At 41.5% G+C, this 243,793-nt stretch overlaps 3 protein-coding genes and 3 non-coding genes across 9 annotated transcripts; 3 read left to right on the forward strand and 3 right to left on the reverse strand.

Moving 5' to 3' along the window:
* The first annotated feature begins 49,021 nt into the window (after window positions 1–49,021).
* On the forward strand, window positions 49,022–51,964 carry Liat1 (ligand of ATE1). The gene is made up of 2 exons (XM_027924416.2): window positions 49,022–49,223; window positions 51,468–51,964. The coding sequence occupies exons 1-2, from the start codon at window positions 49,022–49,024 to the stop codon at window positions 51,962–51,964; spliced, it is 699 nt and encodes a 232-aa protein (XP_027780217.2).
* Window positions 51,965–67,976: 16,012 nt separating this feature from the next.
* On the reverse strand, window positions 67,977–76,569 carry Rflnb (refilin B). The gene is made up of 3 exons (XM_027924408.2): window positions 76,205–76,569; window positions 73,471–73,580; window positions 67,977–71,110 (listed from the first exon to the last, which is right to left on the reverse strand). Exons 1-3 carry the CDS (start codon window positions 76,418–76,420, stop codon window positions 70,780–70,782), a joined length of 657 nt encoding a protein of 218 aa, XP_027780209.1. The 5' UTR covers window positions 76,421–76,569; the 3' UTR covers window positions 67,977–70,779.
* Window positions 76,570–98,090: 21,521 nt separating this feature from the next.
* Vps53 (VPS53 subunit of GARP complex) lies at window positions 98,091–243,133 on the reverse strand. Of its 4 annotated transcripts, XM_027924437.2 has the most exons (22): window positions 242,926–243,133; window positions 239,538–239,618; window positions 231,123–231,172; window positions 228,726–228,792; window positions 208,622–208,708; window positions 204,653–204,768; window positions 202,993–203,112; window positions 188,359–188,437; window positions 185,669–185,812; window positions 184,834–184,976; window positions 182,406–182,547; window positions 168,019–168,120; window positions 159,757–159,851; window positions 149,020–149,262; window positions 146,970–147,117; window positions 138,644–138,726; window positions 137,248–137,326; window positions 121,649–121,797; window positions 116,593–116,662; window positions 102,093–102,230; window positions 99,936–100,040; window positions 98,091–99,105 (listed from the first exon to the last, which is right to left on the reverse strand). In XM_027924437.2, exons 1-22 carry the CDS (start codon window positions 243,010–243,012, stop codon window positions 98,935–98,937), a joined length of 2,499 nt encoding a protein of 832 aa, XP_027780238.1. In that variant the 5' UTR covers window positions 243,013–243,133; the 3' UTR covers window positions 98,091–98,934. The 4 variants fall into 4 exon arrangements, with proteins under 4 accessions (XP_027780238.1, XP_071460032.1, XP_071460033.1 ...); XM_071603931.1 differs by lacking the exon at window positions 231,123–231,172 and having other exon boundaries at window positions 242,926–243,011; XM_071603932.1 differs by lacking the exons at window positions 228,726–228,792; window positions 231,123–231,172; window positions 239,538–239,618; window positions 242,926–243,133 and adding an exon at window positions 216,556–216,721.
* LOC114083317 (U6 spliceosomal RNA) lies at window positions 191,600–191,706 on the reverse strand. Its single transcript, XR_003581119.1, has one exon. It is a non-coding gene; the product is annotated as a U6 spliceosomal RNA (small nuclear RNA).
* LOC114083323 (small nucleolar RNA SNORA42/SNORA80 family) lies at window positions 199,416–199,550 on the forward strand. Its single transcript, XR_003581124.1, has one exon. It is a non-coding gene; the product is annotated as a small nucleolar RNA SNORA42/SNORA80 family (small nucleolar RNA).
* On the forward strand, window positions 233,712–233,818 carry LOC114083329 (U6 spliceosomal RNA). Its single transcript, XR_003581129.1, has one exon. It is a non-coding gene; the product is annotated as a U6 spliceosomal RNA (small nuclear RNA).
* Window positions 243,134–243,793: the final 660 nt, after the last annotated feature.

Genomic DNA, 243,793 nt, shown 5'->3' on the forward strand with positions numbered 1-243,793 from the left:
AATATCCTTATTAGTCTTCAGTAACAGTTTTTATATTAAAGTTGATTCAGTCTGACATTTTAGTTACTTCAATTTTCTCTTAGTTCCTGCTTACATAGTAGGTATTTTTTCCATCCTTTGACTTTCTATTGGTATCTCTTGTAGATACTTTGATCATAATTTTTTATTGTTTTTAAAGTTCATTCTGCAATCTCTTTTTATTGGAGTGTCCAGTCCATCTGAATTTAATATAATTAAATTAAATATAATTAGACAGGATTTACGATATTTTGCTATTTGTTTTCTATATGTCTTATGTCCTTTTCTTGTCCCTAAATTCTTAAATTTCTGTCTTCTTTTGCGTTAAATTGGCATTTTCTAGCATACCTTTTAATTATCTTTTATCACATTTTTAAGTTATTTTCTTAGTGGTTGCCTTGGAGATCACAATTATTTTTCCCCCCAGTGCTGATAATCGAACCCAAGGCCTCATGCATGTTGGGCAAGTACTGTACCATAGAACCATATCTCCAGTTCATACAATTAATATTTTAATTCAAAACAATCTAACTTGGATCAATACTGACTTAATCTCAATAGATTAAATATTGCTCTACCATTCCGTCACGTGCTGCATGATATTTCAGTCAATGGCAGAGTATATAACAACAGTGGATTACATCACTTGGTGGTACGGTAGCCATCTCCTGTAAGAACTCTTACGTATTTGCACAATAACAAAATTGCCTAGTGATATGTTTCTCAGTACACGTCCCTGTCATTAAGTGAGGTGTGACTCTTCTTTTCCCTCCCCCTTCCTTTGTGCTCCTATTGTCATACACATTGTCTTTGCACATGATAAGCCTGTCAATAGAGTTTCGTAATTATTGCTTTATGTCGTTGTCTTTTTAATCAGGAGAAGAAAAGAATTACAAACAAAATACACTTTAAAAGTGCTCTTTATTTCCTCATGTCACGGATTTGGGTCATTCTCTAATCTTTTCAAATCTGCCTGAAGGACTCCCTTGAGTATTTTTTTATAGGGCATGTCTGCTAACAACAAATTTTTCTCAGTTTTTATTGATCTCCAATGCCTTGATTTCTCCTTCTTTTTACAATACCTTTATTTTATTTATTTATTTTTTTATGTGGTGCTGAGGATTGAACCCAGGGCCTCGCACATGCTAGGCGAGTGCTCTACTGCTGAGCCACAACCCCAGCCCCTCTCCTTCATTTCTGAAGGATAGTTTTTCTGAATATAGAGTTCCTGACTAACAGCTTCTTTAAGTACTTTTGACCATGTTATTCTCCTGCCTTCTGGCTCCCGTGGCTTCTGATGAGACATCAGCTGTGAAGTTGACCTTATTAAGGATCCCTCGCCCAAGGACTGAGGAACTCTAACCCTTCAGTTCTGATCTCAGACATCTTCTCCTCCCTGGACCAGGTCGGACTCTTTGGTACCTGTACTCTTTCTTAGGGTAGGGGTATTGAACTCAGGGGTACTCAACCACTGAGCCACATCCCCAGCCCCATTTTGTGTTTTATTTAGAGACAGGGTCTCACTGAGTTGCTTAGCACCTCACTGGCTTTGAACTCGAGATCCTCCTGCCTCAGCCTCCTGAGCTGCTGGGATTACAGATGTGCGCCACTGCGCCCGGCTGTACTTATATATACTCTTACACTTTGAATTGTCCTTTGTAGTGATTATTGCCAATGTAATTGAATCATTAATGATAAAAATAGCTCTTTAATATGTGCTCATAAGTTCCATAAGACAAAAACCAGGCCTGCTCCCCAGAAGCAGCACAGTGCCTGGTGTGCTGCAGACTTTCAATAAATATTTACTGAGTGAATGAATGGAACTCATCCTAAAGGAAGCTGAATTACTGGTCTCAACTTTTCACTCCCTGTATTAGTATTAAATAGCCACACCCAACAGTGGCCTGATGGTGGGAATGTACTTCCCTGCCCCTTGGCTTGGGGTTGGCCATATGACTGGCTTTGCCCAATGGGCTGTTCATGATATCTTGTGAGAAAAGGCTTGTGCGATTGAACTCTCTCTTGTGCTCCTGCCTGTCCCCTGAAATATATACGCCTTGGGTGTCACTGGTCCAAGTGGGATCAGAGACACATGGAACAAACCCAAACCCAACTCACAGCATGAAGCCAACCAAGTCCCACTGAGAACAGCCTAGATAGGTGAAACCTCACCCAACCCACAGTTCTGTAAGAGAGAAATAAATACTTACTGCCATATGCCAGCGGGTTTCAGATGGTTCGTTACGCTACAGTATTGTGGCAATCAATGCCTAAGACATATGCACTGGGAAATCTGAAGACTGGGAGGAAGTCCTGGGGAAGGTCTTCCATGTGGTCCTTCATATGGCCCACAATTGGGTCCAGATGGATTCTCTGGGAGTTCCACTTCCCTGCTCCTCAATCTTTGGAGATGTGTCTTACCTTCCTCCCTCAAGACTGCACTCCCAGCCCTCCCCAAGTTTACTTCTAGCTCCTCTAGACTTGCCTCCATTTGCTGTCCATCCTCAGGTCTGTCCCAGAGCCCAACATAACTCCTAAGGGTCCATGAGTCCATGTTTTAGCAAAGCTCACACAATCAACTTCCCAGAAGTTGACAATCCCATAACTGGGATACTCATCTCCAGTACCACCCTCCTGGAGCAGCCCAGAGTGTACTAAGCACCTAGCACAGTGCAAGGCACATGCGATAGGTGCTTGCTTAGAGTTAGGCTATGTCCTCCCCATTCTGTCCCCTTACCAATTCCACCCCTTTGCCTGAGAGTTCATCTTCACAGCAGAAAACCTGTGGTTCCTTTTCTGCTGTGGGGCTGGAAGGGGGATATGCCTTCATCTATCTCAGAGGCTGAGCTGTCTTACTTCCTTGACGGATACTCCAGACTATGCCGAGGAGGGGACGAGACAGGGGCGGGCACAGCACGCGTCTTTCTATGGCAACTCTGCTCAGTGCCTGATCTAAAATTTTATTTATTCATTCCAAATGTGTCGCTGCCTATTTCAAGGAGGGCTTGAGGCAGTTTAGGGGCTAAATGTAATAAAAATAAACAACTTAAGGATCAAAGAGAACAGAGGCCAAGCAGAAAGGAAAAAAATGTCACCAGCAATCTGATGATTTAGACTGAGCAACACATCTTGCTACAAGCTCTCTAGCAGCCAGAGACAAGGCAGTGGAGGGGCTGTGGACCTCAACACCAGCCGAAAGACAGCAGCAGTCCTGGGAGGGAACCCCACTCGAAGAGCTCCCAGCCCCCAGGGACACTCCTCGGGGCAAACTAGGGAGACCCCAACACTCTCAATAACAGCCACCACCATGGGCCATAAGCTTTTATGTTTCGTACGTGACTTCTCATTTAATGCTCATGATAATGCCTCAGACACTCTCATGACTCTTACTCTACAGATGAGGACACTGGGGGCCCAAAGTCACAGCAATGTCTCAAGGTCACAAAATGGGGAACAGGTAGAACCAGGATGAAAACCGATTCCAGGGCTGGGGGTCCAACTCAGAGACACAGCACTTGCCTAGAACACTCGAGGCCCTGGGTCCAATACCCAGCACCAGAAAATAAATAACTGTAACTTATAAAAAATACCTTCACAGAAATGTCCTAAAACTGCCAGCTGCGGTGGCATACACCTATCATCTCAACTACTTGAAGCCGAGGTTGGAGAATCAGACATTTGAGCCCAGTCTGAGCAATTTAGCAAGGCCTTGTCTCTAAATAAAAATATTTTTTTAAAAGGGGTGAGCATGTAGCTCAGGGGTAAGGTGCTTTCCCACTTTCCCAGCATGCTCGAGGCCCTGGGCTCATTCTCCAGTACTAAAGAGAGAGAGAGAGAGAGAGAGAGAGAGAGAGAGAGAGAGAGAGAGAAGCCAGAGCCTCAGCCCTTAACCTGTAAGCATCCAGCCTGCTCTTTCAGGACCCAGCACATCCTTCTACCCTGAGTGTGGCCTCTGGATCTGGGCAGGCCCTTTTCCCTGCTGAGGCCTCATTCCCACACTTCTAAAGACCTTCCCTGAGGACTGCCCATCACCTCCTTGCCTCCTGGTGAGGCCTCTGCAGAGTGCTTGCCTGTATTCGCTGCCAACCTGTAGAGATGGGTCTTACCCTCCTCCCCACAATTGAACCTGCTGTCTCTACACACGCCCCCTGCCCACCTAGCCCTCCTCTGAGTGACAAACTTCTAGCTCCTCCCAACTTGCCTCTGCTTGCCATCCATCCCCCAGGCCTGTCCAAAACCAGCACCCGAAGGGTCCATATTCTACATCTGTTGGCAGAGCTCATCATAGGACAGTACCATACAGCAAACCTCATCAAGGCAATGACCCCCATGGTGCAGACCTTTAGCCCCTAGCTGAGCTGTCCCGTGAGTCCACACTCGGGACATCAGAAAAAGTGGTGTCAGTCCATGGTTGCATACCAGATGCCCCCTTGGCCTGTCCTTTCTACCCTAACCTCAGAGCATGACCTGGATGGAAATTCAACTTACAAAAGCAACTTCTCCTTCCTGTAGGGTCTTTCACTCCCAGGTTTCCCCTTCGCTAAATTAGTTCCCAATCTCCTGTGGTGCCAGAACCTGACAATGGGTCTGTGGGCAACCTGAGGCCAGGTCAGCCCACGGGGATCCTTTGTGAAATCAGAAGAGGTCCCCCTTTGTGGGAGCACTTAGAAACACTGATAAACTGATAAGGTGAAAACAGGACATTTCACATCCATTCGTTAGAAAATAGTCATAACAAGCCATACACAACTCTTATCCACATGGTGTCCTCAGATAGTGCTCCACCTGCAAAAGTGACCTGGGCACCCTCAGCCTAGGCGCAAATCAAATGAGAAACTCAAAACAGTTACCCACTCAGCAGAGCTCGAGAAAGGGAGACTGCCAGGATCTGAATGTTTGGGTCCCCCCCAGTTTTTTGAAATCTTAATAGGGCCATACTACCCTATAGACATGCATGATTACACTAGGGTGTGACTCTGCACGTGTTCAGACAGAGAAAGGAGACACTGTGCTCCATTTGTGTATCGTGTCAAAATGCATCCTACTGTCATGTATAACTAATTAGAACAATTAAAAAAAAAATACAGGGGCTTGCTAAGTTGCCCAGGCTGACCTTGAACTAGCCATCCACCCGTCTCAGCCTCCTGAGCCACTTGGGATCGTAGGTGTGCACCACTGCACCCTGCACCGTGCCTTGTCCCTACTTAGCTCAAGTTTAAAGTGCAAGGTTAGAATAAACTCAGAAGAGTGGGAGGTCTTTGTGTCTAAGTCAAGATCATGGTACTGCAGAGAAGTGGCTTCTGGAAATTAAGAAACCCTGCAGCAGAACTGGAAATGGCGGGTGGAAAAAAAAGTCACGGGCATCTGCTCTCAGAAAGGGCCACCATGGTGGGGAGGGAAGAAGCAAGCCCTGGGCAAACGCGGGCAACCTCCTGGCTCCGCGGGCAACCTCCTGGCTCCGGCCACAGCCAGGACCGATTCTTACCATGTGGGGTTGGAAATGATTTCACATTCATCTCTGACCTTTTCTTGGCCAGCTTCACCCGCAGCACCTTCCTCTTGATCAAATGCACTCCCAGATGCTGACATTAACAAGGACAAGCACTGTGACAATTCAGAGACCAGTTGAAATTGGGTCTTTTTCTGTCACGAATCTGTACGATTCCATACATTTAAAAAAGAAACCAAAAGGGAATTCATTTCCCTTTTCATTTTCAGATGAGGCCCCCACTTGGGGCAGAACAACTTAGATGTGAGTCTTTTTGTTGTTGTTGTCATTGAAGATGCACACAATACCATTTTTTTTTTTTTTAATGTGGTGCTGAGGCTCAAACCCAGTGCCTCACACGTGCTAGGCAAGCGCTCTACCACTGAGCCACAACCCCAGCCCTAGATGTGAGTCTTCTTAAGCAAACACATCCCTGAGGAATGGCATGAAAGAACTTTAGATTGAACCCTTGTTTTCTTCTCACTGCACCAAACACCCCCTCACCCAATCCCTCTATGCGCTCTATCAAGGAGCAAAAGGGGTGAACCCGGGTTCCAGAAATTAAGTCCAGAAAATAACACACTCTCCTGCATTTCACCTTCCAAATTAAGCCAGTGTTCTCCATTAGCTTTCCGCTGGGGACTAAGAGAGAATGGTTTCAAAACTGGGAATTGAATTTAAAGTAAGGAGAGAGAAAGAGGGAAAACAAAAAAAAAAAGCAGCTCACCAAGCCCAGATGTTGGAAGTAGTTTGCTTAAACTCGGGGCCTGGTAAAAGTTAGGCAACTGCTCTTTCTACCACTACACCACACTCCCAGCCTGCTGCAAGCTTTTTAAATTAGCTCTAATGTGATCTAAAGCGACTGCCTGTTTGAGAGTTCGCTTTGTCAGCCCAGGAATCCATCTGTTTGAATGGGGTCATGGGGCTGTGGCTGTAGCTCAGGGGATAGAGTGCATGCTTAGCATGCATGAAGACCTGGGCATGAGTCCCAGCATCAGAACAAAACTAAATGAAAAATTAATGGGTCATGTAAAAACTCAGCACTGTTTAAAGGCCACTTATTTACTCTCAGTTTTAGCAATGTGAGAGGCACTCTCCACCTAATTTTTTATTCTAGTCATTGATGGGCGACACTGTATCTATGTGGGTTCTTTGGTTATTATAAGCAACAGAAGTCAAGTCTGGCTGACTGAAGCAGAAAGGAATTCACTGGAGGAATATCTTGTAGCTGAGAATCAATAGGAAGGCTGAAGATTCAGATGTGGAAGAAAACAGGAATTCTGGTAATGGCAAGAAATTGAGCCTCAAAGTCTCATCAGCTGCCAGGATGGGAATAAATGGCTTCAATTGTCCTTTCCATCCTTGCTTCAGTTGCTCCAGGTTCAGATCCCAGAATGGAGTGCCCAGGGAGGTAGCCCAGTCCCACCCCTGCCCTGGGTGGTGGCTAGCTACACAGGTATGTTCCCTTTCTCGAAGTGAGACAGGTAGTTCACTTATGTGTGCAACTCTCCGAATGGATGTTGTGGTTCAATTGAAGAGATAAATTTACTCTTAGCCTAGGACCTAGCCATTCTTCGGCTAAGAGAAGTAAATCATATAAAAGAAATGATATCTATAAAAGGAATAAAAAATATGTCAACATGAAGATTTATAGCCACTCCATTTTTAACAGTCAAAAGCTAAAAACAACTCAGGTATCCATCAGCAGGCAATTTGGATGAGCAAGCTGTACATATTCCTACAAAGAAATACCATAAAGCAGTAAGAAGGAAGGCAAACACTGATATAGCATCGGGAAGACTCTCAAAAACGTTTAGTCAAGTGAGAAGCCTTTCACAAAAGGGCACATATTGTATGAGTCCATCTAAATGAAGTTCTAGCTCAGGCAAAATTAATCTACAATGGAAAAGGAATCCGATTAGAGGCTGATTCTGGGGGAGTGGATGGGGATTGACCAGGAAGGGTCATGAAGGAACTTTCTGGGCTCATGGTTATGTTCTCTATCTTCATAGGGGTCTGGATCACGCAGGTCTATGATTTATCTCAGTTCATTGGAGAGAACATGTAAGATTTGTGCATTTCATTGTATGCGCATTTTACCACAAAAGGATCATAAACAAATATTGAATTTTAGTTAATGGCAAGCTTGCTGAAGTATCTGACTGTTTTGTTCATCAAAAGATGCTATTAAGATGGTGAAAAGGCAAGCCACATACTGCGAGAAGTATTTGCAACACATAATAGGGGCCGGATTAGTACCACATCGTGAATGCATGAAGATCTCCTAGGAATCGATAACAATCTAATAAGGGGAAAAACCGGTAAAGAAAAGTACAAGATGTGCAAACGAGAAAACACAAATAGCTCATAAACCCACTCGGCCTCAATAATAATCAGTGACATGCCAATTTAACTCACAGTGAACCCTTGGTTCACACAGGCCAGGTTGGCATAAGTTAGACATCTGGATGATACTAAGAACCATCGAGGATGTGGGGTAACAGGTACTGAGACCCATGACTGGAGGGGACACACAGTGCTCTAGGCTTCTGGGAGGGACAGGAGATGAAGATGCACACAGCCTGTCCCCTTATAATTTCAATCCTAGGTATACAGCCTGGAGACGCCTACACCTGGAAAGGATATTGGTAACAAGAGAGAAAAGCAGAAACAACCCCCATGTCCATCAACAAGTGGAAGGGGTAAATCAGGCATCTTTGCACAAGGCAGTAAAAAAGGGAATCAACTACGGTGACATTTAACAAAAGGATGAGTCTCAAGAACACACTCGCTTACCAATGTAGCTATTAAAAAGTGGGGATAGAACACAATTCCATTTGTAAAAGTTCAAATGCATGCAAAAATCAAACAATCAATTAAGGATATAAATCTGTATTGTAAGGCTCTAAAGAACAGCACATGAAGGATTATAGTGAAATTGATGTGAACATTCCCTCTGGGGAGAGGCAGGGGAGATGATCCTTTTAGGGAGAGGTTTAAAAGCAATTTTTAAAGGGTTAGTGGTGCTCTCTCTTAAGTTGGCTGGGTAGATGTCTGCTTATTAGTCTTCTTAAACAATACATATATGTTTTATATGTTCTTTTTTTTTGGACCAGAGATTGAATCCAGGGGCCACATCCCCAATCCCCTACATTTTTTTTTTACTTTGTAAAAATATTTTTTTAGTTGCCAATGGACTTTATTTTATTTATTTATATGTAGTGCTGAGAATTGAACCCAGTGCCTCACATGCCAAGCAAGCAGTCTATCACTGAGTCACAACCCCAGCCCATTCCCAGCCATTTTTATTTTTTATTTTGAGACAGGGCCTCGCTAAATTGCTGAAGCTGCCTTTGAACTTGCAATCCTCCTGCCTCAGCCTCTTGAATCGCTGGCATTACAGATGTGTGCCACCACAACTGGCTGTTCTATTTGCTTTTTTTTTTTTAATTGTCAATGGATCTTTTATTTTATTTATATGTGGTGCTGAGAATCGAACCCTGTGCCTCACACATGCCAGGCAAGTGCTCTACAACTGAGCCACGTCCCGAGCCCCTGTTCTATTTGCTTCTAATATGTATATTTCATAATTAAAAATTTAACAATAACCTTCAGCTAAGACAGTAGAGCACAGCTTCTTGGGAGGTTGAGGTGGGAGGATTAATTGAGTCCAAGAGTTTGAGACTGGCCTGGGCAACATAGTGAGACCCTGTTGCAAACGAATATATATATATATATATATAACATTCTTATATTCCAACAATATTCAGTTACAAAGAAAATGAGGGGTTGGTGGTACAGCTCAATGGTAGAACACTTGCGTAGCATGCTTGAAGCCCTGGGTTCAATCCCCAGCACCAAAACAAGAAAGAAAGAAAGAAAAGAAAAGAAGAAAGAAAGAGAAAATGAGAGGAAACAGATTATATTTCCAACAGCAATAATAAAACACAAAACAGGGCTGGGGTTGTAGCTCAGTGTTAGAGTGCCTGCAACAAAAAATGCACGTCTTCCGTAAAGAAAACCATGAAATGCTACTGGGTGCTGTAAAAGGAAAGATGCATCAGGCCCCCCCCCTTAATCCCAAGCAGCTCAGGAGGCTCAGGGAGGAGGATCACAAGTTCAAGGCCAGCCTCAGCAACTTAGCCAGGCCCTAAGCAACCCTGTCTCTAAATAAAATATAAAAAAGGGCTGGGGATGTGGCTCAGTGGGTGAGTTCCCCTGGGTTCAATTTTTAATACCAAAAAAAAAAAGGAGAGATGACAGAAAACAAGACATGAAGGAATGAAAACGAGACGGACCATACTTCTGAACAGGAAAACTCAGTATATTTATTATTTTATAAGTTTAATGAGGTTTTGATTATATATATAATATATATATATATATATATATATATATATATATATATATATATATATGAATGGAATGACTATTAATTTCATGCAGAAGAGGGATGCATCACTAAGGAAAGCTGGAAAGGGAATTTGCATGGCCGGACATCAAAATATATAAAGCTGTAACAAAAAATATATATATATAACAGTGAAGGGAAAAGAGACAGACTCATGAAAAAAACAGAAAGCTGGAAGCCAACCTGTTTGCACACTCTAATAAAGCTGACATTTCAAGTCAGTTGGAGGAAAGAAGAAAGATCCCTAAAAATCCCCTCTCGGAGCTGGGAGGCTGAGGGGCCGGGGAGGAGAGAGGTTCTCTCTGCTTCTCTTCTGTACTTTCTGGCTTTTGAATCACATGACAGAATGAACTGAACATTCCGAATCCAAAAAAGCCACAATCTGAAATGCTCCAAAACCCAAAACTTTTCGAGCGCTGATACGATGCCACAAGCAGAAAATTCCACACTATGAAACTTGCTTTGTTAATAAATAAAATTATTTCAAATATCATATAAATTACCTTCGGGGTATGGGTATAAGATGTATATGAAACAGAAATTTTTAAATTTCATATTTAAACCTGGGTCCCATTCCCCAAGATGCTTCATTATGTATTTGCAAATATTTCAAAATCCAAAAACATCCCAAACCCCAAACGCTTCTTTGTTCCACACATTTAGGATAATGGATACTCAGCCAGTGATGTATATTCAAAAAAACGAAATCAGATTCAAAAAACTAAATTCAATATATAGTTACTGGAGAAAGAAAGTGAACCCAAAGAACTGGTCAATGGTGTGTACAAACCAGGGGCAGACCTGGCATCGTAAACCAAAATAAATTTCAACTGGGTTAGAATTGAACATAGAGCAGAATGGAAAGACTGAGACCCAAAAAGAAAATATTGGTGACTATATATCTGACCTGGGGTGGGGGAAGAGCTTTCAAACCCAAAAGCAAAGGAAGAAATTATAAAATGAAAGAACTGAGAGACTGATCACACATGTTGGTCAGCTCGGGAGGCCATCACGAAGCACCGTAGACTGGTGGCTTCCTCCACAGATATTTATTTCTCCTCCATCTGTAGGCTGCTAAGTCCAAGGTTAGGGAGCCAGTTGATTCGGTTCCTGGTGAGGCTCCTTCCTGGCTGGCAGACTGCTACCTTCTCCCGGGTGTCCTCATGTGCCCTTTCCTTGGGGCACGTGAGGGGATAAGAAGAGAGCTGTCTTCGGCCTCTTCTCAAAAGGGCACTAATCCTACTGATCAGGGCCCTACCCTTCTGACCTCTTTCAACCCTAATTACTTCCTTACTCTAAGTAACCCACACTAGGGTTATGAATTTGGGGGGAACACAAACATTCAATCCATAAACATTTAAAACTTCTCTATATAATAACCATAAAAGAAAAAGGCCAAACTGAGGGGGAAATATTTGTTACATATGTCAGTCAATACTTTCATAGATAAGTAACATTAAATAAAATACAGGTTATAAAATTCTCCATATAATGCGTTCTAAAAAAATTTTTTTTAAAAAACCTTTATTTATTATTTATTTATTTTTATGTGGTGCTGAGGATCAAACCCAGGGCCTCACACCTGTGAGGCAAGTGCTCTATCACTGAGCTACAGCCCCAGTCCCTAAAAAACATTTTTTTAATGGTGCTGGGGACCCAATCCAGGACCTCACACGTTAGGCAAGTGCTCTGCCACTGAGCTACATACAGCCTGTCCACCACACAACACTCAGAAGGAGGGTGAGCCTGGCACAGCCTCACACAGTCCTTGATATGTGACCCATGTAACCAAAGATACATCAAGAAACATCTGAAAGAGGCCCCGGGGGAGGAGGGCATGATGGGGCGCTGGAATCAGAGAAACTCTTGCTTTGTGGAAAAGGGAAAGGCTTATTTGTGATGATGCTAAAGGGATAGACTCAAAAGCTGTATCATTGAGCCATCTCCCTAGCCCCTGTGTGTGTGTGTGTGTGTGTGTGTGTGTGTGTGTGTATATATATATATATATATATATATATATAAATTTTTAAAATATCTTTATTTTGCTTATTTATATGTGATGCTGGGAATCAAACGCAGTGCTTCACATGTATAAGGCAAGTGCTCTACCGCTGAGCTACAACTCCAGCCTCCCTGTGTATATTTTTATAAAAGATATCATACTGCATCTATCACTTTGAAACTGGCTCTTTTCACTTTACAGTCTTAGAGATTTATCCATGTTGTTCTATAAAGATCTATCTTTTTCAAAGTTGCATAGTATTCTAACATTTGAAAATATGAGTTCATGCAGTTATCCCTCCACATCACCAGCAGACGTGAAAACTGTACCATTTTCACCACTGCAAACTGCACACAGCCTGTTCCAGAATCTATCACCTAAGCACAGGTACCAGAATGTTGTTGTTGTTGTTTGGGGGGGGGGTATTTGTGCTAAAGATTGAACCCAGAGCCTCAAGTATGCTAAGCACATGTTCTATAACTGAGCTAACCCCTCTTTCATGTGCCAGTTTCTTTCTGGTAGATCCTGAGTGGTAGAATCGCTATGCTGGAAGGCTGCCTCCCTTTTTATTTTAACAGGCCCTGCCCAGTTGGGTCCCCTGTGATGCTCCTTTCCACACCTCATAGCCCATGGATTATCCATCTGATCACTATGAAATTTCTTTTTGGTTTTGGCCCAACATTTTGGCCTACCTGGCTTATTATGTGCCTTGTTTTTCTTTTGTTGTTGTTGTTGTTATTTGTTTTAGTAGACCTTTATTTTATGTATTTATATGCAAGGCTGAGAAAGGAATCCAGTGCCTCACACAGGCCAGGCAAGTGCACTATGGCTGAGCCTAAGCCCCAGCCCCTGTGCCTTGGTTTTGTTTTTTTTTTTAAAGAGAGAGTGAGAGACAGAGAGAGAGAGAGATAGTGAGAGAGAATTTTTTTTTAAATATTTATTTTTTAGTTTTCAGCGGGCACAACATCTTTGTTTGTATGTGGTGCTGAGGATCGAACCCCGGCCGCACACATGCCAGGCGAGCGCACTACCGCTTGAGCCACATCCCCAGCTCCTGTGCCTTGGTTTTAATCCCATCATTCTTCCTCACTATTCAAATTGCCATGTAACAATGAGAGAGGCTGTCCCCATCACTGGCAGCATCCAAGCTCAAGCCAAGGGCTGGGAATATAGCTCAGTTGGTAGAGTGCTTGCCTCGCAGGCAAAAGGCCCTGGGTTTAATCCCCAGTACCATCCCCCCCCCAAAAAAAGGCTCAAGCCAAATGGTTCGGGGTCACCTATCCTGGCCTCTGATGGAGAGGATCCTTGAATGGGGCAGGAAATCCTTCCAACTCCAAAATGCTTGCATCTTGGCAGTGAATGGGGGAGGGGGCTATGCAAGAGGAAACTTTACAAACCCTGGCATCAGCTTAACCATGTGGATGGGCCAGACCCAAAGATGAGAAGGCACCAACATGTAAATGAGGCAGGAGCGCAGCAGTAGTCCAGCAGGGCTGGCCCTCAGAGGGTGTGTACCTCATGGCCAGGAAAACCCACCATCAACTCCGTGCTGCCCACGGCGGACACAGCAGCATGCAACTGATTAATTGTCCAGGGTGGAAGAAGTGCTTTTACATAAGGTGCCAACCACAGAACTGCGGGCTTACATAAGGCGCCTGGGTATTTTTAGCAGCACATAACTGCTGTGTGAATGGTGGGGCCACTCTCATCGCCAGGTCCGATACTTTATAGGCTGCTCAGTCCTTGAGATGCTGGTGTTTGCAGGCCACTGGCAGCGGCTGCAGGGCTGAGGATGTCTGTGCTCAGGCTGCTCCTCCATATTCTGCAGTTCCCCCAGGCCACCCTGATTCACTTACCCCCCAGGGAGGGCATCCAGGGACCAGGCCTGGGCTGCTTTAGGAACTGGACCCAACCCAGCAGTCACCTGCGAGCTAAGCAGGCTCCCTCACAAAGCCAGGGGGATAGATGGGACAGGAAGAAACCAGAGTTGACCCTGGCTCTAATCCACAGCCCAAGCAGACCCACTCACTTCTCACCTGTCATGAGAAGTCCAAGCTTCCAGGTACAGTGAAGTCAAAGGTGTGGACTCTTACTTACTCTCATATTCACATCTTGGGTTTAAGAGACATTGCTTCCTCTTTTGATGTAAAATATAACGCATATAAAGAAGGACACATAAAAACTGATGAATTCTGACAATATGAACACATCTATGTGATCAACATCTAGATTAAAAAATAATCATAATAAGCCAAGGGTGGCATCGGCCTGAAGTTCCAGGTACTGGGGAAGCTGAGCCCGGAGGATGGTTGAGCCCGGAGGATGGCTTGAGCTCAGGAGTTCAAGGCCAACCCGGGCTAAACTGAGCAGGTTGGCCTTGAACTTGCAATCCTCCTTCCTCAGCCTCCCAAGTCCCTGGGATCACAAGCATGTGCCACCACCCCGGCTCACCCATTCATTCTTGAAACAAAGTTCTTCCATTGTCCGTACAGTGCCAGATAGAATACTGACCACAGGAGTCAGACGTTCTAAGACTAAAGCCTAATTCCTTCATATCCTGTGTCTTTTGAGAAACACTCGACCTCTCTATGCATCATTTTCTTTGCCTATAAAATAGGAACAACATAGTACTTCTTTTCTTTTGATTCTGGAGATTGAACACAGGGGTGTTTTACCACTGAGCTCCATTCCAATCCTTTATATGTTTTTTAAAATTTTGAGATGAAGTCTTGCTAAGTTACTGAGGGTCTCACTAAATTGCTGTAGCTGGCCTCAAACTTGGGATCCTCCTGCCTCAGTCCCCCAAGTCTCTGAGATTACAGAGATTACAGGCCCAGGGCTTTACATGCAAGGTGAGCACTCTAGCAACTGAACTACAACCCCAGCCCAACAATAACAGTACTTTCAATTCCACTTCATGGAGGATTAAATAAGGGATGTGTCAGCACCCTGAGCACTTGGTCAGCATGAGTAGCTCTGACCACTGCCAAAGGCACCCTGTCCTTCTTAACACCTCCAAGGTACCCTGCTCTGGGTGGTTCCTGCCCAGTTGTCTATGAGCAAAGACCTCAGAGAAGAGGAGACAGCAGCTGAAGACAGGCACCTACAACACCTCTATCTAGAGCAGGGCTGTACCACACTGATGCCTCCTGGTCCCTCTTCCTCTCCAGCATCCCAAATGCTGTCCTTTTATCCGTGGCATGCTGTGAGTCACGCCAAATGTCACCTAAACCAGGGTCATCATTTCAGGGGCACTATTAATAGTGGGCCAGCAGCCTGGTGACAACCTGCTGGGGCACCAACAATATCCCGAAATTGCTGCCTGGGAAAAAAAAACAAACATTTTTTTTTCTTTTGTTTTAGTGTCTATGCAAAAGGAGTAAAGAGGAGAATTTTTTTTTTTTTTTTAAGCGACAAAGATTGAAAAAGCCCCTTGAAGCATACAGTACAGAGACCTAGGAGCAAGAGACTTGGGCCTCACACTACTGGTTGTCATGGTAACGGGATTTCACAGCAGGAACTCATTTTAATATGACAGTGACCTGTGGGAGAAGGGAAGGACGTCTCCTAAAGAAACTTAGTTGAAGGCCTTCTGGGGTGGAGGGTTAGTTTTGTTTACAAAGAAAAAAAAGTCATTTAAAAGGGGCTGGGGGGAAAGAAATTACCTAGGGCCCTTGCAAAGTTCTCTTCTCCATTTAATCCACAATTCTTACTGAAAACCATACCAGAAAAGAGCCCTTTCCAAGACCTCAGTCTCCCTGAGTCACTGGTCCTACCTAACCATCTGTCTGTTACAAAGTCCTTTCCTGGAGTCCAGGAGAGTCCCAAGCAACCAACAAACCAAGCGGCCAGTATGTCCTGCACAATGGGGCCAGCTGCCAAGGGGACACTGAAGATGCAGACCATCTATGCTTTCTGGACAAACAGTCTTGAGAGTCAGACAGCATCAAGTTTCAACCTCCACTCTGTACACCTGCCAACTGTGTGGCTCTGGCAGGCCCCTGGTCCTCTCTGCATTGCATCCTCATGGACAAGATGAGGAGGTGAAGGGAAAGGGGGAAAAAAAAAACAAGGGAGAGAAATGAAGTACAATAGATGGGGTAGAGAGAGAAGATGGGAGGGGAGGGGAGGGGAGGGGAGGGGAGGGGAGGGGGGATAGTAGAGGATAGGAAAGACAGCAGAATACAACAGACACTAGTATGTAAAAACGTGGATGTGTAACCGATGTGATTCTGCAATCTGGATATGGGGGAAAAATGGGAGTTCATAACCCACTTGAATCAAATGTTTGAAATATGATATGTCAAGAGCTACGTAATGTTTTGAACAACTAATTAAAAAAAAAAAAAAAGATGAGCACAATAACCCTAAGGCCTAAAGGGCTGGGGCTGGAGCTCAAGGCAGAGCTCTTGCATAGCATGTGCAAAGCCCTGGGTTCAGTTCCCAGTCCCATAAGAAAGAAGAAGAGAGAGAGACAAAATCAGATTAAGCCTTCAGAATCCTAATGCCTAGTCTCTGAGTGGTGTAAGGACAACACAAAAAGAGGGACTGTCCAGACTGATCAGCACACTGCTCAACACGAGCCACAGAACGACCCACTCGATAAACAGCTGCTATGGTTAAGAGCAGGAAAGGCAGGTCTCAGTGTCTTGTACCCAATGCAATGGGAGGCTGACAGCAGAGAACAAAGTATTGAATTGTGTGGTGTAACCTGTAACCAACCCATCAGTGAGCCCAGAAGAACAGGCTGAACAGAATCTGGGAAAATGGAACAGTCTTGGAGGAAGAAGGAGCTTGAACTGGACTCTGAAGGATGTTGGGAAGTGTTCTTGGAGGTCTGCGGGTGGGAAGGCCTTTATTAATCACCCATAGGGTGCCTGGACCTAGGGGTTCAGGGAGAAAGGGAACAGACTTCCATCAGAGACAGGAGGGGCTGTGAATCAGCAGCAGCTGCAGACAGAGGTGGCTGTCTGCAGGGCCAGGAAAGGGGCAGCAGAAGGGAGGGAGGGAGAACCAAGCTTTGCAAGGAAATAGCATCTAAGCCAAGTAGCACAGGGTAGGGGCAAGAAGGCGACAACAGGTAGAGAGGTCAGAAGGTGCAGGACTGGACAAGGTTTGAGAGTGAGTCCACATGACTGAGACCCTTCACAGGCAGGGGAGGAGCTGAGCTCTACAAGAGAAGGAATCCAGGGCCTTTTCAGACTTCTCAAAGGAGGAGATAAGTGACAAGTTAAAAGGGACACTCATTTTAGAGGTGACACGCTGGATGGATGCTGCATGGGTCTGGCAGCAGAGAAGCCAGCTAAGAAACCTGGGTACTCTGGCCTAGGATGTCCCAGGCCTAGAAGAGTGGATCACAAAGGAGGAGAGGGGAGAGGCAGAGACACTTCAGAGACAAGTGTGGCATGACAGAGTGGGGGAAACCCACAGATGACAAGGGAGAGAGGGCACTGCCTGGGAAGAAGAGTCCAGACTTGTTCAGTTTGTGGTGACCCTGGGGCACCCAGTGGAGCACAACACGACAGGGGTGGACAGCAGAGGCAGTGCTCCTGGAGGACTCCTGCAGACAGCCCCATACACAGGGCCTGGAAAACCTTCCCAGAAAAGAGGGAAGAGGTTCAGAAAAGGAAAAGGAACAATCAAGAATGAGGAACCACCCCAGGAGAGAGACTACACAGAAATGACAGCAGACAAGGCTGCAAAGAGGACACAGGCATACAGGGGTCAGCCTCCCAGGGGACAGGAGGATGAAGGGCCCACCAAAGAGCAGTGTTTGGAAAGAAGATGACTTTCAGGAAAGTGGTTTAGCAGCTTCAGCAAAGTGGCAGGGCCAGCAGCCAGGCTGCAGAGGATTAAGGGGAGGGTGGAGAGAAGGAGGTGCAGGTGCACGGCACTTGTGTGTGTGGGGGATGTGACAGTGAGAGAAAAGAGGAAGCAGAGCTTATTGCTCAGGCGCCTGGTTTTCTTTTTTGCTATGAGAAGCCAAGTGGATGTCAGAGACAGGGAGTCGGAGGATCTGGGAGACCCAGGTGAGAGTGCACTCGCTCCAGGTGTGGGGGCGGGGCGGGGCAGAGCCTGGACTGCAGTACAGGCAGGTCCGCTGCTCTCACCAGGGTCTCCAGGGATATCTTTTCACTCCTCCTCCCCTGAGACTGCAAGGAGGATCACAGGTTCCTTGCTGCGCAGATGGAGGGTGACACACTGTTCACCTGAACCCCCTAGCTTTGATCTCAAAGAAGGCAGGTTTCCACCTTCATCAGATACCTCTCCCCAGGGCAACCCCTGGGGTGTGACAAACCACCCACGTAGATAATCAGGCCTCTCCCGCATCTGAACAGGCAGGCAGGAGTCTAGAATCCCGGACCTCCCAACAGAGCGCTCTCTGCAGTCCAAGGAAGGAGACTTCTGCACCACTGCTCAGGTGGCCTAGTCTCACTGCGAACCCAGGGCCGTCGCCTGAGCATGGCCTGAAACACCTCCCCGCAACCTCTGCCTGATTGTTGGGAATAGGTTACCGGAGTGGAAAACAAGCCAGGGTAGGGCTGTCGGGATGAAAAGAGGTGGGCAGGGCGCACGGCGGGATCGTGCCTCACCAGGGAGGAAACACTTCCATCGCGCACTCACACACCCCTGGGTGCCAACATGCCCTCGGAATCCCACTCCTAACCACCTAATCACGGGCGGCAACAACGTCCAGCGCCCAGAACCGCCAAGCAGCCCTACGCCAATCATCTGGAGAGTTCGATCGATCGCCACCCTGTGCCAGGCCAAGTGCAGATGGGCGAGGGCATGCCACCCCCACGCAGGTTCCCGCAGGCCGCCGCGGCCACCCCGAGGCCCCTCCCGCCGCACGTGCGCGCCGGCCCGGCGCTGGGTAAACACAGCACTTGTTGACTCGCTCTCCGGCAGCGCTCGCCTTAGCGCCGCCTGGTGTCCGCAGTCCTCTGCGCCCTCCCCCATTCGGTCGCCCCCGCTTTGCCCGCCGCCCTGAGCTGGGGGCGCACGATCTGCTCCACCAAGGACCCCGGCCAGGTTGCGGGCGAATGCACAAGCCAAGTGTGCAGAAGGCCTGGCCCAGGGGCTGTCCCGGGCAACTCGGGTGCAGCCCCAGACTCGAGCAAGGCCATCGGCGGGTGCGGCCGGGAAGGGCAGCTGGGCTCCCGGCCCTGCCCGCGCCCCGCCGGCCCCTAAGGCTCGCCCCCACCCCACCTACAGAACTCCCAGGTCCCAGCCGCTGCTCGGGCACCTCCCTGCGCGCCCCCCTTCGGCCCCCGCAGCGAAGCCCAACGCACTCCCAGGCGATCAGAGGCTGGGACCCGAAAGGGGGGCGGCCCCACTTTCGCCACACTTACCTGGGGGCTCGGCCCAGCCGCCCGGCGCGCTCCCTGGCTGCCCTCTGGCGGCGGCAACGGGTACTGGGCGCGCGCCCTGCCCCGCCCCGCCCCGTTCCGCCCCTCTGCGACCTGGTACCTGTTGCTGCCGGTCACCTGGTAGACAAGGGCCCCTCTGGATGGCTGTTGTCCACCCAGAACGGGTCTTGAGGGCTCCTTCTTATTAATGGATAACTAATAGCACTGTTTTTTCTCTGAGCAGCTTCAAGTCTCTAAACCCAAATCTGACGCCTATATTTATAGAAATTACCCATTCTAACAACCCCAGGAGACAAAAGAAAGGCATCTGTGGTTTCTGGGACCTGGAGCAGCGCCTGGCACTTGCTGGAGCCCAACATCTCTTTGTTGAATGAAGGAGTGATCCATTGATGTGGGGCAGAGGCAACTTGCTGCAGTCCCTAAAGGGAGGAACCACAAAAAGCTAAAGTCCTCATCAGCTTTGTCTTGGCTCCACTGACTCAAAACTACTATGCTATGAACTCCATTTCCACCCGTTTTAAGCCTCCATGACTTGCTTGGTATCCAGGTAGGGTGAGAGTAGTATCAAGCCCTGTTAACTCTCCATTCTTTACGTGGGAAATGACAATATCAAATGTTTTTATGAAATAGCTTCTGAGAAATCAGTGAAAACCAAATCTGAGAGTCCTGGTTACTAGATTCACCCAGCAACCTCCACCAGGACCTGGTTCATGATGACCATTTAGGTTCCAGATCTTCCCCTATGAGAAATGTGCTCTCAGACAGTAGAGCAAATCTGTGTGAGCCAGCACTGTCCCTTGGACTTTCTGCATTATAGAAAGGTTGTTAGATGTGTTGGCCACTGACCAGTAGCTATGAGGCATTGAATTTTTAATTTCATTTACTTTTACTCAAATTTAAATTGCCAGTGTAGCTAATGGCTGTATATTAGTGCAGCCTAAACCTCGGGTTTTTCATAGGCAAAATGCAGATAATAATCCTCTTTGAGGATCAAATGAGAACTTGTAGGGGAAGCCCCTAACACAAGGCCTGGGTCACTGTAATGGCTCAATCCCCTCAGGAGTATTAATGTCATCATTACCACCTTCATCACCTCACTAACCCCCAAATCTTGAGGGTGCAAGGACTACCTACCTACCCACAACCTCTCCCTCCATCAGTTCATTGAACCACTGTTTGCACAGGACACAACCTTGTGACAGAGCATTCACAGTCTATGGAGTAACAGGGCCTCTCTTTGGACCATTGACCACAGGAAAAGACACTCCTGCAGCACCTTCCCTGCCCACAGCTGTGCTCCTTTGGAGCTGTTAAAAGCTAAGGCTTTTATTCCTGCACTAAGAAAGCTTTGCCTTGCTCCTCTGCTATGTGCTCTGGCCAGACTTAACCCTTCTTTCCCCAGGTGTTCCCTGACAGTAACAAAACAGCCTTTATCTGACTATGCCCTGGGGGCATCTCCTGTGTGTGTGAAAGCCAACCTGGCCTCCCAGCTAACTCCAGAAACTCTTTCCTTTTCTTCTCCCCCATTGTGAGTTGACCTCATTCTCACTCACTTGGGGCTCACTGCTGAGGGAACCCACACTTCCACATGCATATGTGCATATGTGCGCACACCTACACACCACCCTGGGCCAGCCACCAAACTGCACAGTCTCTCACTCCAAAGGCTTGGACATGCTTCTGCCTCCAAGGAGTTTACAGGCCAGAGAGGGGAGCAAACAAATAAATGAACCTCAGTGGGCATTGGGTGGGACATTTTCTGTTGTCTTAGAATTTCCTACTGGAGAATGAGACTCCAGCTCAGATGGGCAGGTGATAAGGAACCTTGCTAAGACTTCCTAGGAAGAGACCTGCCTGGTCCTTGGACTCTCATCCCATCCTTGCTAAAAGCAGTAGATAGAGTTCCGTGGGAGAGAGCTCCCAGGGTGTAGTCAGGGGTTATGTGAAGACATGCTCGTCTCTAACTCCACCCATGCTTCCTCCTTCAACACTACCCTGCCCAGAAGACCCGCCAAGAAATTGAGGATGCCTGCAAGGTGGGCATCCCTGCTGCAGAATATTTTGTTGTTGTTGTTTACTTTTTTATTTGTTTATTTGTGGTATCAGGGATTGACCCAGGGGCGCTTAACCCCTGAGCCAGGTCCCCAGCACTTTTTTATATTTTATTAGAGACAGAGTCTTGCTGAATTGCCAAGGACCTCACTAAGTTGCTGAGGCTCGCTTTGAACTCGAGATCCTCTTGCCTCCCAAGTTACTGGGATTACAGGCATGAATCACCATGCCCAGCTGCCCGCTGCAGAATGTTAACTGAACTCTTGCCCCTCCATGGCTCTAGGAGCAGAGTATAGTAAGAGAAGAAATCGGGGGGCGGGGGGGGGGGGAGGCGGTGGTGTTAACTTGGTCTCCTGGAGTCTGGCAGCAGCTACAGAGCTAGAGCAGGGTCACTCAACCACAGCACTATTGACATTTTGAACTGAGTCATCTTTTATTGCAGGGGCCTTCCTCTGTATTGTGGGAGGTTTAGTGACATCATTGGTCTCTCTGCTCACTAAACAGTAATAGTACATGCCCACCCTTCAGTTGAGACAATAAAAAGTGTCTCCAGCCCAGCAGGGTGGCACATACCTGTAGTCCCCTATAGACTCTGGAAGCTGAGGCAGGAAGATCACAAATTTGAAGCCAGCCTGGGCAACCTAGCCAGACCCTGTCTTGAAACAAAACCTAAAAAGAGCTGGGGATGTAGCTCAGTGATGGAGCCCCCTGAGTTTAAACCCCTCCCCCCCTAAAAAAAGAGAATTGTCAGACATTGTCAAATATTCCCTGGGGGTCACCCTCCCCTGTCATCTCACCCCATGGTGGGAACCATGCACTCACAGCCTGCTGCCTATTTCTAGCCTAGAGGATTATGGAAGGGCAGGGGGAGCAGCTGCCCCAGGCTTGCAGCAGTAGAACAGAGCAGGGGGCGGCAGGAGGCCTGTGCTTCTATCCCTCCACCAGGGGGTTTGCCCAAAGACTGAGAGGAAACTGTGAGAGAAAATTGGAGTCAAGCAGCCTTGAAGGAGCCCCACCCCAAAAAGGCAGCCTGGGTCCAAGGGGACGGAGCTGCCAGACACTGAGGGATGTCCCTTTGGAGGCAAGTGCTCAAAGAGGATCAAGAGGCCAGCCTGACAGGCAGATGATGTGTTCAAAGCCAGCCTCAGCAACTTAGCGAGGCTCTAAGCAACTCAGTGAGACCCTGTCTCTAAATAAAATATAAAAAGAGCTGGGGTGGCCGGGCTCAGTGGTAGAGCTCTTGCCTAGCACTTGCAAGGCACTGGGTGTGATCCTTAGCACCACATATAAATAAATAAATAAAATAAACTTATTGTGTCCATCTAAAACTAAAAAAAAAAATATTTTAAAAGGGGTGGGGCTGGGGATGTGGTTCAGTGGTTAAGTGTCCGTGGGTTCAATCCCTCATACCAAAATAAGGGGAGTGGGGGGTGGGGAGTCAGCCTGTGAGTGTCACACAATCACAAAGGGGCCTCTGGAGAAACCCCTGAGTGCCCAAATTGGAAGAGATAGAAGCAGAAGGATGAGGGAGGAAGAGGAGAGAGGCCTCCCTCCCCACTGCCAGCCCAGTGCTGCAGGGAGTGGGGAGGTGTGGAGCTGGAAGAGAGGATGGAGTTTGGATTTACAGATCTAGTGGGTTGAATGATGGCCTGGAATAGATATATCCACATTCTAAGCTCCAGAACCTGTGACTGTGACCTTATTGGAAAAGGGTCTTTGCTGATGGATCATTAAATTAAGGATCTCTCAATAAGACATTCTGTATATCCATTGGGCCCTAAAGGAAATGACTGGTGTCCTCATCAGAGACACACAGAGAGCTGGGGATGTAGGGCAAGGTCCTGGGTTCTATCCCCAGCACAGGAAGGGAGGGAAGGGAGACAGATATACAGAGTAGAAGGCCGTGTGAAGATGGAGACGGACATTGAAGTGATGTAGCCACAAGCCAAGGAACACCAGGAGCCCCCACAAGCTGGAAGAAGAAAGGAAGGATTCCCCACTAGAGCCTTCAGAGGGAACCCTGCACCGCTCACACCTTGATTTCAGACTTCTTCTTCTTCTTCTTTTTTAATTGTTAGATGGAACTTTATTTTATTTATTTATATGTAGTGCTGAGAATCAAACCCAGTGCCTCACACATGCTAGGCAAGCGCTCTGCCACTGAGCCCCAGCCCCAGCCCTAATTTCAGTCCTCTGGTTGCCAGAATACTTCTACAGTGACAGAATACTTCTATTATGTTTAAACCCAGCTTGTGATAATTTGTTAGGGCAGCCTGAGAAACTGGTAGAATAGAAAACTAGTTTTTATCTCAGTGGAGAAAATCTTCAGTAAAGTCTACTTTTTTCTGTGACACTTTTTTTTTTTTTGTGTGTGTGTGTGTGTGTGATAGATTTTGGTGAAGAACTCAAAGAAGGGTTGAGTTTCAAGAATGCAAGACAGCAGGGGTGGGTCCCAAGGCAAGAACCTGAGCCTCAAGTTAGAGATGGATCCTGCTCTGATTTCAAGAATTGCAGAAGCCCCAGCTGATATCTGGGTATTTAGTTCTTTCCCAAATCCACCAAAAAGGCACAGCATTCCTGACTCGGACAGGCACTGAGACCCGTGACACAAGGAAGATGGTAAAATGCCTGCTTTTCCAGACCCTCATAGTGAACAGGAAGGAAGAGAAACATACAGGAATTTTTGTTCAATGTCATGCTCGCTGTGAGATGATGGCTGCTATGTTCTGATCACACAGGTACCACAGGAGGAAGGACCTTGTTTATTCCTATTTTAGTGCTATGGAAATGTTGACATAATGACCTTAGTGATTTGCCCAAGGACATATAGACAAGGAATGGCTGAATCAGGGTTTCAGCCTGGGCTCTTTGACTCCAGAGCCCATTCTTAACCACTGTGCTATCCTACCCCTGTGCCATGAATAGGACACAAAAGCACAGGGCAGGATACAGACTGGGCTCTTTGGGGAGACTTGAAGGATGAGTAGGAGTTTGCCAGGTGGGCCACACGGGGAAGGACCTGGCTGGTAGAAGGAACAGCAGGTCCAAAGACAGGGAAGGCTGGCAATGGAATACTGAAAAGTTGGTCTTTAGCAGATAGGGGGTGGGGAAGAGTAGAAGAGGAGGCCAGAGAAGGGCCCTGCTATCTGCGTGGAGTTTAGAGAGACAATTGTTTCCAGTCCAGATCCTTGAAATCTGACACTCCATCAAGAAGAGAATCAGCAATCAGTCTATTTGTGTGTGTGTGTGTGTGTGTGTGTGTGTGTGTGTAGCCTCTTTTCTATTGAATCTCTGAGGCAAGGATAAATAGATACTGGATTACATAGATAACTCCCACAGGTGGGACCTCTCGCTAACTGAAGACTTTATGAATATGCATGTGGAATGTGTCTTCATTATAGAGTTTTTTTGTGCTTTTAAGTGCCACTGATTTATGTAACACATAATCCACACCATAGATATTCATGCCTTAGGTTGTAGATGTGCTCATTTATGGGCCCAAAGATAGACTGGTAGAAATTAGTGATTATGCCTCAAACTCACTCTTTTACTTCAATGAACTTCACATGCTTTTGATCCAATAAACCACGGCTCCTTCTGGTTGTTGCCTATGATATATTTCACACACACAATGGGACAGTAAAGGAGTAAAATTTGAGTTCTATTTTTCTTACAAGTCAGATGGTGGGCTGGGGATATAGCTCAGTGGTAGAGTGCTCACCTGGCACTTGCAAGACCCTGGGTTCAATCCCCAACACTGCAAAAAGGGGCGAGAGAGTCAGATAGAACCACGTATTTATATACTTTTAACCCCAAAGGCTCACACCTCAAGTGTCTGTTTGGAGCTGGAATGGTTTTGTCTCAGGTGGATGATTCTGGGTACTATCCTGTGTCGATGAGAAGCCTGCCTATAATTGATCATTCAGCAATGTTTCTGGAGCATTTTGTATGGATCATGCCTGTGCCAGCCACTAACAACATAAAAAAGAAGGGACAGTACCTGTCTCTGAGGACCCTGGCATAGTAGATGAACGATAACACAAGCAGACAGGCCTTTATGAACAATATAGAATTTGCTATAGAGGAGCTGCATTCACGCTACAACCCTAGCAATCCCACCCCACAGCAAGATGGGCAGCAGGCTGTGTGGACAGGACTCACCCACTCAAGATTCTTCTTGTAGTGAGAGCATTCTGGGGGCATATTTGAGGCCTCAGTTTCTACTCTGTGGGAGCAAGCCAGGTTGGAGGGATGATATACAAAAAGGAATCGGAGGGCTCTTTAATTCTCTAATGGAGTTGGGCTTGGGTTGTCCTCTTCAGAAGAGTGGAGAGGCAGGGAAAGCAGGGCGGACATGTTGGTATAAACTGAACGTGTGTTCCAATGGTCTGGTATTCTCTGGGAGTACTCACCAGTCCAGGACCACATCGGTTAGCACCCCTCGCCACATTATCATATGGAAACCCAGAAACCCTCTTTCCTGGCCTCCCAAAATGCATCTTGGCAGGTTGGTTTGGAGCAACAGAGATACAGTCCGCCTGGGACATTTTGGCAAGTACTCTAGTTTCCCATGGAGCTGTTGTGGATGACATGGAGGGGAACTGACCCTCGCCTTCCTTCCCTGAGACCCCAGGAGCACAGTTGGAGCTTCCCACTGCTCTTTTTCTCCCCCACTTTGCCATTCTTTCTTCTTTTTTTAAAAAAATAGACTTTAGCCGGGCACCGTGGCGCACGCCTGTAATCCCTTAGCGGCTCAGGAGGCTGAGGCAAGAGGATGGCAAGCTGGAGACCAGCCTTAGCAACTTAATGAGACCCTGTTCCAAAGTGAAAAATAAAAGGGGATGTTAATGTAATTCAGTGGTAGAGCATCCCCGGGTTCAATCCCCAGTACCACAAAAACACAACACAAACAGAGCAGATATTAGGAAGGTGCCACTTGTTACAATTGATGAATTGATACATTATTACAGCTCCTTCCTTTGTGGCTATGCCCTTTTTCTGCTCCAGGATTCCATCTAAGATACCACCTTACTGTTAGTTGACGTGTGTCCTTAGTCTCTTCTTGGTTGTGATGGTTTCTCAGACTTCCTCGTTTTCTAAGACCTGGACAGTTCGGAGGAGTCTTTGCCAAGCGTAGGATACCCCTCTATGGGAATCTGTGTGGTTTTTCCCATGATTAGACTGGACTTATGGGTTTGGAAAGGAGGATAATAGAAGAACCATTTTTATCATATCAGATCAAGAGTCCATTTTATCCATGTGACATCACTGTCAAATGTGACCTTACACACCTGGCAGAGGTAGTGTTCGTCAGGCTTCTCCATGTCAAGGTTGCTTTCTCCCCGCCCCCCCCCCCCCTTTCCTCACTGCACTGAAGTAGTAGGCAGTGTGTCCTTCCTCCTCTAGGGTGGGGCTACCAGAATTAACTACTGCATGATTTGCCTGTCCCTCCCCATTTATCAATTTATCCAATTACTGATTTATGTCTAATTTGCATTCATGGATATTTATTTTATATTTACTTATTTGGGGGGGTTATAATCCAATTCGACTTCATTCATTTATTTATTCATTGCTATCATTTTGATTTCAGTTGGCTCCAGGCACCTTTGACTTATCCCTATCAATGAGGGGTTTGGGGTTTTTTAGGATGAGGAGATATAGTTACTACCTTGTTTTCTGTCATTACAAGATAGTTAAGGCTCATTTTGTATATTTCTCTGCCCTGATCCTTTTCTCTGAGGAGCTGTGATTACTTTTATTGGAGCATAATATAATGTGGGTATGCTCTTTGCTAGTGGACCTTTTGACTTTTTTTTTTTTTTTTTTTTGTACCAGAGATTGAAATCAAGGGCACTTAACCACAGAGCCACATCCCCAGCCCCCCCCCCCCTTTTTTTTGTATTTTATTTAGAGACAGAATCTCATGGATTTGCTTAGGACCTTGCTAAATTGCCAAGACTGTCTTTGAACTTGAGATCCTCCTGCCTCAGCCTCCCAAACTGCTGGGATTATGGATGTACACCACTGCACGCCCAGTTTTTTTTTTTTTTTTTCTTTTTAGTGCTGGGATTCAAAACCAGGACCTCACACGTGCTAAAAGCACATGCTCTATCTACCACTGAGCTACCCTTTGCTTTTTATCATAATATACCAAGCAGGCCAAGGGAAGTTAAACCTCCCTACCCATCAAAGGTTCCCATCTGCTGTTCCCTGAGGGCTTAGGACCCTGGCTTCAATGACAGGCCCTAGTCTCTAGATTACAGAACGGAGGTAAGCAATGAAGAGGGGGTCTCAATCCCCCAGTATACTGGGAAGCCTCAGAGTAGCCTGCAGGCTGAGGTGCATTTCTGGAGGGTGTACAGGGTCAACTGGATAATGAACAGCCAGCCAGGATGCAAGGATGAAGCCTGGAGGTAAGTGATCACTGGAAAAGCAAAGAGCAGTGTTAGACCAGGACGTAAGAAAAGACCACTGACTCCGATTAAAATCAAATTAAAGCAAGCTTATTATTTCGACCGGCCGGGCTGCCTCTCCCTCCCAAAACGGCGGGAACAAGACAGCCCCGAGGCTTCTTTGTGGCCCAGTTTTATAGCCCAAAAAGTTACACAAAGGGGGGTTACAGATAACAACACTCTGAGGAGCATAACACAAGTTTACATTTTTGCTGGCCCTGGCATCAGAATTTATGGAGATCTTAGAGACTCAGAGAGGGTCGTTATCCGGCCAGGGAAGGCCAGAATTTATGAGGCGTCACTAAGGTTTAGGAAAGGGTTGTTATCTGGTCAGGGAAAACCGGACATGGGTGAGTTCAGGGCACGGGCAGGCATTCCAAGTAGGTTCAGAATTTGCAGTAATTTATAGTAAAGCCGAAATTAGCTTTTCATGGTTTTATGGCGAGATGCCCAATTTTAAGAAAAGATCAGGTTGGGTCTATCAGCAGCCTGAGGGGGTCCCAGCAGGCACAGGGATGTCAGAGCTCCTTGGGCAAGGGTTCATTACCATGGGTGCCTAGTGGACCACAGCTTCTGGCCACACACGAGTATCTACTTGAGACGTTTAACCCCCATGCATATTTACTTGAGACATTTAAACCTGCTTTGCAAATGTGGCCTGGGGGCCATTTGTAGTCAGAATTGCTGGTGAGGGCTTGTGGTATGCAGATTCCCAGGCCCAGGTAGTAGATCTGGAGGTGGGGCTTGCAATCTGCATTTTGATTAGTTTTCCTAAGCATTCTAATGTACAGTCAGGTTAACTCTGCAGGAAGGCTGGAAATCCAGAGTCAGGTTACCATGTAAAAGATTCTATTGGTGCCAACTGGATCCGATGTTCCCTGGTTCTTTTTTGGCCTTGTGCAGAACATTGGAACAAACATATTGCTCATTTTTGAGCCTCTAACAATCTCAGTAGGGGCAACCTCACTGGCTTCTCCTTTCCTCTTTACAAATACTCTCTTGGACCAAACATCAGCCAGGTTCTTCTGAGCCCTGAGCATCTCCTGCCTTTTTTTTCTCCTGTGCTGGGGACTGAATCTAGAGCCTTGTGCATGCTAGCAAGCATTCTAACACTGCACCACATCTCCAGCCCCTGAGCCCTATTATTATTATTATTATTATTATTATTTTTTTAATTGTAGTTGGACACAAAACCTTTATTTTATTTACTTATTTTTACATGGTGCTGAGGATTGAACCCAGCGCCTCACATGTGCTAGGTGAGCCCTGAGCCCTCTTCTTGACTAGGTCTCAAAACCTTGGCTTATAAGAACTGCCAACCTGCTGGGTGTCATGGCAGTTCTGTAATAACAGCTCCTCAGGAGCCTAAGGCAGGAGGATTGCCAGTTTGAGGCCAGCCTGGACAACTTAACAAGACCCTATCTCAAAATAAAAAATAAAAGGGGGATGTAGCTCAGTTGTAGAGCACCCAGGGTTCCATCCTCAGTAGCGGGATTGGTGTGGGGAGGGTTTCTAGGGGAAGAACAGCAACTTTTAGCACAAAAGATTTCATCCACCTCCCTCCTCCATATACAAAGAAAAAAATCTGTCATGGTTTCCAGAAGCCTAAAGCCATGCTGCTGGGATGACCCAGTCTCCCTTCTGGAGAAGCTCAAGGCTACCAAAAAACACCTGGAATAGATATTGGGCCTCCCTTTGGTTTAAAACTTTAATTTAAAAAAATGTTAAATTCTTTCCTCTGTCCTCTGAGATGTCATTGTGTCCCCTAGAGGCCAGGACTGTCTTTCTCTAGAGCCTGAGAGCTATTTCTTTGAAATGAAGTGGTCAGGAAGCATAGAACCCCATCTCCCAGCCTCGTTGGGAGGGCAGGAGTCTAACTTCAGTAAGTGCCGGTTATCAGAACAGATGTCCTAATCACGAGGACACTGACCACTCACCCACTCTGTAATTTTTCACTTCCCTGACTCTGCTCACTCCCAGACAGTCTCCCTTTCAAAGGCCAGGTCGCCTCCATACAGATCAAAACTGAGCTCAGTTATATACTGAAATCTCTTTCCTCACTGCATTAGCAGTTAATAAAATCTGCCTTGACTCCTTTAATTAGTGTCCATCTCTCCACCCATCCCTGTCCGTGCTGGTGATCGAACCTAAGATCTCTATAGCATGCTAGGCAAGTGCTCTACCACTGAGCTACATCCCCAACCTGTTCTGTTCTGTTCAACACAGGGTCTCTAAATTGCCAAAACTGGCCTCAAACTTGCTATCCCCTTACCACAATCTCCCAAATAGCTGGGATTCTAGGGCAGAGCCACCATGCCTGACCAGATTTGCTTTGCTTTAACACTTTCCAGGAATTATGCTGGAAAGATGGACCCTTGCGGTTCCCTCTCTGCCTCAGAATCAGCAGCCTCTGAGGCCTAATCTAGTTGCACAAAAAGCACCTGACACCACTCAGCTTTCCCCTACTCAGGTGTGAGAGTTCCTGAGAGGCTTTCTATAAGGACAGGAGCGTAAATCAACACCAACTAACACAGGATAGCTGAGGAAACAGCCTGGGGGTGGCCGGGAAGACACAGCAATTAACATTTTAAAGGCAACTAAAATTCAAAGAGGAGTCCCAGCTTCCTCATAAATACATATGGCGCATGGCAGAGGCTGTGCAGACAGACATGCTTCCTGGGACTTGCAATATGGCACAGAAGAGCAGAAATGGCCCAGGGAGCAACATGAGGAGCTCTTATGTTATACTCTCAGGCCCCGTGTGATCACTTTCTGTGCATCATCTCATTTCAACTCCACAAAGCCACCTTCTAAACCAGAACTATTATTGTTCCCACTTCAGGGTAAGAGAAGCAAGACTTGGGACAAATAAGATGACTTACTCAAGGTCACAGAGCTAATAAGTGGTAGGTCCAGGGTACAAAGCAAGCTATCTGCAGGGCTGGCTCTTGATGGTTCCAGCAGACTTCTAAGTCCGCCAGGGTTGCCCTGAAAAGGCACCAGCCTCCTCTGCTGGTCTAGGAGCAGGGAATCCATTCATCTCAGACCCTCCTGCTCACCATGGTGCCACTTTCCTGGGTTCCACAGGCCAAGCCTCCTTTCCTGAAACCCAGGCTGTGGGGGGCTAAGTGAAGCCCAAGGTCCTGGGGACAGTGTTGTTTGCTCGGGCTACCTGGACTGTGACAGGTATCATTTCAACGCTCCCATACATACAGGGTGGGAGGCACCCACCTCTGGATGGGGCTGAAATAGTCATCAGCTCACGGCATTTGCAAGGTGAGGTCCTGAGGAAAACATCTCAGTGCTGGGAGCTGAAGCCCTGGCCTTGACACCGGCTGTCGCCATCAGTGGCTCTGGCAAATTGCACAAAGTGTACTTAAAATTTGCATTTTCCAGCCACAACTGCCATCCCTGAGGAACACTGAGGAGTTGAGAATGTCTCCTCACTGATCCACACGCAGGCCATCCTGCGTAAAGAAATGGATGCGGTCGGGAGGCTTGACACAAAGCAAGGCAAAATACAGCTGTACACGTGCACCAGGGACATCGCTAAATGGCTAAATGTTTTTCAAATAATAACTCATTTAATCCTCTCAACAACCCTAGGGTGTAAGTACTCCTATTATCATGACTATTTAAATGATGAGAAAATTGGAGACATTCCCTAGGCCCCTGGCATTTTCACTGTCAAGTTCTTCTTCTGGAGCCCCCAGCTCCTGTATGGTCCTCCAGGCCTTGGACTTGAAAGAGGAGTTTTAAAAATGCCAAAAATGGGAGATGGAGTAGGAGGGTGACATCGACCATGAGTCCTTCAGCAAATGACAGATCTCTGGGCCCTTCCACCCTGTTTCTATGCTGTATTTCTCTGCTCTGATGACTAAACACACCAGAAAGTCACATGGTAAGCCAGGTATAACATGGTAGAAAACAGGAAGTGAGAAAAGTCAAGCCATGGATCTGAGGTGAGGGGACTGGAGAAGGTAGAGGACAAAAAGAACTGTATCATTCTCTAGGCTGCTGCACCACAGCCCACAGACCTGGTGGCTTAAATAACAATGTCACTGACTCCAGTTGTGAAGGCAGGCAGTCTGAGGTCAAGGGTTACACACGTTGGTTTCCATTGAGATTTGTCTCTTTGGCTTTTGGTGGCATCTTCTCACTGTGACTTCTCTTGTGCATCTCTGTGCATGATTTTTTTTTTCTTTTTTGTACTAGAGATGGAACTCAGGGGTGATTAACCACTGAGCCACATCCCCAGCCCTTTTTATTTTGAGACAGGGTCTTGCAAAGTTGCTTAGAGCCTTGCTAAATTGCTGAGGCTGGCTTTGAACTTGTGATTCTCCTGCCTCAAGCCTTCAAGCTGCTGGGATCACAGGCATGCACCATTGTGCCCTGCTAAATCTCCTCTTCTTATAAGGACATCGGTCATGTTGGATTCAGGCCATTCTGATGACTTTGTATTAACTTATTATTTAAAATTTCCTTCTCTAAGTATGGCCACTGTCTAAGGTTCTGAGTGTCAGGACATCAACAGATGAATTTTTTTAAAAAATATTTTTTAGTTGTCGATGAACTTTTTATTTTATTTATTCATTTATATATGGTGCTGAGACTCAAACCCTGTGCCTCACACGTGCTAGGCAAGTGCTCTGCCACTGAGCTGCAGCCCCAGCTGTCAACATATGAAGGGGTAGAAGCACAATTCAACCTATAATGGGATTCTAAGGCTGGAGTTTTGAGGCTTCAAATTGCTGATAGAAAACATTTTAAACATACCAAAGAATAAGATAAAACATAACAATATACCCACTGCCCAGCTTAAAAAACAAAGCATTTCTGCTGGGCATGGTGGCACATGCCTATAATTCCAATAACTCTGGAGGCTAAGGCAGGAGGATTCCTAGTTTTAGGTCAGCCTGTTCAACTTAGCGAAATAATAAAAAATAAAAAGGGTTTGGGATATAGCTCAATGATAAAGTGCCCTGGGTTCAATCCCTAATACAATAAAATAACAACAACAATAATGATGATGATCTTTATATTCTTTATCTATTGATTTATTTTGCAGTAGTGGAGATGGAACTCAGGAGTGCTCTACCACTGAGCTACTTCCCAGCCCCCTTTTTTTTTTTTTTTTTTTTTTGAAATTGCCCAGGCTAGCCTTGAACTTGGGATCCTCCTGCCTCACCCTTCTAAATAGCAAGCACCACAGCAACTGGCTCCAGATCCTTTAAAGAATCACTGCCAATGACCCCTCTGGTAATCATTAATCTGCTTTCTGTCTCTATGGATTTGACTTTTTATACTTTTTCCAACTTCCTTTTTTGCTCAGCGTTTAAAAGATAGATCTCTGCGGTCACATTTGACTACAGTTTGTTTTTCATTATCATATCATATTCCATCATGGGGCTCAATCAGCTTTTCAAAATTCTTTCTGTTAATAAATTTATGGGGAGGGCTGGGATTGTGGCTCAGTGGTAGAGCTCCTGCCTAGCACAGGTGGGACCCGGGTTCGATCCTCAGCACCACATAAAAATAAAATGCATTGTGTTGTGTCCATCTACGCCAAAAAATGAATATTTAAAAAAATTTATGGGATGTTAAAATTTAATTTCAAAATATCATATGATATATGCATATGATAACAAAGTCAAGAATCACAAAAGAAGATAGAGTGAAGTTATGTGTCTTTTCCTCTCCTTCCAAAGAAATAACAATTTTGCCCATTTTGTATATATCCTTTTAGCAGTATTTCAGGCATATACATATATGAAAATTCAGTATATATATATATATATATATATAAATTCAGTATATATATATATATAAATTCAGTATATATATAAATTCAGTATATATATATATATAAATTCAGTATATATATAAATTCAGTATATATATATATATATATATAAATTCAGTGTATATATATATAAATTCAGTATATATATATATATATATATATATATATATATATATATATATCTCCCATATGTTTATTGGGTAAATATTTATGGAGTGCTTATTCTATGGCAGCCACTGCCTTAGATTTGCATAAGTCCTTGCCCTTCTACTTTCCTGACCTCAGGGAACAAAACAAAGTTTCCCACTTAGACTCAAGTAAAGACAGATAACATAGAAATAAACAACTAAGTGTGGATGTGAATGACATAAGCAAGGGGAGGGAAATGGAAGGGGCTAGAAACTGACACTAAGCAAATTCTGTTACCTGCATGTCTGAATATGCCACAATGAAGCCCACTATCATGTATAATTATAATGCACCAATAAAAAAATGTTAGTAAGTACTATGGAGGAAAATAAGGATAGCAAAGAGGCACAGAGTGGACAGAGTCAGGACAGGTCTCTCTGATAAGATGACCTTAGAATGGAGGGAGAATAGGTAGGGCAAGAAAGTTCCAGCAAGACTGCCGATGTAGCTCGGGAGTAAAGCGCTTGCCTAACATGGATGAGGACCTGAGTTCCATCCCCAGCACCACCCAAAAGACAAAATAAACCAACAAAAATGTTCCAGCCGGGGGCGGTGGCACACGCCTGTAATCCCTGTGGCTTGGGAGGCTGAGGCAGGAGAATCACGAGTCCAAAGCCAGCCTCAGCAACTTAGCGAGGCTCTGACTCTAAATAAAAAATTAAAAAGGCTGGGGATGTGGCTCCGTGGTTAAGCGCCCCTGGGTTCAATCCCTGGTACCGAAAAATTAGAAAGTCCCAGCAGGGAGGGATCAGCAATGCCAGGACCTGAGGAGCGGTGCTCAGCATGTTGGAGAGGCCGTGAAGGGATGGGGACTGAGGTGACAGCTAGCAGGTGCTGGCCACCCTGATGTGCACTCCACTTCACTCCTTCTCTCCTTTCCCCAGGACACTCTCTTGGCCTTCGTCCCACATCAGCCTAAATTGAGCTGCCTTGTTCTCTCTTAGAAGCTGCTAGGTAGTCTCCACCATATAGAAATGGTGCCATGTATCTGACTGGCTGTGGGGCTCATCTTTTATCTTTTCTTCCTTTATTTTTTTAAAGGTGCCTTGAGGTATGAAGTGAAAATCAGAAAGCAGTGAGACTGAGTATAAAAGGAGGAAAGAGAAAGAACAGGGCTGGGGTTGTGGCTCAGTGGTAGAATGCTCACCTAGCATTCGTGAGGCACTAAGTTCGATCCTCAGCACCACGTAAAAATAAAGATATTGTGACCATGTATAACTAAAAAAATAAATATTTAAAAAGAAAAGAAAAAAAGAACAGCCTTGTTGCTAACAGTTGCAAAGCCCTGGGGCAAAAGCAGACGTGGAGACCCACGTACCATATGTGTAACTATTAAATGTTATAAATTCAATTGACAAACTGTTAAGCAAAACATGTACTACTCTCCTACCTTGACAAACGTGCCTTCCTTACAACCAGAAAGGCCTTATTTCCATTTTGGATTTCAGACTCTGTGGGGCTCTGCACTCCCAGCTCCATCCTGAGATGGTCTCTTGAGGCACCTTGGCCTGCCTGGCCAGGTTCCATCCCTGCTGCCCGTGGGCCGGGTACCGAGGAGGGTAGACCCACATGGGCACTCCAAGCATCTGGGGCCATTTGAGCAAGAAATCTCAAGGTCCCAGGCACTCAGATTGTGGGCTAGAAGGAGAGAGAAGAGGAAGGGCCCTGGGTGGGCACGACCCCTTGATGCAATAGAATTCCTGTCCCTTGGGAGAGACACAGCTGGAGTAGAGGAGGGGCAGAACCCTGTGAGGCACAAGCCCCAGGGCAGGGACCAAATCTAAGGCTGGGGCTGCTTGAAGAGGGGACACTGACAGCGTGGGCAGGACAAGTTGGAGGTGGAGCCAGCCGGCCAGCCAGGTGGAGGGACCCAGGCTGCATGGGCCCAGGAGGGCACAGAGCCGCAAGCTCTACCCAAGGTGTGTCCACAGCAGCTCCAGCCAAAGGGGGAAGCCCAACCCTCACGAGAAGCCCATGTTGGCCAGGCTCAAACTGTGCTCCAGTGACCCTCACTTTCCCTTACTCATAGCAACTGCAGCCCCTGAGGCCACAGGAGGAAGAATAAACAAGGTAACAGCAAGATAATGAAAATGCCACATCTCTCCTATTGGTCAGTAAACATCATTGGAAAGTCCACTGCTTTTTGCAAGATATGCAGAATTGGGGCTGGGGTGAAGCTCAGTGGTACAGTGCGGCAAGGAGCACTGGATTCCAACAGTGGGGGCAAAAATGTAGAACTGAGCTGGGCAAGGTGGTGCACACCTGTAATCCCAGAGGCTTAGGAGGCTGAGGCAGGAGGATCATGAGTTCAAAGCCAGCCTCAGCAAAAGCAAGGTGCTAAGCAACTCAGTGAGACCCTGTCTCTAAATAAAATCCAAAATAGGGTTGGGGATGTGGCTCAGTGGTCAAGTGCCCCTGAGTTCAATCCCCAGTACCCCCTGCACCCCCCAAAAAAAAAGTAGAACTGAGAATGTGGGATCCAAGCCCCATGTGGAGACTAATGAGCCCTGAGAGGCTGAACCAGTCTCTTCACATCTCCATGTCTCAGTTTCCTTATCTATCAAGTAGGAATATACTCATGTGACCTTTCTCAGAGTTGTGAAAGTGAGTTCCCTGATCCCTGCTTTGTTCATTCATTCACTTACAGAACCTCAGCTCCATGCCAAGAGCTGAATTGGGGCTGTCAAGATGGAGATAAACATGCCACACTCTCTGATCTCAAAGAACTTGCTCTGGCAGAATGATGGACAGATAGATGCTCTCTAAAAGTAGCCAGTTTCCTGTTACACTTCTTCAGGGTCAGATGTATTTTCTAGATGAATAAATAGAGGTTAAGATACAATGTTTTGTTTGTTTTGAGTTGAGGTCTCACTGTGTTGCCCAGGCTGATCTCAAACTCCTGGGCTCTAGTTATCCTTCCACCTCTGCCTCCTCAGTAGCTGGACTATGGGCGTGTGCTACTGTATCCAGCAGTAAAAGTGGTTTTTATTTGTTTATTATACTGGGAAATGAACCCAAGGGTGCTTAATGTTTAACCACTGATGTTTAACCTCCATCTGGCTGGCCTGCTGGCTCCACCTCCAGTCCTTTTATATATACATTTAGTTGTGGCTTTTATATATATATATATATAGTTGGACACAATACCTTTATTTTATTTCTTTATTTTTATGTGGTGCTGAGAATTGAACCCAGCACCTTGTACATGCTAGGGGAGCACTCTACCACCGAGCCACAACCCCAGCCCATCTCCAGTTCTTTTTATTTTGAGACAGGGTCGCTCTAAATTGCTTAGAGCCTTGCTAAGTTGCTGAAGCTGGTCTTGAACTTACCAGCCACTGCTTCAGCCTCCCCATTTGCTGGGATTACAGGTGTGCATGCCCAGTTGTTTGCTTGTTTAATTTTTTTTTAGATGTAGATAGACCTTTATTTTATTCATTTATTTATATGCAGTGCTGAGAATCAAACCCAGTGCCTTACATATGCTAGGCAAGCACTCTAAAGCACTCTACCAATGAGCCACAACCCCAGCCCCGTTTGTTTACTTTTTAAGTAAAAGAAAAAAGTATGCTATTTCTGTGCTAAATTATCGTTTTCAAAAAGGTCAAATCATGAGCTGGGGCTGTAGCTCAGTGGTAGAGCGCTTGCCTCACAAGTGTGAGGCCCTGGGTTCGATCCTCAGCACCACATAAAAATAAATAAAAATGAAGATATTGTGTTCATCTACAACTATAAAGATATTTTTAAAAAAAGATCAAATCATGACTGAGGTAAAATTTTACTCAATCCTTTATTGATGAAGAAACAAGAAGATAAAATTGGTTCAAAGAATTTGAAGAACAGTATACACACACTTCAAAAATGCTGAAATGAAGTTGCTAATAATAAGTGTAAAGTTTGTAAATTTTTTTAATATCCTACAAGGCAATAAAATGTAATGTTTGTGGGCTGGGGCTGGAGTTCAGCAATAGAGCACTTGCCTAGCACGGATGAGGCCCTGGGTTCAATCCTCAGCAGCGCATAATAAATAAATAAATAAATAAAGGTTTTGTGTCCAACTACAACTAAAAAATAAATATTTTAAAAAAGGTAATGTGATCGTAAGATCACCTTTTCCATAAGGTGTAATTCATTTGTATCTTTACTTGACAAAATTCATTTACATTGTTGTGAGTTTTTACAGCTTAACTGCTACCCATAGGAACTAGAAAATAGCCTAGTTATTAGACAATCAAAGGTCTACCTGCATGGAATTAGGTAATCCTTAACAGTTAGCAGGACAATGCTCAGCATTCTATGGAGAAGACACCTGGCATTCTCTTTCATCCCATTTTCTTCTTTTTTTTTTTTCTTTTTTACTTTTTTTATTTTGGTACTGGGGATTAAATCAAGGGTCACTTTACCACTGAACCTCACCCCCAGTCTTTTTTATATTTTATTTAGAGGAGGGTCTCACTAAATTGCTGAGGGACTCACAAAGTTGCTGAGGCTGGCTTTGAACTTGCAATCCTCCTGCTTCAACTTTTTGAGCTGCTGGGATTACAGGTGTGCACCACTGCCCCCAGCTTTTCCATTTCTAAGTCTTGAACAATTGCTTCCAACACTGGCAGAATTAAAGGTGTTACCCTTGACCATACCTGTGACTCTCTCAAGTGGTACACATGATCTCTCTAAGAATGTGCAGTTTTTGTTCTTTTTTTGTAGATGGACACAATACCTTTATTTATTTATTTATTTATTTTTATGAGGTGCTGAGGATCAAACCCAGGACCTCACACTCGCTAGGTGAGCGCTCTATCACTGAGCCACAACCCCAGCCCCTTTTGTTCACTTTTGAGGGAGTGTCACCCCTTCTAGCCCACACTTCATTTGGTCGCTAAAGGTCTTCCAGTCTTTCTCGGCTCTGGATCTGGTTCCTAGATCACCTTCGTAGGTCACTCCCACTCATCTCCAATACTGGCTGGGGCTTCAACACTCTGTAACTTTTTTTTTTTTTTCATTTAGCATTATATTTCTGCTGGGGGTGTGGCTCTGGTAGAGTGCTTGCCTAGTATATGTGAAGCCCTAGGTTAATTCCCAACACTGGGGGAAAAAAAAACATATTTCCTGCAACATTCATGTATAGGTATAGTTCATTCTTACACTGGTGTGTGATATTCCATGTGTGATTATGCCACAGGGTTGCTTCAAGTTTTTTACTGCTTTAAACATTGCTAATATGAACCTCTTGGCAGCTCCCGATGACCACATGCAAGAATTTTGCTTGGATGCATCTCGAGGTCTGGGGTTCCCAGAGATTCTCCCATCCTTGGCACATAGACTTTGTCCTCAGATTAGCTCTTATCACTATTTCAAGCTATCTGTCAGAGTCCCAGGCACCAGATCCACACACAACAGTGCAGAAGAGGAGCACTTTCCCAGCAGCCTCCAGTAGATGTCCTTAAAGTCTCACTTGCCAGGATTAGGTTATAGGTTCCCTCTTACAAATGCCCTCAACCAGGTACCTGTGAAGCTAGGATTACCAAAGGGCTTAGAGGTCTCAGGACTCTCCCCTGAAGTCATGGGGCAGGGTATATTCACAGTGCAGCCACCAGAACTAGACCACAGCTCTGCAGGCAAGGCCTGGGGGTTGTCAAGGTTGGTGACAACTGTAGGAACATCTGCTCCACCCCCAGCCCTGCCATTCACCTCCATCTGTCAAAGGCTTTTTCCTCCCAACACCTGCAACTCTACCTGAAGGCTTTTCTCTGGCTGTGGGAGGATGTTGGGCTATGCAGAGCCATCCAGAAGCACTGGAAACTCTCAATGTCCCCAAAAGGAAACTCTTTTGAGTGGTGGTGAATAATCACCATCTCTATCACCTCTCAGCTGGGATCTTTCTTCCTTTGTTTTTGTTATTTATTTTGGGGTGCTGGGGATTGAAACCTGGGGTGCTTTATCACTGAGCTCCATATATCCACAGCCCTTTTTATTTATTATTTTGAGACAGGATCTAAGTTGCTGAGGCTGACTTCCAACTTGCAATTCTCCTGCCTGAGTCATTGGGATTACAGGTATGTGCCACCACACCTAATTGCACTCAATTTCTTGTCCTAGAGTTTGTTTTGGAGAGAACCTGAACCATCCATTCCTGCAGTCAATGGTGTCTGCCCAGGTATGTCTGAGCAAGATGGAGGTTACATTGGATGTTGGATATTGGATATGTGGTTCCAGGCTAAAGATAGAAAATTAAAACTGATCAGCATGTAGGAAGTGGTTGATGGGAGAAGTGTAGATCAGACCGCCTTAAGAAAATATATAGGCCAGGCGCAACAGCACACGCCTATGATCCCAATGACTCAGAAGGCTGAGGCAGGAAGATCACAAGTTCAAAGCCAGGCTCAGCAATTTAGGAGGGCCTGACAACTTAGTGAGACCCCATCTCAAAACAAAAAATAAAAAATGGCTGGGAATGTGGCTCAGTGGTTAAGTGCCCCTGGGTTTAATTCCCCCCCACAAAAAGAAAAGAAAATATATAGGCAGAGCTTCATGAACTGAGTCCAGATCCGAAGAAGCCCAACATTCAATGGCTGAGAAGGGAAGATTAACCTTCAGAGACTGAGTGACCCAGGGGCCCACATGTGCTGCTATAGTTTGGGTCTTACATGTCTCCCTAAGGTCCCCATGGTAAAGACTTGCTTCCTTAAGGGTCACTATAGGAAGGTAGTAAAAACTTTAAGGGGGATACCTATCAGGAGGTTTCTGGGATGTTGGAGGTGAGCCCTCAAAGGCAGTTGTGGGCCCCAATCTCCTCTTTCTCTCTCCTGTTCCTCGGCCATGAGGTCACTGGTGTTGCTCCACTAGGCACTTCCACCATCAAACAGGGCCTCACACGGGCCCCAAGAAATGGGCCCATCAATGAAGGACTAAAACCTTCAAAAGTATCAGCCAACAGTGGTTAAGTGCCCTGGGGTTCAATCCCGGGTACAAAAAGACAACAAAACAAAACACCTATGAGCCCAAAGGAACCTTTTCTCTTTAAAAGTTGATTCATCTCAGTTCATCCTGAGAGTAATAGGAAGCTAACTAACTAGCACATGGTGTCCCCCAAACCAGGCAAATATACTATTTCAAAAAAGGAGAGATCAGCAGTGTCCAGTGTTGCTGACGAGTCAAGGACAACAAGAACAGAGGTTGCCTCTTGGATTCAGTGACATGGAAGAACGCCAGTAGGTGACCTTGGGAAGTGTTTTGGTAAAGTGAAGTGTTTTGGGCTAGAATTCCAGTCGCAGTGGGTTGAAGAGGACAAGGAGGAGACAGAGACAGCAAATGGGAACCAGACGAAGAGACCAACCATTGAAACACCAGAAACATTTAAAACAGCCTTCCTTACAAAGCATATTACAATTGATCATAAAACATATCCATTTGCTGGAGGTGACTTTTCTCTTTCATAGCTCACTGGCTAGCTCAACAGAACATCAACGCAACCTTCATGAAAATTGGAAGAGAAATGGCCAAGCTGTCTCCAGCCAGCCGAGCATTCAGGCAAGGAGGACCAGCCGCCGAGAGGGAAAACAGGCGGGAGTGCAGCCAGCCCTTCCAAGCACCTGTCTGCGAGAGTGAGTACAGAAGGACATCTGAAAAGCAAGCCCCAGACATCTCAACTAGCAGTTAGTCAGTTGCACAAAGGAGGTCTGTCATTTATATTTCACTTTGCTCCTAAGGACAAAAGCAGACAGGCAAGAGGCAGATATTGAACACTTACAGCAGCACAACTGTGTTGGACACATTAAGGAGCTTGACTATGGGTGGAAGGACTGAGGACACACACATAAACTAACAGAAAGGCCCTGTGGAGACAGACCAGCCACACGTGCAGTCTGTGGATCAGTACTAATGACATTTACTGAGTACCAAGAGTGCCAAAATTTATAGATTTAATGCAGTCCTCATCAAAATCTCAACAGGCTATTTTGAAATAGAACAAGAAGATTTGAAAATGTATATTGAAGAGCAAAGGTTCCAGCACAGCCAAAATAATATGTGAAAAGAATTCAATTGGGAAACAGACTGTATGACATCAAGACTTACTATTAAGGCAAATAAGCAAAACAAGGTGGTATCGTGGAAGGACAGACAAATAGAAAACTGGAAAGGGTGTGATGGTGCATGCCTGTAATCCCAGCAACTGGGGAGCCTGAGGCAGGAGGATCTCAAGTTCAAAGCTAGCCTCAGCAACTCAGTGAGGCCCTAAGCAACTCAGTGAGACCCTAAGCAACTCAGTGAGACCCTAGCTCAAAATAAAAAATAAAAAAAGACTGAGGATGAAGCTCAGTGGTAAAGAGCCCTGGATTCTGGGGCTGGGGTTGTGACTCAGTGGTAGAGCACTCACCTAGCCCATGTGAGGCACTGGCTTCGATCCTCAGTACCACATAAAAATAAATAAATAAAATAAAGGCATCGTGTCCAACTACAGTTAAAAATATATATTTTTGAAAATTTTAATTTAATTTTTTTAGTTGTTGATAGAACTTTATTGTCATTTTTAAAAATATTTTAAGTGGGCTGGGGTTGTGGCTCAGCAGTAGAGCACTGGCCTAGCATGTGTGAGGCCCTGGGTTCAATCCTCAGCACCACATAAAAATAAATAAATAAAAAGAAAGGTATTGTGTCCGACTACAACTAAAATAATAAATATTAAAAAAAAAATTAAAAAAGGAGCCCTGGGTTTGTTAGACCAGGACGCAAGAAAAGACCACTGACTCCAATTAAAATTAAATTAAAGCAAGCTTATTATTTCGACCTGCGGGGCTGCCTCTCCCACCCAAAACCGCGAGAACAAGACAGCCGCCGCAGCTTTCCTGCAAGCCCAGCTTAAAGCCCAGAAAGTTACACAAAGGGGGGTTACAGATAACAGAACTCTGAGGAGCATAACACAAATGGTAGTTTACATTTTTTGCTGGCCCCGACTCAGAATTTATGAAGATCATTAGAATCTCAGAGAGGGTCGTTATCTGGCCAGGGATGGCCAAGATTTGTGAGGCATCACTAAAATTTCAGAGAGGGCTGCTATCTGGTCAGAGAGCCAGGCATGGGTGAGTTCAAGGCACGGGCAGGCATTCCAAGCAGGTTCAGAATTTGCTGTAATTTATAGTAAAGCCGAAATTATCTTTTCATGGCTTTGTGGCAAGATGGCTCCCAATTTTAAGAAAAGATCAGGTTGAGTCTATCATTGCCCCCTTTTCTTATGTGTCCCTTTCAAATCTTTGATAGGGTAGGGGAAGAGCACTGAGGGAATTTTAATCCCTCAGGTAACAGTCTCCAACTTTTTAGAACTCACCCAAAATCGGTCTCCCTGATTTGACCAGACTTAATTAACTACTTATTTTGACAGTCTATTTATTTTTGGCTCCATTGTTGTAAGAAGAGGGATGTCACTCATTTTGGCTTCTTCTGAGCTGAGAGGGGGTGACATGAGGAGGCACGGCGTGAGGGATGTGAGTTTCCTTTTAGAAGTCAGTTCGGTTTGAAGTCTGATTGGGGAAGAACAGGTTGTAAAGTCATCTGGGGATGGGTGCTTCTATGAGAGAAACAAAAAACATGAGTGCTGAATAATTGTTGCAGCAGCTGGAACATGTCACTGTATAGTAGAAGTCCTCTCGCCAGGAGGTGTGAGGGCTGAGAAGTTAGTGTGTGTGTGTGTGTGTGTGTGTGTGTGTGTGTGTATTTACCAGGAGAAGCTGTCTCCATAATAAGGCCAGAGTGGACAAGGCCTAAAGTTATCAGGAATGTAAACACAACATTAAACTTTTAGTGTTACAGATGTCCTTTTCCATAAGATACAGTTTAATAACTTAATGTCATCTGATCTTGTAAAATTGTTTTACTAGTATGACCTCTGTGTCTAATAGAGAAACCTTTAATTTTGTTACTCAGGGCTGCATAATCATACTAGCAAACACCAAGCCTACCTGTGTAGGTTAGGAATATCTGTAGGCCTTAAACTAAAAACTTCTGTCTGGCAGCTCCTCTTGATAGTCTCTTTTTATAGTTATCAGGCATTTCTGTCTGAGAATCCTTCTTTGTAGCCTCCAGTCTTACTTATTTTGGGAAGCTAACATAAAGTGTATACCTTAAAATATTATTATTATTATTATTATTATTATTATTATTATTATTATTATTATTTAAAATGCCCAGGAATGGCTGTATTTTGATTTTAACTGTCTTTGCTAAGTGTTTAAGATGAAGCAGTCAAACTGACTTTTGTTTCTATCTATTGTTAACAGTCAGCTGAGTTTCCATGGGAGTCACTCCTGGGGAAACTTGAGAGCAGCTTCTCAGTTCTGCTAGTGCCATTTGCGCTAGGATGGGTCCAGGTCTTGCTTGACCATGTGGCTTCCCTCGGAAGCATCAGGGATGTCTCCCTTTTCTGATGACTCTCCTCTTCATAGCAAATGCACTGATTGGCTTTCTCTTCTCCAGTGGTCTCATTAATCTCCCTGATCGGGAGGTTATGTGGCCCAGAGTTGCAAAGCTCTTTAGAGAAGTCCCCTGTTCCCTGGATTCAGACTGACTCTGAGGGCAAGAGCCAAATATTGGTTTTTCTGGCCCTTTTAATTTAACTTTAATTTTAAAACTTAATCTTAAACATCCAGCAAATAAACTTTAACAGCCTTATATTAAGAGTACTGGGCTTTAATGTCTATAACTTTACAATTATTTATCTTTTTTATTAATTGGGATCTGTATTATCCTATCTGTCTTGTAGGTGATGGCTTATTATCTTAAATTAACCCAGGTTGTGTTCTTAAAGCAATACTTTGCTTTTTAAATATAATTTTACAAAGTTTACATAAATTGTTTGAGGTCACATGAACATTAGCTAATACCATATGATATCACATTTAAAACATGAATTAAAGAAAGGCTGAAAGTTTTTAACCTTTTGTGGAAAGGTAGCAAAATACTTTGTGCTTTACAATATTAACCTTTACATAGATTAGGCTCTCATATTAACTTAAAAATACATTTAAATTATTTCCCAATGTAAAAAGTAATATAAAACTTTACATATCTTATTGATAACAGGTAAATAAATCCCCAATATATTTTTTTACCATACAACTTTAGAACACTAGCTTGATATAATGCTCTTTTAAAGCTTCTACCTTACAGACTTGTACACCTGGAAGATATGAACACATTAATAGTACCACAATTACATTGATGTTTTTATATTAACCAAATTTAGTTCTTAAAGAAATGACAGTACAATGCTCTAAAATAACAGTTCTTATTTAACCAGTTGTTTAATTTTTATGATTGCTTGCTCTAGAAAAAAATAAACTTAATAAACACAATGTTATGGGTAAACTTATGTTTTAAGAAATTTTTGTCTTTTTAACACATGACTGATTGTAAAAACAAACTTATACAGACCTTAGTAAATCAATCAGATATCTAACAAAAGTACTCATGAATGAGTAATCCCATATCAAATTTACTTTACTTTTTTATCAAAATATTAGACAAATGTATTGAACAGTGTTAACCATTTTTTTCTTGTTGAAAGAAAAGTCCTAGAACCAAGACATATTAGATATTTTATAGACATTAATATTTTATTAGTTTTTTTTGAACTCCTAGAAAAACTTGTAAGCTTAAATTTAAAGACATTTATTTTTATTTGTTTATCCAATTTAAATTGAACCATTTAAATCACGTGAATTAAAGATCTTTGGATCCATTTTTTAAAAATTTGTTTTTATGAGCGCTTCATATATATGTTAATTTGTATATCATATATATGATATATGGACATATGTACATATAGACATACAACACATAACACAAGTGTGCACACATAACACAATAGTAAAGGCCTTGTAGCTTTTTGCAGGTGAAATCTCCATTGCAATGTTTAAAAACTCCACAATTGATCAAAGATAGAACTGATCAGAAAAACATTAAACTAGGTCTATAGGATCAAAATCATAAGCTCAAAAAAAAATACAGAATCTAAGAAAAAAAAAAAAAGAGTCCTAGAAAAAATGACTGGCCAGTAATTAGTAAATACCATACAATTTACTTTTTTTTTTTTTCCTTAGGTCGAAGATCAGTCTCCTACTGAGCTTACAGGCTTCTTTCATTTGCATTTCAACATAAGTCCTGGCTGAGGTCTGGAAGGAGCAGGGAAAAACTGCTATTCTGAGCAGACACTTCAGGCCTAAGGCATTTTAACCATAAGTCATAATTTTCAGGTTCAATCCCTAGTATAAAAAAAAAGTCCATACATATATAGTTAACTGATTTTCTACACGAGTGCTGAATCAAGTCAAGGGGTGCTGGATGTCTTCTCAATGAAAGTTCCTGGAACAACTGGGTATTCATTTGGGGAAAAATGAATGTTGGTCCCTACCTGACTTTATTCACAAAATTAATTTGAGATGGATCACAGACCTAATGTTAAAATTCAGAATCATAAAACTTCTAGAAGAAAACAAAATACACCATCTTTGCAATTTAGGGGTCAGCAAAGACTTCTTGGGCAAGATACAAAAAAGAAAATATGGATAAAATTGTTTCATCAGAATTTTAAATGTCATCATTTAAAACCATTAAGAAAATAAATAACGTGGGGCTAGAGTTGTAGCTCAGTGGTAGAGTGCTGTCTAGCATGTTCGTGTGAGGCACTGGATTCAAACCTCAGCACCACATAAAAAATAAATAAAACAAAAGTATTGTGTCCATCTACAACTAAACAAATATTAAACACATAAAATAAAATAAATAACTGGGTACGATGGCACACTTAGCAAGATCCAGTCACAAAATAAAAATAAAAAGGGTGATGGCACATGCCTAGAATCCCAGCAACTCAAGAGGATTGCACGTTCGAAGCCGGCCTCTACAACCTAGTGAGACCCTAAACAACTTAACAAGATCCTGCCTCAAAATAAAAAAGGGCTGGGAATGTGGCTCAGTGGTTAAGTGTTGCTGGGTTCAATCCCCAGTAACAACAACAAAAAGGCTGGGGATGTACCTCAGTAGTAAAGTGCCCCAGCTGAGTTCAATCTCCAGTACTGGAAAAATAAATAAGTAAACAAAATAAAGGGGCTGGGGGTGTAGCTCAGCAGTAGAGGGCTTGCTTCCCATGTGCAAGGCTCTGGGTTCCACCCCCAGTACCACAAAAACAAAACAAAATTGCTCAATATCATTCGTCATCAGGGAATGGAACTTAAAACCACAGGGAGGCACAGGGACACAGATTAGTGGCATAGTGTTCACCTAGCATGATCAAGGCTCTGGATTTGATTTCTAGCTGGGCAAGAAGAAACAAAATAAAACAAAAACCAAGCAAAACAAAACAAAAAAGACCCACAGAGAAACACAACTTCTTATATGTTAGAATGGCAAAAGTCTAAGATTGATATTATCTATTGTCCCTGTTATCTATTGTTGCAAAACTCTATCACTCCGAAACTTAGTAACTTAAACAATTAACAATCACTACTTTGTCTCACTGTTTCCTTGAGTCAAGAATTAGGAAAGAATGGTTGGGTGGGGTCTGGCCTGGGGGGCATTGTCTTTCCTGCTGTATGGACCCCCCCTTGAGGGGTTGAACCCAGGGATTCCTCCCACTGAGTTATACCCTCAACCCTTTTTATTTATTTTATATTATTTATTTATTTATTTTAGTACAGGGATTGAACCCAGAGGTGCTCGACCCCTGAGCCACATCCCCAGCTCTTTATATATTTTATTTTGAGACAGGGTTTCACTAAGTTGTCCAGGCTGGCCTCGAACTTGTGACCCACCTGCCTCAGCCTCTCAGATTGCTGGTATTACAGGTGGTGCCCAGTTCTGCTATTCAGTGTGGAAAAGTTGGGGCTGGAGTAACAGGGGCATCTCTCTCTTCACATAATGTCAGGTCTCTTCATGTGTCTAGTTGAGGCTTCCTGGAATCATGCCAGCCTCAGGGCCCTCGGGGATCTTACTGGGAGACTCAAGTCATAGGCTAACAAGGTGGATGGATGCTGTACCACCTTTTTCGACCAAGCCTACACACAGTGCCACTCTTGCTGTGTTCTTTGGTTACAAGTTAGTCAACAAACTTGCCCAAATTAAAGGGGGGGGGGGGTAGATGTAGGCTCTGCCTCTTGTGGGAATGGCCAAAGTCTAGCTGAGCTTGTGGAATGAGAGATATAATCGCAGCTGTGCTTGGATGATACAATCTGTGGTGGGTTCACTTAAAAAGAAAAGCAGGCGGCAGATCATCCCGGCCCTGTGAGCCACAGCAACCCAACAGTATTGACAAGAACTGTGATGAGGGGCTGGGGCTGGGCTCAGTGGTTGAGCGCTCGCCTATCACATGTGCGGCGCTGGGTTTGATCCTCACCATCACATGAAAATAAATAAACAGAATAAAGGTAGGCTGCCCAGGCTGGCCCAAAATTCCTGGGCTCAACCTCCTGAGAGGCTGGGACTAGAGGCACATGCCACCCCCCAAAAAAGATCTTGAGGGGAGGGCTTGAAAGATGAGAGCCAATTCCAAGTGACAGCCGTGGCGGTCAGCCTAGCCTAGGTGAGGGCAAAAGCGCCGGAGTGGGAGACAGGAAAGGCTGCCAAGGGCTGGCCTATCCAGCTGCTTTCTTCACTGAGAAGGGAAACCGTGAAGTTTGATTTGGACATATTGGCTTCCACAGTTCAGGGCGGAACAAGACTGGAACCCGCACAATAAAAATTTTGGGTAAGAATAAATAGTATTTTAGAAGGCATAGGAGTACAGGGCCCAGGTACAGGGGCGCATGCCTGTAATCCCCGGAGACTGAGGCAGAAGGCTGGAAAGTTCAAGGCCAGCCTCGACAATTTAGCGAGGCCCTAAGCAGATTTAGAGAGACTCTGTCTCAAAATAAGAAATAAAAAGGGCTGGGGATGTGGCTCAGTGGTAAAGTGCCCCTGGGTTCAGACCCCAGCACCAAAGGGAGAAAACACGGCATAGAGTGGAGAGGTAAGTCAGCCCAAGGATTTACAACCTCTCCCACCCTTTTCCTCTGTCCTAGGTCTGCAACCTATAGAAACACGCATGCGCACACGATGTCTTGGGGGCTGTACCCGGCGGCGGCTTTCCGAATGCGCACGCGCGATGTCGGCCGGTCGCCGTGGAGACGCGTGGCCCCTGCCCGGCAGTCCGCGCCGGAATCGTCCCGCCCGGCAGCTGCGGGTCCCAGTCGCGAACCCGCGGGCTAATGAGCCGCCGCGGTGGGGTCGGGGCGGCGGGGTTCAGCGAGGAGGACGATGAGGAAGGGGAGGCGCCGGAGGGCGGCGCGGCGGGCTCTCGGGGGTCCAAGCTACCTCCCATCGCGGGCAGCACCTCAGAACCGGTCAAACGGAAGGTGAAGAAGAAAAAGAAGAAGAAGAAGAAGACCAAGGGGTCGGGCAAGGGGGACGGTAAGAGGAGAGCTAGCGTGGCCACCTCCGCTACCCCACCTGAGATTCCTCTCCCAGGACACCCACCTCCTCCCAGAGATGCCCTTCTACCCGGAGAGAGCTTGGAACAAGACAGAGACGCTCCAATCCAGAGCCCCCTTGTCTCCACATTCTACTTAGGTTGGCGCAGTGATGCCCCGCCCTATGCCTTAAGACCATGGTGTCCACAGAGATTGTCCTTCCAAGAGACCCCTTCAAGGCCACAGAAGTTCCACCAACTTTACTGTTTCCCAGAGACCCCACACGGCTGCACCGAGAGTTCCCAATATGCAATAATTCCTCAACTCCTCGCAGGCAACCCCCACAGATACCACATTCCCAAGAGCCCCCCAGCCCCACAGATACTCTCTCAACTTCCCAGTCCCTCAGCCCAACTTCTTTCCCTAATACCCACACCTCTCTGAAGAAATCTCAAGCCCTCTACAGAGACCACTCACAGAGAGACTTCTCTTGACCTGAAGACACTGACAGACAATCACATACAGAAACACAGACTCCTGCCTTCCCCCAAGAGGTGGTCCTCACGTCCTCATGCATGAAGGGGCACCTGCCTCTGGATGCTTTGTGGACACCCACACCCAGGTAAATGCTTAGGAAGAATCCTCCCTGTGTGGACCCCACCCCCATCCACCAAGGGGCAGCCCCACTGCATACCTGTCACTGCCCCATCCTCTTATCCCTTCCCAACACATCCTCATGTCAGTGACACCATCCGATGACACTAAAGCACAGCTACCCAGTCGTGCACATAATTCACAGGCAGCACACACACACACAGATACTGTTAGACACTCACATGCATAGACACCCCTGCGCCCTTCCCAGAATATCCACATAGGTACCCCAGCCTCAATGACACCTGCAGAGTCCCCACACTGCACTAAGCTCTTCTCATAAGACCCCCAGATTTCTTCTCCACAAAGGCCCTGAATGCCCACTTCAAGGACAGTGTGGCAATGATGTAGAATGCATCCATCCATGAGCACAGTGATTCCGTTGTCACCTGTGTGGTCCAGCTCAGTGGATTACGTCAGGGAAATGGCCCTGACCTCCAATGTGATGGTTCCCAGCTCAAGTTTCTGGTATCTGGCTCTCTGTGTGCAGAGCCAGAGGCAGAGGAATGGCAGGCAGCCCCTTGTCGGCCTTGTAGTCTGGGGAAGGGAGCAAGGACAAGAGTATAATGGCTTCTTCAGGTGGAATTATAATAAAAATGGGGGGGGGACCAATTCTGGAGTGTAAGGCAAAGACCCTGTGTGTATCCATAAAGCAAAATCAGGAAGTGTATTGTCTTTTTGATGTATAACTTTTCGCTGTTCAAATTATGGTACCTCATACTGTCAGCAGGGGACACCAGATAGTTTTGGGGGAGTAGAAGGTAAAGAAATATCAAGACATGAATTTTCCCCTTCTTTTCTTTGCTCTCCCCCCTTCCTTTTGGCTGAGGGAGGTATTTCTGTCTCCTAAAAACTAGAAGGATGAGCTGATAAAAGAACCATAACTTGTAGTACTTTATAGGAATGTCATATAATTCTGAAAAGCTACTTAAAAAAAAAAAAAGGAACAAAGAAAGAAATAGTTCAAGCCACACAGCAGAAGTATTTCCGGGTTTGGCATGATGCCGATTGCATCAGTCAAGTTTAGGAAGCTTTTTGCTTGGCTCCATTTCTTCCATCATCAAATGTCTAGACTGGCAGTCGAGTCACAGACACAGCCTGGAAAGTACCTTGGTAAACCTGGGGCAAGGTTCAGTGGGGGGCAGCAGGGCAGCCAGAGCCAGGCCCTACCTTTGAATCCGACTCTGCCATTTCCTGTGTGACATTGGCAGTTAATGAAGCTCTCGGGTCCTCAGTTTCCTGACCTGGAAAACAGGACTGATAGCTTCTATCTGGAGGGCCTGCTTTCCAGTAGGTGCTCAAACAATGGTTCCCAGGGCTGGGGTGTAGCTTGTTGGCAGGGTGTGTGGTTGATACGCACAAGGCCCTGGTTCCTTCCCCAATACCACAAAATAAGTAAAATAATCATCTGCCCCCAGATGATTTAACCCAAGGCATACAGGCAGGGGGTTACAAGACTGGTGGGCTTGGCAGTCTGAGCCCTGCGTGAAGAGTGGTCCCCATGCCCCCTCCATCTTTGGTGATTCAGGCATCCTCCCAGGCAGGCTCAGGGCAGACATGGCCGCAAACACTAACCTCTTCATCTGCTCAGCAGATAAACATCAGAGTCGAGGCCTGAAGAGTCAGCCACTGTCTTCATCCTTCCATGACATCTTAAATCCCAGCAAAGACCATGGCGCCAAGTCAGAGCCCAAACCGGACAAAGAGGCAAACAAGCACAACCCTTCCTACTCCTGCACCGTGGTGAGCCTGCCCCCCTTTGCCGAAGTGGTAGAGAACCTTTCCAACCAAATCAACAAGAGCCTGCGTTGGGATGGGATTCTTGCTGACCCAGAGGCAGAAAAAGAAAGGATTCGCGTATATAAAGTGAACCGGAGGAAGCGGTACCGGAGTTTGGCTCTCAAGAGCTTCCACGAGGATCCCTCTGCTGAGGACAGCCCTGAGAACTTACCCTACCTCTCAGACAAGGACTGCAGGGCCAGCAGCAGGCCACCAGCCGCGAAAACCGACTGCTGTCATCACTTCTTAGAAGGAAATCTCTCTGCGAAGCTCCTACCCTCTGATTTAGGTACTGCTGTGCCAGAGTGAAGTCTACCCACAACACTGAGGAGTGTCTCCTTACCACAAATTTATGTTTTTAAAAAGATATAAAAGGAAATCAGACCCGTATGGGAATGCAGTAAAAGTAGGGAGTACAGAGAAGACCAGCCTCTCCTTCACCCCGAGGCTCCGAAGTGCCTAGGAAAGTCACATTCCTGAAGAACCCAGGCAACTCTGCAGACTCAGTGCTCTCCAGAATTGCCTTTTTCTTAAACTGACATCTCTCTTTGTTGTGTAATTTCTCATCACAGTTAGCTGTCTATAATCTGCCCCCAAAAGGAAAAGAAACTGTGGATTATGTAAATTCTCAGTCTCAAACTAAGTTCATGGATAAAACTCATAGTGCGTGCATCTGTCGACCCAAGAAAATGCCCTGAATATCCTGGAGACTTTGAATTAAACACACTACTTAAACTTGCATGACCTTCAGAATCAGTGGATTCTAGTACTTCGTCCTTGGGAGGTTACAGTGGGAGGTCTCCAGAGGACTATTGCTGCTTTTATAAATACAGTCCTTTCCTAATCCCCCCCCCAATAACATTTTTGGGAGTCCTGGGAATTGAACCCCCCAAATAACATTTTAAGCAAAGTTCTGGAGCGTTAAAAATACCTTACTGCAGGTATGGTGATGCACATCTGTAATCCCAGCGGCTCAGGAGGGCAGGAGGATCACAAGTTGGAGGCCAGCCTCAGCAATTTAGCAAGACCCTCTCTCAAAATAAAAATAAAAATGATGGGGATGTAGCCCAGTAGTAGAGCACCCCTGGGTTCAATTTCTAGTACCGAAAACAAACAAACAAAAAAAAAAACCCTCACAATGCTGCTTATCCTTATCCTAAATTTATATTCCTCCCTTTCACAAATATTTATTGAGTGAGGGCTATGTGCATCCTTCCAGAAGCAGGCCCTAATTCAAATGCAAGGAGATTATTTGGGAGACTTCCCAAATAATTGGTGTGTGGAAGAAAAGGATAGTGGGGAAGGGAGGCAGCCAGTCCAGGGATCAGCATTAAGCCACCTTTCACCCTCAGCACCTGGAGCTTAGTCCCATGGGAGGCACTGGGAAACAATTCAAAACCCAGATCTCAGAAGTATCACATTTGAGCGTGGGAGCTGGGTATTATTCTTCCTGAAGGCACTGGCTGAAGGCTGGTCCTGGACAAGGGGTGCCAATTCCCTGGCATTTCTAGTCTGCCGCACTGTGTGTGCCTGGAAGCCTGCCTAAGTTATGAGGAGAAGTTGCTTTCAGGCACAAGAGGCAAATGGATGGGTCCAAAGGTTAGGGGTGATCTCTGGGTTGGCATCAGCTCCCTGCGAGGGGCAGAGTGGAGGTCTAAGAAGAGGTTCCGCCTTCCAAAGGGTTCGAATGTTCTGGGATAGTTGAACATATAGTGTACACGAGCCAGGTTGAAACCAATACTAAGCCCCACAGGGCGCTTATTTGAAAGCTGAGCGAAGCTCCCGTCTTGATCCCGTTGGCCTTTAGCTCCCAGCATCCCTCTTCTCACCCTGCCTTAAAAGTCCAGTTACAGAGTTTCCATGTTTTTGTCATTTGGCAAAATATTCTGAAGGAACTTTTAGAAGAGTCCTCTCCTGCCCTGGAAAATGGTGAGCAGCCAGGCCTGGCAGGGACCCTGAAGCAGACAGGAATGGCCTTCCCTGTGCTGAGACTGGGCCTGTCCTCTCCACTGTCCATGGAGAGTAGGGGAACAGGAAGTGAGCGCATGCCCAGCCACGTGACCCTGCTGAAGTCCCAGGTATCCAGGTAAAGATGGCCAGCGGGGAGCAGCTGGGCTGTCATCTCATGTGCCCTCCAGATCCACCTCTGGGTGGTGGCTGGGGATGTGCTGCATGGTGGAGTCGGAGGGCCCGACAGACCTGAAGAGGGCCCAGGCAGCTTAGCAAAATCTTCCGAGGATGGTGAGGGGTGGGAGAGGTGGCCTGTGGTGGTCTTCCTGCCACGAGATAGGGCATCATTCTGGGATAGTGGCTAAAGTTATAAGCTCTTTTTTTTTTTTTTTTGGAGTGGGGGAGTCAGAATGTTAGGTCATGATTTTCTGTTGTTACTGTAACAAATGACCACAGACTCAGTGGCTTAAAAGAACATGAAGCAGTTCTACAGTTCTGGGGGTCAGAAGCCCACACTAGATTTCAACGGGCCAGAGCCAAGGTTTTGGCACTGCTGCAGCCTGTTGGGGACTCCATAGGATACTTCATTTCCTTGCATTTTTTTAGCTTGTAGAGCTGCATATCTTGCATTTCTTGGCTTGCGGCCTCTTCCTTCATCTTCAAAGTCAGCAGTGCAGCAGCTTCAGTCTCCCTGTTTCTATTACCACACCACCTCCTGTCTCTCCTGCAGTCAAGTCTCTGTCTTATAAAGATAATAATGGCTGCGCTTACGGACCCATCAGGAGAGCCCAGGATGATCTGCCCATCTGAAAACCTTTAATTATACAGCAAAGCCCCTTTTTCCATAGAAGTTAATTGTTCCAATGACATTATGTCATTTGCAGGAAAACGGATGGAACTTGGGGGCATTACGTTAAGTGAAATCAGCCAAACTCAGAAGGTCGTGTGTTTTCTCTCGGATGTGGAAGCACAGAGACTCACTAGTGTGATTCCACAAACCCATCTTGGGGATACTGGAGAACCAAGTTAGTGACTTTGGCCAGATCTCCCTGGTGTTCTCCATTACTGCCTTCTGCCTTCCCCCAGCTCATAAACACCAAGTCCTCTCTCTCCTTTTGCCATTGGATTCAGTGGTCTCAGTCCCTAGAACACTGACTCCATTGCTCTGTGCCTGAGATGAAGTCGGACATCATGGTGGAGAGGTAGGGAGGAGGGAAGCAGCTCAGGACCTGGCAACAGGAAGCACAGAGCTAAGATGATGAGCTTTGATGTTAGATCAGGCTTCCTCTCTTCTCCACCATGTGCTTTGTCACCTCAGGCAAATTGCTTAACTTCTCTGAGCCTTGGTTTTTCCTTCATGTTATGAGAACCAAATGCTGTCATTATATCCAGCACTTAACATGGCGCCTGGCACCCTGAAGGCACTCCATCTAGCCCAAGAATTTTGACCAATGATGTTTCAGGCTGGCCCAGCTACACAGCCACTGGAGAGGCTGGCCTGGGGCTGGTGAAGACCACACCTCACTGAAGGGTGAGTTTCACAAAGAAATGTGACTTCAGTGGATGACAAACTTACCATTCTAACAGGCCACACGACAAATTACAGGGGTCTGGAATAGAGAGGATGTAGGAGGAATGAAGCAAAAGGCTAGTGTTCCAGGCAGGGGCCTTTGGAACCCCACAAGACAGTGCCCACTTGGAGCCTGGCACCAAATGGGAGCCTGTGTTTAAGACAAAGATGGAGAAGTGGGAAGGGCTTAGTGCTCCAGGGAGCACAGAAGCGGCTCCAACTCCAAATGCCTTGGATTAGAAATTGTTAGTATTTTCCTCACCCAGGCTGTATCCAAGGGCTCTTTCAGTAGCAAAGAACAGAAATCACTATGAGAACTCGCTTAGAAAGGGGAGTGATTTACTTATAAGGCTAACAGTCCAGCCAGGCATGGCGGCCATACCTGTAATCCTGGCTACTCGGGAGGCTGAGGCAGGAGGGTTGTAAGTTCAAGGGCCCGGGATGTGGCTTGGTGGCAGAATGCCCTGGCTTCAACCTCTGCTATTGCAAAACAAAAAACTAACGGCCCAGCATTGTCTGTGGCTTCGGGCATTAGCTAGATCCAGGTCACACTATCGAATCAGAGTCTCCACATCTCTCCACCTCTGTGGCCTCTCTATTAGCTTCACTTTCAGGTGAGTTCTTACCACAGGATGTCAAAGGTGGCCACATCCTTATAGTCCTATAAAGAAAAGATTTACTCCTGTGTCCCTACCCAGTGTTCATATCAACCCCAGAGAAGGTCTCTGGCCTGGCGAGGATTGTGTGCTCATCAGTGAGCTAATCACAACAGCCAGGGAAATGGAGTCTGTGATGGCTGACAGACAGATAGACCTCCAGTGTGATGGGGAAGTCCGAGGTCCATGCCCACTGGCTGCATGAGCTGAACAGATTGTCATAGAATCTAAGCAGAACCTATGCAGCGTGACTCCGTAGAGCCAAGTAGACAGAGACTGGTCCATTGCCCTCCAGATGAATGATTTTTTTTTTTTTTTTTTTTTTTGGCAGTACTGGGGATTGGACCCAGAGGCACTTTACCACTGAGCAATACCCCCAGCCTTTTTTAAAAAATGTTTTATTTTGAACCAAGTTCTCACTAAGTTGCTTAGGGCCTCGTTAAATTGCCGAGGCTGACTTGGAGCTTGTGATCCTCCTGCCTCAGCCTCCCACATGGCTGAAATTATAGGTGTGCACCATCACACCTTCCCTAAAACTGATTCATTTTTCTTTTTTAAAAAATATTTATTTTTTAGTTGTAGGTGGACCCAATACCTTTATTTATTTATTTTTATGTAGTGCTGAGGATCGAACCCAGGGCGCCTCATGTGCTAGGCAAGTGCTCTACTGCTGAGCCACAACCCCTGCCTCTGATTCATTTTTCTAAAGGCCTGATCAAAGGTCATAGGAGTGGCCTGTATGACAGGAGTTAAGTGATCTGGATTGACTGCATGCTTATCTCCGGAACCACTGACCCTTGGCCAATGCCAGGAAATCTACTAACTGAAAATAAATAATGTCTAAACCTCAGGTCCATGAGCCGCTTGGGAGCAGAAGGCCCTGGTTAGTAATAATAATTGGGTTGATGGTTTGTACTGAATTTGGTGAAGCCTGGAGCTGGGCTTGAGCCCTTAAGACATCCCAGCACAGCTAGGATGTGCACCCTCTCACTATGAGACCCCCAGCATGAGCAGAGAGGTAGATATTGGCACTTCATATGCACATCAGCAGGGATTGGAGACCTGGGAACAAGCAGTCCTGTGTGAGCCTCAAGATCCAGCACCACTGCAGGACAGATTGCCGGGTGAGACCCCCAATGATCTCTGCTTGGCTACTCACACCCTTCTCTTTAATGTGGGCTGAACCTATTGACTCTAATGAAGAAAACACAGCAAAAATGATGGGATGCTCTTTGCAAGAGGAGGTTATAAAAAAAATACTGTGTTTGGGGGGTGGGGAGGGAATGAATGAGTGTTTGAGGGAGCTGTGAAACTATTCTGTAGGCTACTACAACGGTGGACACATGTCATCTTGCATTTATCCAAACCATAGAACATACACCAAGAGTGAACCCCAAGGCAAACTATGCACTTACTCCCCCCTCAGCCTTTGAGGAGCTGGGATTACAAACATGCAACACCACACCCAGTTTAATAAAGTGGTTTTAAGTCACTAAATTTGGGGATCATTTTTTCTTTTCTTTCTTTCTTTTTACACAGCTAAAATGTCCAGTTGAAACAGTTGGCCTCTTCCCTCACCACCAGCCATGCTCTCAGCAAGCTGCCTCAACTCTCATCTGAGGGCTGGAAAATCCAGACCCCAAGCTTGTCATAGGAAGCCACATTTTGCCAGGCACAGTGGTGCACACCTGTAATTTCAGCAACATGCAAGGTTGAGGCAGGAGGATCACAAGTATGAGGCCAGTCTCAATAATTCATTGAGATCCTGTCTCAAAATTAAAAAATTAAAAGTGCTGGTGATGAAGTCCCCCTGGGTTCAATCCCCAGTACCGAATTAAAAAAAAAAAAAGCCATATTTTAAACAAGCACCACAGACACCCACTCCTGGTGTTTGGAGGACCTTAAAATTTATTTCTAGAAGTGACACTGTGTCCTATAGGGCTGAGATCACTGTGGGGCCAGTTCAGAGCTGGGTTGGACTGAATGGGCCTCTTCAGATTCCTTATTCCCTTCCCAGTAAAGCTGGGGAGGAGAAAAAGCCTCATGGCTTCTCCTCACTGTGCGCATCCCAGGAGCTACATCTACCTATTTGTACTGTGTTTTCCTGGCGTATGTTTTGTATCTCCCATCTTAATTGTAAGTGTAATATTTTTATGGCATTTTATTGTTTATAAGTTCTTTCACCTCTTGCACTGTAGGAGTCTTGTTAAGGAATTCAAATCCTAGGTTGACACAGAGAAGATTTGGGCCTACTTTTTCTGGAGTGGGTGCAGGGTCTCTGTTCTAGTGCCTAAGTCTTTGGTCCACTTTGAGCTGAGTTTCATGCAGGGTGAAAGACAGGGGTTTAATTTCAACTTGTTACATGTGGATTTCCAGTTTTCCCAGCACTATTTGTTGAATAGGCTATCTTTTTTCCCCAGTGAATGTTTTTGGTGCCTTTGTCTAGTATGAGATATTTGTATTTATATGGATTAGATATTGTATTCTATTCTATACTGTTGGTCTATGTTTATAGAAGCTCAACTCACAATAGTTAAACTATGGAACCAACCTAGGTGTCCTTCAGCAGATGGATGGATAAAGAAACTGTGGTAAATATATACACAATGGAATATTACTCAACCTTAAAGAAGAATGAAATTATGGCATTTGCTGGTAAATAAATGAAGCTAGAGAATATCATACATGATTTTATTTCATCTACATAATAATCATCATGGTACAAGGATGTTAGATACCCAGTTGCACACAAGGAAATCAGCACAGAGTGGGAAAGGGACTTGCTCAAGGTCACACAGGGACTGAGAAGCTGGGATGTTAAACCCAGGTCCGCTGATTCCAGAGATCCTGCTCTTCATTACTGTGCCAGTGCCTAAGACAGGCAGCCTAGGCGGGCACTCACACACTGCCAGAGCTCAGAACAATGGCAAAAGAGAGATCAAAGCAGCTGAACAGGGCTTGTCAATAGGGTTGGTTGCTGGTGCTGGGTGGGTGTGTCGGAAGGAGAGGGTCAGTCCTGGAACTGTAGCTGGCAGAGAAGCTCCCTGGGGAAGTAGGAATACCCACCAACTGGCCTGGACAGACCCTGGGGTGATAGGAAAACTCCCTCAGCCATCCCGGCCATACTGTGTACTTGTTCATGGTCAAATCCAGCCTTTGAAACCATTGACATGTTCCCCTCTGGTCACCACTGGAAAGGATCCTACCTCATTCAGCCATTCCCATTCAGTCACAAGATCTCAGACCAGCACTCCGGGCTCTGCCCAGCAGCCTCAGCCTGGAGCTACTACCCATGCCTTGCCTTTGAGGATGGGTGTCTTTGCTGCTCAAAGTATGCTTCTGGAACTAGCAACACCAACATGACCTGGGAGCTAGGTAGAAACACCCTTGTCAGCAAACTCTTGGGTCCCCCACCCAACCAGACCTACTGAATCAGAACCTGTAGTTGAACAAGATCCCTGGCTGATTTGTATACACATTAAATTTGAGAAGCTCTGATTGTTAGGAAACAATTCCCCAAAGGGAATTCTCATGTTTCTGCATGTCTTGTGAGGATAATAACTGGTTACTTTTGTTCCAAACTATCTTTTGAAGGATGTTTGTATGATAAACAGCTTTGGAAGACAAAGATGGTGTCTTCCTCCAGAGCAAAGAGCAGATTTGCTTACTACCTATTCTAGAAGGTTCTGGTTCTTAAACTTAGCGTTCCCCTCCTATAACCTAAGAACCTCTCTATTTCACCCCATGGGAAATGAAACTGCAGAACCCAGTGCAAATGCTAGTATTCTGCCTACTGTTATTGCTGTGACTAATAAATCATCCTTTATCTCAGACCCAAGAATCTCTTGTCTTTACCAGCATCCATGAAATTGTGGCAGGTTTTTAACTCAGACTTTCCAGTTCTCCAACCTGGTCTAAAAGACAGACCACTTCACTTTAATTTCTCTACACTTAAATCTGATCACCAGAAGCTGTGTGAAATTCTACACTCAGGTTTTACTTTTCAAACCACATCAGAAATACATGAATGTTTCAGGCAAATTAGGAAATAAAGGTAAGGAAAAAAAGTTTTTAAGACACCTGATAGTCCCACCATTTGGAAAGCAATAGCCTCATCGGTTTGGTTTCCTTTCTTTTAGTCCTTTTCTGTTATTACATCTACACATAGGAAAACAAAATTCATGGGACATTAATAAATACATTATTTTTTTAACAATTCTGTTAAAAATATGGCATGGACATTTTTCCAAATCACTAAATTGACATCCATATCACATTTTGAGATGCTTGCTGCTTGCCTGTATTGCATTATATATGGACTATTTATTCAATCTTCTATTTGTGGACATTTAATTGGTTTCCTATTGGATTTTTTTTTTTTTTTATTTAATGTACTGGCAATTAAACCCAGGGGCACTTTAGCATTGAGCTACATCCCCAGCCTTTTTTATTTTTTGAGGCAGGGAATCTCTATGTTGCTGAAGGCCTTGCTAAGTTGCTGAGTCTGGCCTTGAACTTGCAATCCTTCTGCTTCCGTCTCCCAAATTGCTGGGATTATATTGCCCAGCCTGCATTTTTTTTTTTTTTTGACTCTTCTAAACAATTCTGCAGTGAATATCCTTATATGCCCATCTGAGTGCAATTTTCCAGTGCTTTGGATACATTCTTGGGAGTAAAATTACAAGCCAAAAGATAATTAAAACAATAAACACTTGTATAGCTTTTAACTCATGCCAGGTATTGTTCTAAGCTTTGCACACATCAATTTATTTAAGCCTAACAACATACCTAGGACAAAACTCTTATTATCCCTATTTTATAGAGAGTGTAGGTGACTTGCCCAAGTTCACACAGCTAAAAAATGGTGAAGCTGGGATTTGAACCTAGGCATTTGGGCTCACATACTGCATGTACCCATCCCACTGGATCACTAACTGCCCTCCTGGCTTTCCCGAAGGCCAGACAGGAAACAACACAGGGAGAATTTGTGGATCTTGAATTTCATGCCCCTAATATAGCTGCAGGCAGGGGTAGAGTCCTCTCGGAGCTTAGCTCCAGGAGTAAGCTCCTTTCTTTGGAAGCTCATGCCCTTATGCTAGTTATGGTTACACAGGCTGCTTTTCATTTTGGTCTTGCTCATAAGGAAGCTCAGGACTAAGTCCTGTTCTCAGTAATAGCTGCTCATCTTAGCCTGGGTTCTGGCAGTGTGTCCCCTTCTCTCCTGGCCTTTGTCCTTTTACTGTGGTATGTTTTACTGTAGTCACCCCTGCCCCATCGTGAAACTAAATAGATGCAAGTAAACTCCAAAAATGAGTGAAAAAATTCATTCAGAAGCTGGAGATATAGTTCAGTTGGTCGAGTGCTTGCCTCGCCTGCGCAAGGCCCTGGGTTCAATCCCCAGGACCACACACAGACACACACACACACACACACACACAATTCATTTAAACTACTTTTTCAAGAAGCAGGGCGGATGGGGCTGGGGTTGTGGCTCATCGGTAGAGCGCTTGCCTGGCATGTGCAGGGTGCTGGGTTCCATCCTCAGCACCACATTAAAAAAAAAAAAGGTATTGTGTCCAACTACAACTAAAACAAAAATATTTAAAAAAGAAGAAGAAGAAGAAGAAGCAGAAGCAGAAGCAGCAGTGTGGTGGTGCACTCCTATAAGCTCAGTGACTCCGGCTGCTAAGGCAGGAAGATAACAAATTCAAGGCCAGCCTGCGCAACTTAGTGAGACCCTGCCTCAAAATAAAAAATTAAATGGGCTGGGAATGTGGCTCAGTGGTATAGCACCCTGGGTTTGATCCCCAGCACCACAGAAACAAACAAACAAAAAAACCTAAGAAAAAAATAGATTACCTCTTTTGGAGCCTCTGTTAGAACTCCTGTAGGTGGGTGGAGGGGCATTGAGCTGGCTCTGGGAACATCCTGTTAATTGTACTTCTTTAGCTTAATGAGCTAAACACAGGAGGACAGTAATTTGTAATTAGCAGCAATTGGTTGGACACACCAAAAGCCCCGAATTCTTATTCTGAAAAAGAAGCCAGCAGGGCTGGGGTAGCGGCTCAGTGGCAGAGCACTTGCCTAGTATGCATGAGGCACTGGGTTGGATCCTCAGCACCACATAAAAATAAAATATTGACATATTTTTGAAAAATAAAAAATAAAGATATTGTGTCCACCTAAAACTAAAAAATAAATATTAATAAAAAGAAGCCAGCAGACGTAAAGAAAAAAACAATGTCGGCTCAGAACCAGATGGCTGATTCCACGCCTACACTACTGTGAGGCTGAAAACAATATTTACAGTGCCACCATCTAAAAGCGATATTTTCCCATAGACTAGTGCAACCGTATACCATCGAAAGATCCAGTTCTTCCCCCCAAAATTAATGACAGTTTATCTCTGAGAAGAATGTGGGTGATTTCTGTTTTTGCTGGTATGTATTTTCTAATTTTTAGGAGCATATAACAATTATATGATAGAATAATCATAAAAGAAAAATAATAAATTTGCTCATCAAATTAAAACTCCATTAAGAAAATAAGAAGGAGTGCCAGACCTGGACTAATGACTAATGATAGTGCTTGCCTCACATACTGATGTCCTGTGTTGGACCTCAGGCACCACAGAGAAAAAGAAAAGAGGAAGCTCATGGAGTAGACAATAGCATTCACACATGACAAGAGACTTGTGTCCTGAATAAGTAAAGAGCTCTTTGAAGTCAACATTAAATTTCCAAATAACACTGTGGCCAAAGATTTGAACAGACATTTCATAAAGTATATATAGATGGAAAACAGGACACAAAAAAGTGTCTCTTGCCAGTTTTTTTGTTTTGTTTTGTTTTGTTTTTTAATTTTGAGACAGGGTCTTGCAAAGTTGCTTAGGGCCTAAGTTGCTGAGGCTGGCCTTGAACTTATGATCCTGAGTTGCTAATATATGTATATTTATGTGCCTGGTTTGTGTGTTATGAGTGCATGGTATTTTTTTTTCAGATTTTTAGAATTTTGCCTTGTATCAGTCTGATAGGAAGTTTTTTTGCAAGGAATTTTTCTATTTTATCTAAGTTGTCTAATAAAATTGTTTATAAAATTTGGGGCTGGGGTTGTGGCTCAGCGGTAGAATGCTCGCCTCGCACGTGCGAGAACCTGGGTTCGATTCTCGGCACCACATAAGAATAAATAAGTGAAATAAAGGTATTGTGTCCAACTCCAAATAAAAAATAAATATTTAAAAAATCTGTTTATAAAATTAAATATAGTTAATAAAGTTGTTTATAAAATTATACATTTTCAACATGCATAAGATCACTCTCTCCGTGACAGGGTCATGCTATGTTGCCAAGGTCAGACTTAACTTCTGGGAGGCCACCTCAGCCTTTCCTGGAGCTGGGGCTCCAGGCATATACCACACCCAGCTTGAGACTCTATGCCTTTCATCATGTTGGTAATTTGTGATTTCTATTTCTTGATCCATCAAGCTGAAACTTATCAGTTTTTTTTCAATGTTTTCAAACAATCAAATTTCTGCTTCTGAATTTTTCATAATTATTTGTCAATTTCTTTTTTTCTCTTGCAGTGCTGGGGACTGAACCTAGGGCCTTGCTGTATGCTAGGCAAGTGCTGAACCACTGAGCTGCACCCCCACCCAGCCCTGTTTGTCTGCTTCTATTTTGTGGATTTCTACTCCTATCTTTATTATTTCCTTCCTTCCTCTTACTGTGGGTTTCATTTCCTCATCTTTTTCTTGTTTTTCTAAATAGGTGGAAATGGCCATAAGAGGCAATGGGCATGGGAGTTGTTTCTCACGGTTACTAATAACCTGGGCTCTGATTCAGTGTCCTGGTTTCTCTTTCCAATCTCTGTAAGCAGTTCTCTATATTAAATATCTGGTATGAGTTTGGATTTTGTAACTGCCCCCCCCCACTATTTTTTTGGTATTGGGGATTGATCCCAAGGGCACTCTGCCACTGAGCTACCTCCACCCTTTTTATTTTATTATTATTTTCTGGTACCTGGGATTGAACCCAAGTACACTCAGCCCCTGAGCCACATCCCCAGCCCTTTTCATATTTTATTTAGAGATAGAGTCTCCCAAAATTGCTGAGGGCCTTGCAAAATTGGGCCTAGAAGCTGGCTTTGAACTTGCAATCCTCCTGCCTCAGCCTCCCAAGTAACAGGTGTGTGCCACTACATCCAATTGAGCATAACTTATTATACAGGAAGTAGTCACTGTTTCTGCCCACAAACATGGGAGAAGTATGGTTCTCTGACTCACTGACGCTGTTTGGCCATGTAACGTGCTTTGGCCAATAGAATATGGGTGAAGGTTTCAGGGTGTAGTTTCTGGTGCAGGCCTTAAGTGGGGTTGGATATTTCTACTTGCTTCTCGGTGAGCTTTGGACTTTCGCCTGTAGAAGGATATGACCTAAGCCAGTTCTCTAGCTTACCTCAAAGTCAAATGGAACAGACCTGAACTCAACACCTCCCCTGGGGGCAGAACTGCCCTTCCAGACCTATATATATATATATTTTAAGCAAGAAATAGATGCTCACTGCTCTCTGACACTGTAACTTTGTTGGTGGTTGCCCAGTACTGGGGAGAAAAAAACAGTTTTCCTTTAAAATTTTGGAACTGCTGCTGGGTACAGTGGGTTATACTTGCAATCCTAGGGACTCAGGAGGCTGAGGCAGGAGGATTGCAATTTCTAGGCTAGCCTCAGCAACTTAGGGAGATCCTGCCTCAAAACAAAATACAACAAATAAACAAAAAAACTATTCAGAACAGCTGATTAGCCAGTTCATTTCATGACAAAGTTTCACCACATAAACCAATTGGTAAGATTAGTACTCATTACTATCCCAGTCAAATAAGATTTAATTTCTATTTAGAAGATACTGGCCTTTTACATGGTTTCAAGGAGCCCTGCATGTAATGTATTTAGTATTGTTTGGTTTTTATTTTTTTTTTTAAATTTTTGTTTTTTAGTTGTAGATGGAAACAATACCTTTATTTTATTTTATCTATTTTTATGTGGTGCAGAGGATCGAACCCAGTACCTTACACATGCCAGACGAGTGTGCTATCAATGAGCCACAACCCCAGCCCCTTGCTTGGTTTTTCATTTCCTTAAAGTTCTCTCACTGTAAAACCTTATTTGTATTCCTCAGAAAACAAGTTGGGAAATAGTGACAAAACAAAGCACATGATAGTGATTATATAAAAATAAAATTATCAGAATTTCATTTTGAAAAGAGGTATTTTTTGCAATAGGAACTGCTACCCAATCTACAGAGCTATGCATTTCTTAAATTTCTGAGTTTAACCACAAAGGCTTTCTAAGATTTATCATAATGTTGTTAATTATACCTATTACTCTTTCTCTTGGGGGCACCAGCTTTGTGATATGCTTAGAAGAGTTCAGGGGATTTGAAACATTATTAGTTTCAACCCACTCCTGGTTACACACACACACACACACACTTCTAGCTTTAATCTTATGCAGGTTAGTTTTCCTAGCCAGGTGCATTCTCCTGTAAGCCCAGCTACTATACTAAACAGGAGAATCACAAGTTCAAGGCCAGCTTCAGCAACTTAGGGAGACCCTGTTTCAAAACAAAAAAATTAAAAAGGCTGGGATATAGCTCAGTGGTATGTGTGTACTATACCTCCAAAAAAAAAAAGCAAACACAGTTTTCCACAGTAGGCTTATTTGTTTTGTGACTCCTTTTATGCATACTGAGTTAAAGGTCAGGGCCAGGGCTGAGGCTCTGTGGTAGAGCACCCAGTGCAAGGGAGCAGCGGGTGGGAGGGAGTTCCTGTGCAATTTTGGAGCTGCTTGATGAGCCAATTCATTTTGGCCATGTATTATACCATATAAACTAATTGGCAAAATTAGTCCTCATTGTCACCCCAATCAACCAAATAAGACTTAATTTCTATTTGGAAGAGGCTGGTTTTTTAACTTATTTTTAAAATTTATTTATTTTTGCCATGCTGGTGATGGAACATGGGTCCTTGTGCATGCTAGGTAAGAGCTCTATCCCTGAACTATGCCCCAGCCCTGACTTAAAAAAAAAAAAAAAGTCACAGAAATGATACCATGTATTCTTAGGGCATATTTATTTTTGATTCATAACTCAAAAGATAAGCAAATAGAGCTTAGAGCTTTCCACTTGATGCTTAAATGAAATAAAGGGCCTCCATTTCTCTTCTTTCTTCCTTTTTCTCTCCCCAGTACTGGGGCTGGAATCCAAAACTTCTCATATGCTAGGCAAGCTCTCTATGACTAAGCTACATCCTCAGCCCTGTATATTTTTGTTTCTATTTTGAGTTGCCAAGGCTGGCCTTAAACTTGGGATCCTCCTGCCTCAGTCTCTTAGCAGCTGGGATTACAGGTGTGCTCCATGCTCCCAGTTGGGGGCCTCTCTTTGCTTTGCCCAAAGAAACTGATAGGGTGAAGAAAATTCTACCTCAAAATATAGAACCTTGAGGCTGGGGTTGTGGCTCAGCAGTAGAGCACCCGCCTAGCACGTGTGGGTTCATCCTCAGCACCACATAAAAATAAATAAATAAAATAGAGGTATTGCGGGCTGGGGATGTGGCTCAAGTGGTAGAGCGCTCGCATGCATGAGGAACTGGGTTCGATTCTCAGCACACATAAAAATAAAATAAAGATATTGTGGCACCTAAAACTAAAAAATAAATATTAAAAAAAAATAAAGGTATTGTGTCTAACTACCAATATATATATAAAATACAGAACCTATAGGTATGCTGCATAATTTAAGCTGCAAGAAATGGAGAAAACACAAAGTAGAAAGATCTCTCTGATCTTCCCTCCCTGCTTCCTACCCTGAGGCAGGCCATGAAACTAGAATTCCTTTCCTTTCTCCTTCTCCCCAGAGGCAGGCTATAAAACCTCAGAGAGTCACTCTCTAACCTTCTCTCTCTGCCCTGAAGACCCTCCTGTGACAGGTGTCCTGCCTTTTGCCCCACCCAGGGAAAGAATGTCACATGGAGTTGCCAAAAGGAAACAGAACAAACAGGCCTGGCAAGGAGCATTCCCTCCCTAGTTTATTACCATCAGATCAGACCCGTTTCTCTCCAACCTAACTTCTGCACAACTCTCCATAAAAACACACAGGTCTCTTTCCAAAGGCTCCTGTGTCATGTGAAGCTGCCATTAAATCAGTCAGTAGGCTTTTCTCTTGTTAATCTGTCTTTTGTTAGAGGGTTCTCAGCCATGAACCTTGCAACAGGTAAGGAAAAGATACTACTTTTCCTTCCCTATAGGACTTTCCCACAGGGAAGATGATAGGCTGAGATTGAAGAGATGTGAGCACTGGGTGAAAAAGGACGTCACTCCCCTGTCTTGCTTTGTGAGACCCTGGAAAGGAGAACATCCCAACTCAAGCTATTTTTAAATATGTTTTTAGTTGTTGACAGACCTTTATTTTATTTATTAACATGTGGTACTGAGAATCAAACCCAGTGCCTCACACATACCAGGCAAGTGCTGTACCACTGAGCCACAACCCCAGCCCAACTCAAGCTATTTTTGCTCCTCATCCTTGGTCATCCTTAAAGGAATTACGTTCAGGATTCACACAGACAGGAAACCCCAACTGTGAGCTCCTAGAGCAGATATCCTCTCTGCTGTCCCCTGTATACTCCTGCAGTCTTCTCCCAATTAGACTGAAGTATGGATTTCTTCTATAAAATGAAAAAAAAAGGACAATTTGGAAGGGGAGATGGAAAAAAGAGAAATGGCCTGACATCTCCAATCACGGCTGCATCTCTTAAAATTTCAATTTTAGGAAAGAATTGGGCTGGGGCTGGGGCTTAGTGGTAGAGCACTTGCCTGGCACGCATGAAGCCCTGTGCTCCATCCCCAGCACTGCAGAAAAGAAAAAGAAAATTTGGGGAAAGAGTACACATCAAATCTAGAAACAAATTCCCTTAAAACTATCTGTATCTAGCTGCCCCCAGGAAATTGTCTCATGTCCGCAAATGTACACTGTTAAACATATAATGATCTTAACATTGCTCAAGACAAGGAGCTATTTTCCTCACTCTGATTAACCAAATATTATAATTTTACTTTTTTTTTTTTTTTAAAGAAACAGAAGCATCCCTTGGTTTTATTTTTTAGATAATTTATTGTTGAATGGAGAAGTCACAAAGCAGAATGGAACGGGACAGAGGTGACATAAATTTAAAACACAGTTTTGTTCAACATTGTTCTGGATTTCCTAAGGTTAGAAATAGGAAAAATGTCAAGTGGGAAGATACTTGTTCGAGTTCAGTCTTTCTAAAAGTCTGTACTTTGAACGCAAAACAAGTTTCCTCTGAAAATACAAATCATCCTATTACACGAAAGCCCTAATTTAGGAGACTGAGCGAAAAGCTTTTTTAGTTAACAAACCGTATCTCTCAGGCACACTTAGGAATGTTTGCTTTTAATCACTGAGTTTAAAAATCACCACTTCCGCCCTGAAAACTAACATGACTCCACCACGGGCTGGTGGCATTTCATCCGCACGGGAGAGTTCCAGGGTGTCTCCATGTGCTTCCATTTCTGCAACAGTCAGCAAAGCAGGTTTGGAAGGGGGGAAAAGGGTTTAGAAAGAACCCCAGCTGGTTCCCTAGTGAATAAACCCCGCCTGTCCACGCGCCTTACACGTCCACCATCGCTCACTTTGACTTACTTGACTGGTAAGGTTCAGGTTCTTTCCACACCTAGAGTGACTTGCCTGAACTCTGCACGATGCCCTAAGATGAAAAAAAATCTCAGGAGGGCACCCCTCAAAAAAACCTCAGAGGCCACATTCTTCTACATTCTGTCCCCTGTCGCCCTGCCCACAGCGTTCCTCAGAGCTCATCCAAGTGTCTCCCAAAGCTCTGGGAATTTTCCTAGCATAATTAAAAAATTACACTTACTATTTATCGATACTAAGAAATCAGATAGAAAATCCATTTTTACCAATAAATGTGGTGGAATTTACTCTCCAAAGGCAGGTGGTAATTTGTTGCTCTGTACACAGTGGAAGAGACCATGGGGTCCCAAAGTGACACTCCTCACTGGATCCCAGCTGAGGTGCTCCCTGGCAAACTTGGGACCATGAAGCTGACTGAAGTTCCATCTGGGGATAAGAGACCAGACATTGTCTCTGCAGAGGACGCCAGATGCAATGGTTCTAAGAGGGCTCCTGTCCTTTAAATGAGAGCGATTATCATGGCACCTGCTTTCATCATAACAAAACTCCCTGCTGTGGCTCCAGGGTTCCCAGAGAGTTCTCAATATTTTGCTTTTAGGACACAAGGATGCCATCCATAAAAACCTGGAGATATAGCAGGAGGCAGAGCTTACAGAGCGCTGTAACCCTGGGGCACTTGACATAATTTGGATGTATTCAAAGGAAATATGTATGGTTTGTTTTTTCCAATATTAGGGGAAGAAAGTCCATCTGCCACTTTCTACACTCCAGCCCTGCAGAGACTGGCAGGAGATTCTAAGAATCTGGGGCTGGGGCTGGGGGTGGTGGAGTGGTGGTGAGAGCCCGATGAGGAAGGGCAGCCTGGTGCCACCTCTGCCCTACCCAGCACCATCCCTGCTGCAGCGGCTCCGCTGAGCTCTTGAGGTTGCCTCGGGAACATCTTCAGTTCACATTTAACCCCACGGTGGTCACTTCCCTTTATACAGTGGCAGGAAAGAAATGTCCACTTTGGCTACAGTAGCCAGGCAGTAAAGTCAGAGTTGTGACATGATTCCTTACACTAAATTCACCGAAGCATAACCTCAGAGGATGTTAAGCAAGATTCCTCGTTTTTTGCATTAGACCCAATTTCTCTGCGACTTTGACACCACCAAAGTCCTCAGCTTGGGTCCATCGAGATAGTCATGATGAGCTGGATCACCAGAAACATCTACATCTGTCTCTTCCTGGTGGTAATGGGTCTTAGGCATGTCAGTCCTGAGTGGAAACCTCCCTCCTGGAGTCCCAAAAATGTTTTCCAAAGCATTCTTTTAAAATGCCATCTCTCTCAGAAGAGCCCTCTGCTATATTTTCCTTTATGAAAAAATGGGAAAGTCGTTTTGAAACCCCACAGTACCTATCAAGAGAGTTACACAAGATGTGAATCAGATGCCAAGTGTGCAAGGATGTCTCCAGAGCCTGGCCCGAAACCCACCTGCAGGGAACAGACGGAAGCCACTGCCCCCAAACTGGGCCATCACTCCACCTGACCTTCTGAAACAGGAGAGAGGGCAGTGAAGTGGGTTTTATTTTTAAGGCATCTCTTATTTTGGTTTGTGGTTTTTCCATATCATTAAAAAAAAAAAGAAGATCGAGAGAATTCCAAAAGTTTGGGTTAACAGGAAATAAAAATGGAAGTGGAAATAAAGAATGGAATGAAACTCAGCTCTCCCCAGATTGAACACATATGGGCATCAGGACCTACTGAAACAGCTACACTTTAGTAGCAGGGAAGACACCTGTGGCTGGAAGGTCTTAAAGCTCACTTTTTCCGTCCCAGGGACTTTTCCAAGCTCTTTTTTCAGACACACTGACAGTGGAGGAAGAGCGGTCCTCCACCCTCCCTGGTTCAAACTGTTGCCATTTTCTTTTGCTCTGGTTTTCTTTTTATTTTTTTCATCAAATCGAGACTTTCAGGAAACTCTGGAAATATACTCCTTTTAAAGCAGCAAACCAGGAAATATATTCCTTTGAAAGATAATTTGAAAATTAAAAAAACAAAACCAAGTATCTCAATAATTGCAAGATGCAGTGATTTTTTTTCCCCAGGCTGGGCTTAGAGGTATCCCCTGGTCCGACTCTGGGGCTGGAATGATATGCAAGGGCAACATCGCCCAACCTGCCCAGGGTGGTCTGGGGACCAAGGCAGCAGAAAAGCTGGCTCAACCCCAAGCCATCCTTCTGAGTCAGCATTCATCTGAGAGGCAATCGCTGCCCAGGAACTCTGTGGCCTCCAGCTCCACGCTGGACAGGAATCTCCTCAGCTTCTTGTGGCAGTTGTAATCCAGGGTGGTGGTGTAGACGGTCTTGGGGTACTTGGGGTAGACAATGGTGGTGCTGAGGAAGCGTGTGGGCTTGTGGCGGGGCTCAAAGCGCACCTCAGCCTTGTAGTTGCGCCATGTGCAATTGGGGATGCAGGTGACTGTCTGGCTGCAGGAGGCCACTGCCAGGCCCAGTGGCAGCTGCACATCATCAATGAAGTGTCGCTCTGAGTCATACTTGACTGAGGAAGTGTACCTGGGGAGGGGGGACAAATCAGGCAGCATGAGGTTGTTCCTCTGAGCCAGGGGGACAGGGTCCCAATTGTGACTCTGAATCTCTTGTGGGATACCAGTCTGAGACCTGCCAATGTCAATAAGAAGCAGCACAGTTTATGAAGTACTTATTCTGTGCCAGGTACTAGCATTCCAAGCACTTGAATTCATAGGATCTAATTTAATCTCTACAACCCTGGGAGTGGAAAGTGAACTCCAGAGATGAAGGTCACAGTGCCACTGAGTGGAGGAGCTGGGATTGATGGATTGATTGACTGGATTATGGGGACTTGAAGGTAGATAGATGTGCAAGGTTCCAAAGTATTCCCTGTGCTCAATGTTTCCCGTTGCAGGCCAGAGCCCCTGGATTCTGTTCCCATTAACTTAGGCCTGGAGCCCTCAGTCAGGATACTTAACCTGTCCAAGTCTCGGTTTCCTCTTTCTGTAAAGGTTACTCAATAAAGGGGCAGAGTGTCAACACTGAGCAAGTGCTGTCAGTGTAATTACAGTCGTGTACCACTTAACGACATTTCGGTCAACAATGGCCCCACATATGACAGTGGACCCCCTGAGATTGCATGGCCTGAGACATCATAGCCTTCTTAGTTTGTGGGAAAACATTCTATGATGTTCACACAAAGATAAAATTGCCTAATGGAGGACTGAGTTGTAGCTCAGAGGCAGAGTGCTTGCCTAGCATGTGTGAGGCACTGGGTTCAATCCCCAGCACCACATAAAAATAAATATAAAGGTATAAAAAATAAAATATAAAGGTATAAAAATAAAGGTATTGTGTCTATCTACAACTTAAAAATATTTTTAAAAATTACCTAATGGGACCTTTCTCTGAATGAATTTCTGTTGCTTAATGGTACGTGACTGTCTTATAGAACAAAGTAGATTCTACTCTTCTATTTATAAGCAGCTTCTGTCCCCTCAAGGGATCAACTGGTTCTTTAATGAGAAAAGGAAAAAAACCAGAACTCCTGAATGCTGATTCTGGAAGCTTGGCTATACTAGACCTAGTATGTGGTCCACCTTAGCCTTTGTTTTAGAAACCTCCCAAACCTAGGGACTTAGGGACCTGACCTTATCAGTGAAAACCAATTGCAATCTTAATTTCCATAAATAAGTTACCATTTACATTCCTCAGGTACTTTATTGTTTTTTAAGTCCTTTGGTAATTTAAAAGTTAACACAGATGCATCAAACAGCTTTTACGCCCATCGGGTGACTGAGAACCAGAATTCTTTTCTGTGAGTTGGATGGAAAGGTCTGTTCTTTGGGCAAGTAGCTAAGATGCTGGTAGAAGCTAATATCATGAAGCCACGTCCTTGTTTTGTTGGAAATACAAGCTCCACAGGAATAAAAGGCTAAACTGCTCACCTCAAAACTGATGAACCCCTCTTTGTTCCACATCAAAGGGCCCTTTGTGTAATGCAACTGAAACTCCAACTATAAAACCACCAGTCACCAAAAGTAAGATTCCTTTCTCTAAAAAATGATATATCTTTAAAGGAGTCTCCCCGTGAATCTTTGCCCCCAGATAATCCTGGATGAGATCATTCTGGAGGAAGGCTGGCATTTGTCCGGTGACATTGTAACATGAGACAAGGTTACAGCACCTTGAAGAGGGGTCAGAGCATGGGGTGCAGGTGGAGAGGCAGCTCCAGGAAAGTTGAATTAATATTCAGCAAAATTTTGAACATCCAATAGCCATGAGATATAAAGCACATAAAGCAAGCTGCAGAACTTTATGTATCATATGATCTAATTTTTATTGTAAAAAGGTATCTATTTAGTTGATTAGAATGTTAAAAAAAATTCCTAAAGAGTACCCACCAATGGGGCTGGAGTTGTGGCTCAGTGGTAGAGCGCTTGCCTAGCATGTGTGAGGCCCTGGGTTCAATCATCAGCACCACATATTAAGTAAATAAAATTAAAAAGATCCAATGACAACTAAAAAATATTTTTAAAAAAGAGTACCCACAAACTATCAATAGTATTTGTCATATTTGCATAATTAATAAATTCTTAAATAACAGGAAATTATGTCTGGAATAAAAAATTGAAAATTTAAGAAATAAAGTCAAAGGATCAGGCAGACACAGAGGCACAGGCCTGTAATCCCAGTGACTCGGGAGATTGAGGCAGGAGGACTGCATGTTTAAGGCCAGATTCAGCAAGTTAGCAAGACCCTTAGTAATTTAGCAAGATCCTGTCTCAAAATAAAAAATAAAAAGGATTGAGGATGTAGCTTAGTGGTAAAACATCTATGGATTCAATCCCCAGTAATAGGAAAAAGAAAAAAGAGGAAAGAAACTCAGGGATTGCTATATTTACCTTACTTCCGTTGGTGGTAAGGGGTCAAACTCCACACCTTCGCCAAAGGACAGGGGGCACAGCCTTGGTGAGCAGCTGACAGCCAGGGTGCTGGGGAGAGAGGCTGGGTTCTTCCAGAAAAGAAAAGAAGGTCGTTAGAGCTACCACAGGCTAATGGACACATCCCACTGAAGGCCTTACCTCTGAGCCTCCAGCTGATGGCCCCACTGTGATCTGTGTCCCTCATCCTGGGTACACCAGGGAAGGGTTGACCCACAGCCTAGGAAGAGCACTGGACAAGGAGCCAGGAGGCTCAAATTCAAATCCCAGGTCGATCCTGAAAGTATTCTGTGCCCTCAAAAGAATCATGCCACATGCCCCGTTACCTTATCTGCACCCCTTCTACCACTGCAGTTTTGTGAAAGGCAGAAAAGAGACAGGAGCTCAGCAACAGGATGCTAGCCAGACCCAGGAGCCGCCGTACCACAGCAGCCGTGTGGTGAGGAAGCCTCCATGAACTGGAGCTTAACTCTTCAGAACCCTCAATTATGTGGCACCCCCTCTATCATTGTCTCAGCAACACTCCAGAAAGACTGAAGCAGGGATTCTTTTTAAAACTGAAGACTCCCTCCCACTTCCCCCCCTCTTTTGCCTCAGGGCCATCACATTCACACCACCTAAGGCTCAGCTCTGGCTAACTGGGAGCCTCATCTGTTAGAGGGTCACCAACAGTTCTCCACATCACCTCCACCACCCAGAACATTCCACGCCCCAGAGCACAGCCTTCCTGGAGGGTAAGCATCTCCACCTGGTCAAGGCACTGGGCACTCTGACTCATCAGGAGACAGTTCCGCCCTAGTCACCCAATTTGCTGGAATTAGGGCTTTTGTGGTCTACGTGCAAAGATAAGCACAGAGCAGAGTTTGACCTCGGCAGCCTTCTGTATTCCCTGGTGTCTTGAGATCTGTCATTTTCTTTGCCTAATTTGAGAGAAGGATCTACACTTGTGCCAGGGTGTGGAGGTGGCGGTCCTGCCCCCAGGTCCTCCATGACAGAAGGAGGTAATCATTTCTCAGGCTGGCCCTGAGACCCTTATTGTATTACCAGGACAAAGTGTCAAGTCAAGTGGGGTGTAGAATGGAAATACAAAAGCTTAAGGGGACCAAGACAGAGAGAGGCACTGGGTCCTGAGGGTCTAGCTCCTGGGTGTGGGTGGGGCCCAGACTGGGAGAGGGATGTGAGTTTGAAACAAGGTCAGTGAATTGGAAGGGGTGCGTCAGGTATATGCACTGGCTGCCGCAGACCTTCTGAAAACAACCTCCAGATAGTGACAGTGGGCCCTGCTCTGCTCCTAGCTCTCTGCCCCCAATAGTAGGGGCACCTCCCAGGCAGTCCTGGGGAGTGGGGGATGACAAAGCCACCAGGAGGAGTCGGGTGCTCTCCAGCACTCACAGGACATCCACCTGACCATGCCCTTCTCTTGACTCTGCCTTCTCTGCTTTCAAGCCTGCCCACACCACACATATTGCCTGGGCTCCACCTTGCTTCCTGTGTAGGATGGGGTTGGGGCAGGGTGGCAGAGGTTATGACAGACCCACGTACTTGGTGCCACTAGAGAATGAAGACTATACCAGAGACTTTAGCAAGGCTCTGGGAAGCATCAAGGAAGGCTTCCCAGAAAAGGTGACAGTAGAATTTTGAGAGAGGTAAGAGGCCGTGTGCATGCCAGGCAGAGAGGAGGGTCTCAGAGACACCACCATGTGTCTAGCCTGTGGTCAAGGAAGGTGGAAGATAGGCTAGAAACAGCCAGAAAGGGAAAGCTCCCAAGGCTAAGTTGAATGCAGTAGCCTTGAAATGGAAATGAGGAAATGCACTGAGGCCTCTGAGGGTTCTAGTACAGCACCATCAAAGCTCTTGGGACCTTAAGAACAATGCTGCCACTAACTACTTCACCCCAGGGGACAGGGTGGAAAACACCTATCTCCAAGCCCCACTTTGAGCTTCAACTGTAGACAGGATGTGGCCTCCGAGCTGTCGGTAAAAGCAACACACATCCACGTCTGAGCGATTCCTAAGGCAAAATAGACTTGGTGGAGTTTGGTTTCTTTTAAAATAAGTTTTAAATTAAAAAGAGTAAAAGTTCCTGCCACCTGAAGGCTTCCCATCTACTAAGTACAAGACACCAGCTGGGTTAGGTGTTCAGGACAATGGGGGCCACCAAGGAATCTGGAGGTTGATGGAGTGAGTCTTCTTAAAAGGTCCCCAAGGCTGGCCCAGATTTCTCTCTGAATGGAGAAGCCCAGGGCACACCCCTGCCCCGGAGCTGCCAAGAGGAGGCAGGTCTTGGGGCCGCCTGAGATGGGCAAAGCCCGCGGGGTGTTGGGCCCACGGTCGGGGAAAGGCTGGATTTCCCTGTCGGTATCCCGGGAGCCCCAACCGCCCCGCCCAAGCAGGAATGTGGCTGAACCGCAGCCTGGCAGCCCCAGGAGCAGCCACCTCGAAGGGAGGAGAGGCGGCTTGCCTCTCCCGGGGCTCCCGCGCCTCCCAGGCGATGACAATTTTCCAGCCACCGGCTCCAGCTGGCCAGGCTCTTGCTGCGCTCCCGCCCCGAGCTCCCAGGGACGGCCACGCCGTCCGGACGAGCGGGTGGTGGCACTGACAGCGCGCCCCGGGCGGGGCGGCACCACCGCTGGTAACCCCCAGGGCCTGTCGCGGGTGGGCTGGGGAAGGAAGGAGTCCGCGCGGGGCCACTCACCGGGGCTGCTGGGGTCACCACCGCATCGGGCTCCAGCGTCCCGGGGGCCGGCGTGCGCTCCCCGCCGCCGACGCCACCCCCGGCCGCAGCCAGCCCCCAGTGGCTGGGGCTGGGGCTGGGGGGCAGCCCCGAGTCCGGGCTGTCCAGGACGCCGTCGCCCTTCTTCTTCGTGTCCACGAGCTCGGGCACATCCTGCAGGCTCAGCCGACCCACCATGGCTGTGTGCGTGGCGGGCTCGGGGGCACCCGGCGTGGGGGTCGCGGATGAGAGAGGGCCTAGAGGGGCGCACACGCGGGCGGGGGCTGCTGCCCTCAGGGCCGCCTTCCCTGCCCGACCGCCCGCGCGCTGTCCGGGTCTCGCCGGCGGCCGCGCTCCGGGCCCCGCCCTCAGCCCCGCCCCGCCCGCCCGCCCGCCCGCCGGGCCCAGCCCGCACTGGCCGCGCCGCGAGGCCAGGCGCCAGGGGCCGCTGCGCTCCCGCCGTGCGCCGCCCGCGCTGCTTTATGCCTCGCGGCTGAGCCCGCCCCAGGCGCCGATTGCTGCGCTCCCGGAGCGCCGAGCAAGCCTTGCAGCGGGAGGACTAGGCACCCCGGCCCCTCCCGGCCCCTCACTCTATCACGGATGGTAGCGGGAATCCCGCTCGGGCTGGGGCCCTGGGGTCGCGTCGACCCCCCTTGCCCTGTCCCAGTGGAGCCCCGGAGGCGCTAATATCTCCAGACCTGGCGGTCCAGGGGAGCCAGAGCAGAGTGTCAGCCTGCAGAGGCCTGGGAGAACGAGCACACAACTGGAAATTATTAATAGTTAATGCGCTTCGTATGGCTCCAGCCGCCTGTTGGCTCAGCAGGGTGGACTCTGGCTCTCAGGTCTGCCCCAGTGGAAAGCCGGCCTACTTGTTACTCCTCGGGACTCCCCAGGGGTGCTCCGTAGTCTGTGACCACGCCAAACTGGGAAGGTCTGTGGGTTCAAACTCGAACCTCCAATAAAATGAACCAGCCCAATAGACCGCCCACAGGTTTTATCAGGGGCCTGTACCCTCCAGTGGGGGGGGGGGGGTGTCACAGCTTTTCACTCACAGGAATGTTTGGCCCTGCACCCCTCCTGACGGGATTGCTTCTAAAAACCAGACTGCATACATCTCTTCCCTTTGGTTTGACAGAGAAGATCTTCCTGAGTGGGAACTCCTTTAGGTAGATGCTGGTTGTAGGGCTGGGCTGTTCCCAAATCCAGTGTCTTTTCTCACAGAGATGTCCATGATCAGCAGCAAGTAGAGTAAGTGGCCCAGGGACTTCTGATAGACGCTCAGTTAAGCACCTGGAATTGAAGCTTTTGCCATACCTACACAGCAGGCGCCAGCTCTGAAGAGGGGTGTACGCTGGGCCAGGGGATTATTTCCCTGGCTAGACAAGAGATAGGCTCTGTGCATGTCCCACAATGAGAGCCCTATCCACATCCTTGCAAAACCAAGACATATTTGTCTTGCTTGAGGCAGACCTGTTAAGTGCAGAAATTTGAAGTGGGTAGATCTGTTAGCCAAGTTCAGTTCTCCTCCATCACCTTTAAGTAAGGAAAAAGAAAGGGAATAGACTTGCCCCATGTCACACAACTGGTACAAGGCAGCTTACTATGAACTGGAAACCCAGATCATCTCCTTCACGGAGAATAAAACTTGGTGAATGCCCGTGTACTGGGAGGTCATTCATTCATTCATTTATTCATTCAGGGGATGTGGGAGAAGATGACAAAATCCATGGTGGTACAGTCCTGGACAATGGCTAGTTTCAAGGACAGTCTGTGCTGCTACACCTCCCTACTCTTGTTGATCTCATCATCTGCACATCCCAGGCTGTGCCCTACCCCGAGGCATCAGAGGAGGAATTTAAATGCTTTATGGGGTTATAAAAAGTGATTTGTCACTGGTGTTGTGGCTCAGTGGTAGAGTGCTTACCTAGCATGTGTGAAGCACTGGGTTCGATCCCCAGCACCACAAAAAAAAAAAAAAAACAAATAAATAAAGGTATTGTGTCCATCTACTATATATATATATATATATATATATATATATATATATATATATATATATATATATTTTTTTTTTTTTTTTTTTTAAAGTGGTTTGTCAATAAGTGGGAGAACTTGACTCTATGGAGGGAATTTTCCCACCAGATATTTCTGAGTAGATGCTGAAAACTATTCTCTGAGCCTGGTTAGATTGGGAAAGGTGTCCAAGAAGAGGCAGTTGCTCCAAGGGGGTGGTTGCCTGCAAGATCATCAGCCTGGAAGAGATGTGGGATGAGATTGAGGAAGTTCAGTGTGCTAGACCAGTGAAGCCACTCTCTACCCAACAACAAAGTGTGGGTTGTTGCAGGGATATTGAAAGGTATCTCCACCTGCACCTGCTGAAACAGTGAGCCTGGGAAGAGCCAGCATTAGCAGCTTCTCAGGAGATTTCTGAAAAGCTTAGATTATCCACATTTTGACAGAAAATCCATGGAGACATCAAAACTCCCTTGACATAATAAAGGAAGTATAATGCTGTCAGCTTTGGGGTCCAGTTAGATCAAAAGGACACATGCGATAACCCTTCCTCTCTGGCACCAGGGTCATTAAGCAGCTAGCCCAGGATTTCACAGGGACTTCTGGGTCTGGGAAGCAATGACCATCAAACTGGACTCAGAAAGCATCCAAATGCTGACTTCCTTCCTCCAAGTGTTCTGTCGGATCCCTAACTCCTTTAAATGGAAACCTGGCAGGGCTTCCTGAACCCAGAGACATCCTTTAGCCTCAGGACAACTGCCAAGGAACTCAGAAGCACAAGTTGATTGGCCACCATGGCCTCCTTTCTTACAGATATATGTTCAACACTGATACATGCAAAATAAATAAATAAATAAATAAAAATCAGAGTGGCTTGCAGAAAAATCCAGCCTAAGACTGTCACTGATGGAGAAGTAGAGGTGGAGTCATTCATATGACCCCTCAAGCAATAAGCATTCAAGACATCCTGCCCAATCAGGCATCTTCTGGAACTCATGGTATTCCTGGTGGAGATGAGCAGAGGTTTTCTTGCAATAGGTAGTAGCCAATTTCAACCTGTCCAGCAGTCCTTGTGGGTGGGAGAAAAGGGGGATTTCCTTTGTAACCACATACAAACTTCCTAGCTCAGATCTTGGAAGTTGGCTTTGTTTCTGGTGATTTCAACTTGCAAATCTATATAGGCCTTTTGAAGAGCCTTGCTACCTGGACTCATCCTACATTTTATTCCAGATTTTCCCAAAGGACATTACCTAAAAAAATTCCAATCAAAGCTTGGGAAAGGTAATCAGTTGTGGTCTTCCCCATCCTGGTCTGGTTTTGGAGACAGGCATTCTTTTGAGGAATAGCTGGGGTGCCCCTAGAAACCAAGGGTGAGTTGTGCCAAACAAGCATGGCCCAGGGAGACCAGAGCCTGCATAAGACCGGCCTCTTCTCAAAGCTGTCTTTTCAGAGCAGGGCCACATCCACAGACCTGGATCACAGAGACACCGTGTCCTCGAAGGACTTGACTTCTGGCCTGAGGCCTTCTCTCAGAGGAACAAAAGCTACCTAAGGATGGATGCCAATCCTACATTTTTGGGTTTTTCTGCACTAAATTAAACTGATACCCAAATGGGTGATAACTCAAGACAAGAACAGGGCAGGACCCTTCATGACTGCTGCTTATTTTTGTGGAACGGCCTGTCTTCTGTGAACTCAGCCAGACAGGATTAAAAGCACTCCCATCCCAGCTTGCTTGCCCATGCCGTGCCGCAGCTCCCAGACCCCCTGGGATCTGGGTTGTTCTGTTGTCCTTGATGTAGAGGATTTACCTTACTGTTGAATCGAGTCTCCTCTTCACTTTATATGCACCCATGTCAACCAAATGCTTTAAAAAAAATAGAATTGGGGCTGGGGATGTGGCTCAAGCGGTAGCGCACTCGCCTGGCATGCGTGTGGCCCGGGTTCGATCCTCAGCACCACATACAAACAAAGATGTTGTGTCTGCTGAAAACTAAAAATAAATATTAAAAAAATTCTCTCTCTCTCTTAAAAAAAATAGAATTTAATTAGTTACCTTTTGCAAACAATGTTGAAAGGGACCTGTCACAGACATGCCCTAACCTAGTGCAATTCCCAGAGTGTATGTATGTATGCACTTGTGTTGGTGAGGTCCAGGAATAACCCTGAAGCCCTGGGACTCTCAAAGGTGGCATAGAACCAAAGGGGAACCAAAGTTCTGGCATGGCAATTTCAGAATTCAGGAGGCTTGAGGAAACAGGCTGGCTTCTTTCTTGCCCTCTCAACTGGGAAGTCACCAGTTTGGTTGAAGAGATGGGGTCTGGGGTGAAGCTCAGTTGGCAGATATCAAGTGCTGCTGCTGTAGGGTCAGGCCAGTGTGCCCTGTGTGGGGAGTCTCACAATGTCAGTCAAATATGGCTTTACTCTGGAGTCTTCCTATTTGTGAGTTAAGAGATGATTCTCCCAAATGCTCCCTGGTTACACCGAAAAGGGCCTTGCTTGGCCTCTGCAAAATAAAACCAGATGGGGTTTTTGAAAAAGCTGGGGCACATGGCTTCTCTGGAACTGCATCAATACACTTGTACTCTTGGCTCCGTTCTGCATATTCAAACTGGACAAGAACTTGCAAGCCAGAAAAAAAAAAAAAAAAAAAAGCCCTTGGTTGAGCAATTGAAGTTCAGACCCTTGGCTCCTCAGCTTGAAAGGCACGATAGAAGGGTATGCTGTCATTATCCCTAAGTAACACATGGCTGGTCTGTGTGGCCACAGTCCAAAGGCAGCCTTGAAGGTCTCCAAGGTGCTTTGGGACCACCCTTAGATTCATAGATTCAGGTCTGCACTTTAAGACTACCTGAAAATGAGGTTCTTTGGGGGCTGTAGTTCCTAGGAAGAAATAAAGAATGGGAGTTCTTGGGGACAGCCAATTTGATCCTCACAATGACAGTTGACTTGCTCTATCCTTCCCAGGAATTACAGTCCCTTAGAGGGCCTTCTTCTTCTACCCCCAATTCAAAGCAGAATATGTGCAGGCTGGAAGCGGTGTGGTTTGCAGCCACACACCGCTTAGAGCTGCTGATACTTAAGACATTCACACACCTTTGAAGAAATGTTTTTCACTTTTGAGTCTTTATCAAAAATTAGTTGAGGTTGAGGAAGAACTTGGTGTGACAAGGAAGAAAGATCTCACATGTCTCATCTCTTCCCAGTCCACATGGCCAGGGCATCAACTGGAATTGTATTGCCTCTTATCCCACCCTTCTGTGGGACCCCCCCAAGTATTTCCCAGTATTTTTGGAAACCTGTGAAAGTGTCTCTCCTTTCTTATTCATGAGTAAATCTGGTCATACATATAGAATGCCTGCTAAGAATTTTTTCTTTTTTTCCAGCTTCCACTGTCTTGTCCTCTGGCTGCTTGAGGGTCCATCACCATGACCCTCTGGTCGGCTGCCCTTGCTGAGGCAGCCACCATCTCTGCCAGTCACCTAGGAGAGGCTATGCTTGTGACACTGTGGGCACCACTCCTCTGCCATTTGCCAGGTACTGCTTCCAATGCTGCTGTAGGCCAGAGGGCACTATGATTCCCATGTGCAAGGTTTATGAGGCATGCCTGTCGCAGAGTGCCCCTCACCCCTTCTGGTTGCACTTGTAGGTAGCTTCCTTCATGCCTGCCTCCTGCTCTAAGATTCAAACTTGAACGCTGCAGGGCTAGATCAAGAGACAAATATTAGTAAAATAAATACCTCTTTAAATTCCAAATCCCTCTCTCCTTCTCCTAAGCCAGATCTATCCATTTGGCTCCTTTTCTTAAGATTTCTCTAAAAAGGTTTTAGGTCCTGCACACAAAGAAGCTGTCTGAGAGCCTGGTGTGGTGGCTCATGCCTGTAATCCTAGTGATTTGGGAGACTGAGGCAGGAGGATGGCAAGTTTGAGGCTGGTCTCAGCAACTTAGCAAGGCCCTAAGCAACTTAGTGAGACCCTGTCTCAAAGAAAAAAAAAAGAATCCTTGGCTTAAATCCTTGGCAATAAAAAAAAAGAAAGGAGAGGAAAAAGCTGTCTGAACCTGGGGGTGATGGGGTGCTCACCTTCAGCTCCAGCTGGGACCCCCAATCTTCATTAAATAGCACCCAAATCCCATCCTAGTACCTTGTTTTTTAAAGACTGAAAGATGGCCTCTTCCATTTCCAAGGATGTCAGCTGACTTCCTTAGCATCCAGCTTGATTGCCTGGCAGCCTTGTGGGACCAGAACTGCTGGGAAGAGCGAAAGGGAAAGAACATACTTGTTAGCAGCTATGTTAGAAATCAAACTTTCTAGAATATCAGAAACAATCCATACCCCAAGATAGGACTTCAGTCTTGAAACAGGATGGGTATGCAGAGGGACATTGAGGACTCAACACAGGACTGTTCTTTTTACACATTGTACTGAAAGAGCAGTCTAACAGGAACCCGTCCTGGCCTCCCGTCATTACACACTGACATTAGGGAACCTGAGTTCTGGGTCCTTATTGGAATGTTGCAGGACTGGGGTGTACCTTAATGGTAGAGCATGGGTTTAGCTTGTGCAAGGGCCTGGGTTTGAGCCCCAGCAACACACACCCACCCCCCCACCCCCCCCACACACACACAGTTACCAATATTCTGGCTTCTGTAGATGGTATGGGCTCAGTTTGTCAATTCTGACCATCAAGTGTCTGGAGTATGCCAGGCAGAGTGGGAACACAGAGATGGCTCTACCCAGCCTGGTAAAGGGAGGGAAGTGATGTCTGGGGGAGACTCCTGGAGGCCGTGGAGCCTGAATTCCACTATAAGAAATGGACAATCAAAGAAGGAAGTGGAGACTCAATCCAGGCAGGAGCAATAGCATAGCAAGAGTTGGGAGCTCTAGGGGCCCCTTTGCTTATCACTGAGTAGTAGACCAAAGGCATCATTTGCACCAAACATGGCTTCACGGCCAACCTCGGTTCTTTGGTGGCTGCACACAGAAATGCTTTGGCTGTCTCATCTATGGGAATAAAGGCTGTGTTGGAATCCGGTCATAATTCCTGGAGTTCATCTAACTCTGTTAGTCAGCTTTCTGTCACTGTGACAATACCTGAGATAATGTAAAAGGAGGAAAGGTTATTTTAATTTGTGGTTGCAGAAGTTTCAGTCCACGGTCACTTGGCCTTGCTGCCTTTGGCTTGGGTGGTACAGTACACCATGGCGGGAGCGTACATGGTGGAGAAAGTCTGTTTACCTTATGGCTGCCAGGAAGCAAGAAAGAGGGAGGGGAAGAGAGAGAGAAAAAGTCGGGGGAGGGAGAGAGAGGGAGATGGGGCTAGGGTCCCAATGTCTCCTCAAAAGACAAACCTCCAAACCTCCTTCCATTAGGCCCCACCTCCTAAAGGTCCTACCTCTCAATAGTGCCAGCTGGCTGGTGACAAAGCCTTTAGCATACAGGCCCTTGGGGGACATTTAAGATCCAAACCATAACACATTGTTGGATCAGATCTGAAATGAAGCTTCATGGCAGAGTTTTGGTGGTCATCTTTCTCCTCTGGCTTAGCTTCCTTAGGTAGGGAACACTGCAGACCTGTAGAGAGCCCTAAGTTTAATCCCTGTGGAGCCAATTGGATCCATTCCTGGAAAGGCACTCTGCAAAAGCTGTGCATTGGTGACCAGGGGAAGGAGAGTGAGGGTGGCTTGCTCAGTACCACTGTGCTTCTGGCTGGAAATGCCAGGTCAAGTGCACAGTGATGAGCTATTAGGACTCCTTTGGTACCTGTAAAAAGTTTGGTTTTGTGTCTATAAATTCTAGCATATAAAAGGTTAATGATTCTTACATTTATTTATTTTTAACTAAAAATTCAATTTAGTTCATAGGCCCCCAGGTTCTTTCAAAATCAGAAAACTGTCTTGCTAGGTCAGAGTAGGTTTTTATCTTCTGGATGATGACCCAGTGGCTTCTGGGAAATTACTATCTATAATTTCTCCTATCTGTCTCTTTCTGTTCAGGTGGTGTCTGGTAAGGCTTAAATAACATCCTGGCAGCAAGGGGTGGTTGGCAGTGCCAGGTCCACGGTTGTCTTTCCACTTCTCTGGTCTCTACTAAGGTATAATTTGTTCTGTTGGCATGCCATCTGCTTTTGATGTCTGTATGTCACCTCTTCTGAACTCTAGGTGTCCCAATCCAAGGTCTTTCCCAATGTATCGGTCCTTTCCCTACTTCTGGGAGTTCAGGGGGCATGGGAACTCTCAGTAACTAACCCTGCTCATGATGGAGAGTGGGGATTCTGCAACCCACACTCCCTTAGGTCTGTTTGTCTGGACAACTCCCTCAGACCCTCATTTCCTTCCTCCTTCCTCCTTCCTCGTTGAACACAGGACTTCTCTACAGGGCTGTGGTCTTCCAGGTTAATTGTTGAAAACCAGGGATAAGGATTGTTCTCAAACTGATGGAGGTTTCTCTCACACTGGGGATCAGCCCAGGCTGGTAAGGCTCTGTATTTCTTCTCAGGGACCTACCAGCCTCAAAATCAAGTCATAGCCATTCCGGAGTTTCTTTTTTTAACAGCTAATCACAAATCAGTGTTTTTGTTTTTTGTTACTGAGGATTGAACAAAAGAGCACTCTACCACTAAGTTACACCTCTAGCACCCCTACCCCACACCCATCCCATTCCCATCGCTTTTTAGAATTTTGAGACAGGGTCTTGCTAAGTTGCCCAGGCTGTCCTTGAACTTGTGATCTTCCTGCCCTAGCCTTCCAAGTAGCTGGGATTATAGGTATGTACCACCACACCTGGCATTTTTTTCTTTTTTGATGGGAAAAAATTAATATCAGGATGCACTATCTTTATGATAATGGAGGGTACGTGTATGCAAAGTCCTCCAGGTTTTGGTACTTAGAATGTAAAGGCACATTTAAAATAAGAAGCATAACTAAACAGCATTCTAACACTTTTGCATGAACAGCCATGGCTTTCAAGACTCACATTTCTGCTAAAGAATTTTAAAAGTCTATACATGAGTTCAAATGCAAAGAATTCAAACTATTCTGTCTTTACCATCTGTACCTCGGGACAGGGATGTAAGACCATGTGCCCACTGCTGCAGTAATAAGGGAAAGACTAGAGGTAAGAAAGAATGGGGAAAATACCCACTTTATTCTTTCTTTCTTTTTTCTTTTTTATTTCTTTCCTTCCTTCCTTCCTTCCTTTCTTTCTTTCGCAATGCTGGGGATGGAACTAGGAGCTTGCACATTTTAGGCAAGTGCTCTACTACTGTGCTACATCCCTAACCCAGAAAAATACACATTGCAATATCTAATCATTATCTTACTACATATAAAAGAATGACCATTGATCTCATGAGTGAAACAAGAAAGCGTGTCCTCTGGGAGCCCTGATGGGAGGGAAGCCATGGGTATTTTACTCAATAGACCTTGAATGCAGAAGCTGTCCTGCAAGATATGGTACAGGCTGGGTCACATTTGTTTTTGAGCAATGAAAACCAAAGGGGAACTTCTGCTTACTGAGTTTCTAAAGCTAAATCTGCAATTACATCCTCCAGCTCAAGAAGCAGGAAAAAACATCTAGGGTGAATGAGGATGTGGAGAAGTAGGTACCCACACACTGTCAGTGACAGTGTGCAAAAACTACTTTACAGAGGCTATTTAGGCAAGAGCTGGCAACATTTTAAATGTGCATGTCCTTTCATCTTTTTAAGTGGAAATATAACAATTTTAGGAGGGTATTCTGTAAAAATGTCAGCAAAAGTAAGCATAGAATTTACAGAAAGATTTTCACAATACACAACCTATTGTGTATTGATTGATAGGAGACTGGCTGTCTCAGTCTGTTCATGCTGCTATAACAAAATACCAGACTGGGTAATTCACAAGTGATAGAAATTTATTTTTCACAGTTCTAGGACTGAGAAATCCAAGATCAGGTTGGTGGTAGACTGTCTGACGAGGATTGCTCTCTGCTTCTGAGAGGGAGACTTGTTGTTAACTTGCTACATGGCAGAAGGCAGAAGGGCAAAGTGGGATGAAGAGATCTCACACTCCCATTGCACTTCATTATAAAATCATTAGTCCCATTCATGAGAGCTCTGGCCTCATGACTTAATCATCTCTTAAAGTTCACTCTTAGCACTACCCCATTAGCAATTAATTTTCAACATATGAATTTTGGAGGGATATACACCATCAAACAATAGCATTGGAGAAATAAAGAGTGGTATATCTGAACTATGAAACCGACACAGCCTGGGGCTAGTCTCATCGGTGGAGCACTCACTTAGCACAGGTGGGACTCAGGTTCGAGCCTCAGCACCACATAAAAAATAAAGGCATTGTATTGTGTCCATCTACACCTAAAAAATAAATTTAAAAAAAAAAGAAAGAAAGAAAGAAAAGAAACCGACACAGCCAGTAAAAAAAAAAAAAAAATGAGGGTTAGCACACACCTGTAATCCCCGCAACAGGAGGTTCAGGCAGGAGGATCATAAGTTGGAGGCCCCCCTGAGCAACCTAGCAAGAGCCTGTCTCAAAATAAAAAAATAAAAGCTAGGTGTGTTGGTGCTCGCCTGGAATACCAGCAGCTAGGGAGGCTGAGGCAGGACGATGGTAAGTTCAAAGCCAGCCTCAGCAACTTAGCGAGGCACTTAGAAATTCAGTGAGACTCTGTCTTTAAATAAAATACTAAACAAGGGCTGGGGATGTGGCTCAGTGGTTAAGCACCCCTTGGTTCAACCCCCAGTACTAAAAATAATAATAATAAACAAAATAAAATAAAAAGAGCTGCAAATGTAGTTCAGTGGTAGAGCATCCCAGTACACAAAGGGTGGGGGGAGAGAGAGAAGGACAGAAAATAAAGGCTAGAGGTGTAGTTTAGCAGTAGAGCACTTGCCTAGCATGTATGAGGATCTGGGTTAGAACCCCAGTATCTCTCTCTCTCTCTCTCTCTCTCTCTCTCTCTCTCTCTCTCTCCACACACACACATATGAGTTTTATATATGTTGAGGAAATATATGCTCAAAATATATTGTTAAACTGTAGAAAAATATATTAATATTGATTTTTTTAAAAGAACCCCTCTTTCCCTTCCCCAATACAGACACAGAAAGTTCAGAAAGAAAAAAAAGTAGGACTTTTGGTATGTTGTTTTAAACTTGAATACTAATATTGTACTTCATTCTATTTTTGTCTCAGCCTCCCATGTTCCTGGGATTATAGTTGTGAGCCACCACACTCAGCTTTATTGTACTTCAAAGAACAAGCAAACATTATTACTGCTTTTTTTTTTTTTTTTTTTTTTAGTACTAGGGATTGAACAGGGCACTTTACCACTGAGTTACATCCCCAGCCCTTTTTCTTTTATTCTTTTTTAATTAATTAATTAATTTGCAGTACTGGCGAAGGAACCCAGGGATAATCTACCAAATGAGCTACACCCCCATTCCTTTTTTATTTTTATTAATTAATTAATTATAATTTTTTTTTAGTTGTAGTTGGACACAGTGCCTTTATTTTATTTATTTTTATGTGGTGCTGAGAATTGAACCCAGTGCCTTACATGTGCTAGACGAGTGCTCTACCACGAAGCCACAACCCCAGACCCCTTTTTAAAATTTTTATTTTGAGACAGGGCCTTGCTAAGTTAATGAGGCTGGCCTTGAACTTTCTATCCTCCTGCCTCAGCCTCCTGAGTCCCTGGGATTACAGGCCTGTGCCACTGTACCTGGCTTAGATTTTCTTTTGATCTTTGTGAGTGGTGTTGATATAATCCATAATTAACCATCATTAACAATTTTATGATAAACTTATCATATTGGCTGACAAGAGTGGTCCAGGGTAACTGACTAAGGTTTCAAGACTGAGGAACTAGGGAAGGAAGCGGGTAACATTTAGAAGTAAGGAACTCAGGAAGGGAGTTGAGATGGCGCATGTGCGCCAATGATGGGACCTGCAAGGTGGACTGACCTCAGAAGTCAGAGCTGGCATCTCTCCTTCGACAGCAGGTATATTTTCTGAAGGAGGCTGGAATGGAAGCAGCTGGAGGCGCAGACTTAGAGGCCTGGCCATGGTGAAGGCTCTGAAGGAAAGGAGGTCTGGGGAAGGAGGCCATGCAGTTCTGGGGCAGGAAAGGAAGGCATGAAAGGAGTGAAGGGAGAATTCTGGGGTGGGTGGCAAGTGTAAAGAGAGCGCGAGCTGATAAGAAGAGCATCGGTGACCTTCAGGAGTTGCTGAGATGGAAGCCGAATGCCCAGGAGAACGTAGGTGGGATGGAGGCTGTGGACCTCTTGTTTGAATTGCTAACCAAAGCTAGCAGAGAAAGTAGAGGTGGCTGAGAGGAGAACAGGACAGAGGAAGAATGGAGACTCCTCTTCACTTTGGCAGGCAACAGAGGAAAAGAGAGCAGGCCTAAGGAACCCTGAGGGCACAACAAAGACCCCAGGGCAGCCCAGCTAGGGAGAAGGGAACTGGGAGCCGGAAGTGGGCTCTACAAGGGTGACTCAGGCTTTGCCAGCAAGTCTTCTTTCATGGCAGGGGATTGAAAGCCTTGGAACCTTAGTATTTCACCTGCAAAAGGAGGGACTTTGCTAAAGACCCCCAAACAAAGAACATACCACCAACATACCACCCAACCCTGATGCTCCAATTTAGAACTTCCCAACTGGACAGCTGGAACCAGTGCTTGGGGTGTAACAAATGCCCAGCTACTGAGCCCCTAAAAGCCCTGGGGCTGAAGAGAGAGGGAAGGGTACACCCTGAAGCAGCTACAGTTCCCAGGCCCATCACCTGGGGCAGGCAGTTCCTTCTATTGCTTTGCCCTGGAGGCAACGGAATACATACTGTCATGTCTATGTTTCAGTTCTGAAAAGGCTGAGAAGCACTGCATATGCAGACATTCAAGGCCTCGGGTACAATATTTGGGGCCTGTGGAGGTTTTGGAAGAAGAGTCTGCTTCCTTTCAAAGGTTGCCCGAGCCCCTTCACCTGAGCCCCTTCCTTCAATTCTGGTTTCACCATTTTGTTCTTAGACTCCGCAGAGCTCTTCTTGTCCTTTCCCAAAGGTAGGTGCTTCCAGGGCTGTTCACACAGCATTTAGGTGACATTTCAGGTGTTGTTGTTAAATGCGAGGTGCACTTCAAATGAAATGGCACTCCTTCGGGTACTGAGGGGATCAGCACCAAACCTCCTCCTCCCCTCTGGGGTCAGAAAAACAAACAGCAACATTGTTTTAAAGAGAGCAGCAGCTTTCAAACTGACAGAGGAGAAAACTCTAGAATTCTTCCTCGATCATTTGATGGGGGGAAGAGCCTCTACAAAAGTTTGATTCTAGCTTCACTTTTTCAAATGCATATTTTGCTGGACACGGGGCTCAGGCTCACGCCTATAATCCCAGCAACTCAGGAGGCTAAGGCAGACAGGAGGATCGTCAAATTTGAGGCCAGCCTGAGCAACCTGGCAAGATCCTGTCTCAAATGTAAATAAATAAATAAATAAATAAGGCTGGGGAGGCAGCTCAGCAGTAGAGTGCTTATGGGTTCAATCCCCAGTACCCTCCCCTACCACCAAAAAAAACCCCAAAAAACAAAAACCCAAACAACCAAACAAACAAACAAAAAACCTATTTAAGGGCTGGGATTGTAGCTCAGTGGTAGAGCATTTGCCATGCATGTGTGAGGCACTGGGTTCGATCCTCAGCACCATATAAAAACAAATAAATAAAATAAAGGTATTGTGTCTGTCCACAACTAAAAAAAAAAAAAAATTAAAAAAAACCTATTTAAAATCTGCCCTAAAAAATAGACATTAACAATTGTTAACAATGTGTCACAGGGTAGATCAGCTGTTGAAGACCCTCAGTCTGACCTCCTTCTGCTGCCAGGGCTGTTAGTCTTCACAGACTTTCGGAGGTCTCTTGATTCCTTGGAAGCAGGGCTGTTTAAAAACTGAAGAAAAATGATACTATTTCTAAGTTGTTAACTGGACCAAATCAATATTTCTCTATTCTGTGCAACCAAAACAAACAGAAATAAATTGGATGCTGGGATTGATACATGTAAACTGTCATCCATAAACTTAAGATTTTTAAAAAAATATATATATTTTTTGTAGTTTTAGTTGGACACAATAACTTTATTTTATTTATTTATATGTGGTGCTGAGGATCGAACCCAGTGCCTTGCATGAGCGAGGCAAGCACTTTACCACTGAGCCACAACCCCAGCCTCCATAATCTTAGATTTTAAATGCTTTCTATTTATTGAAATAGTTTCAATATTCTCACTGATTTTCTTTAAAAACTATTTAAGCTCATAAATATACTAATACTTTATATCTTTTGTGCATAGTGAAGGTTCCATGGAAAATTTGGTTTCATAAACTTGAAAAAAAAAATAGGAGTGTAGTACAAGGTGCCAGGATGATGGAATGACACTGGAGTCTCTGTTCCTTCCTGGCCACACAGCCTTGGGAATGCCACTTTCCCTCTCTGAGCCTCCAGGTCTCATCCACAAAATGGAATTAATCACTCCTACTTAATAGGGGATTTTAAAAAAAATTATTTAGTTATAGATGGACACATATCTTTATTTTGTTTATTTATTTTTATGTGGTGCTGAGGATCGAACCCAGTGCCTCACATGTGCTAGGCAAGCGCTCTACTGCTGAGCCACAACCCCAGTCCTTAATGGGTGATTTTGAGCCTGTGAGATTATGGATGAGATTCAACCCTTTTTTCTCCCATCCCCTTTTTCTTATACCTTCATTCCCCAAATATATATAGATAGCATTGAATCATCTAGACCTAATCATAATTAAAGAGGATATGCAGGCTGTACACAGCTGCGCCCTGCAGCCAAGGCCCAGGGCTGAACCAACTGGGGCCTTAACTCTGGCTGGCACCCTTCTCTGCAATCCAGCTCGCTTCCTACAGAGACAACACTTGGGATCCTTAAGAGTTAAGCACAGCCAGGCACAGAGATTGTATGCCTGTAAGCCCAGCACCTCAGGAATCTGAGGCAGGAGAATGGAAAGTTTGAGACCCGCCTGGGAAATTTAGCAAGACCCTCCTCTCAAAATAAAAAATAAAAAGGACTGGGGTTGTAGATCAGTGGAAGAGTACCCCTGGGATGGCTCCCCAGTACCAGGGAAATTAAACGCTGTGCCTGGGGTGCCCTAAGCCTGGGTAGGAGATTGTGGGGGTGTCTCAGTTCGAGCTGACGTTTTCTTCACACAGCCCTTGGTAATTTTTCCACTCGCCTGCGAAAGCTCTTTAGTGGTTGCTCCAGTGGGCCCAGGCTCAAGCTTCTTTGGTGAAGAAGCCTGTGGAATGCAGGCTCTCTGGCAGCTGGTATTTCCCCCTCCCTGAGAAGCGCCTTCCTTTTCCATCAGCACAAAGCAGACAGACACCAGAAACTGGTGTTTCCTGTCACCATCTCACCTGGTACTCCTATAACTGGTGGAATGCTTTACAAATACTTTTCTTGGCCCCGGAAGTGGAAGGAAGTTTGTGGAGAAGCTGTTCTTAATTTCTCACTTGCTGGAAAATTACCCCAAACAGAAGGAGGCACGGAAACTGTGCAAATTCCATTGCATTACTGAGCAGAAGCTACCAGAGCCCTCAGACCAAGTGAGAAACATTCCTAGGGGACAAAGTATTTAATTCTATTTTAATTTATTTTGTGGTGCAGGGGATCATACCCAGGGTCTCATGCATACTAGGCAAGGTGCTCTACCACTGAACTATATCTCCAGCTCAACACTATTTTAATTTTAAGGTCACTCTTATCATCCCCCATTCTCTGAATCAGTAGTCCCTAAAGGGGACTGAAAGAGCCAGGCAGGAACTTTGTTGCTGAATACAGGGATTCAGTTCACCTTGGGAAAGGTCTAAACTTTGAAAGGCAGCTGTAAAGTAATCCAAACCGTTTGTGATCCTCAATGCCTATTTGTTAGTACCAGTGATTGAAACTACTGTGCCACATCCCCAGCCCTTTTTTTGTATTTTATTTAGAGGCAGGTTCTCACTGAGTTGCTTAGGGCCTCACTAAGTTACTGAGGCTGGCTTTGAACTCTCGACCCTCCTGCCTCAGTCTTCTGAGCTGCTGGGATTACAGGCATGTGCCACCCTTGCCCAGTTGTCAAAAGGAGGATGAGACCCAGGGCCTGGTGCCTGCTGGGCAAGCACTCTACTACTGAGCTACATCCTCAGTCCACAGACTGGCTATCTTAAGATAATTTTGCTTAGTTTTTTGGACATTATAGGTTAAAAGGGTGGGTGGGGGGATGCAGGCAAGAATTCTGTCCCTGCCGAAAGAGTCTAGTTTCAGACATGAGACACCATACCTAAATAATTTGTTTGGAAGGAAGCTTTGGCAACCGTTCTAACTTGCTGGCAGAGGAAATGGGCCCCATTTTTCACCACAGGTGGCCCAGCCAACAGCACCAGGAGGAAACTCTCTTCTGTATCTGCAGGTTTATCCCTAAATGCTGCAGAAATAGCAGCTGCCAGAGTAAGAATACAAAGTACAGTCTTTTCAAACTCTTGAGTAAGATGGATATCACAATTATGACCTAAAAAGGCAAAGACTAGATATTCTGATGCTTGCTGTGGATGCAGCTTGCACACACAGCAGGATATGTTGCCACTTGGCCATTTCATTAGTCAGCCCTCGTCGGGTGACACAGCAACCCTCCAGGCCTGCTAGCCACAGACTCCGGCTCCAGAAAATGATAATGAACACTTCACATTCCCCACCGCCATGTGGCTTACAGAGCCATACACATGACTGGTCTCATGTGACCTTCACAGCCCTATTAATTATAATCCCCTCTCACAGATACTGAAAGCTGAGACTCAGAAGATCAATGACTCGCCCAATGCCAAGGTGCCAGAACCAGACCTGACAGCAGGACTTCCGTGGAAGTTTGCCTACCCTGTGTGCTTTCAAATGGACACATTCTTCATAGGCCACTTCTCCCAAGCCTGATTGTGTAAGTGAGAAGGCAGAGAAGTGGTAGGTAAATCATCTATCACAGCCTTCCAGGGTGGGAAATGAGGAAGTGTTTCTTTGTCTATTGGACTGATCCCTGGCTGCCCTACTGAAGTGGGGGAGCTGGTGACGATAAACAATGAAAACTGGGCAACGATGTTGAGGCCAATCTAACGGAAGTGGTGCCATAGACCTTCCACTGTTGAAAGAGATATCAGACTTCTCAAAAAAAGTTTTTGTTGCAAAATGCCCACCCTGTAATGAAGAAAACAAGATTAACTTACTGTATACAGGAGAGGAATTGCTCGTTGGTCACATGGGAAAGCAGGATGTGACTGAGACAGGAAGGGTAGGGAAGGGAAAGGTAATGGGGTAGAAACTCAGAATACAAGGAGATACCAAACGAGAAGCAGAACCCTTTATACATACTCAGAGAGGCTGCCCCACTGATGGACAGGCCAGCACCTGGCTTGTGATCTGCCTCAATGTCCTCTTGTGCATTGCTTCCTTAGATGGCCAGGGAAAGGGTCTCTACCTGCTTCTTCACCAGGAAGCAGACAGTCACTGGAAGGGGAGCCTAAAAAGTTCATGGGCTTGCTAATTCTTTCCTATAGTCCCTTCTGTTTTCTGTCAGCAGTAGGGAAAGACATTCTAGCAAATGACATCCAGTAATGCTTTAATTAACTGTAGTATTTTGTGCTCCAATATGCACCAAGAAATCACTTCCAGATGGGCAAAATGAAAGATATTTACACAAAAAGTAATTCCTTTATTTTAAAGCAATTTAGATCTCCCAAAGGTGTAGAACTCTGAGGGTCCAAGAAGCTATTTTGATGAATGCTAGGATGGGACTGGAAAATTTTATTTAATATATAAAATGCAATGGTATTCCTTACATCTGCATGGGTTTTCATGAGTCCATGTTTCCAAGGCTAGTGCTTAAATGGCCCAATGCAGTCAGTTCTAACCATTTTATTTTTAGGAATCTGACTTGGAGTAGACAAAAAAGTGTGGAACGCTTGCCTTCACCTTCAAGCAAGTTAGTTATTTTGAGACTTTTCTTCCTAGGGAGAGGAATTACATTTCCAGCTGTTCACTTCTGGCATTTCCCCTAGTATTCTGTAAACAGGGAACCAAGCTTCCTTGTTCAACAGCAATTCAGGAGGAGCCCGTGGAACATCCCCCACATCGGGCAGCAGCCTTGGGCCTGCTCTCCCACCCTGTCTGCCCTGTCACTGTTACATCTGTTTGATCCACACCAAGGCACTACCTAGACATGAGAAAATAGGCACCTTCTGTGGGTGCTGGGCAGAGTCTTGGGTACTGGCTCTTTGTTCTGCCAGAGAGGAAGGTTTTTATTTTTGCTTTTCAGCACTGGGGATTGAACCTAGGGCCTCACACACTAGGCACCACCAGAGAGGAAGGAGCGGCATTAGCTTCAGTTTCAGAACCCAACTTGGAAATGGAAACTTCCCTGTCTATTGTAGCTCCCGCTTCACGGGTATAGTCCAAACAGGACTTCTCCACCCTGGCACCTCTAAGCCAGCTCTCCAGGAAGCCTCTCCATAATAAGAGCAACACTGAATTCTTTAGCGATTTATAATTTATCAATATTTATTTTAACCACGAGGAGACTTCAAAGTTGTTTTTGTTTTTAAAGAGGCTAGAGAGCTGTATGCAATGGCGCACACCTGTAATCCTAGCAGCCCGGGAGGCGGATGCAGGAGGATTAAAAGTTCAAAGCCAGCCTCAGCAATTTAGTGAGGCCCTGTGTCAACATGAAAAATAAAAAAGGTCCGGGGATGGGGCTCAGTGGTTAAGCGCCTGTGAGTTCAATCTCGGGTATCATCATATATATATTAAAAAAAAATTAAATAGGCTAGAGAAAGTAGGGGAGGAATGGAGATAATATTCAAGGTTAGTTGAACTACAGTTATCAGATGCTGCTTTAATCAATCGCTACTCCTTATGTACATTGCCATCATTTTTGGGAGGTACCGGGGTTTGAACTCAGGAGACCTCAGCCACTGAGCCACATCCCCAGGCCTATTTATATTTTATTTAGAGACAGGGTCTCACTGAGTTGCTTAGTGCCTCACTGTTGCTGAGGCTGGCTTTGAACTCGGGATCCTCCTGCCTCAGCCTCCCAAGCCACTGGGATTACAGGTGTGACACTAAGCCCAGCTGGAAGATTGTATTTTAATGTGCAGGTTTCTGGATCTCTTCTCTGTATATTCTAATCCAGTGGGCCTGGGCAGGAGATGTTTTTAAAAAATAGGAACCATTTGGGAAACACAGTGTCAAAGGTCTCCTGTTGGAAGCATTTCATGGGCACCCAGTGCCTTGTTCCTTCTGTCATTTTTAATTTTCTTTTTTTTTGTATTGGGAATTGAACCCAGGGGAGTTTTACCACTGAGCTATACCCTCAGCCCTTTTTATTTTTTGAGACAGGGTCTCACTAAGATGCTTAGGGCATAAATTTTTGGAATTGGCCTTGAACTTGTGATCCTCTTGCCCAAGCCTCCTGAGTCACTGGTGTTACAAGTGTGTACCACTGCACCTGGCTATGTATGTTATTTTGAAGTGGCAATAATAAATAAAGCTTCTATTTGAGGTTTGGTCATCAAAAGAGGAAGACTATTCATCAGTACTGAATGAGAGTGAAACTCCTGGCATGTCCTAAATGAGTTTGAAACTAAAGCTGCTAGCTATAAGCAAAGACCACTGTACTGTAGTTACACTTGGAGAACCAGAAAAATATACATTTATGAAAATGGGCTACAGGAACCCTTTAATAAAGTAAATTTCTTTGTATTGCAATGGTTATTAGCAAAGAATAAACCTCACACAGTCAGTCATCTATATCTGTGGATAGACAACCGTGGATTCAATCAAAAGTATTTGGAAAACAAACAAACAAACAACAACACTTAAACTGTGCCTACATGGAATAAGTACAGATCTTTAAATAACACAGTACAACAACTATTTGTGTAGTATTTCTACCAAGTTAGGTATTATAAGAGGTCTAGAGATGATTTAAAGTATACAGGAAGATGTGTTTAAAGTGTAGGCAAATGCTATGCCAGTTATATGAGGGGACTCAAGCATCTGCAGATTTTGATATCCACTGGAGTACAGGGAGGGGGTTCTGGAACCAATCCTCCGTGGATACTGACAGACAAATGTAATCACCTATGGAGCTTTTAAGCCTACACGCCAGGCCCCACTGCAGACTTACTAAGAGTCAAAATCTCCAGGCATCTACAATTTTTTAAAAGGGCCCCAGGTGATTCTGATGCATACCCCCAGGTGAGAAACATGCTGTCTCTCCAGGATGCACACCCGGTATTCAGTCCCCATCAATGAGACACTGAACATAACTCCAAATGACATCTGTTGGCTCCTTGGGGATTTCTGACAATGTAATAAATCAGGAAAGCAACTTCCCTGGCGGTGACCACCAACTGAGAAAAACAGCAGTCTGACATCTCAATGCCATTATGGAGATGTCCAGAAAAATGACTCCTCATGAATGAACTAAAAAGAGAAGTGTGGATCTGTAAACACTGAAGAGTGACAAGAACCAGGTGCAGGAGTCCACTGGCTTTCCCAGCCTCCCTAGGTTGATGACAGACGGCTAAATTGGCTGTGCTGTTTGGAGACTGGCCCACCACCCCTTCTTTCAATTAGTGCATATAACCTTACCAAAGCAACATGATAGCACAGAGGAATCCCTCTTAGACTGAGCCTCCCAACCCCCTCCCCACTCCTCCTGCACTTCTCTAATCTTGAATCTTCTAACAGAGCTCAACTAAAGGCCATATCTCTTCACTACTGATTTTCTTCTTAGTGTTTTCAATACTTAAGCGTTCTACTAATTAGCAAGGACAGGCTGGAAGCTGATGAAGAAATGAGGCTCTGTAGCTGGGGATGTGGCTTAGTGATAGAACATGCCTTACCTAGCATGCCTGAGGTCTTGGGTTCCATCTCCAGCACAGGGCAGAGGTGGGGTTTCAAACCTGGAACTAATGGACAGAGGTGGGGAGGGAGGGAGGGAAACAGTGTGGAATAGTATACTGGAAAAACAAGATGGGGACAAACAGCCAATGTTTCTCACCAGCTTTTCAAACCTTAAAGTTTTCTCCTGTATGGCCGTCACAAGTTTTACAGATTTTCAGAAAACTTCCTCTGTCCTAAAAACTCAGTTCTGAGCATTATTTGATAATCCAATTTGATCCTGAGGCCTGTTACACACTTCCTCTATAGAGAGCTCCACCTTCCACCTCAGGGCTCTCCCCAATGGTGGCCACCCCGAGGTCATGGTCATGGTTAGATGAGCCTTGGGTTCAAGCAAACCAAGAGAATTAGGGAAACTACCTGGTATGGTGCCTGTCCTCTGTATGTAGGATGATGCAGGGGACTGAAGTGGCTCTGTAGAGCAATTTTCTGCAAAGTTCTGCTGCTTAGAGCCAGTGGGTGGACATGAAGGGCAGTCTGGGCCCAGGCTGTGTTCTGGGCCAGGCTAGTTCTGAGCTTGGAGAGTAAGGTCAATCTTGTGTTCCTGGTATCCAAGGACCCAGGTTCTCTCTCATTAATAGTGTGATGTATGCACTGTATACCACCTTTGTTGTTTCAGGTGACTCTGGAGAGTTCTCTGGATTTGAAAGTGAATGAGCAGGAAGGACATCAGATGGTACAGACTATCTATTCCCTCCCATAGTTCATCTGCAGGAAAGAACTAGGAAAGGTTTTCCAAGAGAACTTTCTGGTTTTCCTATATAGAAGACAACTAACTGCTTCCCAAGAAGTTAGGAACAGAATGAGAATAAAGAAATGGAGAAAATAATCTCACATAACACAGTGACTGTGCCAAGCAAGACCCACTTGTTATTTTTTACAGGGTTCGGTGCCCCAGGTCTTGCACATGCCAGGCAAGCGTTCTACCACTGAGCCACACCCCAAGCCCCAGAACCCTCTGTCAGATCTGGGACTGTCTCCTCGCCAGGTCAGCAGCCCCAGCCTGGTCTGCTTCCAAGGCTTGGTTCATACAGCCCTCCAGAGTGACAGACACAGAGGGCCTTTCTCCTTTGGAGAGTAACAAGAAATGAGAACACAGGAAACTTGGCCATGTCATAGAAGGTACCAGGAAACTGTGATTTACAAGGAAAAGTGCACATGCTTCCACTGTCTTCATAAAGGGTAGTACTAAGCCCTGTGATCTGGCAGTCCATTCACTCAACCAATTCCAGGAACATTCTCAGCGTTCTGGCTGCAGAGGTGACCTCCAGTAGTGGCAGAAGGGGGAAGGAGCAAGATCCAGGCTTCCTCATCCAAGTTGCTGGACAGGCATGTGGCAGGGAGTAGGGCCCAGGTGTTGGAGGGTATGGCTGCCATGGTGAGGCTCCAAGAGCCAATGACAACTTGACCTTCAAGGGCAGCCTGGAAACAGCAACTGAACCACAGGGGCCTTTCACCCACTGCTGCCTCCATGGCAGCAATGAGAGATAATCTAAACTGCCTTTTTATAACCCAGCCCTTAGTCAGCTTCTCCCACTGGGATAGGAGTTCAGACAGGGCATGGGAGAGACACAGTAGCAACCTCAATGTCCCAAAAACTCATGACTGAGGATATAAGAGTCACTGAGTAGGGGAGGGGTACAGGGGCACTTGGGGCTTCCAGGAACTGTGTTCGGTGCCCCTCGTGTGCTCCTAAAGTCTCTTCTTAATTAGTTTCTCAAGTTTGCGGATGCGAGATGATTCCTGCTCTGGTGTAGGAGCCATCAGGGACAGAGAGCTGGAGCCATCTGCCCCTGAGGGCGGGGTGGGAAGTCTCTGGCGCAGGAGTTCCAGCATGTTGCTCTGTTCACTTCTCTTCAGCCCCTGAGGGTGGAAGAGAGAGGAGAGTTAGTGGTCAGGAGGTGGCTCTGCAATAGCCCAAAGAGACAGTGCACCTCTGGGTCTGCTGTTGGCATGGCTTCTACCATCAGCATAATTATTTCAGGCTAAGGACAAAAGCTTTCTTCAGAGAAATTATCAGCCTTCAGTAGTAGCCTGGGAGAAAGTGGAGGAAGGAAATAATGAAGGAATTGGGTAGGAGAGAAAGAAAGGGTGAAGAAAGGAGGACAGGTAAAGATGGAAGGATGATCTTCCTGCTCCTTCCATTCTGTCCTCTCCTGAGCAGTAGCTTCCAAGCATGCAGGGTGGTCCAGAACCCTGAAGCTAACATGCCCAGGACTACCCTCCTGGAATCCAGGTTGCAGGGAGGACTAGCAACATGGATTTTTTTTTTTTTTTTGTACTGGAGATGGAATCCAGAAGTGCTCTACCACTTATCTATATCCCCAGCCCCTTTTTATTTTTTAAAGACAGTGTCTCGCTAAATTGCTGAGGCTGGCCTTAAACTTGTGATCTTCCTACCTCAGCCTCCTGAGTTGCTGGGATTTCAACCCACCACTCTGGGTCCACAACTTGCATTTTTTTTTTAATATTTTTTTTAGATGTTGATGGACCTTTATTTTATTCATTTATTTATATGTGGTGCTGAGAATCGAACCCAGGGCCTCACACATGCTAGGCAAGTGCTCTACCACCAAGCCACAACTCCAGCCCCCACAACTTGCATTTTTGAGGCAGCCCCTCCATAACCCATATCCCACCCCCTAGAGTAAGAAGGATGAGTAGGAGTTGACAAGAAAAGATACTGAGCTCACCTTCATGTCCAGTATCTTCTGGAAGGTTTCTGTGTTACAGTCTGTAAGGAGTTTGATGTAGTTGTCCACAAACACCACCAATGGTTCATGGGGGGCCATCACTACCTACCAAGGGAAGGGACACAGAAGGCCCTTAAGGCTCATTCTAGGCAAATGTTCTACCTCTGAGCCACACCCCCAGCCCCTAAGCCTTATTTTATATTTTATTTAGAGATAGGGTCTCACTAAGTTGCTTAGCACCTTGCCATTGCTGAGGCTGGCTTTGAACTCACAATCCTCCTGCCTCGGCCTCCCAAGCCATTGGGATTACAGGGTACACCAGTGTACTTGGAGGATTGCCATTTTTTTGTTTTTGTTTTTTGGTGGTGCTGGGGATTGAACTCAGGGTCTTGTGCATGCGAGGCAAGCACTCTACCAACTGAGCTATATCCCCAGCCCCCCTTTTTTTTGGTACCAAGGATTGAACTCAGGGGCACTCAACCACTGAACCACATCCCCAGCCCTATTTGTATTTTATTTAGAGACAGGGTCTCACTGAGTTGCTTAGTGCCTCGCTGTTGCTGAGGCTGGCTTTGAACTTAGGATCCTCCTGCCTCAGCCTCCCAATCCACTGGGATTACAGGCGTGTGCCACTGTAACCCTCTGGAGGACTGCTTTTTAATGTGCAGATTTCTGGGTCTCTTTTCTATGTATTCTAATTCAGTGGGTCTGGGCAGGAGATGTTTTTAAAAAATAGGGACCATTTGGGAAACACAATGTCAAAGGTCTCCGGTTGGACCTTTCATGGGTACCTAGTGCCTGCTCCTTCTGTCATTTTGTTGTTGTTGTTGTTTTGTTATTTTGGTACTGGGGAGTGAACCCAGGAGAGTTTTACCATTGAGCTATACCCCCAGCCCTTTTTATTTTTTGAGACAGGGTCTCACTAAGAGGCTTAAGGCCTAAATTTCTGAGGCTGGCCTTGAACTTGTGATCCTCCTGCCTAAGCTTCCTGAGTCACTGGGATTACAGGTGTGTGCCATACCCAACTCCTTCTGTCTATTCTTGACAATCGGGCAACAAAAGGAATTGATGTGAGTGGATCTTCTCAAAAACAAAAATCCCAAAGGTTCCTTACTCTTTTGAAGACCTAAAATCTGGAACTTCATTTAACTACATTTACTTAAACTACCAATTAATATACAAACAGATGGCACTGCAACCCTCAGATTCATTTCCATTTGGTTTTGGAAAGCAGAATCTGATTTTTCTTCCCTCAGCAAAATAATTTTATTTTGAATTCCTGAGAATGTACGGGAGCAGTGAGGAGTATCTCCCTCAAAAGTCCTTGGCAGATCACTCCCAAACTGTATGCTCTCTCTGCAGAGAGGACACCAGCTGGAGAAGAATCCATCAGGCTACTTCCAGTTTCCTCAGGCCATGGCTCAAGGCTTATGCAGGGCCTTTGCCTGGTCCCATGGTGTCTGTGGGCTGCTGCTACTTTTTTTTCCTGTCATCATTTGAGTTATTGTTTGGGAAGAGAGCCTGAAGAGCCTACAGGCCCTGGACTTTCAGGCCTTATCAGGTAGTACTATTTGTTCTCTAGCCTCTGCCCCTCTTCTCATGTTATCGTTGGAAATCATGGTAGGTGTTCAAGACATTCTTGACAGCACCAGCTGAAGTACAATATCTTGTTAAGTGATGCTAAAATCAAAACAAAGAAACAAACAAAAAACCCATTTGCTGATTAGATTCTGTTACCACAACATTGTTGAGTTCATTTAAAGATGGTAAAGCACAGAAAGCCAAAAAGGCTTATGTGGGAGGGGAGGATAACTGATGTTCCTGCTGAGAGGCAAAGTTCCTAACTTATACAACTTGATTCACAATGGCAACTCCTTCTAACTCTCAGTCTTGGCCAAATCTTATTACAAGAAAATCTCATGACAACAAAGAATTCCTTCATCTGAAAGAATTACTGGTCCCCAAGTAATTGTCCACTGACTTCAAATAATATTTGATGAGGCCAACATTTAGTCTAAACAAAGGATGCAGATGATCCTTAGGACTGGTGGGGATAGGCCTTATGCTGGGCTTTCAAAATCAGAACCCCCTGGATATGGGATTAGATATATGACCAGTTCCTTAAAACAGGATCCTTGAGGAAGACACAATCATTACCTTGAGGATCATCTCAGCCCGGGTCATGCCTTTCACGACAATCTTAGTGTAACTGGCAGGTGCCTTCCTCACCACCTGTGAGCCAATGGAAGGGAGGTCCAGCAGGACCATCTTCAGGGAGTGGGTGTCCAGCAGCAGCTGTGGGGAAAGCAGTGTGTTACCAGCCACTTCACAGGGACATGATAACTAATGAATCCATCAGATTAATCACATTTTCCTAATTATATACATAATATACTCTCATTGCAGAAAATTTGGAAAATAAACAACAAAAAATACTTTTAATTTCTTTATTCTGGGAAAATAAGAAACTACAGTTAAATGTGGTAAAATTCCTGCTGTTCAGTTTGTGCACTTAAAACTAAATCAGAATCAATATTCTGTGCATGTGTATATATGTATGTATACAGTTTTATAACCTGGGTTTTCCACTTTAATATATAAAGTTTTTGTATTTCCCATCTTGGCAGTCTGGAAAAAATCATGAAGCTGGGCATAATGGTGCATGCCTGGAATCCCAGCTACTTGGGAGGCTAAAGCAGGAGGATCTCAAGATTGAAGCCAGCCTCAGCAACCTAGTGAGACCCTGCCTCAAAATAAAAAAGGGCTGGGGATGTAGCTCAGTTGTAGAGTGCTTGCCTAACATGTGTGAGGCCCTGGTCTCAATATCCAGTATTGGGAAAAAAAAATCATGATTTTTTAATGGCTATACAATATTCTGTAGGGTGTGTGTGTGTGTGTGTGTGTGTGTGTTTAAGATATTAAACCATCTATTTAGTTTGTTCCTAGATTTTTATCATTAATAATAAATAGTGGGCTGGGGTTGTGGCTCAGCGGTACAGTGGTTGCCTTGCATGTGTGAGGCACTGGGTTCAATCCTCAGCATCACATAAATAAATAAAATGAAGATGTATTTTTAAAAAAATAACAAATGGTGAGGTAGTGGACAGCCCTGTATACATATTCTAGGTGCATGAATGGCAGTCTTTGGGAGAGGCCAAAGCAGTACATTTTTAGGGTTCCTGACACATATGAACCTCTTTTTATACACAGACAGATATTTTATATATAATATATATATATGTGTGTGTGTGTGTGTGTGTGTGTGTGTGTAGGTGGGTATATATATATATATACACACACACACACAATATCCCTATTTTTTATTTTTTTATGTGGTGCTGAGGATCGAACCCAGTGCCTCATGTGTGCCAAGTGAGCACATTATCACTGAGCCCTAGACCAGCCTCACATCTGAACCTCTTTACAAATGAAGAATACATACACACTTGCTAGCAGCCCAGGCTCACTCTCATCAGCAATGAAAACTTTCATAAATATATTGGTTATTCATTAGGCAAAAAATGGTAATTTACTATCGCTGTTTTTAGATTTTTTTTTTTCCTGGATGCTAGTGAGAATGTAGGAGAGTTAACCAAATTTAAATAAGTCTTTGCAACAATCCACCTTTTCCTGTTTGTTCTGGATGCTAATTATTTGGAAGGCTATCAACTTTTCTGACTGACCACCAATGGCTAGGAATGATGCTAGGAATATTTTATCACATTTAGCATTTAGTCTTCATCTTGTTTGTTTGTTTTGGTATTGGGAACTGAACCCAGGGTCTTCAGCATGGCAGGCCAGTGCTGTACCACTGAACTACATCACAAGCCATTTTTAAAATTTTATTTTGAGACATGGTCTAAGTGGCAGAGGCTGGTCTTGGACTTTTGATTCTCTTGCCTTAGTCTTGCAAGTAGCTGGGATTACAGGTGTAAGTCACTGTGCCCAGCTGCTTATCACATTCAGTTTTCATGAGGCCCTGTCCTTATGAAGGTAGTTATTTCTATTTTATAGATGAGAACATCAATGATCCATATGTTTAATAACTTGCCAAGACAAACTAATGAACAAGAGACACTATTACTGTAAGGCTATGGTAATTATAATTTTGACAATGGAAAAAAGGCTCTGGGAAGACATCAGTGTTTTATCTAGAACAACTTAGGTGGCACAGAGGTGCACACCTGTAATCCAAACTACTTGGGAGCTTGAGGCAGGAGGACTGAAATTTCTAGACCAGTCTTGGCAATTTAGTGACACTGTCTCAAAAAAGAAAAAAGAAACAACAACAACAACAAAACCACAAACCAGAAGAGGCTAAGTATAATATTGACCAAGGAATGATATGCAGAACACATAAAAATTCCTACAGATCAAGAAGAAAAAGACTGGGGTTGGGGATGTAGCTCAGTGTTAAGAGCACATGCTCCTCATGAGTGAGACCCTAAAAATTCAATCTCTAGCACACACACACACACACACACACACACAAAAAAAAATCAATGAGACAAAGAATACAAATAGGTAATTCACATAAGAGGAAACTCAAATGCCCAAAAGGCATTGCATTATTAGTAATTGGTAAATGCCAATTAAAACTATAAATACAGGGGCTGGGGATGTGGTTCAAGTGGTAGTGTGCTTGCCTAGCATGAGTGAGGCACTGGGTTCGATTCTCAGCACCACATAAAAAAAATAAATAAAAAACCCAAAGATATTGTGTCCACCTAAAACTAAAAAATAAATATTAAAAAAACTATAAATACATGTCATTCATATCTATCAGACAGTCAAAAATTTTAAAGTTTGATAAAGAAAAAGACTGGGTTTGGGGTGTAGCTCACTGGTAGAGGGCTTGCCTAGCATGCATAAGGCATTGGGTTTGATGCCCAGGACTATTAAAACAAACAAACAAACAAACTTGAAATGGATGTGGCATTGAAATTCAAACTTATAGTGACTATAAATTGATACAAGCATGGAAACAGTAATATCATCTTGCTTGAAGATACTTATAACCTAATAGAGCATTTTTACTTACATCCTTTAGAGAACTTGACCATGTAAAAAAATGTTCTCTACACCCACTGTTTGCAAAATATTGGAAACAATTTAAGTGTCCATAAAAAAGAGAATGAATAAACAAATGGTGGCATATTTATGCAATGGAATATGATGCTGAAGTTAAAATGAGTGAACACAAATGACACACATCAACATGAATTAATCTCAAAAAACATTGAATTGGGGAAAATAAGCAAGAGGGGAAAGGACATGTATGGTATGATTTATACAAAGCTTAGAAATAAGCAAAACAAAATCATGTATCATTTGGGAATATATATACACATATAACATACCAAAACACTTATGGGAATGGAAAAATCAAAATGAGAGTGGTGTTTACCTCTGGGCACGGACAGAGGATAATGGCAGGGTGGAATCCACAGGAGGCTTCAGCAATAACTGTTAACGATTTACTTTACATTAAAAAAAAAAAAACTCTACAGAAAAAGTGGGAACATGTCACAGATTTTACTAAGTGGTGAGCTGATGTTCTTTACATTATTTTCTATACTTTTATTAACAGGAAATATCTTTATTTTTCTTAAAGTACGCCATTTGAGGCCTGGCAACTTTGTCTTCGATATAGCAAATTTTAAGAGCCTTGTCAAAATCAAAGTCACGTCTTGGCATTTATTTGTTGGCAGGAAAAAAAAAATACCCAATGATTGTATTTTAAAACATATGGGGATACTTTCTACTTTTCTATTTTTTAAAAATATTTTTTTAGTTGTCAATGGACCTTTATTTATTGATATATGGTGCTGAGAATCAAACCCAGTGCCTCATACATGCTAGGCAAGCACTCTGCCACTAAGTCACAACCCCAGCCCTACTTTTCTATTTTTTTACTTTCCAAAATATATAATATTTATATATAATATATATAATATTTAATATATAAAAATTTCCAATTTATATATTATATATAAATAATTGTATAGTTTTAAGTGACAAGATGAGTTTTGAATGAACCAGAAATAATTCTGTTGTTAGGGGTGATGGACTGGGGATTAAACCTGGGGGCACTTTACCACTGAGATATATACCCACCCTTATTTATTTACTTATATATTTATTTATTTTGAGACAGAGTCTAAGTTGATGAGGCTGGCCTCAAACTTGTGATCCTTCTGCCTCAGCCTTCCAAGTCACTAGGATTACACATGTCCACCACCACATCTGGCACAAGACATCCCTGGCCAGTAACAATAAAATTATGACTTTACCAGACAGATGAAGAGATGAAAACCTTGACCTCAGGTTTTAGGTAAGTGATGTAGACAGAAAAGAGGAACTAGCAGCTGTCTGTGGGGAAGTAAAGATAAAAGGTCCCATTTATCATGAAAATCTGCCCCAAGTTTCACCTCTGAAAACAGCCAATAGTTCATCTCTTTAGGCCCGAGGCACTGAGCAAGAAGGCCATTGCCAAATTTGTTTGTGCCTCAGAGGTATTTGGGGTGGTGCTGCTGGTGAGCTGCTGAGGTGCAATGTTGGCCAGAGTGCTGTGTCTGCAAAAATGAAGTCACTGAGGGCCCCAGGGTTTGATGCCCAGCTCTGCAAAGAGCCTCACTTCTTGTTTTGTTTTTTGATACTGGGGATCGAATCGAGGGACACTTAACCACTGAGCAACACCCCGAGTCATTTTATATTTTATTTTGAGACTGGGTCTCGCCAAGTTGCTTAGGGCTTCTCTAAGTTGCTGATGCTAGCCTCCCACTTGTGATCCTCTTGCCTTAGCCTCCTGAGTCGCTGGGATTACAGATGTGCATCACCTTGCCCAGTGAGCCTCACTTCTTAAACTGCCTCCTGCAATTTTGGGGGACACTATAGCTACTGGTAGGGATGAAAAGTCTTAAGTAGAGAAGCTAAAGGCACATCCCTAGAAGGTGAGGAACCATATATGTGCTGCAAAGTTCTTCAGTGAGGTGGCATAGGGAGACTAGGTCAAGATATCACGAATGGACCAAGGTGGGGACAATATATCTTGCTTCTTAGCTCTTTCAACTTTGTCACTGTTTTTTTTTTTTTTTTTTTCTTTTGCAGTGCTGGGTTTGATCAAACCCCAGGGCCAGGAGCTACATCACCAGTTCCTCCCCCCACCTTCTTTTTTTTGGGGGGGGGGTACTGGGGATTGAACTCAGAGGCACTCAACCAGCCACATCCCCAGCCCTATTTTGTATTTTATTAGAGACAGGGTCTCACTGAGTTGTTTAACACCTCACCATTGCTGAGGCTGACTTTGAACTCATGATCCTTCTGCCTCAGCCTCTCGAGTGGCTGGGATTACAGGCATGTGCCACTGCGCCTGGCCAGTCACCTTTCTTAATTAAACTTTAAGTACACAAATACCAAGCATACAGCTCAGGAAGCTTTTACATGTGTACCATACCCTACTGCCTGTTGGAAGTCACAGGACATTTCTGGCCTCCCTGAAGCCTCCTTCATTCTTTTTTTGGTCAGTGCTCTCTTTGCTCCCAACAAAGGGAACCACTCTTCTGCCCTCAATCACCATAGATTAGTTTATGACCCATCAACCTACTATGCACATTCTTGTATGTATTTTTGGTGGTCACAAGCCCTCATTTCTCCAGCATGGAAAGTACTCAGAGAATTGCTGGATCATGGGCAGGCATGTTAGCTACAGCAGAGACTGCCAGCTAGTGTTCCAATGTGGTTATGCCAGTTGTCATTCCTGCCAGCACACATCCAAGTTCCAACTGCTTTACATCCTAATCAACACTTGGTTTTGTCAATCTTTTTAAAAATTTAGCCATTCAGATGTCATTGTGATTTTAATTTGCATTTCCCTGATGATTAAGGTGCTTTCTGGATATCTTTTTTTTTTTTTTTTCTCTTTTGAAGTGTCAATTCAAGGTCTTTTGTCACTTTTCTACTGGTAGATTATCCCCCCCCCCCTTTTTTGGCAATGCTGGGGATAAAACTCACACTTCCTAGGCAAGTTTTTCACCACTGAGTTACATCATCAGCCCTGATTATCTTTTTCTAATTGATTTGCTAGAGGTTTTTAAAAATAAATATTTAGAATATGAATATTTTCTCTATTACTTACTGTTCAACTCTCCTAATGGTACCTTTTGATAAAAAAGGATTTCTTTAAGTACTTCATGTAACCAGTATATTTTCTTTAATCTTTTTAAAAACTATTTATTTTTTAGTTGCAGTTGGACACAATAGCTTTATTTTATTTATTTTTTTAATGTGGTGCTGAGGATCGAACCCAGGGCCTTGCATGTGCTAGGCAAGTGCTCTACCGCTGAGTCACAACCCCAGCCCCAATTTTTTTCTTTTAATTTTTTGCCCAAGGAATCTTTGCCTAACCCAAGGTTATAAAGGTATTCTTTTATGTCTTCTTCCAGAAGCTTTGTTATCTTACCTTTTACTTTCAGAGCCACAACCAAACTGGAATTTATTTTTCAAGAATTGAGATATACTAATTAATGTGTTGTAAGATTTACCCATTAAAGTTTATAAGTTAGTGTTTCTAAAAATATATTCACAAGTAACACAATCATCACCATTTCCTAGTTCCAGAACATTTCATTGCCCCACAAAGAAATTAGGAGCCACTCCTTATTTTTTTGTCTCCCTTAGCTCTTGTCAATCATTAATCTACTTTTCATTTTATGGATTTCCCTATTTTGGGCATTTCAGATAAAAGAAATCATGTATACATGGCCTTTTGTGTCTCTCTTCAATTAATGTAATGTTTTAAGGTTCATCATGTTGCAGATTAAATGAGTCCTTTATTCTTTTTAATGGTTGAGAAATTTTCCATCATATAATTATATCATATTTTGTTTATCCATTCATCAGTTGATGGACATTTGAGTGTTTCTACTTTTTGGTTATTATGAATAATGCATGAGTAATGCTGCTATGAACCTTTATGCACAAGTTTCTGTGTGAATATATTTTTTTAATTCTTTTGTGTAAATGCCTAGGAATGGAATTACTGGTCATATGGCAACTCTATGCTCACCTTTTTTTTTTTTTTTTTTAAAGAGAGAGAGAGAATCTTTTTTATAGATGGACACAACACAATGCCTTTATTTTTTTTTTAATGTGGTGCTGACAATCGAACCTGGGTCCCCCCTGTGCTAGGCGAGCGCTCTACCACTGAGCCACAATCCCAACCCTATGCTCACCTTTTTGAGAAACTGCCAAACTGTTTCCCAAAATGGCTGTACAGAGTTCTAATTTCACAAGCCTCACTAAAATTGATTTCTGAGTATGGTACGTGAGAAAGGTCAAGATAAATTTTTTTCTAATATGAATATCCAATTACTTCCCTTCCAAACTGAATTATGCCAGTTTTGTCATGAATCTAGTATCTATAAATGTGTGGGCCTATTTCTGAACTCAAGTCTGTTCTGTTGGCCCAATTATTCCTGGCGTCAGGACCACACTGCCCTAATTACAATAGCATTAAAATAAATTTGTGTATCCTGAGGTGTAAGTTATCTGTTCTTTTTTGTTAAGATTATTTTAGTTGCTTTTGGTTGTTTAACTTTTAGAATCAGTTTATCAATTTACACACCACACCCCAAAATACAAACACATATATGTATAATGCTAATGGGATTCTAATTAGAATTGTGTTGTATCTGTAGATTAATTTTGGAAGTACTGATTTCTTTTCACTTAATGTCTTTTAATTGATGAACATGAGCTGTTCCATTATTTTATCTTAAGGGTATTCTTTAATGCTTCTTAATATTGTGATTGAGTTATTCTAAGATATTTAATGCTTTCTGATACTATTGAAATATTTTTGTCATTGTTTTTCTTTTTTATTGGTCTTGAACTTGATTCTCTTTCCTTACCTTCCCAAGAGCTGAGGTTATAGGTACATGCCTCTGTATCCAGCTACAAATGGTTTCATTTAAAAATTTCACTTTCTAAATTGTGGCTGATATATAGATATATATTTTTAATATTGGCCAGCAACCTTGCTAAATTTATATTCTAATACTTCATTTGTAATTCTTTTAGATATTACATTCACAATCATATTCTCTGTGAAAAATGAAAAGTTTTGTTTCTTTTTTATAATCTGTATACTTCTGTTTCTTTTAAAAAAAATTCATTTTAGCCAGGTGTGGCAGCACCTACTATGATCCCAGATACTTGGGAGGCTGAGGCAGGAGGATAACAAATTGGAGGCCAGCTTGGGCAACTTAGCCAGACTCTGTCTAAAAATTAAAAATAAGATAAAATAAAATTAAGGGCTGGTGATGTAGTTTAGTGGTAGAGTACTTCTGGTTTCAATTCTCAGTACTGCTATTTTTTTTTTCTTTTTCATTTAATTTTGTTTTATTTTTTCATTTTATTGTCCTAGCTAGGACTTCAGAAGTAATTTGGGATGGAGCAGATACTCCATCTCAAGAAAGAGAAAAGCTTTCTATATCTGGCCATTAAGTGTGATGTTTATTGTATCCTTTTCCAGTTATTGGTTCATTTATTTCACATTCTTCTTCAGTGCTGGTTGGTCCTTCCACTTCCAAGGTTGTGAACTCTTCTGGGGTGGCTGGGCCTTCTAGCTGTGTGTGTCACAATGGGAGGGCCCTTTTGACCACGTGACAGGAGAGAAGTGAAGCTCTCAGTGGGAAGGACCATCTCAGGGATAACAAGATGGGTTAAAGCTTAGTGGGACAGAGGAAATGAAGGACTTTGGGAGTAGGTAAAAGCTTCCTTCAGAAGGCATTTTAGAAAGAAAAAGTGCTGTGTAAAAGGGGAGAGCGCGCGCACACACACACACACACACACACACACACACACACGAGATGAAGGAGACAGCTCGGTTTTTCTGAACAAAAGTTCTAAAGTCAAAAAATCTGCAAGGAAGGGGCTGGGGCCACAACTTGGTGGTGAAATACTTGCCTAGCTTGCACCAAGCCCTGGGTTAGATTCCCAGCACCACATGAAAAGATAATAATAATTAAAAAAAAAAAAAAAAAAAGGAAAGGAAAGAAAGGGAGAAGAGGTGGAAGGAAGCTAGTTTTTTTTTAAAGAAAGAGAGAGAGAGAGAGAGAGAGAGAGAGAGAGAGAGAGAGAATTTTAATATTTATTTTTTAGTTTTCGGCGGACACAACATCTTTGTTTGTATGTGGTGCTGAGGATCGAACCCGGGCCGCACGCATGCCAGGCGAGCGCGCTACCGCTTGAGCCACATCCCCAGCCCAGGAAGCTAGTTTAATTTCAGAAATTTTGTATTGATTCCTAAACTAAAATCTTACTTTGGATAACTTGAGTGGGAATATGTGGGGTGAAACACTGTTTTTTTTTTTTTAAACCTTTCTATTATGGAGAATTTCAAATATACGTGAAGGAAATGGAGTGGTATCTTGAGGCCTTATATATCCAATACACAGCTTCAACAACCAAAACTATTCTGTCATTCTTATTTCATCGAAGCGGCCAATTCAGTGGCATTCAACTTGGGCTGATTCTTCTTCTCATAACCCCCCACCCCAGCTGGCAACATCTGGAGACACTTTTGGTTGTCATACCTAAGAATGTCACTGGCATCTAGTGGGGAGAGTAAGAGATTCTGCTTAACATGCCCCACAAAAAAAATTATCTAAATTGTCATTGCAGAGGCTGAGAAATCCTGCTATATTCACCCCCTACCACTTGCTCAATTTTTTTTGAGGCAAAATATATACACATTGAAATGTATAATTTTTTTTGGGGGGGGTCATATCAGGGATTGAACTTGGGGCACTTGAACATTAAGCCCCATCCCCAGCCCTATTTTGTATTTTATTTAGAGACAGGGTCTCACTGAGTTGCTTTGCACCTTGCTTGTGCTGAGGCTGGCTTTGAATCTGCAATCCTCCTGTTTCAGCCTCTCGAGCCTCTGGGTTCATAGGTGTGTGCCACTGAGCAAGGTGAAATGTGTAATTCTTAACTCTGTAATTCTGACAAATGTCCCATGAAATCTATATATGCACTCCTAAATTTTTATTTATATCCATTATCAGATTCAATAATTTCTCTATGATGTAAAATTGTTATTATTAAACAGATATTAAATTTTATCAATCCACTTTTTTTTTTTTTTTTGGTTGGGTCTTTTTTGGTACTAGGGATTGAACCCAAGGGTACTTTACCACTGAGGTACATCCCCAGCTTTTTTTGTTTTTTTATTTTGAGACAGGGTCTCACTAAGTTGCTTAAGGCCTTCCTGAGTTGCTAAGGCTGGCCTTGAACTTGCAATTCTCCTGTCTCAGCCTTCCAAGATTCTGGGATTATAGGCATGTGCCATAGTACCCAGCTCCATTTTGTTTTTAAGGATTACTTAAAAACACCCAGCCACCTTTTCGGGATTTACCTAGAAGAAGTGTGCCTGAGAATAACCATCCTACTTTCTCATTTTTCCAACTGCTATGCTAAATATAAATCTGACTTTCTTTTTCCCTCTCTGTGGTGCTTGTACTTTAAAAAAAAAATCTTTATATTTGCTTTACACATTTTTTTTTTGTTTGGATGGCTTTGAATTAGGTGAGTTTAAAAAGTCAATATGGTCAAAATATGGCATATACATGTAATGAAATATTACTTGGCCTTAAGAAATTTTTGACACATGTAGAAGAACTGGGAAGAAATTAAAACCAGCCAGACAGAAAAAGACAAATACTGTATGATTCCACCTGTATGAAATACTTAAAGTAGTCAATTTATAGAGACAGAAAGTAGGATGTGACTGCCAGGGCTGGGGACAGGAGAGAATGGGGACTAGATAGTGAATGGGTACAGAGATTCAGTTGGGAAAGAGGAAAAAGGTCCAGAGGTGATGGTGGTGATTGATGCACAGCAACGTATATAAACTTCTAGACACTAAGCAGATACTTAAAAATGGTTAACATGAGTTGGGCAGGTGGCACATGACTGTAATCCCAGTGACTCAGGACGCTGAGGCAGGAGGATCAATTTAGAGAGGCCCTAAGCCATTGAATGAGACCCTGTCTTAAAAATAAAAAATAAAAATAAAAAAGGCTGGGGAATAGCTTAGTGGTAAATTTTTTAATTCTTCTTTTTTTTTAAAGTTGGACACAATATCTTTATTTTACTTTTATGTGGTGCTGAGGATCGAACCCAGGGCCTCACACATGCTAGGCGAGCACTTTACCACTGAGCCACAATCCCAGCCCCAAATGGTAAATTTTATGTTACATATCACAAATTTTAAAAAGTCAATATGGTATCTAAAGATAATACAAAGGAAAAGAAAATAACTTTATAGACACAAAGTATACTGCTCAGAGTATTTTAGACTACACAATATGATAGATCTAGAAGGGGTTTTTGAGAGCACCTGGTTCAGTGTTCTTATTTAAACAGGAAGAAACAGAGCTCAGAGCAGGAAAGCAACTGTTTGAGACCACAGGGACCTTTAACAGGAGAGAGAGGACTGGACCCCCTGTCTTTTTCCCCCTATATCATACTTGGTGCTTTCTCTATCTTAGCTCAGGCATTCCATTTCTGCTGTGTGTTCAGTTATAGATGGCCACGGTCGTAAAACTAATTAATGACCCTGCAAATCCCACAAGATTCTCTGAAAATTACAAACTAGAAAGAGGCATTATAAATATCAGTATGGTTCAATTCCATGTGCCCTTTCAATTTTGCTCAAGAGAACTCTGGGGCCCAAAAATAAATAATTCACTTTATGCAGTACTCAGGACATGAATAAAAAACAAAAAAGCATTTCCTTCTCCATTTTTGGTATTAATAATGAAGGATAACCTAAATTTAGGAGCTAGTACCTTTGTGGCAAAGCAGCTGAGATTAGGCTAAATCTTAGCTTTGAATCTTACAGCTTTTGTTAAAGCTTGGATTTCAGCCACTCCATGACTTGAGGCAGAAACTGTTTCAGTCCATGAACATCTCTTTGTTCACTTCTTGATTCCTATGATCCTGCTGCCCGAATGAACCAGGCTCCACCAACATGACAGCTTGGCCTTTAAAGCCGGATACTCAGGGCAGGCATATACCCAGTAAAATCTGAACTTCACATGGGAATCCTTCAAGGGCCACACTGCTCTTGTAGTCTCTCAGGCTAGACCTGTGAAGATTCTACTTTGTATTTGCCTGGGGTCTGCTGAAGTAAAACTCTAGTTTCAGTAGATGGTTTTCTCATCCATATCTCAGAGCAGAAAGAAGTAAACACTGGCCAAAATGATACTTTTCTGTAGACACTAGCTTTGGATCTGAGTTGATTATTCTAATATTCTTTTAAAGAAGAGAAAGTCTAAGAAAAATTGATACAATATTGAATTTATGTGATAATGTGAAAACATCATGGTTATGAGACATTAACCCAGCTGCAAGGCCTGAGCAAAGCTATAAACTCAGGAGAACACCTTTCCTTTGATCAGTTCTGTGTCTAGGGGCTTCACCAAGTCTGTAGACAGAAACACAGTCACCCAGAACTCTACAGCTTCTCCCAGACACACAGATCTTAATCACTCTGTATCCTCTCTGATCACATACAATGACGAGGTGAAGAGAATGAATTGCTGGTAAACACATGCTAATGAAACTGCAGACATGATAGTATAATGACCTTGATATATCATACATTTGAATATTGTACTGTCATGTGTAACTAATTAAAACAAATAAAAAATAAATAAATATAGTTTAAATCAAGAAATTAAAACAAAAATTTAAAAAATGACTTAAGTATTAAAAAAAAAAAAAAAAAAAAAGAAGAAAAAACTGCAGACAGCATGTCAGGGCATCATCCTGCTGCTTGCTGCTTCCAACAGAGAGAATGAGCTCTGTGCTTAAGACATGTAGGGGTCAAGAATTTCAGAGTGCTGAACTGCTGCAGTCAGGCCCAGCCAGTGTCTGAATCTGCACAACCTCCCAGGAAGCTTTCTGAGACAACACTTTTGACTCTGGCTAAAGCTGGTCAGACAGAGTGCCTGTGGCAAGCAATGAATATTTCTACATAGGCTGCATGTGGAAGAGTTATTAGGGAAGATGGGCAATAAAAACAGAGACAAGGTCATGTCCCTGGTCTGAGGAAGCTTAACCTCACTAAGAGCTGACATTTAGTGTGGCCTGACTATGTGCCAGAACTGGTCCCAAGCACGCCATGTGCATCGCGTTGGTGAATCCTCACAACAGGTGGCACTGGTTACATCTATTTTATAGTTGACGAAAGTGAAGTGATGCCAGGTTAAATATCTGCCTAAGGACTAATGGTTGCTGTGTTGCAGAAACAAGTTTCAGCTTCTGACCTTTGTGATTCTAGCGCTACCAACGTGAATGCTCATACCATATTGCCACTTTATAACCTGGACTGATGCTGGCTCACTCCGCACTTAATTTGATTCAAGAGATCTTGTCATACACAGATCTTACACCTGGCTTTGAATCTCATGAGAGAACACAATGTCCAATTGCACATGTTAATCTGCCCTCTAACTGAGAGGCATGACTGGGACCAACACAGCAGTGAGCTGTGAGAGATGAATCCTCTGCCACTCTTGACGAATTTGGTGGAAGGACAGGGTTTACGAAAGTATCTCGAATTATACAATCTTCTTACATGTTTTCTTAAGAGTTTACAGATAAAATGTCTAGAGAGGATTTATTTTATTGAATATGTGAATCATTTTTGATTAGCACATGCATACTTTGCATTTAAGTGGTATTTTGAAAGAATTAGGGGTAGAAGCCAGGCACAGTGGAACACACCCATAATCGACTCAGGAGTCTGAAGCAGGAGGATCTCAAGTTCGAGGTCAGTCTCAGCAATTTAGCAAGACCCCATTTTGAAATAAAAAATAAAAAGAGCTAGGGATGTAGCTCAGGCGTAAAGCACCTCTGAGTCTGATCTTCAGTACCAAAAAACAAAACAAAACCCCCAAACAAACTAGGGATTGAATACAAATATTATTGTTTTTCTTTTCATTTCTTTTTGTAGTGTTGGAGATTAAACCCAGGAATGCTTTACCACCCTTTGTGGTGCTGGGGAGGAGCCTACGGCCACTCATATGCCTCTACGATTGAACCATATCCCTAGCCCATCCCCAGCTCTTTGCGATTTTTGGTTTTTCTTTTAAAAGCAGCTTAAACTGCTTATTGAACTCAAATTGCCTATTTCAGATGGTCTGACTAGGTAGCAGCTGAAAAGAGGTAGCTGTGCTGTAGCACATAAGCCAATCCATCAGTGCCAAGGGGACAAACTAAGAGGAGCCTTAGTTTGTATAAAATTCAAGCAAGCAGGGGGAAGCTAGTCATGAAGATTCTTAGGGGAGGTGATCCGAGTTGCTCAGTATCGAACAGATAAGCCTCTCTCTCATAAGGGTCTTAGTCCAGTCACTGTGGGTTCAAACCAATCAGAGGCCTTGCTTCTCCCTCTGCTTGAAGTGTTTTCTCAAGCATCAGTCCTTGTAGAAACCTTCTCTGACTATTTAATCTAGAGCCATGACCCTTTCACACTCCAAAAACACTTTCAGTCATTTTATTTCTCCAGAGTAGATCTGTCCTAAGATATGTACTGGATCCATGACAAAAGCTCTAAGGCAACAGTCCAATATAAAGTTCACCTCACCTGTTCTGCTCCCACCATGCTAATTGGCTTGCACTTGAAGAGGTGGGTGATGAATTTGGGAATGAAGGAGCTGTGGAAAAAAAAAAAAAGAAGTGATAAATTAGGCATATGCTCTCTCCAGTAAAGAAATGCAGAAACTTTCTTCAAAGGCTTTACCCTTCCATAAGAAAACTGAGAATCAAGGTAGATACTATTGCTACCTATCAGCATCCCCTGCCTTCCTTTTATTTCTCACCTAGACCCTGGTTTTATTTAGGGTCTAGAAAAACTTGATCTTAAACTATATTGGTGATTTTTGTGTCTATGTGTGTGGTGCTGGGGATGAAATCCAGGTCCACGTATATGCTGAAAACTACTAAGCTATACCCCATAAATCCTCCTACGGAGGATTCTAATTAGCCTCAGCCAGTCAGAGCATGGCATTCTCTTGGTGACTGCTATGTGTCCTGGGAGGGGGAAGGACTTTACTGCAAGGTGGGGGGGCACTGTTGCATTTGGATGTGATGTCTATAGCTTCCAGTCTACCACCATTCTGAAGATGATGCCAGATCCAAAGATAGCAGAATAAACCACCTCTCAGATCTGTCCTATCTCAGGACTTGTAGTTAAATGAAATAAAAAACTCACCTACCATTTAAACCAGTTTGAATTAGGGCTTCTGAAACTAGTAGATATAAACACCCTAACAGATTTAAGAATGGAACATATATGAGGGCTAGAATGTAACTCACTGGTAAAGTGCTTGCCAGCATGTGCAAGGACCTGGGTTCCACACCCAGAAACACACACACACACACACACACACACATGCACAAAACAAACAAAAACAAAAAACAAAATATCCACCAATGTAGTTTTCCCAGAATCCCAGGCCAGGTATACCTAATAGATTTAAGAGTAGAATATACATGCCTATAATCAAGACAAGATCCAAAGTGAGGTGACCAGGAAGTGTCATAGGACTCTGGACCACAAAAGGAAGGCTGGAAATAAAGCAGGATTTGTAGGTAAAGATAAAGGCTGGCTAGTACCTATCTTCTCACTCTTCCAAAGCTGCTCCCAGGCCTGAGCCCTCCTTTGTCTTCAGTCTCTCTGCATCTTTTCCTTACACTGTACTCACTCTAACAGTAATGACTTCCTGGACATCTTAATGCGATAACTAACCTCCTCCAGACTAGCCTCACACTGGCCTCCAGGCTCAGTGACTGCAATGAGTTGGCGACTCCACCTGGTTGCCAAGTCAGGAACTGAGAGTTCCCCAAACTATTTCCCACCTCAACCCCAACATCCAATCAGTTACCAATTCTTCCCCTGAACTCCCAGATTCACCCCTGTTGATCTCCTCCCCAACTGTCCTGTCATCTGAGCAACGGAGCCCTTCCTTCCATCCTTCCTTCCTTCTTTCATTCCTTCTTTTTCTTTCTTTTTTGGTGCTGGGGATTGAACCCAGGGGAACTTTACCTCTGAGTTATGTCCCCAGACTTTATTATTATTATTATTATTATTTTACTTTTTATTTTGAGACAGAGTCTCACTAAGTTGCTGAGGCTGGCCTCAAACTTGCCACCTTCCTACCTCAACCTCCTGAGTCCCGAGCTCTTCCAATTATTTCCCACCTGGTCTCCCTGCCTTCATCCTCATCTTTTTAAGTCACCTGTTACCAAAACTCTTACAATGGCTGCAAACAAGACATTCCTTGATTCAGGTTTTTTTTTTTTTTTTGAGACAGGGTCTTTCCATGTTGCCTAGGCCAGACGCCAATTCCTAGGCTTAATTGATCCTCTTGCCTCAATGCCTTGAGTAGCTGGGACTATAGGCACTACTCTAGTGCCTGGTCACAACCTTGATTCTGGATTTTCTGTCCCCAGCCACATCATGCTGAACCCTGGCACCTCATACTTCAACCTGGTTGAGCTATTTGCAGATCCTACAATTCTGTGGGCTGCTAATACCTTTGTGCCTTTGCTTACACTGTCCCCTCTGCCTGGAATGCTCTTTGTGAGCCTTGGGGTCAGCACTCACACGACCCTCTGACCTTGCTCAAGGATGTCTCTTCTATGGAGCCTTTTCTCAGTCACCTCCACCATACTCTCAAGAGTCCTCAGGCCTCTAATATCTTACCTACTTTATTACACTTATTTGTTTATGTCTATTCCCTTGACTGTTAAGGCAAGTGGAGGCAGGGGTAGTGTCTGTTAAGTCAGATCACTTAACCCAGTATCTAGGACAAAGGAAATGCTCAAGTAAATGCACATTGAATAAATAATAAATGTTTTAATAACGGTAGCAGTGACTATTTTTTTTTTTTTTTTTTTTAGGTGTAGATGGACACAACTCAAGGCTTTTATTTTTATGTGGTGCTGAGGATCGAACCCAGGTCCCGGCTACACTAGGCAAGCGCTCTACTGCTGAGCCACAATCCCAGCCCAGCAGCGACCACTTTTTGAATGTCAGCTCGGTACCAGCACTTTGCCAGGAAGTTTACTGGGGACTATTTGGGAGGGACTGGAAGTCTTATAAACTAGAGTCAAACAAGTTAATGTGAGGTTGAATTCATGACTGATCAAAACTGTACCCAACCACTGTTAAAAGATTTGTCTTCACAAGAATGGGAAGTTATACTCCTGTATGTATAATATGTCAAAATACATTCTATTGTCATGTTTAACTAAAAAGAACAAGTAAAAAATTTTTAAAAAGAGATTTGTCTTTTTATCTCCAGTCCTGAATAGAGGAGAATCAGCTTAGGAGGAGGAAAGTCACCTGTGATTCAAACTGTGGTTTCAACCAGGGAGTGACTATGATGTCTAAACAGGAAAGACTGTCCCTATAGATACCAAATGGAGACAAAGGATCTACTGATGGTTTCGCGTTGGTGGGTAGCAAAGGGAGTTAGGGGAAAGAAATTTGAAGTCCAGGGGTCGGACCTGGGGAAAGGCCTAACAGGTCAGGATGGGTATGAACAGGAACTATTTAGAAGGAATTGGAAGTGCTGTAAACCAGAGCCAAACAAGCAACATGAGGTTGAATTCATGACTAATCACAACTGTATATACAGTGTATAACTTGTTACTTCCCACTAGAGTAAGTTGTGGCTGTGTCCTTGAACTGGCTCTAAGCACTAGTCTACAGGGCTTGGACTAGGGAAACAGGGACTCAACACACGTCTTTGGGGAAGAGGTCCCAGCAATGTGATGGGTAATTGTATTTGTATTGTTCTCATCTAGGTCCCAACTGGTGGTTCAGGACTCCAAGTTTAACTGCTTCTCCATGCCATACAGATAATGGTGGCTATTGCCTTTGTCTGGGGAAAGGTCCCTTCACAATCCTAAAACTGAGGTTTCTACAGTAAGGTTACGGTTTACCAGAATGGAAGGTACCATGGATTAAAATAGAAATATAGCCTAGATCACAGGCTGAGCTTTTCCAGATGTGTGAGATGGGCATCCTATTCCCAGTTCACTCAATATGAGCTTAGTAATAACACTAAAGGGCTCTGAGGGCTTTGAGAGAATGTGAGGCCTCTGCTTGGGCTAGCTAAGCAACTGACTCCTTATTCATCTAATGTAAGCTCAATCAGACCTCTGGGTGACCATGAAGGAGATTTCTAGTTGCAGTAAATTTTTACAGAGAAACTTCTACCAGTACTTATGGGGAATGTCACAATGTGATAAATCAGCAATACTTTTAATGCACATTAATGAGCATCCAGAGAGTGAAGGGAACGTCAACTCTTAGTTCACCTGCCATACTGCAAACATTAATGCTTCCCTGGAGAGTCCACTCGATCCTTTCTTGACAAGGTAGAAATTAAAGTTAACTCTACAAGCCACTCCATTATTGTTGCTCCTTAGGGATTTATTTGTGTCAGAGAGGGAAAGCCTTAATTGAATACACACTGGGAGAGATCTGGGGAAGACATAAACTTGGAGTCCTGAACCACCAGTTGGGACCTAGATGAGAACAATCCAAATACAGTAGCTTGGACAGGGCTGACCTTTCTGAAGCCCTTCCCTGAGAAGTTTGCCAGAATGTTTGTTTGATATTTGGTCAGAGGAGACACTGGCCCTGTACACTGCCTGGTCTCACAGGAGACAGTGCTACAGCCAGATGCTGATTGGCAAAGGACCAAATTATTTTCTTGCTTCAAAACTCAAGCCAGAAATGGCCACACACAGGGATGTGATAGGAACACATGTAGCTTACTGTTCATTCCATCTACCTTGGCTATGGAGTTCCCTGACTTGCTCTTCCCAATTTCTAGTACCTTCCTTGGACACAAGGACATCCAAAAGTGGATAAGTCTTAGCAGCTACAGTAATAAATACTATGGAGGAGAAGAAAGAGAAGACTCAAAAGAAACAGAATTGGTAGTTCCTACCCTTAAAAAAGTTTATATGAGAGAGACAAAAAGCACATGTGATCACTGAGACTAAGTTTAATTATCTCCAGTTGGGCAAGGGGTGGTTATGTCCACACAGTTCAAAATAACAGGGTCTCCCAACTCATTTTTGTTTGCCTTGATGTGGCTGATGATTGTATTACTGCTACTGTATATATAAACTTAAGTAGCAGACTTGGTTTTATTATTATGATCCCTGTGGGTACAGATTGATATCAATTTGCCTGCAGGTACCAGAACGAATTACAGTTGGATGGTAGGGACACCAGGACTGTGAGCATGTTGGGTTTGTATGGCACTAAAAGAACCCCATTGAGTATCATACTATAGCAGTGGGTACACATCATCAGATATCTGTCCAGACCCATAGACAGTACAAACACCAAGAATGAACCCAAGGAAACCATATATTTTGGGTGATAATGCATCAGTGTAGGTTCATCAACCCCAGCAAATGTATCCCTCTGAGGGGATGTTGATATTGGAGGACAGTATGCGTATGGGCCAAGGGGTACATGGGAAATCTGCTCAATTATGCTATGAACCTAAAACTGCTCTGAAATGTAAAGTCGATTTAAAATTTTATTTAAAAAATAAAAAAAACAAAGCAAAACAATAAGAACAACTCAGTGATGAGAATGCTCCAGGACTTACTTTGCAAATTTGATGCAGAATTGAGTGAAGTATTTCCGTGTGGAAGCCAGGTTGTCACGGATGATGGGGACATTCTGCTTAATGTGAAGAATGACAGAAGTGACATAGGGGCTCTGGTCACCAACATGTTCCACATTCTGCCACTGCATCTGAAATAGAGACAGGACAAGACCAGGCTTTAGACCCTTCAGAGAGGAAAAAAAAAAAAAAAAAGAGTGTTACCTGTTAACAGGAAAAGGAAGAGACAGAGTGGAAATTTGGTCATTATTATTACAGGAATTAGCCCCCTTTGTCTTGGGGAATTTTTTTCTCAGTCTATAACATAGAGACTAATCATGAGTAAAGACAAGCAGGTCCACCTTATCCTTGACAGGGAAATGGGACTCAGGCACTTTTCTTCTAGTGGTCCCCAGAATGCTTCAAATAGCCTTCCTTTCCCATCTAAATTGCTATCTTGTAAGAGGAACCTCATTAGGAGAGCCGATTGGACTGGAACAGGGACACAGTAACCTGTTCTCTGTCAACTGTTCCACCAATCAGGACTGTGGGAAAAAAGGGGAGAGACATCTACTTCCAAGTAGATGTGGCATGAGGTATCATAGGTGGCAGGGCTAATGCAGTCAAATCTGAAAGAGGATTAACTTACACCTTTCCCATGAGTAAATTGGGAGGAGTTTGGGATTCTTTAAAAAGAACACTAAAGTTGCTACAACATGTGATATTTACTTCAAAATAACCTGGGGTTGCTCTCTCTTTGCTTCCTGGCCACAATGAGGTGAGCAGCTTTGCTCCACCAGCTGCTTGTACCATGATGTTGTGCCTCACACAGGCCCAGAAACAATGGAGCTGGTCAGTCATGAACTGAAACCAGGAGCCAAAATAAATCTTCCCTCCTTTAAATTGATTTTCTCAGGTATTCTGATACAGCAATGAAAAGCTGACTATTACAGTGCCTCACCTCTGACTATATTTCTTCAGGTTATTGTGTCCCTATTCCAGTCCAATCTGCAGACTCAGGCCACATCCTCTGGCTCTGGAACCACCTGTACCATTTTAGGCTTCCCAGACCCTCTGCAGCCTAACATCAGTGTGTCTTTTGTTGCAAAGGCCACCTAACAATGGTTCAACAGTTAAGGTATTCAGCGGACATTTCACATTCACTATCGTTGTGTCATCCAATTGTCAAGCACTGGAGGAGTCTCCTCCAAAATCAGCTCAACCTCCCTCACCTCCTCAGGGTGAGACAAGTCTAGTAACTGAATGTGATCGCCTTCCAAAAAAGTTAATTTCCTCTTAACCATATCTTGGGTAATAGGAAGAAAGGGATGGTGTATGGTATAAGCTTATTTTAAAAATTTAGGAATTTTTTTTACTGTGTGTGTGGGGGGCGCTGGGGTGGTACGGATTTAAACCAGGGACACTTTGCCACTGAGTTACATCCTCAGCATTTTTTCTTTTTTATTTTGAGAGAGGGTCTTACTAAGTTGCCAAATTAGTAAAATTTATGATTTTAATTTATGATTGAATTTATGATTCTCCTGCTTCAGTCTCCCAGGTTGCTGGATTACAGGCATATGTCACCATGCCCTGATAAAATTTAGGAATTTTGCCTGACATTTCTTGACATAATGCTTCTTTTTCTCCCTCCAATGGCTGCCCCACCCACCTGACCCTTGGGTGCAGCCCGTTCAAAAGACTGGCCTAGGGGACTCAAACTCAGTTCTGGTTGTTGTTGAACTAACATGGTCCTAGATCACAAAGATAAAAACCACTTGATTGAGGACTCTGTTCTCTGGCTCCTCCACCACATGCCATGGCTAGCTGAACAATGGCCCTCAAAGATATCCATGTCCTAAAAACTAAATAAAAATAAAACACACAAAGCAATCTGGGGCCAGGGGAGGGGGCTGCAGGTGCAGATGAAACATGATTAGTGAAGCTGGGTGACAGGTACACGGGGTTCATTATATTGTTTTCTTTACTTTTGAATACATCTGAAATTTTCCACAATAAAAACATTTTAAAGGTGTGCATATAGAATCTTACATTCCTAAAGCCTTTGGGATTATGATGGGATTTCAATAAAGGGAAAGAGGATCTCTGGCAAACACTAAAGGCAGATCAGAGGATAAGTCAGTGATATGCGGAACAAGGAAGGAAAGAGCCTCGGGGACTACGTGGTTGACAGGTTTTGGGGAGATGATAGTCTTTGGCCATGAACAAAAATGAGCTCAAGTTCTGACACCCTAAGGAGAATTAGGAGTCATGTCTGGAAAACAGAAGCACCACTGCAGGGTCTCTTTCCCCTTGGGACACACAGGGTGTGGGGGGGGAATAGGGTATCATTGGTTCCCAGCCTGCCCCAGCTGGCAGGGACCGGGCACTGGGATCCTGACAAGAGCAGGAACGTGCTGGAGAAGTCCTGCTGAGTCAGCCTCTCAGTGGAGCTGGACTGTCTGTTAAAAAGATCCCAAGCCAAAAACAAACCATAGGCTGTTCACAGGAGGAGGCCAGTAGTTCTGAGCCTTGATGTCTCTGGCAAGAAAACACTATTTTTATAGAGCTCTTGGGGAAAGGAAAAATTCAATACCGAGAGAACTTGTTTAAAAGAATCCTATTGTATGTGGATGATTCCCCAGCCCTGGGAAGCTCAAAGGACTCTGTTCTGTCCTAATGTTTCTTCAGGTCAGCAGTTACTGAGATTCTAAGACCTTTGGATATGTGTAAGCACAGAACCATAGAAAAGAAGGAAAGGAGCTCCATCTTCATTTCACAGATGAGAAAACAAGACCCAGGGCTGGGGTGTAGCTTAGTGGTGAGGCCCTGGGTTCAATCTCCAAAACCTTTGTGGAAGTGGGGTAAGGGGGAAAAAAAGCCCAGAGACACCAAGAGCCTATGCAAGGCTTCACAGCCAGCTCCAGACAGGAAAAGGAAATTCTTTCTTTTTGTTTTCTTTTAAGTCAGGTCTTGTTATGTTGCCTAGGCTAACCTTGGACTTCTGGGAACAAGTGATTTTCCTGTCTCAGCCTCCTAAGTAGCTGGGAATACAAGTGTCTGCCACCAAACCCTGCAGGAAAAGGAAGAATTTTTACTGGGGGAAAAACAGAAATAAACAATGGAAAAGCAGTAGAAAGCTCTAAAATGAACTGCTCTTATATTTGACTGCTCTAGTTATGTTTTCCTCATTATCTTTTACCTTGAGAGGTTCTTTTTCCTTTTGATATTAAAGATTTGACCCTTCTAAACAATGAGCATCCTAGGTGACTGTCAATGAGCTCATAGGGTGAGGCCAGGACAGGTGCTATTAAGTCTATACTTCATGTTCTTTTCCCAAGCTTTGCAGCAAGACTTGGAGTAGAATGCACTGGGTAAACACAGAACTGAACAGGGCTTGATGTCCCCAGTCAACATGAAGCTCTTCCACAGAAATGACTACTGCATTCCATGTTGGCACCACTGCATATTTTTATCTCAAAATAGCTTATAAATAATTATCTAAACATTACAGTTTTCCACTCATAGAAGAAGACCATAAAAGGAGGTGGAGACATACTCTGTCGTTGGCTACAAAGCAGCTCTGAAGCAGGACAAAGCATGGGATGTGGGATTTCTTCATGTTCCCACTGGTTAGTTTGCCTGTGCCCCATTTAATTCCTCTTGATAACCACTGATGAAGACAGTACGTGGCCACATTTGGAATATATGTGAAGATATCTGGCTCCATTGGTCAAGTTAAAAAAAGTATTAGGGGCTCGGATTGTGGCTCAGCGGTACAGCACTCGCCTTGCATGTGTGCAGCCCTGAGTTTGATCCTCAGCACCACATAAAAATGAATAAATAAAATGAAGGTATTGTGTCCAACTACAACTAAAAAATAAATATATTTTTTAAAAAAGTATTAGCAAAAGTCAAGTGGATTCATGATTTTAAGTTTTATTTATTTATTTTTATGTGGTGCTAATGATTGAACCCAGTGCCTGATACGTGCCAGGCAAGTGCTCTATCACTGAGCCACAACTCCAGCCCCTCATGATTTTAAATTTAAGCTAGGTTAGTGAAGTAAGAAAATGATTTAATGTGCTAACAAACAATGAAAGTTGATATTACCTTTATTTTTAGAAATGTGCAAAATACAGTTAGTAGTGATTCTGTCCAGCCATTACTTCAAAGGTTGATGTTTGCCCTCAGTCATCCCAGATGACTTAAGGGTTGAGTTCTAACTCAAATCGACAAAGAAACCCATGTTATGATCTACCACCATGCATATGTCTTTGCCAGGCACTGTATATACATCAGTTCAGTTACCATTCACACATGGTCTCACTCAGTTCTCACAATAATCTCATAGATGAGGAAATGAAAAAAAAAAAAAAAACTCAAAGAGATTAAGTAACTTCATCAAAGTCATGTAGCTAGTAAAAGAGTTGAGACAACCAGGTCTGTCTAAAGCCCAAGCACTATGTTAGGATTCTTGTTAGACAATTGTCAAAAACTATCTAACTAACTAAACAAACAACAAACAAAAGCATTTAACTGGGACTTAGTTTAGGGTAAGCTCTGTTTCTCAAGGAGAAGCTAAAGAAATATACAGACATCAAGCAAAGATCTCATCCGAAAGATCTATTAGCAAAAGTCAAGTGGATTCATGATTTTAAATTTTATTTATTTATTTTGCAGCTTGCGTTGGAGAACAAACATCATGAAAAGCTACAAGAATAATTAAGATTTCGGACATTTAAAAGTTACCCCTCTACAATTTAAAAATTTTCCATTTGTGCTTTTTGTTTAGAGGGTGGTGGTGGGACGGAATGGGGTTGAATACCACATTGTGTTCAACTGGTACTGTAAAAACAATCAGAAACAGTTTATAAAAAAGTAGTACCAAAGATGCAAGGAAACCAAGATAGTATTAGTGGAAGCTTTCAGGACCCCATATTTAACCACAGGGAGAGAAGTGGAGCCCAGAGCATCTCCAGGGATCTATTTCTGCTGCCTTTAGTGTGTGGTTCATGCTGACACTTCCCAGGGAAGCCTGGGAGATAATCACTATTCCCCAGAGAGCCCACTGTAGCAGAGAACTCTGACTAATCCATGGATCAGACAACACAACTAGCTTACTATGGATCTTGTTTTTTTTCTATTGCTATATAAAGCTTGGAAAGAGATTTCCTGAGAAACGAATTTCCTTCAAATGAAAATTTAAATTCCCACCTATTAATTTTGATCACTGAATTAGAGAGATACAGAGCACAGTCTCAAGACATTTGGACTTGGGAACATTTCAGGCAACTGGGGTCTAGTGCTGTGGTTTAGGCTGCTGAGTGAGCTGTGGGTCCCAAGCCAGGGACTTTACTCAAGCACACATGCACACACTCTCTCTTTAACTCTTGTTTGGACTACTTTTACTCTGACAGTAAACATTTGTGATAGTTATAGGTACCTTCTGCATACACACCACTGGACCAAGAACTGTGTGGGCAACAAAGAAGAGAAGGAATATTTATGACCACCTACTATGTACCAGACACAGAGGCTGACACTTTCACATGAACTTACTACTTATAATGAAGGGGGTATTTTTACTCCTGCTGTACAGATGGTAAAACAGAATGGCAGACATTGGGGACTTGTCTAATGAGGCAAGTTAGTAAGACTGAGGTCAGGATACTGGTTTGCCAAACCCCAAAGTCCATGTTCTTTCCATTTTATGTTGTTACTCTTCAAAAGAACAGCTACCACCCTACATGAACCTGACATTAGCTGGGGGAACTGGGACAAGCAAAATCTGCATGCAGAATGAGGGTGAGGAACAATAGTGTAGGATTACAGGTGAGAATAATGGTGATGATGATCATGCAGAGGAGGAAGAAGGAATTACTTGTTTCCCCTCTTTGCTCAGGGATACATGTTCCCTAACTCCCAGGGGGAAAAATTAAGATGATCCCAAAGAGAAACTGAAGTAACCAAGGGTGTAAGAAGATATATATGTGTTTTGTCTGTATAAATTTCTATCCACTGCTGGGCCAATGGGAAGGTGATTTCATACAACCTTTCTTAAAACAATTTGAAAATATCTATAAAAAATCTTAGCATTCATCACATAAGCTTTGATCTCTGCAATTCCCTCTAGGGCAATGGATTTGAAGTTAATAGTTATGAATATTCAGAAAAGAAAATTACATATGCACGAGACTGCTCACCATCAGACTATAAATGTGAAAACCTGTAAATAAATAGCCATGAAGAGCAAATAGATTAAATACATTTTTGTTTTTGTTTTTATTTTTATTTTTTTGCATAATGGGCCTCAGGGGATGGAACTCACTGCCTCATGCATGCTAGTGGCCCCAGATCAAACACATTTTAAGGGAAACAGCAGTATTTGGGATGAAGAAATGCAGACTTGACTATGTGTGTGACACTTCTAAGTGTGTGACATGAGCAAGTTACCTAATCTCTCTAAGTCTTAGCTTTCTCATCTATAAAATTGCAATGATGATAATATTTATAATCAATTATTAAAAAATAATCCATAGAATGCTGTTAATACAGTGCCTCACACATATTAATTCCATGATAAATGTTAGCTATTGGTATGATTTTCACAGTAAATATTTTGTACTGTGGGACACTATGCAACCACTGAAAATATAACTCTGGATTAAATGATATAGAGAGCTATTAAAACCATTAGCAGAGAAAAATAGGTATAAAACAATGAAAATAATGAACTTTTTTTTTTTTAAAGAGAGAATTTTTAACATTTATTTTTCAGTTTTCGGCGGACACAACATCTTTGTTTGTATGTGGTGCTGAGGATCAAACCTGGGCCGCACGCATGCCAGGCGAGCGCGCTACCACTTGAGCCACATCCCCAGCCCATATGAGCTTATTTTTATTTTTAAATGTGTCTGCATAAAACAAAAGTCTGAAAAATATAACTGTCAATTGGAATTACAGGAGGTTTAAATATTCTTCTTTTTCAAAATACCTGCACTTTCTAGAATGAAGGTGATTTGCTTTTATCATAGTAAAAATATTTTTTATGAAATAAGAAAGATGTATCCTGATTACATGGAAAGTGAATGTAAAGACTCCTTATCCATGGTGTTCTGTGGGCCTTCTGAAATAGACCTGCATTTTAATGACAGAAAATGAAAACAGATTTGAAGACTGTTCTAGCTATTTCAAAATGTCTGTGGTGGATAGTAACAGCTTCCTAAATTAGTACATGTTCACAATCCTGAAACCTAATAGAAATTACATGCCAGACTGTAAGGAAATTTAATTTATTCTGTTTCTTTCTGTTGTTACTGTTGTTTTCTAAAATTACAATTAATGAGAAAAAGCTCAGTGGGTTTGATTTTGGACAGAGATTTAGATTCTTTCAACCTAGTAAGAAGCCCTCGTAAAAAGGACACAGTAAAGAGAGGACCATGGGAACAATGGTCCCTTTTAAGGAGGTCATAGATAAAAAAAAAAAAAAATTCCTACTTTTTAAGGCTATATCCAGATATATTAACTCCTAAGAATTTGCAGAATTTATGTCTAAGGAACCAAACTCTTTATATTTAAACCACAACACTCCAAACAACCACTTTCTCAAGAATCAGGACACTTGGCTTTATTTCTGGCTTCACTACTATAATCTACATGATTTGGCATAATATGAGAAAGAGACAGAGATAGAAGAAAGAAACAGACAAATGTATCAGAAGGACAGTTCATTAATTTTCAGAGGCAATACACAAAGCCGGCAGGAATACTTGCATTGGTTACTCAATACATTTTCTCCCCCATAGGAAAGTCATGTATACAAGAAAAATACATATCCATGGGATATCAAGAAAAGCTGAAGACTGATACCTAACACGATCACTGTGAACACCTAGAGAGCTCAAAATCAAGGATGCATGAATTCTCATGTGAAGCTAGCAGCACTAGGCCCAAGCTGTCTTACCACTCTTCTACTTTAGGCAAGTTATGAAAGCTGATTTTGTGAAGGTTGCCACATTTGCCAGAAGGACTTGTTCTCTCTCTGTATGTGAGGCATGGGACAGACAGGAGTCTGAATGGACAGACATGAGATTGAATCCTGGATTTGCTAGCTAAGAAATCTTGGATAAATGACTTAACTTCTCTGTGTTTCAGTGCACTCTGTGAAAGGGAGAAGTAACACAGCTACCTTCTAAGTTTATCAATAGAATTAAATAACATAGGCACTTGGGTGTCTGCTTCCTGGTAAGTGCTCAACAAAGAGCAACTTATCATCTCATAAAGCTCATCTAAGGAAATAATATGGGGAAAACAAGTTGTCTGAAAGGTAATTTTCATAACTTATCAGTGACTACTGTGACCTCAAAGTTAGTTTCAGAGGGACCACCAAACTACTACCGTATCTTGATTCCTCCACTTGATCTTGGCCAGTTTAAGGCTGCTCCTCCATATGGTTTCAGCCAAACTTGCCCACCCTGAAATTTTCTCTCCTTGTCTAGCAGCAGGGCTCCAGCCCTCACCTATAGGAGTTAATTAGCATTCCTAATTCTGACCTTTCTTCAATCAGCTCTAGGAAGCCACTTGCTGAAGATGCTACTTAAGTATACTGAGGAATATCACATCACCTTCACTTGATATGTGCCTAAAGATTTCAAGGAGTTTATGACAAAGCCATACCTACAGATGTTCATTTTACTGGCTCTATCCATCTCCATCTGCTCAGTAATTACCTGTTTCACTTTGTCACTATTTTTGTCAAATGGGTGTCCATGGTCCTTAGTTCTTTCTTCTTCCTGTCTTCAGGAAGAAGTCATTCAGAGAGTGTTGCTATAAAGCAAATACTGTGCTATGCCATCGACATCCAAAAGGAATAAAACAAAATCCTCAAGTTATTCAAAGTTTAATAGCAAAGACAGGATATGAAAATAATTGTATAACAGAGAGATAGTGTAAGGGTTGTGATATCTTCAGAGTGAAACAGGAATGACTTTGGTGTGACAAGAAATGGTGACATTGCAAGAGACCCAGAGTTACCAAAACAATATTGAAAAAGAACAAAGTTGGAGGACTTATCATTCCTGATTTCAAAGATTATTACAAGGCAATAATAATCAAAACAGTGCGGTACTGGCATAAGCACAAACATATCAATAAATGAATAGAACTGAGAGTCCAGAGAGAAACCCCTACAACTATGGTTAGCTAGTCAAGTCCATCCAATGGGGGAAGTATAATCTTTTGAGCAAATGGTACTGAGAAAGCTGGATATCCACATGTAAAACAAAAAAGTTGAACCCTTACCTCACACCATATACAAAAATTAACTCAAAACAGATTGAAAACCTAAATGTAAGAGCTAAGACTATAAAATTCTTAGAAGAAAACACCAGGTAAATATTTGTGATTTTGGATTAGGTAATGGTGTTTAAGTCCCCCACCTCCAAACATACACAAACACCAGGTGGTGCACACTGGCAACACAAGCTACTCAGGAAGCTAAGGCAGGATGATCACAAGTTTGAGACCAGTCAATTGAAACACTATCTCAAAATTTAAAAAAATAAATAAATAAAAGGGGTGATGCTATAGGACAGTGGTAGAGCACTTGCCTAGCATGCACAAGGCCCTTGATTGAATTCCCAACACCTCAAAAAAATTAATAAATAAAGTATTCAGCAACATTAAAGGACATTAACAACAGACAACACACAGAATAGGAGGAAATATTTACAAATCAGATATCTGCTAAAGGATCCAATAGCCAGACTATAAAAAGAAATTTTACAACTCAACAATAGAAATAAAACTCAGTTTAAAACAAAACAAACAAAAAAACCCCTCAGTTTTACAATGAGAAAAAAAGATTTAATTGAAAGAGGATATGCAAATTGCCAATAAGCACATGTAAAGATGTTTTAGTTACCAGGGAACCGCCAACTGAAAACAAAATGAGATATCTATCACACTCACAAAGAATGGCCAAAATTAAAAAAAAAAAAAGGGGGGGGGGAATAAATGTTGCCAAAGATGTGGAAAAATCAGAATCCCCATACTTTACTGGTGGATAGCCCAGTCACTTTGGAAAACAATCTGGCAGTTCCTCAAAATGTTAAATATAAAGTTATCGCATGACTCAGCAGTTCCACACCTAGGCATATACTTAAGAAAACTGAAAACATGTTCATCCAAAGTTGATATCATTATTTGTAAACATTAAAAAAGTGAAAATAATTCCAATGTCCTGTCAGGGACTAGAAGGAAATTCTCCTTCAAATATTAGCCTGACAGCCCCCTGGGAGACATCCTGCCTGGGAGGCATCCTGCAGCTACCTATCTCCCTGGAACATCCTGCGGTTATCAGGATCATCAGACATCTTGCACCTGGCAGTTTTACCACCCACATCCAGCAGTTGTTGATTAGAGAGCTTCCCCATCCCCAGCATATAAATACCCCTGTGTGAACAATAAAAGTTTGCAGCTTGATCAGAATTTTTGTCTTGCTGTCACCTTTCGTGTCTCTTGTCCCTTCATTCCTCCCCATCTAGGTTCGCTGCCCACGTTGATGTGTCCTGCCAGACGGGACAATGTCCATCAATTGATGAACAAATAAAATGTGGCATATTCACATGGTAGAATATTATTTAGTCATAATAAGGAATGAAGTAGGGACTGTGGGTAGCACGGTGGTACAGTGTGTGCTTACCATGTGCAAGGCCCTGGGTTTAATCACCAGCATTTAAAAAAAAAAAAAAAGAAATGCAGTACTGATGCATGATATGTCACATACCACACTATGCAAAGTGAAATAAGCCAAGCACAAAAAGCTGCATATTGTATGATCTTATTTACATAAAAATGTTCAGATAGGCAAATCTATAGAGACAAAGTCAATTAATGGTTGTCAGGGGAGTGGGGAGTGACTGCTATTGAGTATAAGGTTTCATCTTGGAGAGATGAAGATGTTCTGGAATTAGTGGTAGAGGCTGCTTGACTTTGTAAATGTACTAAAATTTTATACTTGAAAGGGAGTGAGTCCTGTGTTATGTGAATTATATCTCAATTTAACAAGGGGAAAGATATTAAAACTGCATCATAAAGAGTATGCTTGTTGGATAGATAACAGTGGGAAGAGAATTTTAGGCAGAAAGAATGGAATGAGAAAAAAGATGGATGCCACAATAAAGCAATGCACCTTCAGTAAAGGGAGAATGACTCCAAGACTGGAGCACGGGGAACACAGAGAGGAGGGGCAAAAACAAAGCTAACTAGGTAGAGACGGAACAAATAATAAAAGCACTATATATAAGCCAGTGAAGGAGGAGACCATGGGATACCTTGGTCTCCTCTCAGGACAAAGACCTAACTGCATTGCCGGACTCATTCCATCTTGTCAAGAAAGCCTTCTTTCATCAACTCAGAATCATCTAGCAACTACTCAATTTTGAAGCCCCATTCTCATTTTCTCACCACTTATAAAACGCATCTATTTACATCATTGTGAGTTTGCTCCCCAGCGGAGTACACATGCCTAGAGGGCAGATTGCTTCCAACCTTGATCATGCTGGTCCAGGACACAGTACTCTGTGGAATTACTAAGATGTTTCATGAGACTGGCAATTTTAATAAAACTGAGTTTCCTGACTTCACAAACCATTACTCACATGGCCACCCTATTGGAACGCCTGCCTAACCAAATTCATTCAAATCCTTGCCCTCTTTTATTCCAATGCCACTTGCTTGCAAAGGCTTTTCTTGCTCACCCACCTGGGTATAAACTCTCCCCTTTTTGAAATTCTGTACTTTTCTTACAGTACTGATTCCACCATGCCTTGTACTGCAGTTTTTTGGACATTACTCTCAACACAAGCATTACTCCTTGCGTACCAGAACCTATACACCTTGAAATAATGTCTATGCCTTTCCTGACTTCCTTGCAACTCCCAGCACTGTGCTAGGTACAGTCTAAGCTGAACTGTTCAACCTGAAAGAGGGATGATGAAATCAGAGACAGAAATAATCATGGTCATAAAAGTGTTTAAAAATCCTAGAGGAAACTACACGAAATGGGATGCAGGCACAAATAATGGAGTGTGTATTTTGAATCAATTTGTGACCACTTGGTGTGTTTATTTTCATCACATGGATTTCATTTTGCTACAACTCCAGAAGATCAGACAAAAGGTAATGACCTTGCAGCTGCTGTGTTCCCAAGTCTGAGGTTTTCTATAATATAAACAAAAGGTTCTGGAGGTATGGTCTCTGTTAATACTTGCCAGTGTGGGTCTGGGGGAGAAATGGATGGTGGGGTAGGAGGCAGCTGGAGGGAAATCCACCTAATGAACTGACAATTCATATAAGCAACACCTGGAGTGTTAAACCCCCTCCAAGTGTTATTTTACAAAAAATACCCCAAACAACACCCCCCCCCACACACACTCTTCCTTTGGTAAATGTAAAAATTCTTCCACCAGCTGCATTCTAGGCTGAAATGTGTGGCAGTTCAGGAGTGATGGCAGCTGGAAAAGATCTCATTCAGGATGTAGTGACCACTCACTAGCAGCTATACTAGCAGCCAGGGGATAACTGGAGCCTACAAAATGAATCCTCATAGCCATATTCCTTTAAGGAAATGGATTAGCCTCAATCTGCCTGCTCAAAGTGCTCTGCTTGTAAACACTGAGGATACTGAAAATACTTATCAGCATCTGATTGGTGAAAGGATCAGCTTTTCAAATAGAAACTTCGTGACATCAACTTTTTCACAACTTCCCATTTCATCCTTTTTTTTTTTTTTTTAACAGAGAGCTAGAATTTACCTTTATTTATTCATTTATTTATGATGCTGAGGATCAAACCCAGTGCCTCACACATGCCAGGGAAGCGCTCTACCACTGAGATATCGCCCAAGCCCCCACTCTTTAAAACTTTTCTAAAGACCATGTTTTGCTTTTAGTTCTATTATTGTTAAATTTTTTTTTTAAATTTTGTTTTAATTAGTTATACATGACAGTAGAATGCATTTATGCACTTTGATATATCATACATAGATAGGATATAATTTCTCATTTTTTTGAGTGCACATGTTGCAGAATCATATTGATCATGTAGTCACATATATACATCCAGTAATAATGTCTGTTTCATTCTACTATCTTTCCTATTCCCACATCCTCTCCTCTTCCCTCCCATCATTTCCCTCTATCTAATCTATGGTAATGCTATTCTTCCCTAGTGCCCCCCACCTTATTGTGATTTAGTATCTGCATATTAAGAAAACATTTGGCCTTTGGTTTTGTGGGATTGGCTTATTTTGCTTAGCATGATACTCTCCAACTCCAACCATTTACTGGAAAATGCCATAATTTTACTCTTCTTTAAAGCTGAGTAATATTCCATTGAGTATATATACCACATTTTCTTTATCTATTCATCTATTGAGGGACACCTAGGTTGGTTCCATAGTCTAGCTATTGTGAATTGAGCGGTTATAAACAATGATGTGGCTGCATCACTAGAGTATGCTGATTTTAAGTCCTTTGGGTATAAACCAAAAAGGGGGATAGGTCAAACGGTGGGTCCATTCCCAATTTTCTGAGGAATCTCCACACTAATTTCCATAGTGGTTGCACCAATCTGCAGTCCCACCAGCAATGTATGAGCGTATCTTTTTCACCACATCCTTGCCAACATTTATTGTTGCCTGTATTCTTGATGATTACCATTCTAACAGTAGTCATATGAAATCTTACAGTAGTTTTGATTTGCATTTTTCTAATTGCTAGAGATGTTGAACATTTTTTCATGTATTTGTTGATCAACTGTATTTCTTCTGTGAAGTGTCCGGTTCCTTAGCCCATTTATTGATTAAGTTATTTGTTTTTTGGTGTTAAGTTTTTTGAGTTCTTTATAGATCCTAGAGATTAATGCTTTTTCGAGGTGCATGTGGTAAAGATTTTCTCCCAATCTGTAGGCTCTCTCCTCACTCTACTAATTGTTTCCTTTGCTGAGAAAAAGCTTTTTAATTTGAATCCATCCCATTTATTAATTCTTGTTTTACTTCTTGTGCTTAGGAGTCTTGTTAAGGAAGTCAGATCCTAGGCTGACATGGTGAAGGTTTGGGCCAATTTTTTCTTCTATTAGGTGCAGGGTCTCTGTTCTAGTGCCTAAGTCTTTGATCCACTTTGAGTAGATTTTTGTGCAGGGTGAGAGATAGATAATTTCATTTTGCTACATTTGGATTTTCAGTTTTGCTAGAATCATTTGTTGAATAGGCCATCTTTTCTCCAGTGAACGTTTTTGGCTGTTAAATATTGATAATTACTGCAAAGCCAGATTCAGGCCAAATGTCTGCTTCCAGAACCTTGTGACATGGCCACTACTTCTGACAAGACAGAAGGAACTAACACTTATTGAGCACTTGCCATATAACAGGCACCAGGCCTGGCACCCTCTTCTTATTTCATCCTTACAACAACTCTAGGAGGCAGACAGCCACATTTCACATACAGAGCAGTTAGCGGGTCCAGACAGGATAAGTCTTTCACTCAGGAGCCTCAAAGGAAAAACTGGAAGAATTAGATTTGTCTGACTCCAAAGTCAGGGTTCCTTCTATTGCTCTCTGCCACAACTACAGGATAATATGAGCCAGGGAAGTTCTTCCTTCAGAATTTGCAAAGATGCTACAAGAGCCCGTGATTCTAGAATAGGCATTGGTAAACTTTTACCAAGTGGCTTAATAGTAAATATTGCAGCTTTGTGGGTTTTATGGTCTCCATTGCAATTACTCAATTCTATAGTAGTAGTACAACAGCAGCCATATATAGTTTATAAGTGAATGGTATGGCTATATTCCAATAAAACTTCATTTACTAAAACAGGTAGCAGACCAGATTTGGCCTACAGGCTACAGTTTGCCAACCTCTGCTCTACAAGGTTATAGTTGAATAATTATTTGGGCTTAAAATCAATTAAGAATGACCTACTTTTAATTTACTCAAGAAGCATGAGAGTTTTCTACACTCGACAATATGGGAGACAAAGGATGGTATAAGACATGATCCATACACTTAAGGAATGTACAGCCTTTTGACAGAGAAAAGCCAAAAATAAGAACATGAGATAGCATGTGGTAAGTGCCAAAGGAGGACCAAGGGCTGACTGATGGATCAGTAGGATACTAGGAAATGAAGAGTCCACAATTGGATTGAATAATCTTGCACCTGGGCTCAGAAAGAGTCAGAAAAACCTCTTAGTGGGCAAGAATGAAGAATAAGTCAGAAGTTACTGCTTTAAGCACTTAAAAAATACCCATTCTGGTGAGACCACATTAAGGTTTTCAGCACAAGTCAGATGCTAATCAAAGACAATACTGATTTTTGTCTCACCAAGCACTTTAGCTCCCTGTCTCATCCTCAAAGGACAAGCAATGGCCTAAGGTACAAGATGAAGTGAGCACTTTTGGGAACCTGAGAGGTCTTTCCATTTTCCTCTCTGCTGATACTTTAAGCACTGAAGTGTCTGAAAGGAGCTGCAGGCAAAGGCCAGCAGAAACCACCTTGGTCACTCTTGGAAGTCTAGTAATAAGCCAGTTCTTAAAACCTTACCTTGCTCATGGCAGTCAAGGCAGGATCGCAGGCTGCATCTAGATCCTGAACCAGCAACTGAATACTGCTGGAGATGACACTGCAAATCAAATCACTGTGGTCAATATTTTTAAAAACCACTGTTTGAATGACTGACACAGGCCCTTCCAAATATTTTAGTCACCTGTGTAAAATTTATTTTCATTTCCCCAAACTAAAGTTTTAATGAATGACCATGAAGGAGCAGTTAGCTGTTCTTGGCTTGGACTCTTGGAGTCCACCCTCAACTCCGTCTTCAACAGATACACACACACACACACACACACACACACACACACACACAGGCAAACTCTCAGACTGCTCTTATTTGGGTGGGTCCCCACCCAGTCAAGACCTAAACTTCTATAGGTAGGCCCCTGAACTGTCATCTCCAAAACCTTCTTTGAGTTCTTTTCCAAGAGTAACTGTTTTATAGAGCTTGTAAGGTCAGGGAAAAAAGGAGAATTTTGATTTTTTTCCTCAATAAATGGTTGAGTGAAAGCTAAAGTTTGGTCCATCCTCGTTCTAGTTAAAGGCAGTGGAACAGGAACTGATAATAACAAAAATATTGCAAAGTCATAACAAGGAGAGAAATATCCTAAGAAGGTTTTGCTATTTGAACTTCTTGGATAGAGTCCACCCTTGGCCCCCTGGAACACACACACACACACACACACACACACTCTCTCTCTCTCTCTCCCTCCCTCCCTCCCTCCCTCCCTCTCCCCCGGCACTCCCACTCCCGATGGCTAAAAGCTGGCAGTTTATGCTTTGTAATATACAACACAGTCTGGGGTTGTAGCTCAGTAGTATAGCACTTGCCCAGCATGTGTGAAGCCCTGCACTGCAAAATAAGAAAGCAAAAAAGATGGTCAGGCATAGAGGCTCATGCCCATGCCCACAGTGGTACATGCTTTTGTCCCAGAGTGCTGGGGAGGCTGAGGAAGAAGATGATTTGAGCCTGGCTTGGGCAACATAGCAAAACTTTGTCTCAAAACCAGAAAATAAATAAACAGATTAAAAACTCCCTAAAACACAGGAAGATGCAGGTGGGGACAGAGGGAAAGCCTAGAACTAGAACTTCCTATAGGGATAGCCAAGGGAGGATTTCTTCTCTTGGGTTATTCTAGATAGTGCAATGATAAAGAACAGTTAGCTAAAAGAACAACTGCATCTGAGGAGGCAGAACAGGAGGCAGCTGCCAATTTTAATGCTTCTTCTTGATGGCTAATGGAGAACAGAATGGAAATAATCCCTATCCAGCAGAAGGCCCTGGAAACCTTTTAGGTTCTGAAGTAACTATAGCCAACATCCTGACACATGCTGCCCCATGAAGGAGAAAGGACAAGCCCCAAGCAAACTTGTGTGAGGTACATACGTGCTGAATGTGTCCATTTCTCCCGTGAGATTGATTCGTTCAGTCAGACTTACATCAACTTTTTCTTTGAGTTTTTCTTCTAACTGTTAGAAAAAGAGAAACAGAAATATGTTTAATGATTATCAAAGGAGTACCATAATAATAATAACGTTTACTAAGTTTGATGGATCAGGTACAATTCTAGACACTTTCAATGATCCTTATTTAATTCTCTCAATCCTGTAAGGAAGATTCTATTATTATCCTCATCTTCCAGGTGAGAAATTAAGATTAGCTTATCCCAGACAGTAAGCAGTAGGGCCAGAAAATAAACTTCTTCAGAACCAGTGTTGTACTTTTTCTTATGACACACCAAACATTTATAGTTAATCTTGAAAAGACCCTGATTTTTAAGATATTCCCTGCCTCATGAACTTCAGACTTGCCCACCAACACTGGAAACCTTTGCTGATGAGTGGTAGTAAAATGAGTTAATCAGTTATATTATTTATTGAGCATTACTATGAGTCAACCAGCTTGCTGAGATGTTGGAGACACAGTGGTAAACCAAAGAAACACGTTAGCCTATGGCCTAAGACAGAAACACATGCTCCTGCAGCCTCAAAGAAAAAAAATGATTAACCAGGAACTGTAAATATCCCTGGGAATTGATTCATCTAGCAATCCTAGTCCTACCACAGTCTAAGAATGAATATTTTGTGTTCAATTAAAAAGAAATGTTTTTTAGTTGTAGATGGGACAAAATACCTTAATTTATTTATTTTTATGTGGTGCTGAGGATTGAACCTGGTGCCTCACAGATACTAGGCAAGTGCTCTACCACTGAGCCACAACCCCAGCCCTTGTTTTAAATTTTAAAATGCTCTTATAATCCAGGCACAATGGCACATGCCTATAATCTCATTGGCTCAGGAGGATAAGGCAGGAGGATCACAGGTTCAAGGACAGCCTCAGCAAGTTAAGGAGGCCCTGAAAGAACTGGGGATGTAGCTCAGTGGTAAAACACCCTGGGTTCAATTCCCAGTACCTAAATAAATAAATATTAGATAAATTTAAAAAAATCCTCCTGGAGATGTGTAAATTAGTGTAATTTTTTTTTTTGGGGGGGGTGGGTACCAGGGCTTGAACCCAAGGGTAATTAACCACTGAGCTACATCCCAAGCCCTTTTTTTTATTATTTTTAATTTTGAGACAGGGTCTCACTTAAGTTGCTTAGGCAAAGCTTTGCTTAATTGCTGAGGCTGGCTTTGAACTTGTGATCCTCCTGCCTTAGCTTCCCTAGCCACTGGGATTACAGGTGTGCACTACTGTACCCAGCTAGTATAATCTTTTTGAAAGGCCATTTATTTAAAAAGCAAAACTTTAAATACATGAAGTCCCTAATATGGTAATTTCCCATCTAGAAATGTAGTTTAATGGAATAATGAAAATAATGTACAGAGATATGCAAGTACTCCTTGCAGAATTTATTAACTCAACCAACAGTTATCAAAAGCCTATTTTGTGCCAGACTAACAGAGTAAGGGAGTTATTCAGTGAACAAAACAGGTAAGATCCTGTTCTTGTAAAGCTCACATTCTACAGTTGGCAAATGTGGAAACCATTTACATTTACATATACAAAGGGCTGATGAAACAAATGAGGGCACAGGCTTATCATGCTTAAAATCTTCAATATCCCTTCCTATTACACTGAAAATAAAATTCAACCTTCCAACCATGATTTGCATCGCATCTAGCTCTCTGGCCCCAACTTGCCTGTTAGCCTCCAGAGCACTGGCCTTTGAGGTCTGTAGGACACACTGGGGATTCTTCTTTTTAATATTTTTTTAGTTATACATTGACACAATATCTTTATTTTGTTTATTTATTTTTATGTGGTGCTGAGGATCGAACCCAGGGTCTCTCACGTGCGATGCAAGCGCTCTACCACTGAGCCACAACCCCAGCCCCATACACGGGGGATTCTCCTTCAGGACCTTTGTACTCCACATTTCTACTTCTCTCAGAAGTGCTTCCTGTTCGCGCCTCCCAACCAGCTCCATTGCTTTGCTACACTCTCACTTCCCAACTCTTCCAAGTTCTCCCTTGGCAGTTTCCTCCTGTAAATATCACTTCCTGGAAGAAGTCCTCCATGACTACCCTCCTTTTCAGGCAACTCTCTTCCTCCAGCACTGCAATGTTTGTTTTCTTCCTAACACCAATGGAAGTTAAATCTTGGCTTATTTATTTATTGGACATCCCATCTCCAATTAGTTCTGTTCCCTGGAAGAAAGAAACTTGTCTACCCTGTTCACCATCCTTAATAAACACCAGATGTAGTGCCTAGGACATAATAAGTGCTTAATAAATATCTCTAGATAAAGAATGAAAGAATGAATGAAACACTGTATGCCATTGTTTAAAAAAAAAAAAGCTGAGGTAATACTGATATGGAAACATGTCCATGATTTAAACACAAAGCAATGTTGCCTTGTGGTAGAATAGCAATGTAGAGTGTGGCCTCATTTCTATTTAAAAAGATACAACAAAAATGTTTAAAAGGATATACACTACTTAAATAGATAACAGTGGTTGCTTTGAGGGGGTGAGATTATGGGGAAATTTCATCCTTATGTATATGATTTTATAATATTTGAAACTTTTTGTTGCTTTAAAGATCTGTTTAATAGGGAATATTTCAAACATTTACAAAAATCACAGAACAGGATAATGCACCAAAGCACCTATCAGCCAGCATCACCAAATTGTCATCACATGGCCAGTCTTGTTTTGTTTATATGCTTACCTACTCTCCCATTTCTTGAATTATTCTGAAGCAAATCTTAAGTATTCTGTCACTGCATCTGCAAATATTTCAATATGTATCTCTAAGAAAGATAAGACTCAGCAAAAAAACAAAAATTCCTTTAATATCAAACACCGAATATCACCCCGTGTGGTGGTGCGCACCTGTAATCCCAGTGACTTGGGAGGCTGAGGCAGGGACAGGAGGATCGCAAGTTTGAGGCTAACTTTGGCAACTTAGTGAGACCCTGTCTCAAAATGAAAAATAAAAAGTACTGGGGATGTGGCTCAGTGGTAAAACACTCCTGCCACTGGTTTAATACCCAGTACCACCCAAACAAAACAAGACAAAAAATACACCACATATCTAGTTATGTTCATATTTCTTTCATTGTTTTAAAAATTTTAAAATAACTTGTTTGAATCAGTATCTAATCAAGGTCATAGGGGGCAAGTGATTTATATGCCTCTTTTAAAAATGAAATATAGTCAAAATATAAAAAATACATACATCTTTGTGTTTAACTGGATACATTCTGATAATCATATACCCCTCTGTAATCACCTCTAGTAACAACACACAGGACACTTCCATTCCCCCAGAAAGTTACCTTATGATGCTTTGTTCACTTCCCCCCCTCCATAATCTTATTTCCATCAGCACAGATGAGTTTTGCTTATATGTGAATAAATCTTAATAAGAATCATATAGCATGCGCTCTCTGACGTTAGCTTCTTTTGTCTGACATATGTATTGAAGTCATCCACTGTGGTTGGGTGTACTAGCAGCTTGTCTATTTTATGGTCGAGTAATAGCCCATTATATGTTCATCTGTTCTCTTTATCTATTGAAAGACACTTGGAGTGCTTCTAATTTTGAGCTACTGTAACCACCCCTGTATGCATCTTTCTGTGGTTATGTTTTCATTTACACTGGGTAAATACCTGGGAATGGCAACACTGAGTCATAATGCTTTATAAGACACTGTCAAACTGTTTTCTAAAATGGCTATATCTCCCTGTGGCCAACGTTTTCTTCCCCAGCACATTAAGTCATGTGTATGGGATAGTGGAGCACTTGATGATTAGGGATTTTGTCAGTGTGTATTTTGGAGAGTGAAAGGTTCACAACTGACTAGTATCCAAAAGAACTTGTTTGAGGAATGGCAGGCAAGGTGTGATAATGCATGACTGTAAGTTTTCAATCTGGGACCTTAGGAAAAAAATCAAATGGCTATACATATTCTTTTATATTCTGATTATGAGAATTCCAGCTGTTCCATTTGTTGCCCATATTTGACATTGTCTTTTTGACTTTTAGCCATTCTAATAGCTATTTTGCCCTTTCCTACTAATTAATGATGCTGAACACTTTTTCTTTGCTTATTTTACATTTATATATCTTCTTTTGTGAAATGTTTTGCCCATTTAAATGGGTTGTTTGCCTTTTTATTGGTGATATTAGGTGCTCTTTGTGTATCCTATATTTTTCCAAGTCTGTAGCTCGTCTATTTTCTTAATGGAGTCCTTTGATAAGCAGAAAATTTTAATTTTGATGAAGGCCAATGTATAAAAAAAATTCCCTTTTCTGGTTAGTATCCTGACCAAGCAATCTTTGTCTACCCAAGGTTGTGAAGATCTTTTCCTGTTTTTCTTGGAGAAGCTTTGTGATTCTGAGCTTTACATTTAAGTCTATGATATGTATATTTGTGTGTGTGTGTGTGTGTGTGTGTGTGTTTGTTTCTTGGAATTGAACTCAGGGGTAATCTCAACTGAGATACAATCCCTAGCCCTTTTTATTTTAATTTTGTTTTACTTTTAATTTTTTCTTTCTATTTTTATTTTGAGACAGGAGCTCGCTCAGTTGTCCAGGCTAGCTTCCAACTTGTGATCTCCTCCCTCAGTCTCCTGCATTGCTGAGATTACAGACATGCACCACTGCACCTGGTCTCTGATCCATCTTTTCTTTTTAATATATTTTTTTAGTTGTAGATGGACACAATACCTTTATTTAATTTATTTATTTATATGTGGTGCTGAGGATAGAACCCAGTGACTCACATGTACTAGGCAGGTACTCTACCATTGAGCCACAGTCCCAGCACCTCTTATCCATCTTGAATTAAGTTTTGTGCATGGTATGAGGAAGGAGTTCAGGCTGTTGTACATATTTAAAATCTGCTGAACCAAGATGGGCATGGTGATGCATGCCCGAATAGCCATGATTTTTTAGAAAGAGTTTCCTTTCTCTATTTAATTGACTTGGCACCTTTGTAGAAAATCATTTGGTCATATACATGTAGGTCCATTTCTAAACTCATTCTGTTCCACCAATTTATTTGTCTATACTTATACCACTCTGACACTGCCTTGATTACTGTAGCTTTGTAGTAAGTTTGGTGCTAGATGCTGAGGATTGAACCAAGGGCCTCATACTTACTTGGCCAGGATTCTCCATTCCCCTGAACTACACCCACAGCGATATATGGTAAATCTTGAAATCACATAATAATACATCCAATTATTTTCTTCTTTTTCAATATTGTCTAGTTCTCTATAAACTTTTCTTGACCATATCTTTAAAAAGGCTTCCTGAAATTTTTAAAACATATATTCTTAAAAATATATATATATATATATATATATATGAAATATATATATATATATATATGAAATATATATATATATATATATATAGATAGATAGATAGATAGATAGATAAATAGTTGTAGTTGGGCACAATACCTTTATTTTATTTATTTATTTTTACGTGGTGCTGAAGATTAAACCCAGCACCTTGCATGTGGTAGGCAAGGCTCTACCCTTGAGCCACAACCACAACCCAGCCTCCTGGGATTTTGATAGGGAACTGTGCTAAGCTATATTCCCTAGGTATCTGATATTTTAAGTAGCTATTGTAAGTACTATTTTTAAAAATAAATTATCCTGGACTGGGGAATGTGGCTCAAGCGGCAGCGCGCTTGCCTGGCATGCATGCGGCCTGGGTTCGATCCTCAGCACCACATACGAGCAAAGATGTTGTGTCCGCTGAAAACTAAAATATATATATATTAAAAAATTCTCTCTCTCTCTCTTTAAAAAATATAAATAAATAAATTATCCTTTTTAGGATAGTTTTAGATTTATAGAACAATTGGAAAAATAGTTCAGAGAGTTCCCATATACCACATACCCATTTTCCCACATTATGGACATTAGGCCTACCCTAAATCCAAGATGATCTCATCTTGAGGTACTTAATTACATTTGCAAAGACCATAATTTCCACATAAGACCACATTTCTAGGTAAGGGAGAGGTCAGGACTTTTAATACTAGTTCTTGATACTTCTCCTGCTTTTTTTTTTTTTTTTTTTGGTACCAGGGATTGAACCCAGGGACTCTTAACCACTGAGCCCTTTTTTACTTTTTAATTTTGAGACAGGGTCTTATTAAGTTGCTTAAGGCCTCAAAAAATTGCCAAGGCTGGCCTTGAACTTGCAATCCTCCTGCCTCAGACTCCCAAGCTGTTGGGATTACAGGCAAGCACCACCAGACTCAACTTCTTGCTTTTTTTTTAATGACATGCTATCTCAGGTTCATCTGCTCATCTTACACATTTCTTGCTCCAGACATGGAATTAGTCATTTATCCATAAATCTCTCATTTCTTTTAGTGGAAAATGGTATTTAGAGATCCAGGCAGCTAAGAATGTATTTATTTTTATAAACAATTTTCACTAAATTATATTAAAAAAAAGCTACACATACCATGAGTCATCAAAATGGTTTCTGATCTACTAATACTTCTAGAATTTTGAAGATTATTCTAGAAAAATAATGTGAAACATTTAAAATACTGTATTCTAAAAGATATTCTTAGGATTATTTATAATTTGATATAGTAAAAACAATTATTAAGGATACTGTTAAATAATTCATGATATAGCCCCTTAATGGAATGTTATATAGCCATAAAAGATGCTAGTAACAAAAACATTTTAGTAATAAGACAAATGCTAATGCTATGACAGCAACAATAAAAGAATGTAAAAACTGAATTAAGATTATAATATACAAAACTGTTTATAAAAATGATTGAAAGAAAATAACCCAAGTTGCTGATATGATTATTTGGGGGTATGGGACTGTAAGTAATAATTTTTACTATGTTTTTTCTTTTTTATTATGGTGATTTTATCTTTTTTTTTTGAACTGAGGATTGAACCCAAAGATGCTTTACCAGTGAGCACACCCTGAGCCCTGTTTTTTTGTGATGTCAATAGCCAGTGATGTATAGCCCTTTTTGTTTTTTATTTTGAAGCAGGATTTCACTAAGTTGCCAAGGCTAGTCTCAAACACTGATCCTCCTGCCTCAGCCTCCAGAGGAACTGGGATTATAGGCATGCACCACTGTATTCAGCTTGGTTATTTTATTTTAAAAATAATGTCATTCTGTATGTGTAGGCTTTCTCTTTTGCACATATGCAAAATACTTAAATAGTGTTTCTTCATCAAAACTCTGGGACCCCTCCCTTGGAGGTCCTGGTAGATACTGACATCCTGCTCTGGGGTCCTGGGGGCTAAATGTATTGCTGACTCTGGCTTCAAGACCAAACTTTTGCAGGTCATTTCTATGCAACTCAATGTGACCGTTCTCTAAGCAGAATATGTTACTGCCTCTGCCTCTACTGCTGGCTGGCTGACTTCAACTCTGCAGTCCTCATAGAAACATTTCCTATTTGGCCTTCTGTATTTGTGCCCTGGATCACATAACATTTAGCTGTAATGTCTGAACTATCATCTATGACTATCTTCCCATGATCTAGACATGAGTAAATGATATACACAAGAATGGAAGAACAGAACCTTCCCATATTATTTTCTTTCTTTTAGACTTAGGTGGCTCCAAGAATAAATGAAAAAAAAAATAACTTCTAATCATCCCATGTCTAAGACTGAATGGAAATTTTCTCTGGGTCTTCTGCAAAATCAGTTTGCTGAACTTCTGCCACTTGGGGGGTTCCAGTAGAGGCATCACCCCTTCCTGCTTCACAGTTCCTGAACGTCAGCATCCAAACAATGGTTATTTGTTTTAGCAGATGCAGAATGCTATGTAAACTTCAGGAGACTCTCAAAAGCCCAAGGGAGTTCACTTAGTTTAATAAAGCTTCTGAGAATGGAATAACTGATTGCCACCAAATGTGGGGCCCAGTACCATTAAGTTTGTTACTGTTTTTCTCATATGGGAGACAGTGCTACTGACCTACTTTTAAGAGTTCATGCTTGCTGAGTGGCTCATACTACTTAAGGGAGACCAGTCATACTTTCTTGCACAGTCTCCTTTTAACAAGGCCTTTCTGTAAGATGGCTCTCTCAGCAGTCTCCTGGCTGGATAGTAAGTTTTCCCCTGTGGGAGGCCAACTGGTCTGCCCAAGATTGAATGCGACCTTTTGGGGCTCATGCTCTTCATTCTCAGCTATGAGTCCAGGGAGTCCAGGAAAAGGAGGTGGTACATGGGCAGCAGGGATGGTTGGCTCACCTGCTGGGTGGTGGCCCAACAGTATTCTGCTGTGCTTAGTATGCTGCAGATGAGGCAGAGCTCCTCGAGAGTGAACTTGGCCACTTCTGAGCCCTCCTTTTCCTTGAGAAGGCTGCTGATGGTCAACCCTCCACTGCTGGTTGTGGTTCTGAAGAAAGGGAACAGACACTAGTCAGGTTTGAACTTCTAATTTGTTTCTTGAATGGAAACTACACATTTTAAGACAAAGAAAAAACGGGAAAGAAAGGCTGGCTGTGGCCCAAACAAATCCACATACAATGAGTCCTTTTCCTACTGACCTTACCTTGACTATCATCTGTTTAGACACTCTGCACCATTAGGAGTAGGAAGAGACAATGCCAAGAGTGAGTCAGTAATCAGTCGTATTAACTATGACAAGCTGACACTTGCTGGGCTGCCTATCACTTTAGCTTTGAATTTCCTAATTCATACAACTCATTTGGAATCATTGATAGCACAAAAGTTGCTACCCAACTGCTTCAACTAAGAAAATTCTGCACTGGAATTTAATAAAAGTTGTGTAGAGGGAGGAGTACATAAGTGAATAAGACACTGTTCCTTCCTGAAGCCCTTACTCAAGAGATCAAAAGGCAGCTCCCATCCTCTGTGATTACAGTTTTTGAGGGGCAGTCCCTCGTCCATATGAGATCTAAGGTAACAATAATTACCCACTCTTATGTGGATCTTTCAGAATCCTCTGCTGGTTCTTTTTGCCCTGCCCCATTTCTGTGAACAGTGTGTCTTTATAAACTAACAAAATTCCAGCTGAGTGTACCATTTGTTTCTTGCTGGGACACTGACTAAGACATATGGGAACATGCTCACAGGATATTAAGTGAAAGCTGCAGGGTATAAGACTATCAGTGACAGAGTCCCAATTCTATTACACTAACAAACCAAAGCACACATCTCACACATATATGTACACACACACACACACACACACACACGAATAAAGAATGGAAAAAATATACAAAAAGTCACACAGTGTTTCTTTGGGTGGTGAGGTTATAGGTGATTTTCATTTTCTTTCTTGTGCTTTTCTGTGCTTTCTATGCTATAATGAACTTGTATTATCTTGATAATCAGGACAAAAGTTATTAAATTTTACAAATAATTTTTGTCATAGATAAAGACAAAGACCTTCTCATTTCTAAACTATACTCAACACTTAAAATATCCTGTGTAGCACAGGATTCTATTCTCTTTCTTCCAAATAATGTAAAACTCATTTGTGACACATATGAGTAACAATGATAGAAACTAATTCTCAAATTGTTGATTTACCTATGGGGATAGTTTGTAAATACTAAGTTCTGAAGCATTATATTAGGTCATGTTGCAGTAGAAATGGCTACATAATCAAAACATCTCTAAAATGGTAGTTCAATGATCCACATGTTTTAAGTAACAAACAATATAACAATCTTTTAATGTCTCAGAATATAGTGGGGTCACTGTAATCAGGAGCTGTGCTGTGTAATCCCCTCCTCACAAATCCTACCACATCTTTAAACATCAGACATCCAGCATAGCAAGATATACAAACAAGAGAGATTTTTGGGAACCTAATCAAGAAAGGGAAAAACTGGATGCATGCTCCCATCTATCACTGTAGGACATAATCACACTGAATGAGGCTTGAAAATAATTACCTGTGCTATTGAATAGTTATTTCCATCACCTCATTTTTTTTTTTTTTTTTTTGGTGGGGGGAGTAGCTATTGTTGAATCTATGTAAGTTAAATACTTATACATAATAGGACTGACTCCCTAGAGTCCACCATGGTATGATGTAACCTACACTGGCAGCCAGGGGGGCATCTCTGCTAATGGTCTTGATCAGCTTTGGAATGTCATCAGAAAGGAAACAGCATCAGATCCTTGGGGACTCAGTAAGAGTATTTTCCGCCTTACTGCTCTTGGCAGTTCAGTAAACAACTACAGAATGGATTTCCTTAAAGATTCCCATATTTAGGAATATTCCAAATCTCACTTTATTGTTCTGACTGTGCAGAGCGGGACTCACTTGGGCAGGTTGCCAGAGAGAATTTTCCAGGCGTATTCTCGGAGGTACTTCTGGAAAATGGTTGTCAGGGCAATCATTGGCTCCCCGGTACTGAGCTGTGAGCACTGTACCATGCACTTCTTGTAGTAGACGAAGAGGTCAGCACAGCTGGGGAGCACAGCGCCCCCCTCATCAGTGTTGGGCTTAGGTGGCCCCTGGGCTTTGAAATCGGCCACAAACCTATCAATCAGCTCTCCAAGGTTTCTAGGAAGAAGAAACTAAAATGTTATTTCACTTCCAAAAAGATATAGCAAATGTGCTTGATTACAAAATGTACATAAATTGCTGCCTTAATTAATCATTCCTGATGTTTCTGAAATTTAAAATTGGGTTCATTTTTATCAGTCATCATTTACCACCATCATTCACCCTATAATAGGAATCATGATTAAATTAAATAACCATTAAAATAACAGCAGCAAGAGAGTTTGGCATCTATGTACTGCTTCAAACTTCTCAAAGCATTTCATGATCGCTTTTGATCCCAAACTCAGTGGCAGAACTGAGTTCATAAATCTACCATTTGAGTAAATATACTACTCCTACCACCATTTAGCACCATTCCCTTTTCCACAAATTAAAACCCCATGGATTAATGATAGTGATCACTTTCTAAACACTTATGATGTGCCAGATGTCATGGCAGTGCTTTGTAAGTATCATCTCACTGAACTTTGTTTATTCTTCATAATAATCTTCTGAAGTAGGCAACAGTACTATCTTCCTTTTCAAAAAAGTTAGGTAAAGAGAAGTTAAGCACCTTGTTCAAGGTCATTTGCAAGAAAGTAGGGAAGCCATAGTTCAAAAGCAAGCAGTCTGCCTCCAAGCCTAATGTTTTTCAAGACTCTACTTCACAAAAAAGGTTATGATGTCAGCAGAGATTTAGACACCATCAACTTGAATGGGTCCACAGGATGGATGCCTAAACAAAGATAAACTTAAAAATAAACAGACAAAAACTAATGCTTTCCTTCTTCATTCAGTTTGTAATTTCTTCTTAGAACTTCTAGAATCAAGGATATATGAAACTCTTGGGAGAAGAATGGGTAGGAGCAGCTTCAGGCCAGCCCCAGGCCACAGTGGTGATAGTGGTTGCTATCTGTCTCCCCTTTCCCATTCAAGCATCCCTGAATTTGCCTCAATCACCCCAAGTCATCACCAGCTAGAATCCGGCAGGGCTATAACCACTGATCTCTATGAGGTTGTGCTATATGGATAATGGGAGGCTGCCACTTTTTGACATGTGGCACCTTTTTAGGCAGCTGTCTAAAGCCAAAGGAATCCAGCTGTGTTTTTAAAATGTATTTATACAATAGGAAGAAAAAGACAAGAACCACACACAGCATCAATTAGCAGGAATAGGAAAAAAATGACATTTTACTCAAGTGATCTTGTTATTCAAAGTTTACTATATCCAGATGTGGCTACTCTGCCCTCAAAGAGATTCAAGCTTAGGCTACGTCTTTGTCTGTAGTAACAGAAAGCAGAGAAGAACCTCATTAATTGACCTTGGAAAGTTCCATGATCACCACCCCACCCCACAACCTCTTCTTACCCTACTTTTCCATCTACCCTCCCACCTCTCTTCCATGGTTGACCTCCACTCTGGCCAGTCACCCTGTAGGTCCTCTGCTTCACCTCCTTCCCTGTCAACTGGGCCTCTGCCTATTGCCTCCCTGGCCAAAGCACACTCCTTCCACTTCAGCTTGGCTCAGGCCTCACTGTGCAATTCCAAGTCACAGCAATCCTCTCTGAACTGGAATTCCTGTCATTTGCCATTAGATTTTTTTTCTTTCTTTTTCTTGTGATCCTGGGAATCAAACCCAGGACCTCACATATGCCAGTCAAATGTCCTACCACTGAGCCACATCCCATGCCCTCCACTTAACTTTTTAACACTTTAGTTTCCAGTATAAGGATGCCAAATGGTCAAAAAACACACCAAGTTTCTCCCACCCTGAGACCATGGTGGGCAATGCTAATTAACAATGTCTTATTTTTACTGATCAACAGTATAATTCCAGAATCCTTGAGACACCATTTTAGCCAGTCACTTCTCCTAAGTTGAAGCTGGTACAAAAAGTGAAAGCTGCTTGCTTTAAAGTAGTAGAATCCTGCATTTCATGTCTGTTATCATAAGCTCCCTATTAGTTGGGAGGATGTATATGTAGTAGCTCAACTTCCACATTTTGTTCCAAAGAGATAGGGATGAAATGGTGGGAAGGTGGATATGGGATGGGGCTGCTAAAGTGGAAAAGAACCTGTAACAGAAAGCAAAAGATTCTACTTGAGTCTGCTTAGGAGAGATTCGAATCTCTCCCTCAATGGTACCAACCAAAACAGGGGCCAGAGCTCTTAAGTGTTTTTACTTTAATCACTCATCTGTTCCTCTAAAAGCTGGAGACTTAACTCACCTACTTCCTATTTCACAGCCAACCTGATGAATAAGATTATAATTAATTATGATCATATAGCATAAAGAAAATTTATACATGAAAACCTCTAAAGATTGTTGTTTTGCTGAAAGTCCACTGAGTAACTTTTGACATTGCTCTCTAGTATATATGATAAATAGTCAAGGAAATCTTCCCTGCTCTGCCTTCTTTCACTCTCTGCATTAGCATGCTTTGATACCATACAAGACATCAGGAACTGAAGAGACCATTTTTCATAGAATAAGCAGTAAAAGCTACCCTAATGTGAATGGGTAAGGATCATTAGTTTTTTTTTTTTTTAAGTATTTTTTTAGTTGTAGATGGACATAATACCTTTATTTTGTTTATTTAGTTTTATGTGGTGCTTGGGACTGAACCCAGGGCCTCATACAGCTAGGCAAGCACTCTACCCCTGAGCTACAATACAACCCCATCCCAGGATCATTAGTTTTGAGTATATGATCCTATCCAGCCAAATACTGATTGAACCCCTTACTATGTGGAATGCCTGAAGGACTGTCAGAAGATATAAATGAATTCAACTTTAAGAAGAAAGGTTATCATTTCTTCTAGGCATCAAACGTACCCTGAGTTTTAGCAAGATCTTCATGCAAGACTCATGGAGAAAGAGATGTCTGACACAATGACCTTCTGACTAGAATCACAAAGAGGTCTTTTTTATACCCTAAGACAACAACCCAGTAAGAGTTTACAAAGTGTCAAGTCCTGACCCAGGTGCTTATGGGTTAGGACAGTCCTTGCTATTAGACTTGAGAAATTAAGAACTTTGCACTTAGAATATTTAGATTTCAAGACAGTAACAAAATGCTAATTTTGCAGTACAGACAGTATGGACAATTTGATTTTGACAAAGAAAATAAGAGAAGGCTACAGAGTAAGTTTTGTAGCAGATTCAGAGAGGGAAGTGAGCACAGCACATGTATATGAGGAAGAGGATGGGAAGGGGGAGAAATAGTTGGTTGAAGTCAAAGACACAAATGAGAAAAGTCTGATCTTTAGTCAGACTTTTATACTCTTCTTCTGAATTACCACAGCAACCTACTCATACATTTTTACATTTTTCCCTTATTGCTGTGTACCACAATCTTTTTTTTTTGTCTGTCTCTTTTACTAGGCTACAAGCCTAGTCTGCACTGTGTTAAATGTTTTCTAAGTATAACCTTATTTAATCTTTCCAATAGCTTTGAGTAAAAGGCCTTATTATCCCCATTTTATAGATGTATAAACTAAGCCTGAGAATAGAAAATAATTTGTTCAAGGTCACAGAATTTATTGAAGTTGGAATCTGAACTTGGGTATGTCTGACTCCAAGCTCTATCCACTCTGTGATGATATGATTTCTGAACTATAAAGTGCTAGCAAACATATGGTATTACTGCTGTTATTTACTTTCTCCTCAGCTTGAAGAAACATACCATGGATGTGTGGTTCCTTTTACCCTCATCCCTGCAGCTTCAGTTTGTGTCCAAGAACTGTGTAAGTATTTGAGGTCATGTGAGATTATATTGGGGGCTCTACTAACAAATGAAATGTCCTAGAAGTAAAAACTACTGCAGAGTGGCATCAGTACAGGGATAGATTAAAACAAGTGTGTTGGGGGGACCATCTCACTGCCGACTGAACTTAACCATGAATGACCAAGCCAATTTCTTCTGATGGATCTGTAGTCAGCATTGTTAAAAATGATATTCTGATTAGAAAGTAAGGTGGGCAAAGATGCTAGTTAGAAAGGTGGCAAGAGAAGCAGGGAGTCAGCAAGGGTCAAGTAGCTTACAATCCCCAGAAAGTTACAGAACTGTTCATTCAAGGGTACTCACATTAATAGGCACCCCTTCCCCTTCTCTTTTTTTGGGGGCTAGGGATTTGGATATGGGGAGGCCAGAGAGGTTGGAGAACCAAGGTTTGGCTTGAGTAGGGCTGGGAGACAGTTTACATAAGGGAAAATGTAGTAAATAATTGAAGATGTTGGGAGCAAAGTTTCTCACTGTTGTCGAAGATAGTTACCATTGTGGGGTGGGGAGATTAAAGTAACTCCTGTGGTATTAAATTAGAATCAAAGGTATAGCATAAACTTGTGATTTTTAATAGATAAGTAGATAAAAAAGATGTGTATGTATATATAGATGCATGTAAGCAATGATACACACACAGCAATGAGCATACTGAATACTCAGAAGGTGGTTCCTAAATATCACTTTCCACCAATACAACAAGAGATCACTGGATACACAGATAACCCAGGGTTGGCTATGAATGTATAAGATAAGTCTGGTATATATTATTGTGCCAGAATGAAGGAAAATACTCAAAAAACTGACAGGGATATGTTAAAAAAAATAAAAAGCCAGCTTGGAGAGGTTCCTTCTGGTCAAATTAGGGACAATTTAAGCATTAAGTAATAATAGATCCTGAAAAAGAAAAGGGACATGAATGAAAAACTTGGTAAGATTCAAATAAGGTCTGGAGATTAGTAAATGCTATTGTACCAACAATAACTTGTTAGTTTTAATCTCTGCTATTATTGTGCAAAATGTCAACATTAGGGGGTTGAGGGTAAAGAAAATATGGAAAATTTATACAATTTAAAAATTTTTTGTAGGTATAAATTTATTCCAATATAAAGAAAATGGGGAAAAAGACAATAAAGTCTATATGTATTGAATAAAATAGGAATTCACGAGCCAGGCCAAAATAGATAAGTAAGGGAGAAATAAAAGCTTTTTCTTAAAGTAGAATGCTAACTAATGAGTGTAGAAGAAGTGATGGAAGTAAAATAGCAACATTTGGAAACCATCATAGTCATAAATGACTCAGGCAAGAATCATCAATGGGTGGTTAAAAAAAAAGTAAATGAAAGATGGGAAAAAGGCTATTAATACAGTTTCAAGGTTTCTCTGAACACTTGTTAATTGCTTGTTAATAAATTCAGAAACCTGGCAGACAACATCAAAGCCAACTAATAAAAATGAACATCTTGGGTTGGGGTTGTAGCTCTGCAGTAGAGCGCTTGCCTAGCACCTGTGAGACACTAGGTTCGATCCTCAGCACCACACAAAAATAAATAAATAAAATAAAGGTATTGTGTCCACCTACAACTAAAAAAAATTTTTTTAAATGAACATCTCAAGATCATTGAGAACAAACTGACAATGTATGCCTCCTGATCTGAAGTACTAAGAACACAGCACCATTGCTGCATATATAAATCATGAGGAAAGATCAGAGAAACCCAAACTGAGGGACATTCCACAAGGTTACTGGCCTATACACTTCAAAAATTTCAAGGTCATGGAAGGTAAAGGACTGACTTACGCTTCTGGACTGAAGGAAAAAGAAGGAACAAATAAATGCAACCTGTGATCCTGGAATGGATCCTGAGTGGATTAAAAACAAACATGATTGGGACAACTGGTGAAGTGGAATGGAGTCTATGGATTACATGATAATGCTGTATCCAAGTTAATTTCCTGATTTTGATGTTTATGCTGTAGTTATACAGATTGTATCCTTATGTTTAGAAAACATACATTGAAACATGAAGGAGGGGCTGGGGCTGTAGCTCAGTGGTAGAGCGCTTGTCTCACAGGTGTGAGGCACTGGGTTTGATCCTCAGCACCACAAAAAAATAAAGATATTTGTGTCCATCTACAACTAAAAAATATATTAAAATAAAACATGAAGAGTAATGGGACACACTGACTGCAACTAAAGAATTCAAATGGTTCAAAAAAATGTATGTGTATATATACACACGTGTATATGAGAGAAAGCTGGGATGGGTAACTGATAACTATGGGGTCTGCACGAAGAACACAAAAGAGCCCTATGTACAATTTTTGTAACTCTTTGGTCAGTTGGAATTAATTAAAAATAAACAACAAACAATTAGTTACAGAGAGACTCTAGGCTTGACAAAGTCAGAAAGGGGAACGGGGAGCTCTATTTTAACAAGCTGTTACAGGAACTCAGGAAAATGGGCAAAAATGGCATCATCAATAACTTCTCTGACTAATAAATAACACAGAATGGAGTGAAGACAGTGACTAGGTAGAACTCTCTTCTGCAGAATCAGTCAAGGGAAATCACTATATATTCCTGAGTAAAGATACTAACTTCTTCCTTGAACAAAAATAAAAATTGAGAAAACCACTTCAAGCATATAAAGACAGCTTAGCCTAATCTGCGTAAGAGGTGGCCACTGGGACTCTACTTCTTGCTTCCTCCCTGAGAACTGGTTCCTCAGGTCTCCTACTATTGCTTGGCTTTTGGTTGGGGCAGGTGCTGCCAGAATATTCCTTGGGCAGGTGGGAGGCTGGGGAGGTGAGAAGATGAACTCCATGCCAGGCCCAGAAGGAGACTGGCAACATTGATAATGTTGCCTACCTACACAGGAGTCCTAAACCAGATCATGGGGAAGGGTTTGGGGGTGTGGCTCAGTGGTAGAGCACTTCCCCAGCAATGAGCAAGGCCTTGGGTTAGATCCCCAGCATCACCAAAAAAAAAAAAAAAAAAAAAAAAAACCAGAGAGAGAGAAAGAAACCAATCAGGGATCAGGGGAGGCAAGGCAGGAATAGTTCCTAAGCACCATTTACTGTGTGCAAGGACCACTACTGTCATCTTATTTCACTCTCACCACAAAACAATGACATAAGCATTATGAACTTCACTGTATAGAGAACAAAATATTGGAAAGGCTAAGTAGCATGCTCAAGTCCCAGACTAGTAAGTTCAGAGCTCCGATTCAAATCCAGGTCTATCTGGCACTCAGGTCCTCACTCTTCCACCATACTGTGCTTTGTGTCCTCTGGGAGCTGGTGAACAATCTAAGACTTTTCTCCTTTGATTTTTATAGTAGAGTAGTAACTGCACGAAATTAGTCCCACCTGAGTTCCTTTCCTAGCCTCAGGATTCTTTGACTGAGGTGGCAGAAGGGCTTCCTAAAAACCTCATGAAATTATACTCAAAACTAGTATGTGGGTATAATTGGACTCTTTTTTTTCTTAAACAACAAAATCTATAGTTTTCAATGGATTCTCAAAAGGATCTATAATTCACAAAAGGTTAATAACCACTGTTTTTGGCATCAATTTATCTGACTCCTCTGACAGAAGAGGAAATGGAGTTCTTAAACTCTATCTTCTACTTAAACTTCTGCCGTTTAATCTGGAGTCATCATAATATAACCTACTCAGTCCTCCTTTCTGAGGGGATGCTACTGCTTCCCTAGGGCCTAAAAACATCCTAGTGAGGCTGAACGCAGGCCAAGCACTGCATCTTTCATGGAGAAATGGAGAGGCCTGGAGGAAGGCAGGCCTGGTCTTTGCCCAAAGTATCATGAATTATGAGTACATTTTGTATGAATCAAGGTCATGTGAGAATGGATACCAGAATTATGATTCAGAAAAGTGACTCTTCAAATGAGGTAGGTCTTTTGGAAAGGATGTGGATATCTCAGACATGCTACAACCTTCTTGAAATAAGATTTATAAGAATTTGGGTTGATAAGACAAGATGGTGCTCTAATTGAAAATGGTCATCAAAGTGGGTTGCTTGAATCCCTAGTACCTTAACAGGAAAATAAATAATTAATCTTTTTTCTGTTCCTAAGTGGTATCTTACTTATTTTCTTTCTTTCCTTTTTTTTTTTTTTTGAGACAGGGTCTTGCTATGTTGCCCAGGCTGACCTCAAACTCCTGGGCTCAAATGATCCTCCTGCACCAGCTTCTAGTGAAAGAGATCTCAGGCACCCACCATCAAGCCTGACCTGGGAGAAAACTTTTTTTTTTTTTTTCAGTGCTAGAGATCAAACTTAGGGCCTTGTGTATGCTAGGCAAGTGCATGACCACTGAGTTTCCCAATCCTGGGAGGAGTCTTTCTGAAGACAGAAGACAAGGTACTCTCAAAGAACAAAAACATCCATAGCAACCACTGCCCCTCTCTGTGCCTGCTGGAGATACTCCCAGTACACACAGAAGAGGAAAGAGAGCCTTCACGAGGCAATCAATGGCAAGGCAAGTTTTTTTCCCCTTGGGATGGGACCTTGTTTTTATTAATATAGAAGCCCTTACATAAAGTTTATTTTCTGGCATTTTAATATGAAGTACTTTATTAATCTATAAAATCAAATAAGTGAAAAATAATATTGTCCCCACTTCAAACATTCTCTTAAATCTTATAGTTTATACCGGAAACATTTAGAAACAAGTACTTATTAACTTATGAGAGAAACATTAAAAAAAAGTGAGGGGATATTGGGCAAAGTTTTCATATAGAACTGCCCTCAAGAGCTTTCTCACAAGCACTGCTGTTCTCCTCCATGGGACCTCTCTGTACTCCTCTCTGTACTCATTCGAGACCTCAGAGTCCAGGCCAGCTTGTCTTTGGGTAACCTGCCCTCTTTCAGAAACCCTACTTTTCCAAAATATGAGGAAGAGGTCTTCCTCCTTTCCTAATATCCCCAACATGAACAACAAGACACTGGAACATGATCACCTTCTGGCTGTGAAGAAACTGGATCACGGTGGGCTAATGTGTAAAAAATTTTGGAGCCCAGGAGTTTGTGAAAAGCACATATAGTAAATGGATAATCCATAAACTACAATAAGAATCCATGAGTCCATATTAACATAAATAAACAAATGGGGAGGAAAGTTCCTTACAACAGAACTCCAACTGGTAAGTCTAGAAGAAATGATGGAAACAATCGATATGAAGCAAACCTGACGATAATAATTGCTTCAGGCAAAAATAACAGAGGGATTCTGAAATGAGTGAACTAGCGCTTGATGAGAAGCAGGATATTTACATAGTTTCAAAGTATTCTCTGAAAGAAACTTAATATTTACAAGTAAAAAACAGTACCTTCACAGTGGAAAAAGCTTGCAGGCTCCACTTTACAAAAGTGATCAAAGTTAACATCAGTAGTATTGGGATAAATCTACATGGTGTGCCTCCTGATACAATGCACTGTAAAGAATACAATCTCACTTTTAAAGTCATCTTGCCAAATAGGCAAGGGTTGAAGAAGAAACCTCTAATGGACATAGTGCTGCTACTGGCCTATAGTCCCAGCTATTTGGGAGGCTGAGGCAGGAATACTGCTTGAGCCCAGGAGTTCAGGACCAGCCTGAGCAACATAATGAGACACCACACCTGACTCAAAAAAAAAAAAAAAAAAAAAAAAAAAAAAAATATATATATATATATATATATATATGAAGAAACATCAAGCAAAAACTGGTCAATACCCTTTAAAAGAGTCTAGGCCATGAAAGATAAAGAAAAAACAAAAAACTATTCAAGATTAAGGGAGACTGAGGAGACCTGGTGGCTAAACACAAAATTATTAGAGGTCCTGGACCAGAAGAAGAACATTTGCAAGACAATATTACTTTTCTGATTTTGATAACTGTGATTATATACAATGTTAATAGTATCTGGGGAAGGGTATATGAGAATTTTTTGTTCTATTTTTGTAATTTTTTTGATAGTCAAAATTACTACTTGAAAACATATACTTTAGAGATAAAGCTTTCTTACAATGTCCAAAGCCTGACATTGTAAAGCTTTGTGAGCTGACAAATGTCAGAACTCAATGAGAGCTCAGTACCCACAAGGGGCTTCTGAGATTTATACGGGGCTGTATTATAGCAAAACTCAGACTTTTGGCCAGGTGTAATGACACATACCTATAATCCCAGTGACTACAGTGACTCAGGAGGCTAGGACATGAGGATCACAAGTTCAAGTCTAGCCTCAGCAACTCAGCAAGGCCCTCAACAACTTAGTGAGATCCTATCTTAAAATAAAAAATAAAAATAGGGGTTGGGTTGTGGATCAGTGGTAGAGCACTTGCCTAGCACAGATGAGGCATATTTAAAAAATACTAAATGAAGGTATTGTGTCCATCTACAACTAAAAAAAAAAAAAAAAAAAAAAATTCAAATAAATAAATAAATAAGTGGGTTTTAATTAAAAAAAAACCCTCAGACTTCTGACATTATAGACAAAATAACTGATAATATTCAAAAGATATAAAATTATCTTTTTTTCTTTTTTTGTGATATTGGAGATAGAATCCAGGGCCTCTTTCATGCTAAGGTCCTTAATGAGCTCCAGGGAGGGTCACAGGTATATCAAGTCTCTCCTTTTGCTTCTGAAAGGAGTTGTGCCCTTGTAAGACTCAACATGACCAGAAGGTGTACAAATGCTGATTGAAATCAGCAAAGTGCCTGTCACTTACTTATCCTGGGACTCAATATACACATACAGATGAGGCTCAAAACACTTGGAAACAATGCCATGAAATGGGTTGTCTGGGACTTTAGGCTTCTTTGGCTGGAAGAAAAAAGAGAGAAAAAGTAAAGAGAAATCCAAAATTTGAGTAATCTTTGCAAATTTTCAAGCAATTTCAAAGAAAACATCACTTCAAAGTGTACTTTTAGATTATAGGTAAACAAATACTCAATGTAATGAAGTAGGAATATGTCTTACATTATGACTCATCCCAGTCTGTGAATGAGACACCAGCTTTGTTAGCATTATTTACTTGCTGTGTATGATGAAAGATTTACTGCTACTTAGATAACACATGCATTTTCATTTTGGCAGTTATTCATCATCTGATTGATATTTAAAATTTTAAATCCTGGCTAATCATAGCACCACCTTGTATTTGTAAGGTGTTGAAGTGCTTTCACATGATCTAATTCTAAGAGCCTCCATTTACTGATTGTTATGGGCCAAGTACTTCAATAATAAATAATGTCTCCTCTATTCCTCACAATAATCCATTAAGTAGGTCTCATTACTACTCTTCTACACCTCAAGAAATGGGGGCTCTGAGGTCCTGATAGTCTGCCCAAAAACATATAACAAAGCTTTTTATATCCTAAACTAGGACTCTTATCTCTCACATAAATGTTTTCCTACAATAGCTCTTAAACTTGGGGGTTTTAATGACAAATAAACATAATAAATAGAAGGGTAGAGAGGGTTAGTACAGAGGGTTGCTAACTTTTTGTTTTGCTACTTTCTATCCTTATCACAAATTCATAAAATAAAATATTTTATATGCCCAAATTTTTAAAAATTAATTAATTTTTTTATTCTAATTAGGTATATAACAGCAAAATGCATTTTCATTCATTGTACACAATTGCAGCACAACTTTACATTTCTCTAGTTGTACATGATGTAGTGTCACATCATATGTGCAGTCATACATGTACCTAGAGTAATGATGTCCATCTCATTCCACCATCTTTCCTGCCCCCCTGCACCTTCCCTCCCCTCCCTCCCCTTTGCTCAATCAATGTTCCTCCCCCATCCCCATTATGGATCAGCATCCACTTATCAGAGAGAATATTCGGCCTTTGGTTTTTGGGGATTGGCTTACTTAGCTTAGCATGATATTCTCCAATTCCATCCATTTACCTGCAAATTCTCTTTTAATGCTGAATAATGTTCCATTATGTACATATACCACAGTTTCTTTATCCATTCATCTATTGAAAGGCATCTAAGTCAATACACAGTTTACTATGGTGATCTGAGCTGCTATAAACATTGATGTGGCTGTGTTACTATAGTATGCTGATTTTAAGACCTCTGGGTATAGATCAAGGAGTGGGGCGCCCAAATTTTATAAGACTAAAATAGCAGCATAAAGGCAGTCCTTTCTGGGCTGGGGTTGTGGCTCAGTGGTAGAGCGCTTGCCTAGCATAGGCGAGGCCCTGGGTTCGATCCTCAGCACCACATAAAAATAAGTAAATAAAAGATATTTAAAAATAAAAAATAAGGCAGTTCTTTCCAAGAAAGGATGGTTGGTAACCTGGCTTGGGGGGTAGGGATAGGGGGTGGTGGTGGGGGTGGGGGTGGGAGGCAGACTATCTTGTCTATATTTTTTATCATAGAGCACTGAAAAATAGACCAGTAACTGGTCCCTATACTAATACTTGAAAATCACTGATAAATAAAACATTTGGCATTGTAAAAACTGTATTTGCTATAAAATTCCTTTCCAGGACTGAGGATGTAGCTCAGTTGGTAGAGTCTTGCCTCACGTGCACCAGTCCCTGAGTTCAATCCCTAGCACCATCCCCCTACCAAAAAAAAAAAAAAAAAAAATCCTTTCCAAACATCTAAAAAAAAAAAAAAAAAAGTAAGGATCTTCTCACATATTACTTTCTATTCCTAAAAAAAGTCAATTCTGTCCATTGTCAAATGCCAACAAAAGGATTCTGAGCCAAAGACATCTTACTTTGGTTGATACTAGAGTAAAATTTGGTTTATAAGTTGGCAGCCATAACCTATTTGATGAATGAATTACACATATTGTTTTTGTTAAGCCATTTTAGTGAGATATGAATAACATAAAAAGCTGTACAAATTTAATATATACATCCTCATGAGTTTGGGAATATGTATACATTTGTCTTAAAATACTTAATGTATATATCTTTTTTAAAAAATATATTTTTTAGTTGGAAATGAACACAATACCTTTATTTTACTCATTTATTTTTATGTGGTGCTGAGGATTGCACCCAGTGCCTCACACGTGCTAGGCAAGCGCTCTACCACTGAGCCACAACCCTAGCCCCAATGTATACATCTTAACATTAGTTAAGTATACACTCATGAAACTGGCACCACCATCAGAGCCATACCCATTACCTCCCAAAGTTTTTTCCCACTCCTATTATTAAGTATACTTAAGATCTACCCTTTTAAACTGTCTCTATCTTTTAATAAGTACTGGAACAGCCACTAGAAGTCCCCAAAGACAAACAGAAATAATAGTTACCTTTTCTGGCCATTTCTCCTGTTGTTGTTTATAAAACAATGCAATGGTTAAAAACATCTGTAAAAACTGATGATAATTACCACAAATTAAATGTCAACTTTAGACCCATTCAATCTCGTGCTCAGCTCTCTTCCTTTTTCACCTTTCAAGAGTTCCCTATCTTTAATTTTTTGGCATGATTTCTAGAAACTCTGGTCCTTCTTGACTACACTCTGGCTTATTTGCTCTCATCATCTGGAAGCCACTGCCAAAGTCAGGCCTTAGGCGGAGATTGCAAGAGGGCCTCAGGGAATGTACAAGACTAGTTTATCCAGTTTGAATCTGCTGTACCCAGAGATGCCCTGGAAACTTTTTGTGCTTCCATTAGTTTAAAATGCAAGACCCACAATGAAGAATGCAGGTAATGAGGGAAGGCTGTCACCCATTTGTTCTACCTTTTGTAAGTCAGTATCTCCTTCCCTCCCTCCCTTTCTTTCTTTTTTTTTTAGTATTTATTTTTTAGTTGTAGTTGGACACAATATCTTTATTTTATTTATATTATATGGTTCTGAGGATGGAACCTAGGGCCTCGTACATGCTAGGCGTGAGCTCTACCACTGAGCCACATTCCCAGCCCCTCTTCCTCTCTTTTTGATAAGGTAATTCACTAGGGGCTGGGGTTGTGGCTCAGCGGTAGAGCGCGTGTCTATCATGTGCGAGGCGCTGGGTTCAATCCTCAGCACCACATAAAAATAAATGTATTGTGTCCAATTGCAACTGAAAACAAAATATTTTTTAAAAAAGGTAATTCACTAAATAAATTTTAAAATGTGATTTAATTTGTCTGACTTTGTATGACTACATCTTGACTTTAGACTTGAAAAATATGGTCACTATACCCAGTTATATTTTTACTAATAAAACATAATCATCATAAGTATAATTATTCCTTTGATTTAAATTTTTTTGCCTTTTCTTGGAAGAAAATATTCACACTTCTGCAGGATATGTTCTGGTAATTATAAATGAGTTTACATAAAAAAGAATATTCTCATTTTTACATGTATATATTGTATCTGGTTTTTGGACATACAAATTTATGTGCAATTTCCCAATTAAACATTGCTGACAGGGTTTTAATGCATCATTCTGAAATGGCTACCTTATGAAATTTAAATAAAGTCTTTAAAGAATAATATACTACTGGTGTTCAATTTTCTGTGTGGTATTTTAAATGAATGTTCTTGGGAAATATATGCTGAAATATTTAGGAGTAAAGGGCATATGTCTGTAACACTTCCAAATTGTTTTGCAATAATGAGGAAAGGAGAAAGAATAGGGAGGAAAAAATAAAGTAAACGTAGCAAAATATTAACAATTGCTGAATCTAGATGAAAGATATTTGAGAGTTCCTTATAAAATTCTCTCACCTGTTTTTTAAAAAATATTTATTTATTTAGGTGTATTTGGACACAATACCTTTATTTTATTTATTTATTTTTTTATATGGTGTTGAGGATTGAACCCAGGGCCTCACACGTGCTAGATGAGCGCTCTACCACCGAGCCACAACCCCAGCCCCTTTCACCTGTTTTCTGTTTGAAATTGCTTTTTAAAAGTAAGGAATAACAACAAAAAAACTTCGGGGAATGGGTGCCACTGATCTGGCAAAAAAAACTGCAGATACAACAGCAGGACATTTCCCCCAACCCCAGTACAGTGACTTAAACACAAGAGTGCTCTACCACTGAGCTATACTCCCAGCCCTTTTTATTTTGAGACAGGGTTTCCCTCAGTTGCCTAGACTGGCCTTAAACTTCTGCTCCTCCTGCCTCAGCCTTCCAAAGCTCTGGGATTACAAGTGTGTACCACTGTTCGGGGCAGTAGTGGGGCATTAAGAAACACCCCATTGCCAACACATTCCAAAGCTCAGAGAACAACAGTGTGTGGAAAAACACAGGCATCCAGGCCTGAGAAAGAGGTTTGGACCCATTTTCTACTTCTGATGATCACTCTAGTTCTGCTTGCTGTCACTACTGGAGAAGGCTGAGAGACGAGCACACAGCATTGCTCTGTACTGTTTGCAACTTCTGAATCTATAGTTATTTGAAAATATAAAGCTGTTTTGGTTGCTTGTTTTTTGAGATGCGAGTCTTGCTATGTTGCCCAAGCTGGCCTGGAATTCCTGGGTTGAAGGGATCCTCCTGCCTTAGCCTCCTGAGCCATTAGAAATAGGTGTGCAACACCATAACCAGCAACATAAAGCTTTTTTAACAAATAGTTCCAAAGAGCTGGACCCTGCATGTGAAGAAATTTTAGTAATATCTTAATCTATTTATTCTGCTTGTAGTTTCCTCTTTTTTCAATGTATGCATTAAAGCAATACATGAAAAAATTATGCCTGAATAGGTCTAAGGATTCATTTGGTATTAAATATAGACCCCGAGTGATATAATAGAATGACTTCCTGGTATTCCAACCAACTCATCTTGATGAGCCTTCACAGGTCACGCTTGATAAGGTCCCAGAACACTCCAAAAGTCACAAACCAGACAGGGCTGGTGTCCCAACCCCACCTACAGGTGACTGCTCTGCCCTGCCTCTGCCCACTAACAGTGCTCATCTGCAGTGTGGAGAGGTCATTCAGTCCTGTCACCACAACATGGAGGCCCTCTTCCAGCATTTTTAGTGTGAGCTGAAGAAAGGGGGCACAAACTGCTCAAATTTCTTTTTCTTACTTCCCCCCCCACCTCCTGCCTATAGCTGTTTCATGAATGTGCTCCTATTTATATGGTAGGTGCTGGAATTTCAGCTCAAACTGGTGTCTTCCTTTGCACTATGCAGCTCCCCAAAGGGTTGATCCTTGGCTTAAAGAATACACTAAGTCATTTAGCAGTAGCATTCAGGCTGGATTTCTGAGTGTGTGAATTCTGTCCAAAAGCTGCAGATGTTTAAGCTATTTCCTCCTGGAGTTTGATGGAATAATAAAAGGTTACTGTTGTCACAGTAAGGAGGTCTGCAGCTGGTCCCATTTCCTTTCATTATTATCCAATGTAAACAGATTAAATCTAACTGCTTGGATCACCAAAAGGGTACATTTTTAAACCAGAGATTCCTGATTTCTTCTTTTTCAGTACCCTTGGTTCCCTTTCATATGTCATTTTTTATCACTGGGAATATCTTGGCAACAAATTGTTCATGCCTCCTTTAAAGTGAATACTGCTTTGCAAGTTCACCCTCTCTTCTCAACAGCCAGGCTTAGCTACAGTACTGAGCAGGGAGTGACCCTTACCTTGAGGGCCAGCTGCCTACCGATTGCGGCAAGGGAATAACTTGGGTCACTCAGGGCAACCAGGAGGGGTTTTCCACACAACCACCTCTGGCTGGTTCTCGGCTGACATCCTATGGAATCCCTCCCCAACATCCCACAGGTGTCCTGCTCTTTCTGTGCACCCAACTCTAGAAGCCCACAGGCTTTTGAGAAGAGGGAGGTCCTGGGGCTCCACCTAACCTGCCAGAGACAAAGACAAGTGCTGGTGAGGCATGGGAGGCTGGGGATGACATGTGAGGAGGCATTAGTCACTAGTGTCAACGTTTTATTACTAATGAGGAACAGTCCATGAATTACTGGTGGACCATCTAGACCAGGAGTTTCCCATTTAGTTTAGTTTTTCTTTTCTTTTCTTTTTTCTTTTTAAAACAGACATAAAACCCCAGGATCAAAAGAAATTTTACCTAGAATTCCACAGTACAATGTGACTAAGAATAGAATTCCTCTGGCTACAGACCCAGGTCTCTATTCTCTCCCAATTCCCCACCGTTACATGTGACAGGATATCAAGGAATAGAGTTTGAAAACTATTAGCTATCTCTAAAGATAAAGAAAGCAGGAAAGTCTAGAGACAGTAAGTAAACTATCTAAGGTCACGGTCAGTTAATGGCAGACCAGGGTCCGGCACCTCCTCTACCACACGGCTCTGCCTTACACCATGTATTTGTCAGATGTCAGAGTTCTGTACCTTAGAATGGGCAGGTCTTAGTCTTACAAAAACTTCAAGCTTTTATAATATGCAAAAAAGTTCCAAGAGACAGAAAAATCTTAATTTACCAGGAAAAACTGATTTCCTAGATAATGGAAAAATCTATCATAATCCAGCATAATAATATCTAGAGATGACCAGCTAAAGGGAAATCTTCTCACAGCAGCATGAAAAGCATCTGAGTGCTCGCCTGCACAATTCTGAACATGATAATGGCTGCAACTAGTACTGGGGAGACACCAGGGCCCTGCAAATGGCACGAGTGCACAAAGCATGTTCTTAGGATACAGGTGGCCAAATGAGGAAGAAGGAGACCCCTCCACCCTGAGTCCTGGCTCTCACAATATGGGAACTGCATTTCTTTAGATAGAAGAATTTTTTTTTCCTCCCACACTAGCCAATCATATGATGGTTTTAAATCAATCACGCTTATTCCCACTTATCTTTGGGATACAGCCTCAAGATATCTCTTCAGTGTTGTTCATTCACTTGTATCTATGAGCTTTCTATGTTCTTCTTTTTAATGAGATATGAAGGTATTTAAAAACAAAACAAAACAAAACAAAAAACAGCCTTTTGGAAAAAAATTCTAGTTTCTGACTTCTAGACATGACTTCCAGTCTTAGCTCTTCTTTTTCTAAATTATGTGACCCTGGACAAGTCACTAGGCTCTTTGTGCTACAGTTTCATCACCTATAAAAAAAGAGGCAGGCACTGTGAAGGCAAAATGAATTACGGCCTGTAAAAGATTTTTTAATTACAAAGCACCACAAAAATGTGAGGTGTCCATGTAATCACAATTATTTAATCAGTGGACCAGACACATTTTACTGCTCCATATATTCCACTTTCTTGGCTCCTGCCAGGACTGCACACCTACCCTCACCATGCTAGGAACACAGGGCCAGCAGCAAAGCATGTGGCTATGGGTTTCCCAAAGCCTCCCTTTTGGTGGTGCCTGGAGTAAAACAATATCATAAAGTAATCCTCTAGCAGCCAAGTGTAGAAAATTAAAAAGAAGGATCACTTATCCAGAAAGGAAATGTTCTGATTTATTGCTCTAACTTCTCTTGTCATAAAATGGCAGGGAAACAAAAACACCATTCTGTAGGATGAAGGGAGAGGAAATTTAGAGCTGGACAGAAAAATCAGAAGGAAATTAAAGTTCTAGTGTGCTTAGAAAAGTAACACTCCAAAGATGCCAGTGGTCACCTTGATATTTCCAGGCCTCCCCAATGGCTTCCAGACCTAAAGTGATCAACTTACACTGCATGGAGGCCTCTCTCAGCCCAGGGTGCTGCTAACTATCCCCCAGGATCTTTCAGCCTCTCACATCATCACAGTACCACATTAGAGTGCATCGGAAAGGGACGCTGACAAGTTCAGGAGATGATGAATGGGGCAGAGTACAATCGTGCCCTGCCGCAGGGTCTGATTAAGCTTGTGAGCCTTGCTGAATGCTGGAGGTGAGGTTCTTTGGGAGCAAAGAGCAAGGGTGGGAAGGGCTGCTTTTTCTGTTTTCTGAATACACTTCCAGATAAAGGCCCTCTATAAAGACCACCACTACTATCATCTCTGAATGTGGGTAACAGCCAAAGGATCATACATGAAGCTAGCCAATCCATTCTCAGACAGGAAGACTGGGTAGGTTACACATGGTAACGCAAAGCAGACTTACTTGATCTAACTCTCCCTTCTCGATTGCCAGCTCCTCCATCTCTGGTGCTGACTCATCTTCCAGGAAGGGGTTGGTAGATGGTGGTGGAGACTCGAGCTTTTTCTATTAACAAGACACGAGACAGTTATCTTCTAAACATGTCCAACAGACTTCCCACCAGTCTTCTGCTTTTTCCAAGTCTCCCTGATAGCTACGTTAGGATGGATCACAGTCTTACTTCCAGGCCTTCACGTCTTTTCATCTTCTAGAAACATTACTGTTCACCTTACTCTGATTCTAATCTAGCTAAAATTCTCATTCATCCTTCAGTCCTCAACTTAGAAGTCTCCTCTTCTGGGAGACTTTTTCTGTCAAGTTTGGGTTAGATGTCCCTGGCATGTGTTCCCATCCCATCCTGTACATCCTCTCCCCGGGTTATTTATTAAAATACTACAATTGCTTGTTTGTCTTCTGGCACTAGATGCCAACATGGAGAGATCCTATCTGTCTACCCCCCCATCCTATCTTTGATGTCTGGCATGTAAAAGGTGCTCAAAAAACAAAAATGAATCCAAATGCCACATGGATTTGAATTCAAGAACAAACTACAAAGCTGGGGCTGGGATTGTGGCTCAGCGGTAGAACACTCGCCTAGCACAGGTGGGATCTGGGTTCGATCCTCAGCACCACATAAAAATAAAGGCATTGTGTTGTGTCCATCTACACCTAAAAAATAAATATTAAAAAAATTTAATCTCGTCTGTTCTACATTACAGAAAGAAGTCCTTCCCAAATAAGTCCCATTACAACCACGACAGAAATCACCTTCAGAAAAACTATTTCCCAGCTCCTGAACAGAATCACTATTTCAAAATATAACACTGAGCAGGACCATGGGCTAATGGGAAAGCCGGGGGCAGGAGACATGGGTTTTTGTTCCAATTTTGCTATATTGGCAAAATCACCTAGCCACAGGAGCTTCCTCTGCTGAATAAGGACATAGTCACAGGACTGTTTGAAGGATCAAATGTAACAAAGTGTGTGAAACCCTAGAAGAACCACATGACATATACAAGGGTCACTGATGATGCTAATTCCAGTGCAACTATAGAATCAAGACAGCTCTTTTGAATTTTTTTTTTTTTTTTACAATTTTGACCTACAGATGTTGTTTATGCTTAGGTGCTGGGGAGTTTTAGCAGAAAAGAAGCCAAATGGACAATCAGGACAAAAGGGATTGGTTGGCACCAGGGATGAGATGGTGGGTCAAGGGATGGCATCCTTGAGACAAGAAGCTAAGGGGAGAGGGAGTTTCTGAATGTACTTATGTCACTTTAACGTATACCAGTGGAGCAAACTGAACTAATTCCTATGCCAAGAGGGACAGCAGATGGATGATGTGGTGACTTACTGTCAAGCTTATAATTATCACCTGAAGGTGATAATTTTTGTTACAAACAAAAAACAAAAACAAGTCTAAACACACACAAAAAGAACTGCATCAGTATTTGCTTTGGGCTTTAAGATAATTCTGCTTACACTCATTTAAATGACTTAGTTGTCAAAAACACTTGGAAATGCTATTATGTAGAGAAACAATAGCCCTCACTTAAGAAGAAAGCCTTGGGCTAGGGTTGTGGCTCAGAAGTAGAGTGCTCACCCAGCATGTTATGAGGCACTGGGTTCGATCCTCAGCACCACATAAAAATAAAATAAAGATACTGTGTCCACCAATAACTAAAAAATAAATATTAAAAAAAGAAGAAGAAAGCCTTGTGATGACTGCATTAGCTCAAGGTAATCACTAGTAAGACAATAATTTTTGCAGTATCGTGGTGAGACACAGTATGATCCAACTAAGCAAGCATTTCATGTTTGTATCCTCTGAACTTTGGCTTCTTTACCTGAGATATGGGAGGGGGGGGATCTGCATAAATAAAGTTTACTTTAGAAAGCAAGTAAGTGGCACACACCTATAATCCCAGCAACTTGAGAGGCTGAGGCAGGAAGATTATTATTTAGAATAAGCTTTAGCTGTCATTTCATGTACTGGTATTTTAAGGAGAGAGGACTAGGGATAAAGGGAATCTACCATGTCTAAGCTTCAACAATAATAAAAAATTAATTAAGCCAGGCATGATGGCATGCACCTATATAGTCCCTGCTACTCATGAGGCTGAGGCAGGAGGATCACTTAAGCTCAGAAATTGAAGACATGACTGGATAATATAGTAAGACCCATCAAAAAAATTAAATTAGTTAATAGCATTAAATTCCTGATTTCCTGGCTTAATTTTGGGATCATACTATTGAACTGAGGCACTATAATTCTGAATTTTTTGATGCTCTGTAGATGTGGAAAGACATACTGTTAGCTAAAATTAAAGCTTTGATCAACCATTCAGTGATAGAAACAGAGTTTGAATTCTTGACTGTTCCTCATCTATTGCTAATTCACTAGGGCTGATAACATCTCACAATTATATACAGGTGGGCCGAGTTTTTTTTTTCCCCTGAGAATCGAACTCAGGGAGTGCTGAGCTACATCCTCAATCTTTCTTTTTTATTTTTTGGCTGGGGGCATACTGGGATTGAACTCAGGGGCATTTGACCACTGAGCCACATCCCGAGCCCTATTTTGTATTTTATTTAGAGACAGGATCTCATTGAGTTGCTTAGCATCTCTCTTTTGAGGCTGACTTTGAACTTGCAATCCTCCTGTCTCAGCCTCCTGAGCCGCTGGGATTACAGGCATATGCCATGGTGCCTGGCATATCCCCAGTCATTTTCATCTTTATTTTTTAAATTTTGAGACAGGGTCTACGTTGCTCAGGTTGGATTCTAAATAATAATCTTCCTGCCTCAGCCTCTCAAGTTGCTGGGATTATAGGTGTGTGACACTGTGCCCAGCCACGTGGGCCTCAGTTAAAAAACACAATGTGTTACTGAAAATCATGACGAAATTGGAAGTCAGGGAAATAAGCTGGGGTGTTCCTGGGCTCTTTTGGTGGAAAGAGTCAAGTGAATGGATAAAAGCAGAAAGGGGCACAACATAAAAAGGCAGCACTGAACAAGCAGAGCAACTTCTTAGATAGTATAAGCACAGACTACATATCTTTCCTGGGCCAGAGGTTCCCCAAAGCTTCTTTCCTACTTCTACAGCCTGTCTCTATTAATGTAATGATGAATGGAGTGATGAGGAAGTCACAGACACCAGGTGCCCCTGGCCCATTTAGGTCACACACATTCCAAGTGGGGACCGAATCAGTGTAAGAAAAATGCTTTGTTCCTTCATATCATCTACTCAACAAATGAAGTACTGGGTACTTAGGGGAAAGCAATGAGGAAGATAGACCTATTCTGTTCTCATGGAGTTCAGAGTCTGCTGGGAAAAACAGGCTTTAATCAAATACCCACACAATCATGTAATAAGACCTTTGAAAGAAAAATATAAGTTGTAACTAAAGTATGAAGCAGAGGAGATCACAGGAAATTCCCAAAGGAAATGATATTTGAGCCAGAATTGATGGATGCCCCAGAACTAAATATGTGAGGTGGATTAGAAGAAGGGGGTAGGGAAGAGCTTTTTAGGCAGAGGAAATAGCATGTTTGTCATTTGTTCAAAAATCATATGCTGAGCATCTACTCTATTCCAGGCATCCTTCCTTGCACCAGGGATGCAACAGAAGAAAGAAAGGCAAAGAAGAGAGGCACTGTGATGCAAATAAAGTTTAGGAACTAGGATGGGCTGGGAGTGAGTATGGGGAAGTCTTCTTTATATAGAGTGATCAAATAAGGCCCCCTTTCGGGAGGTAACAGTAGAGCAGAGATGTAAATAAGGAGAAGGAGCTAATCAGACAAAAATTGAGAATGAATATTCCCAGCAGAGGGATCTGGTGCAAAGGCTGGACAGAGCTAGTGAGTCTGAAGGATAGAGGATGACACTGGGCATGAGGTAAGAGAAGTAGCAGGAGCCCAATCATATAGCCTTTAGTTGGCCATCAGGTTTTCTTCTTATTGCAAGTAAGCATTCATTGGGGGTTTTACACAGTGAAATGAAAAGATCTCATTTTTTTTTTTTTTTAAGTAGACACTGGATCTTGTTCTGTTGCACAGGTTGCCTGGCCTTGAACTCGAACTTGAACTCCTGGGTTCAGATGATCCTCCTTCCTCAGCCTTCCAAGTTGCTGGGACTACAGCTGCATGCCTAACATAGACTTCTAAAGTATTGTGGCTGAGGATGTGGCTCAAGCGGTAGCGCGATCGCCTGGCATGCGTGTGGCCCGGGTTCGATCCTCAGCACCACATACAAACAAAGATGTTGTGTCCGCCGAAAACTAAAAAATAAATATTAAAATTCTCTCTCTCTCTCTCTCTCTTTAAAAAAAATAAATAAATAAAGTATCATTCCACTGCCATGGAAAGAATGGACCACACTGGAAGCAAGAAGACCAGTTTGCAAGGCTGCTGCAGTATTCCAGGCATGGGGACTGAGAGGGACTGCAGTACACTGGTGACGTGGATAGAGAAAAGTCTCCAGATTCAGAACACAGGAGAGAGTGAGCAAAGAGAAATTGCTGAGAGAGTGGAAGTGAGGGTGAGGGGAGTACAGGGACCATGCACTTTTTGGCCTGAGCCACTGCAAAGCTGGTGCTGCCAATAACTAAGATGGGGAACACTTGTGTAGTGCTGAGGGCACAGATGCTGGACCTGACAATCCTGAGCTCAAGTCCAGGCTATACCATTTGGAAGTACTACTGAACTTTTCGGTACTTTTAAAATTGCCCCAGTTCTCTTCTCTGCAACACAGAGGGACACTGACACCTGGCTCACAGAGCTGTCAGGAGGACTAAATGAGATAATGTACATTAGACATAAGAAAAGCAGTTTAATACACCATCTGGCACATAGGGGAAAGATCATAGGGGGAAGCTGAGTACGTGGAAGTTTTTATTAGCATTTAATAGGCATGAGCAGAAGGGCCAAGCCTCTTAAAGCAGCAACTTGCAGAAGGGAAAAAAGTGAGAGTGCAGGCTGAAAGTCTTATAACTACCACAAGTGTCAGCCTGTCTCCACTGTCTCCCTCCTTGGGATCTCTCCAGGAAGTGAAAGCAACGGGCCTATGAATTCACAAGTGCAAAGGCACAATGGACTGTTCTTTTCCTCTTTAATCTACAAGAAGCCCTCAGTAACTGCAAACACATCACCCTGCTGGTAAATGGTATAACATCTGAGACGCAGGTATAGCCTCCTGCTATTTGGAGGGCTATGCTACTGCTTAATTTGCTATGGCAAGAGACGGAGTCTTTGCAGATAGAAACCACTGGCACAACACAGCCTTCTGTGCAAGAGTCCTGTTGTCAGAGCCAACCTGGTCACATTTCTCATTCCTGCTTTGCAGCTGTCATAGCCCATAGAAAATTACTAATTTGTATTTATATTTTAAATAACTCCAGCACTGCTAGATGAAATCAAAAATTGGCCAAGAAATGGATGACTTTCCACTTTTAAAACATTCATTCTTTTGGCTATGATGAGATTTGATTTGAAGTCCACACAGGAAGGTAAACTTCTTCATATAGCAAGTTAATTACCACTGATTAAATCACATGGGATTCCCAGCACCTCTAAAACAGTAAGGGCCACAAGACAGCCAAGCTGTCTCATTTACTGTTTAGAAGACTCTGGCTTTAGTTAGGTGCATATCCATATCTGGATCTGTCTGCACAAATTCCTTTTTGAGGTCCTAGCCTCATCACATTATCAAAGAAGGAACTCTGAAATTTAAAACGTATTTTCCCCCTTTCCCTGGAGGAGAAAGCTTTCAGTTACGAGATGAAAGTTCTACAGTTTCTGCATTTCTCGTTCCATAAATGCTTTACTCCAGCCCAATTCCTGATTTGTCCTTAAAGAGATGGCTGGAAGGCTTCAGTTGATAGCCAAGATCTGAAGCATAGGGCTACCCACACCTGGTGTTTACTATCTCAGGGACCACCCTTGCTACCACATGTTCAGACCTTATTTTGTGACAATTATTACAGGTTTCTTTCTCCTACTAGACCATAAGCACCTGTCTACTGCAATTTTTCATCTTTTTCCAAGACCCTGCACAAAGACAGCTTGAAAAATATGTGTGATAAATGCTGGTTAGAGGAGAAGCCCTCAATAAAATCCTCTTTAGAAACAAGGGCAACATTTTCTATTTCCTGTAAAAACAAAAAGCCTGTGTATGCTGTGTGTGCAGGCTTGTAAGGGAGACTCGGAAGTATATCCCAAACTATTAAATAGTGTATAACCCAGGGAAAATAGTAGAGAAGAAAGAGATCTTTCTTTTAAAATATTTTAGTCTTCTGAGATTGTAACAAGCAGATATTGCTTTTTTTTTCTTTCTTTTCTTTTTTTTTTTTGGTGGACATCTATTTAAAGAGGAAAAATTATTTACAACTCAACACATAATTTTTCTAAAACTCTTAGTATTTTAAAATTGAGGGGCTGGGGTTGTGGCTTAGCAAGTAGAGTGCTCGCCTAGCGTGTGTGAGGGCACCACATAAAATAAATAAATAAATAAATAAAGTAAAGGTATGTGTACAACTACAACTAAAAAATAAATATTAAAAAATAAAATCGAACTGTAACTCATATAATAAAAAATTCACCATTTTAAAGTGATTTAAAATTCAGTGGTTTTATATTTGTAAAGCTATGCAACTATCACTACTAATTCCAGAACATTTTTCATCCTCAAAAGAAACACATGTCCATTGACTGTCAGTTCCCAATCCTGCTGTCCCTTTGCCAATCCGTTCTGTCTCTATGGGTTTGCCTAATCTGGACATTTTGTATAAATATGTGACCTTTTATGTCTGGTTTCTTTACTAAGCATTGTGTTGCAAGGTTTATTAATCTTGTAATAAGTGGTTGGTACTTCATTTGTTTTATGGCTAAATAATATTCCATTGTATGCATTATACCACATTTTCTTTATCCATTTGTCCACTAATGGACTTTGGGTTGTTTTTATCTTTTGACTACTGGGATTAGTGCTGCCACAAACATTCATGTATGAAGTTTTTATATGAACAAATGTTTTCAGTTTTCTTGGGTATATACCTAGAAGTGAAAACTTGTAATTTAAAAAGAAATTTCAGGCTCCTTTGGCCCTTCTTTCCTTTCTTTGCTTCCTTTTGTGGTGCGAGGAAAGAAACCCAGGACTTAGTACGTGCTAGGCAGATGCTCCAACACTGAGCTAACACTCCAGCCCCTGCTGTCCCTTTTTTATTTGGCAGTTACTCCTGTATATTAAACATCAGTGAATGAAGACTGACCACTTCTGAATTTTAATAAATCCCCACTAGTATCAAGAGTCAGTGCTCGGAGAGACCAAGCTGTGCTTTATGAGAACCTATAAGAAAGAATTCAGAAAGCAGTTTAACACAGGCTCCCTGAAACTTGGAAATGCTCATACATTTTGCTCATACTTATACTTCCATTAGTCTCAAAATAATCTCAACTGTGATAAAAAATTTGTCCACAAAAATGTTCATGTGGAATTATTTATAAAAGTAAAATAAGTGATTTAAGGCCTAAGAAGAAAAGAATGGTTAGGGAAATTATGGAATACCTACGTTATGCAGTGATTGAGAAAAGACTTCAGGTATATAAATAAAAGTAGGATATAAAATTGTATTTGCAAAACTTAATTCAAAATGAATCAAAGATCTAAACATAAGAGTTAAACCAGGCATGGTGGCACACACCTGTAATCCCAGCAACTTGGAAGGCTGAGGCAAGAGGACTGAAAGCTTAAGGCCAGCATCAGTAATTTAGGGAGGCCCTAAGAAACTTAGCAGGACTGTGTATCAAAATAAAAAATAAAATGGACTGGGGATTTAGCTCTGTGATAGAGCACCCTTGGGAACTCCAGGACCATACAACCCTTAGAAGAAAACATCTGACTCTGGACAACAGTTTCTTGAATGTGACATCAAAACACAAGCAACAACAACAAAAAAACTAAGATAAATTGACTTCACCAAAATTAAAAACTTTTATGTGTCAACAGATACTACCAAAAGGTTAAAAAACAAAAAAACCAACTAGGGCTGGGGCTGGGGCTCAGCGGTAGCACACTTGCCTGGCATGTGTGAGGCACTGGGTTTGATTTTCAGCACCATATATAAATAAATAAATAAAATAAAGGTCTATCCACAACTAAAAACAAAACAAAACACAAAAAAAACTATAAAATGGAAGAAAATATTTGCAAATTACATGTATATATCATAAAATATGTAAAGAACTACAGCTAATAAAAGACAATCCAATTAAATTAATGGGTACTAAATTATAGTAAGGAATAATAAGTACTGATTGCTATTAAAAGTAGGGTGATTATAGATAATAATAATGTACTATACATTTCAAAAAGGCTAAACTAAAGGATTTGAATATTTTCACTATAAGAAATATTTAAGAGGTAATAAATGTTTAAGGAGGTATGTTTACCCTGATCTGAAGATTATGCAAAATACACATGTTCTGAGGCATCACATGGTAGCCCCATAAATAAGCACAATTATTATTTTTCATATGACAGTTAAAAATAAATTTGAATTTCAAAAATGGGTTAAGTACTTAATTTTTTTTTTCTCTAAAGAAGACACACTAGCCATTGTGTTGGTATATACTTGTAATCCCAGTTACTTGGGAGGCTGAGGCACAAGGATCACAAATTCGAAGCCAGCCTGGGCAACTCAATGAGACTCTCTGTCTCAAAATAAAAAGAGCTGGGGATGTAGCTTAGTGATAGAGCACTTGCCTAGTATGCACCATACCCTGGGTTCAATCCCCAAACTGTAAAAAAAGATACACACACACACACACACACACACAAATTGACCATAAGTACATGAAAAGATGCTCAATGTGATTAGGCATTAGGGAAAAAGAAAATAGAAACCATAATGAGATACTACTTTACATTCATGAAGATGGCTATAATTAAAGAAAAAAAAAGGAAAAAGGAAGTGTTGGCAAGGATGTGGAGAAACTGGAACTCTTCTACATTGCTGATGGAAATGTAAAACAGTGTGGCTGCTATGGAAAACAGTTTGACAGCTCCTTAAAAAGTTAAATATATGGTTACCATACAACCCAGCAATTTCTACCACTAGGCTATTCTCACAAAACATGTGCACACAAAAATGCGTACACAAATATTCACAGCATTATTCTTCACAGTGGAAATAACCCAAATGTCCATAAACTGATGAAGAGATAAACAATATGTGGCGCATCCATGCAATGGAATGCATGGACAAATACATAAGGCATAAAAAGGAATGAAGTTCTGATACACGTTACAACACGCATGAGCCTTAGAAACACTGTCCTCACTGAAGGAAACCAGGTGCAAAGATCACATACTGTATGATTGTATTTATGTGAAATATACAGAATAGGCATCCATAAAAGCAAAAACTAGAATAACAGTTGTGTAGGGTTGGGGGAAAGAAGGAACTGTGACTGCTAAGAGGGATTTCCTTTGGAGGTAATTAAAATGTCCTGGAATTAAACAGTTGAAATAGTGGCATAGCCTGATGAATCTGCTAAAACTCACTGAATGTCAATTTTAAATAGTGAGTTTGGGGGTACAGCGGTAGCCATCTGTAGTCTCAGCTACTCAGGAGGCTGAGATGGAAGGAACACTTGGGCACAGGAGTTTGGGGCTAGCCTGGGCAATACTATATGAGACCCTATCTGAATTATTAAGAAGGTGGGTTTCTTTTTTGTTTTTCTTCCAATATGGGATTGAACCCAGGTCACTCTGCCACTGAGCTTTATCCCCAAACATTTTGCTTTTTTATTTTGAGACAGAATCTTACTAAGTTGCTGAGGCTTGCCTTGAACTTGCAATCCTCCTGCCTCAGACTCCTGAGTTGCTGGGAGTACAAATGTGTGCCAACATGCCTGGCAAAAGGTGAGTTTATTTGTGAAAAATTTTAGATGAATTACATTTCAATTTTAAAAATAAAAGCAGTAGAGAAAAACATACTTAAAAAATATAATTTCAACTAGGTCAAATGTATAAAAAAGAACATAAAATTCCTGTCTCTGACTGATGGGAAAATGGATGGCTTTTTATTTTCTCCTATAATTTTTGTTTTGCTTATAATTTCCAAATTTTCTATCTTGACCATGTATTACCATCTTCTCATTAACAAACGAATATGAACTTCCCCTAAGAATGTAATTCAAATGGAAGGATACATTTCTTTAGCATCAAGAAACCATTTGCGTCAGGCACAGTGGTGCGTGCCTGTAATCCCAGTGCTCAGGTGGCTGAGGCAGGAGGATTGCGAGTTCAAAGCCAGCCTCAGCAAAACCAAGGAGCTGAGCAACTCAATGAGACCCGGTCTCTAAATAAAATACAAAACAGGGCTGGGGATGTGGCTCAGTGGTCGAGTGCCCCTGAGTTCAATCCCCAGTACCACCCACCCAGAAAAAGAAACCATTTGCAAAATGTTTTTGGACACTGAAGGGAGCTTATCAGGTAAGGGAAAGCTATTTCCATGTGCCATGGCACTGGGGCAGAACTGGTAACCCTGCCTGTCAGTTCCTTATAGAATTCCTAAAGCAGGGGTTAGGCTGCTGGAAGGCTGAGGTATTGGGGGAGGCACTCTACACAAGCTTTCCTAAGTAGTGCTCTTATGCTTTTAAACTGCATGGTTGAAATTTGCAACTACAGCTTCTATATTTGTAATATAATTTTTGAAACTGGGCAAGTGTACATGTATATTGAAATGACCCCTATAAGCCAAAGGAGAATTCTATTTGGAAAGGCAATTTATGCACAGGCCAAGAGAAAGGGAAATCCAGCTGTATAAAATGGGAATTTTTTTATTTTATTAAAAAAAAACAACCTCCCAAATTCAGTCAGTTATAAAAATCTAACCCTATCTACTCTGCTTTTAAGCAGAAAGTTGAATATAATTTGTTCACCTTCAATCTAATTAAGTCACTAAAAATGCACATGGATATAGTTATACCACATTCAGACATTTGCTTTTAATTTCAAGGCATTTAGATTTACAGACTATCTTGAATCCCTCCTAAAGGATCAGAAGTTGAGGCAACTGGAAGAAGCACCGGCAGCTCCCTTGTTCCAATAATAGCTGCAGCATAGGATATGATCAAGCTCGACAGGGCCAGTACAAGAAAGACAGAGTAAGCCCTGTCCTCAAAGCTCTTCTAGTCTTTAACATTGTCATCAAATGTCAAAGTCACAGCTCTAAAAAAATAGCAAAAGATGTATCCTGCTGGTCAGTAGGGAGGAGCTGGGCTGTGGCAGGTCTTTCTGCTGAGTCTGACACACTCTCAAGCCCATTCTCATTATCTTACTGTCAAAGTCACCAAGGGTTTAAAGGTTCTGAATGACACAGGGAAGAGGGTAATGGAGGTACTGGCAGGTTGTGGCATGGCCAAGGGAAGAAGCCGCAAGGCAGAATCTCTGGCCAAGATTCTTGGCTGACTTACTACCTGCTCCTTGAACACTTTCCAAAGAATTTACTAACTTTCGTTGAAATGTGGCATATATTAAGGGGTATCAAGATATACCACCATGGTTCATTTCAAAGTTTATTCCAATATCCTGAAAAAAATCTGGTAGCCAAGAAGGATTTCAAGAGTCTACAATGGGTCGGGTACTGTGGCACATGCCTGTAATCCCAGCAATTCAGGAGAGGCTGAGGCAGGAGGATACTTTCAAAGACAGCCTCAGCAACTTAGTGAGGCTATAAGCAACTTAGTGAGACCTTCAAAATAAAATATAAAAAGGGCTGGGATGTGGCTCAGTGGTTAAGCATTCCTGGGTTCAATCCCCAATATTAAAAAAAAAAAAAAGCAGCAAAAGTCCACTATGGAAGCAACCAACCAGCACAGGGAGAAGGCAAGGGACCAGGGAGTATCAAGTATTTTAGGCAGAGTGCCAAGCAGCTAAACTTGGAGTTTAGGGTGTCCTCTTTCTTCCCTGAGCTTTCTGTAGGGAGCAGGGTCAGTAGCCATGACTTTTACCAGGCCCCTGCCACTGAGGATTGAAGAACACAGATGGAGAAGGTATGGCCCAGAGCAAGGTAATGGCAGGGACCAGGCTCAGTGTGAATATCACTTACAGTAAGAAATTTTACATCGCCCAGCAGCCAAGCAACAGTAAGTCAATTCTTGGAGAACTGGATTGCCTAGTTGAAAAGGCCGAAGGAAATTCTGCTTCCTTTCTAGAAACTCATTTTTAAGGGAAAAAAAAAAAAAAATCTTTGAATGCTGTGGAGCACCTACTATCAGGACTTGGAATGGTTGCTGGGTCATGGTAACTGGGACAAAAAAAAAAAATGGTTCAGGGGAAGAAGTTGAGTTTCTTTATAAGTCAATGATTCAGAGAAATGTGTGAAGAAGACAGCTGTTCATGTAGATAATAAACAAAGAACTCATGGTATTGAGAAGGATTTTCTTGCCAAGGATTTATAACCTGAAACTCCCTTAAAAACCTCATGGGAGAGGAAAGCAACACCTGAACAACTGGGAAGGGAAATTTACAAACTAGTTCTTCAAGAAAGTTTCAAACACAGAAGACCAAAAAAGGAAGGGACTAGGGGGAAAAGTTCAAGTGTTCCTAGTAGATCATGGCCATTGCCCCTGGGCACAGCAGTTGCCAGGAGATGAAATGGCTCCAGTCCAGGAGATGAAATGGCTCCAGTCCAGGAGCTTTGTCCTGGCTGAGTATGAGAAACAAGCACCTCCAGCCCTGCCCCCTTCAGAGAGAACATGGCTGACAATCAGCCAACTGCTACTTTGACAGTGCTATACTTGTGTTATACAAAAAAAGCATTGTCTTTGCAAACTGAAGCAGAGCTCCTGTCAGTTTTTCCTACTCAGTTTCTCTGCCTGGTTACCCTGCTCACCAAGCCTTGGCTTGTCTAGAAGAGATCTCCCCTGTCTTGTTACATACCACTTTTGACCTTTGGGGGATTTCCTTGGATAGGTGAGAACTATAGCATCTCCCAGGGAGACCCAAATTTATAGGCTATCCTGGTCATGAAATATTGCAGGGCTATTGTTCCCAGGTGATCCTAGAGCCCCTCTAAATGTAAAACAAAATCACCAGAAGCCTCCAGCCAACCGAGAAGAAGAATTGCACACAACAATACACACACAACAATGTATTCAAGCATCTTAGTTAGAGCCTATTTCCTGTCTAGTTAGCTGAATTACTGGTGCACAGAGCCTATCCTTATGCTCTACCAGCTCTTCCCAGAGGCCATGGGAGCTCAGGGGCTTCAAGTGGCCAGTGTTCATACTCAATGCTTGAACCTCCCTGTTTTCAAGCAGCTCAATGTAGAGCTGAACTCAGCGCTGCCTAAGTCTCTGCTTGAACACAGTACAGAAACCTGGCTTGAGTAGGGCAGAGAAGGTGGTTAACATGGGGAAATCAGGCAGGTGCTAGGGCCAACCACATACTTCTCAGGAGAGATGCATGCACTTCCCTAAAGGGTGTTTCTGTTAGCTAATTCCTTCAGTGACTTGAATTTTCTTTGAAGACATTTTTACCTGTTTGTGAACTATTTTTTCTCTTGATACTAAAAAATAAGTCAATTTTGAACATAAGTTAGTATGAAGAAGAGTATTATATAGCTTCTATTTATTAAGTATAGGAAGAATATTTTGCAGTTCCAGTTGTATTTTACTTCAACAAAGTCATGAGTGAGCCCAAGCAGATAGGGCCTTGTGGCCTTGCCTGAAAACCTAGCTGTTGCCACCACCACTCTTCAGTCTGGTGCCCTGAGGACCAACCTCTGATTCACCTACTCTGAGGTAGATCTTGCGGGACAAGGAGGGGAGTCCCAGAATCTTAGGACTAAAAGGCTGAGAGTTAGAGAAGCTAATGGAGGTGAGGGGTGAATGAGTGAACAGGACACCAGCTCCAACTTCCTACCCTTGCTCTGCCTTTGATCAAAGCAGCTAAGTTTTTATGGTTTTGCATATGAGCTCACTGACCATGGATAAGAGACAAATGAGTATAGCATGTACCTCGTACAGTAGATGGAGCAGAGACTGGCTGCAGGTAAATACCCCTAGAACAGTGTGGGGTGCACAGTGGATGTTCAAAAAATATTAGCTATTATTGTGTTTGGATTCCACGTCAGATATTGTTGGAAGGATGGTTTGAAAATCACTGATCTGGCCCATTTCCTCATTTAAAAAATTAAAGCAGACATGATGGTGTGCCTTAGTCCCAGCTTCTTGGGATACTGAGGTGGAAGGATGGCTTGGGCCCAGGAGCCAAAGGATGAAAGTGAAGCCCAGCCACCCCAGCCATCCATGTTCCAGTCCAGCCTCCCTCAGGAAAGTCTTACCAGGGTTCCATCTGTCAGGGTGCAGCCGGAGAAGCGTTTTGCAAGAAACCCTTCAAAGTTAGTCGTTCTCTGAATAGCAAAAAGAAGTAATTTCACCTCAATTTCCTTAGCTCTGGCACGCATGATTTTGGCAAGTTCTGCCCTTCAAAATGAAGAGATAAAAATGTCAAACAAACTGATCATTCAAGATTGAGGAGGTAAACAGCTTATATTCAGAAAAAAATGTATATTATCATGTCAAACTGTGAGGTCTATTATCAACTTAGTCTAATGACTGAGGAACAGATATTCAATAGTCCTTCACATTCCAATATATTTCTTGGATGCCTAAAACTGTGAATAGTACTGGACCCTACATGTACTGTTTTTTCTTATACTTACATATCTATGGTAAGGTTTAATTTATAAATTAGGCAGAGTAAGAGATTAACAACAACTCCTAATAAAACAGAACAATTATAATAATATGCTGTAAGAAAAGTTATTTAAAACTTCTGGATTATTTATTTCCAGAATTTTCCATGGCAAGTAAAACCACAATTAGGGGGAGACTAGTGTATGGACTCCTAAGAATTTTAAAGTGAAATTATGCACCAGTAAAAAAAGAGAAAACTCCAGGATTATGGATGCTAATTTGTCTACATGGTGACTACTATGTTTAGATCTTTAACCTTCTCAATAACTTGCTAATAATATACATGGTACTTTGGCATTTTACTAAAATGCATATATACATTATTTAACAATTCATGAATTACTCAATTATAAATCTGTCTTCCAGAGAGCTCAATAATCATCTCTGCACATATAGCAGGGACCCATGAGATACTGGAACACCCATGTGAAAGGTGAACATATATGCTTTGGTGGTTCCTGCCTGTGAAGCTTATGTGCAGCTTACTTGGGCATTCTGTTTTAGAATGTAGGTTATTAGGGAACAGTGACAATGAGAGTTCTTAGTAAGTACTAAACTGTCATCCTCTTCCCACACAACTAAATGCCAAAATAAAAAATGAAGCGCCTCTGAGTTTATTTGAGAATGATGTATCTGTAGGACTTGAGCCAAAATTCTAACAATAAAAGCTTGGCAGAAGCCCTGCCATTAGCTGAGACAACAATAGCAGGTACTAACGCCCACAGAGACTTGTTGGCTTTAGTTCACTTCCAGTCTCATAAGGATTCATCTTTTATAGAATTAGTTTGCAAGTCTGCTGACTGTAGGTGAAAGAGAATTAATAAACAATTTTTCAAGGAATTTACCCTTTCTTTGCTAATTGGGATTTAGAAGGTGACAACCCCAATCAACCGTGAATCAATACTGTATTTTATTAAATACTATGGTCTGAATCTATGATAGTAAATGTGTTTCTTAAAACAATAGCCAGACAGAATGTGCAACACTAAAAGTGAACCCTGTTTAAACTATGGCCAATGGATGAGGATGATGTATCAATGTAGGTTCCTCCATTGTAACAAACATACTATTCTGGTGGGGGATGTTGATAACAGGCAAAGTTACATGTGCAGAGAGGCAGGGAAATCTCTGTACTATGTGCCCAATTTTGCTGTGACTCTAAAATGGCTCCCAAAATGGTTAAAAAAGCCAATGTGACTTAAAACATTTTCCCCCTATAATGTGTTTAAAGCATCCATTTTGACTGTACTTTCTCTGATTTTAAGAAAAAAGACTACCATAAATTATACTAAGGTCACTGAGTTATGTTTAGATCTGGCTTTTTTCCCCTCTTATTAACCTATAGACAATGTAATTAGTACTGTTAGATGGGAATATATAGCTAATAAAACCAGTTACCACCACTGTTGTTGTATATGTACAAACAAAGAATAAGAAAGCTTGGTTCTAGTTTTACATTTGTCATGGACACACTGATCTAACCTTGCTGGGCTCTAATTCTTCAAAATAAAGGACTATGTAGTCTGGGCTATACTCATGGGTAATGCAGAGAGAGCTTTAAAATGCTTAGAACACTCAGATGCCAATATTATCAATCATAGACTATAAACATTGTATTAGGGAAATTCATTCAACAAGTATTTCCTGAGTGACTGTCATGTCCTTAAAGCAGATACTACTTCTGTCTCTATGGAACTATCTACCTAACAAGTCACAAAATCTACATGATGATGAACATGTACACTGAAGGCTATTATACATAATACAGAAACAGAGGGAAATGTATAGGTAAACTTAGTTGATGAGTCCAGAGTTGGTAAAGGACAGAAGGTATGCTGTTTGAGGCAAGCACTAGGCAACAGGAAAACTTGCAGCCAAGTTGGGAGCTAAGGGTTGCTATATCTGGTAGAGTCTGGAATTGGTACCCAATCCACAGGACAATATGAAACCAAAGTGGGAAACTGATTTTGAAAGTTCAATTAGAAACAGCACCAGTAAAGAGCTGGAATATACCTTGTCACATGGCAGAATTCTACTGCAATCCTCTCAGTCATATACCATTCCCGTGGAAACATTCGGCCATATTTCTCTTCATAGTCCACAAGCTGGCGTTTGACCCAGGCGTAGCGTCTATCAATTTTGTCTAGCCAGGCAACCTCATGAAGGGAAGAAACAAAAAACACTCCAGTGCTTAGATGTAGTATTGACAGTTTGAGGGAAAAAAGCAAAAACGTAGAACAAAGAGAATGACAGCCATTCTGTATTCCTCACCATTTGAAAGAATATATGCTACCATATTTACTTGGTCCAGAGATTCTTAACCTGAAGTCTGTAATTGGGCTTTAGGGTTTTGCAAATTTCCTGAAACTGTACATAAAGTTTTTTTGGGGGGGAAAGGTTGGGGTCTCGGGGAGGGTACCAGGGACTGAACTCAGGGGCACTCAACCACCGAGCCACATTCCCCAGCCCTATTTTGTATTTTAGAGACAGGGTGTCACTGAGTTGCTTAGCGCCTTGCTTTTACTGAGGCTAGATTTGAACTCCTGATCCTCCTGCCTCAGCCTCCCTGGCCACTGGGAATACAGGCATGCACCACCACCCCTGGTGTACATAAAGTTTTATACATTGGTGCACTTTTCTGGGAAGAAGATCTACAGCTTTTATTAATTTATCCAAATGGTTAGTGACCTCAAAAATGGTTAAGAACCATTGAACTATAAAGTCAGTCCCTAGGATTCAAGGTTCAACAGGTCATAGTACTAATAAAGTATCAATCAACACATTTGGCTGCATTCATTTTTCAATAAAATTCAAGTGTTAACTCTGACCTCATCTGGTCAATACTTACATCTTGATTTTCTTGAAAAAGTACTAGATACTCTGACAGATGTTGTTTAATAAACTTCTTAATGATTTCTTGCTTGATTTTGGGGTCCAAAATATTAGCAACCAGACATGCATCTCGCAGGACGTTACTGGGTCCTCCTGGCCTCTGGCAAAACAAACAACACACAGCAATTCAAATACTAGAAACAATCATTAAATCTCATAGTTTCTGACAGCTGCTACTTCTTGTTTCTCTCTTGTTGTTATTACTCCCACTCCCTGGACACTGATTCTTTCTACTGTAGATAGATATTAGTTACTTATTCCTCGATGAAAGAATCATTAAGCTAGTCTTGAAGTAGCCAACATAAAAACTATCCTGTGAATCAGCAATGAGATATTTTGGAAAACAGGGCCAGCAAGGATCATAGGAAATTTTAGTTTCTGAATACTCAAACTGAAAGGACCTAAAAAGTCAGAATGACAGCAGTCTCTGATGTCAGAGACTACTGAAGAGGCCTAAAAGTCATAATGACACCAGTGTCACTCCATATGTGCCACTTTTCCCTGCTTCCAACCTCTGGGATTCTTGTTGAAGTGTCATACTTTTGCCAAGCTGTGTGGTCATTTTAAAACTTAAAAACAGATTCCAAACCACCAGACTTATTTCACTGACAGTCTAATATATGCAGCCAAAGGTAAAAATACTGTGATGTAGGTCCCTTGACCTGAAAACAACAGTGGAAGATCGGGAAGCAATAATGATACATTACAATGGAAGGTCTTTGTTATTACCTAAGGAAATTTGGTCTCACCACCTTTTTGTATGGTGAATCACTGAATGAATGTGGTTGACTGTGGACCACAAAGAATACATGAAAACTACTCTTGGCTTGGTTAAACAGCCATGTAGCTCTGAGAAGTTATTCAACCTCATTTGAAAAATAATCGACTTGAATTAGGTGATCAGTAAGGTTCTTTCAGATCGTTATCATTTATTTTTGTCAATTCTGTCCATTCTATCCATCTCAACTGAAGTTCAAGTGTTTCAAAAGGGTCACATAAACTGCCTGAGACCTAAATTGTTAAAATGTGACCTGCTCCATAATTATTGTCTATTATGTGGCCTGTTGAACATACCAACTGCTCAACTCTAGCTTCCAGATGAAAGCTAGATAGAGAGGTCAAAAGGGCCAAAACCTATAGGTTCACAGGTTCTAATTTTTTTTCATTTTTAGAAATATTGACTAGGTTACTTTGGACAATTTTTTTAACATCTTGATTCCATTTGCGAGATAAGAAGAATAGCACAAAGCCTTTAAGAAAAGTTGCTGGGCACGGTGCACAGGCCTGAAATCCCAGTGACTCAGGAGTTTGAGGCAGAAGGATGGCAAGTTCAAGAATATCCCTGGCAACTTAGCAAGACCCCATCACAAAATAAAAAATATAAAAGGCTGGGGATGTAGCTCAGTGGTAGAGGGTGCCCCTGGGTTCAATCCCTATTACCAAAGATAAAAAAGCTGTGTCAAACCCTATTTTAAAAATAGATTTTCAAAAAAAAAAAACAACAAAAAAAAAACTTTTAAGTCACTGAGCCAGAGAAAAGGCAAATTGTTAAAGAAAATAATTTTATTCATTTGCCTGGTATGATCTGGGAAAAAATACATCAGGTGACTAAGGAAGATGAGGTTCTCAAAGAAAAGTGCTTTACAAATAAGTATCCAATTGTTAGCAGTTGGTCACAAACTATTAAAATTAGGAGCAGGTTTCCTATAGAAAGCAATTTACCAAAGCAAGGACAGCTACTCCCAGCCTACTTCCTAAGTTTCTTTTATGGAGCACAAAGAAAAAATAATTAAGATATTTCCGGTTATTGAATTATAGAGCTGATCCAGGAAACACTCCTTGGCTCAATAAGTGGATGTATATCCCCATCTCCACCCACAAAGCACAGCAAGGAATGCTGCTGGCCCATGTGCCCAGTTCATTTCTGCCTTGAACAAATTTTTTCCCCTCAGAATAGCTCAAATAATAGAGAATAAAAGCTTCTGAAGATTCTGCCCTCGCCGACACATGCAAAGCATTAACGTGACATCTGCTACAATGTGAAGGATGGAACTAACAGCAGTTACCCCAGCACAGTGACAACCAAGTAAGGGAAAGCTTGTACAGGAGAAATGTAACCAATTGTTCACAAGTGAAATCTCGTGTGCTTCACAGACACAACACTAACAACTACACTACCAGTGAGCAATGTTGGGCATTAGTTTCAAAAAACAGGCTTATGATTATCAAAAGTGAGTCTTCTAACTATGTCACTCTGAGAGTTACATAAGCCCCTGGATATTCCTCCCAGTTGTCTTTTTACCAACCTGAAACCAATAAGTTATGTAATAATTCTAAAAAACATTGTAGCTTGAAAATATTCTTTTAAAACACAGCCATGAGAAAAAGGAATTTACAGGCAGACAAGATAGGGTTTGACACACATTAAATTAAACCCAAACATATCCTCACTTTTTGACAACAGAAAGACATATCACTTAGGGATCTTTAAAATCAATGATGGTCTCATTACCTTAAACTTTCCATTAGACAAATTTGCTATTGCCCATAAACACTTTAGAATGATAAATAAATAATTTATAGTGAGTATACTAGGGGAGGGTGATAACAATATCTAAAGATTGGAGGGAAAATGCAAAAGAATACCTTGGTACCCTGGGAAGGAAATGCCTCTTCGAAATCTGCCAGGATTTGCTGTCCTAGCTCCATTTGCGCAGCCTTCACTCTGTGAGGGAGACAGAACGTATCATTGCATGCCATAATCTTCAAATACCAGTATGTAATTATGCACCAGTTCAGGGATCTGAACTGTTGAAGTCTTTAGAGATTCTCTAGAGAGGGCCACGTGTCTATATAGGAAAAGTCACACATTAGTAACTGGTTTACAACCAGGACCAAGGCACCTGATTTATTCTCAGGATGGATTTTCTATATTCCCAAAGTTCTAGGTTACTCTTTACCTGTCATGAGATAGTTTATGTTAATCTCTGCAACATTTCATTTGGTACTTATGCTTCAGAAACATGTAATGTAATAGTACTTGATTCAAACATAAATCCATTTTGCACTACTAGTATAGCTGCTTTCCCACTCCTCTAAAGTAAAAAGAAAAAGCCAAGTGATCAAATGTAATCAACAAGAGGGAAGACCAATGAATGAAGATTTATATTCAGGGATTGCAAGGAAAACCAGTTAGAAAGGGGCAACTGGAACTTGACAGTGGTTTGCATGTATAACAGAAGCTCAAGAGAAACTTGTCAGTTTGAATAAAGAGGAGAAAGGAGAATAGGGAGGATGAGACAGGAATTGTGCATCAGCATGCCTGCAATTGACCTGTCCTCCAGGATGCCCTCTTGCTGTCTGATGCTGGTGAAGCCTGCTTGCCCCAGCCAGCCCCCACAGCTTGAGTGGGGCAAAGCTCTGAAGCCACTATTGCACTGCCCCTAGCCTGAGGCAAATTCTTTATCTTTGCTAAAAGCACCATAAAATAGCATGTTTCCTTTCTTGGTCTCCACCCTGTTACTTCTGGATTAACTTTATGAAGTTTCTAGAAATAGTGAGCAACTCAAAACCACAACTTCTTTGGCCACTAAGGAGTACTTATTTTTTTTTTTTTCGAATGAGGGGCTAGGCATGACCCAAGACAGTCTGCTTTTTCTGTGGCAGAGTTATAATTATGCCTACTCCAAATACTTTCCAGGGTTTTTCCACTATCTTCAAAACTTTTCAAACCACTTGTATAGGCAGGTTGGCAGCCTTTTAAGTCAGTTTTCAAGTGGGCCACAAATGACCCAGATGGAACAGCCCTCCAGATTAGTCAGGGCTGCCCACCTAGAGGGGCTCAACAGATGATGGGAAACGGCTCTTGAGTGTGAACTATGATAGGAGAGAAAAGAATGTGCTTTCATAAAACTGTATCACACAGCATCTTGTGACTGCCTCAGAATGACCCAGCAGATGGCCTCCTATGGTGCCAGGTCACAAGACTGAGCTTCCAAAAGCTCAGGCCCCTCTGTTCCTACCCTCTTCTTGGAAGTACACAGAGAGCACCCAGTTCTTTCCTAACCCATGGGGACATTCCCGTAGGGGAAGTCCTACCTTGGCCAAATGTACTCATGGCTGTATTCTCAGGGTTACTGACCTCTTCAATGATACTGAATGACACAGCTCTGACTCTATCACCCCCATCACTCCCAACCTCCATGTTCTTGCTGAACTTGACCCTCAGGTGGCTGAAAAGATAGAATCTATGATGGGACTAGGCACTGCTGGAGCATAGAAGAGAAGGAATCACTAGACTTTGATTTGTAATGATCTCTAATCCTTGTTCAAAGTTACCTCTTCAAACAAGTTAGACTTAGATATACATGAGCCACATGTAATCATAAGTCACTTCTTCTACATAAGCCACAATTAAGAACTGTTGTGATATAAGAGGGTACAGACCTGTATGAGATGATTTTCAATGTCCTCTCCAGTACTGATTATTCTACGATACCTCTCTGATAGTTATACCTAGCAATGGCATTCATCTTTACAGATGGCTACAAGTTGGATGTATATATTTTTTGTTGTTGTTATGGTGGTGGTGCTGGGGATCAAACCCAAGGCTTTGTGCATGTGAGGCAAGCATTCTACCAACTGAGCCATATCCCCAGCCCTATAACTTTTTTTTTTTTTAAATTTTTTATTGTTGGTTGCTCAAAACATTACATAGTTCTTGATATATCATATTTCACACTTTGATTCAAGTGGGTTATGAACTCCCATTTTTACCCCGTATACAGATTGCAGAATCACATCAGTTACACATCCATTGATTTACATATTGCCATACTAGTGTCTGTTGTATTCTGCTGCCTTTCCTATCCTCTACTATCCCCCCTCCCCTCCCCTCCCCTCGCATCTTCTCTCTCTACCCCCTCTACTGTCATTCATTTCTCCCCCTTGTATTATTTTTCCCTTTCCCCTCACTTCCTCTTGTATGTAATTTTGTATAGCCCTGAGGGTCTCCTTCCATTTCCATGCAATTTCCCTTCTCTCTCCCTTTCCCTCCCACCTCTCATCCCTGTTTAATGTTAATCTTCTTCTCATGCTCTTCGTCCCTACTCTGTTCCCAGTTACTCTCCTTATATCAAAGAAGACATTTGGCATTTGTTTTTTAGGGATTGGCTAGCTTCACTTAGCATAATCTGCTCTAATGCCATCCATTTCCCTGCAAATTCTATGATTTTGTCATTTTTTAATGCAGAGTAATACTCCATTGTGTATAAATGCCACATTTTTTTTATCCATTCGTCTATTGAAGGGCATCTAGGTTGGTTCCACAGTCTTGCTATTGTGAATTGTGCTGCTATGAACATCGATGTAGCAGTGTCCCTGTAGCATGCTCTTTTTAGGTCTTTAGGGAATAGACCGAGAAGGGGAATAGCTGGGTCAAATGGTGGTTCCATTCCCAGCTTTCCAAGAAATCTCCATACTGCTTTCCAAATTGGCTGCACCAATTTGCAGTCCCACCAGCAATGTACAAGTGTACCCTTTTCCCCACATCCTGGCCAGCACTTGTTGCTGTTTGACTTCATAATGGCTGCCAATCTTACTGGAGTGAGATGGTATCTTAGGGTGGTTTTGATTTGCATTTCTCTGACTGCTAGAGATGGTGAGCATTTTTTCATGTACTTGTTGATTGATTGTATGTCCTCCTCTGAGAAGTGTCTGTTCAGGTCCTTGGCCCATTTGTTGATTGGGTTATTTGTTATCTTATTGTCTAATTTTTGAGTTCTTTGTATACTCTGGATATTAGGGCTCTATCTGAAGTGTGAGGAGTAAAGATTTGTTCCCAGGATGTAGGCTCCCTATTTACCTCTCTTATTCCTATAACTTTTTTTTTAGTATGTAACGCTACAGGAATTTGTGTGTTGTCCTTGTGCAGGGGCCATGCTAATCTTCTCTGTATCATGATTTTAGTATATGTAGTGCTGCTGAAGTGAACACTGGATATATAATTAATGCTGAGCAGAAGAAAAAGTTTCTGCCTAGAAGTGTTACCATCAATAGTTTTTGTTTTGTTTTTATATATACTGGGGACTGAACTCTCAGGGGCACTCAATCACTGAGCCACATCCCCAGCCCTATTTTTTATTTTATTTAGAGACAGGGTCTCACTGAGATGCTTAGCTCCTCGGTTTTGCTGAGGCTGGCTTTGAACTCAGGATCCTCTTGCCTCAACCTCCCGAGCCGCTGCAATTACAGGCATGTGCCACTGTGCCCAGCTTCAGTAGTTTTTGAAGCGTCTACCAGTGACTCATATGAAAGAACAAATATTCTCTTGTAGACATTACTGATGGTACCTATAAACCCAAACACTGATCCCAAGCATTTTCATGGTGACATGTGAATTGTAGTCTTTATAATCAATTGCCTAAGGAAGATCCTAGAAATAAGTCAACAGACACATTATTTGTATTCACTCCTTTAGATTCATTCCTCTTCTAACAATGAAAAGCAAATTCTTACTATAAAAAGATGGATCAATGGAGACTCATCAGTAGAGCAAATATCTGAGTTGAACTACCAAGATTTCCTAGTCATTCTTAGGAAAGTTAGCTTATAACTAATAGAGACTAGGATAAACAGACATTCCTTCTATCATCCAAATAAGCTCAGCTTGTTATGCTGTGGTAACACTAAGTTGATTACTTGTAGAAAATGAAAGATTCACTGAACTACCCGGAAAGGAAAATCAACCAGTGGCTTTCAGCATCCAACATGTCATGTGATATGGGGATTGTTCAAATGTGCCCTCTCTTAAATGTCTGGTTAATTTTTCATAATGAGTGGTGGCAGAGGGATAACAAATTATGATAATTATTTAGACATTTGTACATGAAGTAACCTTGACTTTCTTGTTATCTTGTGAGTGACAGTTCCAAAGAAAATACCCTCAACATTTCCCAAAATAATGGAGTAACCTCCTGAATACAGCTGTGCTGAACAGAAAGATTAATTCTATTTGCTCTTTCCAATAAGAACTAGAAAGAATCTCATCCTAGGGCTGTGGTTGTAGCTCAGTGGTACAGCACCTGCCTACCATGACTGAGGCACTGGGTTAGATCCTCAGCACCACATAAAAATAAATTTATATATATATATATATATGTATATATATATTTTTTTAATTTAAAAAAAAAAACACCAGAATCTCAATCTAAGTCACAGAGTGACTGATTGAGTGGGATACTTTTGGGATCATCAAGGGCAATCCACATGGTTTGAAACTGAGAAAGAGGCCCAGAAAGAACTTGTCAAACAGTTAGGCCTGTTCATTCCCTGGTTTAGTTCTTTTTTTCCTATACCATGTGACCTCCCAACCTGCCAAACTTCTCTCACATGTAGGAGGTTAGAAATAGCTCTGAAAAATACATTTTAGTTTGGTTTCAAGGTTTTGAAGAGAATGCAAGAATCTTCCATTTTTTGGGGGGTGGGGGGAGAATACTGACTAGAAACATTTGCTTTCATGGATATGCTTAAGCCAGGAAGATTTGAAATGTAAAGATATTAAAGACAAAAAAATCTTTCCTTCAATGCTACATTAAATATTTAAGCATTTGCCAGAAGGGTAGTTGGAACAAATAGCAAATCAAAGCCCATGAACTTCATATTTCAAACCTACAGGCAAAGACTTTAGAACACATTCTTTTATGTGATTTCTATGATTTATAGACAGCAAGATATTAGATTAGAGAAACTGAAGCAATGCATAGGGCGTAACTCTCCTGCTGTCACCCCTCCCTCCGAACAAACAGCTATTTCTATCATTTCCAGATGGTTCTATGATCACTATGTAAACATAAGGGAGGAAAATTCACCAGAAATAATGCTAAAAATAAGAAGTCTGGACTTTCCTCCAATTTTAGTTGAGCACTGAAAACAAGAAGCTTTCTCATCTTCCGTTCGTGTGTGTGTGTGTGTGTGTGTGTGTGTTGCTGGGGATGGAACTCAGGGCCTTGTACATGCTAGGCAAACACTTCACCACTGAGCAACACCCCAGCCCATCCTGTGTTCCTTTTTAGTGCTACTTAACAGCACATACTCTATTAATTTACATAAAATTATTTCGAACAGAGGATTGAAACAAATTAAAGGAAACATAGGCCCTCCTGTGTTTGCAGCAATCCTACATGATAATGAATGTGGACTGAAAGATATTGATAGAATGTTGAATTTTCTTTTTTTAAAGGAATGTCTAGAAACATAAAAATTTTATGTTTCTAGCCCCATTCTAACAGTGATCATATGGTTCCTTTAAATTTAAAACTATATCTTTGAAAAATGTTAAAAAGCAAAGAACACACCAAAAACTTAGGCAGCACATGTAAAAAAGCCAAATGGAACTACATTCAACTTAAAATCTTCTGCACAGCAAATGAAATACGAACTATATATCCTATAAAGGGTTGATAGTTAAAATATAAAGGAGCTTATAAACTCAATAGCAAAAAATCAAATAACCTAAATAAATTTTGGGGAAAGGACCCCAAAAGACATTTTTCCAAAGGAAACATACAAAAGACCAACAGGTATGTGAAAAAATAGTCAACATCACTTAATCATCAGGGAAATACAAATCAAAATCCCAGCGAGATATCATCTCATAGGCAATGGGATGACTATTATCAAAAGGACAAAACATAAGGCCAGGGTATGAGGCAGACAACACTTGGTACATGCAAATTGGTATAGCCCTATGGAAAATAAAAATTGAGGTTCCTCAAAAAATTAAAAATAAAACTACCATATGACCCAGTAATCCTCTTCTGTGTGTATAACCCCCCAAAATAAAAGCAATACCTCATACTACAGGTATCTGTCCTCTTATGTATGCAGCAGTACTATTCACAATAGTCAAGTGAAAAGTCAACCTAAGTGTCCACTGTTAGGTGAATGGGGTAAAGAAACTGTGGTGTGGGGCTGGGGATGTGGCTCAGCGGTAAAGTGCCTAGTAAGTGTGAGGCCCCGAGTTCAAGCCCCAGCACTGCCAAAAAACATAACAAAACACAACTGTGGTGTATTCTACTGTATAAAGAAATATTATTCAGCTTTTTAAAAGAAGATCCTACCATTTTCAACAACATAGATAAATCTGGAGGGCATTATGTTAAGTGAAATTAGCCAGACACAGAAAGAAAAATACTGCATGATCTCTCCTATGTGTGGAATCTTTAGTCAAACACAGTTTTCTGTATCTGTGGGTTCTGCATCAGTGTATTCAACCAACTGCAGATCAAAAATATTGCAGAAAAAAAAGTGTTTGATGGGGCTAATGATGGTACAGTGTGTACATTCACAGGTGCTGTGGGTTAAGTCTCCAGCACCACACACAAAATTAAATAAAAATAAAAGTGTCCAAACTAAATATGAGTACCTTTTGTAGTCATTATTCCCTAAAAGATATAGTGTAACAACTATTTACATAGCATTTACAATGTATTACATATTATAAGAAATCTAGAGATGATTTAAAGGAAAGTTTGATTTTTTTTAAAGAGAGAGAGAGAGAGAGAATTTTTTAATATTTATTTTTTAGTTTTCGGCGGACACAACATCTTTATTTGTATGTGGTGCTGAGGATCGAACCCGGGCCGCACGCATGCCAGGCGAGCGCGCTACCGCTTGAGCCATATCCCCAGCCCCCCCCCTTTTTTTTTTTTTGTACCAGGGATTGAACTCAGAGGCACTTGACCACTGAGCCACATCCCCAGCCCCATTTTATATTTTATTTAGAGACAGGGTCTCACTAAGTTGCTTAGCGCCTTGCCATTGCTGAACTTGTGATCCTCCTGCCTCAGCCTCCTGAGCCACTGGGATTACAGGCATGCTCCACTATGCCCAGCTTAAAGTACAATTTGAATAACTCTGATTTGTTTCCCTGAGACCAGAAGTGTTTCAGATTTCAGAGTTTTTCAGATTTTGAAATATCTGTACAGACTTTTTTTGAGTGTCATGTTAGCATTCAAAAAGTTTCAGATTTCAAAGCATTTCTGATTTCAAAGTTTTTGGTTAGGGATGCTCAATCTGTGTAGGGGAGAATGTGCCTAAGTTATGAGTAAACATGCCATTTTTATCCAAGGGCATTCTAGTACATGGGTATACTAATATCTCCTAGATATTTTTAGATAGGCTCTCAATTCTTTGGGGAACATACCCACAAGTGAATTTGCTGGATAGCATGGTAATTCTAATTTTAATATTTTTTCCCCCTGTAGTACGAGGGATTGAATTCAGGGCCTTGCTAGGAAAGTGTTCTAACAATGAGCTACGTCCCTAGCCCTTCTTATTATTTTATTTTGAAAAGGAGTCTTATTAAATTGCCCAGGCTGTCTTTTAAAATTTTGATCCTTTTGCCTCATCCTCCTGAGTAGCTGGAATTACAAATGTGCATCATTGCATCTTTAAAGAAACTGCCTTACTATACCATTTTACATTCCTACCAACAGTGCACAAGAGTTTCCAGTTCTCCACATCCACATCCTTGCCAACACTCATTATTTCCTGTGTTGGGTTTTATGATACTGGGGATTGAACCCAGGGGTGCATAACCACTGAGCTACATCCCCAGCCTATATATATTTTATATATATATATATATATATAAAATTAGATACAGGGTCTTGTGAGTTGCTAAGTGCCTTGATAAGTTGCTGAGGCTGGCTTTGAACTTTTGGTCCTCCTGCCTCAACCTCCCAAGCTCCTGGAATTATAGGTGTGTGTCACCACACCCAACTGTTTTTTTTTTTTAATTTAGTTGTGGTTGGACACAATACCTTTATTTTACTTATTTATTTTCATGTGGTGCTGAGGATTGAACCCAGTGCCCAGTGCCTACACGTGCTAGGCAAATGTTCTACTGCTGAGCCACAACCCCAGCCCTGGGATTTTTTTTTTTAACAGCAGCCTTCTAATGGGCATTAGGTGGTATCTCACTATTGTGAGATTTGATTGGATTTCTCTAATGATTACAGATTCTGAACTAATTATCTCATGTGCTTTTGGCCATTTGTATATCTTCTTTAGAGACATGTCTATTCTAGTCTTTTACTTATTTTTTAATCAGGCTGTTTTTGTGTTGTTGAGTTTTAAGAGTTTTGTATATATTCTAGAGCTCTGTCTGATAATAGGATTGGTAAATACTTTCTCCTGTTCTGTGGGTTGCTTTTTTCACTCTTTTGATAGTGCTTTAGATGGACACATTTTAAAATTTTTCATGAAATCCATTTTATTTACTTTTTCTTTTGCTGCCTATGTCTTTTGTGTCATTATCTAAGAAATCATTACCAAATCCAATATTGTGAAGATTTGCTCTATATTTTGTTCTGAGAATTTTATAATTTCATGTCTTACATTTAAGTCATAGATATATTTTGAATGAATTTTTATATATGGTGCCATCTTATGATCCAACTTTAATCTCTGGTATGTTGATATCCAGCTTCCCCTGCACTATTGAAAACACTGCTTTTTCTTCATTGAATGGTCTTGACAACCTTATCGAATATCTATGCTGCTATACATGTTGGTTCTGTCATATTCCTGATATCAATGATGTGTCATATTCCTTCCATACAACCAACTGGCAGCTCACTCCTAAACACACCTTCTTCCAAGGTTCTTATCTTTTCCAGGCTATGCCATTCTCCTCATCTCTACCTCTTGTATATATAATCCATCAGACTTTATAAAACATAAATGAGACCATGTCCCTTTCTGCTTAAAAAAAGTTTTTACTATAAAAAACACAAAATAAAGTCTTTAGAAAGACATATAAACTGTGACCATATCTACCCATGCAGCAGAAGTACCATGATATGATGTCCTCCCCCTCCCCTACCACTTCTTATCTTGGTGGTAAGATCCTCCTTTTAAGATTCATATTAAAATTGAACTCTTCTGTGAAACCCACCCTCACTCCCTGCTTCACTCTATCAATTTCTCTCCCAAGATCGTATATACTTTCTACAGCACATACTAGTTTTGTTGCATCTGTGCTATACTAGAATTTTCTATTAGTGTCTTTCTTCTTCTCCATACAAAAATGGTGAACTCTTTGAGGGCAGAGAGTTTGTATTTTTTATCTTGGTGCCTTTATTACCTCAGCACAGGACCTAGAATATACAAGGTAGATAGTAAAGGTCTGGAAGATAGATGAAGGAAAAAAATGAATGAATGGGGAAAAAGTATCAACTGTAGATCATCATGAGAGATGATGATCCTCACCACCTACTGAGCAAGACTGCCTTCTCCATCAGAGCTTCCTTCTCTCTTGCAGCTCATACAGTTCTGTTCATGGGCTTTCTTGGCTGCTTCACATTTCTAGTCTGATAAGGCAATCAGCCAGCTCTATGTGTGAAGGGGTTAGGAAGGATGAGGGAAAGGGTGGTGATTTCCCTAGTATTCTGCCAAGCTCTATTCCGACATTCCTTAGTAACTTCTTGGCATTTCCACTATGAGATGGCACACTGAGCACATGCTGTAACCTCCCTTTCCTGCCTCAAATCCTTAGAAATTTGAAAATATCTGAATAAAAATCCAGAACCAAGCAAGAGAAGTGGTAAACTAGACACTCTGAAGACTTCCTGGTGGGACAAGATTAAAGACAAACATTAATGCCTAACAATGCTTCTTAAAAATGAAAGACAGGAAGGTGGTGGATACCAGGAGCAGCAGGGGATCCTGAGGCAAACTCCAGCAGGATACACTGGACTCTTGCAATAGAAACATTTAAGCCAGTGTCCACGTCTGCATCCTCATCCGGAATGCATAGTCAGGCACTGGGTGTGGGCCCTTGGGTCTGAGAACCTCAGCAGTAGCCAGAGTTGCTGATAACATCCAAGAACAGGGAGCCTCCAAGAGCAGAAGATCAGCCCCTGGCACAACCACCTGGCAGCTCCTGCACCTCACCTTACAAGAGCCATCTGTTGTACAACTGAACCGAGCAGCACACCCCACCTCTCCTCCACTATTAGGTGGCAGTAAAACAACATTCCTGATCAGACTAACAGAGAATGTCAAAAATAAAAAATGAGCTTTCAGCTAAGAATCACCACATATTTGAGAATTTTTTTTTTAATATTTATTTTTCAGTTTTCGGCGGACACAACATCTTTGTTTGTATGTGGTGCTGAGGATCGAACCCGGGCCGCACGCATGCCAGGCGAGCGCGCTACCGCTTGAGCCACATCCCCAGCCCCAGAATTACCACATATTTGAAGAATGCTAACACCAAGAAAGAGAGTTACCATGCAAATCAGGCAATTCAGACCTTTCAGATACGTGTAATTTATATTCTCTGAGAGATTTAAGAGGCTATCATCCATGGGGGGAAAAAACAGCTAGATTTCCTAGAAATTAAAAAGCTTGATTATTAAATAAAAAAGTCAATAGCTGAGCCAAATAGCAGGATAGACAAAAGTAAAGAATAAATTAAAACAGAACACTGAATTGAGGAATTCTTTTAAAAAGCAGTCCCAAAGGGCAAAAAGATGGAAAAGTAGTATATATACACTATACTATACACACACACACACACACACGTAAAAATAATATGGCAAATTTAGAAGTTCCAACATTCATGTAATAGGAATTCTACAAGGAGAGAATAGAGAAAACAAATCATACAGACTACTCAAAGAAAAGAATAAAAGAGAACAATTTCTTAGAACTTAAGAAACTCCTGTTCTCCTGAGCCTCTCATAGTGTCCCATGCCGGAGCAAACTGTGGCCCTGAATCACTGTCTGGCCTCTGCCTGTAGGCTGCTGGCACTGAAGTGGGTTGCCCAGTAGGAAAAAAAAAATTAAAAAGAAACATATAAGTCTTTAGATTAAAGATATAAAAAGTACAGTGCAATACAAATAAAAAAGGACTGTATCCTAATAAAATTCACTAATCTTGGGCTGGGATTGTGGTTCAGCAATAGAGCACTTGCCTAGCACGTGGGGTTTGATCCTTAGCACCACATAAAAATAAATAAAATAAAGGTATTGTATCCAACTAAAACTAAAAAATAAATATTAAAAAAATTCCCCAATCCTCCTAGCCCTAAATCTGAAACGCAACCAAAGCAAAAGAAAAACCAACAAAAACAGATCATCTTATAAAGGCTTAAGAATCAGATTGACTTCACATTTTAGCAGGTAATGATAAATACCAAAAATACAATAGCTAAAAAACATAAACAACCCAAATGTCCATCAACAGGTGAATGGATAAACAAAATCTGGTATACAAATACAATGGAATATCAACTTTAAGAAGGAAGAGAATTAATGCATGCTAGAACCAGGATTAATCTTGAAAATGTCATGTTAAGTGAAATAAGCTGGACACAAAAGGACAAATCTTGTTTGAGTCCACTTATATAAGATAGCAAGAACAGGCAAATTCACAGAATCAGAGGAGAGAGAGGAAGAAATGGAAGTTAATATTTAATGGGTACACAGTCTGTTTGGAATGATGAAAAAGTTCTACAAATGCATAGTGACGATACTTAGATAATAATTTAAGTGTATTTAATGTCACTGCATTATACTCTCAAAAATAGTTAAAATGATAAATTTTGTGTTATATATATTTACCACAATTTTAAAAATTAAAAAAGTAAACTATCTAATTATCATAGAAGAAATTAAAAGAACAAAGATCTGCATCTAAAATATGTAATACACTCAAATGGTTTTATAGGCATGATCTACCTAGATATCATGGGACACTATCCACAATACATAATTAATTCCTATTAAGCAACCAAGTATGGTGGTGCAAAAGCCTTCAATCATAGCTATTTAGGAGGCTGAAGCAAGAGGATCACAAGTCCTAGGGCAACTTGGGGATCTTAGCAAGACCCTGTCTCAAAATAAAATATAATTAAAGAGAGTTGAGGATGTAGTTTAGTGGGTGGAGTGATTGCTTAGTATGTGTGAAGCCCTGGGTTCTCAATCCCCAGTATCATAAAAGAAAAAAAAAAAAAAAAAAAGGAAGAAGAATTTCTAAAAATTAAAACACACTTCACCAAGGAAATGTACATAACCAGTCTTCAAAAGGAAAAAACATTAGCCTCACAGGTAACCCAGGAAATGAAAAGCAGCACAACTAGATACATTTTTCTTCAATCAGATTGATACAAATGAAAACTGATAGTATCAAATGTTGTTGAAAGTACAGGGAAGTGGGCAGTCATGTCCTTACAGGTGATACTATAAAAATATAAAGCTTTTTTTTGAGGCGGGGGAATAAGTAATAATTATCACAATTTTAAATGTATATAATCTTGTGACTCAATCTACTCTAAAGAAATACTTGAATATGTATGAAAGGAGATATATTTTAAAAATTAGGAAAAATCTACTGAAATGAAAATGGTTAAATAATCTGTGGAATGTTATACTCTGGAATTCCATGCACAGAATGAGTTAGACCTATACATATTAATGTGGGGGCGGGACCTAAAATATGTTGCTAGGTTGAAAATGAAAAGCAGGTTTCAGAACAAAGTAAGTAGTATAAAGGCATCTACTTAAAACAAAACCACAAAATGCAAGTATAGATTCATGTAAATGAACAAATAAAAATCTGGAGGGCCAGGCAGAGGGCGTGTGCCTATAGTCCCAGCAATTTAGGATACTGAAGTAGGACGATCATTTGAGCCCAGGAAGTTGAGGCCAACCTGGACCACATAATGAGACTTTGTCAAAAAAAGAAAAAAAAAAATTTCCAGAGGGATAAACATTAAATTCATAACAGTCACTCTCTATAGGAAGAGTAATGGGATTTGAAGTACAGTTAAAGGAGACTTAAATCTCATTTGTGTTTTTCACTTTTTTAAGTGAAGGAGAATGTACACATGAATTACTTATATAATTAAATATAAAGAAATTTAGGAAAAGAGAAGTCTGGCCACGAACAGTGATGCTCACCTATAATCCCAGCATCTCAGGAGGCTGAGGTAGGAGGATCGCAAGTTCAAGACCAGCTTCGTAACTGAGAGAGACTATATAAAAAATAAAAATAGCTGGGTATATAGCTCAACAGTAGAACACCCCTGGCTCAATCACCAATACAAAAAAAAAAAAAAAAGGAAAAGAAAGAAGAAGAAAAAAATCTGCTGCAGTCAGGCCTTACTAAGAAAGAGATTCGAACATGATGGTTGCTGCCCTTTCATTTCTTCTTTGCTGCAAGGAAGGTTAGAATTTGTCAGTCACCATTATCTCTTCCTTAGTGTTTTCTAATAGAAAAGGCAATGAATTAACCACATCTCACCCTCCTTTAGAAGCCTCATATTTCTTTGCTATAAGCATCTATCTTTCTTCTTATTGGATCTGCATTTGAGATTAAAAGGAAACAGTGGTAGGAAGGAAAGAATAAAGTTAGAGAGAAAGTCATAATTTTATCATATCTGAAGTTCTAGTGGCATATTTTCTAAAGATTGTCACAGTAAGGCTGGGGATGTAGCTCAGGGATAGAGCATTTACCAGGCATGAGTGAGGCCCTGGGCTTGATCCCAAGCACACATACACGCACACAAAATTGCCCAGCCATACATCCCAGCCTACATGCTCTTTTACCAATGTGACTTCGACAGTTCTCCAATTGAGCAGGTAAGGGAAGAGTTCTTTCCTCTTGAACCTTGAAAGCCTTGTGGCTATAGCAGAAGTGATGCTATGTGGCTGTCAAGGCCAAGTTCTCTTGGGATGCTCATTCTTGGAACCCAGCCATCTTACAATGAGGAAGGCCAAGCAGCCCACAGAGGAAAACAGGGATCCCAGTCCACACCTGAGTGAGCTCCCAGTGACAATGAGCATCAATGTATCAGCCATGAACTTGGTTCTTCCAATTCCCTCTCATGCTGCCTCAGCCGACACTGCATGGAGCACAGAGTTCTCACTGAGCCAGGCCAAGTTTCATGGACAAAATAATTGTTTCAAGACAACAAGTTTTGTGATTTTGTGATTATTTATGACAAGAAAATAACTGGGACAGTTTCCTTCACAAATGTGGACACTAAGAATTTTGCATATATACAACAGTAGCTATCTGACACAGGTAGCTCAGAAGACATTATAAGTGGCATTATAGGGGGATCCCAACATCACACAGATTTAGATTAGATAACAACTGAGGTTGCTTCATACAATAAGATTCAACCATGAGCATGTAGAGCTCAGCGCTTAAGCACTTCCTATGCCATCTTTTCTCAAATGATGACCTTTTCTTCAGTGACATTTTACCTTTCAGAAAGCTGCCGGATCTGTGGAATCCCCATATACTTGTGGAAGTGTTCCAGAACATTCATTACACCCTGAAGAAGATTAGCAACTTCTCCATACTGTCTGCGCCTGGTCATGGCTCTGCAAGGAAATTAGAAGTTGAAAGTTCTTTAAAAACAACAACAAAAAAAACACATTAAGGACATGAGATATAGACATAGACAAAATTGCTCTAGCTCTAAAATATACATCAACTCAATTTAATAAACATTTACCAAATGCTGGATGTGTATGGTGCTGTGTTCTGGGTGATTTTGAAAAATAAAAAATAAAAAAAGATGTGGCCCAAATCCTCAAGGTGACACCATTCAATAAGGGAGAAAGTCAAGTACACATGAAAATAATTGCTAGATTAAATAGAAATACAAGTCATGTGCTACAAATGGTACAAAAATGTGTGAATAGATGGATTCTCACTGGGTGGTGGGAGGAGAATCTTGTCAACTTGAATCTGGATTTGCATTGGGCATTATGGGATTAGCAGGGTTTTAACAGATAGAGATGTTACTATGTGAGGATTGTAGCATATGGACAAACCACACTATCTTTCAGGATACACATCTATATACATTTACAGGTTAAATCTGTAGGTTTTAAGCCAATATAAGCAACTCTGTGTCAGAGATGTCCACTTTCCCTACTGTAAGGTTAATGAAGCTTAAATAAAAGATGCAGATAAAATCAACAGTTACACACAAGGAAGTACAACTATTAGATCTAAATTTTTCATCAGGGTTGTTCTTTTACATTAAGTGTATAATTTATTATTTTCCTTCAGAGGCATTTGAAAAGGCAGGCTCAAGTTCAAGCCAAGGTGTTATGTTGCTACCACTGGACACTTGAGGGAAGGAATATCGCAAACTGTTCTTCCAGTCCTGCTGACTTGTTCTCTGGCTGATCACTCCTTGCACGAGAAAAGACTAGGGATTCCTTGATGTCCAGGCTACACCCAGGAGTGCTCCAAAGGAGTCTGCTCTCTCTTCTTTCCTTCCAAGCATTCCTTTATTCCCATCATCTCAAGATTTTGGATACTGTATCAACATTTCTGTGAAGAGGCTTTCTCTGTCCTTTAAGAAATTACACTGAGGCTGGATCAAAGGAAATTCTCAGCCTGACACAGACTGTAGAGGTAAACTGAAATGCTAGAGAAGGAGGATTTGGATGGATCCTTTGCAGTAAATAACCAGCTCCTACTTTCAAACCTATTTTTAAGGTACTCATGTCTCATTCCCTCTATCAGCCAAACAGGAAGCTTCCATCTTTGGAAAAAAAAAGTGGGAGGCTGAAGCAGGAAGATCACGAGTTTAAGACCAACCTGGGCAACACAATAACACCCAATCTTAAAAAGAAAAAAAAAAAAACAAAAACAAGGTGGGTTGATGATACATCAAAGATCTGTTTCCATAGGTGAAGGTGACAGACTGTGCAACTCAGTCCAATACCAGCAGGAAAACTTTCCAAAATAGAGGCTGCTGGGAGTGATTCTGGACCTGAATCACCCTGTCTGCCATAATGGTATAGCTCACGTGTGAATCCCATTCTTGGAATCATTCTCACGTACTTTCTGGATCCCCCTCAGATTGAATCTTGTGGGCCCCAAAGAGAAGTCTACATTGCTTACTCAAGGGAATCCACACCACCTGCCAACATGTGCAGGTGGTTTAGCGTCGTGATTGAGGTGGTCAGGTGGCGTTTGGCATGATCTAACTGCTTGATATCACGGGTGATTTCTTTGACCTAAATATTGAAAAACAACAGAAAAGAGAAATGTTAAGAAAGTTGCTAACACTTCTGTGAGCAACTCCTCAAGAAAATAATGCACATGAAGCAAGGAAAAAAACCTTCAGATAGCCCTGGAGAAATCACAAATATCCTCACAATTCAAAATCAAAATAATTTCTAATCTGCCCCTTTAAATTTAATTTGGCATTTCTTCAGACTTTATATAACAGGGTTACAAAACCCTCAATGGTGAAAAATAAGTTAATTTTATTTGTCACCCTCAACAAAATGACCCAAAGAGCTTATAGGGTGCAGGAGCCAAGTTCAGCACATCTCCTTTTTGTTTTTAGTTATAGATGGACACAATAACTTTATTTTTATTTTTATGTGGTGCTGAGGATTGAACCTAGGGTCTCACACATGTGAGGCAAGCATTCTACCGCTGAGCCACAATCCCAGCCCAGCACATCTCCTCTTGAATAAGGTTAAAATAGTGTGACTTCTGCCTGTAGCTACTGGGTTCAGCACAAAATGGAGAGTGAGGCAGCTAGTTTTACTGAGATGGTCTTTACTAATGGAATTAGGGTTTATTGGTTAGTCTGCAGCAAAAAAAAAGGCTTTCAAATCTCAAATTTAATTCCTGTAACATGAGCTTAACATGGAGCATTGTAAGAGAAGAGGGACTTTAGGGAGCAAGAAGGCAATCTGGGGAATAAAATTCTGAGAGTGCTGCTCCAGCAGGCCTGAGAGAAAGAGACTCTATCTGGGAAAACAGGTGTACTTCAGTCACTGGGAAAAGTGGATTCAACAGAGAAGGTGGAGAAGTCCTCCAATTTTACTGACACCTAAATGAACTCTTTGACTAAACCAAGGCCATGATAACTGAGAAACATTCTTTTTTTTAAATTTTTTTAGTTGTAGATGGTTTTAGCTTCAATCCTAACATCATTAGGGACTTTAACTGCTATGTTTAAAGTCATAGTCATTAGTGTCCCTTCTCATTCTCTGCACTATTCATCAACCATTAAATCCTGACTATTCTTCCTCTGCCTAATCTCAAGAATCTATCCCTTACTTTCTCACTGCACTCACCAGAGCTGGCCAGTTTCTGCATTCCCAGGATCTCCTTTACTCCCATTACATGTCCTGTGCTGCTTTAAACAAACTGAGCTACTTGCTTTTCCCTAAACACAAGCCTCATTGGTAGAGCAAGGGGTGCTCAGGTCAAACTTACATGAGCCGATTCTGCAGAACTGATTACTCATGGTTAGTTTACCCTGTTTGTTGTCCATGGGCATCCAAACATGATATGCTAGATTTTAGAGTTAGGCAGGTCTAGGGCTAAATTCCAGCTCTACCACTTTTCAATTCTGTGTCACAGGCCAAGCTTCTTAGCCTTACCAAGTCTAGGTTTTCTAATCTATAAAATGATAATCGTCAAAATAATAATGATAATGAAACCTAGTCCATAAGATCATCAGGAGGGCTAAGTTAGATTGCATGTAAAAAAGAAGTGGCATTGGGTCCAGAAATAAGTCCACACATTACAAATCAATTGATTTTTGACAAAGATTCCAGGAAGACACAATGGGAAAAGACAATTTCTGCAATGGGATAACTGGTTATTCACACACAGATGAATAAAATAAGACCTTGTGTCTTACACCATTCATAGAAACTAACTCAAAGTGAAATCAAGACTTAAATATAAGATCCAAACTGTAAAATAGATGGAGGAAAATAAGAGGAAATCCTCTATGATATCAGTTGGTCAATTATTTTTTGGATATGGACCCAAAAGTACAGGCAACTAAAGTAAAAATGGATAAATGGGATAACTACTGAACAATAGTTTTTAGACCCTGATTCGGCAATGAAGGAGTGTGAATGAGAGAAAAGAAGTAAATGAAATGAGTCTCATTGCTCTGGATATGTGGGAAGTCAATTTGTGGACATAATATAGGGGAGGATAGCATAAGTGGAACCTGATTTTGTTTGTTTTGTTCACATGGTTAATATTGGGTTTTGAATGTCACACTGACCTTGCTTTTCTGGAATAAACCTCATTTGTTCTTGGGAAAAAAAAAAGGAAGTGGCACCCTAGGTATAGTGGCACCTGCTTGTAATTCCAGTAGCTCAGGAGGCTGAGGCAGAAGGATCTTGAATTGAAAGCCAGCCTCAGCAAAAAGCGAGATGCTAAGCAACTCAACGGGACCCTGTCTCTAAATAAAATACAAAAAAGGGCAGGGGATGTGGCTCAGTGGTCTAGTGCCCCTTGGTTCAACCCCTAGTGCCAAAAAAAAGGAAGTGGCACCATGCTTGGCACATTAAAAGAACTCAACAAATACCAGTTCTCTCCTCATTCCTTCCTCCTCTTCCCCTTAGCAAAGCACTGTCCAGGGAAGCAAATAAGACATCTAATAATGCCAGACGCAGCTTACTTGAATGACAGGTCATTGCATGCCCCATCTGGAAGAGGAAGCATAGTCCAGAATAGCAAATTAGAAACAGAAGATGACTTATGAGCAAAAAATGAGTACAATAAACTCTAGCAAAAGTTGCATTTGACGTGTCACCTAATAATCACACTTCAACAGCCCCTGGTAGGTGTAGTTCACTCTTTGGAAAGGACCATAAATCCAAATCCCTAGTAGTCTATTCAGTTCTCTTCATATATTTAATTCTCACAATAACCCTGTTGACATAGATGCTGTCATTCTTATTTTATGGTTGAAGAAACTGAAATCCAGATGCATCATATTACTTAAAATTTCAATCCAGGAGATTGCATCTCAGTGTCTCCATGGAATAACAGTGGTGACTGCTGATCTTTGGTCAGCAGAGTGGCCATCTGAGTACATCCCAAGAAACCACAAATTTGAGGAACAAGAACTTAATTAATTTCTAAGGAGTCAATTGTTTTGGACCCTTTTTATTTTTAAACTGTTAAAACATCTGGATGCCTTTTGTGGATAAAAGTAGTGCCTCTCTTTTTTTTTCATTGGTAGGGTTTTTTTAAATTGTGTATAAGTTGATTTTTTTGGTAAATTCATTTTTAATGCTTGAATATTGAAAGAACATACATTACTAATTCTGTATATTTAAGAATCTTTTAGAAAATACTTTCCGATTTATATCTCAATATATGCTCTCTTCATTTGTCCAATATTTAAAATATGTAGTCTCTATTATTGCTATTTCCTAATAGCTTTTAGATTCCAATATGTATTAGAATTTTGGCTCTCAAAGTTGCAAGTAAAACTGAACAATTTCTTATTAAAATTATTGGGTTTTTATGTGTAATGTTAACACTTTAAGTAAAATTAGATGTGAAAATAGCAAAGGAATATATATGACTCAACTATTTTCTGTCTATCAAAGTTTCTAAACATGATACTCTGTTTGCCATAATAAAAAAAGTTCATTCTGGAAAAAAAAAAAAAAAGAACTTAATTAAAACTATATGTATGTAAACTGAGCAGGGTGCACCCCATCTCCCAGATCCAGGACCAGTTTTAGTGTGCTACCAAGTTACATATCATCATGTATCTTGATTGAGAAATATGTGATAAACAAATGCTAGAGAAAAAGCATCCAAAATGACTAGGAAACTATTTTGGGGAAAAGAAGAAAACTTTTCCTATTTAAATATGGGAATGAAAATGTAGTGCAGGAGGGACAGTGAGTCACCATTGTCTAGCAGCTCCCCTTGAGTCAGTCCGTAATGCACTCACAGGGACTTGCCTGAGAGATGTGGATGACTGTGGCTGGCAGGAAGTGGGGGAAAAAGTTCATTAATTACCATGACTGAGAGAGAAACTAACTTCCTCTGCGGATGCAAAAAAGCTAGGAGGAAACCTAAACTCACCATTTGTTCTGATTTTTCTGCTTTGTCTTTGATATCTTTGATTTTGCCGAAGAGTTGTTGAATAGCTTTCTGGGCCTCTTCAAGTGCCTAGATGAGAGAAATAAATGAAAAACAAGAAGCAATGCAAGACAGCACCAATCACTACATCATAATCAATTCCAGCCTCAAAAGAAAATTACCATAAAGCTATCTTGATTCACTGTACACATGCTGACAATTTTACTGTACCAAAATAGTAGTGAAATAAGAGTCTAGAATTTAGATATAGGCAAATGCTTGGGACTCTTACCAATCTTCATCATAAAGTTTTAATTTAAAAACTAAGCCATTTTGCTCTATTTTGGTGATTACATGCTATTGATGACAACAAATAAATAGGACATGCACATCTGTGTGTGTGTGTGTGTGTGTGTATGCGTCCGTACACGCACAATAACCTTCAAAACCTGTAAAGAGATACAGGTGGCTCTAAGTTAGGGATAGGGAGAGCTCTGGATTTGGAAAGTTCCAGGAGACTGTGTCTTTAAAAAAAAAAAAAAATCAGAACTGTGTATGGGGGTTCCAGTATTGTAGCAAAACTTGAAGACAACTACAGTGTTGCACTTAAAATACCAATGAAATGAAATTAGAAAGGTACACTTGAATGGTGAACCAAATGTGTCTATGGAAATAAAAACCTATAAATATGGATGCTACACATTAAAACTAAGACAACCCATAGTATCTTTTGTGAGTAAGGACAGCAACAGGAGGGAGTTGGGAGGGTGTTAGTGTTACATACTTGTAGAACACATGCACTGCACTGTCCCTTTACTGAGGGTGACCTACAGCTGAAACACTGCTCTAAGTTCCTTGGCAGCTGGAGTGCCAGCCACACCAGGCAGCATTTCATTCACTTCTTCGCTCATTCAACAAGAATATACTGAATATGTCCCATATGCCAAGGAAGGGAAGAGAAGACAAGAAAGCCAGGGATTGAGCCCTCAGGCATTAACACTGGGAAGTCATGAAGAAAAGAACAAAAATGCAAGAGGAAAATCGTGAGCAACATGAGAGAAAACCAAGGACAATGATGTCACAGAAGCCAAACAAAAGTGTTTAAAGGAGGAAAGGAGTGATTGTATCTTATGTTGTAGAAAATTCATGTAAGATTAAGATAGAAAACTGCAACTGAACTCAACAAGGAAGTTGCGTGCTGATGACCTTGACAAGAGCAGTTTCAGTGCAGTGCAGGAGGATGGAAGCGGAGAGTGCCATGATGGAGAGAAACAGTGATACAGAGCAGGGACAAGCAAATGATGACCTGTAGGCCAAATTCAGTCTGCTATTTGCTTTTGTAAATAATGTTTTTTTGGGGGAAATGGCTCATTCAGGTATTATCTATGATTACTTTTCACCCTAGTGAGGATGGTCACTACAGAGACCATACGGTCCACAAAAACTGAAACATTTACTGTATGGTCTTTAACAGAAAAAGTTTGCATTATGCCTACTATAAACTACTTTTCCAACAAGTTTTTGCTATGAGAAGACAAGAAAATGGGGTAATAGATGAGTAAAGTAATTTTTTTTTTTTTGAACTGGGTACTGAACTCAGGGACTTGCTCAGGCAAGACAAGTATTCTACCACTGAGCTATATCCCAGTGCTAAAGGGAGTAATTTTTAAAGATAAGAGATGCCTATAAATGTCTGTTATATAAATCAGTATAAGAGAAACTCATTGCAGGAGGTACAATGGAATAATTTTAGAAGGACTTTTTAATAATGTTCTTGCATTGTCTAAAGTGTAAGGATTAGCTGTCTAACAAGAGTTATATAATCCTTTGAGTATACACCAAGGACATGAATAGCTTTCTAATGTGTCCTATAATTAAAGCACTCATCCATCCTAGTTTAGCCAGGACAGTCACAGTAGATGACTACTGACTCAGTATAATTACTAACAACTCCCTCTCACTGTCAAAAGTGATGCTGTTAATAAGCTATATGGTCACCTTGCCTACAGCATCAGCCAAAGCTATAGCATAGCTGGAATTCCACAAATTTTTGCCAACTGATTTAAAATACCACCAGGGACAGTGTTGCATGCCTGTAATTCCAGCTACTCAGGAGGCTGAGGCAGGAAGATTGCTAGTTGGAGGACAGCCTCGTCAATTTAGTGAGAACTTCTTTCAGAATACATTTTAAAAAGAACTGGTGGTGTAGTTCAGTGGTAGAGTGCTTGCCTAGCAAGACCCTAGGTTCAATCTTCAGAACTGAAAAGAGAAAAAAATGAGCCAATCATACAAGTGGCAATGCTGAGATTATTGCTCTGTATTAAGAGGGCTGACACCCATCACTCCCCCTAATTTCCGGGATCAATTACAAGCATTAGTTCAAAATCACAGCATCACACTTGCTACTGATATAATCTATTTGGCTAACATGGAGTCTAATGCCCTAGATGCTCCAAGGGGGTCAGTAAATTCTAAACCCACTGAACACTTCTAAAAACTGTTGGGTTATATGAAAAAGTACCTTGGAGACCTTGCAGGCCAATGACCACTAGAAAAGACTGACCTTCTTGGGCATGGCTTGCATAAAATTCTGTGATATTGCAGGTCATGTCATGTTATAGTGACGTGCTGACATAGCCAAACACCCCGAACACATGACATTCAGCCAGGAAGGCAGAAAAAGGGCTAAGGTCTATACTTAGATTTCTAAGTCTAAATAAGGACACACCATCCTTCCTAAGGGAAAGAGTTCTATCTCTGTTCCCCCCTTATTCTCAATCTGGCATCCTACCAGAACTGTCTCCACTGAAAGTAGCACTTTTTTCCTCCAGCAAACAAATAAGACTCACACAATCTTACATTTCATAGTCTTTAAGAAAGATAAACAGTCTGCCAGATTACAGATTTTTTTTTTCAGGCTGGAATACTTTTGCTTTTTATAACAATGTACTAAAGTTGGTGAAATTTAATATAATTCATTTTCCAGAGTCAAAAAGTTCCTTGAAGCATTCATTCTATCAAGAAAGTCCATTCTCATAGACACCCTAATTTTGATATCTAACCTCTAATAATCAATAACACAGAGAAGAACATTTTGTAATTGGAAGAATCACAAGAACTATAAAAGGATTTTATTTTTAAAAAATACTAAAATACTTTTACTACCTGGGTAATCAGAAAATGTGCTGAAAGATTGATTCTGGCATTGTCCCTAGACACTCTTTAAAATAAAATGTAGCTACTTTCCATTCCAAACTAGATGTGGACTAAAAACAGAACTAATTGCCCCAAAATATCTGCTTTCAATCTACTCTGAATTTCTCCCTCTACGTGGACTTTCTGAATCATGCACCGATGTGTGGCTGCAGCCTGCATCTGAGGGTGTTATTAGGCAGCACTTTCTATGGTGGCCCTCTTTAACTCAAAGTCTACATTCAGGATATGAAAAGCAACCCACTGAGCTAGCTTCCAAGTCTCAGCAAAACCAATTACAATACCTATTTTTTCTGTGCATCATTCAGTGTATCCCTTACTCTTAATTTTCCTTGCCTTCTGAAGGAGCCTCTGAACAGGCTCCCAAGCCACACTAGATCATGTTCAAAGAAGATAAGCAGTATGGGATCTGGCCCAGGCTCTACTGCTTTCTTCTCCCCTCCATACTTTTATTTTCTGAAGACCTATTGTTAGCCTCCTGTGTAGATAAAGGGGCTCTGAACCAATGGAAATGCTTTAAGAAATCAACATTGCCTCTAGTCTTAAAATGCATCTAATTTTGAAGTTTGCTCTATCAGAGAATTATATTGCCTTATTCTGTGCCTTTATATTGCTTTATTCAGGCAGTCTTTCAGAGATTTTAAACTGAGATCCTATTTGTTTTCACTGCAGGAAGGAGAAAACGTTGTTCATTTTCAGAAGAACTGGTATGGCTTTAGACTGTTCTTTGAAAAAAAAAAACAGATGCTAAATCCAAGGTTACTAGGAAGAAACTTACAAATTTTTCATCACTCTGTTATCATTTCTATTTTCCACCTTCCCATCTACCTGCTAGTTCTTTTCTTTTCTATTTATTGCATGGAAAACAATGCACTGTATTAGTTAAAGCAAGAGTTTTTTAGCATTGGGATTTGATGCTTGGCCTTGCCATTGAATAGTATGATCTCTGTTAAACCACTAACCTTCTAGAGGGACAGTTTCATAATTTCTAGAACAGAAAATAACATCACCTATATCAAAAACATTCTGTTTAGGAAGGAACACAGGGCTAGGGAGTGAACACCTTTGGAATTGTTGGCCCAGTATTCTTTCTCCCCCAGCCAATCTTTTCTCAATGTTTCCTTTAGAGTCCACTGTCCAAACGGCAGAGAAGGCTCAAGCTGGGCCAATCAGAGTTTTCCTGTGATATTTACAGACCTGGATTGGGAAAGAGGGTTCATCTATCTGGTAGTAGAAGAGGGTTCATCTATCTGAGTTAGATAGCAATGAGGTTCCCCAGGAACAGGAGGAAGCTGGTCTCCAGCTTATGCAGCCCATAAAGAGGTACAGACTTAGCTGATATGAAGTAGTGCTTCATTCCTGGGCTGCAGCTGCATAACAAGTTCAGTTGAGACACTCCTCTTCCCACAGCTAGATTGTTCAACTTCCTTCAAATCAAGACACAATAGTATCTTTCCAAATAATCCCTTTTTGCTTAGGATATTTATTTATTTACAGTATAAAATCTGGAGATTTAACCCAAATAGCCGAGCAACAAATTGACCACACAGAAACTTATGCTAGACAGCAGATAAAAAAACCCAAGCCAGCCAATTATGCTGGACTTTAGTGACTAAGACTACATTTACCTTTATGGATAATTGTTGGAAAGATTATTAAAATAAATTTTTCCAAGGGTATTTGTATTACTGACAGACCTAATTAACTCCTTAAATATGAGTGTGAAGAGAAAAAATGATAAATATCCTGTAGCCTATAAAAATACAACTTATTGCCTCATTAATTATTGCCAGCTAATATGTCAGAACTATAATATACTAAAGTTAATATTCAGGCTTTGAAACAGGCATATGTCTATTAACCAGACCTAGACAAACTGCTGGTCTCATAATCCCTAAAGTGACTACTTTAAATATTATTCCTTGCTTATTCAATTTCGGCCTTTGTGGCTATGTCTAATGTTTGACTTAAATTACATCCAACTTCCTTCATGGTCAGATAAGTGCTGATGGAAGGATGAGAACTAAGTAATGATGTTCTAAAAGACAATGTAATGAATAATGTGAGTGAGCCCTTTGCTCTATGGTTTATAAAGAGGCCTAAATGCCATGGCAATGAAAATGTCTGTTACTATGGCCAAAACAATGCGTCCCAATAAAATTGGGAAAAGATTAAAAATCTTCTAATGAGTGTTTGGCAAGGTAATAATAATCCATATTATTGTGTTGACTGTTATGAAGATAATACGTTTTCTACTAATTCTTTTTGTGTTTCGATAGCAGATTGTGATGACCTTGGACCAAGAGCCAAGTGACTGAAAAAAAATTTCCCAGTTACATCCTTTTTTTTAATATTAAGAAAGGGGGAATATGTGGGAGGCCAACCTTACGGGTGACTGAGTTACACTCCCCAGCTGGGTGCTGAGGCGCTCAGTCACAGAAATGGGTATGTCTTGCTACAGCCCCATGGGTGAAGCTATGCTCACCTGTTCCTTTGTAATATAACCCCTTGCCCTGTTTAGGATAGAATCTTCCATGGAAGTGCCTTGTGTGTGTCCCCTCCTCTTACTGTGCCCTTGGGTGTGGCCTACCCAGGTGTCAGTCAACCTGCTGACAGTGGACATCATGAAGATAGACTCAGCCCCCTGAAACCTGACCGTTTGCCTCTTTTGAATAGCTTCTCCTCAATAAAAGGGGTCAGCACGTGCTCTCTCTCTCTCTCTCTCTTTCTGTGGACCCTTAAGGTCAGAGGAGCCGTCACAGCAACCCCAAAGAAAAAGGTATTTGTGTCTCTTGTGTGGTTATTTCGTGAAGCCCAGTTAGCCCAGTTTAACTAGAGTAAACCCTGAGCCTTTTAGTCGCGAGAACAGAAACCCGACACTGAGCCAAATCCCCAGCCCTTTTTTGTTTTTTATTTATTTGGAGACAGGGTCCCACTAAGTTGCTTAGGGCCTCACTGAATTGCTAAGGCTGTCCTTGAACTTGTGATCCTCCTATCTCAGCCTCCCATGCTGCTAGGATTATAGGCATGTGCCACTGTACCAACTGCTTAAGACATCTAAATTGCGATTTTGCCCTTGCAACCAAGAGAATCTTGACAAAATAAAGCACAATCAATGCTCACAGGAGGGACTGCTAAGTGGCAATGATTAATATCATTACCAGATCTCTTACGCAGAATGTAATATTTCACATTAGACCATAGCTCTAAAATTCAGAGGTTGTTGATTCAACTTTTTATAAATGAGCTTCATAAATAAGCTGGTAAATTTCACTATCTGCAGGCATGTTTGGAAGAATGGCATCCTCAAATCACACTGAAAATCAAAGATGCTCCAGAAAAAGTTTAAATCTTTTGCTCATTCCCACAATAGAAAGTGAATGCCTACTAAATGTACTTGTGTTAGATACTGAAGAAAAAGATTGCTACATAGGGGAACTGTCTTTAAAGAACTTATAAGGAAACGTGTAAGAAATATAAGTAACTGTAAGATGAAAATGATACAAAGAGGTATGAATTAAGAATCATTCAGCATCCTTTGGTAAACCCAGAAAATCGTCAAGAGAGCAGAAACACTGATGAGGGCTACTACATCTGATGAGCCCTAATCAGAGGCCCTAATGGTATCTACTAACGGTAGACACCTAGGGCTAAGTAGCCTATCTTTATGAAAAGTCCCTTCTGATGCTGCTGGCCACCCTGGCACCACTGTGAGCTGCTGCTATGGAAACAGGGCACCTGTAGCTGGAGCAGCAACAGTATCAATGCAGCCCGTTCCCACAATGATGCCAAACAGTAGTAGAGGCTACAGGAGTCTCACAGCCATGGATGGCAGCACATGTATAACACCATGCTTCCTTGCATCCAAGAACACACCAAGCACCTTCTGGGTCTGGCAGCCTTGGTCAGATGCCAAATAGGTGCCTATCAGAGGAGAATCACTGGTGTTAACACTAACTCTTTCATAGCCCATTCAGAAATCTTGGGTATAAAGGTGCTTTATTTAAAGCACAGATTTCTTTCCAAGTTTGTGAACCAAAAGAATGTAAGGAGCAAAGGGAGTAATTCTCACCTTATTTGTTAAAATGCTCTGTTCCACATAAGTTACTTTTATTTATGATTTCTGTAAACCACATCCACTGAAAATGTGAATCAAAAAGCTCATTTTTTATTGTTTTTAGGAGACAAGCCAGAAGTTAAAATCACAAGATGAGGCAGAGACACACATTCAGCCTTGCCCAAACAAGACTAAACATTTACATTTTAAAGTTCTGCTTATATCTGTTATCACCCATAGCTAAAACATGCTCACCCTGAAATAGCTGGGAGTGGTGGAGGCATTCCTGCACAGCTCCCTTAATGAAATGTAACCCTGGAGGAGGAGTGCGTTTAAAGCAGCAGTTCCACATGGCAAAAGAGGAGGAAATATTTAAGCAAAGGCTCAGCTGCTTTTGCTGAATAAAAGGCACAGAAATCCAATACGGGGAAATGGGGCACATTTAAAGGAACAACTTGTCCAAGTTTAACAAAGGACTACTTCCCACAAATAGCTAAGCCTCCCAACTGCCAAGTTTGAGGTTACTTACTTCATACTAATTCCCCATATCTTACTATTACTTCTAATTTTAGTCACTTACTCTAATCTATATTACGGGTCTTCATTCAGGAGAAAACACTCTTTTGTGGTGATATCTAAATGTTCCTCAGTTAACTTTTAGAGATACCTTCTGTACCAATGTCCTGTTGGCCATGGGATCCCCTCGGAGCTTTCTCAGAAGAATCTGATCTTTTCCTATTTCACTTATTCTCTTCAGGATCTCAATCATTCCTGGATTTGCAGCACCACAAGTATGCAGTGGACACAGCTCTCTTTTCACCCTTGGCTGCTTCTCTCAGTCTGGTTTCTTCATTATGCTGAGAGAGACCAGCTAGTGAGCAAGGCCAGGGTCACTGCCATTGTTTGGATTCCCCTGTGAACCAGTTAATTTTTCAGGCTCTGCAGTGAGAAAAAGTGGCTCTCAAACCTATTTATAAACATCTGTCACTGTCTGAAAAGAGATTTTGGTGTAGACAAGTTTGTGGCATGCTGGGAGAATCAGAAAACCTGTGAATTGTGATTGATTCACTAAGTGTGACTTTGGGAAAGTCACAGAACATATTATCTGAGCCTATTCCTTCATCTACAACACAGGGAGAATGCCGTCTACATGGCCTGATTCACGTATCCACAGGATCAAGTCATGATATATGTAACAATATTAGGGAGAATGCAAGGTAAACATTTATACATTAATATAAATGTAGTATAATAAAACATTAGTATTTTAGTCTGGACAAATAACTCAAAATGTATGTTCTGCAAAAACAACTCAGAATGTATCTTTGCTTACAGTGAATTAATCACAAAAAAAAATATTAGCCTTAGCTATGTGCAGTGGCACATGCCTGTAATCCCAGAGACTTGGGAAGCTGAAGCAGGAGGATCACAACTTTGAGGAACAGCCTCAGCAACTTAATGAGACCTTGTCTCAAAATTTAAAAGGCTAAGGGTGTGGGGCTGGGATTGTGGCTCAGCGGTAGAGTGCTCGCCTAGCACAGGCGGGACCGGGTTCGATCCTCAGCACCACATAAAAATAAAGGCATTGTGTTTTATCCATCTACACCTAAAAAAAAAAAATATTAAAAAAAAAAAAAGGCTAGGGGTGTAGCTCAGTGTCAGAACATCCCTGGATTCAATTCTCAGTGTGGCAAGATGACTACTATAACAAGAGACATGTTAACCTTAAAACAATACATTCTTAGTTCTAAAGATCTGGGAAACTCCAAGGCTAACAAGTGGTACTGGAACCTGTGCACAAGATACTGATTTAATTACCAGAATCTCCTAATCTCTAAGTATGCAATGAAATAAAGAAAAAGTATATATTTCTTAACAGAAGCAGAATTTGGCCTAATTATAATGATGTTATAACAGGAATAATTGTAAACTATCCTTTCATGTGACTGGGAACAAAGTTCAAGTATAATAAGGAGACAAGGGTGAGTAATCAGGTCTGATTTGGATTAAACACTACTCAATTCACCTCTTCTTCCACTTTATAAAAGACAATACTGGGTCATCAAATTTGTCAGTAGAAACATCTGCAGAAGAAATGTCTCCCTTCTAATCGTGAGCTATTATGAAAGTGACACTAATATATTTTGCCTAACATCCATGTTCTAGATATTATGATATCTAGTGATGAACTCAGCATCTTTTCACAGTCAACAATACAATAGGGAAATATAAATTAGAATCCTGGCCTGTTATCCAATACTTTATGGAAGATGATAAGTTTCTTGTGCACTTTAAAACTTTAATCTAGATGACTACAAAACACCAAACCAAAACAGACTAAAAAAGCATTATCCCTGGTTTTGCAAAATTAATCTCCTTCCAGAGGAGACCTGGGAGTCCAATTAGAGCAAAGGAAATTTTATAGCTTTATTACAGACTTCTGAAAATAGGGAGTTATTAATGGAAATGCTGACAGAACAACCACAGTACTGAATTCATGCTGTTTAAAATACTATATTTCCATGGATTTAAAAGAGGGAAGAGGAAAAGGGAGGCCAACCTCTTACATGAAGACAGAGTTTCAAATTCCCATCCACTGTTCTCACATATCTGAATGACTTCTTGTGTCAAGGACTTGAAATCCAGGAAAGCTTTGCCCTGTCAGCAGAAATACTGCAATTTTTCTAATGCACAACCTCCAACTGAGGATGGAATTTTCCTTACAAAAATCTCTACCAGCAATCAAAAGCAAGAGTGACCTGGGTAATAGCCAGAGCAGTTACAGTAGTGATGAATGGCATTTTCCTCTTCAGATGCTGAGACTCCAGTTAAAACTTGTGACTGCCATTAACATGGAAACAAGGAGATGGCAAAAATTATGCTTGACCTTCCTTTCCTGGCTCCTAACAAGTGCCAATTTATATGGAGATGGCTCAGAAGAATAATAAACTTCAGTGTTCCTTCTTGGCACACTGTTTTCCTAAAGCTATTTTCAATAATCCTGTTACAGACAATTGGGACTTACGTTTCTAAGGACAGGAAGGAAATAGTCTAACTGTTGGAATTGTCAACTAAATAAAAGAAAAATTCAAAGTAGCTTTATTTGGTGTGGGGAGAGTATCTTTGTTAATAGGCATGGAACACTAAAATTAAAGATTCTCTAGCTTATCTGAAATACATAGTCTGCACAGATTAAATGAATCTGAAACACATAGTCTACACAGATTAAATGAAGATAAAATAGGAAGCAGGCTTATGTTAAGGTATTCTATGTTTACTGAAAAAGATAAACTTATTAAAGTTTAAAACAATATGGAAACAATATTTCCAAAGAGAATAAATTTTTTTAAAAAATTTGTTTCTTTCATTTTTCTTTTCTTGTTGTTGTTGTTGTTTGGTACCAGGGATTGAACCCAGGGGCACTTTACCAATGAGCCACATCCCCAGACCCCTTTTTAGAAATATTTTATTTTGGGCTGGGGTTGTGGCTCAGCAGTACAGCGCTTGCCTAGCATGTGTGAGGCCCTGGGTTCGATCCTCAGCACCCCATAAAAATAAATAAATAATATAAAGATATTGTATCCAACTACAACTAAAAAATAAATATTAAAAAAATCTAACATTAAAATACTTGATTTTTTTTAAATTTTATTTTAGGGACAGGGTCTTGTTAAGTTGCTTAGGGCCTTGATAAGTTGCTGAGGCTGGCTTTGAACTCCCAATCCTTCTGAGCTGCAGGGATTACAGGCCTGAGCCATAGGAGATTAAACATTAAAATGACTAAAAATTATCACATTGTAAACAATGTTGTTCACAATAGCCAAAAGGTATATCAAGGCTCACAACAATTACATGTCTAAACATTCAGTGAAAAGAACCAAAAGCAGGGACTCAAATACATTTGTAACCAATGTTGTTCACAATAGCCAAAAGGTGCAAACAACCCACAAGTCCTAGATGGATGGAAAAATGAAATGCACTAAACCCAAACAACGTAATATTCTGCAGTCATAAAAAGGAACAATGTTCCAAAACATGCTACAACATGGATGGACCTTGAGGACATAACAAGGGAAGGATGCTAGAAACAAAAGGTCAAATATTGTTGGACACCATTTATACAAAATATCTAGAAAAACAGGCCAATTCATAGGGATAAAAGGTAAATTAGAGGTTACAGGAAGCTGGGAGAGATGTTGCTTAATGGTTACAGAGTTTCTGTCTGGAATGATAAAAATTTCAGAAACAGAAGCAGTGACAATTGTCCAATATTGTGAATGTAATTAATGCCACTGTATATAAAGATGGTTGAAATGGTAAATTTTATTGTACATATATTTTATGCAATTTTTAAAAAATTAATAATGTATAACAAGACATTGAATAGTATACTTAGATTCAGATTAAGCTGTGAGTTATATCTCAATAAAGCAATTAAAAATGTGTTACCAATTTTATGCATAAAGGCAAAAAATGCCATATTTAATAAACAAATAAGCAAAAAAATGCCATATTTAGTAAACAAAATTGGGTAAAAAGTTCTTAGGTGAAATAAAAACTATATAGCCAGAGTCTTCAGAGATAAGCATACCTTATGTTATTTGAAAATAAGAACACAAAAGGTACGCTTAAGTATTAAAAGAAACTCAAAGAATACAGGGAAGAAAGAAGTATTAAGGATAAAAGTATAAAATAATGAACAGGAAGAGGAAAAGAGTAGAGTTGATAAATAAATAAATCTAGGTACAAGTCTCTTGAAAAGGCCTAAAGAAATTCTGGCTAGTTTAATCTAAGGGGTGAGGAGAAAATACATTATGGATGCAAAGAAAATAAAAGCAGATATTTAGAAAGGATGACTAAACTTAAACATCTGAGTGAAATTATTTTCAAGAATCTACACTTACTAAAATTGATTCAGTAAATGGGAGATATAACTATAATCACAGAACATGTTTTCATTCTCAGAGGACAGCATACTGAGGCAATAAAGAGGCTCAAATTAGTGGGAGCAAGCAAACCTGGAGGTGCTTGAAAGCAGGGCAGTCAGGATGAAAAGGAGAGGAACTGGTGGAAAAGTCACAGGGACCTGACAAATGCCTGGATGCACAAAATTGGCTTATATCATAACCAGCAGCAGCAGCAGCAGCAACAATATTACTACTATTTACTAAGTATGAGTGAGCCTGTTATTGTCCCTGATGTCTAAAGTATAATAATTCTAATTCGCACCATCCTGGAGTAGGTATTATTACTTCCATGGCATAGGTGAAGAATCTGAGGCTCAGAGAAGTTAAGTCACTTGTCCAAGGTAAACAGAAAACAGCAGAGCCAAGAATTCAAAGCACAAGTTTTTCCATTTGACCAGGCTGCCATATGATATTACATTAGTAACACTGTTCAATCACCTCAATTACTTGAGAATTAAAAAAATGTTCAGTCTCCTTCATTGTGTATAGAGGAGAGAGAAGATAAGTTGATTCTTTATAGGTTGTCTAAAAATGAGGAATTTTAGAAGACAAGTAGTAAAGAGTTTCAAACAAACAGCAGATGTGTGTCTGCCAAAAAAACGCTATCAAGGCTCACATGCAATAGCAGGATGAAGCATGGTGGTCAGATGAACCCGGTCACATGGCAGTGCTAAACAGTTGAGTATACATGTTACCAGTTGTTACCTCAACTACAGTCAGTGGCACTCAAGAAGTGGGCAAAACAGATCATTCACTTGAATTTAACATGTCAAATAAAGACCTCTACACCCAAAATCCTGGCTAAGGAATGGTGGTAGGGCCCAATCAAAACCAGGGGCACTGCTCCTGCAGAAGGCTGAGCGCCTAGGCTGACTCCAGGGCTGCTCCACCTACCCCAGTGCTCTCTGCACTCCCAGGTTACACCCAGAATGAAGCAATTTCTGAGTTTCTGAAGTTTACTGTTGTTTGAAGGTAAGAGGAATAATACGAGGAGTGGGAGGAGGGAAAAAGGAGAAAAAGACAAAAGAAAAGAAAAAAGAAAGAAACAAGCTGGATGTGGTGACACACACCTATAGTTCCAGCTACTCTGGAGGCTAAGGCAAGAGGATCACTTGAGACCAGAGAGTTCAAGGCCAGCCTGGGCAACACAGGGAGACCCGGTTCCCTATCCCATCGCACCCCAAAAAAAGAAAAAAAAAAACAACCAACCAAAAAAACTTCTGATCATTTTCAACCACTAATGGGAAAATGTGAACTTATGCTTTAAAAACTCAATCATTTTCAAGACAGTATGTGTTAGGAGTAAAAAGTAAGTGGCAATCTTTTTTTCCCCAAACTACGGTGCTTTCAAGACTAATGCCTCTGTTTTCTTTATTTTCATCAGTCAGTGGGCTTCACTTTCTTCCCAAGAGAGAATGAGAAAAAGGATACATTTAAAATGATGAAGGGCAAGAATACAAACCTTCCTACAACTCAGCTGATAACAATGAATTCCTAATCCCACGCGGTGAAGATGATGCTTATGCTGTCAAGTACCATCACCCACCTAGTTGAGAGTTTGGAGAATGCTATTTTCATTCTAATGCTTGAATTAGATGATGTGCTAATTTTTATGATGAAAATCAAGGAATGTTTTCTCCGTGAAAGGCAACATGCTTTGCTGATTTAGTTAATAAATCTTTATGATATCTCCATGAAGAATGAAGCAGGCAAATATTAACAGCTGCCTTTTCTAGAGAAAAGTAAGACAAAAAGATGAAGAAAAATTATTCTGGATAATAACTGGGGACAGGTGGAAATCCTGTGTTTTCGGGGCCTGGCACTTTGTATTAAAGTCAGAATGAGGGGAAGAGAACAAGAAGTCCCTAATGGCATGCCACATGGCTCTGAATCCATCCACTTCACCTTTTTATCTAGAAGTCAAATCAAGACATTGAAGAGCATGTCTGGAAAATCTGCTAAAATGGGGAGGTCATCACAGATTCAAAAGGTCTCAACAGGTTGGAGCAATCAAGCAAAATTAGCAAGGTAAAACCAAGGGTGAGACACATAAAGTCTGGCACTTATTTAAAAAAAAAATCTCTTGCACAAATAGAAGAGGAGAAAGTTTAAATGAAGTTCATATGAAAAAAACTTGGGGCAGTATTGCAAACCATTGGCTCACAGATGTGTTTTGTTTGGCTTTTGCAGTGTTTGTGAAAAACATGAAGCCAACATTTAAAAATTGGGAGAGGCACATAAAAATCCAGATTTCTGGCTTCTCTAGAAAAACTGATAGAATTGGAAACTCCAGGTCTGTATTCAGACATGACAAGGAATGGTTAGAATTTACGTATGGCTGTCCCCTTCAGACAGAGAATTCACACCAAGGACGAAGGCATAAGGATTGTATGGCAGCCTGCTTAAGCCATTTAAGTTTTCTTTTTTCCTCTGAGGACATCCATTTGCAACTCTTTACCTGGGGGGCTTAAGGGGACTGCCAACTCTTCAGAAGCCCATGGTGTGATACAGCTGCCAAAAGTTTCACCAAATCCAAGATAATGGAAGAATACATTAGTGGCTCTGAACTTTTGAACAGTTATAGACTCCATAGAGAATCTTAAAAAAATAAATAAATAAACCAATGAGTCTTCTCTCCAGAAATATGGCTATCCATACAAATATTTACAATTAATTTCAGGGAACTGACAGGCCCCTGAATGATTCCAGTCTAGAACAAGGAGGCAAACTGTCCCTCTGTATGTTCCCATGGTATGTCTACTCCTGGGAACCACATTTTAAGAGGCAAGCGGACAAATTTCTAACCAAAGCAAAGCTATCAGGATGATAAAGGAGCTGGAAATTACATCATAAAGTTCAGAAAACTTAGAATGGCTGGGCTAGAAAAGAAACAGTAAGAAAGGAACATAATAACCATTTTAAATTTCAGAAGCTGTAATAAGGAAAAGGGATTAGGCTTACACTGGTCCAGCTGGCAAAATTAAATCAATGAGGAGCTACAATGAAGTCTATTTTACTATTTCAGTTCAGTCTAAGAAAGTTTCTTATAATTAAATCTGTACAAAACTGGAAGAGTTTGTCCTATTCAGTGTGGGTCAATGAAGTCAGGAGCTTCCCATCATTGTAAGGATGCAATGTCATAGATGGGGATGTTATATAAAGAATTCCCAAACTAGGTGGCATCTCGCACTACAATTATCTGAAGCTTCTTCCAAATCAAACTTTTAGTGATCAGAGCTGGAGAGGGCAATAATAATTCTCTTCCCCTCCCACACCTTACTCTGACCAAAGAAACAGCCCCATTGCATCCAAGCTCCATTCAAGATACAGAAACCCAGTGGCTGATCTGTCTTGGTGATTCTCAGTGAGAACACTGGGAACTGGTCAAGGTTTGGCTACTCTTGCAATTTCACATGCCAGCTTTTTCCTTCTCTAACCTGTTCTTCTATTCACCTCCCTTTCCACCTACATTCAAGCTGTCCATTTTAATTACTGGGAAGCTGCATAAATTTCATATCAAATCATGTACTTGCTGAATTGACTCATTTTATCCACCAACTTTCAAACATGTTGGTATTTAATTAAAGCTTTGGATTGATGATTTCAACAGATAAAAATGGGGAGGACTCCATGCCATATTAACTTTGTAAAAGCATCACCGTCTGGTTAAAAGAGGTCACAGACAAGACTAGTTCAAATTGGCCCACATAGGAGGTGGTCAACAAGCAAAGAATTCTCCAAAATGTTTAGCACAGTGCTAACCATGCAAGTTGGGGTTCCGGAAAATTGTTAGGAAGTAAAGAAATGGCCTCACTGTGTCTTCAATTTCTAGAACATCCCTTGCTCCCAAGGAATTTTTACAAAGAACTCTTTTAAAACTCTTCTGTTAAAAATGTATTTTAAGACACCACAAACGTGAAGTAAACACTTTCCCCTTATTTGCACAGATTGAGAAAGCACATCTATTCAACTTGAATGTGATCGAGATGAAATTTATGAAAGGAAAACTCGTTATTGTCCATACTGCTGCTCTCCTCCTGAGTGTTCCTCAGAAGCATAGAAAACGAGTTCTGAAAGCGAACTTTTCCTGTGTTCCAGGGAAGAGGGGAACGTGGGGCCTCTTGACCTATAAAACTCAATATTTTGGAACATCCATAATTCTCTCAAGCCTGTGCCAGTCAAATAGAGACTCCCTTCGGCAAAACAACTGCCAGCCAAAGCTGGAGAGTAAAGCTTTCATGCTTAGGAGTTGACAAGGACAGGATTTAAAAGCTCCCTGGAAAAAAAAGTCTCAACTTCAGCTTGCATTACAAACTGTTGGAAAAGACAGATGGAGGGGATGACAGGAAAAGCAATTATTTCTTCTGGGCTTCCTCTCTGTCTGGATTCTAAGGAGACGAATACAAAATTCCATCACAGATTGAAATGCTATCTAAACATTCTTGAAAATGTGCTCTTGCTCTCTGAAATATGACCTGCTCTGCTGTAGTAACTTGTAACCCATTACCATATGAAGGTGGGGAGTACCGACATTCCTGCAGCCCACCTACTTCTGGGCCTGACTCCCCAAATTGAGTTTGTGACCCCCAGCTTAAAATGTAAATAACTAAAAGATGTATATTCACATACCATGACCCACCAAAAGTCATGATGAATCATCTGCTTTATTTTCACATTCCTGGAGTTTTAAATACCTGTGACTCTCTTGAGTATTTAAAAGTTTCTAGTGAGCTATTCCAAGTGAAGATTGAATCACACTAAACAGTAGTGCTATTCCAAATAGTAGTATACTGGGACTATTCATACATGAATCTGGGCAGGGGTATAGCTCAGCAGTAGAACATAAGGCCTTGGGTTCAAACCCCAACACGGCAAAGAAATAAAAATCTCATGCAAGAACCAAGCTTTCAACCACTATAAAGGAATACTCAATAGGGCTAGGGATGTGGCTCAAGCGGTAGCATGTTTGCCTGGCATGCGCGCGGCGCTGGGTTTGATCCTCAGCACCACATACAAATAAAATGTTGTGTCCACCGAAAACTAAAAATAAATATTAAAAATTCTCTCTCTCTCTTTAAAAAAAATAAAGGAATACTCAAAAACTGATTAAAATGATGTTTTTATGGTCAAGAACTTTTGTTTATTTGTAATCAACAATCATACACACACCAAATATTCATTACAGCTAAATAAAATGTTGCACGTGGACTATGGGGACTAAAATATGAAGATGAGAAAGATGTAGTTCTTACCTTCATGAAGCTTAAAAACTAATCAAGGGGACAAAACGTATTTACCAGTAAGTTAAGGGAGACCACGCAACCCAAGACAAAGCATAAGCAGAAGACTGTGGGAATTCTGGGACAGACAGAACACACATCTGAATGAGGAATACTGGGATCAATCTTCTCCTTTGTAGAATGAGAGGAGTAAGCCAGATGAATTCAGAGTCCCTTTGAGCTCTAAAATTCTGATTCCTTTGATGTTACCCAGATGAGGTAAGCATATCACAAAGGAAAGATTATTTAAGCCAGCCCTTAGATGGGTAAGATTTTGAAATGTAGCTATTGGAAGAAAGAAAGAGAAGAAAAGACATTTCAGGCCCAAAGAAATACGTAAGCATAGGCCCAGAAAGCGCAGAGCATGCTTGCAGGGCACCAAGTCTTCAGTATGTATGGAATATAAGGACAGACAAAATCAGAAATGGAGACTGAAGCCTTGAATATAAAGCACAGAAACTTGGATTTACTTCATTTAGTAAGCTAGAGGCACTGAGGTTTCTGAAGAGGCAAATGACATGACTAGACACGTTAGAGAAGTTAATCAGGGGGCTGGGGATGTGGCTCGAGTGGTGGCGGGTTCGCCTGGCATGCGTGCGGCCCAGGTTCGATCCTCAGCACCACATACAAACAAAGATGTTGTGTCTGCCAAAAACTGAAAAATAAATATTAATAAATTTTCTCTCTCTATCGCTCTCTCTCACTCTCTCTTTAAAAAAGAAAAAGAAAAGTTAATCAGTGTAGAGTGTTTGTAGGTTACCCTGTTCCTCTTCATTATCTCTGAGGGCCCAGTTTGCATGGGCCTATTCTGCCAGAGAAGCAGTACTTCTTACCTCAGAAAGCAGAAACAAAGCAATAAGGGCTAAGACCATACAAAAGTCCGGAAGCCCGGCACAGTGGTGCATACCTGTAATCCCAGCAGCTTGGGAGGCTGAGGCAGGAGGATCGCAAGTTCAAAGCCAGCCTCAGCAAAAAGCAAGGCACTAAGCAACTCAGTGGGACCCTGTCTCTAAATAAAATACAAAAAAGAGCTGGGGATGTGGCTCAGTAATCTAGTGCCCCTGAGTTCAATCCCTGATACCCCTCTGCCAAAAAAAAAAAAAGTCCAGGAAATAGGATTGGTTTTAAGAACCTAGCATGTCTTCAAGCAAATACTGATTATGATAACAGGAAGACAGATGACTTACAAATAGGCCAACAAAAGAAGATTGTTAAGAGTGGGGGAGAAGCCATAAAGTGTGGGAAAACAGAAAGATGAATACAACTGAAATTGGAGAAGAAAGGACTCATAACACCTGTGGAGCCAGTAGCAGGGGAAACAGAAATATCAAAGATCAGGAAATTTCTAAGTAAGATTACACCCTCCCCTTACCCACACTAAATGTGGGCAAGCATAACGAACATTTTCAGGAATTAATTGGACTAAAAAATGTCTAATAGAAGAGATAAAAGGACCAAGGCTATGCATAATAGCGCTCTCCTGACTGAACTAAACAAGCACTGAAGAGGCAGGACCAGGCGCTGTGGAGAGGAAGGCTAGAAAGGCATGCTCAGCATTTCTGTTATGACAGTAATTTCTGAAATACGATACCTATACAGAAGAACAGAATCCAAATAAAAAGGAACATGGCTAATAGATAACATCTGGCCTCTCAATCACTGAAGAATACCTCCCCCACACCCTTCTTTTCCCTTTCTCCCCTCTCAATACCTCTCTTTATTAAGATCCCAAAAGAACTGTAAAACTCTGAAATGAATCCATAGTTACCTGCTTCTGACAAAACTAGGCATGAGGAACTGTAGCTGTGTCAGGTTACCATCTTTTGAAGCGACAAACCCCCAACAACTTACCTGATAGACAAAAGCAGTCATCTTATTTAGCCATAGTACACAAAATAAAAGAGACATCGGGTACTAAGTCAAAGACAAGGAAACCAATTTGCTCATTAAGCCTGCATGTCCCTAGCCTTGAATGAGCTATGCTACTACACATGATCCTGATCCAAGGGACACTGAGTGACAGCTCAAAGCTGATCTGGGCATCCTACCCCTGCTATGCGGCAGGGAACAGGCGTATAAGTCATGCACATTTCCTGATGTATATGGAACAGAACAATAAAAAAGTGCTCTGCAAACAGATCAACATCTTGTTCACTTGATTGTTGGGTCTTCTAGAAATTAAGGGAGTATAATTTTCTTTTTTTTCTTTATGGATGAAGTTGAACATATTTTTACATTTGTTTATCAGCTACTTGTGATTTTTCTGTGACTTTGCTGTATATAATTTTTGTCCTTTTTCTTTTTTTATTTTAAACATCAGAAATTTATTGGTTGCTCAAAACATTATACTGATCTTGACATATCATATATCCTACATTTGTTTCAAATGGGGTATGAATTCTTATTATTCCCACGTGTACAGATTGCAGGATCACGTTGATTATACAGCCACGTTTATACATACTGCCAAACTAGTGTCTGTTGTATTCTGCTGCCCTTCCTATCCCCTTCCTATCCCCCCCTTCCCTCCCCTCCCCTCCCTCTACCCCATCTAAGGGAGTATAATTAATATGGAGGAATAAATTACTTACTTGCCTTCCATCCTGCCCAACATTTGTCTGACCTCTTACAACTGTTCGAATATTGTCATCCAGTCTCCTAGCAAAAAAAGTTAAAGGATATAAATTATTCAAAAATCTCTACTTTAGGTGAACTATAAGAAAAAATTTGGTAATTTATCCATCAGCTTCTACAAATTGCACCTACTTATCCAGAACATCAAACAAGAGTGAATGAAATAAAAACGAGGACTTGAACCTAAGGGGCAGCAACAACAGTGCAAAGCCAACCCCAGCGTAGACTGATGAGTTTTTTGTTTAAAAACATGGCAATTTTTAGACCAGGCACAGTGGTGCATATCTATAATGCCAGTGACTCAGGAGGCTGAGGCAGGGGAATCACAAGTTCAAGGCCAGCCCTCAGTAACTTAGAAAGACCCTGAGGACTTAGCCAGGGCCTGTCTCAAAATAAAAACATTAAAAAAAAAAATGGCTTGGGATGTGGCTCAGTGGTTAAGTACCCCTGGGTTCAATCGCTGGTACAAAAAAAAAAAAAAAAGTCTACTTTTACTTTTCAGAGCTGCTTGAAAGAACCAATAAAACCTTTTTATTTTTCATGGAATAAATTAGGAATGATAAAGTTGCAGTAGCTCTATAGGAAGAAGCCAGAAAAATACAAATTACCACACACAAAATCCTTTCTTTGGTGACCTTAAAAGAGTCAAGGAGCCAAGGTGATATGTGAAATCTGTGCTTACCCTATGTACCCCATCATGCAATGTGTATGAGAGAGATTGATGGCTTCCTGCTCCTCTTTCCTCTGCAGTTCAACAGGCTGAGCAGAAGGATCTCAAGTTCAAAGCCAGCCTCAGCAACTTAGTGAGGCACTAAGCAACTCAGTGAGACCCTGTCTCTAAATAAAATACAATAAAGGGCTCGGGATGTGGCTTAGTAGTTGAGTACAATCCTGGGCACAAAAAAAAAAAAAAAAAAAAAAAAAAGAAGAAGAAGAAGAAGAAGAAAGAAAATACCTAGTCCATAAGTGATCTTTGAATCACCAGGGAATTTTCATTTTCCATGCAAACCCTAACTTAGTGGTCTCTACTAGAATGTTACTGCTGAAGCCCAACAAAACAATAGGAAGCTCTTTGTGCTTCCTAAAATATGGATGCAACAACACACACATGGGGCAGAGACTTGCACACAAATACCAAAGGTCGTAGAGAAAAATTTCATATCCTGGGTTCAAGATGAACCCTTTCCCTCAATAGTTGAAAACAGACACAAAAACCAAACTATATTTAAGGCAATGAAATGAATCTATTTATACAATGAGCAGACATTTATCAAGTACCTGCCATGTGTAAACCCAGACACGGATAAGCCAGAACAAGATTATTGAGCAGGAAGGACACCTAATGACCACCCTGAGCAATCACATCTTGGGTTAATCACAATGTTTAATCCTGTGCCACCACCCAGGTCAAGCAGATCTGACATTATTAGCTAGTAGGCAACCAACCATGTGTATCACATGTAAGCCTAGGTTCATATCTGACCCTTGGGAATACAGAAAAAGGAAAACCCACTAGAGAAATAAAACCACTGAAAACAGTCAGGAGCTGTGATGCATATTTGTAATTCCAGCAACTCGGGGGCTGAGGCAGGAGGATCACAAGTTCAATGCCAGCCTGGGAACTTAGCAAGACCCTGTCTCAAGATTTAAAAAAAAAAAAAAAAATTTATAAAGGGCCAGGGTATAGCTCAGTGGTGAACCAGAGTGCCCCCGGGTTCAAACCCCAGTACTACAAATAAATAAATAAATAATAAAACATTTAAATAAGAAGTTTTATAATTAACTTTTATTATTAACTACTATGCTTTTTTTTAAAAAGCAAACTCTATTATAGCTTCCTTAATTTTTTATGAATAATTCAAGACTGGCTAAGAATGAATTATTGTTTTTTTTTTTAATTTGTGTGTGTGTGTGTTTGTGTGTGTGTGTGTGTGTGTGTGTGTGTGTGTAGTGCTGGGGATTGAACCCAGGGCCTTGTACAGATGAGGCAAGCACTCTATCAACTGAGCAATATCCCCAGTCCAAGAATGGGGTTTTTGGAGCTGGGGATGTGGCTCAAGCGGTAGCACGCTCGCCTGGCATGTGTGTGGCCCAGGTTCGATCCTCAGCACCACATACAAACAAAGATGTTGTGTCCGCCGAAAACTAAAAAACAAATATTAAAATTCTCTCTCTCTCTCTTTAAAAAAAAAAAGAAAGAATGGGGTTTTCATGGACATTCAGATAAAACAAAAATCATTATTTTTTTTAATTTGAAATTTCAGTCGTCTCAAAGAAAAGTATACTTTTGGAATGTAATTAACTAAATTAATAACATACTTTTCATTAATTGACAATTGTATGATGTTACTTACCTTATTTTCAGTCTAATTTTGTTCACAACTTCATCTATATTTGCCAGAGACTAAAATAAAGAAGAAAAGAGTGTCCAGCTGTTATTTCACTTCCTGGAATTCCTATTTCACAGGGAAATGATGAGCTATAACATCTACTTATAAAATCTCAAAAAGTTAATCTCACAGTATGATAGCATTTTTACTTTTTTTAAAAAATAAGGGGCTGGGGTGTAGCTCAGTGTACATTTGCCTAGCATATGCAAGGTCCTGGGTTCAATCCCCAGTACTGAAAAAGAAAAGAAAAGAAAAAAGAAAAGCAGAACTTGCCAACCACTGCCAAATCTAGCCCAGAAAGTATTTTTTGTAAATTAAGTTTCACTGGAACATAGCCATGTCCATTCACTTACATACTGTAGCTGCTTGTGAGCTGCAATGGAGGAGTTGGAAAGTTCTGACAGATACTGCCTTGCTCACAAAGTCTAAAATATTTACTATCTGAACCTTTAATAGAAAGTTGGATAATCCCTAGCATATAAGATTGTAACAAATTCATATAATAAAATACAGCAAAGAAAATAAATTATAACTATTACAACACACAATAACATGGACAAATTCTTACTAACATAATATTGAAGGGGGAGGAGCCAAAACCAAGAGTATATACTGAATGATTACATTTATTCAATTAAAAAAAAAAAACATGTTAGAAGCCAAAATAGTGATTATCTTAGAGGGGGCTAGTGACTGTGAGGAAGCAAGAAAGGCCTTTGAAGATATTTTATTAAATGTTTTCTTTAAAAAAAAATTTTCTTAAGTTATACATGGACATAATACCTTTATTTTATTTATTTATTTTTATCTGGTGCTGGGGATCGAACCCAGTGCCTCACAGGTGCTAGGTAAGCATTCTACCACTGAGCCACACCTCCAGCCCCTAAATGCTTTATTTCTTGATCTGGGTGGCGATATTCCTTCTGTGAAATTCATCACTATTCACTTAAGATTTGTACCCTCTTCTATATCATGTTACACTTCAACAAATAAATAAATTTATTTTTTAAGCTTAATGAAGAGCCATTAGAAAAAAATCTGGAAGGGCACACACTAGCTGTTGTAACAAAGTAGAGCAGCTGTAATCTCTGAAATCTGCATTAATAGTTTTAATATATAAAAAGAAGAGATATTTAATTTTTCTTCTTTTTGCTTATGAGTATTTTTGATTACTCTATATTGACAGGTACTGCTACTGTGATTATAATAAAGCTTTTAAGATAATGACAAAAGGACCATTTCTGACTTTAGAGATGAAAACAATGTGAGGAAATAATGCCCTCTAGTGGAAAAAAGAAGGTACAATTTTATGGTACCATTTTAACTCCAAAGTTTTAAAAACTTTATAAACCCTCAACAGATATTTTACCTCAGAAGGAACTGGAGGTAGTGCAGGAATTGTGCTTATAAATTGCTCCTGGCTACCTCTTCTGGCTGTAGGAGGCCTAGAGGCTTCCAGGAGCAGTTCTGGTAAGAGAAACAGGTCCCAAATGTTTGAGATGTAAGACTGGACTATTCACATCTTGTCACTGCTCTGACTGAGCCAACCATTACTCAGAATTTTCAGAACTCCAAAAACAGACTGAGGTAAGGATGAACCTCAGAAAAAAGAAGTCTCTTTAACTGAGAAATCCATTTCAACTGGTTTCAATCCTATTCTGTTAAATCTGTCGATTCAAAACTGGATTGGGTATGATTTCCATCACCATCACAGATATAAATGACAGCCAAGTTGTCACAGGACCTGGGTTTTAGCCTACCTCCACCACTGCTACTAACTTGCTTCAGGGAAAAAGAAATCTCTCTTGAGTTTCTATTTCATCATATGCAAAATGGGCCTAACAGTTCCTGGCCTATCTCTGCTAAAGCCCATTCTTTCAAAAGAAATATTTTTGTGGTACTTTAAAAACTATTTTTAAAATTTTTTTTTGTAGTTGTAGATGAACAGCATACCTTAATTTTATTTATTTTTTAATGTGGTGTTGAAGATCGAACCCAGTGCCTCACACATGTTAGACAAGCACTCTGCCACTGAGCTACAGTCCTAGCCCCCCCCCCCAAATATTTTAAAAATATTAATATTTGGGAAATCTGGGTGAAGGGAAGCCAAGAATTCTCTGTACTACTCTTATACCTTTTCTGAAAATGGAAAATCCTACCAAAATTGTATAATTTGTATACATATATGATTTAAATTATGAACATCAAAATATTTGCAAGCTAGGGCTGGGATTGTGGCTCAGTGATAAGAGCGTTCGCCCGGCATATGTGAGGCCCTGAGTTCAATCCTCAGCAACACATAATGATAAATAAAGATACTGTGTCCATCTACAACTAAAAATATATTTTTTTAATTTTGCAAGATATTTAAAATTGTTAAAACATGTACATGACCAAAAATTCAGATAGTAAAAGAGGGTTCATAATGAGATGCAAGGCTTCCAAACCTACCCTGTGCTGTACGACCCCCCCAGTTCTTTCTCAGAGGCAGTGGCTCTGAGCCAGTTTCTTTTCTACTTTCTCAGACCTAGTCTGTGTTAAAAGCACATCCATGTGCTCGCTTTGGCAGCACATATACTAAAATTGGAACGATACAGATAAGATTAGCATGGCCCCTGTGCAAGGATGACACGCAAATTCATGAAGCGTTCCATATTTAAAAAAATAAATAAAAAGCACATCCATAAAGCGTACTGCACCATGCTTTTTCATTTAACAATATAACTTGGAGGTCATTCCATATCAGTAAATACTATTTAGTGGTACTGGAACCATTTCCTAAATTTAATAATCCTTGGACCTTAAGCTCTTAGTCAAGCCATAGCAACTTTTCTAAGAATAATAATGAAAAATATTTATGTAGTCAGTTGTTCAACTGCATTACAATAGTGAAGACCTGGAGACAACCTAAAGACCTATTCTTAGAAGAAAAGTTAAATAAATTAGGCCAAATTATCTGATGAACTTTTATGCCACCCCTGGAGACACTAGTCAAGGAGATTATAAAACAAAGTAGACTGCTTTGGGATACTGTACTAAGAAGGGGAAAACATGTCTAAAATACCAGGCACTCCATGAATATAATCATTAAAAGAATAGAAGCTGGGCAGAGTAACAGACATCTGTAATCCTAGTGACAAGGGAGGCTGAGGGAGGAGAATTCCAAATTCAAGGCCAGCCTCAGCAACTTAGTGACACCCTGTCTCAAAATTAAAAAAAGGGGGCTAGGGGATGTAGCTCATTGGTAAAGTACCCTTAGGTTCAAAACCCTCCCCCTCAAAAAAACTAGAAAGAAACATCCTGAAACTACAGAATACTTGATTGACTGTTATATGGACCCATGGATAACCATTTTCATATTTAATTTTTCCAGATTGATTGATTGATTCATTCATTCATTCATTCATTTTCTTTGTACTGGGGTAGAACTCAGGGGCACTTCACCACTAAGTACATTCCTAGTCTTTTTATTTTTACAATAGGGTCTCATTAAGTTGTTGAGGGTCTGACTAAATTTCTGAAGCTGGCCTTGAACTTGCAATCCTTCTGCCTTAGCTGCCAGAGGTGCTGGGATCACAGGCATGTATGCTGTACCCAGCCAAATTTTCCAGATTTTTCTACTAGAGAAGTAAAAGGGAAAAGGTGCTACCACTTGATTTGGGTTTATTATGTAACACTGCTCTAGACACTACAGAAAGTATTTCCCTTAATCCTCTCAATCTAATGAGATCCTGTCTTTAAAAAAAAAAAAATGCTAGGATATAGCTCAGTGGTAAAGCATCCCTGGGTTCAATTTCCCGGTAGAAAGGAAGAAAAAAAGGAAGGAAAGAAGGAAGATAGATTGATTTGGAAAATATGCTCTGAATGGAGAGATGCTCTAAGATGGAGGAGATGACATGAGATTCAGTAAGTTTGTCTGATTCTAAGGTCTCTGCTCTTTCTTACTCTATAATGCTACCTCTTGTGCAATGGGTCTTGACCTACTTTTTCTGCACCCCCAAATACCTGACAGATATGAGACACTTTCTCCCATCATTTCAGTACCTCCTTATGGTAGGAATCCTTCTGGAGTCAGGGGAAAACCAGTAGGAATCCAGACTGGCTTCCCTTGATGAAGGTGATATAACCTCTCTGAGAATCACTCATCTGGTTTAGTCTTAATGAGGTTGTACAGTTTTAATTGTATAAGATTTTTAATGTTTGAATTATTGAAAGGTATTCACTGATTTTAATGACAATCCATGCTGATTACAGAAAATGCAGAACAAGAAATATAACCCTGTGTTCCCAAGAGTATAGCTACTATTAGTATTTTTGTATATTGCGTTTTATTCTTCTATGAAAATATATGGATTTTTAAAAAATAAACTGAGCCAGATGTGGTGGCACATGCCTGTAATCCCAGCTACTCAGAAGACTAAGGCAGGAGAATCACAAGTTCAAGACCAGCCTAGGCAATTTAGTGAGACCCTGTTTCAAAATAAAAATTAAAATGGCTGGGAATATAGCTCAGTTATAGAATGCCACTGGGTTCAATTTCCAACATCACAAAATGACAACAAAAACAAACAAACAAAAAATTGGGAACAAGTAATTAGATACCTTGGGTTTTTTCACTTAAAAATATTAGATTCAGAACACTCTGGGAGTTATTAAAAGTTATTTTAAATAGCTCCCTGTAATTTGTTTTTTCAAAGTTCTAATTATATTAGTTTTTCTTTTTCTTTTCTTTTTGAGACTCAGTTCTTTTCTGGGTCTCACTACATTGCCCAGGTGGATCTTGAACTCCTGGACTCAAGCAATCCTCCTACTCAACCTCCCATGAATGCTGAAAATATGCTAGTTTTTCATAAATTTAATTTAATTTTCTCTTAATTAAACCAACAACATGATGGATGATTATCTTCAGTTTACTGCTAGGAGACTAAAAAGGTTTTCCAGATCATTGTTACCAAACCCAGATACTCTTCAGAATCACGTAGGGAACTCTGTTAAGTACAGGCTGAACTTCCCCTGGACCCAAACCTAGTGAAATAGAGACATCCAAGGACCAATCCACACTCCAGCCTCCAGGCAAGCACTTGCCACTCAACAGATCCCCTTCCTTGGAGTGACACTAAATCTACTGTTCACATACTAACATTTTTTAAAACAATCTAAACTCATAGTTAACAAGTACACACTGTAGGTCCATGAAGTATATAAGTGGCTTTTGCCCAAATTTAGCAGTAGTTTTAAAAAAGTGACATGGTAGGCTGCTACTTTCTGTTACTTTTTCATTAAGGTTCATGGGCATCTGGGTTGGTAGATGAACTGCTAAATATAATTCTGGGACCAGGGAAATAAAGGCAACCCTGTGTCATATGCTTTGAGTTACCCTAAGAAATGTCACTATACATTATCATGCACATGGAGGCCTAATTGGACAAGACATATAACTGAATCTGTGGAGCAACAAATGTCAAATGTCTTGTGCTACTTTTAGCAGTTAAAAAAAAATACATACACAATCATTTCAGGAAGAGGTAAGAACCCATGTAATTTTCAAATCTAACACTTTGTTCAGATAGCTTTCTTGATAAGGTAGGAGAAGTGAACATTTATGTGGCTAAAATTGCTGTCCTGATGCCAATTGTTACCAAATGGTTATCTCTAGCTAATTCCTAAAATTCCTGTTTCACAGAAAATGTTGAGCTATAAAGATTATTTGTGAAATCTCCAAAAAGACAATCACACAATATATTATTTTTAAAACTTTATTTTAAAAAATTATGTCCATTAGAAAGTTTGGTGCAGTTAGAAGAATAACTTCTAATAATCCAGAGCACAATAAGATAATTAACAATTAACTGCATATTTCAGAACAGTATTAAGAGGATTTTGAATGTTCCCAACACAAAGAAATGACAAACGTCTGAGGTAACAGAAACACAATCACCCTGATCTAATCACTACACATTGTATACATGTATTGAAATGTCACACTGCACCCCATAAATATGTACAATCACTAGGTATCAAATAAAATTAGAGCATTTTAAGAAAAATAGAACAGCAAACACATAAACAATTCAAAAAGAGAAAATTCAAAAGAATGTATGTCAAGATATTAACAACGATGGGGATTATGCATTCCATACTCAAACATACAACTACATATTTCCACCTTGATGACCCAAATGTGTTCAAAACTGAGCTCATGACATGTTCTCTTCTGACTCTACTTACAACTGAAACCTGTTTTCTTTCTCTCAATACTGGGTAAAGGTGTCAACACCTACTCAGTCTATTAGGCTATAAATCAAGCTCAAAATCCTTAGAGTTGCCTATAATGCTCAGTTAAAATGCCATTTCCTCAGGGAAAGCTTTTTTGGATTCTTCAGGCAGCTTTCACCATATTTAGTGGTCTTCCTTCGTGGCACTTTTAAACTGAGCGCTCTTTATCACTCCTTGCCCTGGTATTCTCTCTGAATAATGAGAACAATAACTGTGTGGAGAATATATCATTGTTAAGTGCTTACAACAGCACGTGGTACACAGTAAATACCCAATAAATGTTAACCATTATTATAGTTGTAGCAGAAGTTAGGACTCTTTTAAGAGCAAGTAACAATAATAATGATACAAACAAGTCACTGCAACTTCATAATTCACTCATAATGTGCAAATAGTATAATTAATTATTAGGAGAGACTATAAATTCCACGTTGGTAAGGACCACATCTGTCTTGCTCACTCTTGCTCTCTACATTTTTTCCTTCTTAGAAGGGTAGGCAGAGTAGATATTTTTAAAATGAATTTTAGATTCTATATGAGCCTCGACTTTCATCCCTTTAGGCAACAAACTATGTCACTTCTGTCTCCTGAGTAGTTCTCAAGTCCTGTTCTCTCCATCCCATCACCTTCACTCAGGCTTTCAGTGCCACTCTCAAGGGACCCACTGCATTAGCCTCCTAATTGGTCTTCCTGCCTCCAATGTTTAGAATGACCTTCTTTCCCTTGTATTCCCAGAAGATTTACTTGGCTGTTCTCTCTGCCAAAACAATGTTCTGAAAGATTGCCACAAGCCTGGCTCCTTCATATTTATCAGGTCTCTGCTTGAATGAAACTGCCTCAGGGAAGCTTCCCTTTAAGCTCTTTTTCCTTTATCCAAAGGACCCCTACCCAAGCCTTCATGCTCTATCACTGCGCCACCTGCTTTTCATCAGATCATTAATCACACTTGATAATTTCTTTCTTTCTTTCTTTTTTTTTTTTTTTGAGATGAGGATCTCACTATGTTGCCTAGGCTGGTCCCAAACTCCTGGATTCAACAGCATTGAAATCTGCTCAATCTAAGGGATCCTGGCTTGGAAATACCTATATAAAAACAGGAGATTATAAATTAAAACATCACGTTGGACACCTTAATGCTGGTTGAAGCCATCCTCCTGCCTCAGTCTCCTAAGTAGCTGGGACTACAGGCATGCCACCATACCCAGCTGTAATTTCTTATTTATTTATTTATCCATTTATTTCTTGTCTTCTTCCACACAGTAGACTCCATAAGACCAGGAATTAACCTATCATGTTTACCATTTCTCCCCAGTTTCAAGAACAGTGCCTGGCACTTCTTAGTCACTTAATAAATGGTGGCTGACTTTGACTACTGAATGAATAAACAAATCCCTCAAGACGTGGCAGAGGGTTGCCTGAGGTTTTAATTTCCCTAGGAAGAATTATGCTTTCCCTCCATACCTCTTACAGCATTCAACATTGTCTCCCCCTACTTAATTATGCACACCTCAAGGGCAGGGACTGGGTTTTATTCATCTTTGTAGTCCCAGCACCTGGGACAGTGACCAACAACACATGACAGGTGACTACTGAATAGCTGCAGAATGAATAAGTGAAAACCTAAGAAAAACTCCAGCTGCTCTTCTACCAGCTCTGCTGCTTCTAATTCTTGTCTATTGTAAGAAAAACCCAGCCACCTAGGCAAATCAGCCAACAAAACGACATAAAACAGAAAGTGTAAAAATTTACATTTTGAAATAGGAGTGAAAGCTGCTTTATGACTCAGGGCTTATCCTGCCTGCCTCACTGCTACTTTTCCCTACCATGTTATAAAAATTCTTTCTACTTATTCAAATACAACAGGAAATTGAACTAGGGAAGGCGGGGGGTTGTCCTTACAACCAAAGGGTACAATTTCTAATAATATGCTTCTAAACAATGAATTCTACTCTAACACAATTGGTCACAGAAGAATTCAATTTGAATTTAACTCTCATTTGTTTATTAAGGGCCCTGAGATTACACGGTATAACAGACCAATCACAATCCTCCAGATGAGCCAGGAACCATTAAAATGAAGGAAACCTAAAACTCTATACTTACTTGTTCCGTTGGGAACAGGGTATTGATATATTCAACAGCATTGAAATCTGCTCGATCTAAAGGATCCTGGCTTGGAAACACCTATATAAAAACAGGAGGTTATATATTAAAACATCATATTGGACACCATAAATACATACAACATTTGTCAATTAAAAAGAAAATAAATTCCACAATAGAGGGGATTAAAAATAACTGTTATCTTTCTACCTTGTTTTATATATTCTTTCTTTCCTATTAATTGGTAAGTTCTCTAGAGATAAAAGGAAAAAAAAAACTTTTTCATTTTAAAATGCTTTACATGCAACAAATACTCAATAAATTATCTATTAAGGAAATAGGGCTGGGGGTTGTGGCTTAGTGGCAGAGCACTTGCCTTGCAATGTGTGAGGCACTGGGTTCGATTCTCAGCACCACATTAAAAAAAAAAGTTGTTATGTCCATCTCCAACTGAAATATTTTTTTAAAAAAAGGAAATAGACATGTAATACAATGTCTATTAAATAAATCTTTAAGGGCTGTAGCTCAGCGGTAGCACATTTGCCTGGCATGTGTGAGGCACTGGGTTCAATTCTCAGCACCGCATATAAACGGTCTATGCAAATGTGAAAAGTTCCACAGACATCAATGAAATGTCAACTCAGCAAGCATTAGTAAACCAGCTGATGACATGGTTATTATTAAGAAATCCTTAATAATAGACTTAGGTTCCATGTCTCAATCATGTCTCTACAGCAGAATTCACTATGCATTGAAGCAATCTCTGAGTGTGTGTGTTGCTGGGGAATGAACCCAGAGCCTCACCCATGCTAGGCAAGCACTCTACCACTAAGCTACTCTCCCTGCCCAATTTTTATGCTTCAGTGTTAAGGACTAGCAGCATTCAGATTCATAGAAGAAAGCAAGAAACCATCTGAGAAATACAGCTAACTCCTTTCAAAAGTCACAAATTGAATAACATGTAACAAGGGGGATTATAAAAGGAGTCAAATGATCTCCTGCTTACTGGATTTTACCAGTTCAAGACAATTTTAATGCTGGAAAGCAACTTCTTCAGAGAAGAAGCTTTCCAAAGAAATATAGTGTCAAAGTATCAAAATGTCTTCTAAGATAGGTCAAAGACAATTTTAGAAGAGTTTAGGGCTTCTACCATGTAAAAGAGAAGCAGAGGGCTGGGGTTGTGAATCAGTGGGAGAGTGCTTGCATCTAATGAGTGAAGCACTGGGTTCCATCCTCTGCACCACATAAAAGTAATAAAATAAAGGTATTGTGTCCATCTACAAATATATATATATATATATATATATATATATATATATATATATATATATATTTTTTTTTTTTTTTTATTAAAATAGAAGCAGAGGTGAGGCAGATGACAGGAAAAAAAAAAAAAAAAAAAAAAAGAGAGAGAGAGATTCTACAATGTTTAACATTGTAGGGCACAGTGGCCCGCATCAGTAATCCAAGCAACTCAGGAGGCTGAGGCAGAAGGATCACAAGTTGGAGGTCAACCCAGGCAACTTAAAAGACCCTATCTCAAAATAAAAAAGAAAAAGGGCTAGGGGCATATCTCAGTGGTGAAGTGCCCCTCGATTCAATTGCCAGTACAAAAAAAATTTAAATGCTTAACATTTCCATTTCTCTAATATACATTTATGGCAGAGATATATCGTATGCACGATTTATACAACCTCAATTACATACCCTTACCAGAGGGAGTGTGGGGAACTAGGCCTGCCATGAGTGTATGCCCCATTATGAGAATGATATTTCCTCAAGTGGCCTCAGTCTCTGCATTCCTCTCACTGTTCTTGGTTGTTATCCTTGGTTTTGATGTGTTTTCATATAACAAAGCTCTTAAACCAAGTCAACTTTTTCATCCAGTGATAACAGCAAATAAGAGATTGGCTCCAATGCTGAAGAAGTAAACTAACAACACTAGACTTATTGAAGAGATGCTTATACATTTTACTTCAAGGACAACTTAAGGAATTGCAAGGATAACATGTGGATATGTAAATTTTCACTTTATGCATGACTTTGGAGCTTAATACCTGGGTAAAGTGGGATTCCATCATCAACCCTTCCTAACTTCTCATGTATCACTACACTTTAAAAGTATGTTATTGTTGGGCTGGGGTTGTGGCTCAGTGGTACAGCGCTTGCCTAGCACATGTGAGACCCTGGGTTCCATCCTCAGCATCACATAAAAATAAATAAATAAAATAAAGATATATTTTTAAAAAGTATGCTATTGCATAATTGTTTGCAAAATTTTACTCAAAACCTCAGACCACTAAAGTAAGAAAAAAATCCTAAATTCATCTTAACATCAAGATGTCTGCTTACTAGATAAACATAATACTAAAATTCAAACATATTCTTTTAAAATAGCAAAAATATGATCTTCTGAAACTCCGGTCAAACAACAACTGATTGTATTCTGCTTCATTCATTAGAGCCCAACAAATCCAAGAGCAACTGAAATGTATGTCATCTACTAAGAAAAAGAGCTGGATGGTGGAGCACTGTGACCTTAACAGAAAAAAAGTTTTGTCCAATGGTCTGGTATCATCAGGATGTACCAAATGTGGTTGGCATGAGCAATCCATGCACTCCTAGATAAACACACATCCAAAAGTCTATAAATGGAACAATACAAAAACATTATTTAATACAATGGTGGATCCATGGTATGAATGGTCAATGTTAATTATTAGTAGAAGTAATGTTTTACTTAGAAAAACTTCCCAGTAGTTGTTAATATGAGGCATAACCCTTCTTAAATAATACTTCCATGACAATTCCTTCTTTAAGGGAGGTTTTCTCCCTTTATAGGAGAGAAACCCTGTACAAAGGCCTAAATCACTACTTCTAATATTATCACTCATAAAATTTTAATAACCTTGAAAAGAGAATTTAGTCAACTAAAGAGTTGCTGCAAAGAAGAGAGGCCTCCTGGGAGTATCCCCCAATGTAATCCAAACTGCAGGAATTTTCAACATTTTAGGGAAAGCAAAGGGTCATTTTTGGACCCATTTTTTGTCCCAATTCTGAGCCCCTCTAGAGGGGAGTGACAAATGAGAGGGTCTGTACTAACCTGGTAAATGAATGCAGCATCATAACCCCCAGAATATGAGGTTGCACTCACAGAGTCCCTTTTTCTAGGTGCATCCTTCAGGGGGTTCTTTTGCCCAAAGACAATCAAGGCCTACAGAGGACGCTTCCCTTCTCCTGATTCAGAAACCCGCGGCCATCTCTGATTCCCCTGCCCACGCCCCCCTTTCAATCCAGCCTCCTCGCTCCCCACCCCACCCGCTCAATTCCCACCGCCCAAAACTGCAGCACCCCCCACACTCCGCTCCCGAGGGGGCGGAATGCTCACCTGCTCGATTGCTAGCTGCACCTCAGGCGTCAGCTGCAGCACGGCTTCCAGTTCCTCCACGAACTCCAGTTCCTCTTCCTCCATCATTCCGCCTCTCAGCACCCTTCTGAACCCCGTCCCCAACCCCCCACCCTCAGACCTCTAGCGGACGCCTAGGTCCCAGAAGAGCAACCCTCCAGTTGCAGAGCTCTAACAACCCACTGCTCTGTCAGCCAGCCGGCACTTCCGGGAAGCCGGGCACTTCCGGGATCCAAGGCACTCTGGGATAGCGGAGGACTGACCTCTGGAGGCGTGCCTGTCACCTCTCCGGAGTCAGCCCGGACAGCCCGTTAGCCACGCAGCCCGGGCTTGCACTCGACGGGTCCTTAAGATGGGGGCACTCGTCACCTCGCCCAAGGCGCGTCCTCGCTCTAAGGGCCCCGGTATGGGGGACAGCCTAGCCTCCGAGGAGGACGCCTCCGTGAGTGGCAGCTGCGTTGTGACCTCCGGACAGCAACCCCAGCGGTCCGCGAAGCCCTTTCGCTCCCTGAGCCCCCTTGGTCAGTGGCAGTAGGGACACCTGCCATCGGGGATGAAATGACCCCAGCTGGTAAGTGGCGATGTTGCCAAAGACATTGATAGGATGGAATAGCGCGTTCACTTAGTAGAGATAAGTTCCCCGTGTGCAGGGCCACTAGACAGTTTTCTGAAAATTGTGAAGCTGCCTTATGGGATTGGGGGTCGGGGTAAACCTAGGCAGTCCCAAGACCTGAGAAATGTTTACTTTCCAGGACACGGAATATCTCAGATATCTGAATCCCTGTCTACACTCCTGATGAGCTGTGTGATCTTGAACAAATTTCCATCTGCCCTGCTTATCTTGCACTAA

This window comes from Marmota flaviventris, chromosome 17 (assembly GCF_047511675.1).
Source record: "Marmota flaviventris isolate mMarFla1 chromosome 17, mMarFla1.hap1, whole genome shotgun sequence".
Classification (NCBI taxonomy): Eukaryota; Metazoa; Chordata; class Mammalia; order Rodentia; family Sciuridae; genus Marmota; species Marmota flaviventris.

What these genes read in the sequence shown, in the direction of transcription:
- Liat1 (XM_027924416.2), top strand. Translation starts at nt 49,022, where the DNA reads ATGAGCCGCCGCGGTGGGGTCGGGGCGGCGGGGTTCAGCGAGGAGGAC. An exon ending in GGGGTCGGGCAAGGGGGACG is followed by an intron (nt 49,224 to 51,467) that starts GTAAGAGGAGAG and finishes TCATCTGCTCAG; the next exon opens with CAGATAAACATCAGAGTCGA.
- Rflnb (XM_027924408.2), bottom strand. Translation starts at nt 76,420, where the DNA reads ATGGTGGGTCGGCTGAGCCTGCAGGATGTGCCCGAGCTCGTGGACACG. An exon ending in TGGTGACCCCAGCAGCCCCG is followed by an intron (nt 73,581 to 76,204) that starts GTGAGTGGCCCC and finishes CTTTTCTGGAAG; the next exon opens with AACCCAGCCTCTCTCCCCAG. An exon ending in TTACCACCAACGGAAGTAAG is followed by an intron (nt 71,111 to 73,470) that starts GTAAATATAGCA and finishes CCCCCTCCCCAG; the next exon opens with GTACACTTCCTCAGTCAAGT.
- Vps53 (XM_027924437.2), bottom strand. Translation starts at nt 243,012, where the DNA reads ATGATGGAGGAAGAGGAACTGGAGTTCGTGGAGGAACTGGAAGCCGTG. An exon ending in GAATTCTGCCATGTGACAAG is followed by an intron (nt 182,548 to 184,833) that starts GTATATTCCAGC and finishes TTCATTTTGAAG; the next exon opens with GGCAGAACTTGCCAAAATCA. An exon ending in GTTGGGCCACCACCCAGCAG is followed by an intron (nt 138,727 to 146,969) that starts GTGAGCCAACCA and finishes TTTTTCTAACAG; the next exon opens with TTAGAAGAAAAACTCAAAGA.